The sequence below is a fragment of the Cervus elaphus genome, chromosome 9 (assembly GCF_910594005.1).
Source record: "Cervus elaphus chromosome 9, mCerEla1.1, whole genome shotgun sequence".
Lineage (NCBI taxonomy): Eukaryota > Metazoa > Chordata > Mammalia > Artiodactyla > Cervidae > Cervus > Cervus elaphus.
This window is the reverse complement of record NC_057823.1, coordinates 61,007,737-61,296,094: the sequence shown is the minus strand read 5'-3', so window position 1 is coordinate 61,296,094 and position 288,358 is coordinate 61,007,737. Positions and strand designations below refer to the sequence as shown.

Genomic DNA, 288,358 nt, shown 5'->3' with positions numbered 1-288,358 from the left:
GAGAATTTCATGGGCAGAAGAGCCTGGTAGGCTGCAGTTCATGGGGTCACAAAGAGTCAGGCATGATGGAACAACTAACACTTTCACTTTCTTTCGCTATGGGTAACGTGGATCATCTTTTCATATAATCAAATGTTATTTGAATTTCCTTTTCTGTGAATATTTCATCTATTCTTTCCCTACTTTGGTAAGGAGTGTTGTTCTTTATCATTTATCATATATATGTTAGGGAAACATATGATTGATCATATGAATTACATTTTCCCAATGTGTCATTTGTCTTTTAATTTTGTTCATAGTTTATTTTGCTGTCTAGACATTTTTAACTTTCAAATATCAAGCCACAAAGGATGATTTTTTATAGACCTTGAAACCCAGTGGAATTTGCATCTTGGGTTTCAGACGTGTTGGGGGCTGGAGACCATTTTATTTCTCCTGTTTCCCTCTATGGGAATGGGAATGTCTATCCTAAACTCATCCCTGCATTTTGGGAGCAGATCTAGTTGCATAAGACTACAGGTAGACAGAAATTTTGTCCCTGGATGGATGAAATCCAGAGTCTCAGTCATGGTTGATTTAAATAATTTAGGTCATGAGATTTAGAGCTTTTTGAGTTGACAGTATTTGGATGAGACTTGAGACATCAAGTTGATGGAACAGATTAAGACTAGAAGATGTTGGGGTGGCATAAATGTATCTTGCACATGTGATGGGCATGAATTTTGAGGACCCAGAAGGTAGATTCTGGTGGGTTGACTAGTGTCTCTCCCAGATTCATGTCCACCTGGAACCTCAGAATATGACTTTATTTGGAATAAGGGTCTTTTCAGATGTAATTAAGGTGAAGGTTGAAATGAGATCATACTGGATTAAAGTAAGCCCCAAATCCAGTGAGAGTTTCCTTAAAAGAGACAGAAAGGAGACACAGAGAAGAAAGTGATGTGAAAATGGAGGCAGAGCTTGGAGTGTTGCATCTGTACGTCATGGGACACAGAAGATTGCTGACAATCACCAGAAGCTAGGAAAGAGGCATGGAACACTGCCCTTAGACCCCTGGAGAAGTCAACCCTGCCAGCACCTTGATATTTTAGACTTCTGCCCTCTTGAACTATGAAAGAATAAAGCTATGTTACTTTAAGCCACCCAGTTTGTGGTAACTTGTTATGGCAGCCCAAGAAAATGAGCAAACTCTTATTCAGAGTATAGAGCTGAGCTTCCCTAAAGACTTAGTGGTAAAGAATCTGCCTGCCAATACAGGAGATGTGGGCTCAATCCCTGGGTTGGGAAGACCCCTTGGCAAAAGAAATGACAACCCACTCCAGTATTCCTGCCTGGGAAATCCCATGGACAGAGGAGCTTGGAGGGCTATAATCCATGGGGTGGCAAATGAGTCAGACATGACTTAGTGACTAAACAAAAACAAAGAGCTGGCAGTGTATGTAAACACTGAAGGATGGCGTTTAAAGTCAAGGTAATTTGCAGGTTCAGTCATTCAAAAAATATTTACTCCTCTTTGGTTTGAACTCCTCTTTGGTTTACCTCTTGTAAATACTGGGATAAATCGTGTGTGTGTGTGCAAGCGCGCGCACGCGTGCGTGTATGTATAACAATATATCACATCACATCTTGGGATGCCTAGGTTGAGAAGGGCAAAAAGATGAGATGAAGGGCAAAAAGATGAGATGGTGAGTCTTAGGAAATACCATAAGGAGGGCAAGCCTGAAGGAAGAGTTGGGGTGGTTGGGGACACAGGGGGAAACTGATGGAGCTTTATCACTGAGGCCAGGAGGGGAATAGTTGGTGGTGGAAACTACAGAAGGGGCCATTTGAATTGGGAAGCATTTTGGATTAGACAATTGAGGTCATAGATGACTTACAAGAATGGTAAGGGCCTTCAATGTGTTAGCTTTAACACTTTAATGTGTTAAAGTGCCATTTTTCTGAATCTCAGAACTAATATCGTCCTCACAGGTTATTGTCTTTTATTATCTGTTGATTCATTGTCCAAAACCTAAGCCAATACTGCACTGGTACAGGGGTACAGTGAGAAACAAGAGGACATGGTCTCTGTCCTCTTGGAGCTTAAATTGCATTCAAAGAAACAAATATTAACCAATAAAATTATGGAAAGTATTATTTTATTTCACCTGCAACAGTGTTATGAAGGAAAGTGTATTGGGAACATATGAAAGACTGTTCTCAGTCATGTCTTACTCTTTGCAGCCCTATGGACTGTAGCCACAAGGCTTCTCTGTCCATGGGATTTCCCAGGCAAGAACACTGGAGTGGATTACCATTTCCTTCCCCAGGGGATCTTCTCAACCCAGGGATTGAACTCGTGTCTCCTGCATTGGCAGGCAAATTCTTTACCACTGAGCCACCTAGGAAGCCTAAACAAGGCCAACCTCAGCTAATTTTCTGGGGGAACTGAATGAAGTAGCTTTGTTATGAGAGCATGTATATCTTATGCTTAAGATGTACCAGCTGATACTAAAAGAAGTCTAACATTTTTGCTTTGAAGCTGAAGAAACTTAGGCCCAGAAAAGTTTAGCGATTTGCAGTGTGTTGTTAGAAAAGCTGGGATTATAATTTATATTTCATTCCTAGTTGGTGTTCTTCTCTAGACTATACTAACTCCCATAAAACCCTCCCACACACACACACACACACATGCAAGTATGAATCTATATCTATGTCTCTATATACACATATATAATGTATAATTTATATTATTAAAAAGTGCAATTTATGAAATGTGAGCGAATTTAAATTTTGGATTGCACCCATACATGAGGAAAACATTGTATATAATCCCAGCTCTTTCTTAAAATAATTTTTATTATTTTATAGCTACACTGTGTGACATGCGAGATCTTTGTTCCCCAACCAGGGACTGAACCCATGCCCCATGCAGTGGAAGCACCGAGTCAACCGCTAGACTGCCAGGGAAGTCCCAATCCCAGCTCTTTACCTATATTGTCATAGGTCACCCAGATTCTTTCTACAAATGGATGAGTTATATATCATTAACTATGGAGTGTTGATTTCATCTGTGGCCTGGGGATTCTCAGCTCCTGAGCCTTTAGGAAATACTTCATTGATTCTGTTATGTTGTTGGGCATGTCTGTGTCACAGGCTTCCCTGCAGAGCTGGAGAGGATTTTCGTGGTGAAAATGCTTTATTTATTTGACATCCCTCACCCTTGGTAACTCTTATGACTCAATTGCCAGGATGTCAGTTACAACTCTCTGCAGGCCAGCCAGGGGCTCCTCATGCTCAGCAAAGAGGTAGCTCTCAGTAGCATTTGCAGCCTCTCCTCTGAGTTGGGGCCACTCAGGAAATCCATGTTTATGTGTACAGACAGGGCCGTCTCTTCACTATGATGCCCTCGTGGAAACTGTGTTGAAAAGGAGATTGCGAAACAGCAGGCTTAATTTTCCCAATAATGTTATCACTGATTCTTTGTTGCTAAACAAGGTTTCTGCATCAAACCAGTCAAGAAAAGGACCAACAGTAGGTCTAAAAAGCAAAGACACAACTATTCACCACCACTAGAATGTTATGCTTACTTTCAAATCTAGGAAAGAAGAAGTCATAAATACATTGTGTTCGTTGATTATTGCCTGGGGCATCTTTTGCTATAAATAATACATGCTGGACATGAAATTTTACCTATGTCATTAGGCTGACAATATTTTTCTTACTGTGGAAAGGCAGAAAGCAAATGAATTTTGGGATCAGGTGTACTGAGTATGAATTTTGGCTTTATTAACTTCTAGCCAAATCACTTGGAAAAGTTACATACTCTCTTCTGAGACTTCTTTTCTTCTTCTGTAAACTGGGAATGATGTCTGCATTGAAGGCATATTATGAAGATTAAAGAAAGTAAAGAACATAAAACACCTATCATAGTGCGTAATATTGTTGACATTCAACAAATATTAATTTGCTTAACTCTGCATTTTCCCTTAATTTTTCAAATATAGAAGATCTGGAAGAGGGTTTGGATGATTCAGATCTCTGACATAAACTACTTTGATAATTCCGAATGTTGTGGGAAAAATAGTTTGAAACATACTAAGCCAGTTGCTTTTTATTTCAAGCTACCCCTAATAGTTTCTAGAGTTTTTATAGCCCATGATTAAATAATACAAAATATGATAGGAAACTGTTGATTTGAAAAAAGGAAAAAAACTGTTGATTTCCTTATGAGAGGGAAAATATTTCCTAAATCTGGGTTTTACACGTAAAGAGCTAAGCCAGGAAAATCACTGCATAGATTTTGTCAACCATGAATTAGGATGAAGATGAGAAATAAGAGCAACTCCTGCCATACCAGGATGGGGATGGGTGATATATTAAAACCTGAGTTGGGGATGAGAAGCATATGGAAACATACCAGAAGATTTGGGGGATACCCTGAAACAGGTAGTAGATGCCAGGAAGTGGCATGGGAAGGATATAATCTTCATATTTGGCAAGATGCATGGCACTTCTATCCACATGGCAGAACAGTATAGAGAAGCAATGTCAAATGGAGATCCCTAGATGAGTGGGGTGGGTAGGGGAGGAACCCTGATCATTTCAACTTGGTGAGCGTTTCCTGGGGCCCCAGAGAGAAGTGTTACAGAGCTGAGTGCTTTGATAGACCAGAGGGACTGTGGTTGAGCAGTTTACTTGACACATCCCTCACCCCTGGTAACTCTCATGACTCAAATGCCAGGATGTCAGTTATAACTCTCTCTGCAAGCCATCCAGGGACTCCTCATGCTTAGCAAATAGGTCCTAGATGGCAGGGGTTGGGCTGAGAAGGTGCTAGATCTTATCTCATGATCAGATCTGTAGTCAATGGACATCTAATCTATGGTGGATGCCAGTGCCTTGCCCTCAAATCCAGTTTGGGGAATCATTCAGCTGAAAGCAGTGGAGGGTGCCCAGAATCTGAGTCAAAAAGATCAGTTAAGTTCTGGATTCCAGCCTCCAGTTTTGATATTCCTCACCCCCTAACCCTAAGATGCCATGCCTGCTCCCCTTCCCCGCACTGCCGATGCCTCCAAGATGCCACTGCAGGACAGAAGGCAAGTGGAGAACCCTGAGTGGGGCCAAAGAGTCCTGATATGGAAATTGAATTATATTGATACATTGTTTCAGCTTATACCTTGGTGGTAAAAAGAGAAGTTCTAAGTTCAAATTTAACTAAATTTCTGAAAATATTTTTTGGAGAGGAGGACAATTCAGAAAGAAAAGAACATTAAATTCTGTTAGAAAAATAAAGAAATATCCATTCCTGGCCATTTGATTTTTTGAGTATAATTTTTGTACCTGATCCAAACACAGGACTTCATCCCTCCTAAGCTGATCAGCAGGAAGAGGACATCCAAACCCCTCATTAGTATAGCACGTAGCGCCCTTTTTGCTTACTTGCCTGGCTCCCTACTAACATGAAGGAATCTGAGGCCAGAACTGTATGCTGTTCATTTTTAGCAGGTTGGATAGAACTTGGTACATGGCAGGTGCTCAATAAATATTTGTACAATTATTTAGTGTAACTGGTTTTATTTTAGACATGAAATGTGCTTTTTCAAAAATAACTGGTAGGAATCTTTTGCATGGCGAAACTGTACACAAAAGCATCTATAAACAAATACATTAAAATTGAACCAGAGGCCTATTAGAGAAAGGCTGGAATGAACGGAGCAAAGTGACCATCTTGGGTGAGCAGTGAAGTTTGTAGAAATCAGAGTGCTTTTAATAGAACAAGATTGCATACTGCTATGTTAAACTTAAAAAAAGCATTTAAGCTGTGTTAAGCCAGATGTCATCTTATACTAGATTCTAATATAGACCAGAATTGTAGGAAATAGCAAGTATAAAATATCTAATTATTAAAATTCAGAAGTTTTGTTTACTAAATGTAAGTGCTTTACAAAATACAGTAGGCAAACTGCTGGTGGAACAAATCTTTTTGCTTTGGGTGAAGCAATATCTGAGTGTAAGAGGTGAGCTGATTTGAAGAACAATGTAAAGTAGAGACACCACTGAGTGACTGAGCACACACACACACATGAAGTAAAGAAGAGTTCAGGTGGTATAGTTATGGCAAAAAGCACATCATTCATACTGAGATCACAGAGGTTTGGCAAACCCAACAGTAACTGTTTTTATTTAAAAACTCAGTTATTTCCCACTTGACTTATTTTGAGGTGGATTAGACAGAGGGGATGGATTGCCTGCTTTGGAATTTCCTGGTTCTCATCAGAGGGTAATTTATGTTGGAGCAAGTCAAGGGGCTAGAATCCTCATCTCTTACATGCAGAGTTTGGACTGAGTCAACAGTTTCAAGAGTGTACTTCTGAAAACTAGGGTTCTGTGCTTCCTGATTTGCCCAGGGCGGTCCCAGTTTACATCTCTTGTCACAGCACAGTTATTAATGGAGTCTCTTTTTGTGCTTTAAAGTGTCCCGGTTTGGCAAAGTATCATATGGCCCCTTTATTTGGCGTCAACTCGAAGCGCTCCAAGCTGTGGTCCAGGGCCGGGCACTAGGGAACGGAGCAGGTGCTGCGCAGGAGTCCCCGTTTCACACGGAGCAGTTGTGCTTTTATATGGTAGGTTTTTTCCTAAGATCTCATTTGGGGGAAGAAAAGAGGAGGATTACAAAGATAACAAATAAAGATGACAACCTCACAAGATGAACTTCAAGTTTTTTCTCCTCTAGCTCAGTCTGACATTCAGTATAGTCAGTCTGGGGGGCTCAGTCTGGAGATTCATAAATGAACAATAGAGCAGTGATTTACATCACTGTATGCAAAGTCTCAGGAAACAGCAAGCTAACTCTCTGCTTCACCATCAAGGAGGTGAAATGACAGAGCATTGTCGTTTGGCTTCCTACTTCTTTCGATCCTAAGTGTCATCAGTACCAACAGACTGAAGACACGTGCAGAATATCAGGGCCCTTCCTCCACAGTTAATTACTCAGATAACATGGCTTTGTGAGACTGAGATAATCTTAATCTCATGACTTCTTTGACATTTCACATTTCCTTTTTTTTTTTTTTCTTTCACATTTCCTTTTAAACATCATTATATAAAACTGTATTTCCTAGGCCACAGGGCATAAAACTGGGGTAATGATAACAACAGAGGACAGTGTGTCTCTGGCTCTGCCCCTCTGTCCTTTTGTATGGAAACATCAGTTCTCAATTTTTCTGTATTGTTTTAGGAGTCCCCAAGACTGACTCTAAATGGCCGAGTAGAGTCTGCCATTTCTCTTGCTGGGCTGATGTCTGGCTGCTGCTGAGCCTGCTGGAGGCAGTTATGTTACCAACAGGGCTGGAGTGGAAAGAACATCTGCATATCACATACTGGGTTCTCCTCACACAGAGTCACGTGCTCAAGTACAGAACTTGGGCTTCAGACTGTCTAGAACCAAATCCTAGCTTTGCTTTGGTAGTTATCCAACTTCTCAGATGTCAGCTTCCATGGGGAAAACAATGATACCTACTGGACTGGACTGTTTAAATGAGATGATCATGTAGAGTTTAGTACTTTGCCTTCATTATATGTTACTTATTTCTTTTATTACTACTGTTATTTTAATTCACTTTCTCCATCCTTCTCCAGATCACTTCTCATGAGACTTTTTAGTGTCCCATGTAAGTGTTCCAGCAGACCTGTTGTACAGTTCTTTCCCTCAAATCCTAAAGAAAACACAACTTAGGCTCAAACTGTGTGTCTGCAAAGAATGGATTAAATTCCAGTCATTTAAAAGTTGAGTTATGTATTTAAAAATGAATTTTATTTCATTCATTACATAAATTTTCTTATTATTTGTTTATATTATTATACAAAATGGTACAAACACATGATATTTAGGCAATACAAAGACACTTCCAAAAAAAAATATACCTCACCCTCTCCCTAGATCCTCAGTCTCACTGCCTTGAAGCAACTGCCTTCAGCAGTTTCTTGCATGCTCTCCCAGAAATGTTTTATGTACGTACATAATGTACATGTGTAATTGGAACAGACCTGGGTTTGTTCCATTATTTTGGTGTAATAAATATCTTAGTTGCCCAATATGAAGATCTATAGTAAATGAAATCTGTCTTGCTTAAGAGATTTGCCTTCCTTAGGGTGGTGTAAGACTCTTAGGAGCTTAAAGGGTATGGAAAGTAGGGGAGGCTGTGTCCTAATAACAGTGCAGGTGCCCGCCTTTGTGACTCCTGCTGCAACTGCTCCATGCTTCTGGCCAGCACTGGTTCTCCATATGGACTCGGAGGGGACCCTCATACCATTTCTCTGTATCGAGCCAGGCTTAGCTGCAGAGACCCTCCTGGCTTCTCTCAGGAACAGTCTTAGGGTTTATGATCCACAGACATTTAACAGTCAGTATTTCAGAAAGTTCTCTGTAAAAAAACTTCTGAACTGCCACAATACTACTTAATCTCAGATAAGCTATCTCTCACGTGAAACTTTCCTTCTCTTTAATGCAAAGCCTGAGCTCCCATCCCTTCTGGAAACACTTAGAAGGATCCCCTACATGCCTAGAAAGGGCTGGGTGTTTTTTTATCCCCTAATCCAACAACTTTCGATTTTGACTGTAAAACCAAGAGCTATTGAAAATCCTCTAGAGCAAGAATGCCCTAAAATCCTGTCTGTGACAAGAAATATGTGTTGGCAGAGCAAGGAATACAAACACAGAGACACAGTTATTTCCTTCAAGTAGTTTGCTGTCTAGCGTAGAAGAAAGACAAATGGAAGATTTCAAACAGTGGGCTAAGCATCAGTGTAAAATGTGCACAGATACAATGAAACAGTGAAGATCTCTAAATTAGATTTGCAGAACATCTTGGAAGCTTTGTGGAAGAAGTGATGATTAGGTGCAAAATTTTTAAAACATCATTTAAAAATAAGGCATTTTTGTATAGCATGAAATGTTTAGACATCAGAGTTATTAAAAATATAATATATAAACTTGAGCTGGAATTCTTGGCTTTACCATTTGTCAGTTCTATGATACCAGGCAGGTGATATACACATTAATTTAAAGTTTTGCTTCATTATCTATAAAACTGTGATGAAAATAGAACTGACCTCATTTTTTTGTGAAAATTAAATGACATAAAGTGCATACAGTTCTTTAATCTGGTTTCTGGGACATATTTGTGTGCGTGTGTGTGTGCGCAGTTGTGCGCTACCCTTTGCAACCCCCTGGACTGTAGCCTGCCAGGCTCTTCTGTCCATGGGAATTTTCCAGGCAAGAATACTGGAGTGGGTTGCCATTTCCTTCTCCAGAAGCATACTTACTATTCAATAAATATTTGTCATTTTATTGTTATTATTGTTTCACACATTAATCAGTATATGGGTCTAATCAGATTTTCTAAATATTTGGCCCTCTCTATATTTTCAGAAATATTACAGAAAGGCTTGATCCTTTTATCAGGGGTGATCTTGGGGTAGAGGTCGCAGATGCACTGGGGTATATGAGAAATCCATGAGAAGGTGCCAGAGAGGAGGCTCTGTGGGACTCTGGATGAATGCCAGTCAATCATGATTTTAATCTGGAAACCTCCCTATAATTTGGAAATGAATCTGGAAACCAAGGTGGGAAGGGGTGGGACTGCTCTGGGATTTCAGCAACCCTAAGTACTTCACATCTCTTCCCAGCTTGAGTGCATGGCAACATTAACAATGAGGCAGGCACCTACCCCACCTTCTCTGGACTATCTTCTCCATCTCCAGAAAAACACAAACAGAATGGAAGGAAGGAAAAGACACAATGTGCAAAATGTTAGGAAACACTTTCCTTTTAGAGTTCCTGGCAGCAAGCAAGTTTTTCTGTTTTGGGGTACTATTATTTGGACATTTAAAATATCATAGGATCATAGAATGAAAACTATATGGAGATCTGACAAGACCAGTTCACCTACCCATTTTATTGATGAGGAAACTGAAGCCCAGATGAGGAAATGAAAAGAATCAAAGTGGATGAGACCTGGAATCAATTATCCGAGGGGTTTCTAGAAAGAACAAAAGGCTGAGTGAGGACCAATGGGTGATGATGTCAGGAGACACAGTTTATTCAAGAAAGAAGGTTAATAACTTTCAAAGCTGCACAGAGATAAAAGAAAGACACCCTGGGAGGCTGGGCCACCACCTAATTGGAGTATCTCAAAAATTAGAGGGTGGAAGTGAAGAGAGAAGAGGAATAGTGGGTCTGATGACCTTCTAAGAACATTTTCAACCCTGAGCTTCTAACGTACCTAAAAGCAGCCAATGACAGTTAGGATTCTTTTTATTTGGTGATCCAGTAATTTACATTTCAGCAAGTTCAGTGCATTTCAGATACTTTCAGCAAATTGCAAATAAACTTACCTGTGTTTATGGCTTACTCATGTTCTAGGGGTGGAAATAGTAAAGAAAGGCATATGGAGTTCAGACACATCACCAATTATTTCCTGTATACTATTAGGAAAGTCACTGCCATAGTCTTTGTGTCCTCATCTGAAAAACAGACAGTTGTGTAAACTGAATAATATACTATATGTGAAAATGCTTTGCTAAATTGCTGAAGTGATTAACACTATTTAAAGATGGAAAAATACCAATAAAATGTAAGACCACACAAGGGAGACTTCTGTGTGCTGAAACTACTTTTAAAATATTGCTTTTCTTTCATAGTTAATTCAGGGCATAACTTTGTTGTTACTGTTCGGTTGCTAAGTCATGTCTGACTCTTTTGTGACTTCATGGACTGCAGCACGCCTGGCTTCTCTGTCCTTCTCTATCTCCCAGAGTTTGCTCAAACTCAAGTCCATCGAGTTAGTGGTGCCATCCAACCATCTCATCCTCTGTTGATGCCTTTTCCTCATGCCCTCAACCTTTCCCAGCATAAGGGTCTTTTCCATTGAGTTGGCTTTTCACATCAGATGGCCAAAGTACTGGAGCTTCAGCTTCAACAATAGTCCTCCCAATGAATAATCAGGATTTGTTTCCTTTAGGATTGACTGGTTTTATCTCCTTGCAGTCCAAGGGACTCTCAACAGTCTTCTCCAGCATCACTTTTGAAAGCATCAGTTCTTTGGTGTTCAGCCTCCTTTATGTTCCAACTCTCATATGCATACATGACTACAGGAGAATCATAGTTTTGACATAGACCTTTTGTGGCAAAGTGATGTTTCTGCTTCTTAATACACTGTCTAGGTTTGTCATGGGGCTTCCTGGGTAGCTCAGTTGGTAAAGAATCCACCTGCAATGCAGGAAACCCAGGTTTGATACCTGGGTGGAGAAGTTCACCTGTAGGAGGGCATGGCAACCCACTCCAGCATTCTTGTCATAGCTTTCCTTCCAAGAAGTAAGTATCTTTTAATTTCATGCCTGTAGTCACCATCCACAGTGATTTTGGAGCCCAAGAAAATAAAGTCTGTCACTGTTTCCACTTTTTTCCTATTTACCATGAAGTAATGGAACTGGATGCCATGATCTTAGCTTGTCGAATGTTGAATTTTAAGCCAGCTTTTTCACTCTCTTCTTTCACCCTCATCAAGAAGATCTTCAGTTCCTTTTCACTTTCTGCCACCAGACTGGTATCATCTGCATATCTGAGGTTGTTGATATTCTCCTGGCAATCTTGATTCCAGCTTGTGACTCATCCAGTCTGGAATTTCTCATGATGTATTCTGCATAGAAGTTAAATAAGCAGGGTGACAATATACAGCATTGATGTACTCCTTTCCCAATTTTGAACCAGTTCATTGTTCCATGTACAGTTCTAGCTGTTGCATCTTGACCTGCATACAGGTTTCTCAGGAGACAATCTGAGCGTCTGGTGGTCTGAGTGTCTGGGTGTCTGGTGGTCTGGTACTCCCATCTCTTTAAGAGTTTTCCATAGTTTGTTGTGATCCATACAGTCAAAGACTTTAGCATAGTCAATGAAGCAGAAGTAGATGTTTCTCTGGAATTCCCTTGCTTTCTCTATGATCCAATGAATGTTGACAGTTTTATCTCTGGTTCCTCTACCTTTTCTAAACCCAGCTTGTACATCTGGAATTTCTCAGTTCATATACTGCTGAAACCTATCTTAAAGGATTTTGAGCATTACCTTGCTGAAATGAGCAAAATTGTATGGTAGTTTGAACATTCTTTGGCATTGCCCTTCTTTGGGATTGCAGTGAAAACTGACCTTTTCCAGTCCTGTGGCCACTGCTGAGTTTTTCCAAATTTGCTGTCATATTGAGTGCAGCACTTTAACATCTTTTAGGATTTTAAATAGCTCAGCTGAAATTCCATCAGTTCCACTAGCTTTGTTCATAGTAATGCTTTCTAAGGCCCACTTGACTTCACACTCTAGGATGTCTGGCTCTAACTAAGTGACCACACCATCATGGTTATCCAGGTCATTAAAACCTTTTATTTACTGTTCTCCTGTGCATTCTTGCCACCTCTTCTTAATCTCTATTGTTTCTGTTACCACTTCTTACTGTTATGTCCTTTATTGTGCCCATCCTTGCACAAAATGTTCCTTTGATATACCCAATTTTATTGAATTGATCTCTTGTCTTTCCCATTCTATTTTTCCTCTGTTTCTTTGCATTATTCACTTAAAAAGGCTTACTTATCTCTCCTTGCTATTCTCTGGAACGCAACTCAATGCAGGGCATAGCTAGAATCTCAAATGATTCATGTCTTTTGTGTGTGCACAAATCAGAGATAATCCCCAGGTTTCCAGGTGAGAAGTTTTCTGTAACTGGGAGGGAGCTTGCAGAAAAATGCAGTATCTGAAATAGAACATTTGCTGAACTGATTTAACAGTTGATGAGAGATGACAGAAGGAAGAGTCAATGAACTTGAAGACAGAGCAATAGAAATAGTCCAATATGAAAAACAGAGAAAAAGACTAAAAATAATACCACCTTTGTGATTTTTCAGTATCACATCAAAAAGGTGAACAAATATAAAAGTGGAATCCTAGAAGGAAAGGATGAATAAATAAAACAAAATAATCTTTGAAGAAATAAATGTACAGATTCCAGAAAAACAGTAATCCCAAGTAGGATAAATATAAATAAGACATCAAAATACTGAAAAGATGAAATATGTCCGAGAAAAGTGGCACTTTCCATAAGAGAATAACAGTACAATTCATCTCTGACTTCTCACTAATAATGATGGATTTCAAAAAAGAATGAAACTACATCTGAAAGTGCTGAAAGCAAGGGTGGGAAGGTGGTTTGGGAGAAAAAGAAAATATAAACTTTTCAACTTGGAATTCTACATCACTAAAAATGTCCTTCAAAAATTAAGGTGAAATAAAGATGTTTTCAGAAAAAAGAAAACTAGAGAATTTATCACCAGCAGACCTAAACTTCAAGGAAAGCCAAAAAATGTTTTCCAGGCTGAAGGGAAATCATACTAGACTAAAACATGGTTCTTTCAGTAAAAAAAGTATTTCAGAAATGATAAAAATGCAGGTATATGTTTTTTAAAAATTATTTTCCTTCTGCCTAAAATTACATATGACTATTTAAAGTAAATATTTTAAGTTTGAATTGTGGAATGGATAACATTTATATTGTAAAATCTGTGATAACTATAGCAACCAATTTTGGAGATGAGTACTTAATTGTATATGGTCGCAAATTTCTTTGATTTAACACAAAGTATTGCAATATTACCTCTAACAAACTGAACCATTAAAAATAGATGTTGTGGGACTCCTCTGATGGTCTGGTGGTTAAGACTTCACCTTCCAATGCAAGGGGTACCAGTTCAATCCCTGATCAGGGAGCTAACATCCCACGTGCCTCAGGACCAAAAAACCAAAACAAAACAGAAGCAGTATTGTAACAAATTTAATAAAGACTTAAAAAAAAAGTCCATGTGCAAAAAACAAAATAAAACAAAGCAAAAGATATGTTGCAAGCTCCTAGAGCTATCACCTGAATAATGAAAATAAAATAATAATAATGCAAACACATATAGCTAAAAAGTCAACAGATAGAATGGAATTCTTAAAAAAAAAAAAAAATTAGCCCTAAGAAAAGCAGGAAGGGAAAAATAGAAGAATAAAAGACAAATGAAGCAAATAGAAAATAAATAGTAAAACAGTAAGCCTAATTCTCCATCAGCATGTCGGCTCCAGAGAGGCAAAGACCATGTTCATTTTTGTTCATGATTTATCTGAATGAGTAGGTGAGGGAGTGAGTGAATAACTATGTGCTCTGAACAACAACTCCTCCAGTCCTGGGGTCTCCTTGATGACTTCTTGTGATAAACAGGGCATTTGTTGATGTTCTGTTCACCAGAAAGTTTTCAACAGTTTCAGTTTGTGACTTTTTGAGTAACTCCTTGAAATGTGTGGAAAGACATGGGCTGAAACTTGAATTGTATAATCCTTTATGTTGAAATCGCACAAGTCCACTTGTCAAGAAAATCAGTCCCCTTTCTCTACATAGGATTTCTCTACATGGGAATCTGGCTGTAGAAAGGGTGTTGCCTAAGGAGGTCCACCAGGATTTGGTGGGTTACTTTTGCTTTTGATGTGAGACACATTGTTGAAAAACTAATAACAAATAATTTGATTATATGACCAATTTTGATTTGGTGGGGATTCCAGTTGTAGGCAAAAGTAGAAAGACTCCAACCAAGTTCAAGGATTTCATAGAGTGAAAATGAGAAAAAGGGATCCTTCTAAAGACTGAGATAGTCTGAATATTTCTGAATTTTTAAATTTCTGAGTTTAAATTCAATTTTTAAATTTCTGACATTTAAATATTGATACTTTGAGATTTTTTTTTTTAATACCCTAAGAGACTCTTATTTTGAGAACAACTCCTATTTGATGAGTTTCCACTGAGGATAGTTTTCCCATTAGAAGTGGTGTAGGAGTAGAATGAATGACTAATACATTTTGCAACTATTTATTGAATATTGATTGTGACCACTTAAGATTTTAATTTTTTTATCAACTGAAAAAATATGAAAAATGGGAAGACTCACTTTAATAGAAGCTAGGTATAGAGAGGAACAGATTGGAAATGGGGGGAGGGTCCTTATTCACCAGTTATTTATGTAATGTCTATTTTCTCAAAGGAATTTTGGAATTCAACAGGAGACCTGAGGTCATAAAACCTCACTTTAACTCCCACTCTGTCACCCCCCTGATGGTTCAGTGGTAAAGGTTGCCTGCTAATGCAGGACACACAGGTTCAATCCCTAGGTCAGGAAGATCCCCTGGAGAAGAAAATGGCAACTGACTCCAGTAATCTTGCTTGGGAAATCCCACGGACAGAGGAGGCTGGTGGGCTACAGTTCATGGGGTCGCTAAATGTTAGACATAACTGGCGACTAAATAACAACTGCCACTTAGCAGCACGTTACCCTAAAACAAGGCTCGTGGCTTTTCTGAGGCTGGGTTTTCTCCTCTGTAAAGTGGAAAAGTAATTTTTATAACTTAATTTTCTACAGAAAAATGACACCTTTTCTACAGACCTAAGAAGAAATGAGAAAACAGATGTGAAACAGTATAGTGCTAGATGAGTATAAGAATAATCACAACCAAGAAGAAAAATGTAAAGGAAAAAAATTACATTTAAAATTTATTTGCTCTTTTTACTTTTACGAGTTTGAGACAATACTAAATGGCTTACATGTTTCATTTTGATATCTTCCATAGTGCTTTTGTTAGTAATAGTGCCATGTTAAATAGCAAACCAGTCAGTAATACACCCAAACACATAGGGAACTAAATATTCAATAAAGGTAATATTTAAAGTCAGTAGAAAAGAAGGATTCTTCAGTGCACAGTTTGGGGAGACATAAAATTCAATTCTTGCCCATATAAATTCTATAAGCATATAAAATTTAAATTTAAAAATGAAATCATAAAAATACTAAAAGAAAATGTTGATATTTATCTTAAGCATCTTTCTTGGAGTGAGGAAATTTTTTCAAAGAAAGACAACAATAAAATGTGTGATTCATTTACTCATATAAAAACCTGCTATGCAGAAAAATAAATTGCAACACATAAGAAAGAAGAGATGCTACTTCTTTTTTCTGTTAAAGAGCTATAACAAGTTTGGAAGAAAAGCAATGAAATTGGATAAATGATATGAACAGGAAATCCACAGAAAATAAATAAAAATGAATTCTAAATGTATAAATATGTTCAACCTCATTCATTATTAAAGAAATGTAAATGGAAACAAATTGAAACACCGTTTTCCCACTCATAAGGTTGACAGATATTGAAAAGAATGGAAGTATAGCAGAGATTCATCTTCATATGCTATGTGTGTGAGTCAGCTTGGTGCAACTTCTTTGAACAACAGTTGACAAAATCTCCCAAACTTCTACTTTCCCTTCCCTTAGACAGCAAAGATATCTGTATGTGATCATTTACTATAACATTTTTTTAGTAGCAAGAAACTGAAAAAATGCCTTGATTGTTCATCAGTAGAGAATTATTAAAAATTTATGGAACATCTGTAGAGTGGAAAAGCGTGAATCCAGAGAGGAAGACTGAAGTAGAGCTTTATTATAGTTCTAAGATATATTGTTATATGATTAGAGCAAAATCCTAAACAACAGGTATGGTATTTTGCCCTTTGGATTATAAAGAAAAAAAAAAACATTTTTGCATATTTATATTAGTAGTCCCAAAGGAATTAAAAGGCAGCTGCTCAACAAATGTTCTTTAAATGGATTAATTCACTTGCTTTCATCTATGACATAATAGGCTCTGGCTACCTTTGAGGAAGCCATACTTTTCAAGGCTTAAATCTCTCAGAATTCCTCCTCATTAGTTTTTAGTGTATTCAGAAGAAACACTCATACACACACACACACACACACACACACACACACATTTGTATATGCTTTCCTTTAAATGATGAATAAGCATGAAGGAATATATCTGCTACTGAATTTCTACAAGTAACAATTAACAATCAATGGAGCTTCTAGAAATCAAGACTTTTCCAACTGCAAATGACATAAGCTAAAACTAAACTATCCTATACAAAAAGGGTATTTATAGGTCTTGCTTTATGCACAGCTGTATTGAGGGACTCAAATTATGTCATCAAAGCATGACTTTTCTCCCCTTCTTTCAGGTCTCTTTTTTTTCATGGTTTGATTTCATTCTTTCCAAATATAGCAGGTGGGCATCTTTCATCTGTGGGGTGATAGGCTGTAAACAAACTTGGGTTCACATTGTTTTTGCTCCTTGAAACTAGAAGGTGAAGTAAACTCTCGTTCTGTTCCAAAGTAGAAGATCTCGGGCATGGGCTTGGATTGATCCAGTTGAAGTTGGACAGACAGGGGTGAGGTATCTGCAGACTCTGGGCTGTTGACAAAGACTACTGTGACTAGTAGGGCCACCAGAATCACATAATTCAAATCACGTATTTTCTTACAGTGGTTCCATTCAAGGTGGACCTAGTGAGCATTTTTCAGCACTGTTGATTAGTTTACAGCCCATTCCTTATAGATATGACGTGGTAAATGCTAACTCACAATTCTTCTTTTCTTGAAGGTCAAGAATAAAAAAGCTGAAACTGATATGTGTTGAGAGATAGAAAAGAACACTATCTTTTTTTCTCTCTCTTAATAGCTTCTTCCTTATATTGGCTAAAAATAAAAACCTAGACTTTGGTCCAAATCAGGGTTTTCAACAGAGGCACATATTTGATGAGTTCATTAAGAGATGGATCATATTTGACAGACTTGCTGTTGTGCCCCCAGCACCTAGTACACAGCTTGGGATATAGCAGTGTCTCAATGAACATTTCTTGAGGCAAAGCAGGAAGGAAGGAAAGAAAAGAAAGAAGAAAGGGAAGGAGGTAGGCATGAAAGGAATTGGTCTAACAACATACAGGGTTAGATGCTTAAGGAAAAACTTTAGACTTTAATGTGAAACTTTTGGTGCTAAGATTCATGGATAGTCTTATCAAACAACAGAACTATAAAGACAAATCATTTTTAAGCAGAGATTGATAATAGTTAAGATGAGAGAAATAAAAAGTGTGCTTCATATATGTATTTTATTTAGCATTTGGATTCTCAAGAACATTCATTTCATTTTTAATGGTTATGACATTTTAGTAAACTCTCAAAAGCATGTTATTCTCATTCTTGGTTACCTACACCATCAGGAACTCTCTCCATCTGCACAATGAAAGTGAAGGCAGTGCGTCACCACTTACCTTGCCCTTGGATGAAATACCCAAGAGCTATCCTGAGAATATTTTGGGCAGAGCTTACAGTGGAAACATTTGGATAACATTAGGAGATAGCACATAATTTGAAAACTATCAAGTATGGAAATATAGACAAATTATAATAGGTGTTATGAATAATGGGAATGGAATTGGGATTGCTATGGACTGGAACTATTGGCAATGAAAATATTAATAGGACTTGGAGTAGTTGAGAAGAGTTCATAAAGAAAAATAACAATGGAGAGGCAGAGTCAAGGGTACCAGGAAAGACAGAAAGGCACAGGATGTGCTTGGGACCCAGTAAGGGAATTCCAATTGCTGAAATACAGACCATGAGAGAGGAAAGCAAAGCAGGCATGATGGGCCAGGCTCAGAACTCGCATGTTAAGGGGAGATGTTTGATAGCTAAGGAGAAGCTATTGCAAGTTCCTGAGTCTAGGATTGACATGAAGAAAGTATGTAAGGAAGATTAACTCTATGTTGGGTAGATTAAGAAGTAGAGAGACCAAAAGCAGGAAGGATTGGAAGGTATTTTAGGGCTATGACCACAAAAGAGTGGGCAGGTAGTTCTAAAAGAGATACTACCAGGATGATTTTTAAGCTTGAGATGCTGACCAAGCCCTTCAAGGGAAAAGAGAAGTCTTATGGTTCCCAGTGTTGACATGTATCTTTTAGTATAATGTTGTCTACGTGTACACTAACATAAATGTAGGAATAAATTGTTTATTTCATGGCTTGGAAACAGCAAAATGAAGTTATAAACTAAATGCACATAAAATTACAAAATAACTACAGTTTAGGTAGACAAATTTAATTAGGTGTAAAGGGAAGTTCTGTTTAACTGAAAATAATTCTCTATTTACACCTGCTCTGACTTGTCTGTACTCACTCGAGTCTCAGATCTCCCATCACAGGTTTTCTGTTGGCATTGTTGCAAAACTTTTGTTGTATGAAGTTCTGTGATGTTGTTAGACTTTCTTTGCTGTGAACATATCACTTATTTATTAAGATTTCTCTTTTTTTTTCACTAGCCATGACAACTAACTATATCAGGCTCCTCTGTCCATGGAATCCTTCAGATAAGAATACTGGAGTGGCAGCAGATGAATGGATAAGGAAGCTGTGGTACATATACACCATGGAATATTACTCAGCCATTAAAAAGAATTCATTTGAACCAGTCCTAATGAGATGGATGAAGCTGGAGCCCATTATACAGAGTGAAGTAAGCCAGAAAGATAAAGAACATTACAGCATACTAACACATATATATGGAACTTAGAAAGGTGATAACGATAACCCTATATGCAAAACAGAAAAAGAGACACAGAAATACAGAACAGACTTTTGAACTTTGTGGGAGAATGTGAGGGTGGGATATTTCAAAAGAACAGCATGTATACTATCTATGGTGAAACAGATCACCAGCCCAGGTGGGATGCATGAGACAAGTGCTCCGGCCTGGTGCACTGGGAAGACCCAGAGGAATCGGGTGGAGAGGGAGGTGGGAGGGGGGATCGGGATTGGGAATAAAGACCTGCCCTCTGTAGTTGAAATAAAAAAAAAAAAAAAGAATGTTTACTCTGCTATTGCTGAATAAAAACTTCACAAATTCAAAAAAAAAAAAAAAGAATAATGGAGTGGGTAACCATTCCCTTCTCCAGGGATCTTCCCTACCAAGGGATCGAACCCAGGTCTCCTGCCTTGCAGGCAGATTTCTTACCATCTGAGCCACCAAGGATGCATCGTATTACTTTGGGGCCAATGCCAAATTGCTTATAAACACAACAAATATAGGCATTTAAATCTCATAAGGTAGTAATACAGGAGTCCCAAGTATTAAAAGTGTTTGAATGGTTATAAAAGTCAAATGAAAATTTTTAAAATTATCATAGGATGCCAAAGAATGTGTGGATCTCTGAAACTCCACTGAGAAGTAGAAAACCTGTAGAAAGGTCTCCTGGGCCTACAGCCTCTTTCTGAGGGAGCTGCCTTTTCTAAGCTTCTGCTGCTTAAGTGACCATGTCTTGTGCCTTATCACCCATTTGCCTTTCTCCGCCCGCACCCTCTCTGGCCACTGTGGGTTGGGTCAGGAAGGGAGGGTGCACTTGAGCCAAGGATATGCAATCTACTGGCTGGTCAGTAGCCAGAAAGTTTTAGACAGCAAAAAGAGAGTTGGCTGCATTTCCTCCCTCCCACTTCTCTCCCCTAAATATGGAGAGAATTTTCAGTTGAGAACACATATAAATACAGAAAGGTGATGTCAAAACAGAACTAGAGACCTATGTTGCCCATGAGCAATGTGTAGTTATGGAGAAATGGGTATCATGAGTATTTTGAATCACTCCTCAAGTTCCAACCATCAATACATCCAGCACAAGTTAGGGTAAGCAGAAAAGAAATGTATTGCTCCAAGGTAGGAAAGGCAATCATTTCACCTGGACCAAGTTTTTCTTCTCCCAGGAGTTCTTTACTCTATGATTGCTTCATTTCCTGATACCATGTGATGGTAAGAAGAAAAGTGTATATACCTCTCCATCAAACAAGAAAAGTCTTCTTATATCTTTTTAACTCTAACCAAATCTATAGGACCATCCCTGAATAAATTAATGGGACCTAGTATTGTAATTCACGTGCCCCATCCTAAGAGTGATGAATGGTGTTGTCAGATCTTCTTAACGTACATGGACTGAAAACAGCTTGTTTTCCAGAGGAGAACTAGAAGGGTGGAGGTAAGTTTGAGAGCAACATTACTTATCCACTACACATCCTTTCTCTGAACCCAGTTTCTTTGTAAAATGGTGATAGGAATCCTGCTCTGCCCTCCACTCAAGGCAGTTGTGAAAATGAAGTGAGGCAGTGGGTGTAAACACATTTGTCAACTATAAAATACATACAACAGGAAGTAATATTTCTTCAAAGGATTTTTATCCCCCCTTGCCAATATACGCTGGATCATTGAAAAAGCAAGAGAATTCCAGAAAAACATCTATTTCTGCTTTTTTGACTATGCCAAAGCCTTTGACTATGTGGATCACAATAAACTCTGGAAAATTCTGAAAGAGATTGGAATATCAGACCATCTGACCTGTCTCTTGAGAAATCTGTATGCAGGTCAGGAAGCAACAGTTAGAACTGGACATGGAACAACAGACTGGTTCCAAATAGGAAAAGGAGTACATAAAGGCTGTATATTGTCACCCTGCTTATTTAACTTATATGCAGAGCATATCATGAGAAATACTGGGCTGGAGGAAGCACAAGCTGGAATCAAGATTGCAGGGAGAAATATCAATAATCTCAGATATGCAGATGACACCACCCTTATGGCAGAAAGTGAAGAACTAAAAAGCCTCTTGATGAAAGTGAAAGAGGAGAGTGAAAAAGTTGGCTTAAAGCTCAATATTCAGAAAACAAAGATCATGGCATCTGGTCCCATCACTTCATGGCAAATAGATGGGGAAACAGTGAAAACAGTGTCAGACTTTATTTTTTTGGGCTCCAAAATCACTGCAGATGGTGACTGCAGCCATGAAATTAAAAGATGCTTACTCCTTGGAAGGAAAGTTATGACCAACCTAGACAGCATATTAAAAAGCAGAGAGATGACTTTGCCAACAAAGGTTCATCTAGTCAAGGCTATGTTTTTTCCAGTAGTCATGTATGGATGTGAGAATTGGATTATAAAGAAAGCTGAACACCCAAGAATTGATGTTTTGAACTGTGGTGCTGGAGAAGACTCTTGAAAGTCCCTTGGACAGCAAGGAGATCCAACCAGTCCGTCCTAAAGGAGATCACTCCTGAGTGTTCATTGGAAGGACTGATGTTGATACTGAAACTCCAATACTTTGGCCACCTGGTGTGAAGAGCTAACTCATTTGAAAAGACCCTGTTGCTGGGAAAGATTGAAGGAGGAGAAGGAGATGACAGAGGATGAGATGGTTGGATGGCATCACCGACTCAATGGACATGAGTTTGGGTAAACTCTGGGAGTTAGTGATGGACAGGGAGGCCTGTCATGCTGCAGTCCGTGGGGTCACAAAGAATCAGACACGAGTGAGCGACTGAACTGAATTAACTTGTCAAGTATGCAAGAACATAATCAAGCTTCCGGGGTACTCCCCAACCTACTGACAGCAGATTCAATTTTTCTGGGACCAGTTCCTCTAGCAGAATTCCAGGGTATTCCCCTTATTTTATTTTAGGCAGCACTTGTGTGTCATAATATGCAAATATTGCTGTTTTAATGGCAGCTGCTAGAGGTTTATAGGACTTCCCTCGTGACTCAGATGGTAAAGAATCCGCCTGCAATGCGGGAGACCTGGGTTCAATCCCCTGGTCAGAACGATCCCCTGGAGGAGGGCTTGGCAACCCACTCCAGTATTCTTGCCTGGAGAATCCCCATGGACAGAAAAGCCTGGCGGGCTACAGTCCATGGGGTCACAGAGAGTTGGACATGACTGAGCGACTAAGCACAGCACAGCACAGAGTTTTATAGAGTCATTAATTTTAATAGTCTGAAGGTTTTCTCATTATCCAAAGTCTTTCACTTCACAGCTTAGAAGGTATGTACTACTTTCATTTTTACTGGAGTCTGGGCTGGCAGACAATGGTCATAGCTCCAAAGAGGAAGGGCACTCTAAGAAAGATGACAGCTTCTGCATATTAAATGCTTCCTTGATTTTGAAATGTATGTGATTCAGAGAGCCAAAGAATACTACATTCTTTGTGTGTATTCTCTGGGACAGTGCACAGTTTGATGCAAGAGTTGTTAGGGGTAGTTCGGTGTTTAGATAAGCAACCCCTCCCGAGGGATGGCCATTGGTGAGAGGGGCAACAGATTTGGAGCCAGAAAATACTCTCGTGTGGCAACAGTGAGAGCTAATCAACAGGACCTACTTGCTAGGTCTCTTTGATTTGAAAACTGAGCCCAGATATGCCTGAAAGAAGCTGTAAAATAAGGAATAGGTGGAACAATTCTAATAGGACTTTGTCTTCTAAATTGGAAAAATGTAGGTGAGCTTCTTGAATTCACGTCACTGCGTTGAATACAAATCCTGTCATCAATTCCAAGAAAATTCCATATGTACTTTTGGCTTCATTTTCTGTATAACCTGTCAACATAAGGGCTATAGAATTTGTTACTAGGTAACATGGGAGGAAGATGGCTTGGAAATTCAGCAATTACTCCACAGTCTTCAGGCCACTCTGGCACAGAGTGCCTTTGTGTGAATAACAAAATGGCGTCTGCTCCAAATGGACCAAGAACAGGAACGCTCTTTCTCCTCTGTGCTAATAAACGCAGTGCTCTCCCAAGGCCCAAGCCTGGCCCCGGCAGCCCCTTGGCCGGTGTCCTGTGAGCGGGCACAGGCTATGCACTCCCAGGGAGAACACCTGGCAAAGTGTGAATCCTAGTTTGTTAGGATTAGAGGGAGTAAGAGGGGCAAAAGTCATATTTGTTGTTTTAGTTATTAGCATTTCGGGGGTGCTTCCTTGGAGCAGAGGTTCTTAGGGAAGGATCTTGATAAAAATTAACTGAAGATGTATTCTGAAATTTAGCTGTGTAGTTCTCAACCCAAGAAATTCCTATTTAGGATGTCTGGGTTAAGGACTAGACATGAGCATCTTTTTCTTTTTTTTTAAGTTAAAAAAATTTTTTGGCTGCACTGGGTCTTCATTTCTGCCTGCAGACTTTCTCTAGTTGTACCAAGTAGGGGCTACTCTCTAGTTGCTTTGCACCGGCTTCTCAATTGTGGTGGCCACTCTTGTTGTAGAGCATGGGCCTCAGTAGTTGTGGCCTACCGGCTTAGTTGCCCCACAACATGTGGGATCTTCCCGAACCAGGGATAGAACCCATGTTCCCTGCACTGGCAGGTGGATTCTTAACCACTGGACCACCAGGGAAGCCCTAGATGTGTGCATCTTGAGAATACTTCCTGGAATATTCTTATGCTCAGTCCTGACACTATCAGTTATTTCCCTTTGGAATCACTGGAGGCTGTCTTTCTTCTTCTCATTCAGTTCAGGGGCTCCTTGATATGTGGCTAGAAATAGCCCTATGAGAAACCCCTACTCCCTGCGTATGGTTTTGCTATGAAGTCATTCCTGCCTCCTCTGAATTCCTTCAGTGCTTTGTCTTGCTCATACAACACTTATCACCATGTTCTGTGTTGGAGTTATTTACGAACATGTCTTATCTCCTAACAGACACACCTTGAAGAGGCTGAGACTCTGTGACACCCAGAGGTCACCCACTGGGGCCCTTGGGTTGCATGCCATCTATAAATATGTTTTCTTTGGCTCTTAGAGTATTTAAAACTTTTTAAATTACTTGCCAGCTTTTAAAATCAAGGAGGTTTTCCTCCAACCCCTTAATTTCCCCCTAAATATGATGACCATTGTGCCACAATTTTTCTGTTGCAATATCTGAAGTCCTGTCAACATAGTCTCCACATTCTTACATCGCTACTGTTGACTGGAGCTGAGTACGTATCCCCTTTCATATCGGAGTCACCCCCTTCAGTTCGCTACAGTCCCCACCACTCCCTGTCATCTTACACTAGACTGCTTCTTTCATTACCTTTAGCACCTGGCACCAGTTAAGTATTCAAATTTGTAACCCCATTAAAGGCTTCCCTGGTGGCTCATTGGTAAAGAGCCTACCTGTCAATGCAGGAGATTGACAGGTTCGATCCAAACCAGGTTCGATCCCTGGGTTGGGAAGATCTCCTGGTGAAGGAAATGGCAATCCATTCCAGTATTCTTGCCTGGGAAATCCCATGGACAGAAGCAGCCTGGCAGTCTACCATCCATGGGGTCTCAAAAGAGTCGGACACGACTTAGCAACTAAACAGCAACAGCAACCCCATTAAGCAATTTTGATTTCTTCACAGTATCTGACTTTTTTACGTGCTTTGTAAATATTTGTCCAAAAGCAAAATGAAAGTATAAACTGCTCCAGGGGGATGGGTGCTTAAGTGGGATTCCTTCTCTGAGCTACAGATATGAGTTCATAAGAAGAACAAAATAGTGTATTATATTAGATTTTGTATCATGGCTTTTCTAATCAAGAATTAGGAGCTGGTTCCTCATTTTCAGGAGCTTTATCTAAATCTCTCTACTTATCTGCTGCCAAGCAGCTAAGCAGTTGTCCTGAAGCTACAGGAAATTGATACTAAGCATGTTAATTTGAGTGAGCAAGTTGTTCTCACCAGGTCTCTCCCTGGATTTTTGTGTGGTAGCCTGCTATTTATCAGGGTTTTCAAAATTGGCCTCATATAACTCTCCACTGGGAATCCCTTTGGGCTGAGCAGTTCTTGCCCAGGAATATCCTTTTTTATGGCTGCCAGGATCATTATCATGGTTTTTGGGAGATATAAGTAAAATAGTGCTTTCAGCAACAGTATCAGAAGTGCAATCTCATCTCTTTAGCTCTATAATTAAAATTCCTCAATGTCCTCCCTTCCCACGTCTTATGTAGGATGTGAACAACTTGACAAAATATTAGGAGACGTGAGAATTTTACAGTTTTATTGGTCTTGTGCTCATTTTTACCTATTCTTAATGGCAAATGATACTGTTTTTCTTTGTATAATATTGATAATATTGTTAAGCTTTCCTTTAAAATATTTTTCATAAAAGTAAAGTTTGTTGAAAGAAAATAAGGAAATAATAGTTCTGATGGAATGAGGCTGTCACAGAAATGATAAGTTTGCTATGGCTTTGACACTTGTTTGGGAAAGATTAAATTTTAAGATAAAGTCTGAAGTCTTCCACAACAAGATGCTGCCCATCTCTTTGACCTCAGCTCCCACTAATTTCTTTCTCCCTTTTCTACTGTACATCCTAATGTAACAGGAACTTTTTACTGTTCCTCAAATATATTGGGAGGTTTCCCCACCTTTCGGAAATGGTTTCACGATGGCTAACGGTTGTCTCCCTGGAGAGCACAGGGTATTCGCTCTGCTAAAAGCATCCGCTGGACCCCCACTCCAGTCTCACCATCTTTTCAGCTTTTCAACCTTCATTTGCAGCTGCAGTGCAGCCCCCTCCAGAGTCCTTGCTGGACCACCCTATATAATACAGGCCTTGCTTCCTATTTTCTTCACAACATCCTACTTCTTTCCTTCCTAGTTCTTTACAAAAACTATTAAAAAAAAAAAACTTATTTCCTCTCCTGGCTATTAAAAGTCTCTCCCACTGCATTGTGAGTTCCTTGAGGACAGGGCCTTCGCATCTTATTCACTGCTGCATCCCTAACAGTCAGCAGAGTGCCAGGCAAACATAGATAGTTTCTCAGTAGATATTTGATGAATGTGCGAATGTTCTTCCCGCCCTTGTACCTTGATGAATTCCTTCTCATCATTCAAGTCCCATCTAACTCATAAACTACTCACCCGAGGGCTTCTGCACCCTTCTCTACCAAGACAGAATAGTTTCTCTCTTCTCTGGGTTCACAAAGCATCATCTCCACATGACCATTATAGTATCAAACACATTGTATTATAACTGAGTTAAAGGTCTATATACCCAAAAAGACTGTGATCTTCTTGAATACACAATACCTCTATCCTGGCCCCACCATCTAGTACACATCCTCTGTTTCTAACTGTGGTGCCACTAACACCAAGGGAAACCATCTCCTTCTAATGACTTTGTATCTAGAGCTGACAGGGGTGGGAAGTGAGGAGGGAGAACAAAGACAATGAGAAAACATTCTTGGTGTTTGTGGGATGTTCAAGCTAAGTATGCATGGCTTGTAGACATGCCCATAAAACCATCTTAATAAAAGATGCTATTTCTTTAGAGAATTGTTTTGTTTAAGGTAAATCCTCCCACTCAGAAATCTCCAACAGGATGCTTCCATCTGCAGAAAAAAAAAACAAAAATGAAACTTTACCATCTAGTGGTAGAAATCATGAACTACAGACATACATTCATCACTCTTATCCTTTCTCCCACTCAGCAGCTATTTACTGACCACTTATTATGTGCCAATAATTGGTGCAGACAAGTCTCTGTCCTTATTTAGTCGCTCATGTAGTGAACACTTTCTCTGGGTTGTGAGTCATGTTTTTTTGGAGCTTTGGTGTCAACCTGTTTAGATAAATAGACAGGGAGGCCAGATTTGTTGGTACAAAGGTCAAACACTGGCACCTCAGGGCTCACACAAGTTGATTTTTAAAAATATAAACAAGTTGGAGAGGCTTACATACACACAGAGAGAGACTGCATGTACCTCTGGCTTCTCTGGAAAACAGTGCCTTGCATTCTTGCATTTCAACAATTGGCTGGAACTGAGAAACAGCTTGTCCTTCTGGCTGGGGTGACTCCATCAGCCCCACACTGGCTCTCTTGTTCACTTACTCAGTCATGTATGATCTCTTTTTGGACATATCCAGATGCTTGGTAGATTTGTATCCTCTTTTATTCTTACAGAAGGACATCTCCAAATCTCTACAGTACTTCCAAGAAGGTCCCGCTTTCCAGCAAAGGCAATTGTAACTGAACAATTATCAAGGAGATAATACACTTCTTGATGACCCTTCGGTTAAGGACCATTTATTTTTCTAGGTTTCTGTCCTTAGAAAAAACCTCTTTGCTCAGATCCTGCCCCCAACCCCCCCACCACACTTGGTTATTTCCCTTTCCTACCTTGTTTGGTGAGGTAGAAGATTCTTATGGAGATATTGAATTTTTCTCCCACTTCTTTGTTCAACAGAGACCTCATGACATTTCCTAAGGGCCAGGGCCTCTGCTTCATGTGGGAGATGTAGCCGAGGATGCAACACATGCCTTATTGGAGTGGCTGTGTGGCCTTCATAAAAAGGTCCACGATGCCATGGGAATGTATAAAAGGAACTCTGGACCTCATATAGGGGTGGAAATGGGATTGGAGAGTGTCCCTAGAGAAAGTAACGTTGAACCTCAACCCTTAGGGTCAACAAGAATTAGACAAGGGAAAAGAAAACCTGCACAGCTGCCCAGATTCAAGAAAACTGTTGGATGGTGGAGAGAGAAATTTAGTAGTGCCTGTGAGGTCTATGGAGAAGCACAGACTTCATTCTGTGGGTGATAGGGAGCAGTAAGAACCCACAGTCAGGGGCTGTATGTAAAGTTTCACGTCTGTGCTTTCAGAAGATCCCTCCACCCAGAAATCCATTTTAAGAGATTTGGCAGAGAGCTAGGACTGCTGGCTCTCTTGGACCCCTCCTGTTCAGTTTTCTACAGAACACTTTGGTGGTGAAGGACTCAGGGGGAAGCACTTTTGGCACCCTGAAGTCACAGCACTAGTGGCTACTGTCCCATCCTGTAGCAGCTCTTGTTTTGCCTTTTAAATTATTGTTTTTCAGTCTCCACTTTCCTGGGAGTTCTCTGTTTTCTCCGTAGCTCCTTGCCACTTTCCATGTAATTCAGGCATCTTCCTGGAGCTGCTGTGGGTTTGTGGTTGCCTGGAGAACCACAGCAAAAAGGTCCTGAACTCCCCACCCACCCCAGGGAGCCCTTATATCAAAAAGTTAGCTTCAAAGCCTAGTTGGAAGTAGTCGATATGAAGCAAAAAGTCAACAAATATTTCCCTGGAGTCTTGGCATCGGAAGGTCTTTTTCTTTTTCCTTTTGCTCAATTCCCTGCCGGTTAGCAGCCTGAACTTCTGCCTACTCAGCAGATCCCCATGGCAGCTCCCAACTAGGCTGTAATAGTGCCTGTGGAGGTGGAACGTGATCCAACCCCCTACCTCATCCAGGAGCTCTTTCCTTTTCTGACAGTGGGCCGGTCTTCTTTCAAAATGAACTGGTAAAGGCGCCCAACACACCCACATTCTGCATTGAGCTGCTGTAGCTGATGGCTGTGTCATTTCAGGGAATTTATTCCACCACCTTGGGCTCAAGTTTCCTTGTCTGTAAAATGGGAATGGTAGTCCCTCTTCTGCCTACTTCATATAGTTGTTTTGAAGAGGAGAAAATGACTACAGGTCATTCAGTCACTTACAAAACATTTATTGATTACTCAGCCATGTGCCGGCTGAAGGGGGATGAAAGCTCTTGTTAAACTGCAACATGCTACACAAATACAACCTTCTCAGATGCGAGAGTTCACTACTGACTGGGTCCGATTGGGTGTGTTTGTTCTGCTCCCCTCATCTGTCTTGCTTCCAGGTAGAAGCAACCGCTAGCTACCCAAGTACAGCCCACCCATAAACACTCATGGCAAAGCTTTAGCAAGAGACAATAAACAGAAGATATCAGCTAGCAATTGAAAGATGTTTGGTGACAAAGCTGGTGTGTGTTTGGAAGCTTGATTAAGTCCTGTACCCGATGCTGTAAGAGGATGGTCAGCCATATTTTGCCTATTGCTCCAGCATTGACAAACAGGGCCCAAACAATGGACAAAGGAGTTAGTTCCTTATTCTGACAAGAATTTTCAACAGTTGGGGCCAACCAGGACAGCCCTCTCCCCACAGATCCTCAGGGCCTCCTAAAAGTCAAAGCTCGCCTTGCTACCGTCCTCTGCCCTCCCCTCCAGGTGACATCATAGAAGTCTAGAAGAGGAGGACAGAAAAGCAGGGCTCTTACAGGGTCGTCTTCATTGGGAGTGAAGTGCTCATGAGAAGGTGTATAAGGATTAGGGTCCCAGGGAGAAACAGACAGGACCTCATAGTATGACAGTCTAGGGAAGGTTTATCTATGAACAGGAACCACAAAGGCTCATGTGGTCCAGCAGGGGTGGGAGCAGCAGAGTTCTCACCACTTCTAGGCACAAAGAAATGAGGGGCAGGAACTGAAACCAGAACCCAAAAGGAGAGAAGCCTCTCCAGACCAATTAGAGATCTTTTCAATGGTTGGTTAGGATATTGATGGCCCCCAGGAGTGCTAAAGAGAAAGGCGAAAATATGAGAGCTGTTTGGAAGACCGACTTCAGGAGGTTTGCAGATGGAATGGATTGTGACGGAAGGAGGAGAGGGAGGAAAGGGAAATTTACAGGTTTCAGGTTTGGGCAACTGGATGAATGATGGTATTGTTAATTCTGATTGGGAACAGGGTGGGGGTTGGAACATGGAGGATCAATATTTTGTTTGGGACCTGTAGGTTGAGATGACTGTAGAACATCTAGATGGAGGTATCCAGTATTTAGTTGGATACGGCATCTGAGGTTCAGAAGAGACCTCAGCTAGAAATACAAAATTATACTATGTGTGAACAATTATAATTACATCTATTAGAGGCTTCTGTGCAACATGTTCATGAGAACATGAAATTTGATGCTTACTAGGTGAGGAAATCAGTTCTTGGCATTTTGAAAAGTTGTTTTTGCTACCACCCTGGAATTACGGCCACACCTGGTAAGGTAATACCATTATGCTGGCCCATGCTAATTATTATCCATAAAATGGCTGTTTTACAGTAGAAGGAATTATTCCCAGAGAAATGAAATATAGTAGTTAGAGTTATTATTCTTGCAAGAGAACAAAATCTCAGTTTAAAGCAGCTTAAATAGGCAGATTTATTGGTTCCAATCCAGGGGTGATTTTTGACTACAGGCACAGTTTGATCTCTGTTGGTAAAGAATCTGCCTGCAATGCAGGAGATCCCTGTTTGATTCTTGGGTTGGGAAGATCCACTGGAGAAGGGATAGGTTACCTTGTCCAGTATTCTTGGGCTTCCCTTGTGGCTCAGCTGGTAAAGAATTCAGCTGCAGTGTGGAAGACCTGGGTTCGATCCCTGGGTTGGGTGGATCCTCTGGAGAAGGGAAAGGCTACCCGCTCAAATATTCTGGCCTGGAGAATTCCGTGGAGTATATAGTCCATGAGGTTGCAAAGGGTCAGACATGACTGAGCAAACTTCACTTTCACTTTCACTTCACAGTTTCTTCTAGAGGCTCAGAAAATGTCACTGAGGCACAGTGTCTGTACTTTTCTATTTGTTATGCTTTTCATCATGCATTTGTTGGCTTCATTCAGACTGGCTCAAATTCATAATGGCAAGATGGCAATTGCGGCTCCAAGCCTCACAAGCTCATGCCTTTAAATCCAGTGAACATATACCAAACCTATCTCTTCCAGAAGCCCTTTTACAGGTCTCAGATCTTCTCATTGGCTCTAACCAGGTCCTGTTCTTAGCCCTGCTCTGTCACTGTGGCCAGAGGGATAGGATATGCCAATTGGATTGAGGCCTTAAGAGCTTACTTGAGAGCTGGGAGAGTGTCAGTCCCCCATAAACATTAAGATTTCATAATAGGAATGTGTCCACAAGTGAAGAACAGGGTGCCATCACCTGAGAAGAGATGCTGGAGAGGGGACAAAAAAAATAACCACAGGAAGAAGGGACTTGTTTGAGGTCACTCAAAACTTGTCAGCATTATAGCTGGGGCTCGGGTTTTCACCCTATCTTACTTTCTTCAAACACTTCTGCCTCCTGAAAACTTTGTTTCCACCAGTGTTCCTAGAGACATAGGGTGATCAGAAGCCAGGAATGGGTTAATAAGAAAAATGTGTGTGTGTGTGCTCAGTCGCTCAGTGGTGTCCAATACTTTTGCAACCCCATGGACTATAGCCTGCTAGGCTCCTCTGTCCATGGCATTTTCCAAGCAAGAATACTGGAGTGGGTTGCCATTTTCTTCTCAAGCAGATCTTTCTGACCCAGGGATCAAACCCGAGTCTCTTGCACCTCCTACATTGGCAGGCGGATTCTTTACCATTGAGCCCCCTGGGAAGCCCCAATAAGAAAAACAGTGGTACTGAAAAGCATTAGAGAAATCACAAGTCCTTCAGGATCTTCATCTGGCCCAGGGTAGCAAATCGGTCAAACTTGTCTTGAGAGTAATGAGAGGGAAGACACTGCCCCAGGTGGCAGGCAGGAAAGCAGGCTGGAGAGAAAAGCTACTGCTAACCACTGCCCCAGCCCACAACCCCTCTGCCTGGAAGAAGTCAGACCATAAGCAGCCAGGAAACTTTCAAGACCTGCAAAGAGCTGTTAAAGACCAGTTCACAGTGGTTTCTAAAACCGTCTCCAGTTCATTATTCACTGTCAAGTTATTCCACGTGACTTTGTCACTCTTTTCTCTCTGCCTTCTCCAGTCTCACAAAGTTTTGCTGGTTCTGGTTATTTTTAGCTCAGTATGGCCCTTGGGGATCATCAGATCCAACTCTCTTGTTTTGCAAAAGAGAGAAATGAGACTCAGTGTCTCTGAGTTATTAAGGTCACACACTTCCTATCAGAGTTGGTCACCCTACCGGGGTCTCCAGGCTTCCAGCCCATTGATTCTATGGGTTGCTTCCTCTTTGTGGTCTTAGCAAGGTACCCAACTGGGCTTTGCCTTATTAAAGGGCCAAATGTTGTCCCAGCACTGACAGATCCAGGTCATTTTTATCTTAGAAGTAGAGTGGGTTCCTGAAGATTTGCACATGGATTTTTGAGAACTCAGGCACAGTCCCCCTAAAAAAGGGATTTTGTTTTATAGGTTCTCAGTCTTACAAAATTGGGCTTCCCAGGTGTCACTAGTGGTAAAGAACCCACCTGCCAATGCAGGAGATGTAAGAGAGACGGTTTCAATCCCTGGGTTGGGAAGATCCCCTGGAGGAGGGCATGGCAACCCACTCCAATATTCTTGCCTGGAGAATCCATGGACAGAGGAGCCTTGTGGGCTACAGCCCATGGGATTGCAAAGAGTTGGACACAACTGAAGCAACTTAGCACGCACCAACACAGTCTCAGAAAGTCCACTGGACCTGAGATACCATAGACCAATAGTGAAAATGAGTTAATTCCTATCTCTACTCTTAATAACTGGATATTAAACGTCACTTTGGGACTTCTTTTTAGGAAGGCTTTAGGGACCTCCACAGGGTGCTGATTCTTTGCCAGTTTGTTTTCAGTTAGTCTGGGACGGACTTAATTTCTTTGTTCTTGAATGATGGCTTCCCTTCTTTTTCAGGGCTGGCCTCAAGGATTTGCAATCCATGTAGTTAGTTGCACAGGGACCTACACTCAGCAAGTCTTGTGTTTAGTTTAATGTTCTGTTGTGGCTATCTTGAAATTCTTTTGAATTTTGAATTATCTTGAAAATAATTTTATCTTTGAACTTGTGTTTTGTAGGTAAAGTCCAATGGGACAATGGAGTGAGCATGCATGTGAGCAGAGGAGACACACATGTGACATACATGTCCACTGATGATCCTTGAAGCCCAGTTTGCATATGACATTCATGATGTCCCATGAACACAGAATTCAGCTGCACCCATGATGCATGGAAGTTCAGCAAGACTCATGTGAGTACCAGGCAAGTGTGCTGTATGTACCCCTGAGAGGCCATGCCTTTGTTCAAATCAGAACTTGCTTTGAAAACAGAAGGAAGACAATGGCATTCTAAGAACCACAAGTGGTCAAGGATCCCCATTATATCCTTTCTTATTCATGTTACTTCTGTGCATTAGACAACACTTAGGCTGAAAATTAGGACATAGGAAGAAAGGATGTTTCCTTCCCATAGTTCCTTTCTTCTTAGTCCTTCCTTACTCATGGGTAAGGTGAAGATAGGCGATGTTGATAGAATATACAGGCAAAAAGAAGTGAAATAAAAGTTGAGTTAGTATTTCTGTAGCATTTCCCTTGTTCAGGTAAGAAGGGAAGAAGGTAAGAAGGTAAGAAGGTAAGGTAAGGTAAGAAGGAAGTTAAGGTAAGAAGGAAGAAGGTAAGAAGGGTATTTTGTGTGAACCACAAAAATACATGTTCAGCATGTGAATCTGGGGGGACACAATTCAGCCCATTACAAGGGCCTTTACACTATTTCTTTTTGTAATAACCTTGAGGGAGCAGTCAGCACACATATTAGCTCACTAATTGCCAAACTCTGGTAAGCTGCTAAAGACACAGGAGAAGAAGACAGGCAGATTCCTGCTCTCACGCAAATTAGGCTCCAGTGGGAGATGGACAAAAACAACTAAGCAAGTAGCACAATTGCAGATAGTGATAAGTACAAGACCATACATACAGTTCAGTGATAGAAAATAAAAGTGGGTGAGATTTTTGACAGAGTCATCAGGGAGGGCTTCTCTGAGGAGGTGACAGTTAACCAGGTTTAAACACTGAGAAGGATTCTTTAATGCAAATGAACTCAGGAGAGGAAAGAGATCAGTAGGGGAAACAGCGAGTATAAAAGTTCATAGGTGGGAAAGAGCTTAATACGTTCTAGGTACTGACAAAATGCCAGTGTGCTGGAGCATAGGGTGTATGTGGTGGTGCAGTGACACGGCAGGGGTGGGATGAGGCAGGGCTCTGTTCAGCCCCGGTTTGGGAGTGTAAGATTGATTCCAAGTGCAGCAGGAAGTCACAGCAGGGTTGCTGCCAGGACAGTGGCCTGGTCTGCGCTGCAGTGTGGAGGATGGCTTTGTGGTGGGCAGGAGTCGGAGGTAGAGAAACTGAGTCCCAGAGGTGTTCAGTGACTGCCATTCACACCACTTCTAAAAGGCGAACTGCTGTAGCTTCTGGGTCGTGGTTTACAGTCCCATAAACGTGGAGAAGGGTGCCCTCTGCTGTTCCAAGTACTCTTTAATTCTCATTTGATTTGAAGGCAGATCTTCTAGGAACTGAAGAAAGGAATGTCCCTACTGTTGATTATGAAATTCTCCAATCACATTTCCAAAATAGACATATCAACATTTTTAAGTGAAGAGAAAGAGTGGGTGGAGAAGCTACTATCCAGTAGGCTCAACCTTCTAAGTAAAGCAGGGTTGGAAGTGGAATGAGGGAGCTCTTTTATTTTTTAGGAGTAATTAATCACCTTACTGTTTGGTTTTTAATTGCACCTGCTCATTGCAAAAGAATTCAGGCAATGCACAAATGTAGAAAAGCAGAAAATTACTCCAGATCTTACCATTTAGAAGTAACAAGAATTAACATTCAGTGAACATTATTTTAGACATGTGCATGTATTCAGATACACAAGTTGGATAAAAATGTGCTCAATAAAGATCCCTCCACAGTTAAAACAGTTACTATAGCCGCTTGAAAGACACAGTCATATTTTAAAGTTACATATTTTGATTGTAGTTATATGAATATATTTATATAATTTATTTATATAACCTGTGTTATAAAACAAGTCAGCAAACATTTTTTTTTTTTTTTTTTGCTAAGGGTTACAATCTTTTGGGGGCCTCCCTCATGGGTCATTGGTAAAGAATCTGCCTGCCAGTGTAGGAGATGGGCTCAGTCTCTACTCTGGAAAAATCTCCTGGATAAAGAAATGGCAATCCACTCCAGTATTCTTGCCTGGGAAATTCCATGGACAGAGGAGCCTGGTGAGCTACGGGGTCGCAAAAGAATCAGACATGACTGGGAGGCTAATCAACAACAGCACAACGATTCTGCTCTGCCATTATAACAAGAAAGCAGTCAGACAACACTTAATGACTGAGTGTGACAGTGTTCCAATAAATCTTTACCTATTAGCAGGTGGTAGGCTGGGTTTGGCCTGAGGCTGTAGTTGGCTAAACCCCTACCGCTAGAGAAGAGAAGTAGTATGCTTACTTTTCCTTCCACCTCACTTTTCCAGATTTCACTTATAGTAATTTCACCTTGTTAAGGCTTATTTTCTTTTATGCTTCCTTCATGTCAACACAGGATTAGCTATAGCTCTGAAATTAAGTAAACTTGATGTTTATCTTAGTCCATTTGGACTGTTTGAATACTCACAGCTATTTATGTGTAACAATTCTGGAGGCTATGAAATCCAAGGTGCTGGCCTTGTTTGATGCCTAATGAGTGCCCACTTCCTACATGGCCATCTTTTCCCTATATTCACACAGTGGAAGGGGCAAAGGATCACTCTGGGGTCTCTTTTTTAAGGGCATGAATCCCATTTATGAAATCCCACCCTCATGACCTAATCTCCTCCCAAAGGCCCTGTCTTCTAAGACCATCACCTTGGGCATTCGGATTTCAACATAGGAATTTTGGGTGGATACTAGTATTAGGCTATAGCAGCATTTCACAATAGTTCTCTTTTTCATAGTTTTTTCACTCATGAGTTCTTTATTATTGTTCAACTGGGATTGCAGTTGATTATTGAACAATGTGGTGGTAAAGTGTGCTGAACCCTGTGCAGTTGAAAATCTTTGTATAACTTTTGACTCTACTTAAACTTAACTACTAATAGCCTACTGATGACCAGAAGCCTTACCAGTAACATCAGTAGTTGATTAATATATTCTTACAATAAAGCAAACTAGAGAAAAGAAAAATGCTATTAAAAAAGTCATAAGGAGAGAAAATATATTTACCATACACTATTTTTTATCAGTATTGTGTTTACCATAAGTTTACATCATCTATTTACAAGATGAATAGTCTGTCTGTCAGCACCTACATTAATATTGTCTTCTAAGATACAAAACACTGTAGATGTTATACATATTACTAACACTAAACATCAAAAATGGGAGTGAGTTTCAAGAGGCAGGGGACATATGTTTACCTATGGCTGATTCATGCTGATGTTTGGCAGTAAACAACAAAATTCTGTAAAGCAATTATTCTTTAATTAAAAAATAAATAAAATTTTAAAACAATGAAAAGATAATACAAAAAAGAAATGCATTTTTATTTACAAGTATAGCAATCCATGTATTGATAACAGAGAAGTAGCAATTTAATTGCTTTATAGTAGCCTAGCTTATACACTAATGCATAATGTTATAAAATTTTTATGGCATACAGCATTCCAGTCATATTCATAATGCAGTTTGGAAACATTGTAAACAGTTTTTGAAAAACCATTTACCTAGAATGGTAGGTTGATATGCAGTTTCTCCAGTTATGAGAGAGAGAGGGGGGCAAACTGACCAGTAATATAATTCTTTGAATGCAAAGTTATAAAATAGTGAGAAAACTTTGCCTTTGTCTCCCTGAATGTCTGATGGATTTTTTCATTTATCTTTAACATTTAATTATGTAACCAGGAAAGATGTTAATTTTGATTAGTATCAAATTTTCTTGACCTAAGGTGTTCCCTTCCTATCTGTGAATACAGTTCCTCATTTTAGGAAATTTTACGTTATATCTTTGAATTCATTTTTGTTTATCTTTATACTCTAAGGATGAAAATTGTCATGTTGGATGATTTTTTTCTCTATATCCTTTTCACCTTTTCTTTAATCACATTTTTTCAACTCTGCACTTTCTGTGATTACACCCAGCTGCCTCTCTATGACATTCTCAGTTCCACTTTTCTTTTTTGCCATTTCTAACTTATTAAATCTATAACAAAGGTGTTTCATTTCTCTGTTTTTTCTTAGCTCTATAGTCTCTTCTTCCATCTCAGTAAATTATTTTATGATTTTTCTTTGAGGTCTTATCTTACTGAATTCATAGTTTAATAAATTCTCTGTAATAAAGCCCTGAAAGGGAGTCAGCATTTCTCTTTTGGGTTTTATTTTCTTCCTGAGTGTTTTTGTTTATCTCTGGCTAGGCTGATATATTACTCATTTTCCTTGTGGTAGGCTTGTGTAATTTCTATACTAATTCCTTTCATTTTGTTCATGTTAGCAATAAGTAACTCCGCTTACAGCTTTTCTGACGCGGTGTAGACGAATTCTCCCACACACCTTTCCCACTTTACCTGGGACCAACTTGCCTACCTTCCTTCACAGGATGGTTTAAGAGCTGACTGCAGCTTATCTTTTACTTTTCAGTTAGACAATGTTATTCTGAATTCCAAGTATTTTGTTGAATAACTCTGTTTTGGGGAGATGGGTGTGGCCTCAGGAGTTGTCCTGTCACAAGTGCTACTCCTTTACTCTCTGGTTATTGCTGATTAATTAATTATTGGCCTTAAAGAAATAAACACTTCATCATAAATGCAAAGAAGTTTTTGTGATCTTGTTTTACTCTGCTATCTTTACATGGAAGTTGGTTGATGAAGCAGGAACTGAGTATAATTTTGGAAGGGTTAAATTATGACATGGAACAGACTAGATGAATTTTAAAGTCCCATTTAGTTCCCCAATCTAAGACATGACTAATAAAACAGCAGAGGTCACCCAACCATTAAAGAATTTTAATGATGAGATAGTGCAATTTTTAGACCGCTAGAGGGCAGGACTTGGCCACAATGTGAAGTAGTTTCATAGTATAGTAACTATTGTCGAAAGAATTCTACTGGGTTTCCTTTCAACTTTTGTAAAAAGTGTGAAAAGGAAAAACAGTAAGAGGCATAGAGCTAGGATTATCTGGCAGGCAGAAGCTATTCACTTGTAAGATGGAGCCCATGTTTCTTTCTCTGTGCATCTAAATCCAACCCCTGTTAGGAGCTCACTTCTGTCAGTCTCCTCAGTCTTCCATGCTTGCAAACTATTAAACCACATTCCAATTCTCAGTCAACTGCACTGTTTTCCAGCTAGTGTACAGAGGTGAAATGACTTGCCCAGAGTTACAGCCACCTAGTTTGTAAACGGTAAAGACCTGAAGTGGAGCGCCCCCACATTCCAGGCTCCTGGGTCTTCTGCAGGTGTCTCCCGCAGAGCAAACTCTTACTTCTGATACTTTGTGTTCAGGATTGCATCCTAAGAGCACCAACGCAAGTAAGAAATAAATCAAAGTCCTCCCTTCAGCCTCAGTTGTCAGCAGCTCCCTATGGCATTCTGCATTGTTACTCCTGACTGAGTCTTTTGTGGCCCAAGGATAAGCATCTGTACAACAAATGTGACAGAAACCTGCCTTTGCTGGCAGCCGTGTAATATTTGTTTCTTAGACTAGATCTTTTGCTGAAAGTACCAGTTGCCAGCATGAACTTCTAGCTTGTAGCTCACCAAATTCCTCCTTGTAAACCTTGCAATTCTTCAGCAGGAAATTTAAGGATTAGTTTTTCCTCTTGGTCTGCATACTTAGCCATGAGTCTTTAGTGAATGCATGTTAATCATATACATGTAAGACAAATGCTCACTCATGACTGTACTCAAGGAAACTCTGAACCCACTAAATCACTCAAATCCTGCCTAAGATTTCAGGTTGGGATATAAGGTCAGTCAGTTCAATCGCTCAGTCGTGTCCAACTCTTTGTCGGACAAAGATACAAGGTACTCTGGGGATAGAAGGTACTCTGTCATAACAAAAATTACAAGTATCTTCAATAAGACTATGGCCTTACAGAGAAGAGGCATTTTATTTCTTATGTAGATTTAATTTGGTCTGTCCCAGAAAATCACTCCCCAACCCCCCCTGCCCCCACCTTAGGGTGTTTGTCTGCTTAAATACTATTGTTAGGTTTTCGCAAAATAGATCTCTCCCAACAGGTAGCAGTCAGGTCTGATCGTTCCTTCAGGATAAGGTGTAAGCATGAGCTATATAGCTGGTGTGGTACAGTTCATTGTGGGTTAGTGTTCAGTACTCCCTCCCCACCCTCACCCCCCCATCTTTTAAAGCTGGAGAAACATGCAGAGCATGACACTTTATCCATTGGAATTGCTTTGTTTGGGCGCTAGCATGGCGGAAACAATATGTTTTTATTTTGATTCTTCAAGTGAAGAAATGAATAGAGCCTGGGATTAGGGGAGGGGGTGGCTCTGCTTCCTCCTTTCTCTGGGGCTGAAGGGAGTAAGTAAAAGCCTGGACTCAAGGGGCAAAAGAGAAAAATAAACAAAGCTCTCTTGGAGAAGGTGACCCAGTCCTTGAACTATAGTTCTGTGTACTAGGCAAGGAAATAAACTTCAGACCTATAGATCCTAGGAGTTGTGCTGTCTGATATCCAGTTTAAAATTTTCCTTTTCCTTGTATTATTCTCAAGATTTCAATAGTATGTTATCAGATATCAGAGCTGGCATGTGCTGGAATATAGAGAATTAGGACAGGGCTTGAACCCTCCTGGTATGGGCTATAACAAGACAGGACCAAGACAAGGACCATGTCCTTGAGGTTGTGCCCTTTAACACAGTCTTATAGTGAGAGCTTGTAAAAACCTGTGAGATGGTGACAGGTGACCAGCAGACGTGCCCAAAGTGAGAGATGGTAAATGATGATCAAGGTGGATTTGTTACAGTGTGGAAATACTCCCTGAGGATTCTCAAGAGTAACAAGGAGAAGCCTACACCCAATAAACATGGATATTTCATAAACAATAAATAAAATATAGGATAGGGCTGAGAAAAAATTAGTTGGATATTAAGCATGGGGGCGGGGCTGCCCTGAACGCTAGAAAAACTTTAGAAATTACAGGTACATATTGTTAGAGCTTTCTTATTTGAAAGTCTGCAACTTTATATGTCCTAAAATAAACTCAAATAAAAAAGGCTGGGATCACCTTTATAAAGAAGTTCAAAGAAGAAAATGTATATTATCTTAGGATCAGTCTTCGGCTGGAGAGTACCCAAAGGAAAAACAGAGTGGAGTTCATTGCTAAGTAAACATACAGTTTAGCCCTAGAGGGAAATGAAAGATGTTTACAATGCCAAGAATAAGATCATTAAAAATAGGAGCATATTTGTAGAGAATGGAGCCATGTATGTGGTGCAATGGGGAAGTTTATTTAATTACTTTATAGCTCTGAAAGGTAATGGGAAATCTTGTGTCTTAAGTAGGAGTGAATTTAGTGTTTTAGAGAAACAAGCAGTTACAAATCAATGGCATGAAATTCCAATCTCTTTAAAGATGTGGTTAGGTGTAACAATGTATCCTATGTTTAAGTAAAGTACTCTATATAAGGAAGATTGGAGAGACTGATGAATAATAAGTGATATTGGGGGACTGCCCAGGGACTTCCCTGGTGGTATAGTAGTTAAGACTTCGCTTTCCAATGCAAGATGTATGAGTTTGATCCCTGGTCAGGGAGCTACAATCCCACATGTCATAGATGACTCCTACATATAAGTTTAAAGTACCCCAAGGATCAAAATTTGGAACTATTGGCCAAAAAACCCAAAACATTAAAAAAAAAAAAAAAGAAGCAATATTGTTACAAACTCAATAAATGCTTTTAAAAAAAATGGTCCACATCAAAAAATATTTTTAAAAAAAGTGATATTGGGAATAACTGAAGAAAAAATTATCTTAGAATGATACCTTATACCATGATATACTGGAAAATTGTTTTTAAATCACCTAGAATCTATTTCTCCTTCCTATGATAATAAATCTTAACTTCGCTTGGGGGAGAAAAACCTCTTCTTGTGTGTGCAGTGTGGGTGGGACTGTAAATCAAGATTCTTTGCCCTTTTCTGGTCAAGAGGTGGCTGTCACCCAAGTAAGAATAGTCGGGTCTGTCTCAAGAAACTGTGACTGGAGCAAAGGGGGAAAATGTATTGAGTACCTACTATGTACCCGGCAGAGGTCCCTGCCCCCAGGGAGCTGACACTTTGGTGGATGAGGAAGGGGACAGAGGACTGTAAGTGCTCCTTTCTTTTGCTGTCATATTCCTTTTATGTCTGATGAGTAGTTTCTTCTGCCAAGATTCCCAGAGCTGCCTGGTTATTCTCTCTCCAAGCCAACCTCATCAGCTCTCACTTCAATTCTGTAAAATCTCCCCAATCTTTTCAACAAGTTCTCTTTTGGCTTAAATTATTCTGAGTCAATTTATTACCTGTGAGCATAAATGCAAAATAAATTTCATATGGTTTAAATAAGTGGTTTTCAAGCATAAGGTACAGAAGAATCACCTAGAGGACGGTTAAAAATACACATTCCTATGATCCTTCTAGAGAAATTTTGATTAATTAGGTTTGTCATGGATCTTAAAATAATTAAGCAAACAAAGTAAATAATCTTTTGCAGATGATCCTCAAACTGCTCTTTGAGATCCATTAGATTTAAGAGTCAATTAATGTTTTTAAACATAGGAAGACAAGCAGGAAATAAAATATTTATGAGAACCATACAGTAATGGCAACTTTCTTCCTGTTGCTTTGAAGTAATAGAGATAACTACAAGGGAAAACATACTGCTAGACTCATGGGAATAAACATTAAAATATCTGTAAATCAAAAATTAAAGTAAAGGATAAGAAGCAAAGCAGAAAATGTTTTTGTCAGATATGACAGACAGCAGTCTAAGAGCTACAATAATTTCTGATGAGCTCTCAAATTTTTAACGTTGATGTATTAAAGTTTTTTCTTTTACATGAAGGAAAGCACAAATAGTAAATAATCACAAAAGACTCTTTTAAAATAATCAAGAAAATGAAACCAAAGCAACATAATTATTATTTTACATCTGCTACATTAATGATGACAAAAAATTCAAAGAAATGCCAATAATGAACTGGCTAGGTGAGGTCGCAACTGTCATTAAACTGTCAGTTTAATTGGGGTTGAGGAAACTCTTACAAAGCTATATTCCCAGAAATGACCAAGGTGTTCTTCTCTATTTTTGAGGTCCATGAAACCTAGAACATGATCTGCTTTTAGAATTTATTGCTATAGAGAAGGGCTTTCCTTGTGGCTCAGCTGGCCAAGAATCCACCTACAATGCGGGAGACCTAAATTCAATCCCTGGGTTGGCAAGCTCTATAAAGGATCTATATAAAGGAATAAGTCCCAACTCATCCCAACTTCTGGAGTCCCTTCAGTCTTTCTAACCTAAGGCCACTTGTCCTTTAAAGACATAAGGGCCGAAGTTCCAAAACTATTCTGTGCTAGGGCTGCCAGGTTTAGCAAAACTTAGCAATAAAAATTAGAGAACATGCACTTAAATACTGTGCAGGGTATACTTATACCAAGAAATTGTTCATTGTTTATCTGAAATTCAAATTTAACTGAACACTCTGCATTTTATCTGACAGTCTTATTCTAGGCATGTATATCCCATTCTTTCTATCTTAAGAAGCTTGCTAAAGGACCCCCATTGAACAGTGCATGAAAACCTCTAGCTCCTGGCCTTTAGTGGTACCTTAGTTCCTTAGACCCACAGAACAAGGGCATGACACTTTTTAAACTTTCAAATCTGATTATTCAACCAGGTACCTTTAATTCAGAAGCTAGGGTCTCGCTCAGCAAAGTCCCTTGATTCTTGACTCTCAGGCTGGATCCTATAATCTAATATGACCCTGGGAGTAGGTGGATTCTTGACCAACCCAGAAAAAGACTCGGTCAACTTCTTCAGACTTTGGATTCCTTGTGTATAAGGGAGTGTGAATAATATGACCCCCTTCATTGAAATAAGAATATGTAATTTCATTTTTCTGTATGTATGCAGAAACTAAAGAAAACAGAGGTAAACAGAGACAAATCAAAGTGGTTACCTATAAAGATGAGACTAGGAATGGGGTAACTGGCAGCAAAGATTAGTGAGGGGATTACTTCTCAGTTATAGCTTTTTGTATCATTTTAGTTAGGAACCTTGTGAGTGAAATAAGCACTTAAGTAACCTTCCTTGCAGGGCTGTTCTGAGGATAAAATGTGGTCATGCAGGTACAGTGCAGGTACAGCACACTCTGTGAAGTGAAGTGAAAGTTGCTCAGTCGTGTCCAACTCTTTGCAACCCTGTGGACTATACAGTCCATGGAATTCTCCAGGCCAGAATACTGGAGTGGGTAGACCTTCCCTCTACAGGGGATCTTTCCAACCCAGGAATCGAACCCAGGTCTCCCGCATTGTAGGAAGATTCTTTACCAGCTGAGCCACAGTGGAACCCCAAGAATACAGGAGTGGGTAGCCTATCCCTTCTCCAGCAGATCTTTCCCACCCAGGAATTGAGCTGCCATCTTGTGCATTGCGGGCAGATTCTTTACCAACTGTGCTATCAGGGAAACCCTCCTTTATAGCAATAAATTCTAAAAGCAGATCATGGTAAAATGGTGCTAGCATTTATTTCCACTGCACTTATTTATGCTAGCATTTATTTCCTATGGGAAACCTTGTTCTTGTTCTGGTACCTGGTGGCCCATACACTAAGCAATGACAAAAATAACCATCTGTATTCTCAGGGAATTGGTCTAATATTTATTTAAACCCTGAAGTTTATGGTGACTCTTGCTTCCTGACTTCTGCGCTCTTTCCTTCCTGCCTTCCTCCACCCACATCTAGTCCAACTTGGGGCTTCATGATTTCACTCTGGCTCACTACTGCCCACCCTTTTTTCACCACTAGTTAAATGCTACCTCTTCTTGGACAGTGGGACTAGTGACTTTTTATGTCTTAGATCAGGCAACTGTAAGAACAGTAGGTATCAAGAACCATGCCAAGGAAAGAGTTGGCTCTGAGTGGATGTAGTCATGTGGGAAAGCAATGAAGTGAGGCGATTTGGGAGGCATTTGGTTATACCAGTAATTTAGAGATTCATTTGCCATTACTGGATTCCAGAAACCTTTCAGGCTGACTTCTTCCAGTTTCTGGGCGTGTCTCCTTTGGTCAGGATTTATTTGTGATGAGAGTCAGTTTCCAGGAATGAAAACAGAAGAAAGCAAGGACAATAGAAAAAGTTGTATTCCAGATTTATGAGAGGTGACTAGGGAATGAAAGAGATAAGGACGGAGCTCTTTAGAGCAGGAGTTGAAGAAAATTCCTGGTATAAGTAGCCCATTCTCAGCTTTTAGATGGGGATGTCCATCTTCACTGTGCTCTTGCCATTTGTGTAAGGGGTGACCCACATGTCTTTCTGTACCTGTAAAATGAAGACTACAGAAAGCCCTGCATATCTCTGGCGAGTCATGATACCTCAAATGAGTCTACTTCATTAACTATAAATTTCTCTTAGAAAGAGCTACTCTTAAGAGTTAAATGAAATCATGAGCCAGTGATTGGAACTCTAGATGCAGAGAGCCAGGGTCATAATCCCAGTTACACCACTTGCTCTCTGTGTGACCTTGGGGCAAGGATTTCAATCAGTTATTTATTCCAATTTCTGTATCTAAGAAATAGGGATAAAATGTATTGAGCACATACCGTTGTTGTGAGGACAAATGGGATGATCCGTGTAAAACACAGAGAACAATACTTTGGCCCGTAATAATTGTTCAGTAAGTGTTTCATGGAGTAGTTGTGGTAATGTTAGTAGTAAAACATAATGCATATGAAAACACATGCAAAGTCTGGTACATAATAAGCCTTAATTAGGTGGTATCTATTATCACTCCGGCTTCTCCTGCCTTCAGGACCTGCTCACAACTGCATCTGCCCCCAAGTCTGTTTCCAGTTCTAGCCCTTCCCTGTAACAGGAACTTCATCCCTACCAGCAGGTGTGGACTGAGAGTAGTTTGATGCTCTTTGGGAAGGGGGGTGATGTGAATGGGAACTTCTTATTTATCATGGCTCTGATTTTCAAGCTCTCAGGACTGTACTTGTGCCTGGTTTTCTGAGCTTATTACTATGTCTCTGCTGCATCCAAAAACTGGCAGTGAATTCCAGTCTGTCCAGTGACCTGATTCATCCTTTGTTTGCCTTGTTTTACCCTACTGGGGTCCTATTTCAAACCAGCTGGGACTGGGATGTTACCACTCATGTGATGCAGATAATTCTCTGGGCATGGACACTTGCTACAGAGTCCAACTCTGTATCAGCAGCCTTTGATATCTGAACCTGCTGAGACTGGGTGGAATTGTTGACAAGCCTGCTGCCCACCTCTAGGGGACCAACTTCTTACTTAGCCTAGGATGCTTCTCTTGATATCTTTGTCTTATATTTCCTGTCTTCCTGGTCCCAGTTCAACATTGTTCATGATACTTTGAATTATGAGGTTCTGTTACCCCTTGTTGAACTCCAGAAGCATATAATAATTTCAAAAATAAGTCCCTGTGTTGTAGAAAAAGAACAAATGTCCAAGATACAGACGGTCTTGGGTCAGAATTTCCTTTGAAGCTCAATAATGTAGAGGTATCTGGAGACATAGACTTAGATATTTCATTCATTTCATTTTTATTTAAAAAACATTTTTGCTGAGTATCTGCTGGCACCTAGCAGAATCTCTGGGCTTCTTTCTGTCAGGTTTATTGTTTGTTTTTTTTAAAACTTTTCTTGGGAAAAAATGCAACAAACTCAACTATCATAATGGAAAGCTTTAGGATGTGGCATTTACAAAACAGATGTTGAGAACCAGTACAAATTATATTCATGTTACTATTCTGTTATGCTTCAGCAAGAAGTGTTACTTGCTAATTTCATCTTCCAAGAGACATTTTAGAAGGTTTCATTGAATTGATCCATTAAATTAGGATCTGAACATGAAACCACTGAAAATTTTGACTTTTGAGGAATGTAACACTTAGACTACAAATTTGATTTTGTACCTTGAAATCACTCTTATCTTTAGCTTGTGCATGAGTACACTTTTGAATTGCTTAACTTTTATTGCTAGATGTAGAAAAACTAGCTATAATAAAACTGGGTTATTTGGGTCAGAGTTATTATCTCTATTTAGGTATATGTTTGAAAATTATTAGCATAAAAAGTTAAACATGCAGGTTGGGCAGTACATGAGTGATTCAGATTCATATTGCTCTTCTCTGCTCTCAGTGAACATGCAATCTGGTGAGGAGAGAAGCTAGGAATAAGACAGTTACACTAATTCATGCAATTTGCATTGCCTACTAACACAAGACACTTTTCAATAAGTAATGGAGATAGAGAAATGAACAAAATAAAGTATCTACCCTTACAAAACTTACATTCTTACTTAATAGAATCTTATTTTATTCTTACTTAAAAGAATTTTGAATTAAAGAATTCAGAGAAAGAGAATTTTTTTTCCACCTGTGAATTGGTGGTTGAGAAGAATTTTGACGTATGATGTGGAATGGTTCAAGATTTAAGAGTCTGAACAAAGGCACTGTGATATACAATATGTACACAGAAACTTATGGCTATAGTAAAAAATTTTACTGCAATAATAAGTGGAAGAATGGACATATTATATGGAACACACTTAATTTTCATTTCTATAATGCTAAATCTAATATTTTAAATAAGTCACTGAGTATACGCAACTCTTACATATAAGTTTTTAAGGATCCCAGGGATCAAAATTTGGAGATGTTGGCCAAAACATTTGATTGCATTGAGGATTTTACAGGTAGAGAAGAAAAAATAGGAAATGTTAATAGAAAGAAGGAAACTGATCGGCTGGTCTTCCGTTTGATGGGTTTAACTCACCCTGGGTTAAAATGACCTTGGGGAACATAATGGTACTGATTAAATTCCCACCCAAAACTGACATGGCCAGAATTTTTACCTAGCCATGCTCAATAGGAGTTCCACCAGTCAGGAAAAGTAACTTGTCTTTGACATGGAGCCCTCATTCTTGACTAAAGAGTAATTTCAGATAGTTGGTCAGTATAGAATTAAACGAAAGAAAGCTGAAAATTTTAAGCTCCACACTGGAACATTGTGATGAGCTGTCATTGTCTCTCTGGAAAAAATCCTGCCTCACTCTCTAATCAATTACAAGTCTTCCCAGCGGGCGATGGTCAGTCACACTGACCACTCTTAATCAGAATTTCTCATTTTTCTAGACCTGTTTACTTGGCCTATAAGAGAATTATATGTCAGGAATTATATTGTTTGAGTTACATTTTAATCTCCTCCATCATATATGAGAGGCATCCTTGTCTAATCAGCAACACATTCTTAGATCTTATTGCTGCTGCAGATGGTAATCTCATCTGCTTCACATGGCTTCTTTGGGAGAGTGGTGCCTCATTGAAAAAGAAAATTTCATTGCTTATTTTCTTAGTATAAAAGTCATACACACTTGATGTAGGAATTTTGAATATAAACATAAACAAAAGGAAAAAGCTCAAATCTTCTGTAATTCCATACATACAAAAGGAAACATATTGTAGATAACATTTGATAATTTGCTTTTGCTACAACAGTTAAAAAATCTTTCTGTATAATTAAATATCCAGGTATGAGATTCTGTTCCTTTTGTTGAAGTATAATTAATTTACACTGTTGTGTTTGTTTCAAGTGTACAAAAAAGTGATTCAGTTACCCGCACACACACACACACACACACACACACACACATTCTTTTCCAGATTTTTTTTTCATTATAGATTATTACAAGATATTGAGTATAGTTCCCTGTGCTATAAGTAGGTCCTTTTACCTACTGTTTACCTGTGTTATGTACAATAGTGTGTGTATGTTAATCCTGAACTCCTAATTTCTCTCTCATCCATTCCCCACCCCAACACTCCTCCCACCCCCACTATCCACTTTGGTAACTGTAAGTTTGTTTTCTTTCTTTTTTTAAGTCATTTTTTGTCACTCTATTTTTTTTTAATTGAAGGATAATTGCTTTACAGAATTTTGTGGTTTTTCTGTCATACATCAACAAGAATCAGCCATAGGTACACACATGTTCCCTCCCTCCCAAAACTCCCTCCCATCTCGCTCCCCGTCCCACACTTCTAAATTGTCACAGAGCCCCTGTTTGAGTTCCCTGCGTCTTACAGCAGATTCCCATTGGCTGTCTATTTTACATGTGGTAGTGTACGTTTCCCTGTTACTCTCTCAATACTTCTTACCCTCTCCCTCCTCCCCTCCCCCCATGCCCAAAGGTCTGTTCTCTATGTCTGTTTCTCCATTGCTTCCCTGAAAATAAATTCATAAGTGCCATCTTTCTAGATTCTATATATATGCATCAGTATACGATATTTATATTTGTCTTTCTGACTTACTTCACTGCCTACTTCACTCTGTATAGTAGGCACTAGGTTCATCCACCTCATTAGAACTGGCTCAAATGCTTTCCTTTTTATGGCTGAGTCGTATTCCACTGTATATATGTACCACTGCTTCTTTACCCATTCATCTGTTGATGGACATATAGGTTGCTTACATGTTCTAGCTATTGTAAATATTGCTACAGTGAACATTGGGGTACATGTGTATTTTTCAATTTTGGTTTCCTCAGGGTATATGCCTAGTAATGGGATTGCTGGGCCATATGGTGCTTTTATTCCTAGTTCCTTAAGGAATCTCCATATCATCGTCCATAGTGGCTGTATCACCAGCAATGCAAGAGAGTTCCCTTTTCTCCACACCATTTGTTTGTAGACTTTTTGATGATGGCCATCTGACTGGTATGAGGTGTAAGTTTGTTTTCTAGGTCCCTGGGTTTATTTCTGCTTTGTATATGAGTTCATTTATATCATATTTTTTTTAAGATTTCACATATAAGTGATACCGTATGATACTTGTTTTACCCTGTCTTCAGTTCAGTTCAGTTCAGTCACTCAGTCATGTCCGACTCTTTGTGACCCCATAGACTACAGCACACAAAGGCTTCCCTGTCCATCACCAACTCCCAGAGTTTACCCTCATGTCCATTGAGTCAGTGATGCCATCCAACCATCTCATCCTCTGTTGTCCCCTTCACCTCCTGCCCTCAATCTTTCCCAGCATCAGGGTCCTTTCAAATGAGTCAGCTCTTCACATCAGGTGGCCAAAGTATTGGAGTTTCAGCTTCAACATCAGTCCTTCCAGTGAACACCCAGGACTGATCTCCTTCAGGATGGACTGGTTGGATCTCCTTGCAGTTCAAGGGACTCTCAAGAGTCTTCTCCAACACCACAGTTCAAAAACATCATTTCTTCTGCACTCAGCTTCTGTCCAACTCTCACATCCATACATGACCACTGGAAAAACCATAGCCTTGACTAGACGGACCTTTGTTGGCAAGTGATGTCGCTGCTTTTTAATATGCTGTCTAGGTTGGTCATAACTTTCCTTCCAAGGAGTAAGCATCTTTTAATTTCATGGCTGCAGTCACCATCTGCAGTGATTTTGGAGCCCAGAAAAATAAAGTCAGCCACTATTGCCACTGTTTCCCCATCTATTTGCCATGAAGTGATGGGACCAGATGCCATGATCTTCGTTTTCTGAATGTTGAGCTTTAAGCCAACTTTTTCACTCTCCTCTTTCACGTTCATGAAGAGGCTCTTTAGTTCTTCTTCACTTTCTGCCATAAGCGTGGTGTCAACTGCATATCTGAGGTTATTGATATTTCTCCCAACAATCTTGATTCCAGCTTGTGCTTCTTCCAGCCCAGCATTTCTCATGATGTACTCTGCATATAAGTTAAATAAGCAGGGTGACAATATACAGCCTTGACGTTCTCACTGTTACTTCACTTAAACAGCTGTATGACTTGTTTGTGTATTTTGGAACTCAATCCCTTATCAATAGCATTGTTTGTAAATATTTTCTCCCGGTTCATAGGTTGTCTTTTTGTTTTGTTTATGGTTTCTTTTGCTATGCAAAAGCTTTTAAGCCTAATTAGGTCCCATTTCTTTATGAGATTCTTTTTAAATAACTATATAGTATTTCATTGAGTGTATATTCCCTGGTTTACTTATACATGTTGTTGTATATTTAAGTTAAATATATTAGGTTAAATGTTGTGCTGCATCAAACATTCTTATAGTTTAGTTTTATTTTTGTTAACTTTTCCGGTCAGCCATGGTTATTTTCATGAGAAGTTTTTGCATGTAGAGTTGCTTGGTCAGTCTACACATACTTTTTAAGGCTTTTGCTAGATATGGTCAAACTGCTGTCTTAGAAGGTTGTGTAATGTATATTCTGAACTGTATTGTTTGAGGATGGTTGTTTTCCTAGATCAAATGTGTTCCTTTTGAGTTAGTCTCCAAATTATGGGGTTTTCAAATTTGGAACCTGTGAATTATGTTGTAGATGATGACTGTGAGGGAAGAATAATGAATTTCCACTATGATTCCTGCTGATGTTTATTACATTTGCTAATAAAAATGAATAATTAGGTAAGAAAATTGTTTTTAGATATAGTAGTACCAAATTCAAAGTCTTTAGTACAATGGAAAGAATTGAATATAAAAGTAGGCGATATGACTTGAATTCTCACTTTGTGGTCTTAAACAAGTGCAATTGCTATAAGCTTCAGTGTTCTCATCTGTACAATGAGCCTCCAGTTGACCCCATTTATAGGTGAAATGAAGACCCCGTGGTCTCGGTGTGGTTGATTCCATTCCCACTTAGGGGGTAGATTTTGATTGATACAAGCCCAAAAGTATAGTCCTGTGTCTCTTACCTGGTAAATGGTTCAGAGATGAACAACTCAATTTATCCCAATCAGCATAGCATTTGAAATAGATTATGTTATGTTCAAAATATATCAAGCTCATCCCATCTACTAATGATCCTACCAAAAGATCTTACTCCCATCCAACTGACGATATACTTAGGCAGTGATTTTCTTTGCCCCATAAAATGTGGGTGGAACTTTCATATGCCATTTCAAAGTGGAGGTTTTGAGGGCCAGCTTGTAGTTCGGCTGTCACTCTTCCCTCTGCCACAAGAGTAATATGCCCTAGAAACTGGTTGCTCCTTCAGTCTTAGTCCCAGAACAAAGAGGACAAGGAGGGAGTCTCAGCTGTTCCACAACTGCCAATATGCAAGTTGGATGAGAAACAAACTTTTATTGCTTTGTAAAACACAAGGCCTGGTGGTTATTTGTTACCACAGCACAACTTAGCCAAGGCTGGCTCATACGTTATTTTTTTAGACCAGAAGGAGCATTTTCCAAGAGTGGGAACCTAACCTGATTTTGTCCTTTAGGAATGAACATCTGGGAGAAGAGGCTCTCTCTTTCTTCAGATGCTGTGATATGTAGTTGTGTCACCAGGAACTACTGTAGCATTTTGTTGTTATAGTAGATATCAGTCAGAGGAAAGAGCAGACAGAGAGAACACAAAGAGAACTGCAGAGAAAGGGAACCAGAACCCTAATTTTAAATTAATGCCTGAAGCTGACCTACCTTTGAACTGCTCAGTTAAATGAACCAGAAACAATGAATTTTTATAGTTTAAGATAATTTCAGTTGAATTTTTTTTTATTTGCAACCAAAAGCATAGATAGTGGCTGATTCAAATTTCTCTCATAGTATGATTCAGAAGAATACAATTTGAGAAGCTTGAAAACAGGACATTAACTTGAGACGATAATTTCTGATAAGTATATGAACTAACTGTGGTTGAGAAAGGACAAAGGTAAAACTCAGAAGATTTCCAGAAGATGAACAACTCTTGAGATTAGGGTGCAGTATAGGTTTTCCACTGTAAGAGGGTAGGCAAAAACCGAGTGGAGGATAGGATGAAGAAGAGATGGTCTGTTGTTTCACATACGCTGATTCTGTACCTTCCTGTTCTTACAGTGCTAATAGTGCTTCTCTCTGCTTTAGCTAAACTGTGTGCTCACTCAGTCCTATCTGACTCTTTGCGACTCCATGGGCTGTAACCTGCCAGGCTCCTCTGTCCAGGGAATTTTCCACATAAGGATCCTGGAGCAGGTTGCCATCTCCTCCTCCAGGGGACCTTCCTGACCCAGGGATCGAACCGATGTCTCTTGCATCTTCTGTATTGGCAGGCGGATTCTTTACCACTGTGCCACCTGGGAAGCCCCTTAGCTAACCTACAGGACTGCAAACACTGCCTGCTTAACTGGACATTCATTTCCAGCCTACCCTGTTTTGTCACAGTCCATACTTTTAGCAGAGAGCTCTCTTCCTGTATACATCACTAAACTGGTAGGGGGCTTAATTAATTAGCATTTGTAAGATGTTTCAGCTCTTTAGCGGATTATGGGTAATTAGGGAAGCAGAGCCAAGAGCTTTTATAACCTTCCTCTCTGCTGGTCTCTTTTCCTGCCTCTTCTGGAGAGAATGGCATTGATGTTGACTTAAGTAAACTTGAACTTGTTATGCTATGTCATTTCATTTTTCATTAAATAGATTCAGAAATCTCCCAGGCCCCATGTGGGAAACACTGTCCAAGGATCAGTCATTTCTCCTATAGACCAGGCAAATTCAACATTGATAAATAATGCAGGCTTAAAATCGTCATAAAGGGCAGAGTGTTTGAAAGCCACAGGCAAAACCTGCTGGATCTTGCAGTTTTCTCTTATAAGAACTCCATCCACTAGCCAGCTTGGACATCACAGTTATCCCTTGGCACTCATCTAGTAATTCCCTCCCCAGAAATGTACCATGCTCTGAAAACTAGAGAATTTTACAATGTTCTCCTTTTTAACATACTTATTAAATATTATTTTTTTGCTCTGTTTTTCTTTTTTTACCACATGGAAGATGAATCAGTTAGGAACTGTATTTGACGGCTAATAACAGAAACCTGAAATTACATGGTTTAACAAGATGGAGAGGTTTATTTTCTCTCATCCATAGGCAGTCTGGAGGCTGAATTTCTATAATTATTACAGTTCTGTGACACAATCTGTGCCCTAAGCTTCTAAAATTTTGTTCTATCATCATTAGCATGTGGCTTCCAACTTCAAGGTGCAAGGTGGCTGCTATAGCCCCAGACATCAAGTCTATATTCCAGGCAAGAAGCAGGAGGAATGAGAAAAATGCAAAACAGCCTCCTATCTAATTTAGCAGCCATCCTGAAAGCCTTATCTTATATTTGGTTACCTGGCTACTGTTTTTTTAAGGTGATGCTGGAAAAAGTAGTTTTGCATCAGTGCATGCTGATGCTCCCAATAAGATCAGGTTTCATTATTAAGGGAGAAATGACAATTGGTAATTATCAGCTTCTATCACACCACATTCCTGAAGTATGTCTTAAGTAATAATCCTTACCTCAATAATAATTACTAATGTGTGCACAGTGTGTTAGGTTGTCAAATTTAAACCCCTCAATGGTTATGACTTCTTGGGGTCCTGGGTGATTTAAAAGAACACAGAGATCGTTTTATCTGGAAGAACACAGGAAATTTTGTTTGCTACATGGTACTCAGCCATAACCTGTCTAAAAGAGAAACAGAGGGAGAAACCTTCTAAAAGATTTTAATAAGCTCAAATATTATACTGACTTCCCCAGACACCTCCCAGTAGTTTCACCTATAATTACTCTGGAGCAAAAAGGGACAGAATATGAGGTTCTAATTCTTCCTCTGCAGGAGCCCTGTTCAATCTCTTGCTCTTCTGCTTGGATTTATGTCATTTCCAATATCCAACAGTGTGTTTTCAAAGTGAGTTACTTAATGTGTTAGACATCAACTGGGATGTATCCCAGCTCAGGATGCAGGAGGTCATTGCAGAATTCTAGACTTGGGGCAACAACAAAAGATACCCATTGTGCGACTATCTGACCACTGACCATTTTCAGAACTGCTCTGCCTTACAGATAAAGACAGATGGTTGTGAAGGGGTGGGCAGTAGGGGCAGTACAGGGAAGAGACAAGTAGAAAAAGACTGGACAGTCTTCTGAGTTTGATGTTAGGAAAATACCCAGCAGGTGAGCAGGTTAGCAGGTGCTCACTCACTGTTAGTCCTGGGCCCTTTGTGGTTTTGGGACTAGCAAGTTTAAGAACTGCCACGGAGATGATCTCATGAACATAAGTTGGCATTTCATTTCATCTTGTGCTATCATCCAGAAATAATGAGAGAAACTGAGGCCAAAATGCTGAGATCGTATTCAAACCGAGGGTTAGAAAACATTTCCTCCACCACCTTTTTGGGATCATTTAGTATTTGTGTGTTAGACCTTACCCAGAAGCTATTTCTGTCAGCAAAATGCAGCTTTCTTCTGTCCCACCACCCACTTCTTGCCCTGTCCTGCCTCTGCCAGCTGTTGTTTTCAGAGAGCAGAAAGCAGAACTAATACTCCCTTTGATTCATTTCTGGTGTCTACTGACGAGGTTGTGGTTCAAGTATGTGAGGTTGTCATTTTTCCTGTGAGGTCCCTTTGTCCTTGTCTTCTGCTGGTGCTATGTTAGAGCAGCCATCAGTATGCAAAGTTCAGAAGCAGGGTCATTGTTTTGAAAGAGCATATGGAATCTGAATTTCACTTCTCCCCTGGGACATATGCTGTTAATTAAAGGCAGATTCTAAAGACTGTAGTCAGCGTATGCATTGTCACAGAGGAGAGAACTGAAAAATCGACTGAATGTATTTAAGCTTCCTGTCAATCATTCTATATTTGAGTGAAAGCAGTGAGTTATTTGTTATATATCACATTTAACAGAGGTGGTTGATATACTGCTTAAAATCCTCCAGTGCATTCCCAACTCATTGGTGAAAGCCTGAACTCTCTAGCATAGTCTTTATGACCTTTTGTGACCTGGTCTCTGGCCATCTGTCTTTTCAGTCTCATGTTTTAACCACCTTTTAATATATACTTCATTATCTAGCCACATCAAGCAGATAATAATAAAAGTTCACATTTCTAGGGCCATCATCTATGGTGAACACTTAACATATACACACATACACACCTCATTTAGCTCAAAGTAGGAATTCCTGGAAGTGGGATTGCTGAGTAAATTAAGATCTCAGAGGTATGCCCCTTAGAGATGCTTGTATACATTGTTCATTGTTGATTGATGTTCTGGTCTTTTCAAGTTCCCTGAAACCATCATGTGTCTTTCATCACAGTTTCTACCAGTGTCCTTTAATTCAGTTCCTGGCTGATGCTCCTGGGCTGCAGGACCATTCTTCCTGCTCCCCCAGATCTGCCATGAATGCAGATGCTGGCTGATCTGCATCCTCTGAGCTGCAGCCATTCCCTTGAAGCCTCCTGGGGCTGCTGTGACACTTGCATTTCAGCATGTAGATTGACACCTGTCCTTTGTTACCCTTAGGGGTGCCCAAACCTGTTACTACCCAGTCTTGGTCAGCTGTTACGGGTCAACATTGCTTGCCAGAATGTGAAATAAATGGCACAGAGGAAATTAACAGCAGAGTAAACTCTATATCTTGCTGATACCTTCTATGCAGGCTGTTCTTGAGCTCTCATTGGTGGAGGACAAAAGTGTGTGTATAGACAGCACTGTAATGATTCATTATATGTAATTTACTACAATGATTTATATCAATATGCAGTACATTTTAATAAAAATATATCACAGATGACTTTATAACAAAGCAGCATTTTCAACAGGATCTAGCTGTACATGTTTCTTCATTTAGTTCTCACAAAAACCTGTGATTTTAATAACTTAGATTAAGTACTATTATTATTAAAGATGTGGAAACTGAGGCTTAGAACAGCCTCAGTGATGTGTTTAAGGTGGCATAGAGCAGAACAAATCAGCCAATATATTGATACAAGAGGGAGTGCACTAATAGCTCTCAGGTTGCAGTCAGTCATAGATTTTGCCAGAGAAAAAAGAGAAGGCAGAGTAGATGTCATTATTATAATTTTAAGGCATTTGAATAGACTAACAATTAATTTCATACATGCGCCACAATACAGATTTGTATTTCTGTTGAAAAGTGAAGATTTACAGGAACACGAGGTCCTGCCTAGCATTGATCACTGGAGCCACGGAGGGCTGTTCTCTTTGAGTGCAGCACACCCTCCTCAGTTTCCACAGTCTGCAGTACTCCCCCTTGTCTTTCTCAGGACCCAGCTAAGTCCACTCATTCACATTATCTCTGACTCCTATGGCCATCTGAGGTTAGAACACTGACTAACACACATACCCTCTCTTTGTAGCTCCTCCAAAGCACTCTAGTTCACCCTTTCCCTCTTTTACAACTGCTCAATGTCCTATCACTTTAACTCAGCCAATACAATCAAATTCCTTTCCTGACTCTTTTATCACTCCCTCTTCCCAACGCTTTCCACCCCTACTAACAGATGCCTCTATGAGCACTGGGCAATCCTCTGTGTTTGTCCTACTGTAGTGTACTGTTGTTGTTATTGTTGTTTAGTTGCTAAGTTACATCCAACTCTTTTGCAACCCCATGGACTGTATCCTGCCACACTCCTCCTTGAGATTTCCCAGGCAAGAATACTGGAGTGGGTTGCCATTTCCTTCTCCAGGGGATCTTCCCAACCCAGGGATCAAACCTGCTTCTCCTGCATCTCCTGTGTTGGCATGGGGATTCTTTACCACTCAGCCACCAGGGGAACCTGCAGTGTACTGTAATTGTCCTTAAATGTGTTGTTCACACAGCCCACTGGCAGCTGAGAGTAACATAAAGTCTTTCCCCCTGAATCTTGAGGCACAACTTGCCCAGTAAGGATTTGAATGAGTGGATGAATGATAAGTGGATGTATGGATAAATGCATGATTTATTGACCAGACTTACTTTCTACTCTCCTTTCCAGAGTAGGGGAGGTGAATATTAAAAGCCATTGGTAGTGACCTGCCCTTGACTTTTGACCAGAGCATAGCATGTGCTTGAACTGCATGTTGGTTGGGTCAGCAATTGCTTCTAAACCAAAAATATCCAGGAGGAAAGAATATGATGCCTTTTTCTTGCCAGAGGAACTCAGAGCAGTAAATACTATTAAATCACAGATAAAGCTGTATGGTCATTTAATTTTTAAGAATTAAAAAGAACAGGTCTCTAGGATATTAGCACTGACTATAGCTGAGTGTTGAATTTAGCCTTAATTGGCAGTGAAGACAATTCTAGTTCACTTAAGAGAAACAGTTATTAAACAAGACATTATTCTAGCCAGAAAGTAAAAACAAAACAAAACAAAAAGCTTCTTTATCTGATCACATTGCTGAAATATTTTAGTTGACTCTTACTTCAACTAAGCATTCTGCGTTCTGCAAATAATGATATTGTACATACACTTTCCCAACAGCTAGATTTTTTCTTTTGTAACATTGAAAGTGAAAGTGAAGTTGCTCAGTCGTGTCCGACTCTTTGCAACCCACTGTAGCCCACCAGGCCCCTCCATCATTGCATTTGTACAATTCCCCAATCCAACATTAATTCTGAAGTCAAATGTCAACCTTATCCTGGTCCTTTCTTAAAAAAGTCATCAAAGTAATACATTCATATGGGTAAAAAATGAAGTGGAGTGGAAGGCTCGGAATAAGAAGCTGTCCCTTGTTGCTCCTCCTCAGAGTCTCTCTCTAGTAGCAATCATTTGAAACTATTTTTAGTTATCTCTTACTTTAACTAACTTAGTATTTTGAAAGGTTTGCCTTTACTGCTTTTCTTTATTTATTTTAGATATTATATACTTGACTCCTTGTTATGGAAGACGGTGACTCAACTCATATCACCCCTGCTTCTACTTTGCCTCCTCATCCTCTTAACACTGTTATTTTAAAAACAAAATCTACATCCAGTCCTTTTTACTTTTGCATGCAATAGCTCCTTAAAGTCCCCTTGTTTCTACTCTTACCTCCTTCATTCTAATCTTAAGAGCAACCAGAGAGCTCCTTCTAAAATGCAAGAAAGATCTTGTCAAGTCTCTGCTTACAACCTTGCGGTGGTTTCTCAACTTACTTGGAGAACAAAGCTCAAGTCTTTATAATACCCTTCAAAGCCCTATAGGATCTGATTCTCAATACCTTTTGATCTAGTCTCCTACTATTCTCTGCTTTGTCTCCACCTTTCCATCTGTGTTGATCTATTTGCCAAGCATCTCAGACTCTTTCTTACCTTAGAGTCTTCACAAGGGCTGTGGCATCAGAATGTAGCACTCTTCTCCTAAATATTTCTATAGCCAATGCCTTTTCAACCTGCCCCTCTCCTGACTCTTCTAGCATTTTTAGGTCCCTTCATTCTGTTAAGCCTTTCTTTCTCAATAGCACTTATTACCTTCTAACCTACTGAGTTTATTTTACTTTATGTCTCAGTTTGTTTCTATATTCCTACTCCTTGCTAGAGTGTAAGGTCTAGGACAACAAAGATCATTTTGTTTACAAGTGTATGCCATATAGCTAGACGAGTGCCTAGCACCTAGTAACTGCTCAAAGAATTGGATAAATGAATGAATCAATATTATGATTAAATGTGACACAAGGCAATGCCAGGTATAGTATCATGGGGAGCTCATCACTTTTCTTACATAACTTTCTTTTTATCCAAGAATTTATAACTACCCTTTTCTTCTCTTATCCCATATGTTACCCATTCACTCCAGTTTTCATTGAAATGTTCTATAATATCAAAGTTTCACTTTTAAGGAGACTAATTAACGTTTCTCTAATAAAGTATAATTTTGTCTTTGGTGAAAGTTTTTTTTTTTATCATGTTAAGAGAGCATTCTTATGCTATTTTAAAACCGCTTTTTAAAGATGTAATTCATGGATCATACAATTCATTCCTTTAAAGTCTACAGTTTGATGATGTTATGGAAGAATTGTGTCCCTTCAAATTTTATATTTTGAAGTCCCAACTTGCAAGACCTCACAATGTAGCCATATTTGGAGATAAAGTCTTCAAGGAGACAATTGTTTAAAATGAGGCCACTAGGGTGGGATCCTAATTCACTATGGCCGATGTCTTTATAAAAAAGAAGAGACACCAGAAGTGCAGATGCACAGAAGGATGACCATATGCGGACAAAGAAGCTAGAGGGTGGCCTTCTGCCAACTAAGGAGAGAGGTCTCAGAGAAGACCGATCCTGCCAGCACCTTGTTTGTGAACTTCTAGCCTATATACCTTTCTGTTGCTTAATTCATCCACTCTGTGATATTTTGTTATGGCAGACTTAGAAAATTGATACAGGTGTTTCTTTAGTATATTCACAAATATGTGCACCCATCACCACAGTTAATTTTAGAAGTTTCATGACTTCAAAAAGAATACCCTTTAGCTATCATCACCTTCTGCCTTCTCTGTCTGCTCTAGACTTGGGCAACCACTAATCCACTTTGTGTCTATTCCAAAATTTCATATTATAGATATTATATAATATGTGGTCTTTTGTGACTGACTTCTTTCACCCAGCATGTCTTTAAGGTTCATCCATGTTGTAACATGTAAAAGCACTTCATTTTTTTTTTTTTTTGTGGCCTAACACTATTCTTTGTATGGATATACCACTTTTTGTTTATCCATTCACCAATTGCTGGATATTTTGGTTGTTTCCAGCTTTTGGCTATTATGAATAACCCTCCTATAAACTTGTGTACAAACTTTTGTGTGGGCATTTGTTTTTATTTTCTTGGGTATATACCTAGGAACGGAATTGCAGGGTCATAAGGTACCTCTATGATGAACTGTTTCAGGATCTATCAGACTGCTTTCCAAAGTGGCTGTACTATTTTGCATTCCCACTGGCAGTATATGAGTGTTCCAATTTTGCTACATTCTCACCAACACCTGTCATTATCTGACTTTTTTATTGTAACTATTTTATTGAGGGTGAAGTAGAATCTCTTTGTGGTTTTGATTTGCCTTTCTCTGATGGCTAATGCTGTCATGTACGTTTTTATGTGCTTATTGGACATTTGTATATCTTCCTTGGAGAAATGTCTGTTCAAGTCTTTCATCTATTTTTAAATTGAGTCATTCAACTTCTTATTGAGTTGAAAGACTTCTTTACATTTTCTAGATACAAATTCCCAATCAGATATATGTTTTGCAAATGTTTTATCCCATTCTATGGATTGTCTTTTCACTTTCTTAGTAGTGTCTCTTGCAACACAAAAGCTTTTAATTTTGCAGAACTCCAGCTTGCCTATTTTTTCTTTTGTTACTTATGATTTTAGTGTTGTATTTAAGTATCCATTTCCAAATCTGAGTTCATAAAGATTTATGCCTATGTTTTTTTCTAAGAATTTTGTAGTTTAAGCTTTTAGATTTTAAGCCTTTAATCCATTTTGAGTTAATTTTTGTATGTGATGGGAGGTAGGAGTCCAATTTCATTCTTTTGCAGGTGACTATTCAGTTGTTACGATGCTACTTGTTAAAAAAAGGACTAGTCTTTTTATTTACTTTTTTTTTTTAGGACTAGTCTTTTTAAATTGAATGGTCTTGGCATCCTTACCTAAAACCAGTTGACCACAGACATATGAGTTATTTTTGGCTTTCAGTTCTTTCCATTGATCTATATGTCTATCCTTATGCTAGTACTGGACTGTCTTGATTATCACTGTTTTCTTTTAGGTTTTAAAATTGGGAAGTTTTAATCCCTCCTAGTTTGTTCTTTTTCAAGAAGGCTGTGAATATTCTGTGTCTATTACAATTCTATATGATCTTTTTTAACGAAACTTTTAATTTATTTTTGTCTGTGGTGGGTCCTCCTTTCTGGCATGCGGGCTTTCTCTAGTTGTGAGTTGGAGCTACACTCTAGTTGCAGTGCGCAGGCTTCTCACTGCAGTGCGGCTCTTGTTGCAGAGCGTGGTTTCTAGGCACACAGGCTTAAGTGGTTGTTGCGGGTGGGCTCAGTAGCTGTGGCTTGTGGTCTCTAGAGCACTGGCTCGATAGTTGTGGTCCATGGGCTTAGTTGCTCCGGGCATGTGGGATCTTCTCAGACCAGCTATTCAACGGGCGTCCCTTGCATAGCAAGGTGGATTCTTAACCACTGAGTCATGAGGAAAGCCCCCCGTATGAATTTTAGCATCAGTTTATCAATTTCTACAAAGAAGTCCAGTAGGATTCTGACAGGAATTGTGTTGCTTCTGTAGCTAAATTTGGAGAATATTGCCGGCTTGAAATATTAAGTCTTGTGATAATGAACATGGGATGTTTACCATTTATTTAGACTCTTTCATATTTCTTTCAATATTGTTTTATAGTTTTCAGAGTACAAGTTTGCATGTCTTTTGTTAAACTTATTTTTCAGTATTTTATTCATTTGATGCTATTATAATTGAATTATTTTCTTAATTTCATTTTAGATTGTTCATTGCAAATACCATTGACATTGTTCTTTTTTTTTCATTTTTTTTCCCTCTATGTTCTTTGGATTATATAATGTCTACAGATCCCTTCTGAAGGAGTCTTTGGGCCTAGAAAAGAAAACAATGATCTCAAAGGCCCTTGCTGAATCATCTAACTTCGGAGAAAAAAAAAAAACCAAACTTTAGGTCCCTCCCTGATGCTCCCGGCCGGTTGCATCTACTTGGGACTTATTACCCCCTATCCAGAAACCTTCCACCCCCTACATCTGCCTGGGACTTATCACCCCCTGCCCAAAACCTCCCACTCCCTGTTCAACTACAAATGCCATCTCAACTAAAGAATACCCAAAACATCCCGCCTGACTAACGTTTCCCTTGTCGCTTCCACAAACCTCCCTTCAAATATGAAGTCTCCCTGATCCCTCCTGCACTCAGCCTGGTCGTTAGGCCAACTGTCACCCCTCCTTGCCTGAATAAAGGTAACCTACTTCTGTTGAGGTCGTCTCTCCTTTTCTGCCTTGGCCCGAACTATACCTTACACCTTCAGGTATGCTAATTCTTTATTTTGCAGTTCATATCTGCTGTTGAACATCTCTAGTGAAATTTTCATTTCCACTATTATACTTTCAATTCTAGAATGTCCATTTAATTACTTTTAAAAATAATGTCTTTCTCCTTACTAATATTCTCTATTTAATGCAACATTGTCATCATATTTTACCTCTTTAATCATGGTTTTCTTTAGTTCTTTGAACATACTTTTGATGGCTACTTTGAATGCTGTGTCTATTAAATCTGACACTTGATTATCTCACAGGCAATTTATTCTGTCTGCTTTTTTCCTCAGTGTATGTGTTGTATTTCTCTGTTTCTTTGGACATCTTTGCAGTTTTGTTGGAAACCAAATATTGTAGGTAATATTGTAGCCACTCAGCACTGCCTTCTCCCGTTTCTTTTCACGGCTGCTTGCTTATTGACTGGCTTGATTATTTGGTGAATTCTATTTCCCTTATGCACAGTGTTAAGCCTCTGATTATGCTTCTTGGGGGCTGAAGCCGTGTATATGTCTGCTGTCATCTTGGGCTGATAGAGATTTTGGCAGGGCTTTCTTTGACTATCGTTTTCTCTGTCCACAACCGTTAAACTCCATTAACTACAGATTGATCACTCTGTGGTTTAAAAAATGCCCTGGGATATAAATTGCTCTACAGATGAAACCATCCAAATTGTCTGTTTTGAAGAAATAATTTGTTCTGTCTCTACGTGTCTCCGGCTGTGCCTTTCCCTGGTTCTCTCGGACAACTAGCTGGTTTACAGTTCAGGCTATAAATCGAATGAATCTCCAATCTCTTCCCAATTGCCTTTAACTACAGTCTCACTGTTCTTGAGAACATCCTTAGGCTTGAACTTCTCTACATTGTATTCCAAGTGAAGTCAGTTCTTTTGGAAAAAGATTAGGATCTATCTACATTGTGGCCTGCTTCTTTCCTCAAGCAAAATATCTGAGGTGGTTCTGGACCGAAGGGTGGGGATAATGAACCTTTCCTCCCTGAGTGTTACCACCACTTTAGGAGCTGAGCTCCTGGTGGAGGTGGGAGCAGCAGAAAGGCAATGCCAAAGACTGCTCAAACTACTGTACAATTGCACTCATCTCACATGCTAGTAAAGTATTGCTCAAAATTGTCCAAGCCAGGCTTCAACAGTAGGTGAACTGTGAACTTCCAGATATTCAAGCTGGTTTTAGAAAAGGCAGAGGAACCAGAGATCAAATTGCCAACATCCGATGGAGCATCGAAAAAGCAAGAGAGTTCCAGAAAAATATCTACTTCTGTTTTATTGACTATGCCAAAGCCTTTCACTGTGTGGACCACAGCAAACTCTGGAAAATTCTTCAAGAGATGGGAATACCAGACCACCTGACCTGCCTCTTGAGAAAGCAATATGCAGGTCAGGAAGCAATAGTTAGAACTGGACATGGAACAACAGACGGGTTTCAAATAGGAAAAGGAGTACATCAAGGCTGTATATTATCACCCTGCTTATTTAACTTATATGCAGAGTACATCATGAGAAACACTGGGCTGGAGGAAGCAGAAGCTGGAATCAAGATTGCAGGGAGAAATATCAATAACCTCAGATATGCAGCTGACACCACCCTTATGGCAGAAAACGAAGAAGAACTGAAGAGCCTCTTGATGAACATGAAAGAGGAGAGTGAAAAAGTTGGCTTAAAGCTCAACATTCAGAAAACGAAGATCATGGTATCTGGTCCCATCACTTCATGGCAAATAGATGGGGAAACAATGGAAACAGTGAGAGACTTTATTTTTGGGGGCTCCAAAATCACTGCAGATGTTGATTGCAGCCATGAAATTAAAAGACCCTTGCTCGTTGGGAGGAAAGTTATGACCAAACTAGACAGCATATTAAAAAGCAGAGACATTACTTTGCCAACAAAGGTCCATCTAGTCAAGGCTATGGTTTTTCCAGTGGTCAGGTGTGGATGTGAGCGTTGGGCTATAAAGAAAGCTGAGTGCCCAAGAATTGATGCTTTTGAACTGTGATATTGGAGAAGACTCTTGAGAGTCCTTTGGACAGCAAGAAGATCCAACCAGTCCATCCTAAAGGAGATCACTCCTCAGTGTTCACTGGAAGGACTGATGTTGAAGCTGAAACTCCAATACTTTGGGCAGTTGATGTGAAGAACTGACTCATCTAAAAAGACCCTGATGCTGGGAAAGATTGAAGATAGGAGAAGAAGGGGACGACAGAGGACGAGATGGTTGGATGGCATCACCTACTCAATGGACATGTGTTTGAGCAAGCTCCAGGAGTTGGTGATGGACAGGGAGGCCTGGTGTGCTGCAGTCCTTGGGGTTGCAAAGAGTTGGACATGACTGAGCAACTGAACTGAACTGACTGACTTTGTGGCCCGCTTTTTTCCTCAAGCCAAATATCTGAGGTGGTTCTGGACCTGAGGATGGGGATAATGAACCTTTTTTCCCGGAGTGATACCACCACTTTTTAGCTGAGCTCCTGGTGGAGATAGGGGCAGTAGCCCTGGTCTTCTCAGCCTGCCTCTCCTGCATGGACCTACCCCCTTAGGGCAAGGACTGTTGGGGCTCCACTATTCTCAGAGGCAGCATACCCAACATAAAGGCTTCATACCACCAATGGAGGACGAGTGGAAGAAGAAAACCCCCACCTCTCAGTGACATTTGCCTGGAACTTAGCCTTACCAACAGGTAGCTACAGGCAGAATGAAAAGTGCCAACATTCTGCTCCTCTTGGGAAGATAGCCCTTTGACTGGGAGCCAAGGGAAAGGGAGCCCTGTTTTTCTGTCTGTGCCAGTCTGGAGCAGAGTTTCCATCTCATGGTTACAGAGGGAGAAGAGAGTATGTCTCAGTTGAAATGCCAGACTTGCTATTATTATCAAACTTTAATAGATTTTCAGTAAATTTCATTTGCTGTGTTTCCTTGGGACCATTTCCAGAGACTTTAAATTGTTGTTTTTGTTTTTATATAATCTTCACCAGTTTCATTGGAGAGCAAGTCTATGGAGTTTGTCATGTTGTCATGCTGCCCTTTACTATTTTTAAACCATCCAAAAATCAGGAGTGGGTCTAAGGTTCTGTCAAATGTATTGTTGGACCTATCAATGTGATTTTTTGTGAAGAAGCTTTTGAAATGAAAATAGTAATTAGGATATATTTCTTTTTTGTTTTTTCTTCTGGTATACATGTATTCTTCTGGCATCTTCTAGAATGTCATAATTTATTGCTTTATTCAATTTGCTTTTTTATTGAACAGTTTGCATCTATAAGGGGAAATCTCACCATTGGTAGGTGTGTATGTGTGTACTCTAATCACAATTAGGAATAAAAATGATTTTTTCTTTTATAGTAGTATGCTGTTATTTTCTTCTTGGGGAATGAAATTGGTAGGTTGCTATTTGCTATTTGAAAGTTTAGAGAAGTTTTGATCTGAACAAGCTTATCCAGTTATGTGTGTGTGATGTGTGAACAATTTTTGAACATATTTAGTTACTAGATACTAAAATTTCCTCTTCCTTATTGTGACTATTCTGATATTTTACATTTTTAGGAATGAAAACATGGGAAAGTATTAATAGTATATAGGCCTTGCAGATCTGAATTTGAATTCCAGCTGCATGTCCTATTAGTTGGGTGATCTTAGATACATAGCTTCATCTCTCAAAGCTTCAGTTCTTGTCCTTAAAAGGAGGACAAATATTTATCTCTTGGGGTTATCACAGTGACAAAAAGAAGGAATGCACATAAAACATTCAGTGCTATGATTGGGTGCTTGCTTACTGATCAGTATTCAGTAAGTGATAATTCCCTTGCTTTTGAGAAAATAATTCATTTCACATAGAATTTAAAATAATTAGCATTTAACTGTGCAAAATGCTTGCTGATAATTTTTTTTCCTATTATCCTAGATGCTCTATTTCCTTTCTCATTTCTAATTTTATTAGTTTTCAAATTAGATTTGCTGTTTGTTGGCCATTTGTTAGTGTTTTCCAACAAGTTGGCTTTGGCTATATCAATCACTTCTTTACATTTTAGTTACTATTAAACTAATTTATTTTTCATTTTATCACATTTATGACTTCCTATCCTCTCTTTTTCACTCTTTTCCTCATTTTATATAATAGGTGAGAAGTTAGCTGATTTTCCTTTATTTTTTAAAGAATTAAGACAAGCTATGAACTCTCTCTACATATTGTTTTGATCACTTCCCATAGATTTTGATTCATAATTATTATTCTCTTTATATTCTGCTGCTGGATTCTGAGGACGTGATTAGAACGAGACATTCAAGGATGGACTAGAAGTAGGGCCTAGTTAAAGAGCTGAAAGGCCTTAGCCAATTATCTAGATTGGGAATATTGTTGGGGGGCAGAATATCTGGGGCTTAGTAATAAAATCATTCAATACCAGCTGAATGCCAATTATGTGCTGAACACTTCTCCTCATAACAGTTTTGCATATGTAACTCCTTAATTATCACAAGTGTTGTGACACTTATTTCATGTCTTTTCTGCAATTGAAGATACTGAAGTAGCCAAATGACTTGCCCAAGAGCACAGAGCAAGTATAATTCATTCATCAAGAATCCTGGTTAGACATTCTCTGCACTGCTATGTCCTGTCACTCCATTATAAATCTCTCACAGGTTTATTCTTAAGCCAAGTCTTATTCTCCACACTGTCAATAGTGAGCATTTTTATCTTTTAATTTACTTTGTGGTGACAGAAATGGGTTGTGTTTACTTTGCAGTGTTACTTGAGTTACCCTAAGAGAAGACAAGGGTGTCAATGGGGAGAGTTTTCAAGTATAGGAGAAAGCTTACATGTGGAAGAGCTCACTGATCTATTTCACAAGACCCCGTAAGACCAAGCTAAGTAGAATAAGGTGTAAAACACTAATTGCACTATAGCTCCAGTTAATTAAATAACTACTATGTGCCAAGCATTGTGCTATAAGAATATTTCATGCATTATTTTAATTAGTCCTTATCACAATCCAAAGAGGTAGGTGTTATTACTACTATTCCTTATTTATAGATTTATAGATTCTTCCTTATTATAGATTCCTTATTTATAGATTGGGATATTACCACTCCAAAGTATTAAGAAATTCATCCCAAGTTGCAGAACCAGGAAGTGACACAACTGGCAATAAAAGTCAGGTTATCTGACTCCAAAATCTTAAACCTTATCTTTTTTTGCTTAATTGTCTCTCCTGGAAGCTATAAGAAGGCAGAATAGTAATCGTTATAAAGGAAAATATTAAGAATGTGCTACTTCAGGGGGTGATGGAGCTTTCATTTCTGGAAAGATCCAAACAGAGGCTTGTGATCCTCTGTCCACAAAAATAAGAGGGAACCTGTGACCTACAGGCCACAATGGTACTGACCGTGAAAAATACTCTACAATTATTGTAAGAAACAGGATAGTATGTGGTAGAAAAATCAGACTGTCTTGTGAGGTAGTGAGACTCCTGCCAGTGAGTCAGGTGGGGTAAATGCAAGAGCTTAGAAATAGAATCTAAGTTCGGATGGATAATTTAATTCAACAGCCTTTTAATTTTTTCTGATGAATTTTTAAGGACTTTTTACAATCTAATATCTTAACCACTAATTCTGATTTTGCCAGAAAGAGAAGTTATAACAGCAGTTTTCAGGTTTTTGAGTATGTGGCTTACATTCAAACACTAGAAATTTAGAGCTCCCCTCAGGGGATCAGGAGATTCAAAAGAGGGCTAAACAAGTCAACGGTACTTGCAATGTAAATACTAACCCCATATACCAGTGCCTCAGAGAGTCTGTAGAAGCATCCTGGTTTGTGCTGTGTAACTTTATCACCCATCACCATTAGGGAGCTCCTAGGGGACAGCCTTTTGTTGCTCTCTCCTGCTCCTCCTATATACACAGCCCTGTGCCAGCAAACATGCATCCTTTCTTAGATGCCAGCTGTATACCAAACTGTATCAATTATTCAAAACAAATTCTACCAACTCTACACTATTTCAATAAACTATTCAACTCATTGTTATACCCGACAAACAGCCATAACAGTGTGAACCAACAGGTAAAGCAAAATTAAGTTTACACATTGAGTAACTAGGAGCACACCTGTGATGAAACCATAGAACAATTGCTATATGATGAGCATGATAGAAACGGTTGTTTTTTGATCACTAGTGTGGTGTGGGGCACAAACTGGTGGCTGAATTAAGCCTTTTACCATTACTGCCCATGATTTAGGTGTCACCAGTAAATCACGAACATATCCTAATTCAAAGGGAAGATCTGTCCCTTATTTTATTGTGGGCTGGAATAACCTCTATCTGAAGTCTTCAGAAGACAAGGCAAAATCTGGCTGTGACTCAGTGGACACTGTTGCCCAAGGCAAACAAACTCCATGAACCCCTAAAGCCTCATCCTCTTCCGTCGACTTATTGATGTGCAATCTAGGCAATTCACTAAACTTTATGAGCCATGATTCCTTTATCCATAAAATGGTGATACTGGTAATGTTTTCTCTGTAAGATTGTACTGTGGAGGCAAAATGAAGTAAAAATCATTAAAGATCTTTATAAACTGTAAAGTGCCATGAAGGAAAAAGAGTAATTATTATTTTTAAAGTGATGTTCTAACAGAGCCTGGACTGTAGCCGAAAGCAGGCTGACTCAGAAGCAGGTTTGTAGGGGAGCTGGAAGGCTGCTGGGGCATTGCTAAGGAAACCAGCAGAGAAATGTACGTCACTGAGCCCCATCCTTATCTGCCCACTGCACAGTATCTACCAAGAGCACAAACAGTGCAAGGGACTGGTCATGGATAATTTGGGGAAAAAACACACATCAGATTCCATTTAAGGAAGGAGAGAAAGTGGGAGCAGGCTCCAAAGAAGGAAACTATTTCTTTTGGTTACAGAGGAAAGCGCTTCCTGAACATTTCTAATCGACATGTATAATGCCATCTGGAAGGCAGAGGGAGAAAGCTGGCTCTTAGGTTTCCTTTCAGAAGGGGAAGCCTTTGTCCCTGGCATCATTAGGATATTTGTAAGTAGATGAAGTTTAGTAGCATAAGCCCTGGGAGTCCCTGGGCTCAGCTGATGGGTTCCATTGTCAGCTTCTTTGTTGAGTACAACAAGTTGTGTAAAATTGAGTCTTGTGACCCTGGGAATGAAAACTGTGAAAAGTTCTCAATGTGTCCCTTTGAATCTCTGCAACATCTCTCATATGATCCCCTTCTTTGCCATGAATACTTCTGCCACATTCATAATTTCCATGATGGATTCTTTTCCTCGCTCACTTTATACCTGAAAAGAAGATACCTAATAAATATTCCAAATTCAGCTTTCCTTAATGGAGCTCAATATTGGCCATTCTCACCCTTAAGAGTGTTTCTCCCCAGCATTAAAATTTCAGCCACTACTGAACCACTTAAGGAACAAAAGGTTATTTTGATCCTTGTCACTCTTACCTAGTATAATGTAAAAAAATCCTACTGATTGTATCTTCCTGGGACTTTCCAAGTTCAGACCTTCAGTATGTCTTGCCTGGACCTTGGATTTGGGTCTCACCTCTAGTTTTCAGTCACTTTAATACCTCTTCCTGAAAAGGCTAAATCTACCTTTCCAAAAGGTAGACCAATGTGTGCTTTTTCCTTACTTAAAAGTATTTGATGACTCCCTGTTACAGAAGTGCACACTCTTTTCTATGGCATTTGAATGAGTTCCTTTTAGGGGCAATACTGGGAACTATATGACCAAACAAATAACTGTAGTATCAAGTGGGGCTTAATGCAGTGTGGTCTTGAGCTAAGCTCTTGGTATGATCAAGATTCTTCTACAGACAAGAAATTGTTGTAGGGAATAGAGAGAAGCACGGATATGTAATCCAAATTGTTTTTAAAATTGTGCTTTCTGAAAATTCCATTGGTCATTAGCAGCTGTGTAGGTCCCTGAATCACTTTTGGCCTGGATAACTAGGACTAACAGAGATGTGATAAATGAGGGAGGTGTTAAATAAACAGACTAGAAAGTCTTTTCCATTACAGATTTGTAGGCATGAAAACTGAACTTGGGATCATCATTATTGAGAGTAAGTGAGTGGGGTTTATTGAAGAAAGCCACTTATAGCTTGTTTTTAACACTGGATCACACTCAAAATTTATTTGTATATTGTTTAGTTGCCTGTATATTCTTATTTTAATCACTGTTTCTGATTTATGGCTTAAAAAGATTTAGAAAACAAAATATCTATTCCTCTTAGAAACTTTTTTGGTGAGGCCCCTTTTCTAACCACTCTTCCATTTAGGGACTGACCTGGAAATTACATTGTATGGCCTTCTGGGTGATGGACAGTTCAGATAGACACATGGAGAGAAGAAACTGGAACTACAATAACTGCTCTTGGTTAAGCATAATTAAAAGCAGACAATACATACTCACATATGCTTAAAATATTCAAATGGATTACACATGGAGTGATGAACAGTGGTTACTTCTGCAACTGGGTGGTTCATTTTTACTTTGTATTTTACACCTTATAGGATTTGCTTAACCATGAAAAATAATTACACATGTTTATATTATTACAGATATGCAGATGACACCACTCTTATGGCAGAAAAGGAAGAAGAACTAAAGAGTCTCTTGATGAAAGTGAAAGAGGAGAGTGAAAAAGTTGGCTTAAAACTCAACATTCAGAAAACAAAGATCATGGCATCTGGTCCCTTCACTTCATGGCAAATAGATGGGGAAACAATGGAAACAGTGACAGCCTGCTTTTTTAGGCTCCCAAATCACTGGAGATGGTGACTGCAGCCATGAAATTAAAAGACGCTTGCTCTTTTGAAGAAAAGTTATGAGCAACCTAGACAGCTTGTTAAGAAGCAGAGACATTACTTTGCCAATAAAGGTTTGTCTAGTCAAAGCTATGGTTTTTCCAGTAGTCATGTACGGATGTGAGACTTGGACTATAAAGAAAGCTGAGTGCCCAAGAATTGATGCTTTTGAACTGTGGTGTTGGAGAAGACTCTTGAGAGTCCCTTGGACTGCAAGGAGATCCAACCAGTCCATCCTAAAAGAGGTCAGTCCTGAGTATTCATTGGAAGGACTGATGCTGAAGCTGAAACTCCAATATTTTAGGCAGCTGCTGCAAAGAACTGACTCATCTAAAAAGACCCTGATGCTGGGAAAGATTGAAGGTAGGAAAAGCGAATGACAGAGGATGAGATGGTTGTATGGCATCACTGACTCAATGGGCATCAGTTCAATTCAGTTCAGTCACTCAGTCATGTCTGACTCTTTGCGACCCCATGAACCACAGCACGTCAGGCCTCCCTGTCCATCACCAACTCCCGGAGTCCACCCAAACCCATGTCCATTGAGTCAGTGATGCCATCCAACCATCTCATCCTCTGTCATCCCCTTCTCCTCCTGCCCTCAATCTTTGCCAGCATCAGGGTCTTTTCAAATGAGTAAGCTCTTCACATCAAGTGGCCAAGTATTGGAGTTTCAGCTTCAGCATCAGTCCTTCCAATGAATACTCAGGACTGCCCTCTTTTAGGATGGACTGGTTGGATCTCCTTGCAGTCCAAGGGACTCTCAAGAGTCTTCTCCAACACCACAGTTCAAAAGCATCAATTCTTGGGCACTCAGCTTTCTTTACAGTCCAAATCTCACATCCATACATGACCAACGGAAAAACCATAGCCTTGACTAGATGGACCTTTGTTGGCAAAGTAATGTCTCTGCTTTTTAATATGTGTCTAGGTTGGTCATAACTTTCCTTCCAAGGAGCAAGCGTCTTTTAATTTCATGGCTGCAATCACCATCTACAGTGATTTTGGAGCCCAGAAAAATTAAGTCAGCCATTGTTTCCACTGTTTCCCCATCTATTTGCCATGAAGTGATGGGACCAGATGCCATGATCTTCGTTTTCTGAATGTTGAGCTTTAAGCCAACTTTTTCACTCTCCTCTTTCATGTTCATCAAGAGGCTCTTTAGTTCTTTACTTTCTGCCATAAGGGTGGTGTCATTTGCATATATGAGGTTATTGATATTTCTCTTGGCAGTCTTGATTCCAGCTTGTGATTCCTCCAGCCCAGCATTTCTCATGATGTACTATGCATATAAGTTAAATACGAAGGGTGATAATATACAGCCTTAATGTACTCCTTTCCCTATTTGGAACCAGTCTGTTGTTCCATGTCCAGTTCTAACTGTTGCTTCCTCACCTGCATATTGGTTTCTCAAGAGGCAGGTCAGGTGGTCTGGTATTCCCATCTCTTGAAGAATTTCCCACAGTCAAAGGCTTTGGCATAGTCAATAAAGCAGAAATAGATGTTTTTCTGGAACTCTCTTGCTTTTTCGATGATCCATCAGATGTTGGCAATTTGATCTCTGGTTCCTCTGCCTTTTCTAAAACCAGCTTGAACATCTGGAAGTTCATGGTTCACATATTACTGAGGCCTGGCTTGGAGAATTTTAAGCATTACTTTGCTAGCGTGTGAGATGAGTGCAATTGCGTGGTAGTTTGAGCATTCTTTGGCATTGCCTTTCTTTGGGATTGGAATGAAAATTTACCTTTTCCAGTCCTGTGGCCACTGCTGAGTTTTCCAGATTTGCTGGCATATTGAGTGCAGCACTTTCACAGTGTCATCTTTCAGGATTTGAAATAACTCAACTGGAATTCCATCACCTCCACTAGCTTTGTTCGTAGTGATGCTTCCTAAGGCCTACTTGACTTCACATTCCAGGATGTCTGGCTCTAGGTGAGTGATCCCACCATCGTGATTATCTGTGTCATGAAGATCTTTTTGTACAGTTCTTCTGTACAATTCAATGGACATGAGTTTGGGTAAACTCCAGTAGTTGGTGATGGGCAGGGAGGCCTGGTGTGCTGCAGTCCATAGGGTCGCAAAGAGTCAGACACAACTGAGCGACTGAAGTGAACTAACTGATCTTATTATTATGAAAAGGATACAAAATATATTGTAAATTGAAAAATGTAAGTATAAATGTTGTATATTAAATAATTCCATTCTTGTGAACAAATATATATATATATATACACACATATATATGCATATATTTTCCAGAGTCTTTATTTATATGTGTATTAGTACTTAATCTTGTATGTATGTATGTGTACATACATACATATATTTGAATCAAATGAAATCTGGCTCTGAGTCCCCATTTTGTCAGGAGGACAAGATATTCAGTCCTCATGATATTCAGGGTGTTTTGCCCTCTTCTTAGAGTCACATATAAATTACCTGGTGCCACTCTCTTATTTTGGCCACTGATACCTATTTTGTCCACGTTTGCATGGGTCTTTGATTGGGCAATAAGTTGTTTTACATGCCAAGCTTGGAGGAAAATCTTTACTGAGACTAGATTTTCTCTCTGAGAAATCCCTCTGAGGTCCTGGTCTCTCCTTGAGAGTGGCCCTGGAAATTGTAGCCTAAGTTCCTATTGCTTTTGGAATGCAAAGATCTGTGTCCTCTTGCCTGTCTTAAGGATTGTCCTATCTCTAGTACTCCCAATTTTAGCACAAATCACTCCATAAGTTCAAGGTCCAGAAGCAGGTTTCATTTGTAGGCATCTTTTTTTGGCTCTAAGTCAAAGAGACACAAAAGGCTTGGAATTCTTGGAATACTTCTTAGAGTTCTATGTGTGTACTTGTATGTAAGGATTTGTGCATATACATTTGTCTGCACATGTATGGGCTTCCCTGGTGGCTTAGTGGTCAAGAATCTGCCTGCCAGTACCGGATATGTGGGTTCAATCCCTGGGTCAGGAAGATCCCCTGGGGAAGGAAATGGCAACTCACTCCAATATTCTTGCCTGGGAAACCCAATGCACAGAGGGGCCTGGTGAGCTACAGTCCATGGGGTTGCAAAAGAGCTGAACATGACTGAGCAACTAAACAAGAAGAACAACATGCATTTACACCGATGCATATGTATGTGGGGGGTTGGTCAAAATAGAGTGAGAGTGAAACACAATTTACTATTTTAATAAATCACTTTGCCACACTCACTTTATAGATAAGGAAACAGATTCTGAGAGATGAAGCAACTCATACAGGTTTAAGCACTAATAAGTGGCGTGATAATTTTAAATCCTGATCTCTCTAGCTCCAAAGCTCACTCTAATTTCCTCAGACTTAACCATAATCACATTTTTACAGCACACACAAAGACTGAAATTTCAGGCAGACTTTCCCAGATTTTTCAGCTTTTTAGCTATTTGAAAACTTGTGTGGAAAATGCCAAATTGCTTGTTTTTTTTTTTTCCTTCCTTTTCGGACTTTATCAGAAGGGTAGATATTCTGATAGAGAAACAATTTAAGACCTAGGAAGACAGTAATTTAAAACCATGAGGTGATAGGATTGGAGGAGACTTTAGGGGTCATCTAGGTTGTGGTTTTGACTTTTTTGTCTTCTAATAAGCTCTGTGCTAGGTTATTAACAACAGAAACCCACTCTGGTTTTAAACAATGGAAACCCACTTTGCCTAGTATATGCCAATGAGGAATTTATTGAGAGGATCTGGGGTAAGTCACAGATTCCAAGGGAAGTTGACATACCAGACCTTAGAAAGAGCAGGTCTGGACCTCCAAGGCGCAAAGCTCTGAAGCCGTCTTTTCAGTCTTCTCTTGGAGATTAATATGTTCCACTTTTTTGTGCTTTTCTTGAATTCCATGTGTTAAACTTACTTTCCCAGAGAATCTGACCACCCTGATAAGGGCATGGAACCACCCCTAAGTCTGTAGAGGTTAGGGGCCCTTGACTGACACCCCATGAGACCATGCAAAGTGGGATTGGGGATGCTTATCTTTGGCCCAAGTTGCCACCCCCCCTGCCCCCAGCAAAACTGGGCAGAACAGAAATCACAATCTAGACTTTCCGACTTGAACCCTGGGCAGCCCCTGCTTTTGATACTATGATTATTATGCATTCCATCCTAAGCACATTCAAATTAGAAGCTACATTACATAATTTACTAGGGGTGTTTTTAGGTGCTAAGCACTTTTTCAAGGATTTTAAAAAACAACCATATCCAAACACTCAAGAAGAAAAATTGAAAACATTGTGGGAAGTGATTATCATTCATCAACTGAGATCAGACATCCTGCAAAACTGTGTTGTGTGTGGTTGACCTGTTGCCTGATTAGCACTGGATGAAGCCTGGAAACCTTTATCTGTCAGTTCTCAAACTTGGCTTCATGTCAGAATCCACTGTGGGTTTCCGTAAGTCCTGGCTTTGGAGCTATTTGACCTGGGTTGGATCCCAGCATTGTGACTACCCAGCTGTTTAACCACATGAAGGTTGCTTAAGCTCTCCAAGCCTCAGTTTCCTCATCTTAAAATTCTGACAACTTTACTTTCAAATCAAGGTTGTTGGAGAATTCAACAAAATCCTTTATGGATTATATTTATCATCATGGCCTGGCATAAATGCCCAAAAATGTTAGCAGTACAGTTCACTAGATTCTTCTTCCTTTAGTGTGGCTTTTTAGGCTTTGCAAAACCTTTTCATACATACCCACCTCATCAATCTTCAGCAACTCAATAAGATCTCTCACAAAAGCTGGAATCCCATAAGACTGCAAAAGAGGTTTTTTCCTGAAAGTAGAATTTCAGAGGTAAATTGGAATTGATCTGCTTTTAGAAATGAAAAGTGTTTGATCCAGACGGTTCACTATTATATTTAAATCAAACAGTGCTTGAAAAAGCAGTAGAAAATCCTATCAAAAGCAGAGTAAGATTCTCTTCCCTTTGAGGGTTATGACTCCTTTCTGGCGGGAAAACAGCAATCAGCCAGGGAGCCACTATGTACTTGCTCCTCTTTGTGAATGAAGAGCGGCTGCAAAGCCAGGAGCCAGAGCAGAGAGATGGCTAGTTCCTTTCTCCTTCCTTCCTGTTAGCTAGAAGCCTCCTCCTTGTAGTATCAGGGCAAGAAGATGGACAGGCAGGTGGTAGGCAGAAAGGCTGTGGCTGGCATAAGATACCCACAGAGCAGCAGGCCCCTGCTGGCACTTGGGGACACCTGAGAGCTGACGTCAAACTTCCTGCAGTCCTAGGAAGGGTCTGATTCTAAGAAAACAGACTGTGATGAGTAAGAAAGCAGTGTTCTGATCAAATATGCCTGCAGATTAAATAGTGAATCGTGCCAAGATTTGTGAGAAAGGTGACAGTTTATGAGCAGGTGTTTGTTTCACCCAAGTTGTTTTGTGGAGAGGTGAAACTAGATTTGCCTATAATATTCACGTCTTTTCTAATCTTCAGTAGCTACTAACAGTGTTTTTGCTTAACAGTTTTCTTCCTCCCTTCAAGGACCCATACTTCTGAAGAGAAGAAAGATAAAATTTCAAATTCTGTTAAAATATATATTTTTTTCAAATGCTCTCTTAGGTTATACTATGGGTTTTTACATTCTGATAAAGAAGTAAACTTGTGAGTTGCAGTCATCGGAACAGAATTAATAGGAGCAGCCTTACTTAAGCCCTGGCTAGAGTTGTTTGTTGTCCAGTGTAGTTAGGTTAAACACCCACAGGGAAATATTACCAGTAGATAATTCTACAAACTGAAAAAGCAAGGGAATTAACAAAAATTACTTTTAAGAAACTTAGACTTTAAGTTTTTAGTATCTTGTTCTGATTATCTCTTGCCATGTAACATAATTCCTCCCTTTTGCAAGCTAGTGGCACAAAATAACACCAATTTATTGTTTCTGATTTGGGGAGTCAAGAAGTCAAGGGAAACTTGCCTCTGCTTCACAGTGTTTAGGACTTGAGCTGGAAACACCGAAGGGCCTGTAGTGACACACCAGGTGAGGGCTGGAATCATCTCAAGGCTTAGTCACTGATATATCTAGAGACAAATGTTAGCTGTCCACTGGGGCCTCAGAGGGGGCTGTTGGCAGGAACATCTCTTGTGGTCTTTGCATGTGGTCTTCCTGCTTCCTCATAGCAATGTCAGAGGACCAGGTGGAAGCTGCAACCGTTTTTATGACCTACCTAGGAATTCATGTAAGGTCACTTATCGTCACAGTCTCACCAAGATTCAAGGGGAGGAAAGATAGACCCCATCTCTCTCTGGAAGGGTATCTACTTCACACTGAAGATGAGTAAGTGGAGTGGGATATTTGCTGTGACTATTTCTGGAAAGTATAATAAGTCATACATTTCAATACCATCAATCAATTCCAGAGCTTAAAACCCTTCCATGATTTCTGACGACACATATGATGAAGTTCAATATCCTAAGAAAACCCCACAAAATCTGACTCCAGCCTCTCTCTGACCTCATTTCCTATACTCTCTACTTTGCTCTTTGAGCTCCTGCTACACCAGCCTCCTTGCTGTTCTTCACTATATAAGCTCTTTCTTACTTGAGAACCAACAAGCATGCTGTTCCCTCTTCTTGGTACACTCTTCCCCTCTTTATAATGTTCCTTCCCAAGGAAGGGACAAAAGCAGGATTATTTTCTCTTTTGAACTTCTTGGCCCTGTTTATGCAAATTCTCTGATTCACATGGCACCAAACATATATGCTTTTTTTTTGCTTACATCCTCTACCTGACCCTAACACAGGGGTGAGGAGAATGTTAGCACTCCAAAAAAAAATGCAACCTTCTTTATCCTCTTCCTGTGTCTGAGCAGAAGGATGAAAGAAGTGAGGATTCAAAGCCCTGGCAGCCTTGGTGTCACCAGATGCTGGCTGTCTGCTTCTGACATGGGTGATGACAAGTCCCACAGGGACTTTTTCTTTTTCCAGATATGGCACTGCTAATGGAACTCACGTGCCCCCACCCCTGCAAGTAACTGCCTCATCCTAGCAGGGGCAAAGTGGCTTATGATATAGGAGTGAAGCCTTCAACTGAGGCCTCAGTTATCTCTTAGGGACACCTGGGGCCAGAGAACAGGCAAGTCACTTTTCACACGGTGAAGGTACTTTTCTTGGAACCAATATAATCCCACTGCTCTAAACATTTAAATCCTTCCCTCAAGCAGCAACTTCAATACTGGCAATTTTATCTTCTAAAAAGAAACACTTTCTTATAATCCACAAAAAAAAAAGTTATGGCAAACTTTTTCTGTCAAGGGCCAGATAGCAAATATTTTAAGCTTTGCAGGCCATATAGTCTCTGTCACAGCTACTCAGTTCTGCTGTTGTAGCATGAAAGGAGTCAGAGACAGTGTGTAAAAGAAGGGGTGTGGCCATGTTGCAATGAGAGTTTATTTCTGGAACAGAAATTTACATTTCATATAATTTTCATATGTCATGAACTATTCTTCTTTTGATTTTTTTCTATCACTTAAAAAAGAAAAACCAATCTTATCTCATGAGCTGTGAAAAAAAACAGGGAGTAGTGCCATATTTGGCTCACTGGTCCTAGCAATTTAACTCATTACACTGTAATACTCAGTTCTCTCCAACTTAAATTTAAATTATGAAGTCAAATGGTTTGCCAGGAACGACCTGGCTTGATGGTAATGTCTTCTCAGAATTTATACCATGGTGTCATTCTTCTCTACTTTGTTAGCTATTACACATTCTTTCAATTTCAATTTGGTAGTTTTGCTTTTTTCAAGGGACCTCCATACTGCTTTCCATAACCTCTGTACCAGTTTGCATTTCCACCAACAGTGCAGAAGGTTTCCCTCTTCTCTATACACTTGTCAACACTTGTTATCTCTTGTACTTTCGGTAATAGCCATTCTGACAGGTGTAAGGTGGTAATCTCATTGAGTTTTGATTTGCATTTCCCTGGGGATTAGTGGTTTGACACCTTTTCAAATACCTATTAGCCATGTGTTTGTCTTCTTTGGAGAAATGTCTATTCAGGTCCTTGGTCCATTTTTAAATCATGTTATTGCCTTATCTTCTATCAAATTGCTTGAGTTCTTTACATATTTTTAATATTTATCCCCTATGAGATATACAGCCTATATGATACATGGCAAATATTTTCTCCTACTGTATAGGTTGCCTTTTTATTTTTGTTAATGGTTTCCTTTGCTGTGCTGAAGGTTCTAAGTTTGATGTATACCCCCTTGTATATTTTTGCTTTTGTTTGTGCTTTTGGTGTCAAATTCAAAAATTATCTCCAAGATTATGTCAAGTTGCTTACTACCTATGTTTTCTTCTAGGAGTCTTATGGTTGCACGTGTTACATTTTGGCTGATTTTGTGTATGGTGTAAGATGTTTCATTCTTTTGCATGTGGTTGTTTTTTAGCCTTGGAAAAGAAGGAAACCCTGTCATTTGCAACAACATGGGTGGATCTGGAGGATGTTATGCTAACTGAAATAAGTCAGAGAAAGACAAATACTGTATAATCTCTCTTACATGTAGTATCTAAAATAATCAAATTCAAAGAAGCAAAGAGTAGAATGGTGAGTTCCAAGGGAAGGGAAAAATGGGGAGGTGATGGCCAGAGGATACAAAGTTGCAGTTATGCAAGATATGTTCTAGAGATCCAGTTTTCAGTATGGTGCCTGTAGCTAGCATTACTGTTTTGTATAAATCTGTAAGAGGGTAGATATTTATGTTCAATGTTCTTACTACAAACACACACACACACACACACACACACACAAATACAAAGAACAGGGGGAAACCAAGGGATTATGGATATGTCTGTGATTGTGGTGGTGATGGTTTCTAGTGAGTTTTATAAACTCACGAAGCTGTTTATACTAAATATATAAAGCTTTTTAACATGTCAATCATACCTTAATCAGTTCAGTCATTCAGTCGTGTCCGACTCTTTGCGACCCCATGACTGTAGCACGCCAGGCCTCCCTGTCCATCACCAACTCCTGGAGTTCACCCAAACCCATGTCCATTGAGTCGGTGATGCCATCCAACCATCTCATCCTCTGCCGTCCCCTTCTCCCGCCTTCAATATTTCCCAGCATCAGGGTCTTTTCAAATGAGTCAGCTCTTCGCATCAGGTGGCCAAAGTATTGGAGTTTCAGCTTCAACATCAGTCCTTCCAATGAACACTCAGGACTGATCTCCTTTAGGATGGACTGGTTGGATCTCCTTGCAGTCCAAGGGACTCTCAAGAGTCTTCTCCAACACCACAGTTCAAAAGCATCAATTCTTCGGTGCTCAGCTTTCTTTATAATCCAACTCTCACATCCATTCATGACTACTGGAAAAACCATAGCCTTGACTAGATGGACCTTTGTTGACAACACCACAGTTCAAAAGCATCAATTCTTTGGTGCTCAGCTTTCTTTATAGTCCAACTCTCACATCCATACATGACCACTGAAAAAACCATAGCCTTGACTAGATGGAACTTTGTGGACAAAGTTTTCAATACGCTGTCAAGGCTGGTCATAACTTTCCTTCCAAGGAGCAAGCGTCTTTTAATTTCATGGCTGCAATCACCATCTGCAGTGATTTTGGAGCCCAGAAAAATAAAGTCAGCCACTGTTTCCACTGTTTCTCCATCTATTTGCCATGAAGTGATGGGACCAGATGCCATGATCTTTGTTTTCTGAATGTTGAGCTTTAAGCCAACTTTTTCACTCTCCTCTTTCACTTTCATCAAGAGGCTCTTTAGTTCTTCTTCACTTTCTGCCATAAGGGTGCATATCTGAGGTTATTGATATTTCTCCCTGCAATCTTGATTCCAGCTTGTGCTTCCTCCAGCCCAGCATTTCTCATGATGTACTCTGCATATAAGTTAAATAAGCAGAGTGACAGTATACAGCCTTGATGTACTCCTTTTCCTAATTGGAACCAGTCTGTTGTTCCATGTCCAGTTCTAACTGTTGCTTCCTGACCTGCATACAGATTTCTCAAGAGGCAGGTCAGGTGGTCTGGTATTCCCATGTCTTTCAGAATTTTCCAGAGTTTATTGTGATCCACACAGTCAAAGGCTTTGGCATAGTCAATAAAGCAGAAATAGATGTTTTTTCTGGTACTCTCTTGCTTTTTCAATGATCCTGTGGATGTTGGCAATTTGATCTCTGGTTCCTCTGCCTTTTCTAAAACCAGCTTGAACATCTGGAAGTTCATGAAGTGGTTAAAAAATGCAATGTGAATTTCAGTTCTTAGAAAAGTCTTTCAAGAATCATAATTGAAATCCAATTATGTTTTCTCATAGGTTCTTATACTTTTGGGCACCTATAATTTGCATTTATGTCTTTATTTGTGAGAGCAGGTGATTGCACTTGATCTCCTACAAAACTGTAAAGCATCAGAGGAGAAACCATACTCATCCTTTTCACCACCCACTGTATCCTAAGCTCTGGCAAAGTGCTTGAAACATAGCAGGGACCTCATAAATGTTTGATGAATGAATGAAATATAGTTTCCTTTTGTCTGTTTCTGTTCCTGCTTTGAAGTGAAGCAGGTCCCCTAAAAATGGCACTTGAAAAGTCAGATCAACTGTGGAGGCAATAGGAGAATGTCTTGCTTGGGTCTTAAAGTGAAAGCAGTTAGAACTGAACTCAGAACTCAAACATAAAGAGGAGTTTGAGTTGCAACAGACCATCACTTCCCACATTCTGAAAACTTGACCTCTGTTAATCAGGTCATTGTTGCTCCTAGTTCCCTCTGTTTCATACTACTTACTGAAATTGTAATTATACATTTATTTGTGTGATCATCTTATTACTGTCTTCCCTCCATGACTGGAGGGACTATGTACATTTTGTCTAAAAAGTGTTAAAATAGGAAGACTTTTAAGACAAGCATGGAACTTGGAAATTGCATTGGATCAGATAAATGAGCTGGAAAATGAGCTCATTAGGTACTTTTATTTGGAACACAGTTTTTGGTCAACTTTATTTTTCAGCTTTTAATTTTGTCTACTTCTTACATTGTCAGGTTAATATAACTCTGTCTGATGCTCTGATGGGTTTTAGAGTATGTTTAACATATTGTTTTAAGGTAATAGCAGAGAAAGGCTGAGAACTTATTCATTCATTCAATGAATATTGAGAAATGCAAGATTACAAAAACATGTTCCTTGACTTAAGGAAGTGCAACATGAAATACGCATACCACTTCCCTTCCCCATTCCTATCCCATCCTTGGCTTGTTCTTGATTCTATAAATTGGCATTTGGCTCAGTTCAAATCTGGATTCATCCCTGACCAACAAGAAAGTTTGCTCTGGTTTCTGGCTGTCTCTCTGCTCCCAAGACATTAGCATGAGTGAGGGGACACTGTCAGTGTCTTGGATCCTCCACAGCCAGAGGGTCCCCTTTCTTTGTCCCTATGTGGAATGAGACCCTAACAATGAAATTTGGCCCCAACTCTGTGAGGAATCTCCTGCCAGTGAAGGAAGGAAGTCTGAAGGGTATTGCATGGCAATTTGAAAACTTTGGTTTCATCCTTGTTTCCCCCACAACTCACGACATAACCCTAGGCAAATCACTCTTCTCCCTCTGGACTTCAATTTCCTGTAAGAACAAGAAAATGAAAAATTAGACAAATGACCTCTAAGATGTTATTCAGGTCTCACATTCTCACTTTATACTTATCATTGTATTCCTGTAGTTGAGAGACCACAACCAAGTCTGAGATTCATGCTTCTTAGTTTACTAACCATCTTGTTTTGTTCAACTTAATTTTTCAGGGTTTATAGAAAGCAAAATCAAGTTCAACTACTTTATCAGGTTTCTGGCTGAAAGCAGATGAAGATTAACAGGCTTTATCGTATAAAGTTGCAATTGAAATTTTGCAGGAAGGAGAAAGCTTCACTTTGATCTTGAGAATCCTTTTGGGCAATTTTTCTTTGGATGAGCCCCAATCTGATAGCAGGCAGAGGGAGAGGGTTTTTATAGTTCAGAACCCTTAACATTTATTGAGCATTTGTTAGATGCCAGGTACAGTCCTAATTGCTTTGTGTGTATTACCCCTATTTGGGTTTCCCAGGTGGCACTAGCGGTAAAGAACCCGTTGGCCAGTGCAGGAGACATAAGAGACACAGATTCAATCACTGGATAGGGAAGATTCCCTGGAGGAGGGCATGGCAACCCACTCCAATATTCTTGCCTAGAGAATCCCATGGACAGGGAGGTTGGCAGGCCACAGTCCATACATAGGGTCACAAAGAGTTAGACATGACTGAAGCAACTTAGCACACATGCATGGACACCCCTATTTAATCCTCTCTGCAACAGTATGTCATTCAAACAGAAAATTTGAAGAGTTCTCTTCTAACAGTACAGCAAGGAGCAGGATGCCTAGCATCATGATGAAAGTGTTAAGGGAGCAATTAAGAATGCATTTTTATGAATTCATGGCTCTGCTGTGAATTGCCAGTGTTTACTCACTAAAGGCTTTCTAGCAGTCTTCTTGGTCCAAAACCACTAGTTATCTCCTGTCACTGTAGCTTAAATCCCATGTTTAATTGTAAAAGATAATAAAAAGGAATGAGGTGAGTCTACTGAAGAGAAAAAGCCTCAACAAGTAGGTGGATGGGGAATGTATGTTTGTTCTAGATTTATTAGCCCAGAGGATATTTCGTGTAGTTATAAGTGGAAGAGTAGTTTGGAAGAGTGAATCAAGGAGAATTAGTAGAAGGATTTCTTATATGATAAAGTCATTGTGTTTGTTTGTAGGGGTCTCAGAAACCAGATTATAAGTGGTTGAAAGTGACAGAAATAGGAAGTGCTAGTAGGCACCCAGGAAAAGAATTAGGATATAGAGCTTGTTCTGGAAAAAAAAGAGGAGGTTGCTTCAGGATAAGGAAGGCCCAACGATGTGTGTAGAAAGGGAGCAAGAGGTGGAGGGAAGGAGGGAGAAGAGATAGAGGGCAAGAGATGGAGAACTCAACTCTCTTGTTAGCTGTTCTATTAAAGTTTCTAAGTTTCTTCAAAATTAGTATTTCCCACTTTCTGGAAGAAAGTGAGTTCAAACCCATTTTATTCTAAACACTAACTTTATCATAGGATAAAATGGTGTTGAATTTGTTTTCATTCTATCATAAAATAAAAACAATCCTCGCCCTAGTTTTTCCCATCTTGCTAAAAAGCATAACCCAATTGTTTATATCCAAAACCTGGGAGTCATTCTTGATTCCTTCCCTGACCTCCTACATTTATAAAGCAAAATTTATTGAGTCCCTATCATGTAGCAGACTTTGTTCCACATTATGGATATCTCATGGATGTTTCTCCCATTCTAGTGCAAGGAGTTTGACAATGAGCAATATAAAAAACAAAATAAGACAACATATTAGAAGGTGGCAAGTGCCAAGAAGAACATTAAGACAGAAGGGTTGTAAGGACTGCCAGTGTAGAGACATACAATCTCAAAGAACATGGTCAGTGAGGGATTTGATGAGATTCATTTGTGCAAAGGTGGAAAGATTTGAGGGAGTGAACCATGAGAGGAAAATGGTGACATCCTGGAGAAAATTGTTTCAAGCAGAAGGAACAGAAGAACTGATAACATGGCTTTGATGTTCAAGAAACGGCAAGGAGGTGAGTGTGGTTGGAATGGAGCAAATGAGTGGGACATGAGAGCAGAGAGGTGAGGGGTGGGACAGACCCTGCAGGACCCTCGCCCTATACTCTGAGTCATAAGAAGAGCTGTCAAAGGATTTTGAATAGAGGAATGACACAAGAAGTCCTTTCAAAATATTCCCCACACACATTCACATCTTCCTGTCTCTCCTGCCACTATCTTGTCTAAACCACCATCTCTTGTTGAAATTCTTGGAAATCTCATGCCTGGCTTTCACATTTTGTTATTCATCTTGTCAAAACTGTCCTCTATGCAGCAACCACATGATCTTTGAAATACATTCTGGATTATAACACACTCCTGCTAATAACACTTCAGTGACTGAATTCCTCTCCACCACACTAGTCAATTTCCTTCTTTCGTACTCTGCTAAGGGACCCATGAAACTTCTTTCCATTCCTCAACCCTGTGACTCTGCCTGTAGCTCTTTGCACCTGCCTGGAACAGTCCTCTCCCAGCTCTCATAGGAGCTTCCCTGGTGGCTCAGTGGTAAAGAATCTGCCTGCTAGTGCAGGAGATGCAAGTTCAATCCCTGGGTGGGGAGGATCCCTGGAGAAGGAAATGGCAAGCCACTCCAGTATTCTTGCCGGGGAAATTCAATGGACAGAGGAGCCTGGCAGGCTACAGTCTATGGGGTCACAAAGAGTCGAACATAACATAACTCAGTGAGTAAACAACAACAGCAGCTCTTCATAGACCAGACCCTTCTCATCTTAGACGCCTCTTCCTGAGAGAGGCCCATCCCCACTCTCCCCCTATCAGTTTCTATTAAAGCACCTTGTAGTTTCTGTACCTCCCCTGTGCAGTTGGTAAGAATGTGTTTTGTTTGCTTGCTTTTTAAGTTATCTATTTCTTCTCTTGACTGTGAACTTGTTGAAGGAAGAATTTCTCTTGGTCAGGATTCTGTCCCCAGAGCTGACCATGGTGTCTGGAACATTATTATTAGCACTTGTTTTAAAAATGACTGAATGAATAAACAAAAAGAAGAGAGATGGGCATCAATACAGACCGTGCAGGGACCTGTTTATATACATATGTATGTATTTTCTGTTATAGTTACCATGGGCTGCTATAGCAGAATATCATAGGCTAGGAGGCTTAAATAACAGACTTTGCTTTCTCACAGTTCTGGAGGCTGGGAAGTCCAAGATCAAGGTCCCTGGAGGCTGGGAAGTCTAAGATCAAGGTCCAGTTCTGGTGTTTGACAGGAGTCCTCTTCCTAATTGACAGACTGCTATCAACTCATTCATCCTCATATGGCCGAGAGAAGAATCTTTTATCTTTTATCTTCTATCTGTTCTAAGAAGGACACAAATCCCTTTCAGGGTGGCTCCATCCTCATGGCCTAATTATCCTCAGAGGTCCTACTGTCATATTGGGAGTTAGGATTTCAACAAATGAATTTTGGGGGTGGGGGGTGCATAAATATGTGGCCCATAGCACCATGCAATGAATTGTATAATTAGGATAAAAGAAGAAAGCTCTGTAAGTAACAGAAAGTCATCATTTTATGAGCTGTCTTAAACATTCTCCTAAAGGGAAGAAAGAGCAGCAAGTATAATGTGAATACTTAAAGAAGTGATATTCTTTTACTTTGTAAAATGATATTTTTAGTGTGTTCATTTCTAATTGTTGCTGTGTTTATTTTGATTGCCATGGAAACATAAAGAGGTACTTTCCTTATTTTCCACACCCCTTTGGGCTTCAGTAAGGACCATAAGGGATTCTTCAAGAGCTGCTTCAAAATTCATTGTTCAACAGGTGGTTGAGGACAACAAGTATTTGCTGGGACTTGCTCAGTGCCAGATGCTGTGCCTGGCGTTGTGGAGAAGGAGGTGAATGAGCTATCTCACTCTGCTTACCAGAGAGATCTGGGGTACATTGTACATCTCAATACAGTGTAATAAGTGATGTGATAATCTTTGCACACGGTGCTGTGTGTTAAAAAGAGACGTCAAGAGAGCTTCTAAAGAGACAATGCTTAAATTGTTTGAATATTGTCCTGGAGTCACCCCAAAAAAATGGAGAGGAGAGAAGAGTGGGAGGAAACCTGTCATCATTTATCAGTTATTTTCCCATTTCAATGTAAAAGCATTAAGAAGAGTTGAAACACATAAGGAAAAATAATGAAAGGAATCAGACCTCCCAAAAGTAAAAAATATATTCTGCCCATTGATTATGTCCTCTGCAAAGGATGGACATGAGTGTAGGCAAAGAAAACTGTGAACAGTATAAGAAAAGGAAATAACTAACCTTTTGTCATTTTAGGTTTTTCCCAGATCAAAAAGCCACTTTTGGGATATCTTCAATAATCTCATTTAAGAGATTACTTTAGAGTGCATGTAGGGTTGGGAGGGGTGTATCCATCTGAAAGGGGTAAACCTGCCCAGGTGACTCCTGGGCTCTCTGCAGCCAATGGGAAAAGTGATAGTGCCACAGGTTAGAGGGTGGGATGGAGTGGGGTGGTGCCCTGGTTGGTCTAGGACTGGACTAGTGTTTTATCAAAACATACCCAGTTGTCTACAATCGTTTAAAAACAAATTTGTAAATTTGTCTCAGTAACTGAAGCAGAAACATAAACCCTAGGGACTTTCAAATTCCCCCATTTCCTGCTTTCTCCCAGCCACTTGTCAAACTGCAGATTCTCCTTTCCAGTTTCCCTGCCCTCTCTCCCCCCAGATCCTCACGTTCTTCCTGTTATCCTCACCGCACACCATTTTCTTTTGATCCTAGATCCTATAATCCCAAGAATGATAGGGAGGATTCTCTTCCCAGGCAGAGAAGAACCTTCAAAAGATAATTATTGTCATTTTGTCAAATGCTCATTAATTGAATCTGCAGAACTCAATCCTGCTACAGACATAGAATCCTAAGATGTGATAAGCAGAAGGAAATGGGAGATCTTCTAGCTATTAAAATATGAACATATGGCCTCACGTATCAGACAGTTCCCGGCCCTGAGAAACTATTCTGGCTTCCCCTCTACGTACCTCAGAAGGGGAAGCCAGAATAGTTTCTCAGGGCCAGGAGCTATCTGAGACGTGAGGCCATATGTTCATATTTTAATAACTAAACTCCCTTGAATGAGGCTCAGAACTTAATTTCCTTCTATTGAATTCCCATCCCCAGAAGATTCGCTTGTGTTCCAGTAGGTTCATAATGTTACCTTAAAGATTCTCCTCATGAAGCTAGAATACATTTTTTCCCTTCTATTTTTATGTTTGAATTTGGTTATAATGTTTTTAAAAAGTGCCCTCCTTGTTGGCATTTTTATTGATTCTTTCCCCTCAACCACCCAAAATAATTAAATGCATAACATGGAGCAAAATGGATAGAATGATCCAAATGCTTATTCTTGGTTATGATCTGCCAAATTAAAACCTTGCAAAGAGGGAGTTTAGAACAAAGTGTAATAACAAGATGCCTGGCTCTGAGCCTAGGGATTTGGATACCTTGTGGAAGTCTTACAACATCCCTGTGAATGACAGGCTACCATGTTTTCATTTTAGTAAGCCAAGGTTTAGATTACGTTCCAGGTCAGATGGTAGAGCCAGACTCCAAGCCTAGGTATGGTAGAATCAGCATCTGGTAACTTAATCTGTCCATTTTACTCGTCAGAAGACAAAATAAATTTATTCAAAAGGTGTGATCATTTTACATTCCACAATCCAGTTGTCATAGATGGATGCCATGAGAATAAGCAGTTTCCACTGTGTGTAGAGCCCTGAGAAGGGTTTAATTTCAGAGGACTCTTTTGCATGGGCTGTGAGAAGGCTACTTAGACAGCCCCTTTAGGGCAGACCAACCAAAGTATCACTGGTGACAGTTTTGATATCTTATCAATTCCTGACCTGAAATTCTGTCTGCTTGTTCCACCCTGGGCTTCCAGTTGTGTGTCTCCTAGAAATCTTTTTGGATTCCTGGGTCAACAGCAAAGTCAGTGTTTCCTGAGTAGATCGTGTGGCCCCACTGGTCATATATGCACATGCACACGTGCGTGTGCAGACACACACACACACACACATCATGATTGTCTCTTTTGCTTCACAATTCATTGTTAGTGTTTTCTGGTTCAGATACTAACATAAAACTATCTTTACATTCCTTTGATGATTGCTACAATTCCGCTTGTCTATTAACTTTTTTTTTGTTTTTTTGTCTATTAACTCTTAATTTTTATTAAAAATAAATAGGACACAGTCACTGTTAAGTAACTGAGCTTTGATCAGGAATGCAAGCATAATGTAATTTCTCTTGATCTCTCAGCAACCCATGGAGAAGTCCAAATAGTGGTAGCAGCCATTATTCAAGGTAATGTATTTTCCTGTAGCTTTTTATGGACGTAACTAATAATGCCTTAACCTAATGGATGACCCCTAGGAAGGATTTCAAGCTTGGTGGTGATCCTCCATATTTATGACATTAACAGTGTGAATAACTTCTTCACTTCCATTTCTAGCCTAATTTCTCATCCAAGGTCCCAGTGCTTAATCTTCAAGTAACTTGGAGGCATTGCTTTCCACATGTCCTTCAGGCAAAGCAAATTGAATAAGTTTAAAACTGAACTCATTGTTATTCTTGAACTGTGCTGTTCAACATGCAAAGTGTGGCTATTGGGCACATGAAATGCAACTCATCTGAATTGAAGTGTGCTGTAAGTGTCATTGGGCTTTCCTGGTGGTGCTAGTGGTTAAGAGCTTGCCTGCCAATGTAGGAGACTTAAGAGATGCAGGTTTGATCCCTGGGTGGACAAGATCCCCTGGAGGAGGGCATGGCAACCCACTCCAGTATTCATGCCAGGAGAATCCCATGGGCTGAGGAACCTGATGGTACAGTCGTTAGGGTCGCAAAGAGTCAGACACAACTGAAGTGACTTAGCATGCATGCATACTAAGTGTCATCATGTTATCTATCAACCAACAACACAGAACATCTACATCTCAGCTACTATAGGTATTTTTGTAGCTGACCTTCACTTACTTGAGTCACTGAATTAAGGGAAGCTCTCCATTTCCTCTGTAAAACTTCCTAATGCCCACATTGTTGTTGTTTACTTGCTAAGTTGTGTCCGACTCTTGCGACCCTGTGGACTGTAGTCCCACCAGGCTCCTCTGTCCATGAGATTTTCCAGGCAAGAATACTGGAGTGATTACCATTTCTTTCTCCAGGGGATCTTCCCAACCCAGGGATCGAACCCACATCTCTTGCATTGGCAGGTGGATTCTTTACCACTCAGCTCTAGGTGTCATCCACACTCAACTTCAAATACTGAGTACAACAAAAAGAATGCAAAATATCTCATTAATAGGTTTTATATTGATTACAGGCTGAAATGATCTTACATATATATGTAATTAAATAAAACATATTTAAAATTACTTTTGCCTGTTTCTTCTTAAAATATGGCTATTAGAAAATTGGAAATTATGTAGCTTATGTATTTCTATTGGACAGCAATATGCTAAAATATCAAAACTGGGAGTGACTGTCTAATCTTATCCCTCACTTTATGATTGAAGAGTGATAACAATAACTCATTATTGAGTAAGTTTTGCATGCTTGATAAGAAATTAATACCTTAGCACTTACACATATTATCTCATTTAATCTTTACTGTAGCACCAAGAGATAGGTACCATAGTTGCAGTCATTTTACAGATGAAATGCATGGAGGGGAAGTAGCTTGTTCAGTGTTACAAAGTTTGCAACTTGGATGCTCTCTGTGTAGCTTCAGTTCCTATGAATGATGGAATATAAGTACTTTTCAAGACATAGATGCCATGGGTATACTTCTGTGGTTCTCTCCCGCTGAATCCACCTTTCTCTGGTAGCCACAGTATCATGGAATAACTTATCAACTAACTTTACCTCCAATTCTGATCTCATTTTCTCTTTGTAAAATACATATACCCAATTTAAGGAAAAAGTCATTCTCTTGTAATAGGGATCTCTACAATTATTGCTAAATTGACTTTATTAACTACCAAAGGAAGGTGACAAAATGTTAAGCTCTGTGATGGAAAGTGAGTTTCCATTCTGCCTAAACCATCTTACCTGTCACGGCAATATACACCCATGTGTCCTGGAACACACAGGCACACTCATACACATATTCACACATGTTGGAAATCACTCTTTCCAGATATCGTAGACATTTTACAGTGCAGCTGTATCTTAGACTTGGTCTCCAAAGTTGGTTGAAACGTGAAAATAATATATATGAGCAAAAATTGCAGGGTCAATAGAATCCTTGTAAGGGACAACACTGGAAAGCAACCTTCTATCTCAGAATAAACCCAACTCAACTGATTTCTTCTCCAGCTGAAAATCGATTGTAGCTCCTTTAGTTGAGTATCAGATGACTGGTTGTTTGTATTTAGGGGATATGTTATATGAAAAATGTATCACTTTAGACAGTAAAATCACACTTAGCATAATGAGATGTTCATTTCAACAAATGTGCAGGAAAACTGAGATCAAATGAGGGAAATGAAATTCATTTCTCTCATCTCATGTTAAGTCTAAGACACACAGTTCTTGAAGGAAATGGAGGGCAGAATTGCCTTAATGTATTTAAATTGTTTTTCTCTATTTTTGACAAACATACAAAATTGAATTTGTGCAAGTTAAATGAATATGCATATTACCTCCCAGGCCTCTGGTAAATAATATTGGCTTCTAATGAGTCCATGATGCATAAAAGTCCTCAAGGAGGGGAATTCTGTGAGAGCAGGGGGTCAAGAATTTGTCTTTAGTGGGCTTGAAGAATTCGTGAGCTCATTCACTATTTTTACAAGATGATTGAGTGTCCTCTGTTTGCCTGATGCTGTATCAGGTCCTAGAGAGCCAGTGGTGAAATAAGAGACCATCTTTGTTCTTAGCCACTCAGAAATTTTAAAAGATTTGCTCTTTAAAAAAAAAGAAAAAAAAAAAAAAACAAACCCAGAAGCATTCTGGGTTTTGTTCCCAAGGAGTCAGATGAATTGTTCACATTTTATTCATTGTCATTATTATCATTAGTATTAGAAAAAGGAGGAGGCAGAAGCTAGAAGGAAAAGGAATATTGGAAAAAGGTCCTGGCACCTGAGAGGTCTTATTGCAGAAGGCTGTGGGGTAAAAGTGGGAAAACATTTGTGCTTAGGAGAAGGCATGACACAAACCTTGTGAGAACTTGAGTAGAAAACAGTTAGAGAACATATTTTGCTCTTCAAAATCGAAGTATAGCTGCTTTACAATGTTTTGTTAGTTTCTGATGCATAGCAAAGTGATTCAGCCATATATATATTATATTCTCTTTTAGATCATTTCCCTGTATAGGTTATAACAAAATATTGAGTATAGTTCCCTGTGCTATATAGTAGGTCCTAGTTCATTATCTATTTTACATATTGTAGTGTGTTTATGTTAATCCCAAACTCTTATTTTATCCTTCTTATCCTTCCTCCCTCTTTCGGTAACCATAAGTTTGTTTTCTGTATCTGAGTATATTTCTGTTTTGTATATAAGTTCATTTGCATTAATTTCTCTAGATTCCACATATAAATAATATCATATGATGTTTGTCTTTCTCTGTCTGGCTAACTTAGTGTGATAATTTCTAACTGCATCCATGTTGCTGCCAATGGCATTATTTCATTCTTTTTGATGGTTGAGTAATATTCCATAGTATATATGTACCATATCTTCTTTATCCCTTCCTCTGTCAATGGACATTTAGGTTGCTTCCATGTCTTGGCTACTTTAAATAGTGCTGCTATGAACACTGGGATGCATGTATCCTTTTGGACCATGTTTTTTTCTGGATATATTCCCAGGAGTGGGATTGCATTTCACATGGTAGTTTATTTTTGGTTTTTAAAAGAGCTATCATACTGTTCTCCATAGTGGCTGCACCAGTTTAAATTCCTACCAACAGTGTAGGAGGATTCCTTTTTCTTCACACCCTTTCAAGCATTTATTATTTGTAGACTTTTTAATGATGACCATTCTGACTGGTGTGAAGTGATACATCATTATAGTTTTGATTTCCAGTTCTCTAATAATTAGTAATGTTGAGCATCTCTTCATGTGCCTTTTGGCCATCTGTATGCCTTATTTGGGGAAATTTCTATTTAGGTTTTCTGTCCATTTTTTGATTTTTTTTTTAATATTGAGCTGTATGAGCTGTTTGTATATCTTGGAGATTAATCCCTTGTCGGTAGCATCATTTGCAAATATTTTCTCCCATTATATAGGTTGTCTTTTCATTTTGTTTATGCTTTCCTTTGCTGTGCAAAAGCTTTTGAGTTTAGTTAGGTCCCATTTGTTTATTTTTGCTTTAAACTATACATGACAAGTGCAGACAAGAGGATTAATGTTAATGAACTGGTGTCAATCTTATATTGGACTCATGCCCTTCTGGTAATTTTACTGTGTAATTTACCAAAAGTTTAAAAACATTAATCTTACCTAATTATCTAATTTTTTAGCCTATAAAATGAAGCTAGAGAAGGCCTTCAAATTAAATATTTACCTTTAAAAATACTTTATTTTCCTCTTAAGATTATGATGATTTTGTTTTATATTTAAAAGTCAATTGGCTAATTCATTTCAAAAGCTCCTCTTTGACTCCGTGTTCTTAATCTGGAGTTTATTGTACTTACTGGTGCCAACATGAGAAAATATCTTTATCAACTTTGTACCTTCTTTCATTTTCTCTCCTCAGGGTGCTTTATGACCCAGGCTGCCTTCTGGATCAGAAAGATACTAGAAGCCGTAAAACACACAAAGCCAGGCTTTGTTATCACCTGTGTGTGCAGAAGGACACTGGCCCTAAGCATGCGCCACTTCATGCCCTTGTCACGTGCTCCTCTGTCTTCCTGACTCCACTTTCCCGGGTCCATTCCTGGCCAGAAGATGGGGGAAGCCACTTTCATCAGATCTAGATTTTTAGTCCTGTATCACAGTCATTTCTACAAGTAGGATGCTATTAAATGTGCTGTTAGGCATTCCACTTTTTTCTTTCCATACTATTTTGTGAATATTTTTACATATAATTTAATAGTCTATGAGACCTGTTTGAGTATATTTATGTGTGTGTATACACATGAATACAATGCTTTCTAGTGATTTATTCCATAATTTAAAATTTCCCTTAGATGGAGAATTATCCTGGGTTCTATATAACATTAATCTTCATAAGTGGTAACCCTAGAGCTCCCTTAAATCATGTATTTTAGTGTTTACTTCTTACTCTGTGGTCTTTCCATGACTTGTTATATTGCCTTCCTTTTTTTATTTTTCATGTCCAACTTTCAAAAATCAAATAATGTAGTGCTTATAGGAAAAGTGATAGTCATCTGTCTACTTTTTCAACTATCTGAGAATCAGTGGTCTCCAGAGAAGGGAATTTTTTGTTTGAGTTCAACTATTAGGACTGTTCAGTTTTTCAAATTATAGAAACACCAGCTATATTGGTTAGGAATAGGTTTACTGAATATAGTGGAAAATACAAATTAATAGAAACTTTAACACTTTATCATTTATTTTCTTGGGTAAAAGGAAGCCTGAAGATACACAATCAGTCTTTGCTATGTAAGCTCTACATTCATCAGGGACTTGGGCTCTGTTATTTTCCCACTTCCTCATGCCTTCCATTTTCAAGGTTTCAAAATGCTTGCTGCTGAAGCTCCTCCATCCACATGACAGGAAGGAGGGAGGAGCAAAAGAAACACAGCGTGCTCTAGCTGCAGTAAGAACCCTGAGGGAGTCTTCCTGGAAGTTCCATGCAGCACATCTGTTTAAATTTCACTGGCCAGAGCTCAGCTAAGTGCTGGGGGTTGAGAATATTTATATGGGATCAGTGCCCCACTGAATAAAATTGGAATTTTATTACCCATAGAAGTAGATGAAGAATACTGTGTAGGCAATCAGGAAATATATTGCTTTACATAACTAAGTCAGTCGAAGTTTATCTATGGCCCCATGTACAGTTTGATCCCACTGATGATGGCATCATTTGGACTTTTGCTCATTTCTCTGGCTTATCCTCCTCATGCATTATTTTTACCCCCAGACTGGCTCTGCCTAGAATGATAGAGATGGCTGGAGCATTTCATGATTTTGTATTCTATACTTCACTGTAAGAGAAGGGCACTTTTTTATTTCTTCATTTGTGGTTGTTTATTGACCTCCCAGTATCATAGTCTCAATTCCTTCTGTGGTCACCTCTACAACTTTAAATAACACAATTAAACCTTCATTTCTCATTCCATTAATCACAGGGATTCTCTTGATTCCCAAACTGTATGATAAGGACATTTGCCACACTTTCATTCATTTACCACACCTTCTCACTTTTACTTCTCAAACTTTGTCAGTTGTACTGTTATTCATACAAAGTTGAAGTTGAGAAATACACAACCTGACCGTCTTAGTTAAGTGTTCTTAACTGTCTCCAGGCTGAAAATAACACTTAAATCATTATAATATTATTTTGTCCGTGAACATCCAAATGGTATGCTTACATTATGCTTCTTTCCAGGTAGTCAAAGAAGCAAGTCTGTGCCACTCAAATTAAAATTACTCCTTTTGTTTTTGTTGTTGTTTTGTTTTGCCATACCACAAGGCACACGGAATCTTAGTTCCCTGATCAGGGATCAAATTCTGAGAAGTGGAAGTGCAGAGTCTTAACCACTGACTGCCAGGGAAGTCCAAAAATCCTTCTGTTTTTAAACACCACCAAACACTGTTACCATTTCTGTAAGTTTTCTAAGATCTTGTTTAAACCGATTCACCTTTTTTTTTTAATGTTTTTCCATAGGGAGAGCTCTTCCATGGTCATCTAGGCCAAATTAGACCAAGTATTCCCAAGACCAACAGCCTGGATATCTTATATTTGAGAGATATAACTGAAGCTCTGAAAAGAATTCTGGGCTCGAGTTTGGCACCTGTTAGCATACAGATGATAATTAAAAAGCAAGCACAGTGGATGGAATAGTATAGGGGTGTACAGAGAGTGAAAGAAGAGTAAAAGTTTTGACATTTAAGTGTTAGTCAGAGAAGGTGCTGGAAAAAGAGACTGAGCTTTTCAAACTTCAACATAAGAAAATCAGTGAGCTGGGGAAGTAGCAGAGGTGATGTTGAACCTTGCATCTGGAACAGGAGTTCTTGTTTCAGCATTCCTGGCAGATGGCATCCAGCCTGTGCTTTGGTACCTACAGTGCTAGATGGCTCCAAATGTTGAGACAGTCTTAACATCAAGCTGAATTGTTTCTCCATAATATCCTGGCCCTTGTTTTGCTTTCTCATGCATCAAAACTTCAGCCTGATTTTATTGTTTCTCTCTGAATAATAGCTCTTGGAATAGTATGAGATGGTTTAATTGTTGTTGTTGTTCAGTTGCTAAGTCATGTCCAACTCCTTGTGACCCCATGGACTACAGCACACCAGGCTTCCCTGTCCGTCACTATCTCCTGGAATTTGCTCAAACCCATGTCCATTGAGTTGGTGATGCCATCCAGCCATCTCATCCTCTGATGCCTTGTTCTCCTTCTGCCCTCAATCTTTCCTAGCATCAGGGTCTTTTCTAATGAGTCAGCTCTTCACATCTGGTGGTCAAAGCTTCAGCTTCAGCTTCAGTCCTTCCAATGAATATTGAGGGTTGATTTCCTTTAGGATTGACTGGTTTGATCTCCTTGCTGACCAAGGGGCTCTCAAGAGTCCTCTAGCACCACAATTCAAAAGCATCAATTGTTCGGCTCTCAGCCTTCATTATGGTCCAATTCTCAAATCCATACATGATTACTGGAAAAACCATAGTTTTGACTATATGGACCTTTGTTGACAAAGTGATGTCTCTGCTTTTAAATACACTGTCTAGTTTTGTCATTGCTTTTATCCAAAGAAGCAAGTGTCCTTTAATTTGGAGATGCAGTTTTGATCCCTGGGTTGGGAAGATCCCTTGGAGAATAAAATGGCAACCCAGTCTGATTCTTGCCCAGAATATTCCACGGACAGAGGAGGTTGGTGGATTATAATCCATGGTGTCACAAAGAGTCACACATGACAAACACATACTTTGGGCTTCCTGGTAGCTCAGATAGTAAAGACTTCCCCTACAATATGGAAGACCCATGTTTAATCCTTGAGTCAGGAAGATCCTCTGAAGAAGGGAATGGCAACCCACTCCAGTATTCTTGTCTGGACTATTCCATGGACAGAGGAGCCTTGATGGCTATAGTCCATGGGGTCACAAAGAGTGACACACGACTGAAGTGACTAACACATATTTTGGGCTTCCCTGGTGGCTCAGATGGTAAAGAATCTGCCTACAAGGCTGGAGACCTGGGTTTGATCCCTGAGTTGGGAAGATCCCCTGGAAAAGGGAATGGCAACTCACTCCAGTATTCTCTCCTAGAGAATTCCAAGAACAGAGGAATCTGGAGGGCTAAGTCCATGGGGTCATAGAGAGTTGGACACGACTGAGCGACTAACACACATTGACATAGATAAATGCCCAATACATATAATACATCAACCATTAGCATTGTTTATATATTGTTGTTATTATTGTTATGATTTTTATTTCACAGTTGATTTGGAAAAGTCTTTAAATTCAGACAGCCTGAATTCTAACCTTGACTCTGACACTTTCCAGCCATGTCATGTCATCTTAATACCAAGTTCCTTAAACTTTCATAGTGATTGACTAGTAAATAGTAGGCACTTAATAAGTATTTGTGATGTAATAATAAAATGATAGCAATAATAAATACAATGAGTTCTATTTACCACCTATGCTTACCTTATTAACATTTACAATGTGTTGAAATTATCTCTGATTGGCTCTGGATGCTTTGAAAAGAGGGATCCATCCTCTTATCTTATTTGCCATATTCTCATGGTTGAGCATAGGGTCTACCACATAGAAAACTAGTAAATCATTTGCGAAGCAGATATTTGGGACAGCTAGCCAACCTCCTAGCTACCCAGGTAGCCCTTCTTTAAACATAAAATGATAGTTGAAATCCTTCACTAACCATCCTATTATGTGCTGTGCTGTGCTTAGTAGCTCAGTCATGTCCAACTCTTTGCTATTCCATGGACTGTAGCCCACCAGGCTCCTCTGTCCATGGGAATTCTCTAGGCAAGAATACTGGAGTGGGTTGCTATGCCCTCCTCCAGGGGATCTTCCCAACCCAAGCGATGAGGGAAACCCAGGTTTCCCGCATTGCAGGTGAATTCTTTACCATCTGAGCCACCAGCAAAGCCTAACCATCTTATTGTAAGTGCCACCTTATTATCTATGGGAGACCCCAAAATGATTCCACACATGTACCTAGAATCCAGCGATCTCATCCATACTCACCTTGTCCCTCTTTGCTCTGACCACTTCTATTGCCTTCAATGCTTCTTGGTGACAGGCCCCTGCTGCCTCTACCTTTCCTGGGACTGCCAGCGTCTGTGCCAAGGGGTCTGGTTCTGAATGATCTGCCTCTTCAGGTCCAAGGACAGGCTTCCTCCCTGGGTCTGAGCTCTGCTTCACTAGTTGAATCCTAAACACAGAGTCTTGACTTGTGCCCAGCCTCTCTGAAATCCTTCCTGAAGGCTCCCATTGGTTTCTGCTTCTAATCCCTTCTTGCTACAACTCAAACCAGTCCAAGGAATCTCGTGGGGTGAGAGGCCACTCCATATCCTCCATTTTTCTCTTCTTTTCACTGTAGCTTCTGCCCTCATTAGAGCTCCATCTTCTAGCTACAGGGGAAAAGTTTCCAAATTCATGAATGGGACATATTGATATAAGGCAGGGAAGGATGCGCAGTGTGGAGGGGGAGGAGACTTGTTCACATTAGCCAAAGCTAGTTAAAAATATCCCGCTAAATAAAATATTTAAAATTTATCCTTGTCCATATTAAAATTTAGTTTTTCCATATCCTGAATGTGGTTACAGAACTCTATAAATTTGTTAAAATTCACAGAACTATACACCAAAAAAAAAAAACAGTAAATTTTTACTACTTAGAAATTTTAAAATGAGTTGTACAATTTCAGTTGCACCAGAGTTTTACCTGGCAGATCACACTCATGATGTTTTTCTTGTGACTTGGCTGTTCTTGGAAAATTTTATTTTCCAGTTTTCCTTCCCAAAGACTAAATATTCATTTATTTGATTTTTATCAATAATAAAACATGGATTAGTTAATGGCCATAAATAGATTACACCCAACAATATCAGAATGACTAGAGGACAAAGAACAGCAAAGCACAAAAAAGGGCCAGGAGCCTTTTATCTGGACATGATAACTCTGCTTGGCTGCTTTTATTTGCCTCTGTTCTCTGCTAATTCAGGCACCCAACATTTCAGCATTCAAAGCAGGTTCATAACAGACTTTGACACGTAACAAGTTACTAAGAACAGCCTGCCTTTGAATTTTTGTGGTCTCATACTCTCTTACTTAATATTGTTAATCCCTTTTGGAATAGACTGACTTCTGGACAGCTCTTCCTAGTTAGAGGCAACCTGAAGCTTCTCACTTCCTTCTTTGGATCCTCATCCACTTTCAGTTGCAGGCATAATGTCAGAGCATCTAAACCACCTGTTCCATTTAACAGCCCCTCCCGCACATGAGTCTCTGTCTCCCAAAGCCACATCCTCTCACAGAAGTGAATGATCATCCTTTCATCCACAGAGTTATGGGTTCTTTTGGTCTCGTTGGTTCTTGGGCAACTTTGACTCACTGGAAAGCACAGTCTCAAATTCTAGTGTCCCGTTCATATTTCGGGAGTGGATACCAAGGAGTATTCACTCTAACCCAGGCTCTTCCTGAAGTTCAGAGTCTCTTACCTCTAGTAGCTTATGTTTTATTGGAGAGGCAGAGAGTAAGCAAGTAAAAAAAAAAAAAAAATGCCAGTGAATTAGTTACAGAGTGAGATGAGGACTATAGGTGACTTAAACAGAGTGCCAGAATAGAAAATAATGGAATGGGGGATAGCCGGTCAAGGGGAAGCCTATCTCTAAAAGGCTGAACCAGAGGAGAAGCATTTCAGGTTTATTAAACAGTCAATACAAAGGTCCCCAGGCCAGAGAGCCATGCATGACTAGACACAATAGCCCAGGATGGCTAGAATACAGTGGGAGAGCAGAGCATGTGAGCTGGGCTAGAAGTGGAAGCAAGCTCAAGACAAAACCTCCCTGGAGGCTGAGTTGAGGAGCCTGAGCAACAACCCTGCTCAACAGATCTGCTTTGGGTTAGGGGATGTTGGAGATAATCATACACTCCAGGGTGTGTAGCAAAGTAAGAATAAATATAACCCTCTGTTGGGAGATTTGATTCTTACCAACAACAAGTTGCAAATGTTTATGCACTTTCAACTTGATTTAGAGAAGATTTTGTTAGAAGTTGTTTCTTGACATAGGATGATGCCACAGTGTCTTGTTCTAGGGTCTTATTTATTCTGTGGTGTTTATTAAAATGAAGGCAACCATCCTGGCTTCATTACAGGAAAGGTATTCACAGTTTGGTTTCCATTCTTTTGCAGCTGCATTAAAACTCTTTGTTCAACTGTTTAAATTTTTAGAAGCTCTTAAGTGGATGGAAGGTATGCAGACTTCGAGTTTGTGAGTTCAAGAGAAGCACTGATTTATTTCAGTAATTTGGATTTGGAATTTGATTTCTATCTTCTTTGCTCCTTTCTCTTTGTTCTCTGCCTACTTTCTTTCTCCCTCTCTTTCCCTCCCTCCTTGTCTCTCTCTCTCTGTCTCTCTCTCTCTCTCACACACACACACATACCCCTCCACCTTGCAGCTAAGGAACCCAGAGCCAAATAAACTTAAAACAAGCTTTGAACCTTTGAAGATAACCCTCATGCTGTGTTGCTGAGAAGATGCTTCAGTCCGTGGTAGGCTGCTATGGGGTAAATACATAAGAGGACTTTTGTACCAGCCAAGCAAAGTGTGGACAACTAGAAGAAGAAAATAGTATTTTTTTTTTCAGACTAGAAGAAATTAGCAATAGAAAATCTTAACATTTTCAAGTTTATAAGTGAAATAATAAATCAAAGCTTTCTTAAATCTCCCCTGAGTGGTATTTCTGTATCAGAGGTTTCTAGCAGGGAAAGTGAGTCTAGAAGGATGCCTGGCACATCTCAGGGGCCTGGAGTGGTCATTTACTATGGTGGGGCTGTCAACTTCCATTCTGCCTTCCTAACAACACCCCAAAATTACTGGAGATATGAAATTTCCCCTCCTGTTTGTAGTCTTTGTGGAGGGACTGGATCTTTCCTTCCTCACTCTCTGATTCAGGACAGGGGAAGGAGCAGACGCAAAGATAACTTGTGCCTGTGTGGTGTGTTTACCAGTAACTTTGGACTTGGTTGAGTGAGTCAAGGATGGAGAACTGGTAGAGGCCATTCACCACTTCATGACGGATGGCACACGGTCCCGATGGAGTTCTTCTGTGAACCAGGGGCTTAACTTTCTTCTTTTTCGGTTCTCTGGAGCTCTCCTGGTACCTGCTCCTCTAAGCCTGGCTTCCAAAATCTCAGCAATTCTGCATCCCTAAATAACATTCCAATAATTTCCCTTTTGCTTAACTTTTCTACAGTCCTTTTCTGTTGCTTGCTGTCAAAGACGTTAAGTTAATTGAGACGGTACGATAAATGTTCCTAGGGTGAATGAATTAATGGAATGAGTTATATTTCAAGCCTTTGTGATTTTCCCCTGCTTTTGTCATAGTCAGAGAATTTGAATCTCATCTGTAGATGAGTTTTCTTGGAATTTGGAAAAATATTGAAGTTTTATGCAATTTTTCTTTTGGAGGCAAAACTATTTTAAAATAATAATTAAACCTAAGTTTTAAATATAAGCTTATTATATGGTGGCTAGAAAATAAAAATAAACATAGAAAAGAATATAAAAATATTCATAGACATCTTTCTATATAATAAATATCAGTTGACAAAATCATGTTTGATAATTGAATGATATCTCATGGCAGAGATAATTTATTTAGATAACCCCCCATCACACTTTGGGGACTTCCTCATGACTCAGATGATAAAGAATCTGCCTGCAATGCAAGAGACCAGGGATTGATCCGTGGGTTGGGAAGATCCCCTGAAGAAGGGAATGGCCACCCACTCCAGTATTATTATCTAGAAAATCCCATGGACAGAGGAGCCAGGAGGGCTATAGTCCATAGGGTAGCAAAGAGTAGGACCCTACTGGGCGATAACACATTACTACAGCACCATTACATTTGGCCTATTTCTTAATCTTATAAAAGATCCCACACTGAACATGCTCTTAGGTAAACCTTTGTGTACATAGGTTTATTATCCTTATGATACCTTTTTAGTAGTAGAATTGTTGGAGTAAAGAGCCTGCATGATTATAATAACTTTACTTATAATAGTAGCACCTTTTAAATAAAGCTGATAAAAAGGAACTTTTATGGTGGGAGGCTTCTTTAGAAAAAGCAAAACAAAAACAAAAACATAAAGAAAAGGAAAGAAAAGTCTATGTTTTAAGCTATGCATCAAAGCAGTGCCATTTAAAATCATAGCGCATTAACTGAGGTACTTCAATTGACCAGCCCAACTAAATAGAGACAAATGTGCAAGAAAAAATTATTAATAGTCCCATCTGTTCAACACAACCAGACATTGCACTTGCTCTCTTCATCTATTCATTCAAGAAATAGTCACTGAATCCCTACTGTGTCCCCCATGGATCTAGGGGCTGGGACACAGAAAGGGAGATGTGTCCACCTTGGAGTCACTCACCATGCAGTGGCCAAAGCATGGATCTATGGGCTAAGACACAGAAAGGGAGGTAAGACGTGGTGTCCACCTTGGAGGCACTCATCATCCAGTGGCCAAAGAGACCTGTAAATAACTCACTGTAACACAGTGTGGTGGTAACTGCTGCAGCAGAGAGAGGAAAACAGCCTTGTGGGAAGAGAGAACCTGGAGCAGTTTCAACCTGTGCATGTAAACTCCATTCTTCTCTCTTGTTCCCTTCTCTTCCCTTAGAAAGCACCAATTGAAATGGAATATACCTTGAAAAATCAGAGTTCTGGAGAATCAGAGAAGGGAGAGAAAGCTCCATGGAATCCATGAGCACTGAAGAAGGTAGGTCAGGCAGCATCTGGAGGAGGGCACTCTGGAGACAACACTGTGAGCACTGGTACAGACATGGAAAGAAAAGCAAATGTTCAGGGGACAGATTGCTTGAAACACAAGGTTTGGGTATGAAACAAAAGGTTTGGATATGCCAAGATGACTGAAAAGAGGTGCTGTCTTGGATTGCTGTTAATAAGAAGACAAGGCATTTGTGTGTTTCTCCATAACTAAAAAGGGCTTCCTTGGTGGCTCAGACAGTAAAGAATCTGCCTGCAATGCAGGAGACCCAGGTTCCATCCCTGGGTCAAGAAGATCTCCTGGAGAAGGGAATGGCAACCCACTCTCGTATTCTTGCTTGGAGAATTCCATGGACAGAGCAGCCTGGCGGGCTACAATCCATGGGTTTGCAAAGAGTCAGATATGACTGAGTGACTAACACACACACCATAGCTAAAAAAAGAAGTGTTGTATTAGTTACCTATTCCTGCTGTATTGTTACCTATACCAAAAAATTACTTGGCGGCTTAAAACAACCCAAATTTATTATCATACAACTCTCTAGAGCAGAAATCTGACATGAGTGTTATTACACTAAAATCAATGTGTCTTCAAAGCTGACTTCCTTTTTGGAGACTCTCAGGGAGAATCTGTCTCCTTGCCCCATGTCTCAGCTTCTGCATTCCTTGCCATGGGACCCCTTCTTCTTCCTTCAAGGCTAGCAACAGCTGGTCAAGTCCTTCTCACACTGCATCACTCTTGACCTCCTCTCCTGCCTCTCACTTCTACTTTCATGGACCCTTCTAAAGGCCCACCTTTGCAACCAGGACAATTTCTCATCTCAAGATCCTTAACTTACACTTGATTTGGTCCAATAGGAAGAGGAGGAAAGAATAGTTGCCTGTGGCAGAGTAAGGAGAGACTCCCTAGGAAATGGGAAGAGATTAACTAGAAACTGGGGAGAAGGGGAGGGAGGTAGAGTTGTCAGAGATGAATCAGGCTTTGCACTCCCATGAGTGTGAGGATCATGGTGTCATTCATCAGGAATATTTGGTTTAGGGAAGTGACACAGTGATAAATTTAAGTTTGGATCTTTAGAGAAATAACTGACAACTTTTCCACTTTCAAATTTTGAATGGGGGATATATGATCAATAAATATTCAAGACATACAAGCCAGGGAGAGAAATCATGGGTGGGAACGACTGAGAGTGAGACCTGTTGAGATAGACACAGGGCACAAAGAAGGTAGAGAAGAGACACCTAGGTGGGGGAGAGACTGAGATGGGAAGAGAGAGATTCAAGTGAGAGAAAGTGTACAAGTAAGATGGGGAAGGAATACCATTAAGACGGGCCAGGTTGGCAAAAGGAGGAAGTAAGAGGCAGGAGTATCAACAGAGAGAATCTTAGAAAGGGACCAGCTCAAAGGTTTCTGGCATGAATTTGTTGGTCAATTTAAATTTCCCGTTCACTTGGGTTGTGCTCACAATTGTAAGTTAATAATTTTTCAGATTGTCTGGAAAGATTTATTTGCTTTTGGAGGTTAATTACTATCACAGCTCCTCTGTTTTGTTAAGCTTCCCCGAAGACTCTGTGGTCCAGGAAGTGGGGGTGGGGTGGGGTGAATTATCTTCCCAACAGGCCCTTTGCCACTTCCCTCCCTCGACCCTCCCCCGCTCCCACCCCACTCCCACTCCCCCCAACCTGTCTCACTAAAGGAAGACTTTCCTCTTCCCTTCCCTACATGACTTATTCTTGAAATGGTTTGTCTCTGGTATTGGAGGCCTTGGAAAGACGAGTTGAGGAAAAATGTTTCTCATTCTGTCACGATTCCTCACAGGTGTTACACACAGGCAGGAGCTCTGGTAAGTCTCAACACAGCTGGGAGTCTACGGTCCCCATTTTACTCACGGGAGCCCAGGAGCTAGTCTTTTGTCTAACCCCTCGCTCAAGGTCACAAACTGATAAAGCCAGAATAGGCTTCCTCCAGATTATGGAAGCAAAACGAGTGTTGGCAGGATCACTTGGGAAGACTAGTCAGTTGAAATACTGACCGGAAAACTTGGACGCCTTATATCTAAGGGACTACGGATCTCACGCTGAACCCTGCTCACAAGCTAACCATGCCCTGGCGGAGTCAGAGGCTGAGAAGGAAGTAGACTGTAGATTTCCCCTGGCACGGACACCGCAGGCGCCTACCCTTTTCACGTTTATTATCTTTCGCTAGAGGAGTGGGTACTCAGAGAGGTTAATCAACTTGCCCAAGGTCACCCAGGAGCCAGCAGTGAGCCCAGGACTACCTTCCTCGGTTGGGCAGCGGTCTCCAGGCGAGGCGCCCGCTGGCCCGTCCTCGAGGAGTGAGGTCCCTCTGGCCCCCGCCGCGCCCACTCCCGTGCGCACCCGGCCGCGCCCCCGCCATCCCTGGCCTCCGGAGGGGGCGGTCGCGGGGAGGATGCGGGCTGGGGGCCGCTGAGCCCGCGGAGCCACCGTCGGTCAGCCGAGAGGGGGACGATGCTCGGCGCGCTCAGGTGAGCCGGGGCTGGGGGCTCTCCGCCGCAGCCCCAGGCGGGCCCGCGCCTCTTGCTCGCCGGCCTCCCAGCGCGGGGGCTGGAGCCCGCACCCGAGGGGGCGGCGGGGAGGGCGCAGGCAGCGGCTGGGAGCGCGGCGGCGGCGGCGGCAGAAGCTCGGCTCCGCGGCGAGGGGTGGCCGTTCCCGTCCGCCGGGGCGCCTCGCTCCCTAGCCTCAGCCGAGGGTAGGTGCGGCCAGGGCGCCAGGGTCACAACCCCGCGAGCCCAAGCGTGCGCGGAGACGTGGCGGCGCGGCGGGGACGGGCTGGGGGCTCTGGATTCCTGGGACCCGGCTTTAGCTCAGGGATGGGCTGCGTGGCGACTCAGACTGTAGGTGGGCTGGCTGGTTGTGTAGTACACGCCTTCAGCATGGGACCACTAGGGTTGGGGCTCATGCCCTGCACTTGGGTACGTAAGTACTTGTGAAACTGCTTCTGTGTTTGCTGACTCTGTGAGGTAGTATAACGTGTGCGTGTGTGTGTGTATGTATGTGTGTGTGAGAGAGAGAGAGACATAGGCTGTGCGTCCATAACCGTGTGTGTGTGTGACAGGGTACATGTGTGGACAGTATGGATGATCCTGGATGTATAACGGAGAGAGTGGACTCTGGCTAACTCTCTCTGTGCATAACAAGATACGCATATCCAGCGTGTATAACTGGCTGTGTGGCTGTGTGTGTGAGTGACCGTGAGTGTGTGGGCACGCGGTACTGCATGAAGTATTGGTGGTGGCTGCCAGGGCTAGCTTCCTGCAGTTGTCTCTCACAGAATCCCAACCCCAGTTTAAGATGCCTTTCAGTTCAGCTTGCTCCCCAGTGTCTGGCGCTGTGCTGTTAGTCCCCTTTGGAAGAAGTGGCTGTTGATACAGGGAAGTGGTGGCTGGCAGAGGTGGAGAAGTCGTGGCATGAACTCATGTTCCTAGAGTTCAACGTTGAGAAAACATTGGCTTGGCTTCCTATTGATTCGTTAAAATGGATAAAAAATGTTTAAGATACAGGTTCAGCATGACCCAAACAGTGGCTTTTGATGGAAAGACCCTTAGGCTAGTTTGCTCTTCTTGTCTTAATATTACTGCGATGGAGTCCATGGGTCAGAAAGCTGTGGGTGACCCTGAGGGTGATGGATGATGTTTGCCTAGGCCTCTGTGTGGAACCCCGGCCTCACTGATGAGGGAGGAGAGGTTGCTATGTGCCACTGGTGAGCCCAGGTGATGAAGGGAAAGGACACTGATGATGGACGCAGTGCCCTAGAAACAAGGAGTAAGTCAGGACATGGGGTGAGACTCGTGGAGTTCTGAGGAGCAGCTCTCTCCAGTAAGAAATGATGAGTGTGGAAAAAAATTAGTAAAAAGTATTTGCATCATTCTCACGTCATTTTTCTGTCTTATGTATATTTTTTCCATACCACCCTTACCCTGAACTCACTCCTGTGTCTGTATCATTTTCCACCTTGGAAATGTCTTCATTATAATTATTATTGTACAGCTGAGTGGGCCATCACTTAAACTCCAGGAGAGCTGTAGCACATTAGACAAGCGGGGGCATCAGGGAGTGTTCGGTTCAGCCCAGTTCAGCCCAGTTCAGCCCAGTTCAGTTGCTGAGGCCCAGAGGACAGTGATGCTCTTGGTTCCTCTCAGTTATCTGGATTTTGCTCCTGATGCTGCTCCTTCTAGGCGCCACGATGGCCTTGCAACCACCAAATTGAATACGCCTTCTTCCATTTGAGTTCTTCCAAATCTCCCTGACACTGTTCATCCCCTCATCTCTTTCTTTAGCTTCACAGACTGAAGAACAGCACCCGAAACACAGTGTAAGCAACCTGCTACCCAGACCTCTTCCTGACTTTCCTGTCTTTTATTGAACCATCACCATCCTCCAAGTCACTGTGGCTGGAACCGAAGTCACTTCTTTATTTCTCCTCTTCATCAGTAGCAGCCATTGCTTAATTAATAAGCAGGTCTTATTCATTTTTCCTCAATACCTATTGAAGCTATTTTTTTGTTTTGTTTTGTTTTTTAATCTCACTGCCAGCACCTAATCAGGTGAAACCCATATTCAGGGATTTCCAGAGATAGAGACCGATACTGTAATCATTGAAAAAACGCAAAATAAATGCATGTAGAGGAGTCCCTTGATATTATCAGTGACTAATAAATAAATTCTTTGGAAGAATCTGGACCTTCTGATGATTATAGTATTATGTGATCAGATCAAATCTCTTGGTTTTTTTAAAATCTCACTTTCTTTATCTATGAAATGGTAGATTTCAAGTAGAATTTATTTGTTAAATCATATCTAAGGTTTTCCCCAGCTAATCATATCTAAGGTTTTCCCCAGCTAATCATATCTAAGGTTTTCCCCAGCTCTAAAATTCTCTGCTTATCATTGATGTTCTTTGTTTTTGTGAGAAACTTTTAATGCTTTATGGTTACCTTCCAGTATCCAACCATCATTTTTTTTTTTTAATAGAATTCAGCTTATCTTCAGGGAAAGGAACTAGGCAAAGAGAAAAGGGTGGAAATGCACTGTTGCCTTTGTTTTGTGGTTCAGAGTCCACAGCACACATCAAGTCTCAGAGTTGAAAAGGTCTTCTAGGTAACTATTCCTGCCTCCCATCAAGTGTCAGAATCTTCCATACTATTGCCCATTTGAAAATTTTTAAAAAGTGCCAAGTCTTACTAAGATGACATCAAACAACATTGTAATTCAGGGTTTCTCAAACCTCTTGTACTGTTAATGTTCTGGGTTAGATAATTTTTGTCGTGTGGGACTAGCTTGTCCATAGTAGGATATTTAGCAATATCTCTGCTATTATTAGATTCCAGTAGCAACTCCCTGTTGTGACAACCAAAAACATCTACAGATATTACTAGTACCTCCTTTGGGGACAAAGTCCCCCCTCCAACACCCACTGAGAACGATTGTTGTAATTCAAACACAAGTCTTGGGACCTTGAACAGAAAGACCTTACAACAAAGTATGTTAATAGACAGAGGAATGCTGTGTTGTTAGCTGCTTTCCTACCCGCTTCCAACTTAGCCACCATCACACGTTTACCTTTATGCCTCCTGGTTTCTCACTGCCTTGTTGCTATGTCTGGAAATGCTCAAGATGCTGCTAAAGGCTGAGAAACGTTTTAGAGACAACATAGTAATAATCCTAATAGCTCACATTAATCCAGCCCTTATTATGTGCCAGACACAGCTCTAAATGCTTTACATGGATAATCTCATTTAATCTGCATTAAGAATCCTTTAAAAGAGATACTTTATTTCCTCCATCTTAGAGATGCTGCTGCTAAGTCACTTTAGTCGTGTCTGACTCTCTGCGACCCCATAGACGGGTAACTCAAATTTAGAGAGATGGAATAGCATCCCCAAGTTCTCTCAGCTGTAAAGCAGTGAACCTGGGGTTGGGCTGTTTGCTCCAGAGTCTTTCTTCTAAACCTCCATATTAAACTGCCTTCTGAGAATGAGATCTTGATGTCACAGGGTAGAAAGGATCTTAAACATGGGGTAGTTCAATTGTAGAATCAACTGATTCTAGGTAAGTTAGAGACTGTGAGGTAGATATTTGTGTTCAGCTGATGTATTGTGACTTCTTCCCTGTTTTGTCTTCTGTCTCTGTAATTGAGGTTATTTAGAAATAGCTCTAAGGCATATGCAGAGTGAGAGAGGTGGTGGCGGCCTTGGTTAAATTAGGGGAGAAGGGCTCAGAGAAAAGGAAGAATGGCAGGAGGAAGCAAACAATGACGAAACATTTTTCCCATTAAGTCCTTACTATTATCTAAACTTTAAGTATCTATGTTATCACCCAAATAAAGTCACCATACTTTTATCAGTTCCCTCCTTCTGTATTCTTCTTGGCCTGCCCTTTCATTCGTCCATTCTGCTTGCTGTTTTTATACTATGGGGCATTAGAAAGTGGTATACATTTGGACAGATGGAAATATAAATGTGACATAAATAGCTACTAAACAGGCTTATCAATAGGGCTAACCTTAAATACAGTCAGAGTAAGAAGGACTACTTTACCAATTACCAATTACTTTACTTTACCAATTGAAGATCCAAGGCAAGTCCTATATCAGTACACAGATTGCTGGTCCCTGCTCTGAGAGTTTCTGATTCAGTGTTTCTGGGCTAGGGTCTGAGGATGTGCATTTCTTACAGGTTCCCAGAAGATGCTGATGCTGCTAGTCCAAGGACCACAATTTGGGAATAACATACTTAAGACCTAATAACCAAATAAAGCTCACGACCCACCTACCTGAGACTTTTTAAACAAAAAGTTATCTTATTTTTAAGACAACTAAATATTTGGATTTATGAGAATCAACACAGCAAGATTAAAAGAACAATAGTTGCTAGGGACTAATTGACATCTCTCACTTAGCCTTTCATTTTGAATTTCAGAAAAACCTTTTGTTTTTTTTCAGCTATGGTATTTCTGGGTTAATATTTCTGATCTTAGATCTTTTCTTGTTCCCTCCTTCCACCTATTGCTCAATTTGGGTGACAGAAATCTTCATTATTCACAGGATAATCCAAATAAAAAGTACTTTAAAATCTTATCTATTGCCAGATAAATTCTGACCAGTCCTTCTGAGATTAAGAAAGATGTTACCTCTGCATCCAGCTTTTGTTTCCTGTTGCTTTATACTTCTTTTCCCTTTTAAATCAGTACCAGCCCACTGAAGAAACCCAACAGAAATTCAAGTCAAAACAGTAATAGGTAACTGATTAATTTGTTTTAAATTTCAGAAAACTTTCTTTAAAATCAAATTTCAAACTCAGTCAACCTCTTCCTTCTTCTTGACTGCAAGCATGTGTTTCTTTTTGCAGGACCACACATCCTCCACCTAAACAAGGTGTCTCCAAATACTTAGAAAGATTCAGTGATTCTGAAGCTCAGATGCAATTTAAATAATGTTTATTGAATATTTACTCTGTGCTGTGGAGTTGTTACACCTATTATTTTTTATTTTTCCATCAGTCACAGAGAGATGAGGTTTGTTTGTGCAGAGACGAGGAAAACAAAGCCTGGAAATTTAAACTCTCGTAATATTAGAAAGCTAATTGTCTTAGTAAATATATATAATTTTCTCGTATATAATAAAGGCCACATTAGTTTGCTTAAACAAAAAGTGAAATTTATTGGAAGGATAATGAGGCTTCTTGTAGATCAAGGCACTAGACCCCGGGAAAGATGGGAACAAGGTCACCTCCAGAGAACTCAGTTCCAGGCGTTCACAATCTTTTCCCCATTCTTCTTCAGTTAATGTGACATATTCCCGCGATTGTGTCTCTTGGTTCAAATTCTCAAGAGAAAGGATCTGATGGCCCAAGGTTATAGCAGAAAAGTGGTTGCCAGGGCTCACTCTTGTACTATGGTAGGTATTCCTAGTAAAAGTGATCCAGAAGATGCTTGAGTGAATATCTCCTGTTGTCACATAATTAGTTGGCAGAGACTGGATTTGAGCTCTGGTCTGACTCTAAATCCGATGCATTTCTCCTACCAAAGGGATAGTTGAGAGAGAAGCACGTTAATTTGGCATGTAGTAATGGCCACTTGCCTTTATTTTCAAGGTTCGCCCATGTTAGACCTTCCCTGTGTAGGGTCTTACAGCTTTCATTTGTGCATGCCTCCTGGGCTTCCCTGGGTGGCTCAGATGGTAAAGAATCTGCCTGCAATGCAGGAGACCTGGGTTCGATCCCTAGGTTGGGAAGATCTCCTGGAGAAGGGAATGACTACCCACTCTAGTATTCTTGCAAAATTCCATGGACAGAGGAGTCTGACGGGCTACAGTCCATGGACTCACTAAGAGTTGGACATGAGTGAGCAACTTACGCTTTCCCTCTGTCTCTACCCTGGTTTCTGATACTTCTGTGACTGCATCCTGGCTCCTCTCTATCCATCCGATTTCTGTACCATGTGGCCTGCTTTCTTATCCTGCTGAGGCATGTCGTGTCTCTGGCTCACCTAGAACAGCTCTAGCTCACAGATTGTACAAGCTGAAGGAATCTATCGTCTTGTCCCATCTTCTACCTGTATAGCAAATCATTTCTAAAGTATGCCAGGCACTTACCACGAGCATTGCTGAGAGCTCTATATCTCATTCAACTCTTCTAACAACCCTTTTGGGGGGTTTAGGTTTATTTCCCAATATTTTATTGTAAAAAAATATTTAAGAGAAAAGTTGAAAGACTTGTATAGTGAATACAAAATACTTACCAAGTAGGTTCTGTAATAATATTTTACTAACTCCTTTTTAAAAACTATCATATTTCTATCTTCACTCCTCTATCCATTCAGCAATTAATTTTTTTTTGATAATTTCAAAGTAAGCTGTTGTTTCTAATTCTCATTTTTATCACGGGGAAACTGAGACCAAGACAGGTGACAGGCCTTACCCGAGGTCATTCATGAGGAGGCAGTCGATTATCACTGGAGCTCTGACTCCCCCAAGCCATTTTCTTAACCACCAAGCAGTATTGTTTCTCCTGGAAGGGCAGAAAGAAAGACTCACTCAAGGTTGCTTAGTGTCAGGGCAATGACTAGCACCAGGTCATCTGATTCTCAAGCTCCCAAAATTTCCATTGCATTGAACCATGATAAACAGTCTACTTTCCACATAGAAGCAGGGTTTCTTCTGCTCCACAAATATCTGCAGATCTGGTGCTTTATAACCTACAAAATCTCTGGAAAAATCTGATTTTTGACACAGGTGATTTTTGCAGAACTAATACACTTTTTCTTCCTTCTCAACATTTTAAAATAATTTGTGGAAACAACAGGCTGGGAAATTATCATTTTAGATAACTTGTTACAGTGTTCAGAGGACTTTCACATATGTTATCTTATTTGAACTTCATGAGTAATAGCAGACCTACAAGACAGGTGGGCTGGATATCTAAACTACCTTGAACAGCTGGAGACCTGGGGATTATGGAAGCAAAATGAGGAACTTAGTGTCACATACTGCTATGAGCAAAGTTGGACTTTGTTTTAAAAAAAGTTTTCTCTTCAAGTGTCAGTAGACTTTCTTGTAGGTTTTAATGAGCTACACAAATAATTAATTAATAAAACTGAGCTGCAAAAGTTGAGGCGGGGAACTATTGAGGTCTAGATCATTCATGGGATAACTTAATGGTTGAAAGGTCTGGGCTATGGTGTGGCCTTGGATAATATCTTCTTTCTATTCCTCAGTTTTCTCATCTGTGAAATAGGATAATTGTAGTAGCATCCTTTGTAGCATAATGTGAAGATGAAATGAGGTAATGCATGTGAAGAATTTGGTCCTTAGTATGTGTTAAAAAGTATCAGTTATAGAAACATTATTCTTCTCCTGCTTCTTACCCTAGAAGTCTTATCTGTGTTAAGTGGGCCCCCTTAAAATCTACAGTTTAATTTTACATTTTCCAAGAGGTTTGTTTGCAAACTACTGGTAGAAAACTGTGGGCAGCAGCCTTTTGGGAGGTAACATCTTATCAGTCCAGTAAAGATGCAGATTCTGCTCAAGAATTTACATCTAAGCTCTAAATAGCACATGTCCTCTGAGATTGCACTGGTGTGCTTAATTGTATATGCTAATCAGCACATGATATCTGGAGTAGAGAGTTCTGTATATACTGTTCTCTACTCCAAGAGGTTTAGAAGAATTAGAAAAGAGTGGGGACAGAAGAGATAAACATGCTGGCAGAGATCTTTCTTTCGGTATGAGTGTAGCAAATACTGTAATCTTGGTTTCTCAGCTGATGAGGTATTTAAACAGATATAGGAAAACAATGAAAGAGGATTTCAGAAGAGTGTGCTCACCTGGTGGATTGCAATCCAACCTTGATGTGTTTTCCAAACTGCTCTCCATGAATCATCTGCACCAGAATCACTGAGACATTTGTTAAAATGCAGATTCCTGGACCTACTGATTCAGAAATGCTTTGAATGAGGCACCCAAACCTTCAGTTTTGCAAGTGATTTTAAGTAATCTACTGTTTGAGAACCACTACTGTCAGCAACATAATACTGCAAGATCTAAAACACTAATTTGGAAGCTTAATTTTGATGGAATGCAAATTTTAGCTTGACCTGCTCCCAATTCTAGGCCTCTGAAATCAATGGTGACAAAACCCTTTGGGCATTTCCAGGCTCAGGTTTCAGGGGTCTATTTTATAGAGAAGAGGAATAATTTCTGTAACCATATCCCAAAGTAGGGAAGATCAGCCCCCAGATGCTTAGCTGCCTTTGTGGAGAAGCAGAGTATGAAGCATTCAGACTCCAATGACTGAGGAACTGCCAAACTGGAGACCAGCCTTGCTACAGTAGCTGGCTAACATTATATTGTGAAATCTCTGGGCACCTGCTTTTTAAGTATTCATTTTTACTTATTTTTTGCAGTAACTTTGTTATATCGGTATTACCCTTGCCCCTATTATACAGATGAAGTCACTGAAGCTAAAGAAAGTAAGCAATTTGTCAAAGGTGTAGTGGTAATTGATGCCTTGAGTCAGGGGCTTGCAAACTATGTGACTGGCTGCCTGTTTTTGACTGGCCTACAAGTTCAGAATGTTTTTTTACATTTTGTGATTGTTGAAAAAAACCTAAAGAAGAATAATTTTGTGACACATGAAAATTGTTAAAGATTCAAATTCAGTGTCCATAAATAAGTTTTATTGGAAAGCAGTTATGCTCATTTATTTATGTATTGTCTGTGGCAGTTTTTACACTGTAGCACCAGAGTTGAGTAGTTGTGATGATGACCTTATGCTTGAAGAAGCCTAAAATCTTTGCTAAATGGCCCTTTACAGAAAACAAAACAAGCAAACAAACAAACAAAAAGCTGCCAATTTCTTCTTTGAACTGCAATGCTAGAATTTCCCAAACTTCAGTTACTTGGGAGTAACTACTGTTGTGATTACTGCCACCTTCTCTTGCAAGCATTTAGAACATTATATGCATAGCATTTTCCTTTAGATCAATTAGTTTTCCTTAGATAAATTTATTTTACAGAGAAAGAAAAGTATAAGTGCAAACCAGTATGAGTTGAAAGAAATAGAAGGTAACTGTAAAAAAGACACAAAAAAACACACAAAGCAACATATTAGATTTCAGTTAAATAGTTGGAGCAGATAACTATCAACTCTTCCTCCCATTTTCCTACAGATCCTCTCAACATTTCTGTGTATACCATCCTGACTTACAATGGTGAACCAGCATAATATTTGGAGGGCTGCCCTGGGTCTGCTGAAATCAACCTTTTTTACAAGCACAATGACTGACGGTGGTTAGGAATCCATGTTCCCCTGTGGATGGCTCTTAAGCAATACCTAATGGCTGTGGGAGTATCAGTATCCCAGTTCCCTCCCCACTTGTTCAGGATAGTTTTGAGGCATATGTTTTATACTGTTTCCCAGAACTTCCCAGTGGGATTAAGCTTCAGTAGCTTAATAAGCTGCCTTTCATCCTCTCTCCTATATCATTACTTCCCTGCCAGTGTACCTGCAACTGTCAGATCAACTATGTGCATCTCTTTAACCCTCACTTCAAGATCTGCTTCTTAGGAGGAAGCCAAAAGACAGCAGTGCTTCTAACAAAAGACTGTGAGACGCTGACCTGTTTTTTTTTTTTTAATTATAAAAGAGAGATTACCAAATATGAAGGACTTGACGATAAGCTATCTATGAATCCTTTTCTTCAATGTAAATAACAGTAAATAAAATAGAAAACCAAAAAAAATCACATTTTTTACCACATGATCCAATGGTACTTCTGTCCACCTATTGCCTAATATCATGTGCTTTTTCCAGGAGGTATGAGAACCATACTTGCAAAATCTATGTTCTACCTTAAGGAGTCATCTAAGAACAGTAGAATCAGCAATATCTGGGAACTTGTTAGAAATGCAGTTTGTTCACTCTAAACCTACCGAATCAGAAACTTGAGGCTTGTGCTCAGTCATTGTGTTTTAACAAGCCTTCAGGTGATTCCTGTGCATGCTTAAACATGAGAACCACCACTGTACAGTAAACAGTCTCTTATTTAGTTCTGCTTTCATTGCATTCCTGGATTTCATCAGAATTCAGAATCATCCAAGACTTGCTCTTCCCCTCAAACGTGACTGACAGATGGTTTTCTGGCTTCTGTTGAGCCTCCCACTGAGATGGACCTTGTTGCTTGCCAAAGCATACAGGTCAATAATTGGACAGCTCTGTGTTAAATGACCCACCTCACAGTGTGGCTCAAACTTCTCTTGAGACTCCCACTGATTCCCCTTTGGCAACTCAAAGACAAGTCTAATTCCTTCTCTAATTATCAAGTGGAAGTTTCACATCATGTCATGCCATTCATTCAAGAAATACTGATCATGCACTTGTAGATCATCCTTGTAGAACCTGTGACTGTGCTGGGAGTGGGACAGTAATCAAGTGATCAGAAAAGTAAATATGTAAATAAATGACCCTTGAATCTTTTTCTTTATGAAATACCCAGATCCACATTTACTGGGATCGGGTTTCTTGTAATGTCACTGTCTTCTTCATGTTCTTTTGTGGTGGTAGAGAATATGTGCCTTATAAAAAATATGATTTCTTGAAATGCTTTAGATATACTTCATTCAGTTTTACATGAAATGGACATTCATGTTCCTCCTTTACATTTCCTGTAATTCATTTTTTCCCCCCAAAGATAGAATGAGTATGCCTCTTAAATAGTCTTTCATTGGTTAAGGGCTATTTTCAGTATTAGTTTTTTAATTAAAAGACTAAAGTTTCCAGCTGAGAAATGTTTACTTACCTAGGAAGAATATTTTTTTAGTTATTTTGAAAAAAAATTAAAAGCCATTTTTCATGCTAATTGTATATATCAGCATAGTAGTCCCTTAAGTGTAACTGAATTGGCATCTGTGTGGATTTTCAGCTATGGAAATGAGACAGCTTTTTATTTAGACCGAATCTTTCTAGATGACTTAGCACAAATAGCATTTTGACATCCAGTCCTAGAAAGAAACACTTGCAATGAAGGTTCAACTCCTAGAATACAGATATTTTTTTCATGGTTTATGCACATTTGTACTTGTGAACTACCATCACTTAGATGTCTCAATCAGTTCAGTCATTCAGTCGTGTCCGACTCTTTGTGACCCCATGGACTGCAGCATACCAGGCTTCCCTGTCCATCACTAACTCCTTGGAGCCTACTCAAACTCATGTCCATTGTGTCAGTGATGCCATCCAACTATCTCATCCTCTGCCATCCCCTTCTCCTCCTGCCTTCAATCTTTCCCAGCATCAGGGTCTCTTCCAGTGAGTCAGTTCTTCACATCAGGTGGCCAAAGTATTGGCGTTTCAGCTTCAGCATCAGTCCTTCCAATGAATATTCAAGACTGATTTCCTTTAGGATGGACTGGTTGGATCTCCTTGCTGTCCAAGGGACTCTCAAGAGTCTTCTCCAACACCACAGTTCAAAAGCATCAATTCTTGGGCTCTCAGCTTTCTCTATAGTCCAACTCTCACATCCATACATGACTACTGGGAAAACCATAGCTTTGACAAGACAGACCTTTGTTGGTAAAGTAACATCCCTGCTTTTTAATATGCTGTCTAGGTTAGTCATAGCTTTTCTTCCAAGGGGAAAGCATCTAGATAAACAAATAATGTGAATTTTTACTAATTTATAGTGAAATTCTTTTAGAGAGTATGATCAGCTGATTGAAGTAAATTTCTGAGCCAGCATCCTATTGATTCCAAACATTTTCCAGAAAACAAAGTCTTAGTAAGTAGCCAAGGAGAAGACTTTTTTTCTTCCATTTACTGAGAATTTATACAATTTCAGTCTTTCAGATTATCCCTGAGTCTCTTTCACAGTGAAGGTAACTAGGAAATCATGATCACCATGGGATGCAGAAGACTCTGGGGAAAATGCTTGTGTGTTTGATCCTGGTGAGATTGACTGTTTTGGTACATGTGGCTGGTATTGGGTTAGGGTAATGAGGTAATGAGGCTAACAATAAGCATTTGACAGCCAACTCTTAGCAAATATCTGGCTTTAGTTAATAATACATTTCTGTGCTCTTCTTTTAGTCCTACCTGTTCAGAAATGACTGGGATAATGCTCAGGAGATGGAATCTGTTTGAGACAGTATAGGTGAATTGAGCATGCATTTGTTTTAATTGGAAAATTATTAAAACACTTGATCTCTTGCTGGGGTTTTGAGCAGAACTAACATAGAGTATCACAGTGCTACAGTTTTAGCACTGGAAGAAACCTTACCAGTCACCAGTCACCAGAATTATATCCTTCATTTAGATATCCTTAATTACCCATATGCTGCCTAAATACCTCCAATGGCAAGCAACTCACCTTTTCAAAATTTCCTTTAACTTCTAAGAAGTTTTAATTACTTGAAGTTTCTTCCTTTGCTCAGCCTGTCTAGTACTGTCTGGCCCAGTTGATTCTACTGTTGGGAAAATTGAGACCCAGACTGATGAACAAACTTGCTTAGGAATAGGAGCAGTGAGTTAGTAGTGGGTCAGGCTGAGTGATTCCTGGTCTAGTGTTCTTTCCAGCGTGCCAAGCTCCCCCTCTCAATTTGGCAACTAAGATAAATAATGTTTTACTTATTCCTGACACTTGTCCAAAACAAAGGTATTGGAATATGCCCTTTGATGTAGAAATTTAACCCATGGAAGCATACTCTATAAAGAAATGTGGTCAGTCCTCGAACAGTTATGCATGAATATACGCTCATGCAGCCAAAACCAAAGAAAAAAACCAAAGTGCAACAAAGCAAGCTGAGTTATGACATTGCTCCAAGTTGGCAGATGCTGGCACTGCACCAGCCTACATCGATATTTCACTCCAGTAGGTGAGGACTATTTACAGGCGGGCCCTGTGCTCACACTCCTCATAATAGAGATGCAAGTACACGCCTTGTGTTAACCATTAACAACTGTTCCACAGAAGTCTTTCAGAGAATTCTCAGTAAAAGGACACAGGTAAAGATGAGATGTGCTTACCTTCAGGGTTCACCCTTTAGTTATTCACAATTTGTAAGTCAGAAAACTAAGGCTTGGAATCAGCACTTGGTGGCACGAAGAATATCACCTCTTTCTTCTCCTTCTCCTCCCCTTTTAAGGAAAGATAAGTCTCAATGTATACAGCAAAGAAAAGAAGCTTCAAGGAATCTGATGAAGTTGCATGGTTCTGTATCTTTACTTTTATGGCAAAGTGTTTTGAATGATTAGTGGCTTGAGCTTTTCCTACTGCTGAGATAATACTGAGACCTTCATTTATACCTCAAATGCTAGAAAGGTTTATTTGACTCCCTCTTTCTCTTGTTCCCCAGGACTTGCTCTGCTTTTCTTCCCCTGGTTATGACAATCTAAGACTGTTTCTCCGAAGGAGATGAGGATACAGTATGACTGTCATTAAAACACACACATACACATGCATGTGTGCCACAGACATACACGGTCTAATTGAATTTGAATTAGAAATAAGATAAATAAATAAATTAGAAATTTTAGAAGTGACATAGCTTATATCTGAGCATGGGAGATACTCAGTTGACTGTGCTTTTAATTAACTAGGTAGTGTTTTGTTAAGGTGTCAGAAACATAAGTATGTAAAATAAAAGCATGGTTCCTTACACACACCTGTCACTCTGAGTATTCTTCCCAGCAGCTGGTGTCCCTATAATCAGCTCTGATTAGATATTCCTGGTAAGCATGACAAAAAATAGTGGACTGTAATCAATGAATCAATTTAGGATAGGTACTGATCACCATTTTCTCTTTTGTTATTCTTCCTTTATCTCTAACAAAATGCATGTTCTCACTGGTTTGTTAAATGGCAGTCATTTAAAATTTGCTCACTGAGTTTCCATGAGCAAAATATAATAATGTACATTGCTATGTATATACAGTTTTTCTCATGTTGTAACATTTTTCAAATGCAGTTTCAGTGACTCAAGCTAGCTTTTAACTGTTTTTTTTTTTAGTTCCAGCTTTTCTTCCCTCTAATCTATATACAAATATAATATTGATTTTCCTGTATATCTCTAAGAATTTTTTTTGTTTCAAATAACGCTTGGAACCCAACTCAAATTGGCTTAAACGTGAAAAAAGAGAATTTATTGGCTCAGTATAATTGGGAAGTTCAAGAATAAAACTGTCATAAGACACTGCTAGACCTTAAGTCTCAAATTATTTCATCAGGATATGGCAATCTCTGTGTTACAACTCTGCTTTCCATTGGTATTAACTTCATTCTCAGACAAAATTTCCCCCATAGTGGCATGGTTGGCCACCATCAGCTTTAAATTTAAAGTTTAGCAACACCAGGAGAAAGACAGACTCTTTCTAGCAAATATCTCAGGGCTGGCTTTACAGTCTAGCCAGTGAATTAATGAATCCCTGGGGCCAGAGAATGAACTGTTCTGATTGGCCAGTCCTGGTCAGGTGCTCATCAGTGGGCTTGAGGCAGGGGAGGGGTTCCCAAAAGGAAAATCAAGGCATTATTCTCAGAGAAAGAGGAAATAAATGGTTAGCAGAAAATTAAAGCAACATGTTCCCTTTCATGAGGAGTTTCCCTTTTTAACAGTGGGGGCAACAGTGATAGGATGAAAAGAACTATGCAAGATAAAGCTTGAGTTTCAGAATTCCCAGCCCTGAATGCAATTCCTAGTTTGGTTAAGTACTAGCTATGTGACTTTGGCAAGTCAGTTAACCTCTTTGATTCTTAGTCTCTCCATCTAACAATAAATTCTCAGAGGTTGGAGGAGAAGGAAAAGGACAGCATTTGGCACTTGTTAATACTAATGAGTAAATAAATAAGAGGAACTGATTTTTTATATTTTTAAAAATTATATTTATTCTGGAGTGGTTCATATTCTACCTCCCAGAGGGAAAGTCACAAGCTCTCAAACCTCACTTTCTTCATTTGCAAAACAAAGTAACTACTTAGTTGACTCAAGATATATCTATGAAGGGGATACAGTATGTTAGGCATTTTTATAGGCACTGATGTTATAATAGTGATCAAGATATAACTATGCCCTCTTGAAACTTACATTCTAGTAAGGGAGATAGATCACTAATAAAGAAGCAAAGGAGTATATATAATGTATGTACTAAGAAGAAAAAAAAGAGTGGATTACAGAAATGTTCAGAAAATGAGGTCTGAAATTTTACTTAAGTCATCAGGAAAGTGGCATTTGGGCTGTGTCCCTAGGGAACTAACAGAGTGGTCTACATAGTAGCTTTCCAGGGAGAGGAAACAAGTGAAAAGGCCCTGAGGTGAGAGCCTGCATTGATGGTCAATGAGAAAAGCAAAAGCAGTGAGTACAAAGGCAGTGAGTGGATGGGGCACTGGAGAGGAGCTGGGCTCAGACTGTGATAAGCTGGTTGTTCAGTCACTCAGTCATCTCCAACTCTGTGACTCCATAGACTGCAGCACACTAGGCTTTCCCTGTCCTTCACCATCTCCCGGAGCATGCTCAAACTCATGTCCATTGAGTCAGTGTTGCCGTCCAACCATCTCATCCTTTGTTGTCCCCTTCTCCTTCTGCCTTCAATCTTTCTTAGCATCAGGGTCTTTGCTAATGAGTCAGCTCTTCACATCAGTTCACCAAAGTATTGGAGCTTCAGCTTCAGCGTCAGTCCTTCCAATGAATATTCAGGACTGATTTCCTTTAGGAATGGCTGGTTTGATCTCCTTGCAGTCTAAGTGATTCTCAAGAGTCTTCTCCAACACCACAGTTCAAAAGCATCAATTCTTTGGTGTTCAGCCTTCTTTATGGTCCAACTCTCACATCCATATATGACTACTGGAAAAGTCATACCTTTGACTATACAGACTTTGTTGGCAAAGTAATGTCTCTACTTTTTAATATGCTGTCTAGGTTGGTCATAGCTCTTCTTCCAAGGAGCAAGCGTCTTTTAATTTCATGGCTGCAGTCACCATCTGCAGTGATTTGGGAGCCCTCCAAAATAAAATCTCTCACTGTTTCCATTGTTTCCCCATCTATTTGCCATGAAGTGATGGGATCGGATGCCATGATCTTAGTTTTTTGAATGTTGAGTTTTAAGCCAACTTTTCACTCTCCTCTTTCACCTTCATCATGAGGCTCTTTAGTTCCTCTTTACTTTCTGCCATAAGGATGGTATCATCTCCATATCTGAGGTTGTGGATATTTCTCCCAGCAGTCTTGATTCCAGCTTGTGCTTCATCCAACCCAGCATTTTGCATGATGTACTCTGCATATAAGTTAAATAAGCAGGGTGACAATATACAGCCTTGATGTATTCCTTTCCCAATTTGGAGCCAGTCTGTTGTTACATGTCTGGTTCTAACTGTTGCTTCTTGACCAGCATACAGATTTTACAGGAGGCAGGTAAGGTATTCCCATCTCTAAGAATTTTCCACTGTTTGTTGTGATCCATATAGTCAAAGGCTTTAGCATAGTCAATGAAGCAGAAGTAGCTGTTTTTCTGGAATTCTCTTGCTTTTTCTATGATCTGACACACGTTGGCAATTTGATCTCTGGTTCCTCTGCCTTTTCTAAATCCAGTTTGAATGTCTGGAAGTTCTCGGTTCACATACTGTTGAAGCCTGGGCTTGGAGAATTTTGAGCATTACTTTGATAGCATATGAAATGAGTGCAATTGTGCAGTAGTTTGAACATTCTTTGGCATTGCTCTTCTTTGGGATTGGAATGAAAAGTGATCTTTTCCAGTCTTGCAACCAATGCTGAGTTTTCCAAATTTGCTGGCCTACTGAGTGCAGCACTTTCATAGCATCATCTTTTAGGATTTGAAATAGCTCAGCTGGAATTCCATCACCTCCACTAGCTTTGTTTGTAATGATGCTTCCTAAGGCCCACGTGACTTCACACTCCTAGATGTCTGGCTCTAGGTGAGTGACCGATCACACCATCATGTTTATCTGGGTCATTAAGATCTTTTTTGTGTAGTTCTTCTGTGTATTCTTGCCACCTTTTCTTAATATCTTTTGCTTCTATTAGGTCCATACCATTTCTGTCCTTTATTGTGCCCATCTTTGCATGAAACGTTCCCTTGATATCTCTAACTTTCTTGAAGTGATCTCTAGTCTTTCCATTCTATTGTTTTCCTCTATTTCTTTGCATTGTTCACTTAGGAAGGTTTTCTTATCTTTCCTTGCTATTCTTTGAAACTCTGCATTCAGATGGGTATAACAATCCTTTTCCCCTTTGCCCTTTACTTCTCTTCTTTTTTAAAATTTTTAGAAATTTATTCATTTTTTAATTGAAGGATAGTTGTTTTACAGAATTTTGTTGTTTTCTGTCTTTTTTCAGCTATTTGTAAGGCCTCCTCAGACAGCCATTTTACCTTTTGCATTTCTTTTTCTTGGAGATAGTTTTGATCACTGCCTCCTGTCCAAGGTTATGAGCCTCCATCCATAGTTCTTCAGGCACTCTGTCTATCATATCTAGTCCCTTGAATCTGTCACTTCCAATGTATAATAGTAAGGGATTTGATTTAGATCTTACCTTAATGGCCTCACGGTTTTCCCTACTTTATTCAATTTAAGTCTGAATTTTGCAATACAGAGTTCATGATCTGAGCCACAGTCAGCTCCTAGTCTTGTTTTTCCTGACTGTATAGTGCTTCTCCATCTTCAACTGCAAAAAATATAATCAATCTGATTTCGGTATTGACCACCTCGTGATGTCCATGTATAGGGGTCGTCTCTTGTGTTGTTGGATGAGGGTGTTTTCTATGACCAGTGCGTTCTCTTGGCAAAACTCTGTTAGCCTTTGCGCTGCTTCATTTTTATTTCAGGGTCAAACTTACTCTGGTTATCTCTTGACTTCCTACTTTTGCATTCCAGTCCCCTATGATAAAAAAGACATCTTTTTTTTGCTGTTAGTTCTAGAAGGTCTTGTAGGTCTTCATAGAACCATTCAACTTCAGTTTCTTCAGCATTAGTGGTTTAGGACATAGACTTGGACTACTGTGATATTGAATAGTTTGCCTTGGAAATGGACAGAGATCATTCTGTCGCTTTTGAGATTGGACCCAAGTATTGCATTTCTTGTACTCTTTTGCTGACTATGAGAGCTTCTCCATTTCTTCTAAGGGATTCTTTCCCACAGTAGTATAAATAATGGTCATCTGAATTAAATTTGCCCATTCCAGTCCATTTTAGTTCACAGATACCTAAAATGTCAATGTTCATTCTTACCATTTCCTGTTTGACCACTTCCAATTTACCTTGTTTTATGGAGCTAACATTTCAGGTTCCTATGCAGTATTGTTCTTTACAGCATCAGGCTTCACTTTCACCACCAGACACATCCACCACTGGGAGCTGTTTCCGCTTTGGCTCAGCCTCTTCATTCCTTCTGGAGCTATTTCTCTGTTGTTCTCCAGTAGCTTATTATGCACCTACCGACCTGGGGAGTTCATCTTTCAGTGTCATATCCTTTTGCCTTTTCATAATGTTCACGGGGTTCTCAAGGCAAGAATGCTGCAGTGGTTTGCCATTCCCTTTTCCAGTGGGCCATGTTTTGTCAGAACTCTCCACCATAACCTGTCCATCTTGGGTGACCCTATCTGACATGGTTCATAGTTTATTGAGTTAGACAAAGTTGTGACCCATGTAATGAGTTTGAATTTTACCTATTAAGCAAAATCCAAACTGATAAGGGGTTTAAACTTTATTCTAAGTGTGGCAGTAAGCCACTAGTATTTTATATAGGCAAGAAATGATCTGACTTCCATTTCAAAAATGCTACTGTGGGGAGAAGAGATGATTGTGGAGCCAGCAGGAGACCAGTTACAAAAGTTAGGAGAGTGGTTAGGACACCAGGTGGGAAAGGAGATGGTGGCTTGGATCAGGTGCGGTTTTGAAGGTAATGAAAGAAAAATTCAGATTGAGGAATCATTTTCAAAGTAGAGGAGGGCGTTTCCTAATAGTTTGGTTATAGGGTGTGGAAAAAAAAGTGTTACTGGATAAATGGTGGAGTTATTTACTGTGATGGAGGATGCTAGGGGAGGAGCATCTCGTTGTGCTGGAGGGGAAATGAGTTTAGTTTGAAATTCTTTTTAATCATCCAAGTTGAGATGTCAGGCAGGTGATACGAGTCTGGGAAGGGCCTGGGATGAAGCTATAACTTTGAGATTCTTTAGCAAATAGACTGTATTTTAAGACATAGGGATGAATGGTAATCTGTTATTTTTTGCTCTTCAAAAACATCAGTTATTTATATGATCTGCATTAGGACTAACTACTATAAATAGGTTACTGTATTGCTATGATTAAAATAGTATGAGTATTTTCAGTTTTTTAAGCTCTTTTTGAAGTGGGTGGCTTATCCATGGTGGCTCAGACGGTAAAAGCGTCTGCCTGCAATGTGGGAGACCTGGGTTCAATCCCTGAGTCGGGAAGATCCCCTGGAGAAAGAAATGGAAACCCACTCCAGTATTGTTGCCTGGAGAATCCCATGGACGGAGGAGCCTGATGGGTTACAGTCCATGGGGTCGCAAAGAGTCAGACATGACTGAGCGACTTCACTTTCTTTCTTTGAAGTGGGTAATCATATCCCTTTGGCAATCTAGTAAACTCTTGATCATTGTCTGCCTAGAAAAAAATAGATGTGCACACATATCATTTCACTTCAGGAATGATTCTAGATAGACTTGTACAAAGGGTGGAATCCCACTACTTCAGTGCTTAGGGCTTTGTACTTATGTATTTCAAATAAAAGATTATTCCAGATTCAGAATGTAAAAGAGATAGAGGTAGACAGAGGTGTTTTGCTTGAGGTCAGAGTAGGGAATTGAGCCCTGTAGGCTCAGCCTTCCTCACACCTGTCATAGATGCACAAATGCACATGGGTGCCCATGTTAATCTTACAGGTTTTAAAGAATAAAAACACACAGAAAAAAACACACAGAAATCTATGTCCTTTCCAGCTCTGGTGGCCTGTCATTTTTTTCCTGGCTGCCGACATATGTGTTTGGTTCATGCTGACCAAGGAATCCCAGGACTCAGGCTGACTTTCATGGTTGTGTTATGTACATAAACATATTTACAGTTTCTTCCCTGTAAAATTTTACTAGAAAGCCAGCAGATGGAATTATAGAATATCAGAGCTAGAAGTAAACCCAGAGATCATCTCTTCCCATCCCTTCTGTTTATTGAGAAGTATTGAATAGATGATGTAGTTAGAAGAAAAAGTGTCTTGCTTAGGGTAACTTCAAAAGAAACAGACTGACCTCTGCCCCTGTGTTCTCTGATTCATCATGGTTTGGAATAAATGTGGTGAGAAATACAGGAATTTTTCTGCGAACCGAAACTACACAGCCAGGTCAGAGGACTGACTTGGTGGAGATCAGTGAGTGTCTGTCCATTAAAGAGTGTAAGGTCTTCTAAAGGTCTGTGCTAGAGGAACTATCAGTAGTTTGAAAGTTGACCTCCTTTTCGATTGTGAGTCCTTAGCCTGGGCTTCATGGAAAGGCCTCAAGGAATTGTGGGCTCCCCAGAAAAGGTGTATGTGTATGCATGCACACCTATTTTTTTTTTTTTCCTAGGAAGAGGGTTCTCAAGAGTTTACTATTACAGAGTCTCAAAGAGATATGATTATCCACCCTCAAAAAGGGTTTTTTAAATAGCAACCTGAAAAATTCTCGTAGGAAACAAGATAGCTGATCATCTTAGACAGTGTTCTAAGTTTTCACCAGCTGGTGTCCTAATGTAGATCATATAAATAAGTATGTTTATGGGAAGAGCAAAAAATAATAAATAAATAAGTTAAACATGGAGTAAAAAGAAATGCCTTTATGTTCTAATCTCTAGGAGATTAATCAAATGCAAAGAAACTCATCTGTGTGTTTCTTTGATGCAGCACTCATCTATGCCATATCTCAGTATGCCAATAACTTTTTACTGTAATATTGTTTATTACTTTTCCAATCCTGTACAAAAGTCTTAATTATTAAGAAGCAATGATTATTTGGCATTTTTTCCCCTAATAGACTTTTATTTTTCTACATTGCCTTCTTGTCTAACCCCCTTTTTGTTATTTCCCTGTTATAGTACCCAGTGGGCGCTGATATCCAACTCACCCATGCCTATTTCCTGTAATGGACGAACTTGATGCTAATGTGAGGTATGTTGCATTTTTATATATGTTGTGCTATAAATTGTGGTTATTTGAACTCTAAGACTTCTGAAAAATCTGTTTGGGTAGAGTTACAAAGTTAATAAATGTATATTTTCTTCAACATTTCATATATCAATATAATCATGAGTGTGGTACTGTTTATTAATTTTTTTATTTCATTTACACTTAAATGTTAAGTATAATATAGCTGTAAATGATTCCAGATGCCTATGCTAAAAGTTAGTGTTACAGGAGATGCTGTTGCATGAAAATATTCATCTCTGTAACAGGAAGGAAGAAAATGCATTTAAATGGGGGTAAAAATAGCTTAAGAATATTTATGTGTGTATCTAAACTTTAGATAGATACTTCAATAGCTTTTTGTGACAAGTGCTAGTTTGCTGGTTCTTTTATCAACCAGGTCATTTTATTGTATGGCATAATGGTTGCATGGTATAGTTACAATAAAGCTAAATTATTTTTGTTTTCCTATAATTTCCTGCAACTCTTAGAGATCAAATAATAGGATGACTCCTAGGGAAGTTGTTTTCTTAAAGGCTTGCTGCATTTTATTCGGTACAACCAAATAATGTGAAAAAATGTATTCAATAAGATTTAAATATTATGAATTGGTGTTTGAGGCTGAAGATATCATTGATATCAAAAGCTGGAAGACATCCTCAAAAAATACACTCTTGATACAAGCACAGGAGCAGTTTTTCTTTCATTTGAGATCTGTAGGGAAGCACATTTCAGTTATAGATCAGGAGCACTGTGCCTCTGTGTTTGATGTAGGAGATCCCTGTGACAAAATGAAGCTGTCAAACATCTTGACAGAAACTCTAGTGTAATGTGACTGGAGTTGCAAAGATGTACTATCGCCCTAACCCAGGGGATACTTAAGGGTCGAATATGTCTCATGAATAATCCCTGACACCTGGTGGGTACTTAATAGGAGTTATTGATCAGCCAGTCATTGTGCTACATATATTTCAAATGGGGTGACATTCTAGTGCACTTAGGTATGCACAGAGACTCTATATTCAGCAATAAAGCATTTTTCTCTCCCAATGGAAACATCATGGGTTTTGTTATTTACCTAAAATACTGACTTGATGCAGAGCCTTAGAACTTTAACACAGATTTTTAGGCTAGTGCCACATGTTTAATTTTCCTCTATAAGTTTGGGACATTATTTGAACAGAGAAAGCATAATGGAATCTAAAGAGTTTCCATTTTACTTTTATTAATTAAAAGGCTGAAGTGAGCAATGTCAATGGTGATAAGTTTATCAAATTGTTTTAAGTTTCAGACACTGTATTAAAGTGGATCAGTTGGTTAAAATGTATTTCTTTTTGGATAATTCAGATAGCATGATCCCTGACATTTCTAGATTTTCAACATTTATTTATAGTGGCCTTGAATTCTAATAGCAGAATACAATTCAATTAAATTAACATTAGCCTTTCTCTTGGGTGCTGTAGAACTGTAATGCAGGATACAAGATGGTATCAGTCCTCAGAATCTTGTCTCTGGACCATCCTCTCTGTCTGATTTCTAAACTGATCCCATCAATATATACTCACCCTCACCCAATCCCTCTCCATACCCACAGTATTAGTAATATGCAAATACAACAGACTTTCCACACATTTCCTTCCCAGCCCACACTCTTGGTGTCCATGAAAGGATATTTATTTACCAAATTTTGATATATGGGTCACTAGTAATGCATGATGATTTTAGGTGGCACATGAACATCTGTTTTATTTTAAAGTAAGTATTTTAAGGTAATCTTATGGTGGCAAGTAATGGTGGCTCAGACAGTAAAGAATCTGCCATCCTTGAATCAGGAGGATCCCCTGGAGAAGAGAATGGCTACTCATTCCCGTATTCTTGCCTGGGAAATTCTATGGACAGAGGAGCCTGGCGGGCTACAGTCCATGGGGTCACAAAGAGTCTGACATGACTGAGAGACTAACATTTAAACTTAATACTATTTTGCCACTGATAGTAGTGAAATAGAATTTTCTTCTAAAATACATTTACTTAAAATTTAAAAGTAAGTTTTACTTGAAGGAAGGTTTTATACAACTGTGTTAATTATATTTATCATATTGTAGTTAAACTTATCCTGTAATTGGGGGTTGGCATCTTTTAATTGCCTTCATTCTTGTTGAGAGTAAATCCTAAGAACTTTCATGGCAAAGATAAGTATTTTTTTTTCTATTTCTTTAATTTTGTATCTATATGAGATGGTGAAAGTGAAAGTCACCAAGTTGTGTCCAGCTCTTTATGACCCCATGGACTGTACAGTCCATGAAATTCTCTAGGCCAGAATACTGGAGTGGGTAGCTGTTCCCTTCTCCAGGGGATCTTCCCAACCCAGGGATTGAACTCAGGTCTCCCACATGGCAGGTGGATTCTTAACCATCTGAGCCACAGGGAAGCCCATATGCATTGGTGGATGTTCACTAAACTTATTGTGGTATTCATTTCATGGTATATATAAGTCAGCTCATTATGCTGTATCCCTTAAACTTATACAGTGCTATAAGTCAATTATATCTCAATAAAGCTGGAAAACAATATTATGTACTTTTAAACTATTCATTAATAAATAAATGTGAAAAAATCCACACAGGTACTATGAAGATGACTAGGGTCCAAAAGCCCATATTCTAGGTATAACTAGATAGAATAAATTTTGTCATTTGAAGAGTAGAGACCAGAAATTCTTTCTTTGGTAAGGAAATGTCTTCATTTGGTAAAGTGTCCATATAGAGTGAAAGCCAAAGGGCCTGGGTTCCTGGTACAGGAGAGGAATTTTTTAAGTTACTCAAGACAGGAAAATGAGTGGTCAGAGGAGGAAGATGTAGGAAAAAAGTAAATTCCAAGAAGGAGAGTCTGGATTCTGCTTAGCAGAAGGTGAAGTATCTAGTTGTGTGGTGGCTGTAAAATGTTGAGAGGAGTTAGGTTGCATATTTTTTTTTGTTTGTTTAAAATGCATGATGTATGTGCTGACCTCTCCCAGCACTGAGTTCTAGAGCAGAATTTTCTAGCTTGGCTAGGAAATCAGTGTTGAATATTTACTATGTATGAGGTCATCATAAGCTATAAAATTAACATGTATTATCTCGTTTAATTTTTAAAACAATCATCCATTTTACAGTGTGTGGTAACTAAGGTACAAAGGGGTTAAGCAACCTGCTCAAGGTCATAAAATCACATTGCCTCCTACTATACTACAGATATTCTATATGAGTGTGTGTGTGTAAGTTGGTGAGATGGCTGACATTCCTGTCTTGGTAAATGTAGTTTGGAAGAGAGAATGAATGTGTGAGAATGGACACCCCAAAAATCACAGGATGGGAGAAGAATATAAATGGGGAAATTTCAGAAATCTGGGAGAAAGATTACTATGGGATATAGAATTGAGAGACTCCATCCAGTTTTTCCCAGATATCAAGGAACAGAGAGGTCCTAGGATGACACTTAAGGCTGAATAAAAATGTCTAGCATTTAAGTATTTTGTCAGGCCATACTGAACACCTGACTTTTGGTTTGTTTGGTTTCACTTAATTGAGTTTCTTATTTCATCTTGATCCTTGCTATTGTATATCTACTGTTATTGACTGTAAGCATCAGAAACTAATTTGCTAATATATTCAAAGGTAATTTTGGGGAAGCTATAATGTATAGGTTCAAAGAGTTAAGGTGAAAATTCTGGGGGTCTAAGCTTGCAAATAAAAAAGAACTTTGAGAATTCTAGTAGAGCTAAAAAGTGGAACAATGGCCAGCCATGGGAAGAAGTGATCAGTACATTTCTGCATCATGGATGATGTCCAACTATTTGCTCTATCAGTATATGCTGTTCAAGAATCAGAATCAGACGTCTGATTGACCAGGCTAAGTCATGTGACAGTTTGTTGTCCAGCATTCATAATGGGAGGTGGGTATCACTCAGGAAGATGGTATGCAATGGAGGAAAGTTAAATCCTCTGAAGAAATTTGTACTTTTTAGGAAGGGGGAATTGAGGCTTGGTAGCCAAAATATGTTAATGTCAAACTCCATTTGTTTTGTTGCAGTTGGATTTATCTATGTTATTTACAAGTAAGTTCCTCCATGGGTAAATAAAAATATGTAAGGTTCCTTCATTAGTTTAATATAATTAGTTAAGCACCTAAGTAATGTGCCAGGAAGAGTTAACATAAGTGCCTATTCTTAAAGATCTCAAGCTAGAAGACTGTTACACAAATAGAACTTAGTAAAATGACAAGAGAACCTGAATAGTGAGCTATATACAATGAGCTGTATTCTCTGTGAATTAACTGTAAGGTACAAGCTGGAATCAAGATAGATAGGAGAAAACATCAACAACCTCAGATATGCGGATGATACCACTCTAATGGCAGAAAGCAAAGAGGAGCTAAAGAGCCTGTTGATGAGGGTGAAGGAGAAGAGTGAAAGAGCCAGTTTAAGACTAAAGATTAAAAAAATTAAGATCATGGCATCCTCCCCCATTACTGCATGGCAAATAGAAGGGAAAAAGTTGGAGGTAGTGACAGATTTTCTCTTCTTGGACTCCAAAATCACTGCTGATAGTGACTGCAGCCATGAAGTCAGAAGACAATTGCTTCTTGGCAGGAAAGCGATGGCAAACCTAGACAGTGTACTGAAAAGCAGAGACATTACTTTGCCGACAAAGGTCTGTATAGTCAAGGTTATGGTCTTCCCGGTGGTCATGTACAGTTCTGAGAGCTGGACCATAAAGAAGACAGACACCCTAAGAATTGATGCCTTCAAACTGTGGTGCTGGAGAATGCTCCTGAAAGCCCTTGGACAGCAAGGAGATAGTCAATATTAGAGGAGACCAGCTCTGAATATTGACTGGAAGGACTGAAGCTGAAGCTCCAGTATTCTGGTCATCTGATGCGAACAGATGACTCATTGGAAAAGTCCCTGATGCTGGGAAAGATTGAGGGCAGAAGGAGAAGAGGGCATCAGAGGATGATATGGCTGGACAGCATCACCGATGCAATGAACATGAACTTGGGTAAACTCTGGGAGATATTGAGAGACAGGGAGGCCTGGCATGCTGCTGTTCATGGGGTTACCAAGTCGGACACAACTGGATGACTGAACAACAACAAAAATAAAAAAAAAAAGAAGAAGAAAGAAATGCTAGGTCTGGATTTTAGAAATAGGAGAAGCATTACAAGCATTTTTCCCTTAAGAGCTTTCATTGCACAGAGCAGTTGATGTACGATGGATTGACTCAGGATGAAAAGCCAGCGATGAATCAGGCCCTGCTTGGAGGGGCAAGCACCTGATGAGTCCTAACCTTTGAGAAATATGTCTCACAAACCTTGCAGCCATCTCTTTCCAGACAATCTGACACACATCTGATGTCAGTTTTTGGTCTCTTTGCTTCTTGCTGGGGCTCTGTAAGACAACAGCATTCTTTTTGTAGGGTTGAAGAAAGGAAAATGGAAACAGTGGCTTTGGTGACTTTGTAGCAGATTTTCCTTGAGGATATCACTGGCCTGAGTTTGGGCGGTGAGCCTGGCAGTTCCTAACCCCTGTGCTCACCCCCAAGCTGCTGTGGCTGCTTAATGTGGCTCTGAAATAGTTACTGCCTGACTTCAGACATAACTCATGCTTTTTTCCCCCCAAGTTGTGTAGCCCTTTATTAGCAACTAAAATAGAGGGTATCTGTTGTACAAAATGGACAGTAATTGACTATAACTGGAGATTTTTATATTCTAAAGGCTGGAACCTTTTTAACCTATGCTTTTTATTTTAACTACTAGATTCTTCCCACTGACATGCGTCTTTCCTCAGCTCATGTGTGAGTCCTAAAGGTGACCCAGGTCTGCATCCTTTTCTTCCTGCTGTTTATTGCTCATGAACAGTTTCTGCTTTCCAAGAATTTTTTTTTTCTAACAGTTTCCAATTTAAAAAAGTATAGGGTTCAGGCAGCAGTTAAGTAAGAGCAGAAAAGTTCAAATATTCACAAATTTGCTCTTTGAAGATTTCTCAAGATAAAGAGCTCAGACATTGAAGGGAGAGAAAATTTATTTTTAAATCTTGATTCTTTTTATTTTATTTTTCAGTTTTTTTATCTCTTTATTTTTGTATTTTTTTGTGATGGTTTTTATTTTTTACTCTATTGGTTCCTCTCTTAATTGTATTATCTAACACAATCATCTATTTCGTTACTTATTCCTTAATTTGAATGATAATGAAAGTTTTCAATATTTGGTTCTTCCTCTTTTCCCTCTGCCCTTCAAAATTATCTAATTTTAATTGAATATATTATTAATTGAATATATTATTTTCCTCAGTGTTTACCTTTAATATCCTTAAATATACACTTTCATCTCTATGACTTGATTTATTGATTTTAAATACTCTTTTCTGAGCACAAAATATAGATTGATTGGAAAGTAGCATATTCATATATGTGGTTCCATTCCACCTTCTGTCCAACTTCCTCTCTTGGCTTCTGTCTAATCATTTTAATTCTGTATTGTTGAGGTTTATCATGTACAGATTGTTCTACAACTGTAATTTGTCTTTGACAAAGTCCTGTAGTTCAGATTACTTAAAGCTCACCTTGAATCATTTTCCTATTATTTTCCCTTCTAATATATTATTTACCCAAGGATATTTTTTTAATTTTATTTATTTTTAATTGGAGGATAATCGCTTTACAGTGTTGTGTTGGCATACATCACCATGAATCAGCCATAGGTATACATATGTCCCTTCCATCTTGAACCTCTCTCCTACCTCCCACCGCATTCACACCTCTAGGTTGCCGCAGAGCACCAGATTTGAGCTGTCTGCGTCATGCAGTAAATTTCCACTGGCTATCTAATTTTACATATGGTAATGTATACGGTTCAATGCTACTTTCTCAGTTTGTCCCACTCTCTTCTTCTCCCGCCCCCCTTGGGTATCCACAAGTCTGTTCTCCACCAGCTGCGGCTTCCTCCTAGCCCTGACTCGTCTCCCTGCTCCAGTACACTTCCCTGGTGCACTGCCCCTCTTCAGTAAGAGCACCTTGGTTTAAGACTCTGTTTCTCCGCTAAAGAATAACTGTTATGCTTTCTCATTAATGTTTCTCATTAGCAACCAAACAGCATCATATAGGAATGATGAATCATGTAAATGGTAGCATTTCCCTCCTTTTGCTATGGTTTCTAGCAGTCAGAACTGCATTTATAACTACCATTAACAAGTATAGAAGATCTCTAGGCACTTATTGTGGCTCTAGCATGCCTTTATTTTATTTTTCCAACTCTTTTTGCCACATCATCTTGTTTCTTTTGATTTTTTTAAACTACATCTTATATTGTTTATTTTTGTAAACCACTTTATGAAATGAAGGAAAGAAGGAAGAGAGGGAAAAAAAACCCAAGAAGCATTTTTTCCCCAAGGAAGAATCTTTCTTCTTTCTTTGGTAGGGCTTGCCATGTGACAGGGAGCCACTTAGCATCACTGAACAGAAGATCAAAATGGCAAGCTTTTATATAGAGCCCACATAAATCTGAATAAATACCAAAAGCTGAATACTTTAAAATATAAAATATGTACACAATGTAAATGCAGTCACCTGTTGTTACACATGTCACAACCAACATTAATTAAAAACCACGATATGATAAGTATTTGGCTTCAAGTTACAGTTGATCCTTGAACAACATGGATTTGAGCTGCTTGAATCCACTGATATACAGATTTTTTTCAATAGTAAATACTACATTATTGCATGGTTCAAGGTTGGTTGAATCCATGGATGTGTAACTGTTGGTACGGAGGGCCAACTACAAGTTATACATAGATTTTCAACTGCTCAGAGAGTGAGTACCCCTTACCCCCGAGTTATTCAAAGGTTAACTCTAATTCCCCAATTGCCTTAATTCTGTCATGGCATTAAGTTGCAGTTCACTACTTCAAATCAGTAAATAAAATTCATTGGAAATCAGCGTGACTACAGAAATTAATTGAAATGAGAGAAAAAAATAACAATTTTACAAATTAGAGAGTGTTGTATAACATAGGGAAGTTCAAGCTGGTGATCTGTGATGACCTAGAGGGGTGGGATGAGGAATAGGGTGGGAGGGAGGGGATATATGTATACTTACAGCTGATTCACATTGTTGTATGGCAGAAACCAATACAACACTGTAAAGTAATTATCCTCCAAAAAAAATAAATTTTAGAAGATAAATAAAAATAAATTTTTCAGTTAAAAAAATAAGGGGAAAAAAAATAAGGGAGTTGATTTCTGGTTTGATTATTAGTACTGGTGACAGTACTTATGTGTATGTGTTTAGTCACTAAGTCGTGTCTGACTCTGCAACCCATGGATGATAGCCTGCCGAATTTCTCTGTCCTTGGAATTTCCCAGGCAAGAATACTGGAATGGGTTGCCATTTTCTTCTCCAGGTGACAATACTTAGATTTCACTAAAGACTCAGGATGAAGTTAGAATTTTTAATGCTAAATATCCTAAAGCCTTGAAATAACTCCTAGAGTTTAAAATCAAGGTGTACAAGTTGTCATCCCTGAAGACTTATCAATAGGTAATTGATTTGGAAGCAGAGTTAATTCATGTTTGTAACCTGGCAATTGCAACTGTGAGCATGTGCAACTTTAAGTCAGTGAAATGTTTTGCAGGAAATCTCTCTTCAGGCTTTGAAATTATGACAAGCGTTAGCATATAAGGAGAAAGTGAGTGGGTACCATTTAAAAGGGGTTATTTTTATGTTGCTTTAGAAATGTAAATGAGAATCATACTCAACATTATTACTTGACTGATACAATGGTGATTATTCAGTCAGTTTTCTGATTAGATCAGAAGCCTACAAACTGGAACCTACCTTGTTCCTCATGGGGTCACAGGGGACCTTAAAGGGGAGGATGACATTTATGGTCCTAAAACAGTAGACTCTTGCAATGTGTGAAATTCGCTGGTTGTGACTTGAAGCTAGCAATCCTCTACATGATGTCACTCCATGCAGCTTCCAAAGTACATATACCACAATGATGTCAACTGGAACCATCACAGGAAGCTGAAAGAGTGGGGTTTTTGGGAAATAAAACGACATGGGTTCAAGTCTTGGCTTTCTTACTTACTAGCTATATGACTTTGAACTAGTTATTTCATTCTCAGATCCTTTAATTTTGGCATCTTGAAAATGGGGTTTTGGTAAGGATTATAAATAATGTAGGTAATACTCTTAACATAGTATCTCACACATACGTGCATCAAACAAATGGTGAATGTTGTCTTTAGTGATCACAATAATCATGAGCTATAGGCTTTTATTAGCCCCGAGGACTGCTGATTAACTGTGATATAAGTTTCTTGATTGCTTAAATTTGGTATCCATTTAATTGGCTGATCTTATTAATCACTTGTTCAATTTTTTGACTGTCTGTCCTTGATTGTGCCCATTCTCTGCTGAGAAAACTGAGGCTCTTCCAAAGGTGACAGAAAACCTTCAGTGTTGGGTCTCACAAGTGGCATAATTGGGATACTCTTCTCTACCCTATTCAGCACTGTTTTCTCTTTACTCTGCGTCTTCCATGAACATGGATCCATTCCTGTTTGGGAATTGGAGGATCTAGGATTCAATCCTATGTCTTGTTGACTCTTAGTCTTGTGCTCTGTTCAATAAAGCATCTCTCCATTATATGCAATGCATCTCTTAACTGATGATTTTTTGTTTAGAGGAAAGCACCTCTGACTTTTTTCTTTCTGTTTGTATGTGTATCAGTATCCTGTTGGGAAAATAGAGACTGTTTAATAAATTTCAAACAAAGGTAGCTTTAATGCAGGGCGTTGGTCACAAAGCTCCCTGAAAGGACAGGAAGAAGGGGGTGTTAACCAGAGGTCATGAAGCTTCAGGGAACTGGCGCGAGCCCTGCTCTCATCCCGTTTGTTGCTTACGGAGGCATTTGCTACTGCTCTCACTGCTGATGGCACTTCCAGATACTCGAGAGAAATGGTTCTTTTTTCCTCTCAAAGTCCAGTTTCCCATTCTTGACCTCTTATTTAGAGAACATAACCAGAGCTAGCTAGTAAGGAGGTAAGGAAAGTGGAGTTTTTAGATTTCTTCGCTCTCTGATTGGGAGCCACATTTCTATATGAGGTGAAGCCAGTGTTTTCACTGGGGTTTGCTTGATGTCAGAGTCTAAGTTTCACAGTTTGCTTATGCTGAGATTTCTGTGTTGTAGAGTATCTGTTCTGTTCATTTTAAGACTTGGGTTCCCAAACTGAAGGCCTGGCACGAACATTTGTTTGGCCTGTTTCAGTTTTTAAAAAATTGACTTAAGTGCCTGTGGGGAACCTGGGCACTCCGCAGTTTACCAGAGTAACAATGAATTGTATTATCTGCAAACAGCCATTATGTTACCCCCTCCCTAGCCATAGCATTCAGTTGGTCAGGGAGTTCAGTCTGCCTACCACACCCTCAAAGGCTTTTTATTTTATTAATTAAATTTTGAAAATGGGGTAAGAACCATTTTCAATTTTATAGATCATATTATGACATCTAGTACCTGCTATTTTGCTCCCTGAACTTTGCTTTATTATCAGTTAGCAAATAGGGTTGTATTGAATTAAAGAACTTTTTCAATTAAGGAATTGAAACAGGTTTCTAACTAAATATCTGTTAAGTGATTACCATTTTATCAGTCAGGTAATGATGTGCAGGCAATGTTCTTATTTGCATTTCTAAAGAACTGTAAGAATAATCTTTCCTTTCCCCCATTCTCCTCTGCCCACTCACTTGCTCCTGAACTTATAATGGCTTTATTAATTTCAGTGCTTGAAAAAAGTATTATACAAAGTACTCATCCTTGAATGTTCAGTACTATCGTGTATTTTGCTTAACAGATATAGATGCATATTTATTGTAAGATCTCACTGTCTACAGTGTAACTGGCTTTTTTAGCCTCACCATATCTCAAATATCACCCTTGTTCATTATGTATAATTATTGCAATCCAAACCCTCAAAGTTGAGTTCTAGAAAAAGTGTATGTGTAGATAATATAGCACTCCTTTGTTGGTGGTGGTCAGTCTCTAAGTTGTGTCCAACTCTTTGCAACCCCATGAACTGCAGCACACCAGGCTTCTCTTTCCGTCACTATATACCTGAGTTTGTTCAAACTTATGTCCATTGAGTCAGTGATGCCATCCAACCATCTCATCTTCTGTTGTCCCCTTCTCTTCTTGCCTTCAATCTTTCCCAGTATAGGTGTCTTTTCAGTGAGTTGACTCTTCGCATCAGGTGGCTAAAATATTGTAGCTTCAGCTTCAGCATCAGTCTTTCCAATAAATTCGGTTCAGTTCTGTTGCTCAGTCATGTCCGACTCTTTGTGACCCCATGAACCACAGCACACCAGGCCTACCTGTCCATCACTAACTCCCAGAGTTTACCCAAACTTATGTCCATTGAGTCAGTGATGCCATCCAACCATCTCATCCTCTGTCGTCCCCTTCTCCTCCTGCCCTCAATCTTTCCCAGCATCAGGGTGTTTTCAAATGAGTCAGCTTTTTGCATCAGGTGCCCAGAGTATTGGAGTTTCAGCTTCAACATCAGTCCTTCCAATGAACACCTAAGACTGATCTCTTTTAGGATGGACTGGTTGGATCTCCTTTCAGTCCAAGGGACTCTCAAGAATCTTCTCCAACACCACAGTTCAAAAACAGCAATTCTTCTGTGCTCAGCTTTCTTTATAGTCCAGCTCTCACATCCATACATGACTACTGGAAAAAACCATGGCCTTGACTAGACAGACCTTTGTTGACAAAGTAATGTCTCTGCTTTTTAATATGCTATCTAGGTTGGTCATAACTTTCCTTCCAAGGAGTAAGCGTCTTTTAATTTCATGACTGCAATAACCATCTGCAGTGATTTTGGAACCAAAAAAATTAAGTCATCCACTGTTTCCCCATCTATTTGCCATGAAGTGATGGGACTGGATGCCATAATCTTAGTTTTTTGAATGCTGAGTTTTAAGCCAGCTTTTTCACTCTTCTTTCACCTTCATCAAGAGGCTCTTTATTTCCTCTTTACTCTCTGCCAGTAAAGTGGTATCATCTGCATATCTGAGGTTGTTACTTCTCCCAGCAATCTTGATTCCAGCTTGTGCTTCATCCAGCCCAGCATTTCTCATGATGTACTCTGCATATAAGTTAAATAAGCAGGGTGACAATATACAGCCTTGATGTACTCCTTTTCCTGTTTGGTACCAGTCTATTGTTCCATGTCCAGTTCTAACTGTTGCTTCTTGTCATGCATACAGGTTTCTCAGGAGGCAGGTAAGGTGGTCTGGTATTCCTATCTCTTTAAGAATATGCTACAGTTTGTTGTGATCCATACAGTCAAAGGCTTTAGCATAGTCAATGAAGCAGATGTAGATATTTTTTTGGAATTCCCTTGCTTTTTCTATGATCTAGCAAATGTTGGCAATTTGATTTCTGGTTTCTCTGCCTTTTATAAATCCAGCTTGAACATCTGGAATTTCTTGGTTCACCCACTGCTGAAGCCTAGCTTAAAGAATTTTAAGCATAGTCTTGCTGGAGTGTGAAGTGAGTGCAATTATACACTAAATTGAACATTCTTTGACTTTGCCTTTTTTGGGGATTGAATGAAAACTGATCTTTTCCAGTCCTGTGGCCACTGTTGAGTTTCCCAAATTTGTTGACAAAATGAGTGCAGTGCTTAACAGCATCATCTTTTAAGATTTGAAATAGCCCAGCTGGAATTCCATTACCTTCACTAGCTTTGTTAGTAGTGATGCTTCCTAAGACCCACTTGACTTTATGCTCCAGAATGTCTGGCTCTAGATGAGTGACCACATCATCATGGTTAACTGGGTCATTAAGAGCTTTCTTGTATACAGTTCTTCTCTGTATTCTTGCCACCTTTTCTTGATCTCTTCTGCTTCTGTTAGGTCCTTGCTGTTTTTGTCCTTTATTGTGCCTATCTTTGTATGAAATGTTCCCTTGGTATCTCCAGTTTTTTAAAAGAGATATTTAGTCTTTACCATTCTGTTGCCATGAATCTGATTCCCTGTCCAGGAACCAATAGAACTACTAAGTTGCTTTTTAAATATGAAAAAAAAAAAACAACTACTTCTCAGCATTTGAAAAATATTTGTAATAGTAAATGAATAAAACTAGATATGGAAGGTCCAGAAATGGGATCAGTGTGCACAGAAGAGGGAAAAGTCATGTCAGGTATTGTGGGAGGATGACTGAGTGCAGGCTGAATTATGGTGGATGACAGGAGCTAGGGGCTCAGGGACTCCAGAGACTTGTCCAGAGAACAGTGGATGAGGACCAGAACTAAGATTGAGGGAACAGGGATAGAGGAAGAAGACACAGAAGTTAAGAAGTGGAATTTCTGGTAGAAAATTGAATGAACAAGAAGAGGAAGACATTTTGAAGGTGACATGAAGGAGTAGGGTGTATGGAGAAATCGAGTATAGTTTGGAGCTGGTAGAGATGAAGAAACTGTGAGACATTCTTGTGATAAACAACAAATAGAAAGTTGGCTAAATTAGTGTGGAGCTCAGAGGGGAAATGTTTGTGGAAAGATTCTGATCCCATATGATGCATGATGGATTGAATGGAATAGATGTTGACCCTCAAAGCTTTAATGATCTTCTAGACATGGGAAAAATGAATGTAGCTCTTTAGAAAGACTGCCTATATATGAAACAACTTCTTTCTTGAGGCTTTAGGAATTGTTTCATACTCTAACTTACAAGTGATAAAGAAGTTTTGCACAATTAGTATGTGTGTAAAAGTTACAACTACGACCCTGTTGAATTTCTAAACTCAGAAAGCCTATGGTAACAAGCTACCTGCTGTACATCTGGAAGTACTAAGTTATTTCATTTGTACTTTCATTTCTAGTCACTGTGATTGTGAGTATTGAGTCAAATATTTTTCATGGTTAATAAATTAATGACTCATGAGGGTTATGATGTAAGAAATGCACAAGTATTTGGAAAATAAACAGTGTGTTGATTTAATGTGAGTTTTATACAGGCTATTATAATTAAGGATTTCAACCAATGTAGTACTTTAGTAGAAGATAGGATAAAATTCCCTCCTTAAAAGGGATTTTTTTGGTGGCTTGTTGTGGAATTGAACTGAACTTTGTCATTGTATCACTGATAGAAGTTTTTGAAAATAAGTTGAGTTGCCCCCAAAGAATCCCGAGAATCAGGAAAATTTGGCAGGTTTCTGTTTTTAACTACAAACTTGTTATTTTCTGTGATTGTGTTGTTGACAGCTATCCAGTTTGACACTCCTAATTGATGGGAAGAAGTACCAGCCAACTAGTCTAGCTTGTTGAAAGATTTTATAGGCATCCCAGAACAGTTCTCTGGGCAATCAGCCTGAGGTCAGGGTTGTGACTTTTTACACTAGCAAAAGAGGAATTGGCTGTGGGCAAAGATCAACTTTGGAATCTGGGAAGCACATTTGTGGGAAGAAGGGCAGAAGAGAAAAAGATTCAGTCCACTTCAGAGAAGAATTTTGCTTCAAAGAACCTTATTTAAATTGTTTGCAGGAACATTGATGCTGCTAATTAAAATTAGGGAAGTTGAAAGGTATTTAAAGTATCTCATCTAGTCAAAAAACCCTAAGCAGTTAGTCATATTTTTAAAAATTTGTAATTCATATTTGATTAATTGTGACATGCTTCTGTCCAATTATGCTGAACTGATGAGGTTTAACTCTGTGGGGGAAGAAAAAAAAAACAACTAGTAACCTTTTTACACCAGCTTAATTTTAACACTACTTCATTTAGAATTATGTAACCTTGACTCTGCAACCCTCTTCTTCCCATCCTGTCATTTCTGTCATTAGACCTCACCGTTTATTTCTAAACTGATTGGTGTCGTCACCAAACATTTTTCTTGATTGTGGCTGTCTTATCTCCAGTTCATTTAACAGTCCCAGACCGGCCATCTTCTATAGCTTAAGTCTGATCATGCCTATCCCCTGTATTTTGTAAACTTCCTATTCACACTTCAAATTGAAACTCATCTTCTACAGACCTACAAGCCTTCCCGCCCTGCCCTCTATGCTCCCAGAGCTCTGTATATGGATTGCTGTTATCAGTTGTTTTTAATTGTCAGAGTTGATTGTAGTTATTTGTTTAATAGGTCTGCCTCCTTTGCTTGATTTCATGTTATTGTTGTTCTTTAGTTGCTAAGTTGTGTCTGACTCTTTTCCACCCCATGAACTGTAGCCTGCCAGGCTCCTCTGTCCTTGAGATTTCCCCAGGCAAGAATATGGGATGGGTTGCTATTTCCTTCACCAGGGGATTTTCCTGACCCAGGGCTCCAACCTGTGTCTCCTGCATTGGCAGGTGAATTCTTTACCACTGAACCACCTGCGAAGCCTGGATTTCATATGGTCAGTGTTTAGTACACTGTCTAGCATTTTATAGTGTTGGAGGTAAAAATTTAGCTGACATTGAGAAAGTCTTTATGTTTCACCTTACAACTCTTTAGGCAAGATCTCATCATCACTGAAGGCCTATATTAGACAGGTTTGCACCCAGTAGATATTAACAATCTCTACCCTCTACCTCCTACCCCCCAAACCCTGAATTTCACTTGCAGTTATGGATTCTGAAGCTATGAGATTTAGAGAGGAGATAGGAGGATGGAAAGAATACCAGTTCTTATTTGAAGTTGGAAAGACCTCTCTGGTGAGGCTCTTTACAGATTTCATGGCATGGGACCTCTAGTGACAGGGCTCATGGTCCCTTTTCCTGGGATGGACTCTTCTGCAGTGTTGCCATCACCACCACCATTCCTGCTGTGTCTCACTAACAGATATCAAACACTCAGTACTGTAGGTATGGGGCTTCCCTGGTGGCTCAGTAGTAAAGAATCCACCTGCCAATGCAGGAGACATGGGTTCAACCCCTGGTCTAAGAAGATCCCACATGCTGAGGAGGAACCTAGCCCGGGCACCACAACTATTGAGCCTGTGCTCTGGTGCCCGGGAGCCTCGACCATTGAAGCCTGTATGCCCTAGAGTCCAAGTACCACAGCGAGAAAAGCCACTACAACTAGAGAGTAGTTCCCATTCACCACAACCAGAGAAAAGTCCACGCAGCAGTGAAGACCCAAAGCACAGCCGAAAATAAATTGATTAAATAAATAAAATTTAAAAAGATATTGTAGGTGCTATGCTAAATCCCTTATAAGTTCTTTTTCATTCATTCCATATAATAGTTCTGTGAAGGGGGTGCACTTATCATCTGCATTTTATAGATGGTCACATTGAAGCATATTAAGCCAGTATTATTAAGTCAAGTCCTAAGACCACCATTTCTCATTTACTTCTACAACTTGTACTACTACTTCAACTATTACTAGTAATTCTGTTATTTCTACTGTTTGTTCTACCACAGCTTTGCGTTCCTAATACTTTCTTTGTCCTGAGTACTGTGCTAAGTGCTTTGTGGACAGTGCCTTGTGTCCCTGGGGAACAGTACAGATGGGCGGCTCTGAGAAAGGCTGTGTCATCCCAGGGAGAGGACGCTGTGTGCTCTGTGACCAGAGGAAGTTAGGTCCTTTTCAGCAGGCATTCTGTTTCTCTATGACTGCCTCATTCTCTAGAATTCTTCCTCACCTCTAGTAAGAAGTTTGTTAGATGCATTACTTCTGTTTTTCTTTTTTCCATACTCAGAGGAGACTGAGCTACTGAGGACCTGGAGTGTTAGCATAATTATGGTCCTTCAGGGACCTTAAGAGAGTTGAAGTTTCTCCCATATATCAGAATTCCCACTGTGGTGTCCTGGAAAGTAGACACCTGCTTCTGCTTGAAAATTCTAATCCTCTTTTTAAGTATATCCAGGTAATTGGCTAAATTAGACTTAATCGATTATCAGTTCAGTCCAGATTGTTTTGTATTTCAGTGAAGAAAGGTAACCATGGTGAGATTGTGTCAAATTATACGATATTTTGATAGTCAAGTCTGGCAAGAGGTTTCATTTTATAGACTGTTAAGTGTGTGGCCTCTGCCCCTTTACTGTCTGTCTCATTTTCTGTGCCGTAGTTCAACATCCTACTTCTTTGTTTGCTCAGTTGCTGTCTCCCTCTCTTCCCACAGAGCAAACATTGTCTGCATCTGCCTCATGGGGCCAAGTTCGCTGGACCGGATGGCTTTCCTTAAGACAAAGTCAGGCAGCCAGCTGAAAGCCACTGGGGAGCCAGGAGCCCTTTTTCCCTCAGTCCCTGGATTCCCCAGCAGATGACTCTAGTTTAAGAATAACTGACACCTTTTCTCCTCTCTCACCTTGCCCTGTCCCTGCTGTGTCTTCCATATTGTGTTACTGGCATGCCATCTTGCATCCCTCTGGCCCTGTCTCCTCCAGTTTTGTTTTTCTCTTGCCTTTCTACTCTGACCAGGACTTCCACTCTCCTTCACAACCCATCACTTTCTACATCTTCTTTTCTCAATGTTTTTATCTCCCCTAACCCCTCACTTAGGTCATTGGCAAACATTTCCTTTTTGTTTTACAAATGAATTTTCAGGAATACTTACATACATATTTGTAAATTGACAAGTATTCACCAACTATCCACAATATGTGTGGCTATTTGTAGTTGAAAAGCAACATGAGATAGTAATTCTGGCTAATGATAAGACCTCATATTTATAGTTTATTTACATGGTATTTCAGAGTTTACTTTGTGGTTTCACATCCATTATTATCTAATTCTCACAGCATCCAGCAAAATAGGGCAGCTATTATTAACCTAACTTACAGATAAAAAGAAATAAACATTTGAGAGGTTATGAAAGATATTTTTAGTGCTTAAAGTCATACCACTGGTATATAACAGAACCAAGATTAGAACTCAGATGTTTTTGCTCTCAGTCCCACATTATTTTTAAACTATACATTGGCCAGTAAGTGCACACAAGAGTATCTTAAGTATATCAGCATGATAACAGTGATGTTATAATATATAACTAGAGGCATGACGTAAAACCTAGGTATTTGTCCTAGGCTGGGACATGTGGAAAGGTTAACTGAAGTTTGGTGAGAAATAGCTGATACCTAATGACAAAGTATACATCAGGATACATTTGTTTATGGAGAAACATAACAGGTGCATGATGGAAAGGTCAGTCCATAAAATGATGTTTTAACAAGCAACTGGCATTAGGCAAATCCAACAAATGGTAATATTCATATCCAGCAGTGGGGAATCTGGAAATCAACCATTTAAAGTCATATAGATAGATCATTGTCCTTAGGGAGGTTTCACAAGATGTACTAGGGACTGGTGGGAAGACTGGTGAGAGAGACCTGTGATGATGAAGTGACTGAGTTTTGGGGGAGGTTATTGCAAGAGGCTGTCAGAAACATAGGGGTGCATTTAGATACCAGGCAAAGCTGGAATGTAAATTGGCAGCTGGGTCTCAGTCTCTATACTGAAGCCAAGAGCCCAGAGCTGGGATATAATCCAAATGAACAGTAAGGATGACTTGATGTCAAGCACTGTAGGTAACTCAGCATGAAATATTGAAGTGACCTTTGAATTCTCTTGGTTATAAATGAACCAGATCTCCATGGCAGGTTCTAATAAAGATAGTGTACCCTCCGGATGATTTATTGGAAAGGATAAAATAAAAAGGAAATTCAGGATGAGCTTACATTAACAGGAGAGACTTAATGAGAAGCTGCTTTTGAAATACAGGAAAAATATAGATTATCCATGTAGCGGCTAAATATTTGAAGAGTGCTGTTAGAATTCTTGCAGTTTCAGGCCAATGCAAAGTTACTTCAGCAGCAATGAGAATTCATTAACTCACCAAGCTGAGAAGTTCAGGAGTGCAACTTGCTGGACAGGGCCTTAAACAAGATCCTTAGAATTGGTCTCTCTGCTCTACCATCCTGCGAAAGCAGGGCCCTTTCAATCTAGCACTGCCTTGACGTTTAGGCTTACATCCTACTAGCTTCTGATATGGATGAAACAAAGGTCTTCCTTCCTAACAGAATCCCACAGTTAAGTCCCTTGGACCAGTTTGCATCCATGTACTGTTGTGTTGTTTTAGTCACTAAATTGTGTCCAACTCTTTTGTGACCTCATGGACTGTAGCCCGCCAGGCCCCCCTGTCATGGAATTTTCCAGGCAAGAATACTGGAGTGGGTTGCCATTTCCTTCTCCAGGGGATCTTCCCAACCCAGGGACTGACCTTGAGTCTCCTGCTTTGGCAGGCGGATTCTTTACCACTGAGTTACCAGGGAGAAGCCCTTCCATCCATGTTGCCATCTCTTAACCACTGTGGCTTGTACTGTATTTCTATTGAATTTCTAGGGGAACTAAATATGGCAGTTGGCTAGTCCTAGATTCTGGTCTGTCCCTGGAAATGAGAGTGGGGAGAACAGGCTCAGTCCTGCCCAAAGCACATGGACCAGAGTAGGAGCAAGATGCTTCCTCCAAGGAAAAGGAAATTCTGTTACCAAATGAAGAGGAGATGAGTGCTGGACCACTTAAAAGTGCAGATGTTCAATATATGGGCCCAAATCCTTACTTAGAGGAGACTAAGCTCAATAGTCAGAGTTCTTCGAGGTTCCTTTGTGAAAGAAATCCTTTAGTGTATCATTATGCAAATTTTTGTATAATTGTATCATTATTATGTTAAGTTACTGTGTCACCATGGTGGACCAAACAGAATTTAGACCAAGAGTTTGATGCAGTTGGCAGGTACTGATAGATGGATGTGCCAGGTGATAGGGTCCAGTAAAACTGAGAAGGCTGTAAGAATTAGGTGGCTCTTAGGATTCACAAAGAGCAAAAGTCCAGAGAAGACAACTAAGAGAGTAGGATCCAACTGTGCTGGTTGGTAAATCACACTAGAGAGGTTTTCATTACAAGACAGAAGCTTGGTTTTCACACTCAGTTATGTATGAGCAGTCCTGGAACTCCGGATAATAGGTAGAAGATTTATGCTAGAATTGCCTCCTCAGTGAACTAGTTGTTTATTAGGAAATGGAAAACGCAAAGTTCAAACATTCTTTTGAATTTTAAAGAATCTCTTCTTATCAACAAGCACTAATGACTCTCCTCCATTCAAACAAAAGATTTCCATCAACAGTAGAAATGTGAATGTAACTAGTGATTCTGCTAATATTCCTTCCCTATTTATGGATATTATTCTGACACATATAAGTATGGTTGTGTACGTATATGGTAAGTGGGTGTACACTTGAGGAGGTGGTGGTGACTGTTTTCTAAGTATATATTCCTGAGTGGATGTGAGTTGTTGTGTGGATACAGCAACTGTCTAATCTCAATGTGGTTTTCTTTTACTTAGACTGAAATTAGGCTCTGCTTGAGATAGGAAAGACAGTGAGGGCTAAGTTTGTCTTCTCCAATATAATATCACAGAAACCTGTAGAGAGTGGAAAGAACTTTACACAACAGCTCTATCCAGTTGAAATTATAACGAGGACCACAAATACCTGCTACATAAGTGGTTTAAAATTTTCTAGGCTTCCCTTGAGGCTCAGACAGTAAAGAATCTGCCTGCAATGCAGGAGACCTGGGTTCCATCCCTGGGTCAGGAAGGTCCCCTGGAGATGTGAAGGGCTACCCACTGCAGTATTCTTGCCTGGAGAATTCCATGGATTGAAGAGCCTGGCAGGCTACAGTCCATGGGGTTGCAAAGAGTCAGACATGACTGAGTGACTAACACACAGCAAATGTATTAAAATAAGTAAAATGAGACAAATTAATTTTAATAATTTATTTTAACTCAGTATGTCCAAAACATTGTATCTGCATGTAATCAATATAAAAATTATTGAGATCATTTACATTTTGTTTTAATACTTAGTCTTCAAATTGTGATGTGTATTTTTCACTTATGGCACATCTGAATTTAGACCAGCCACATTTCAAATGTTAAATCGCTATGTGTGGCTAATGGCTACCATAATGGACAGTGCAGCCCTAGAACTCATATTCCAAGGTCAACAAATTACTCAAAAGAGCCACCACTCTCCATTCTTACCCCCACCCCTCACCCTAACTGCAGATGCTACAGACCAGTTTATTGCTCTGTGTTCCTGTGTTCTGGTCCTGTGACCTTACCATCCTTCTTAGAAGTTTTTAAGGCAGACACTACCAAATGACCAGTTACTGGGCAAGTGATTTGAAACCATTTTGCCAATGCACAGTGTTCAGCCTCTGATTTCTTCTCTGTATTCTTCTCACTGGGTTCTGCTACAGGTATCCTGTCCTTGCTTGACCTTTTCCTGAGTAAACATCTAAATCTTCCCCTCTGTTTTCCCCCAATATACACACAAGCTTAGATTCCCACACTCTGTCTATTGCCTGTTCTTATACCTGACTATTTATAATGGATATTTCTACCATGAAATATCTCAGAGCTTAAAAGGTTTTTTTAAATCCTTTTTAATAATATCAACTGCCTCATTCTTGAATAAACAAGCTACTTTTTCCATGCTCCTTCTTCAGACCTGATATGTTTCATGTTTTTCTGTTTTGTGTGTGTGTGTGTGTGACTCTGTCAAGTTACAGCTCGTTTCCTGCTTCAGCCTTTTTTTGATCTTCCTCCTACAGCTTCCACGATCTTGGCTGGGCCAGGCAAACTACACAAAGTAGTGCAGAGACTCCTTACTTTGCAGACTTGCAGCTGTATTTCTAATCTTGCTTTGCGTCCATGGCCAGGCTGTGTGGGCTCCTGCTGGCTTCATTAGTGCTTTTCTTGGGCTTCACTGCAGATCCCTATTGATAGCCCCACAGTGTCTCTACATAAAATTTTGGTCTGAGGCAAGAAGCCTAACAAAAACAATTTTGTTTTGAATTGAGGTCAGTGCCTCAGGTTTCCATTCCATTATTAACTTAAATGAATGCCTGGTTTTCAAAAAGAATTTACTTTTCTTGGTCAGGAGAGACATTTTTTTCCAACTTAGTAAAGTATCTTTATTTTCTTTGAACTGGCAGTGTTTGTAAGTGCATTTGTTTTACAGACATCATTTATTGTAGTTTGTTAGGACTTAACGAGCTACAATAATTACGATAACTACAATATTATTTAAATCCCAGTATTTGACAGATCAGGACAATGAAACCCAGTGAAAGACCCCAACATCTTTGTTATAGGCAAAGTTGGGTTGAGTTTTCAGGTTTACTGACTCCAAAGTCAGAACTCTTTATCCCTATATTCTTTTTTCTTTTCCTTCTTTCCTTCCTTCCTTTCAGTTTTTACTAGGAAAGCTGGATCAACAGCATTAATGTATAACCTTCATAAGGTATATTCTAGATGTATTATGCTAAGTTGCTTCACTGGTGTCTGACTCTGCGACTCTATCATAAACTGTAGCCCACCAGGTTCCTCTGTCCATAGGAACACGCAAGAATACTGTTCCTCCATGCAAAAATACTGTTGTGGGTTGCCATGCCTTCCCCAGGGGATCTTCCAGACCCAAGTTGGCCCACGTCTCTTACTTCTCCTGCATTGTCAGGTGGGTTCTTTACCACTAGTGCCTCCAACAAATATGAAAGCAGCTGGAATGATTAGTATGTGTTATAATCTTCAGTGTATTCCTGTGGTTGCCAAAGCTTAGATGACAGTGACAGTTGATTTGTATTAAATTGACTGTAGCCCTTAGCCTTGAACTTTCAGTGTTCACATTTATTTCTTGAATGAGGATTTTAATGGTTAACCGGATTTATGGTTGATCTGAAGGAGCAGTGATAAGTTGTGCAACCTGGCTGGAGGCTGCACCTGCCAAGGTCCCCAGGAAAGAGAATCTGAATGAGGTAAAGTTGTGCAGGGTTAAAATAACAGGGGGTAGTGGAGTACCCTGGAGCTCACACAACAGGAAGCTGTTACCACCCGTATGTTTGAGGAGCAAAGAAAGAGAGTTGTTAACAGAACCCAAAGAGGACCTGCAGCGGGTTGTAGAAGTTCATCCAAGAGGAGCCGTGATCTTTAGTATGGGGGTACAGCTGCTGCCAACTGGAGACTAGCAAGGAGGGAGTTGGAGATATTCTCTGACCTCACTCCCCTTTTGACTAAACCCAACCAGAAGCCAGAGGAAAGGGAGCTGATTGATACGGTCCCTACACAGAGCCCAGGTGGAGAAAGGTGGCGAGTGGATCTGAAGGAGCAAGTGGGGCACAGAGGATAATGGCAGTGAACAGCTGTTGTTCCTCAATGCCCAGTATCTATGCCCACTTTCCCTGGTAATGGCACCCTGGTTTTGCTTCGACCCTTCCTTGACTCTTGCGCTTTGTGGTTATTGGATGTGGTAGACTTTGTCCCCAGGCTCCAGGATGGGCATTTCCTCTAGGCCTGGCCCTCATTAGAGCACCTGGCCTCTGGCCACAGTGTTTGATTCAGGCAGGTACAATCAGAGTAACTTCTAGGACTAAATCAGAGGAATGCTCTTTCCCTTGGAATTCCTGAGAATGTAGAAGCCTAGAGATGTCGACTAGCCATCTGGTCACTATTAAGGGGAAGCCTTCCCAAGAATTAAACCTTTACAAAAGAAGGAATTGCCAGGAGATAGAGGGAGTGAGGCCTTGTCCATTGATTTTATTTGAGTTCATGGATCTCACTATGCATTCAGCTAGCCCCTGCTAGTGAAACTTTCGACTGTATAGCTATACATTTACTTTTGCTTCAGCCGCTTTGAGTTGGGGTTTCTGACATTTAGGACCAAAGTGAAGCGAAAAAGTTGGTCAGTCGTGTCTGACTCTTTGCAACTCCATGGACTAAGTCAATGGAATTCTCCAGGCCAGAATACCAAAGAGAGTCCTAAATAATTCATAATTGTAAGAAATAAGGTAAGAGACTTGTACTGGCTAATACTAGTAAAGATGGAAAGGAAGTAATGATGTGAGACTGGGGAATTAACAAAGCTAGCGGTGGTTGTGTTCAGGAGATAAACAAAACAATGTAATGAGATTAGTAAAAATATCTGCAACTGGTCATTTATGCTGTTAATTATCCCAAGTTCTATGGAAATGGTTAAATTATTATGGCATAGTATGTGCTATATACTGTGCTTAGTTCCTCAGTTGCGTCCAACTCTGAGACCTCATGGACTGTAGCCCACCAGGCCCCTCTGTCCCTAGGGATTCTCCAGACAAGAATACTGGAGTGGGTTTCCATGCCCTCCTCCAGGGGATCTTCCCAACCCAGGGATCAAACCCAGGTCTTGTGCATTGCAGGTGAATTCTTTACCATCTGAGCTACTGGGGAAGCCCAAGAATACTGGAGTGGGTAGCCTATCCCTTCTCTAGTGGATCTTCCTGACCAAGGAGTCAAACCAGAGTCTCCTGCATTGCAGGCAGCTTCTTTACCAGCTGAGTTACCAGGGAAGCCCAACACGGTATAGAAGCCATTAAATACTATGTTGGCTCTTGTTGATTTTATGACTTCATTGTATACAGGTGATGCAATTATGTAAGGAAAAATTCTGTGTGTACATGCACAGAAAGTAATCTAGATTGATATGCTTTGAGATATTTATGTTGTTTGTCTCTCATGAATGGGATAATGGATGTTGATATTCATTTATGTATCTCTATTTTTCTGCTTTTTGTTAATGATTATGCACTGCTTTATAATAAGAATAAAATAAACCAGACTTAATTATTGTCAACAATGTTCTATTTTTCACCACAACTGAATGGGTAAATGCTGATCATAGGGGATGGAAGTTGCTTGTAAGGAGATAGAAAATGATAGAAAACATCCTTGTAATTAATCAGTTAGGTGAGATGAACTGGTGTGGATGGGGAGGAAACAAATACGGATCAGGTTGAAGGCTGTTGGAATAGCCAGAGTTATGGGGAATGCATACTTAAACTTGGCAAATAGAAACAGAGATCATTTTTACCTACTTTCTCCATTTGAGCTGATAATCATTATAGCATACTGTGCCAACCTTCCACTGAAGACAGTTTTCAACACATCTTGGAAAAATAAACCACCAGAAAGGTTTAAAATAAGTGTGCCTTCTCCATTCTCAGGAAAATCCAGGAGCATGTATGTCAAAAAGTAATAACCCTTGCAGTTATCCAGACAGTTCACTCATAGGCTCCTTCTATTTCTCCTTTGTGCAGATGCTCAGAATCCATTCATTGAGCTCATACATGGCCCTTGTTGCCTAGCAACATGAGTGGAATTGCTATGTTTGCTTCTTAATCACTACAAAGTCTTGTCCTTTATTTTATATCAAAAAATAGAAAGAGGAAAGGGAAAGAAAGACTATGGAAAACAAAATGAAAAAGAAAATGCCCAAACTGTATCACTCAACTGCAAATTAAATCATATGCTCTGAGTAGATTTAGGCAGGGGAACATTTTACAAAAATATTTTTTGTTTCACCTGAGGGATTGATTGACAAATGAAAGTCCTGAGTCACATTTTACCTGAGCAGCTGGAAAGAAAAGCAGTCATAGAACTCATTTCTTCAGGAATATCCATCTGCAAGGTCATGAGGGCTGCGAGAAAACCCCATTGATTCTTTTTCTTGGATAGTTGTGACGAACGATGTTTTCTTTTTTTTTTTTGGAAGGATAACATCATATTAGCATTGTTCTGAAACCTTTCTAGTGTTTTTTCATAACCTTTCTGGAACTTACAAAATTTATATCAATTGGAATTTTTAGGTTCTACAACTTTTAGGATAGTGAATTCCATTATTTATTTTCCTTGAAGTTGAATTTCACTCAAGGGTTTTTAAGGTCAGTGCCTAAGTTGTATTTTCATAGTAAAAAAAAAAAAATCATCCTTAAAAATTCCTTAAGCTATAAAAGTTAAAGTACAGTATACAAAAGTAGAGATCAAATGCCCTCTTTCAGTAAACCTACATCACCATTTTTCTTCCCTTGAGAACAATATGAAGCAATTGTCTTATATTTTGGGAAAGCATGTTCTTAGAAACTCAAAACTGTGTATTTTTGATTTTCTGATTCTGTGTATTTCTGATTGTAATCAGAATTACAACCAGAGTGGCAAGGTTTGTACCCAGTGCGGAACAGTGGGAGTCAAGTTGATTGAATGAACAGCTGATTACCTGGCTCCCTTCTCACGCTTGTTTGGGGGCAGTGGTCATTCAGTGGAGCAGTGAGCAGAATGCCTGCAGAATTCAATTGGCCCCTCCCTTTCTCTCAGGGTTAGTTAAATGAGTGCACAGTGCAACTTCATTATGAGTAGTATGTTTTATTTTTATGTCTAATCGTTTACCAATTTTCAGGCAACAGGGGGATCCCTACTTCTATTATCCAAGAAATCAGTGAAGAAGTAATTATTTACTCTTAATCCCTGTTGCCAGCACAAAGTCAATGTACTGCAGACTTGAAAGGGATCCTGAGTGATGTGAACCAGTCCCCTACCTGACATAAGAATCTCTTTTGTATTTAAACCTTTAATAAAATATATCATCTTGATTAGCCACCTAGGAGTTGATAGCTGAAGATCAGGCAGGCTCAAAAACTAATTAAATATTAAGTCCTACTGCTTCTGTCTCTTAGAACATTATCGACTCTCTTCTGGCTTACTGCAAAAGCCTCTTCGTTGGTCACACAGAGGACTGATGGAAATGTTTTCCTCTCATCTCCCTTCATTCCATTCTGTCACTGCATCTGGAGTGACATTTCTAAACCATGAATCTTGTTATACTGCTTCCTTACTTAAAAACCTTTATCAATTTTCTGTGGTTCTCAGATTAGATCGAAATTTCTTACCATGGCTTTTAAGGATTTCTGCAATTTGGCCCCTGGTCTGTCTCTCTTGCATCATACCACTCTCCCCTTTACTGATTGCATTCAGTCCTTGTGAAGTACTTCTGTTTTTCCATATCTTGCATTCTCTTTCTATTGAGAGCATTCTTCTCCATTTCTTTACCTGATTAAATTATATCACATCCTCCAGGTCTCAGCTTACATGTTGATTTTACCAGAAAGCTTTTGTGGACCACCCAAGCCTGGGTGGTTAGATAACCTTCCAAGGTGTCCCCCTAATACTTCATTATAATACTTATGATTTTATATGATAATTGCCTGTTTGTTTTCTCTGCAGGGTCTTAAGATCTATGAAGGCAGAAGCTGTTTTGTTTTAGCCAAATCCTTAGCGCAGTGTATGCCCAATAAATACTAGTTGAGTAAGTGCAAAGGTAAACCAGGTCTACTCGTTGGGTTCCAAAATAGCCATAGTTGCTTCTTGATAAGATAGCTCTTCATCCAGACAAGACTATATAGACTGTATTTTTGGGTGGAGTTCAGATCTTGGAGTGTGATCCAGACTACCTAAGTTTCTAGTTGTAGTTAGTACAGAGTAAGTATATAGGCTTCTCGACCATTCATAATCTTAGCTGTCACCCTCCAGTGTTCTGATGAATCCAGTGATCAGGGACTTGGCAGTGTAAAACTTAGCCAAGTTAACTTTGAAAATCTAAAGAAATAAGTTTATTTTTTTTTCACTTCTACATTAGCTCACCTATTGAGTAAGGTGGAGTTTAAACCATAGAACTTAATTAAGTTTTATGTTCTAAGTATTCAAACACAGTAAGAAGAAAAATAGAGAATCTTCTCTTAGTAGCTCCTACATATGTATCCTTATTCTTATGAATGGACCAACTTAGATCATATGCACAATGATGAACCATTGAATCAAAATTGTACTTTTAATTTTTTCTTTCATCATCATTTTCCTTCATCATTTTCATTTCATCACTGTTGCCAGAGAAATGTGGTTCTCTGACTGACTGGGCCTGAGTTACATGCTTTATCTCTGAAGGCAAGTGGTGCCCCTCCCTCCTCCAAGCCACTTGGACTGAATGGGGGAGTGGAGAAATTTGTCAAAACAATTTAAGGCCCTGTTAGGAGAAAAATGGTGAAAGGATACTGGAGAGAAGGGTATAAAAATAACAAAGACACATCGAAAATTACTAATTTTATTTCCTTCAACTATTAATATCTTCAATAAATTACAGCCCTTGTACAACATTCATTATCACTTCCGACGGTGGAGAATTGGACAGGCTAGGTCAGTGTTGAAACTGTCTCAGGTTGTCTGGTCCAGTCTGTGCCCCATTGCATTTTTTGTTTATGTGGTGTTCTGAGAAAACAGAAAAGAAGTAAATATCATATGCCTCGGTACTGTGTTAAAAACACAGGTATTTTATTTCAGTTTATAAATGAGGAATTGAATGCCTGAGAGATGAATCAACTTCTCTGAAGAGGAAGGAACAGAATTAGACACTAGTCCAGATCAAGCTGATTTCAAAGTTAGTGCTTTGCCCCAGAATACCTTTTTATTTCTCCCATGGTGAATAAGGCTTAACTGAGATAGGACTGGCTTTATTCTTCAGAAATGGTTTACGGGAACCCTGCTCAAATGAGAGGGGCATAGAAACATTGCCAGGTAGGCTTTATAGCTAGAGTATCCACATCCTTCAACTAAAAGTTGCATACTTCCAACATGCTATTATTTTTTATATGAGGCTAATCCATGGAGGTGACAACTGAGTTATATACCCCTCTTACGTATATATTGGAGAAGGAAATGGCAGCCCACTCCAGTATTCTTGCCTGGAGAATTCCATGGACAGAGGAGCCTGACAGGCTACAGTTCATAGGGTCACAAAGAGTGGGACATGACTAAAGTGACTTAGCATAGCACAGCATATATATATATATATATATTTAAAGATAGGTTCCCGCCACTAAATATTATATACAGACTTAATCTATAGCATCACATACACAAATTATAATAAAATTTATAACACTTCAAAAGCTGGTTTTTAAACATCGTTATGTACAGGCTTGAGAATGTATGTTACCCTCCTTCATAGTGGTAGCTATGGAGTATGAGGATCAGGAACTGTCAGATACTTGTTTTCTTTATCTAGGAAAATCTAGCTTGCAGTAGCAGAGAAGGACTCAAACATTTGGAGAAAAACAGAGACCCCAAGAGAACACACAGGAACATGTCCTGGCCATGTTAGATCCATTGGGTCCAGTTGGTCATAATATCTTACTTTGCTTAGTGGTTTACAGTTTGCAAAATGCTTTCCTTCCTCATCTCATTTAATGAACTATGTAGCCAGCCGTCTTCTCCATCTTCCTACCCAGCTGGCCTGGGGAAGTGGTAGAAGAAAGTGTTACTCTTGGAACAGCTGTGCCTGTGAGTTTACTGTTTTTACAACAGTTACAGCTATATGAGGGATGAAGTATTCTGTATTTGTAACCTTCTATATTATGTAAGTGGCGTTATTATCTTGTTAAGATGTCAGTTTTGATAAAGGTGTTTCTGGAATCTTTTCAAATGAAAATTGGATTATAAAGTCAAAGGAAGAAATCAGGAGGACTAGGAAATGACTTGCATAAGAGAAAACAGATTGAGGAAGAGCCTGATGAGAAAAGCAAATGTGGCTAATTACTTTTAAGTAAATTTTTTATTGAATTATAAAATGTACCTAGAAATGTGCCGAGATAAGGGTACACCTTGATAAATCTTCTCAAATGAAAAGGCTTATGTAACCTAAACTCAGATCAAGAAATGTGTTTCCTACACCAGAACACCCAGTTACTATCCCTCCCCATCAAAGGTATCCATTTTCCCACCATATGACATTTTAAATTAGTTTTGAATTTCATATAAATGGAATTGTAGGTTCTGTATTTACTCATTTTATCTTTGAGATATCTTTATAATGTTTATTCCTTTTGCTGCTTGTAGAAGTTGTTAGTCCATTCTCAAGGCTGTTAAGTATTCTGTTGTGTTGAGTATACCACAATTCATTTATTCACTTTACTGTTGACTCTTTGTTTACAATTTTAGGCTATCATGTTTAATGCTCTACAGACTTTTTATTTGAGTGGATATGCATACCTGTTTGTACTGTGCATGAATTAGCAGTGAGATTGCTTGGGCCATAGATATGAATGTTTTTAGCCTTAGAAGAAACTATCAGTTTCCTATAAAAGTATATGAGAGTTCTAATTGCTTCATATCCTTGCCAATGGTGGTATTTTTAATGAAACTTTTGTTCAAGTCTGTTGCCCATTTTACTGTTGAATTGACTGCCTTTTCCTTGTTGATTGTTAAAGACTCTTTCTACAATTCTGGATTAAACTTTTTTTTCTCTTGATATATGTATTATAAATATCTTCTGCCATTCTCTAAAAGGTGACTTTTGATGAACAGAAGTTCTTAAAAATGCAATCCAGCTTATCAATAGCATTTTTTATGGTTAGTACTTTTTAAAATCTTTGGTTACTTGAAGGTGAGGAAGATATACTCTGAAGATACTTTTTAGAAATTTGTTACCTTATTATTCATATTCAGTTTATAATCCATGTGGGACTGATTTTTCATATGGTATATGGCAAAAGTTAAAATGAATTTTTTTCAATATATATATTTAGTTGACCCAGCACTATTCATTAAAAAAGTCATTTTCACCCATTGTACTCTGTATTCTAAGTCAGTGATGGGAGTCCGCTTCAGGATTCCATTGTGTTCTTTTGTTAGTCTTTATTGGTCTATTCTTATGCCAACACCACAGTCTTAATTACTGTAATTCAAGATATTTAATGTATGATTGTGCATCTGTTAATAGCATCATTTGAAATTTCTTATGCTAATTATTTTGTTGCTCATGTATAGAAATAAAATTTGCTTTTAAATTGACCTCGTATCTAGCAAATTTGTTAAATTCTTTGATCAATATGTTTCATATTATTTTGGATTTTCTATATATATAGAACCAGATTTCTTTGCAAACAATGACAGTTTTGCTTTTTTCATTCCTATCTTTGTATTTTATTTTCTTGCCTTATTATACTGGCTAGGACCTCCACCACACTGTTGAATAGACATGGTGAAAGTGAACATCTTTGCCTTTTTGATCTTACAGAAAAGGTAAGGTGAGGTCACTCAATCATGTCCAACTCTTTGTGACCCCATAGACTATAGCCTACCAGGCTCCTCCATCCATGGGATTTTCCAGGCAAGAGTACTGGAGTGGGTTGCCATTTCCTTCTCCAGGGGATCTTCCCGACCTAGGGATTGAACCTGGGTCTCCTGCATTGCAGGCAGACATTTTACTGTCTGAGCTACTAGTGAAGTCCAGGGTTTCATCTTACAGAAAAGATTTCACTATCTTCCTATTAAATATGATATTTGTTTTACAGTATCATTATAGGATATTCTTTGAGATTAAGAAAATTTTCCTCTATCCCTAGTTTGCTAGTTGAGGTTAAAAGACTGCCTAAGGTTACATGGGCTTCTCAAGTAACGCTAGGGGTAAAGAACCCACCTGCATAAGAGATGTGGGTTCGATCCCTGAGTCAGGAAGATCCCCTGGATGAGGAAACGGCAACACACTCCAGCATTCTTGTCTGAAGAATCTCATGGACAGAGGAACCTGGTGGGCTAAGTCCATGGGGTCGCAGAGCTGGACACGACTGAGCGACTGGCACACACACACAGTATGTGTCTCTGATGTGTTCCATATTTTATTTCTAACACTAATAACTGGTGCCTTATCTCTCTCTTTAAAATTTTTTTAATAATGTCTGTTGTCTGTCTTGGATCAATTTTATTAGTCTTTTCAAAGAAGGAAGTTTGGATTTGTTAATTTTCTGCATTGTTTGTTTTAATTTAACTAATTTCTGCTTTAGCTTTTTCTATTTTCTTCATTCTGCTTTTTTTGGGGATTCTACTTTCTTTAGGATTCTACTTTCTTTACATTGTTTTTGTTTCTCTAACTTCTTAGGTGAACATTTAAATTACTTAAGTTTTTATTTTTTATTATGTTCTGAATAAATGCTTTTTTCAACATGTGCATTTAAGGTTATAACTTTACCTCTAAGTACCTCTTTATTTATGTCTCACAAATATTAATATGTCACATTTTAATTTTTATTTAGCTCAAAATACTTTCAATTCCCATTCTGATTCCTTCTGTGGCCCATGGTTTATTTAAAGACATACTACTTGATTTCCAAATATTTTAAAAAATCTTCTAATTGTTTTGCTACTGATTTCTAGTTTAATTCCACTGTGGTCAGTGGGTTACTCTGAATGTTTTAAGTTTTCAAAAAATTTCTTGAGATATGCTTCTGATCAGCATATGGTCAGTCTGATAAATTTCCATGTGTACTTGGAAAAAAAAATTCTGTCATTGTTGGATACAGTGTTGTATGTGTCAATTAGGCCACATTTGTTAATCTAGATTCTCTGTCTGTATTGATTTTTTTTAAATCTGTTTTTTTGCTACCAGTTCATGAGAAGAGGTCATTAATGTCTCCTACTCTGATTGTGGATATATCTATTTTGCCTTTTAATTTTGTCTCTTTTTTCTTTACTGTATATGTTTTGAAGATATGATATTAAATACATAAAAATATGGAATAAATATATCTTCTTGATGAATTGGCAGTTTTACAATTTTGAAATATTTCTTTTTACCTCTGAAATACTTTTAGCCTTAAGTTTATCTGTTCTGATGTTACAATAACTCTGCCAGTTTTCTTTTAGGTAATGTCATGTATATATGTGCATATGGTATGTATTAATGTAAATACAATTTGACCCTAGAACAATGTGGAGGTTAGGAATGCTGACCCACCCTGCAATTGAAATCCGTGTATAATTTATAGTTGGCCCTTGGTATACGTGGTTTGTCTGCATCTCCCATTCCACATCTGTGGATTGAGCCAACTATGGATCGTATAGTATTTACTATTGAAAGAAATTAACATATAAGTGGAAACACACAGTTCTTGCTCTGTTATTCAAGGGTCAACTTATTTGTATTTATATTTATGTTTATATTTTACTTGTGTTCTTAAACTATATTATAAGCAGCCTGTATTTTTAGTCATCTATCCTTTCCTTTTTATTGGTGTATTTAAACTATTTATTTTCCAATATACTTGAAAGATATATTAACTATTTATTATATTATAATTATAATATAATTAATTTTATAACTTGTCTATCATATTAGCTATTATATAAACTTTTATTATATTATTATATTAACTAGTATATTAACTTTTATTTTCTAGTTGTTCTATTTTATTATTTTCTTTGCTTGCCTGCCTTATTTTGGACTAACATTTTATTTTTAATTATTGTGTTATCTTCTTTATTAGCTTGTTAGATGTACATCCTTTTAGTCATTACCCTAGGGATTAAAATATGCATTAATGTGTTATTAGAATTTAATAACACATTCCTAAATTTGTAAGTTATAAATTTGTACTTTTACCACTTCTCAGACAACCCTAAATTCTTAAATATTTTCCCATATATTTATTCCTTGTTTATGTTTTGAATATTGGCTACATAAACATCACGTTATGTATTGCTTGTATAGTAAAAAGTAATTTAGATTTACGCGTGTATTTAGCCTTCCCATTTTTCCTTATTCTTATCCATATTCCCTTGTTTTTCTCTGTGGTCATTTTCCTTCATAAGGAGAACTCTCTTTAAGATTGCCTTTAGTGAAGGACTAATGTTGACTAATTCTCTTAATTTTACTTGCATGAAAGTGCTTTTATTTTTCTTTCACTTTTTAAGAAAGTTTTCACTGAATACAATGACACTTGTTTTCTTTCAGCACTGCAAAAATATTTTATTGTCTTTTGGTTTGTATACTTACTGTTGAGAAGTTTGGTATAAATCTTGTTGCTAGTATTTCTTGAATCTGGAGTTTGATGTAGTTGAGTAGTTTTTAAAATGTCTTCAAATAATGCCTTTACCTCTTCATTCTCTTCACTTTTTCCTCAAATATTGATTGCATTTATATTAGACCTTTTCAAAGTATCCTATTTCCATGTTATTTTTTTATTCAGTATTTTTAAATTCTCTTTAAAATTTATTTAGTTTAATTGTAAGATAATTATACAATATTGTGAAGATTTTTACCATACATCACTGTGAATCAGTCATAGGTGTACATGTGTCCCCTTCCTCTTGAATCCCCTTCCCACCTCCCTCCTCACCCCGTCCTTCCAGTTTGTCGCAGAGCACCAGCTTTGGGTACCTGCAAGATTCAGTCAGCATTTTTCTATTTACCTATCATCCTGATTTTTAATGTTCTCTTCATTCATATAAAATCTTCTATTAAACTCTTCTAGTGTTAGTCATTCAGTCGTGTCTGACTTTGTGACTGCATGGACTATAGCCCACCAGGCTCCTTGTCTATGGAATCCTCCAGGCAAAAATACTGGAGTGGGTAGCCATTCCCTTCTCCACGGAATCTTCCTGACCCAGGGATCAAACCTGGGTCTCCCATAGTCAGATTCTTTACTGACTGAGCCACCAGGGAAGTCCCCAACCCATCTCTTACAGTCTTAATTTCAATAATTGAATTTTAATGATCTAGAATTTCCATTTCAATTAAAAAAAATAAAGTTTTTTACTATGAAATTCTGTCCATCTTGTCATCTGTTTTCTTGGATGTATTTTATTCTTTTAGAGTCTTCATCTTTTTTAAAGTTCAAGGAAGGTCTGGATCACCCACCAGTAATTCTACCAGTGATTCATTCTACGATTCAACATGAATTTTGTTACCACAAGGAAAGCTAATAGGCAGGCAGGCCCAAGGACATTAGCCATACTGCTGAATAGTAGGTTTATTTTAAGTAGAAGGAGATTTGGTTAGAAACTATTAAACAAAAGTTTATTTAGTACGTGCCATGTGCCACATCACTTTTTTAAAATGCTAAGTTACATGACTTGATGATCTCATTGACCACTAACCTTCACTAATTTCACTTACTCCGATCTCAACTCCAGCCTTCTGAGCATGACCTTCATATTCCAATTCTTCATTCCCCTTCCCTTCCACCCCAATCTATTTTTCTCTCATTTCCTCATTCCTTCTGACTGTTATATTCCACCTACATTTTTCCTAGTCCTACTGTTTACTCTTAATCTCATAATCTCACTAGAGTTCACTGGATTCAAGCTTGACAGATGCTTAAGTAGTCTCAAATAAACCTTTCTCTGCTTCCAATAACATTTAGTCAAGAGCTTTGAATGCCTGGATAAGAACTGAACTTTGAATGGTGCACAGTGAGACCCAATCTAGGGTTGACATAAGGGAATGACTGAATTGAAGCTTTTTGTTTCAGGATGTTGAGTTAGGATTATTTGTTAATGAGTTAGAGGTAATTGTTCCATTTCAATAGATAGCATATTAAAAAGCAGAGACATTATTTTGCCAACAAAGGTCCGTCTAGTCAAGGATATGGTTTTTCCAGTGGTCATGTATGGATGTGAGAGTTGGACTGTGAAGAAAGCTGAGTGCTGAAGAATCGATGCTTTTGAACTGTGGTGTTGGAGAAGACTCTTGAGAGTCCCTTGGACTGCAAGGAGATTCAACCAGTTCATCCTAAAGGAGATCAGTCCTGGGTGTTCATTGGAAGGACTGATGCTGAAGCTGAAGCTCCAATACTTTGGCCACCTCATGTGAAGAGTTGACTCATTGGAAAAGACCCTGATGCTGGGAGGGATTGGGGGCAGGAGGAGAAGGGGATGGCAGAGGATGAGATGGCTGGATGGCATCACTGACTCGATGGACATGAGTTGGGGTAAACTCCGGGAGTTGGTGATGGACAGGGAGGCCTGGTATGCTCTGATTCATGGGATCGCAAAGAGTCGGACACGACTGAGTGACTGAACTGAACTGAACTGAATGGTAAAAAAAGAGTTTCCTGGGATACCTTCAGAGACTACTAATAGGCCATTATCACCATGCCCTAAAGCTTTTACAAGCACATTGTCACACATGTGGTGCTTATCACTTAAAAGGGATGTCAAATAACTACAATCCATACATTTTGGGTTGTAAGACAGTGCATTAGTATTTGCTTAATTACCGTGTCCTTATTTGCTGCTTGAGGTTGTCATAGAAGCAGAAATGCCATATACTGTGTCTGATTGCCAGCCACACACATTGATCGGAAGTCTGTGGGCTGCAGATTGGTGTCTGAAGCAACTGATCTTTTGCGCTATATTTTTAACTAACTTGGAAAGATAAAAGCATAACGTTGCAATGATTATTAGTCATAGCAATAAATAAGTGTGTCACTACTCTAACTCATGCAGCCCACAGTTTATGGATTTCATCCCTGTAAATCATTGGTATAATTTTTAGAATTTATAATATTTAAATTGGAAAGAGCTTTTAAATAAAATTTTTTTTGAGAATGCTAGAGGATGGAGTAAGTAAAGTCCAAAGAAAATTTAGAAATTATCTCTCGTATTTGGCATAAATGAATAGGAAAGGATTAAGTGGAGTATTTCCTGCTGTATCAGTGAACAGGGGTGTCACATTCACCAGCAACTGTAGCCACCATGGATGGTGAGCTGGTGAGCACTGAAGGAACTCAGGAAGGAAAGAATACCTGTTATCTAGCAGCATCAGACTGCAGCCACTCCCTATGGTGAGCCCTGAGGAAACTCAGGACGTGAAAACAGGATACTGGCCCCAGATAGCTAAGGTGCATATCAGAGGAATGATGTCAGTGAGCCAAGGCTCCTGTATCTTCCCATACATAAAAAATTGCTAAATTCCTTAGCTTGGGATATTTGACTTTGTTTATTAACAATAATCTTTTGATATTCAGACTACCTGCCTTGTGTTGCAAAACTTCATAACCTGGCTCCTCCCCTCACTTCCTCAGAGCAGTTCTCTCAGGATTACTTGAGATGCTGTCTCCCAGGCTTGAAGTCCTAAAGATCTCCACCAAATAAAACATAGCTCTCAACTTTTAGGTTGTGAATATTTTTTAAGATCACAGGACAAATGAATTATTTACTACATTTGGAATCAATTTTCATTGCTTTAAGCAAGGTGATTTTATAGGTCAGTGTGTCAGTCTCAGCAGGTTAGTAATATAATGGTGTCAGTATAAATTAAAGCAGCCATAAAATTAAAAGATGCTTGCTCCTTGTAAGAAAAGCTATGACAAACCTGGGCAGCATATTATCATTCCAATTTTAGTATATGTGCTGCCAAAGTGAGCACTGGGCAGCATATTAAAAAGCAGAGACATCACTTTGCTGACAAAGGTCAATATAGTCAAAGTTATGGTTTTTCCGGTAGTCATGTATGAATGTGAGATTTGGAGCATAAGAAAGCTGAGCACTAAAGAATCGAGAGTTTTGAAGTGTGGTGCTGGAGAAGACTCTTGAGAGTCCCTTGGACAGCAAAGAGACCAAACAGTCAATCCTAAAGGAAATCAACCCTGAATATTAATTGGAAGGACTGATGTTGAAGCTGAAGGTCCAATATTTTGACCACCTGATGCGATGAGCCAACTCAGATAAAGCCCTGATGCTGGGAAAGACTTAGGGCAGAAGGAGAAGGGGGCAACAAAGGATGAGATGGTTGGATGGAATCATTGACTCAATGGACATGAGTTTGAGCAAACTTGAGATTCAGTGAAGGACAAGGAAGCCTGGCATGCTACAGTCCATGGGGTCACAAAGAGTCAGACATGACTTAGTTATTAAACAATAACAACATAAATTAAAGCAACAGAAATATATTAAAATTTCTCCTGCTACAAATGTTTTGCAAGTGAAAGAGGAGAGTGAAAAATCTGGTTTAAAACTCAACATTCATGGGGAGGGAAGTGGGAGGTATGTTCAAGTGGGAGGGGACATGAGTAAACCTATGACTGATTCATGTTGATGTTTGGTAGAAACCAACACAATACTGTAAAACAGTTATCCTTCAATTAAAAATAAAAAAAACCTCAGCATCAAAAAACTAAGATCATGACATCTGGTCCCATTTCTTCATGGCAAATGGATGGGGGGAAAGTGGAAACAATGACAGATTTTGTCATCTTGGGCTCCAAAATTACTGCAGATGCTGACAGCAGCCTTGAAACTAAAAGGCACTTGCTCCTTGGAAGAAAAGCTATAACAAACCTAGACAGCATATTTTTAAAAAGCAGAGACATCATTTTGCTGACAAAGATCTCAAAACTATGGTTCTTCCAGTAGTCATGTATGGATATGCGAGTTGGAGCATAAAGAAGGCTGAGCACTGAAGAACTGATGCTTTTGAATTACGGTGCTGGAGAAGACTCTTGAGAATCTCTTGGATAGCAAGGAGATCAAACCAGTCAATCCTAAAGGAAATCAACCCTGACTCTTCATTGGAAAGACTGATGCTGAAACTGAAGCTCCAGTACTTTCGCCACCTGATGCAAAGAGCTGACATATTGGAAAAGACTCTGCTGCTGGGAAAAATTGAGGGCAGGAGGAGAAGGGGGTGACAGAGGATGAGATGGCTAAATGTCATCAGCAACTCAATGGGCATGAGTAAACTCTGGGAGATGGTGAAGGACCTGGTGTCCTGCAGTTCATGGGGTCACCGAGTTGGACACGACTTGGCAACTAAACAATAACAACACATGTTATATCACTATATTGTAAGATCTTTAAACAGCTCTCCTGTGTTTGGGGCGTTTTTGTTCTTTGTGAGTAGAGTATGTCCTGTGTTCTGGATGCTGTTAGTCAAATCCACTTCAGTGAAGTATTTGGAAGAGAAGAATATGAGGGTGCAGATGCTATGGGAAGTCCATTTTCTGGCTTTGGGAGGCAATGGAGGATCTGGCTTTGGCAGGAGGTCAGTACAGGTGGTATTGGCTCTAATGCCTACCCAGCACCAGAATGTGAACTGTGGCTTCTGTGCCCAGAGGTGGTAGCAATGTTTAAATTTTCCCTGAAGTAGTCTCATAATGTTGTTTGTGCCTTTTCTGGTCAACTGGACTGCAACCCTAGCTCTTTTATCTTCCTAGAGATTCTGAAACTTCCTAATGTCTTTTAATAAATGTCTTCTCTGTCTAAATTAGCTGAAGAGTATTTTGCTGTTTGCAACTATAAATGCTAGCTAATAACCCTTGTATGATACTATTTGGCTAAAAGAAATTATGTTTGCATAGAAAAAAAAAGTCTCAGTGATTATTTCTGCCAGGTGGAATTTCTGCAGATCTCAATCTTTTATGTATTTGCTTGTCTTCAGTTTTGAAATTTTCTACAATGAGTAGAAATTATTTCTTATGTCAAAGCTTCTGGATAGTAAATACATGGGGAAATATGTTACTTTATAGCATTAATCCGTTTATGGAAGATGAGAAATGAGAAATTCTATTGATTTTCTGAGATTAGGTTGATATTGTTTTTTAAAAAATAGGAGTCATAGCCATAGCAGTTCGTGAAGATTCAGGGGATGGAGTTCATTGCCAGTATTATCTTTGACTAATTGTGTGACCTTGAGTACATCATCGTCTTTTTGGCTTTATGTTCTTTCATTTGCACAGTGACTGAGTTGGGGTAGATGAATGATTTTTAAATTTGGCTCTGTATAGCCTCTGTGTTTCTGGCAAAGGATAAAAGGATTACATGTGCCAAGGGCTACAGTGCCCTATACTTTAAATTAAACAAGAAAAGATTGACATGCATTTGTCTTGTATGTTGAATTTCAAAGTTTTTCTTTTTTTTTAAGTTTCCTGACTTGTAACAGATTTGAGAAACTATGGACCTAAATTATCTCTAAGGTCACTTTTTGTCCTTATAGTCAATGATTTCATTACTTTTCCCACTGAATTACCTTTATTATAATACTAGGTAGCTTTATACACACACACACACACATATAACACTAAAGTACAGAATGCTGAAAGAACCTCTCATTTTTACTCTGATAGTTTCTAATCATATCTAAGAAGCTAGTTCCCTTTTAAGAGCTCACTTGCCTTAAGAAAAGCATTTATCTGTTTCAGTTCAGTTCAGTTCAGTCACTCAGTCATGTCCGACTCTTTGCGACCCCATGAATCGCAGCATGCCAGGCCTCCCTGTCCATCACCAACTCCCGGAGTCTACCCAAACCCATGTCCATTGAGTCGGTGATGCCATCCAGCCATCTCATTCTCTGTCGTCCCCTTCTCCTCCTGCCCCCAAATCCTTCCCAGCATTAGAGTCTTTATCTGTTTATGAAGAATCTATCATTATGTTTGCCATTGACAGTATATTTATAGGACATAAAATACATTATTATTATTATATATTATGCTATGACTGGAATATGAACAAATGTACGTAATTCCACTAGAATTACGTAAAAAGTAGACTATTGTTGCTGACTACAACAATTTAATGTCTTTTCACTATTAAGCATAATGAAAAATAACAGTCTCATTGTCAGGAAAGATATGACAATAATTCATACTGAGAAGCTTGCACCTGGACTTTATGGATCAGTTCATTGATTTTTTTTTAGTATATTCAAAATACTATATTCTGGGGAACTGAAGTAGATTAAAAATTTAGGATGGTTGAGGCATTGGTCATTTGGAGGCATTGAGAGGAAATTGGTAAGAGATGAAAGCTTAAAAGAGAGCTCAGATTATCTGTGGCCTTGAATTTCATCTTAGATTTTGGGTGTTAGCTTGGAGGCAATAGAGGGACTGTAAAGGTTTTTAAACAGAAAAGTGATGTAATTAGATTTGAGTTTTAGAAAGATCGGTCTGGCTGCAGTACAGATAATAAGTTAGAAGAAGTCAAGTCTTGTGGCAGAGAGAATAACTAGAAGTTATAACCAGTCAATCTTAAAGGAAATCAACCCTGAATACTCTTTGGAAGGACTGATGCTGAAGCTGAAGCTCCAATATTTTGGCCTCCTGATGCGAACAATTGACTCATTGGAAAGGACCCTGATGCTGGGAAAGATTGAAGGCAGAAGGAAAAGAGGACAACAGAAGATGAGATTGTTGGATGGCATCATCAATTCTGTGGACGTGAACTTAGGTAAACTCTGGGAGATGATGAGGAACAGGGAAGCCTAGTGTACTGCAGTCCATGGTGTAGCAGAGTCAGACACGATTTGCCAACTGAACAACAACAGTATTTCAGATATGAGATTTAAAAACTAAAGTAGTTGCATTAGAGGTGGAGGAAAGTAAATGCATTCCAGAAAAAAAAAATGGTAAGAGAAGCTGTAGGACTCACATATTCCTGATGAGGGAGTAAAGAAATAAGAGGCATATTAAGAAGGATGTGTTACTTTCTTAGTTTAATGGAATCAAATCAGAAGGAAGAGTAATTTTGGAGCAAATGATGAAAAGTCATATTTTGTAAGGTAGATGTGAGGTTTGAATTTCTGCTACTTTACTAGTCCAGTAACTGGCAAGCCAAGAAAATATAAAATTGGACCTGGAAGGTCTCCTACCTGAAGAAAATTCAGATATCTTCTGAGAGACACATGCTGAACCTAGGTTGTCTAAAATTCTCACAAAGTCCCACCAAAGATGAACTTAGTCCCAAACTTCAAAGTATATGAGGGAAAAGATTGCTTTCAGTGAGTCATGCTATGCTATGCATGCATGCTAAGTCACTTCAGTTGTATCTGACTCTGCGACCCCACGGACAGCAGCCCACCTGGCTCCTCTTTCCATGGGATTCTCCAGGCAAGAATACTGGAGTGGGTTGCTGTTTCCTTCTCCAACGCATGCATGCATGCTAAGTCGCTTCAGTCGTGTCCGACTCTGTGCGACCCCATGGACAGCAGCCCACCAGGCTTCTCTGTCCATGGGATTCTCCAGGTAAGAATACTGGTTTGCCAGTCAACAGACCCCCAAATCAATAGGATTTTAACTTAGAGAACTTGAGATAATAGGCCAATGTAATAGAAGCTACAAAAAATTGCTTACAATGCATAAAACTATAAAAGAAGGAATCAAAACCATAAGACAGTCATGAGAGGTAATATTCCAAGAAATTATGACTGAAAATTTTCCAGAATTGATGGACATCAGTATTAATGTATAGGAATCATAATGCATCCTAATCAGACTAAATGAAGAGTAAGTGCATTTGTAATCACATTTTAGTGAACTTGTGCAACATTAAAGATGTATAGAAGACTTAATAAAAGTTATCAGAGGGAAGAATAAGTTTAAGTGCAGAGCAGCAGCAAACTTTCAGCAACAATAAGGGCAGGAAGACAAAGGACTATTACCTTCAAAGAGCTGAGGGGAAATAATTTAGGCATCTGTATCCAATCAAAAATCTTTTGATTTTAATTTTGGAAAAAAAAAGACATTTCAGGCAAGACTAAGAGCAATTATATTTCAGTTCAGTTCAGTTCAGTTGCTCAGTCGTGTCCGACTCTGCAACCCTATGAACCACAGCACACCAGGCCTCCCTGTCCATCACCAACTCCCGGAGTCCACCCAAACCCATGTCCATCGAGTCGATGATGCCACCCAACCATCTCATCCTCTGTCATCCCCTCTCCTCCTGCCCTCAATCTTTCCCAGCATCAGGGTCTTTTCCAATGCGTCAGCTCTTTGTATCAGGTGGCCAAAGTATTGGAGCATCAGCTTCAACATCAGTCCTTCCAATGAACACCCAGGACTGATCTCCTTTAGAATGGACTGGTTGGATCTCCTTGCAGTCCAAGGGACTCTCAAGAGTCTTTTCCAACACCACAGTTCAAAAGCATCAATTCTTCGGCGCTCAGCTTTCTTTATAGTCCAACTCTCACATCCATACCTGACCACTGGAAAAACCATAGCCTTGACTAGATGGAACTTTGTGGACAAAGTTTTCAATATGCTGTCAAGGTTGGTCATAACTTTCCTTCCAAGGAGAAAGCGTCTTTTAATTTCATGGCTGCAATCACCATCTGCAGTGATTTTGGAGCCCAGAAAAATAAAGTCAGCCACTGTTTCCACTGTTTCCCCATCTATTTGCCATGAAGTGATGGGACCAGATGCCATGATCTTCGTTTTCTGCATGTTGAGCTTTAAGCCAACTTTTTCACTCTCCTCTTTCACTTTCATCAAGAGGCTCTTTAGTTCTTCTTCACTTTCTGCCATAAGGGTGGTGTCATCTGCATATCTGAGATTATTGATATTTCTGCTGGTAATCTTGATTCCAGCTTGTGCTTCCTCCAGCCCAGCATTTCTCGTGATGTACTCTGCATATAAGTTAAATAAGCAGGGTGACAATATATTCTTCGATGTACTCGTTGTCAGTCCTTTACTTAAGTATTAAGGGTGGAATTTAGGAAGAAGGAAACTGAGCCAGAAAGTAGAAATACAATGAAAAAAGCAATATCAAGCAAAGAATTTGATGAACATATGGATAATACTAAGCAAGTATCTGTTATGCTGTTGTATGAAAATAAAATAATAATAGTAACGATTTGATGAAATAAGAACAAGGTGGAGCTAAGGATATTTCAAAGACCTAGGATGATATTGGGATAGGAAGAAACATCTTTAATGAGACATAAAAATCACAACCTAATAATAAAAGATTGCTATGTTTGATTACATTAAAATTAAAGCTTCTAAATGGCAAATATACTAAAACACAATTAAAAAAAAACAAGCCAAACTATATTTATATAATTTATATTTATATTTGTAAGCCATATAACCAACAAAGAATTAGTGCACAGAATATACAGTCCCTACAAAGAGAAAAAAAACAAACAACCAGAAAATGAGAAATAGGGAATTTTTTTGAAAAAGCAAACTGAATGACCAATAAATAAATGAAAGTCTACATGATCTCACAAGGAAATACTTACTACCACACACGAGATACCATCTGATACCTATCATATTGGTTAAAAATAAAAAATCAATAAGGCAAAGCTACCAAGTGTTGACACATAATGTAGAGAAACAGGAGCTCTTATTAATGGGATAATTAGAAAATATAATTATTTTAAAGAGCCATTTGGCAAAATTTTCATCTATGTATTTGGCAAAATTTTAATGTAACTATTTTGAAGAGCATTAGAATTAAAGAACCCACACCCAGTAACTTAGCAATCTACCTTCTAGGTTTTCTCATTAGAGAAACTGAACTTGTGCCCAGGAATGTTTATAGCAGTTTGCTTATGATAACAAGACAGTGGAAACAAATTCTCTGCCCCTCACAGGAGAATGGAAACTTAAGCTATACTTGGTTTTCCCTATCGTCAAAGCCCAGTGCTATCCTAAAGTTTAACCTGTAGTCAGCTGTGATAGGGCTTCCCTGATAGCTCAGTTGGCAAAGAATCCAAAACAGGTAGCAGGAGACCCTTCCATGCGCGGCTTTGATGTCTGCTGAGAGGTGTTGAGTCTGATTTACTGACTCTCACTTCTTGGTAGGACTTTTCCTGGAACCCAGGTGGGAGGATTGGCAAGAAAAGAGGAGAGCCCTCTACTCAGGATTGTCTTGTTTCCTCGGAGGTTTGGTTAAAGGAACATCATTCTCTCCCACAGTTTGGATCCCCGCATACCCGGCTTGGAAAGAGTAAACAGTAATTAGTTATATAAAGTGACAGAAAAGATACAGATACAAATTAGTGAAGGAGGATGAAAGCACAAATGTATCATTAGGTGGGAGGAGCAATCATCCTACCTTTCAGAGTGTGGTTGGGAAGAAAAGCCTGTAAAAGGCGGGCTCAGCCCAGACAGAATCTTGATGATGTTCTGAAAACCCACGCCCCCATCTCCTAGCTTCCTCTCACCCCCAGGGCCTCAAAGTACCCCTACCCTGTACCAGACCAGTTTGGTGTGATATAAGCAAGTTTGAGTTCCCATCCTAGATCTGCCAGTACCTTGCTCTGTGATTTAAGCATGTCATCTGCCCTTTTGGGCTTCCCTTGTAGCTCAGTCGATAGAGTCTGCCTGCAGTGCAGGAGACCTGGGTTCGATCCCTGGGTTGGGAAGATCCCCTGGAAAAGGGAATGGCAACCCACTCCAGTGTCCTTGCCTGGAAAATCTCATGGACAAAGGAGCCTGGTAGGCTGCAGTCCATGGGGTCGCAAAGCGTCGGGCACAACTGAGCGACTAACACTTAACTCTGCCTTCCTAAGCTTCACACTCCCCATTGTCAAATGAAGAAGTGAAATCAGACCACTTCTACATTTTTTTCTACCTCTGATATTTTATGCAACAGTAAATATCTTTATTTCTCTCCATGCCACAAAATTAGCCCTGAATCCTTTACTCTTGGTCACGTTTTATCTACTGCTAGGAGCTAGGGAAATTACATTTTGGCCCTAATACCAAGATGTGGTCAGGAACCAGGGAGGTAATATAAATTTCTGAAGCAGGCAGGTGTGACATAGTAGGGGGCAGTGTGGGTGTTGGGGAACTGGAGAGTGTCTGCTTACCGAAAGGCATTCACGTGCAAATGTTTCATAAACACTGTGCTGAACAAACAGTTTTCTGGGGCTGGGTTTGGGCCAAGAGCCACTAGTGTGCAGCCTCTGATTAAAAGAAAAGGAAACTCTGTGATGGAATTTTGGGCATCGATCACAGGAGGTTTAAGAGGACCAGGGGCAGCAGGGAGTGAAGAGATGAGAGATGTAAGGGCATATTATAGTCAGTCATCTTTTGCTATCTCATCCAGCATTTGTCTAACTCTTTAGGCAGGTAGCCTGTGATAGATTTCACCCCCAACCTCATCCTCTATTACACATTAGTTGAATTTAGTCAGTTGAATGTTTTTTGTTTTTTTTGTTTTTTATATTGGGGTATAGCTGCTTTACACTGCTGTGTCAGTTTTTGCAGTATAGCAAAGTGAATCAGCTATATGTATACATAGATCCCCCTTTGGATTTCCTTCTCATTTAAGTCACCACAGAGCACTGAGTAGGGTTCCCTGTGCTATGCAGTATACACAGTAGTGTATAAATTCAATCTCAATCTCTCAATTAATTCCACCCCCTTCCCCCTTGGTATCCATATGTTTGTTCTCTACATTGTATCTTTATTTCTACTTTACAAACAAGGTCATTTATACCATTTTTCTAGATTCTAAATATATGTATTAATGTACAATATTTGTTTTTCTCTTTCTGACTTATTTCACTCTGTATGTCAGTCTCTAGGTTCCTCCATGTCTCTGCAAATGACACAATTACATTCCTTTTTATGACTCAGTGATATTCTATTGTATACATGTACCACATCTTCTTTATCTATACCTCTGTTGTTGGACATTTAGATTCTGTGTCTTGGCTAATGTTAATAGTGTTGCAATGAGTATTAGGATGCATGTATCTTTTTGAATTATGGTTTTCTCTGAGAATATGTCCAATAGTGGGAATGCTGGGTCATATGGTAGTTGCTTTTTAAATTTTTTAAAGAACTTCCATACTGTTCTCCTTAGTTGCTCTATCAATTTACATTTCCAGCAGTGTAAGAGGGTTCCCTTTTGTCCACACCCTTTCTAGCATTTATTGTTTGTAGATTTTTCAATGATGGCCATTTTGACTGGTGTGAGGTGATACCTTATTATAGTTTTGGTTTGCATTTCTCTAATAATCAGTGAGTCAGTTGGATCTTGAGGCAAGTCCTGGGCTTCACTTCCTTCCTGTTCCACATGAAAGGCTGGAGTAACTTTGTTCCAAGATCTCTTCTGCATCTTATATTCTACAAGGCTAAATATGAAATCTAAAGCGTCTCTGAGTACCATGCTTTGCTGACCTGATTTATGTCGATTATGGAGTGACAGTTGAAAGAATGAAGGGCGTTAGTTTAATAGGCACAAAATGTTTTATATGCTTTTATAAGATGTGAGAGAGCTTTTGAATACTACTTGTCTCTACTGAAAGTTGAGTGAGAGGGGATGAAAAGCTTAAAAATAAATAACAGGTAAAATTAGACAAAGGAAGTTGTATAACCAAGAAACAAAGATCAAATGAAAATGCCAAGAGGACTGGATTTTGCACTTTGCAATGCAAATTTCACCATCAAGTTGATATTAAGAGACTGCAAACTTCTTGGTTCTGGTGTGGTCAGTTCTAGGACTAGAGTTTCAATAGTAACTCTAGGGTATTAAAGAACCAGCCAAAAAAAATGACCAAGCATCTTCCCAGAGAACAGCTGCTCCATAGAAATGCCTTACAAAGTGCTCACCATCTCCAGGGTCTTTTCCTGGCTTGTGTGAGGAGTAGGTGTTTGGTAGATGCTCCTCTAGGCTTTTAAGGTTCTCCCTCTAATATAAGGGGTTTCCCTGGTGGCTGAGACAGTAAAGCATCTGCCTGCAATGCAGAAGACCCAGGTTTAATCCCTGGGTCAGGAAGATCCCTTGGAGATGGAAATGGCAACCCACTCCAGTACTCTTGTCTGGAGAATCCCATGGACAGAGGAGCCTGGTAGGCTATACACTCCACGGGGTCGCAAAGAGTTGGACATGACTGAGCTACTTCATTTCACTTTCTAATATAAGAGTTATGATGGTGGTGGTGGTAACTAATATAAATTTATGAGCATTAATAGTATATGCCAGAGGCTGTGATAACCACTTTATAAATATTATCTCTAAGCCTCAATTTATTCATCTTTAAAATGTAGGTGTATTAGTCTCTGCCTCATTCTTTTGTAGAATGAGTAATTATTAGGGACCTAATCAGCAGCAGCCATCCAAGGAACTTCTATACTAGGTTCATTTCAAACATCTGCTCAGAAGATAAAATAATGAAAACAGAGAAACTAATCCTGAGCATATTCAGTACCTGGAAGCATTTGTCATTGTTTCTTTGTATCCAACTGATATTTTTCTGTGTAGTGAGCACCATTGTCCCTATTGTATGCCTGAAGCTTATGGGGCCAAAGTGGCTTTCCATGGGTGTCAGAACTTGTAGATGCCCCCCAAGATTTCCTGCTCCCTGGAGTGCTCGTTCCTTCTTCTGTACTCAATGGAACACTAATCTAGGTACTGCAGTGAAGGCATTTTGCAGATGAAATTAAGGCCCCAGGTCGGCTGACCTTAAAATAGGGAGATCATCCAGGTAGGCCTGAGCCAATCACATGAGCCCTTTAAATCTAGGTCTGGAAGTAAAAGTCGAGGAAGTTGGAGAGGGAGTTGATGTGGCGGAAAATGCCTCCTGGCTTTGAAGATGAAGGAGGAGGCCCCATGGCATGGGACGTGGGCAGTCCCCAGGAACTGCGTGTGACCCCAGCTGACAGCAGCACAGAATGGGGGCTTCAGTCCTTCAGCAGCAAGGATTTGAGTTCTGCCGACAAACGTGGGAGCTCGGAAGAGGACCCTGAGCTCCCCACGAGACCCTGATCTGCCTACGTCTTGACTTCAGCCTGTGAGATACTGAGAAGACAATTCCGTCATACTGTGCTCAGACTTTTGACCTACAAAACTAAAGATTGAGTGTTGTTTAAGGCTGTTAAATGTGAGGTAATTTGTTATGTAGCTATAGAAAACTGAGGTGCTTACCCTGAGAAACCTGACTAGCCAATGATAGAGCAAGAATTTGAATTCAGGCCTGGCTGACTCTAAAGCTTTTGTTCTAGATCTCTGTTATATTGGGAAATGATGCAAATTCCAACTTTTATATTATATTTTAAATTGTTAGTGCAAGTTTAAACAAGTATTAATAAATGATGTGGTTGATTTGGAGTAAACACTCTGAACTATGAGGACAATAGATTGCCTGAAAGTTAACATATTCTATAAGTAACTCAACCTAAAATATTATTAAAATGAATGTGAGAGAGGAAAGTTGGCCATGACACCAGTCTTAATTTAAAAAAAAAAAAAAACAGAATGGTGACATATAAATACTTAAGTGTATTTCTCTAGTTGCCAAATTAACTTGGCAGTATCTGACAGCTATGAGCAAGCTGAAGAAATTCTTCTGTAAGAAAAGAATGGCTGGAATTTGGACAAATAGAACTTGGTGTGCAGAAACCCAGAGACTGAACATTGCCACGGGTTCTGTGGTATTTTGAAGGGTAACTGATTTCCAAACTCTAGCACAAGTAGAAGAGGTAGACAAAGGAACATCACAGTTGTCCTATGGAGTGGCCATGAACTGGGCTTAGTATAAGGATGTTGTCGTGAGAACCCTTCCCCATAAGGTGTAAGAGACAGTAACTGTAAATAATAATAGTAGTGTTTATCAAGGGCTCCCTATGTGCCAGACATTTCTCTAAATGCTTTTAATGAATTTCCTCATCCAATCCTTAAGCAATCCTGAGCAGTTAGTACTTGTGATTATCTCTGTTTTAAAGATGAGAAGCCTAAAATGGGTAACTTGAATAACTTACCCTAGGTAAATATTAAGCATCAACTGGAACTCAGGCATGTCTCCAAAGTCTATTTTCTTAGTTGCTGGATCCTTCTCCCTGGAAAAACTGTTGAAGTTCTAGGAAAATGTATTTTTGTTAATGAGGAAAGTGTACTTATGTGATTAAGAGATAATGTTAATTAAAAGTATATGTTACATTATCACATAAAAAGGAAAGACACTTGCTCAAACAATGCTATATATGTTGAGTAGAAAAGAACTAATAATTAGTAACAGTATATATCTTTGGAGTGTGCCCAGAATGGACATTGGATAATAGTCAAAATGAGGTTTAAGGTTATTTAAAATGTTTGATTTTTTTTCCTTGGTATTTACAATTTATTATGATATAGGTCAAACAAACAAAGTGGCACATAGTATAATAGAACAAATTCCCATATACCATCTTCCAGTTTAGGAAATAAGGCATGACAAATATGGGAGTCCCTCATGTTTGCATCTCTTTACTTCCCCCAGCAGAGGCAGTTGTACCTGAGAATTTGGAGTCTGTTGTTCTCTTGTATTTCCTTATACTTTTTAGTATATAAAGCATGTATTTAAAAAATTATTAATAGGTTAATGAAGTAGGCATGTTTCATGTTTTTAACTTTATGTAATAATATAGTATATGTATTATTTTACAACTTAGTTTTTTAAACTCAGCATCATATGTGCAAAATGTATTGATATTGATATGTTTATCTAGTTTAATTTTTTTCACTCCTGTGTAGTCAGCTATAATTTGTTTTTTTGGTTCTGTTGATAAACATTTAGATAATTTCTAGTGTTTTGCAGTTACAGAAAATTATATTATCATGTCACTGGGTAAATGTGTACATTTCTGTAGGTTCTATGCCTAAGAGTGGTTTGTGGGGTAAATACATCTTGACTTTATTAGGCAGTGCCCATATCCTCTCCAATGAGACTGTACTTGTACCAGCAGCTCATAAGAAACTCCATTGTTTCAGATCTCTGTCAACACTTGGCCACGACACATATTAATTATTACAAATCCAACTTTGTTTAATAAAAAATGTACATGTCTTCTTTAGTACTTACATGTACCCATGTACTTACAAAGAAAGAGAAGTGGGAGGATAGAGAGAGACAGAGAGATAGAGGCAGAGAGAGAGAGAGAAAGAGAAGAAGGAAATCAGGCAAGAGGCACAGGAAAGGAATCCCATTGCTGAACCACAGTGCAGCTTTGGTGTTTGAATAAGGCAAAACTGGAGCCCCAAGCAGGCTGAGGTGAGCTTGAGATCTCTAGGTAACCGACCAGGGCTGCTTACCTCTCCATTTATTAAAGGCTGTATTTTGTGAAGTGTCAGTTGCTCAGTTGTATCTGACTCCTTGCAACCCCATGGACTGTAGCCTGCCAGATTCACCTGTCCATGGAGTTCTCCAGGCAAGAATACTGGAGTGGGTTGCCATTCCCTTCTTCAGAGGATCTTCCTGACCCAGGGATTGAACCCAGGTCTCTTGCATGGCAGGCAGATTCTTTACCATCTGAGCCACCAGGGAAGCCCATACTAGCCTCAGAATTGGAGGAGCCTGTAGTGGCTTCAAGTTGGTGAGAAGAGACAGGTAGAAGCAGGTAGACAGAGAGGAGATGCACTCAGAAGCTCTTCTCTTGACTGGACCATCAGTCAGCCAGCCCTTTTATCTGCAGATGATGTGGCTCATTTTCAGGGTGCTTGGTGGTTAACTCTCATGTGGACAGAGTCATTAGTTATCCTGTAATGCTGGCTTCCTCTTGGGATACAATAATCAGCTTCACTATGAGGACATTTTAACAGCATAAACCAGAGAAAATTACTTTATGTCACTTGGCGATTTATAAAAAGTAAAATGAATTCCATGGTGGGTGGAAATTTGATTTAATGTAGAATGTCAGAGATAAATAATTTCCCTGAGAAAATAAGAAGGTACCTTATAGTATAGGACTCGTGGTGCCTCAAACCCAATCTTCCATCACTGACTCTGGCAATGGGGAGGTGTTAGTGGGGTGATGAGATGGTTCTTTTTCCCTTATGTCAACATGTCAACTTTGACACATTAGGAAGTCTGTTTTTGGCACACACTCATTCAGAGGCTTTTTTGTGCACTACACACACACCCCTAGAGAGAGGGAGAGACTTAGATAATAGAGAAGGAATGAAGTTCATCTTTTTGAACCCGAGTTTCCTTATCAGAAATGTCAGTTATAATAACAATCCTAACCTCTCTGAAACATGTGCACTAAACAGGAATATCCAGGGAAGTTTTGCTAACTGAAGGCTGAATTCAGATGCTAACTTTAAAAACCTTTTGTGTGTGTGTGTGACAGCCTTTAATGCAGTTTCTCACATATTTTATCCGTCACTACTTAGTCTGACTGACTGCTAATGGGCTTGGGTGAACAGCCGATTGTTTCCTCACCTAATCACTTGCTGTCCTATCTGTAGCTGAATAGGGAGGCTGCTAGTAAGGTTCTGGTTTTTATAAAGAAATTTGGTAGCACTACAACTCTTGCCATAGGGGTTTCTTCCAGCGGAAGTCTTTTGCCTTGTTTTTGTTTGATTTTTCTGATCGTCATCTCTCCCCAAGGAGAGAGGTAATATGATTGATTCTCTTGCGAAGAAGAGAAGCAATGACGCAACAGTGGTGGTCAGCCCACATTTTCATCTGTTTCGACTGAGTAAAATTCACACCAGTGCTTGGCCGTTTAGTGGTTTGAGAACTAGATCTGGCTGCCTTTAGTACAGGGTTCCACAATGCCCAATTTGTTTCATTTTATTGTGGTAAAGGACTCATGTATAAACGTATAATCATGGGCTTCCTTATTGTTCCTCTAATCTGTTATAATAGACGGGGCTTTCCTGGTGGCTCAGCGGTAAAGAATCTGCCTGCAATGCAGGAGACGCAGGAGAGGTGTCTCCGTCTGGAAGATCCCCTAGAGGAGGGCATGACACTCCAGTGTTCTTGCCTGGAGAATCCCGTGGACATAGGAGCCTGGCGGGCTACAGTCCACAGGGTTGCAAAGCGTCAGACACAACTGAGCAACTGAGCACACGCGCACTCAGCCTGTTAGGTGGTGGGTAGGCGTTGTGGTGTTACTGACTTACAGTTCTCCGAGCTTTTCTGGCACCCTGTGGTGTTGGGTAGCTCACTACATCGAGAAGTTTTGCCGTGATTAGGGCAGGACTGAAAGTATCAGACTTAAACACCAGAATGTCTTAACTGGACCCATGGGGCACACCCCTGCTCACCGTGCTGCTTGTGGTGCTCATCATGCTGCTCACTGTTCTCTCCTGGTCACACTGTAGGTTTGAATATCATACCCCCTCATGGATGTGTGGGGACATGTGTCTAGTTCTGGCCAGCTGTTGAGTGGAAGTGACATGAACCACCTCCAAGCAAGAGCATTTCTTTACCAGTTTGTGATACACACAGGCACCCACCCACTGCTTGAGTTCTCTTTTCCTCTAGCATGGCAGCTAGCAGCATTTTAGATGGTGCCTACTCTATCAGTCTGGGTCCCTGAGTGAAGTGATGAGCAGAGCCTCCCTGACCAACCACCATGAACATGTACATTGAGTGAAAAATAACCCTTTGTTATTTTATTATTAATTTTTTTGGTCATGCTATGCAGCATGCCGGATCTTAGTTTCCTGACCAGGAATTGAACCCATACCCCCTGCATTGAAAATTTGGAGTCTTAACCATTGGACCTCTAGGGAATTCCCTAAACCTTTGTTCTTTGAAACTACTGATGAATGGGAGTTGCTTGTTACCAGAAAGAATCTAGCCTATTCAGACTGACACAATGATGACTGAGGGCCCTTTCTCAGTAACCTTCCCAATATAGCATTTCAGCTATACAAGTGGATTAAGCTTGTAATATGAGGAAAAAAGTATTTGACATTTTCTCTTTGGTTGAGTTGAATTCTACCTGTCAGTATTTTCCCTCACTGGATCCCATCACACTTTTCAGAGCTACTTGACAGTGTTTCAGAGACTGGAGTTTGCCATCCCAGCACCTCTGAGCCTTTTGGCCTTTAGGCTGAAATCCCCATTTCCTCAGCTGCTCTATTTGTGATGCAAGGAATAATTCAAAGGGCTTTTTAAAACTCTGGTTAACTTTGTCTAGATATGTTTTACATCCCTGGATAATCATTATCCAAGACAATTCTTGGGATAGCCTTAGACTTCTGGCATCTTTATCATTCCTGTATTTAAGATCCCATAACCTATCTGTGGTATCTGATGTTCTAAGGTAATAAGAGTGAGGACTAGTGAAAAAGTGTTAGGATCAATGGATTGACTATCCTAGGAGAGTCCAAGAGTTTTTAGAATTATACTGCTGGAGGAATGGGTTCTTAAGATAGGAAATAATGGTTGTAGAGTGAAATATTTGAAATTGAGTAGTTGGGAGTTACAGCTATTGGTAATAAATTTAAGGTTTGAACATTGGAGTAACTGAGGAAGTATAGAACACAGCTTACTGTAGGAGAGCAGGTTCAGAAACTGGTATTAATAGTTCTCAAAGGAGTTTCAAGGAAGTTAGAACATTTATAAGATGTAGCATTTATATTCATCTGTATTCCAGATTATGTATCTTAACTTTTAGATTATCTTCATAAATTATACCACTGATTATTGAATTTTCTCTAACATGTTGGAACATTTATCCTAGTACATCATAGTTTCTGGAATTAGGGAGATCTAGGTTCAAACCTTGAATTTACTGTTTACTGGTTGTATGACTTTGGGCACGTCAGTTTGAATCTTCGAGAATCAGTTTCTTCATCTGAAAATTGGATAGATTTGGAACAGCCATCTTGTCGTGACAAAGGAATGAGTTGATGCCTTCTGCTGGCATGTGGTGGCACTAAGGTAATGATAACAACTAATATTCTTTATCCCATTATTATTAAAGTAGAGAGGCCAAAGAGGCCTGAGGTGCTGGAAAATTGCCACAGTCAACCCCAAGGGAATATCCTAATTATATTACATTACATTATGTTACATTACATATTGCAACCTAGCATTTGTTTCAAGCTAACCAAAAAATTAATTTTTCCAGCTCAGCAGTTTCTAGGACAGAGAAGCATTTCTTCCCCATAAATTACTGAGAATGAATAACACACACACCAGAATGCCACAAACTTGATTTGTCAAATTAGATATTCATAAGATAATGAAATACAGCTTTTTACAGAAGATGTGTGTTACAGCTGTTAAAAATCCTTCAGGGTTGTGAATGAGAGAAACTTAAAGCTAGAGTAAATCTTTCTGATTTTCTTGATAGATAAGTAGTATGCTGCCTCTGCCCCTGCTCTTTTATTTCCAACCTTTGACATTCACTGATCTTCTTTAATTGCTTTTTTCCAGGACTGATAAATCAGGAAAACTTCAGTGCTTTCATTTTAGACAAGACACCTGAAGTTCAGGAGAAGAAAAACCAGGCTCTTAAAAGTCATTACACTTTGCTAGACTAGTGATTCTTGACCATAATCAGATCAGCCACTACCCTACCCTATTTTAAACAAATATTTTGTAATAACCCTTGACTATACAGAAATGAAATCTGAGGATAATATAACCTATCTATTCATAGTTAAATTATGCACATACTTCCTTAACTATAATACAGAAAAGCAATAAAGCAAAAGTTATTTATAATAAAATAATATATGTTTCATTATATAAATGCTCAGATTTGTCTACAGTATGAAACATAATAAAGCAGTCAGATACGTGTCCTGCACGTTAAATCACTGTGAATGCACCCTACAAATGACAGTCAGCACAGGTGTGTTGGATTGTCAACTCTAGTACCACAGGTGGGATCACTGTTGGTGACATTTAGAGAATCCCTGTTCTGAACAAAATGAAAGCATAATTTCCCCTTCGTTTAGTGTATATAAATTACCATGCAAAAAATTATTAGTGTTTATATGTAAAGGGGGTTTAGTTCTAAGTTGAGGAATTATAAACAAATTTTTACTTACACAGATGCGTGATAGGACATTCTAATCATGAAGAATGTGGGATGTGATCTTTTTAATGAGAGATTGTCCCTCATATTATAATGTCACCTGTCTTCTCCCTAAATGCCTATGTGTGTGTGTGCTAAGTCTCTTCAGTCCTGTCTGACACTTTGCAACCCTACAGACTGTAGCCTGCCAGGTTCCTCTGTCCATTCTTGTCCAGGCAAGAATACTGGAGTGGGCCATGCCCTCCTTCAGGGGATCTTCTTGACCCAGGGATTGAACCTACATCTCTTGTGTTTCCTGCCTTGCAGGCAGTTTCTTTACAGCTGAGCCACTGGGGAAGGCTTAAATGCCTATAGTGTTCCCCAGTCATAACCACAAACCTAGGCCCCCCCAAGGATCTTAAAGTGCTTTTGGGGGTATTAACACTTCTACTGAGAACCATGTTCTAGATATGTTTACTGGAGTACCTGTAAGTTTTAAAAATTACTAAGGCCAAAGGCCTTCCAAAATAACCCTACAATTGTACCTTTATACTCTACATTCCAGAGATGTCAAAATGTAAACCTAATCCTGTTACCCATTTTTTTTTTTTTTTTGCTTGTGCTGGATCTTCATTGCTGCACAAGGGTTTTCTGTAGTTGTGGTGAGCAGTGACTACTCTTTGTTGTGATACATTGGGGTGGCTTCTCTTGTTATGGAGCACAGGCTCTAGGCACGCGAGCTTCAGTAGTTGCAACACACAGACTCAATATTTGTAGCACATGGGCTTTAGCTGCTCCAAGGTGTGTGGAATCTTCCCAGACCAGGGATTGAACCCATGTTCCTTGCATTGGCAGAAGGATTCCCACCCACTGTACCACCAAGAAGTCCTGATCATGCCATCCTTTATGCCAACTTTCTTTAGACAGTTGGTGACTCCACTGAACTCATAATGAAGACTTAAATACTTAGCCCAGTCTGTGGTCCCCTTCTGATCTGACCCTTGTTGACCCCAACTGCTGGTGGCTCCCCTGGATCCCAGCACTCCAGTTAAGGTGGTCTTCTTTCACCTGCTAGAATACATCATATTGCTTTCACTGCTACACTTCCAACCTTGTGCTGTGCTGAGTCGCTCAGTCGTGTCCTACTCTTTGCGACCCCATGTAGCCTGCCAGGCTCATCTGTCCATGGGGATTCTCCAGGCAAGAATACTGGAGTAGGCTACCATGCCCTGCTTCAGGGAATCTTCCCAACCCAGGGATCAAACCCAGGTCTCCTGCATTGCAGGTGGATTCTTTATCAACTGAGCCACCAGGGAAGCCCCCCTAACATTTCCTACCTGTTTAAGTTAACTCCTGTTCCCCCTTTATTTATTTATTTATTTTTTTTAGTTTTCTGAATGTTGAGTTTTTTTTTTTTTTTCCCAGTGGGTTTTGTCATACCCTATATGCAAAACAGAAAAAGAGACACAGAAATACAGAACAGACTTTTGAACTTTGTGGGAGAATGTGAGGGTGGGATATTTCAAAAGAACAGCATGTATACTATCTATGGTGAAACAGATCACCAGCCCAGGTGGGATGCATGAGACAAGTGCTCCGGCCTGTTCCCCCTTTAAATTGCAGCTCAATGACCACACCTTCAGGGAAGTGTTTGCTGATCTGGCAACAAAGTTAGCACCACTACATACATCTCTTCTCATAGCCTCCACTTTTATAGCAGCTGCAATTTGATGTATACACATAGTTGGATTCATGTCTGTCTGCTCTGATAGCCTCTGAGCTTTCCGAGGGAGGGAATCATGCCTGCTCTCTCTTCTCAGTGACTGAAATAGCAAAGCCCCTCACATATTCTGTTGAATGCATACACAAATAACTGAGTAGACAAAGGGATGGCTGGGTTAACAAATGAGCAAACATATGCCTATAGCTTAGCTAACATTCCTGGGCCAAGTCTAGTTGAGTCAGTGAATTTGTTTGTTTTCTAATCACAGCAGAGCTCACACCCAACTGCTTAGAGAAATTAATGCTGTCATGTATGACTTATTTGGCAAGAACAATATGTTAACCTTCTAGTGTGAAGTAAGAAATGTTGTGGTTGAGAAGTACAAGATGAGATTCACAGCAGAGGGGGTAGTACTTCCTTATTCTTCAGTTGAGCAAGTAATACATAAATCTATTCTTGTCATTTCAAATTCCAATAATATCCCAAAGGAAAAAGTCTCCCATTATCTTCTAGTCCTCCACCCAAAACATTTATGATTGACAATTGGTTGTACATTCAAATGACCATAACCTCTGAATTTAATTGTATATATGTATTTATATGCTTACATAGCTCTCCTTCTCTCCCTGTTTTTATTTTTTTCCTCCCTGTTTTTACTTTCATTCAAATATAATTTTATTTGGAAATAAAATATGTAAAGTCTTTGTGAAAAAGATAGCATGTTTGATTTGTAAGTAGATTATTAAAGTACCTGAAAGCAGTAGTTTGGTCAAAATAAATAACTACATGTTATTTGTTACAGATTGAATTTTGTCTCCTCCCATTCATATGTTGAAGCCCTGATCCCCCCAGTGTGGTGGTATTTGGTGATGACACCCTTTGGGAAATAATGATAATTAGATTTAGAAGAGTCCCTCATGGTGGGGTTGATGATGTGAATGTGAAGTCCCTCAGTCATGTCCGATCTTTTGCGACCCCATGGACTGTAACCCATCAGGCTCCTCCGTCCATGGGATTCTCCAGGCAAGAATACTGGAGTCAGTTGCCATTTCCTTCTCCAGGGGAACTTCCTGACCCAGCGATCAAACTCCGGTCTCCTGCGTGGCAGGCAGACACTTTAACCTCTGCGCCACTAGGGAAGCCCTGCTGGGCTTGGGTTAGTGCCCTTTTAAGAAGAGAAACCAGATATCTTGCTCTCTCTTCACTGTGTAAAGACACACAGAGAAGGCAGCCTTTTGCAAGTTTAGAAGAGAGTTTTCACCAGAAACTGATCTGCTGGTTTCTGCATCTTGGACTTCTCAGCCTCCAGAACTATGATAGAATAAATTTTTGTTGTTTAATCCACTCAGCCTGTGGTATTTTGTTATGGAAGCCTGAGTGAACTAAGGCTTTATGGTAGCAAGTGGTGTAACCATGAATCCAAGATAATCTTATAGCATCGTTTATTCCTTACCTTAAACAAATATTTGTTGAGTACCCACTATGCGCCAGGAAAACAAAGGCTCTGCTTTCATGATGTTTACAGTCTTCTGAAGGGTGGGGGTGGGGTGGGAGATACAGTCAGTAGTATTACACAACCAAGCAAAGAAACAGGCAATATGTTAGATAAATGTCATGAAGGAAAATAAAGTATTGGAAGGAATTTTACAAAATTCAAGTATAAGAAATGCCTCATTTCTTGTAATCTCTAAATTGGTTAACTTTTTAATGAAGCCCTCTAGTGGGTTTCAGGGAGAAATGGAATCTCAGACATTTGGTGGACTTCTTCCACTTGATGGGACAAGCTTGGCCTTTTACTTTCTAGTCCACTCTGATTACCACACCAGGCTAGTTGTCCACTTTTACCTGGTCCCTGGAAGAAAGGTGGTTTTGCTGCTTCCATATCAAGTTGACATTGATTACAGCCATTGGTCTCCATGGATGCTGAGATGGAGTATGGTGTTCCTTCTAGCTCTTCTTGGAAGAGCTACAAATACCTGCTTTCTCCTTGTTATGGCTCTTCAAACCTTCCTTCCTCCGTAGTTGGCTACTTCTGCCTTTAGGTCAGGTGGCTATGCTCTCATACTAGAAACTGCTGCCTTCAACTCTGCCACTTAAAAAACCCATAACCAACGTTGCTAATAATTCAAAACACAAATTTTAGTTTTCTTCTTGGGACAGAGGAGAAAGATAACTACTCATTTCTTCTAGTCTTTTTTGTGGTATTAAGAAAAAGGTCACAAATCAATCTCTCAATGTTATTTTTCTGGACCTTTATGTAAAGATACATTTTTATTTAAAAAATGTACTTGCTTTTAGCACTGAATAATATTAATGAAAACTTTCCCCTGTTGTTAAATATTATTTTCAATCCTGGATTTTAATGGCTTTGTAAATATTAAATAAATATGAAATTGTTGATGTAACTGATGCTCAAATTTAGATTTAGGTTGTCTCCAATTTTCCTAATTATAAGCAATATGGTTATGACTCATACATAAATCTTTAATTGCAGTTCTAATATGTTTTTAAGGTTAAATTCTTAGAAGTGGAGTAATTGGAGCATGAATGTCTTTAAGATTCTTTTTACATTTGTCATAGTATAATCTGGACATGCATTTATGAATTGTAATACAGTGCAGTTCTTAGGTTGACAAGTGGGAAATCCCAGCAGTCGTTTTTAAATGATCTGACCTTATAAGCTCTAGAATGTCTAGTAGTATCCAGGTGGAGAGGCTAACTGTGACCTGTCTATCCTTGGTTGATGCCACAGTTACTCTCTACCTGGCTTCCTTTATCCCCATCACTGCCCAGCCTGCTCTTTTGGGTTGTGTTCATGGAGGTGTGAATGAGTGTGCTTGTGTGATGGTGAACTTGAACGCAGAGCCTTTCTCTTCAAAGTCCTCATGCTTATCAAGATGTTAGATATCCCCCACTTATTTTATGCTTATGGTAGCTCTGTATGCATCCAAATTCTTACTCCTTACATTTGTATGTCTTTGTTCTTTAGTCACTAAGTCATATCCAACTCTTTGGCAACTCCATGGAATATAACCCACCTGGCTCCTCTGTCCATGGGATTCTCTAGGCAAGAATACTGGAGTGGGTTTCCATTTCCTTCTCCAGGGGATCTTTCTGACCCAGGGATTAAACCTATGTCTCCTACATTGGCAGGCAGATTCTCTACTGCTGAGCAACCAAGGAAACTTCCAAACTCTATCTCCACGTCTGTGAACTTTCAGCATATTTTTTTTCCTTCTCTGTTCAATCACATTTGCTTTTCTACTAGCTCTGTCTGGAAGAACTCCAGTGCATTCTTACTATATCTCATCTCTGGACTCTATTTTTACTTGTTATTTCAACAGCCTCCAGCCAAATTACAACATGCTGTCATAGTGATCAGTCATCGACCAGACTTTCTTGCAGTCCTATGAGCTTGAGGACCAGGAAAAATGTAAATGCCATTTGTGCATTTTCAAAATGAACAGAAAAGAAGAATACTAATAGCTAACATGTATTGGGCATGTAGTATATGCCAGGCAATATCTCAAGTGTTTTACATGTATTTTCTTATTTACTGCTTACAATAGCTTCAGGGCATAGGAAATGACTAGAAAATATATTTAGAAGTGTTGTTCTAGGAAATAGGTTTGGAAGTATTGTTAGCCTTCAGAGCAAATTGTGGGAAAGGCTTCTATTATTCACTGGAGAAACTAGCAAACTATTTGGTAATCTGTAATGTTAGCAATTGCATGTTGTAATTCAAAGAGATGATTGATGACCCTAATACTCCTGACTCAGGGAGTGGTTTAGATGTAGGATTAAATAGACCTGTTAAGTTTAAGAAAAAAAAAAAAACTTCTTTCAGATGAAAGAAGAAATTGCTTAGCATTACTCTACTGCAGAAGTAGCCAAACAATGGCCAATGGACCAAATTCAGCCAATTGTCAGTTTTGTAAATAAAAGTTCATTGAAACGCAGGCACACTCAACTGCTTATGTATTTTCTATAACTGCTTTCCACTATAAAGGCAGGGTTGAGTAATTATAGCAGCAACAGTATGGCTGCTGGAGTTTAAATTTATGGTGATTGCTGGAGTTTAAATTTCTTTCAAGTAACGGCTAACATACATATCTTTTTAACTTGTTTGGTAAATATTTGTTGTGCTAGGCAATATGGATACCAAAATGAGTAAGATAATATGGTTGTGGTGACATATATTTAAATGAATAATTAAAATATAGTGTGATAAAAGCCATGATGAAGTGCTATAAAGCATGTAGAAAGAAGAAGTTCTTGGAGTCAGGGGTGGGATGACTTCCCAGAGAATACGTTTAATTGAGTATCAATGGACATAAAAGAGCCTGCCAGGTAAAGGAGGGGAAAGAGAGGTGGGGCTTAAGAAGTGTGTCCCAGCTCCCTTTGTGGGCATTTGAGTACTTTCCTCTGGTAGAGTTATGGAGCAGTGTCAGAAATAATCCTGCAATGCAGGAGACACAGGCGACATGGGTTTGATCCCTGGGATGGGAAGATCCTCTGGAGCAGGTAATGGCAACCTACTCCAGTATTCTTGCCAGGAAAATCCCATGGACAGAAGAACCTGGCAGGCTATAAGTTCATAGGGTTTCAAAGAGTTAGACATGACTGAGCAACTGAGCATGCATGCACTCATGTCAGAAATAAAGCTGGAGAACTAAGTAGGGACTGGGTTAAATGAGGTCAAATTTGATATTTTACCAAAATTACAATGAGACTACGGGCTAATTCCTTTTTGAAAAATATAGAAAAAAACATTTTGACTTCAGTGCTGACAATCGGAGGGAAGAGAAAGAGTCAAGGCAGAGATGACCAATGAAAGGTGACTCCATTCATTCATTTATTCCACAAATACTTTTCTAGTATTTGTATGTGCAAGGCACTGTTTTAGGTACTAGAAATACATCAACATCTATAGACATAGCAGAGTAAGTTCCTGCTTTCAATGAGATTTCAATCAAGCCATTCTAGTGTGTGGGAGGGCATACTAGGTAACAGCTGTGAAAATCAAAACTACAAGACAGGAATAGAGTGAGAGGTCCTGTTTTCAATATGGAAGTCAGGAAAACCCTCTCTTTAGGAATGAATCTGAGCATGGACCTGAATGAAGTGATCCCTTGGGATAAAGAGATCCAGACGGAGGCAGCATCAAATGAGAGACCCTAAAAGGGGAGCCTATTTGGCTCCTTTAGGGAATGATGAGGAAGCCTTCATGGCAGGAGCAGCCTGGGAAAAGGAGAGAGTGGCAAGAGCTGAGATCATAGAAGCAGCCAAGATCCAACCTTATAGAGCTATTTGGGCAAAGGTAAAGGCTCTGGGTATTATTGAGTGTGATGACAAGGCATCTCAAGGGTAGTGAGTAGGACAGTGGTATGTTCCACCCTAAACATATTGCAAAGCTTGATCTGTCTACTGCTTGAAGAGAAGGTTATATACAGAAGATGGTGGAAGCAGGAACGCAGTTGGGAGCCTTTGCCATCACCCAGGTAAGGCATGATGTAGTTTAAATTAGGGTGGCAGAAGAGCTGGAAAAGAGCCAGAATCAGAAAACATTTTTAAATTAGAGCTAACAGGGTTTGTTGACATATGTGAGGTCTGAGAGAGAAACTTGTTAGGAATTACTCCAAGGTTTGGCCTGAGCAACAATATACTTGCTGCTAGTTGAGACAAGAAGCAGGTTTGAGGTGAGGGAAATCAAGAGTTCAGTTTTGAACATGTCTAATTGACTGGCAGCTGAGGACAGAGCAGACAGTACTGCTTGTAGTAGTCTAGGCAAATGAAGATGACAGAAAGCTTCCGTTAGAGCAGGGGTCCCAACCTCAGGGACCTAAAGCATAATGATCTGAGGTGAAGCTGATGATAGAAATAAAGTGCACAACTAATGTAATGTGCTGGAGTCATCCCGAAACCATCCACCTCCACCATCCGGTCCATGGGAAAATTGTCTTCCATGAAACTGGGCCCTGGTGCAAAATAGGTGGAGCTTAAAGTACTGACAGTGGACTGGAGAGAAGTGAAGAGACTTAGCAGATACTCAACGGACCACCCTGGTGGTCCAGTGGTTAAGACTCCACATCCGCACTGCAGAGGGAATGGGTTCAGTCCTTTTTTGGGGCACCTAGAATCTCACATGCCACAGAGCCAAAAGAAAAAAAAGGGGAGATACTCAAAGTAGATAACAACTTAGGTAAAGGAGAAGAAATGGGGAAAGATGCCTAGCTTCTGGCTTGGTCAACTGGAATGATATTGTTTCTCACTTAGTGAGAAAATCGAGAGGAATGAATCACCCCCAATTAAATAGAAAGTCTTCGTGTCTCTCCCATGTTCTTCTTTAGACCTAACATATCTCTGGTTCCAAAAAAGTGGGGTCATCAAACTTGTTTCATAAAGGGTCAAAACATAGTTTCACCTTTTGTAGGCCATACTGTTGCTGCTGTAATTACTCAACCCTGCCTTTATAGTGGAAAGCAGTCATAGAAAATACATAAGCAGTTGAATGTGCCTGTGTTTCAATGAACTTTTATTTACAAAAACTGACAGTGGGCTGAATTTGGTCCATTGGCCATTGTTTGGCTACTTCTGCAGTAGAGTAATGCTAAGCAATTTCTTCTTTCATCAGAACTTAAGATTTTTATATTGTCAGAAACAGAGGTGAGACAGGAAATCATAATACTTACTATACAAGCAGAACCACGGCAAAATGTGCAGAGCTGGATTCATTAGCAGTGGGGCCCAGTGACAGAGCAATGGGGAGCAAGACGTTATCAGAGGAGGGGAAATTCCGCTTTTCCTTGAGGCCTTATCTTTCTGGTAAATGATTGACCATGGTAGAGAGATTCCATGTGGTCCATATTTTTCCCGGGGATGGATTCTCATAACAATAAGAATAATTTCAAGGAAGTAAATGATCAGCTAAATACTGAAAACATGCCATGTGTTTTACTCCAAAGGAAGGCCTTTCTGTACCTGATGAATATTTCTATACCCTGAGCAAATGTGGGCAAAGAGATGTTTGTAAAACAAACCAGAGAAGAAATAACATATGGGAAAGAAAAAAAAAAAGATCTATCTCTGGAACTGTTTGCTGAGTTCCAGTTTTGGAAGAATAGGTTTTCTTAAAGTGAGACTCACCTCTAAGGTATAACTTACTGGCAACTGTCATCTAGCATTTTATTTCCTGGAAGAATGGAAGCCCTGGTAGTTAACACACTGTGCAGCAGTGAGAATCTTGTCACATCAGTTCTGGCTTGGCTTTACATCCAGACATGGCCTTGGAGCACCGTGTCTTTGATCCTGATATCTTTTGTATTCCTTGCAGCTTTGAACTCTATTATACGCCATACAGACAGATCCTCTTTGGGCTTTGAAGTTTTTCTCATTCTCAATGTGTGTGATCTTTGAGGCTCTGGAAAAGTCTATTTAGAGCTTGCCATAAGAATTTTCCTCCACGTGTTGGCATTTGAAAGATACCTAGCCTGCTTCCCTTATGTACTAACCCCCACCCTCACCCTCCCACCTTCCTCTATAAGGTCTTCAAAAACAATCAAAAGTAGTGCTTTTAGAATTGCATAGAAAATCCATTAAGCATAATTTCCATCTGTGTGAATTTTTTCCCTGGCATTTTCTATAGCCAGCATATTTTTAAAAGGCATATTAAGCTGTCATCATCAACATGTTTGATTCTAGGTTTCTAGATACACAGTAAAACTTTAGCTTGTCTTTTTTGTCTTAAAAGGAAATTTATTCAATTTCAAATGAGCACATTTAACATTTAGTGGGTAAAGCACTGATCTTGGAATCAGAATGTGTAGGTTTATAATCCCAGGTCTATTACTTGATCTTAAGTAGGATCTTAAGTCTCCTTACCATGCTGAGCACCAGTCTGTTCTGAAAAGAGGGCATCATGCTATAGATTACATAGTTATTGTGAAGATTAAATGAGCCAATGTTAAAACTGTCCTTAGTGTGTTGCTTGCTATGTAATAGGAGTTTAATCAATGTCACAGTCTCCGCACTTCCAAGCAGGAAGTTCTAAACCTAGGAACAAAGAAAGTAATTTGCAGTGGAGATGTGAGGGTTAGGGCATCTTTCACGATGCTCTTGGTCAGCTGGTCCTCAAAATGTGGTCCCCAGACCAGCCATAGCAGCATCACCTAGAAACTTGTTAGAAATGCATTTTTGGGGCCTCATTCCAGATGTACTTGAAACTCTGTTGGCGAATCCAGCCATGTGTTTGAACCAAGATTTCTTGGTAATTTTGATGCTCTCTTGTGATCCTGGAGCACCAGGATGCTCTGATGCTCTTATTATGAAAATATTTCATATGTTTTTTTTAAAGGATTTTTAAGAATAAAATCATACTGTTAAAAAAAAAAAGTTAGCTGGACCACCTGAAAAGTTACTATTAAAAACCCAAAGTAACATAAACCAAAAAATAAGAAATTTTTCTTCCCCAGAAAAGATTCTACCTGATTTGAAAATATAGTATTCTGGGTAGGTGTATACCTAGAATATGGAAAGAAAGATCACATGGATGAGAACGGAGGCTGTTTCTTCAGCACTTGCTGTAACAAGGAAGTCAGCCATCGTCACTTGCATTTAGCAAAGACTCAAAGTCAGGATGGGGAGTAGAAAAGCTTGTCATGAAACAGAACTTTAGCTGTGCTCTGATCAGAGATTGTTGACCTAGAAAAGCAGGAAGTGCATAAGAAGTGGGGCATCTAATGTAATTGCTTTGAGGAGTGTATTTGGCTTTCTGTGGTAAGTCTTGAGTTGGAAGCAGTTAGGGTGGGTGGTTTTGGTCAGTGTTTCCCCTAACAGCAGGAGGGGGAAAATATGGAAGCTAGCAGTCACTGAACAAGTCCTAACCTTTCTGGACTGGTACCACAGAGACTGCCAGAGTTTTATTGCTATATAGGGTCTGGCTATTGTTTGTATGTCAATTTCCCAAGAAATCTAGAAAGAAATGGCATATATTTAAAGGAATGCCGACAAAGGTCAGTTTGGTCCAAGTTATGATTTTTTAGTAGCTGTGTATAGATGTGAGAGTTGGACCATAAAGAAGGCTGAGTGCCAAAGAATTGATGCTTTTGAACTGTGGTGCTGAAGAAGACTCTTGAGAGTTCCTTAGACTGCAAGGAGACCAAACCAATCAATTCTAAAGGAAATCAACCCTGAATATTCATTGGAAGGACTGATGCTGAAGCTGAAGCTCCAATACTTTGGCCACCTGATGCGAAGAGCTGGCTGATTAGAAAAGCCCCCGATGCTGGAAATGATTGAGGGCAGGAGGAGAACAGGGTGACAGAGGATGAGATGGTGGATGGCATCACCTACTCAATGGGCATGAGTTTGAGCAAACTCCAGGAGGTAGTGAAGGACAGGGAAGCCTGACATGCTGCAGTTGATGGAGTCACAGTCGGACATGACTTAGCGACTGAATGACAACAAAGGAAAGACAAAGTAGTTTTACAACTTGGAGCAACGTGCCCACGGAAGATAGGACCATAAGTTTCCACTTTCTCACAGAGACTGGGAGATGGGGGCTTTCTTTTCCTTGATTGCATTTCAAAGGGCTACCACATCCTTGCAGAAGACATCCTTGCTTGAAGCAAGAGGCTTTTAAAAAGACTTACATCCCAAAGGGCAGAGAAAGAATTTACAAGTTTTCTGAAGTAAAATGCTGTAAGAAAAGGGAGGCCATAGTCTGGAATAAGAAGTCTATCTGAAGTTTAGTCAAACTGAGTGAAAAAGTTAAGGCCTTCTTGTTCAACATCCAGTCTTTTATTACTATAGGAAATGCCATGGACCTTACACTTAAGGTTAATAAAATTCACACTGGGAAGAAACCATCCAGTTTTAGTCAGGCTCTCCCATTTAATTCAGAGTGCTTTTGTATTCTTTGTGCTGACTGTTGATTGGTAAGAAAATGAACACTGTTTTCTCTAATTTACTTGCAATTATTTGACAAAGGACTTCGCAGTGGTGGGCAGGTTGGGTAAAGAAAGCTATTGGTTAGGCAGTATTTTGAACTGTTTGGAATGCTTAATGGATGTGGTGCATGTATTTTCAAGAAGAGTGTTTTTTGTGTGGTTGGCATGCACAGCAGTGGCAGAGGAGAAGGAGAGACTTTCTGCAGAGATCATTGGTCCAGTGATGAAGCTCTGTGGTCAAACATGATTTTATTGCAAAGTGCAATACATAAAAAGAAAAAGAACTACTGTTATTACCCTGTCTCCTTGTTTCCCTTCCTTCCCAGAAGGAGCCCTGCGGTGATTCCCAGGGAACTGTCAAGAAACACCTTTTTTTCCCTCATTTGATATTTTCTTTGCACTTGACTTTTATAGCAACACACTCACCTGGTGTTCCCCAGTGATGTCCTCTCTGCTTTCTTTCTCAGTTTCCTCTGCTGGTTCTTCCTTCTCTATTGCATATCTCAGTATCAGATTTCATCAAGACTCTGGCCCTCTTTTTGAATGATTTCATCCTTCTTCAAGGCTCTAAATTGCATAGAAATGCTGGAAATCCCAAGTGTGTTTCTCAGACCCAGTCATCCTTTCTGAGCTCCAATTGCCTGCTTGACATCTCCACCTGAATGTTTTATGCATATCTCACACTTAATGTGTTTCCCATCTCATTTAATGGTACCATCATTTACTCAGAGAAGCAAATCAGAATTATGACGTTCATTTCTGTTTCTTTCTGTCCATTCATTGTATATATTGTTCTTACCTATACCTCTATTTCTCAAATATACCTTCATTCCACCCACATCTCCATCTCCAGGGCCACCACCCTACTCCAAGCCATTGTCTTCCCTTACCTGGACCCTGGCAAGGTCCAGGGTTTACTTACTTTCTCTCACATTTAGATTCCCAATGTCATTTTTCTCCTTAAATCACTTTACTGTATTCTCATTTATTGGCTAATAAAGCATGAGCTTCTTACCAGCCCATCCAAAACCCTCTGGATCTGACTCCTAACTGCTTTTTGAAGTTCATCTTGGATTTTTTTATTCCTTGTTCATTCCTCTCTGATAGTGAACACAAAAAACATCTTTCCTGTCTCAAGGCCTTTGTACTTGTTCTTCTCCTGGTTCCCCTAACCCTAACTCTTGGATCCTTTGTGTGTATCAGAACAACTAAATCCAGTGTTCCCTGATTGCTTAAATGTTCCCTCTAATCTAGTTGTTCTCTGTCACCATCATGCCAATGCCCTTGAGAGTCTTACAGCCCCACGTGTGATTCATGAACTAGTGGCAGGAGTATCGCTGATACTCTTCACAAGCCTGTATGTGGGCTTGTGAGGAATGCAGAACCCCAGACCCCGTGTTAGGCCAAAACAATCAGAATCTGCATTCTAACAGTATTCCCAAAAGATACATGTGAGCACTAAGGTTTAACAGTGTAACTTTGAAACACTGATCACAAACTGTATTTCTTTGTTAGTTGTGTACTTTCATCAGTGGTGAACTCCATGAAGGTGGGGACGTTGTCCACCTTCTTTACTGTTGAATCCTAGTGCTTGGCATAGATTTTGGCATATGGTTGGCAATGATGCTGAAGCTGAAGCTCCAATACTTTGGCCACCTGATGTGAAGAACTGACTCACTGGAAGAGACCCTGATGCTGGGAAAGATTGAAGGCAGGAGGAGAAGGGGACGACAGAGGATGAGATGGCTGGATGGCATCACTGACTCGATGGACATGAGTTTGAGTAAACTCCGGGAGTTGGTGATGACAGGGAGGCCTGGGGTGCTGTGATTCATGGGGTCGCAAAGAGTCGGACATGACTGAGCGACTGAACTGAACTGAACTGGCAATAAATACATATCTGATAAATGAGAGATTTACTCTGACTTCCTCAATTGATCCAGAATGAAATAGGCTCAGAAAATTTTGATACATAGCTATTTTAACAAAACAAGTGGGAGTGCAGCTGTGGGGGGAAGAGAGATGTCCATGTATGCCCTTGAGACCCATTATTTTGGATGATATAACAGAGCATAACCTAAAACTTCCTTTGCTATTGTCCCTATATGGGCTTCTGGTATTAATACCAGTGATTACTTGTTTATATTACATTTTGTCATTTACAATCCATTTTCATGTATAAACCTATGTTAAAATTTACCCAGAATTATTGTCATAGATATTCATTTGTTAAGAACAGAGAAAATGGTAAACAGAGCCAGCAAATTTGTGGAATTTCCTTAATGGGTCAAGAGATCACTGGAAAAGCAAAAGAAGAGAGGGAGAGAAAGTAAAATTTCTCATAAGAATAACTGTCAAAGAACCGATTTAATGGAGTGGCCAGCCCTTTGGCCAGATGAGAGTTGCTTGGTGGTGGTTGACAGTAATCTTGAAGGGTGTCAGAGGCAATCCAAGGACCTACCATGAAGTTAGTAGACATAGTTCCTAACTTATTTTAATTATCTTGACTGGACTTAAGTTTAGTTCAAAGGACAAATCTGCCTAATTAAAAATTCTGTGGTTACATTTTGCTCTTCACTTGCAAAGTTTCACTGTATTTAGCTCCTAATTGGCATGCCATGAATGAACCATAACACTGAACTTGGGGATCTCTGACCCTGACATTCCCACTTAATTTGAAATATACATTCTCTGGAGCCAAAGGTGTTCACTTCAGATTCTGAATCTGTTCCTTTCTTCTGCAAGAGGAAGGCAATTCAGGGGAGATGGTTCTTATGGTGAGGGTGTGGTTGATGGACAATCTGTGTTCTGAGGATATGTTCAAATACTGTCCATAGACAAGAGAGGGACCTAAAATCAGTCAGTCCTACCTGCCTCAAGTACAAGAAACCATACAGCATCCTGATATAGGGTCATCCATGTATTCACTAGGAGCAAAGCTAGTGGAGGTGATGGAATTCCAGTTGAGCTTTTTCAAATCCTAAAAGATGATGCTGTGAAAGTGCTGCACTCAATATGCCAGCAAATTTGGAAAACACAGCAGTGGCCACAGGACTGGAAAAGGTCAGTTTTCATTCCAATCCCAAAGAAAGGCAATGCCAAAGAATGCTCAAACTACCACGCAATTGCACTCATCTCACACTCGGATAAAGTAATGCTCAAAATTCTCCAAGCGAGGCTTCAACAGTATGTGAACCATGAATTTCCAGATGTTCAAGCTGGATTTAGAAAAGGTAGAAGAACCAAATATCAAATTGCCAACATCTATTGGCTCATTGGAAAAGCAAGAGAGTTCCAGAAAAACATCTTCTACCGCTTTATCGACTATGCCAAAGTCTTTGACTGTGTGGATCACAACAAACTGTGGGAAATTCTGAAAGAGATGGGAATATCAGACCACCTGACCTACCTCTTGAGAAATCTGTATACAGGTCAGGAAGCAACAGTTAGATCTGGACATGGAGCAACAGACTGGTTCCAAATAGGGAAAAGAGTACGTCAAGGCTGTATATTGTCACCTGCTTATTTAACTTATCTGCAGAGTGCATCATGAGAAACGCTGGGCTGGGTGACGCAGAAGCTGGAATCAAGGTTGCCGGGAGAAATATCAATAACCTCAGATATGCAGATGACACCACCCTTATGGCAGAAAGTGAAGAAGAACTGAAGAGCCTCACTTTCACTTTGATGAAAGTGAAAGAGGAGAGTGAAAAAATTGGCTTAAAGCTCAACATTCAGGAAACTAAGATCATGGCATCTGGTCCCATGACTTCATGGCAAATAGAAGGGAAAACAATGGAAACAGTGAGAGACTTTATTTTTTTGGGCTCCAGAATCACTGCAGATGGTGACTGCAGCCATGAAATTGAAAGACACTTGCTCCTTGGAAGAAAAGTTATGACCAACCTAGACAGCATATTAAAAAGCAGAGACATTACTTTGCCAACAAAAGGTCCATCTAGTCAAAGCTATGATTTTTCCAGTAGTCATGTCTGGATGTGAGAGTTGGACTATAGAGAAAGCGAGAGCCCAAGAATTGATGCTTTTGAACCGTGATGTTGGAGAAGACTCTTGAGAGTCCCTTAAACAGCAAGGAGACCCAACCAGTCCATCCTAAAGGAAATCAGTCCTGAATATTCATTGGAAGGACTGATGCTGAAGCTGAATCTCCAATACTTTGGCCACCTAATGTGAACTGATGTCATTTGAAAAGACCCTGATGCTGGGAAAGATTGAAGGCGGGAGGAGAAGGGGACGACAGAGGATGACATGGCTGGATGGCATCACAGACTCAGTGCACATGAGTTTGAGTAAACTCCAGGAGTTGGTGATGGACAGGGAGTCCTGGCGTGCTGCAGTCCATGGGGTTGTAAAAAGTCAGACATGACTGAACAACTGAACTGAACTGATGTATTCTTCTTTTCTATTGTGATAAAATGTACATGACATAAAACTTACCATTAATATATACAGTAACCATTTTACATGTACAATTGAGTGACAAGATGATCACTCACAGTGGTGTGCAGCCATTACCATTATCCATTTCCAGAATTTTTTCATCACCCCAAGTAGAGATTCTATACTCATTAAATAAATCCCCATTCCCGTCTCCTCTAGCTATCTCAGCCCCTGGTAAACACTATTCTACTTTGTTTTTCTAAGAATTTGCCTGTTCTAGGCTCTTGGTATACATGGAATTATACAATGTTTGTCTTTTTGTGTCTGGTTTATTTCACGGAGCATAATGTTTTCAGGGTTTATCCATATTGTAGCATGGATGAGAACTTAATATCTTTTTATGACTGAACAGAAATTCCGTAGTCTGTTTATACTGCATTCTTTTTATCCTTTCACCTGTTGATGGACTCTTGAGTTGTTTCTCCCTTTTGGCTATTGTGAATAATGCTGTTATGAACAATGGAGTGCATATCTCTATTCATGTCCATGCTTTTGATTCTTCAGAGTGTATACCTAGGACTGATACTGCTGAATCAGATAGTCTTTCTGTATTTAGCATTTTGAGAAAGCACTAAACTATTTTCCATAGCAGTTGCACCATTTTACGCTTCTGTCAGAAAGGCACTGAATTTCCAGTTTATTCTCTTTCTCACCAACACTTGTTATTTTTCAGTTTTTAATAACTATAGTTTATAATAACTATCCTAATAGGTGTGAAGTCATATCTAACTGACACCTAGATATTCTTAAACACTTCCTGAGCCAGGGCACTCAAAATGACACTGGGAAGCTACTGTGGATCATCCTTAGTTATTAGAAAGTTATTATCCACTACTAAATCTTCCCTCCCTTTAGCAGTGATTCTTAACTTTGGTTGCACATCAGAACCACTTAGGAGCTTTTAAAAATTCTGATATTCAGGCTGCAACCCAGACTAACTAAATCAGAGTCTTTGAGAGTCGGGTTCTAACATCAGCATTTTCTAAGGCTCTTCAGGTGATTTCCATGTGCAGCCAGTGCTGAGAGCCACTGTTTAGAGACTGCTCACTGGTCCCACATAGTCACATAACCTGTAGGCCATAAACTCTGACAACCTATTGCTGAGCTTCACTGACGACCCCCATTTAACAGCCAGGCTTTCAGCCCCCACTTGCTGTTCATATTACTAGCTAAATGTATCTGTATTCTTGCTTATCTATTTATTGCTCTCTGTTTTGCTTATTTCTGCTGTTCTAAGGCTACAACAATGCCTAATGCAGGGCAGGTGCTTAGAAAGTATTGTTGAATGAATTAATGCGTAAATCTACTCTTATTTCAAAGGACAGTCCTCAGAGAGTTAACAATAGCTTTTGTGTCTCATCCTTGTGTCTTCTCTTGTCTAGGTAAAACCTTTTCTATACCTGCAACCTGTCCAAAGACATTGAAGAATAAACCTCACCATTATGAATTCACTATCTTTCTCTCAGCAAGTAATTATGCACTTCCTATATACTTCATCTACCTTTACACTGCACATACCATAGGTTAGACACTGTGCCAGGTACTAGGAGTTGTGGTGAAAAAGATAACCAAAAGTCAGTCTGTGGAGGTAGGGCACAGACAATAATAACAGAAGTTATTATTTTGGATAACAATAAAGGTTATAAAGAAAATGAAAAATGTTTGAATGTGGCACATTAAATGGTAGTGAACTTTAATCTGAGACCTGAATATTGAGAAGAAGCATTCCAGGAAGAAGGTACAAGTTTAGAGACCTAGAGAGGGGAACAAGTTTCACAGGGATTCTGAGTCAAAGCCTCCAAGAAGGACAAGGCAAAAAGCATTGTTACCTCCTTTATTAGACACTTTGCCTTGATTAACATGGCCTAAATCGAAATAGTTTGGGGTGGGCTAAACAGCCTACTGAAGTCTTTCCTCATTGAGTTAAATCTCACCTGTCTATGATTTTTACCAGCAATAGCTGGAGTTTAGGTGCAGAAGGGTGATTTAGATGGACATAACCTAAAATTTCCTTTCATCTGAATCCAGCCATAAGGACTTCAGTGAAGCAACAAAGCTACTTGTGAGCTGAGTGGAAATTTCTGATTCCTTATTCCAGTTGTCATCTTGTCTTCTATGCCAGGCTTAACAAAAGAGGTTTCAGTCAAAGCCAGAGCCCAGATTTGGAGGGCTGGTGCCATTTCAAACTAGCAGGTATCTTGGTTTTCAATCAAAAGAGCTCAGTGAAGATAGATCTTTCTTGTTGTTTGGACCTGAGTGCCCAGTTCAGTTCAGTTCCTCAGTCATGTCTGACTCTTTGCAACCCCATGGACTGCAGCACGCCAGGCCTCCCTGTCCACCATCAACTCCTGGAGTTTACTCAAACTCATGTGCGCTGAGTCTGTGATGCCATCCAACCATCTCATCCTCTGTCGTCCCCTTCTCCTCCTGCCTTCAATCTTTCCCAGCATCAGGGTCTTTTCAAATGACATCAGTTCACATCAGGTGGCCAAAGTATTGGAGATTCAGCTTCAGCATCAGTCCTTCCAATGAATATTCAGGACTGATTTCCTTTAGGATGGACTGGTTGGATCTCCTTGCTGTTTAAGGGACTCTCAAGAGTCTTCTCCAACATCACGGTTCAAAAGCATCAATTCTTGGGCTCTCAGCTTTCTCTATAGTCCAACTCTCACATCCAGACATGACTACTGGAAAAATCATAGCTTTGACTAGATGGACCTTTTGTTGGCAAAGTAATGTCTCTGCTTTTCAATATGCTGTCTAGGTTGGTCATAACTTTTCTTCCAAGGAGCAAGCGTCTTTCAATTTCATGGCTGCAGTCACCATCTGCAGTGATTCTGGAGCCCAAAAAAATAAAGTCTCTCACTGTTTCCATTGTTTTCCCTTCTATTTGCCATGAAGTCATGGGACCAGATGCCATGATCTTAGTTTCCTGAATGTTGAGCTTTAAGCCAATTTTTTCACTCTCCTCTTTCACTTTCATCAAAGTGAAAGTGAGGCTCTTTAGTTCTTCTTCACTTTCTGCCATAAGGGTGGTGTCATCTGCATATCTGAGGTTATTGATATTTCTCCCGGCAACCTTGATTCCAGCTTCTGCGTCACCCAGCCCAGCGTTTCTCATGATGCACTCTGCAGATAAGTTAAATAAGCAGGTGACAATATACAGCCTTGACGTACTCTTTTCCCTATTTGGAACCAGTCTGTTGCTCCATGTCCAGATCTAACTGTTGCTTCCTGACCTGTATACAGATTTCTCAAGAGGTAGGTCAGGTGGTCTGATATTCCCATCTCTTTCAGAATTTCCCACAGTTTGTTGTGATCCACACAGTCAAAGACTTTGGCATAGTCGATAAAGCGGTAGAAGATGTTTTTCTGGAACTCTCTTGCTTTTCCAATGAGCCAATAGATGTTGGCAATTTGATATTTGGTTCTTCTACCTTTTCTAAATCCAGCTTGAACATCTGGAAATTCATGGTTCACATACTGTTGAAGCCTCGCTTGGAGAATTTTGAGCATTACTTTATCCGAGTGTGAGATGAGTGCAATTGCGTGGTAGTTTGAGCATTCTTTGGCATTGCCTTTCTTTGGGATTGGAATGAAAACTGACCTTTTCCAGTCCTGTGGCCACTGCTGTGTTTCCAAACTTGCTGGCATATTGAGTGAGGCACTTTCACAGCATCATCTTTTAGGATTTGAAAAAGCTCAACTGGAATTCCATCACCTCCACTAGCTTTGTTCCTAGTGATGTTTCCTAAGGCCCACTTGACTTTGCATTCTAGGATGTCTGGCTGTAGGTGAGTGATCACACCATCGTGGTTATCTGGGTCATGAAGGTCGTTTTTGCATAGTTCTTCTGTGTATTCTTGCCACCTCCTCTTAATATCTTCTGCTTCTCTTAGGTTTCTACCATTTCTGTCCTTTATTGTGTCCACTTTTGCATGAAAAGTTTCCTTGGTGTCTCTAATTTTCTTGAAGAGACCTCTAATCTTTCCCATTCTATTGTTTTTCTCTAATTCTTTGCATTGGTCGCTTTCTTATCTCTCTTTGCTGTTCTTTGGAACTCTGCGTTCAAATGGGTGTATCTTTCCTTTTCTTGTTTGTTTTTCGCTTCTTTTTTTCATAGCTATTTGTAAGGCCTCCCCAGACAACCATTCTGCTTTTTTGTATTTCTTTTTCTTGGGGATGGTCTTGATCACTACCTCCTGTGCAGTGTCATGAACCTCCATCCATAGTTTTTCAGACACTCTATCAGATCTAATCCCTTGAATCTATTTTTCACTTCCACTATGTAGTCATAAGGGATTTGATTTAGGTCATACCTGAATGGTCTAGTGATTTTTCCTACCTTCTTCAATTTAAGTCTAAATTTGGCAATAAGGAGTTCAGGATCTGAGCCACAGTCAGCTCCGAGTCTTGTTTTTGCTGACTATAGAGCTTCTCCATCTTTGGCTGCAAAGAATATAATGAATCTGATTTCGATATTGACGATCTGGTGATGTCCATGTATAGAGTCTTCTCTTGTGTTGCTGGAAGAGGGTGTTTGCTATGACCAGTGCAGTCTCTTGGCAAAACTCTGTTAGCCTTTGCCCTGCTTCATTCTGTACTCCAAGGCCAAATTTGCCTGTTATTCCAGGTATTTCTTGACTTTGTACTTTTGCATTCCAGTCCCCTATAATGAAAAGGACATCTTTTTTGGGAGTTAGTTCTAGAAGGTCTTGTAGGTCTTCATAGAACCATTCAACTTCAGCTTCTTCAGCATTACTGGTCAGGTCATAGACTTGTATTACTCTGATATTGAATTGTTTGCCTTGTAAATGAACAGAGATCATTCTGTCGTTTTTGGGATTGTATCCAAGTACTGTTTTTGGACTCTTTTTGTTGACTATGAGGGTTACTCCATTTCTTCTAAAGGATTCTTGCCCACAGTAGTAGATATAATGGTCATCTGAATTAAATTCACCCATTCTAGTACATTTTAGTTCACTGATTCCAAAAATGTCGATGTTCACTCTTGCCTGAGTACCCGGTGGTGGCCTAAAGAGCAAGCAGCTTCTCCCAGTCTAGATGCTAACACACTCTGGCAACCTAGTTCCTCTCACTGGGTCTTAGTTTCTTCATATTGAAATGTGTGTTTGGGTCTAAAAGTTTTAAGATCCTTTGAAACTTCATTTAAAAGAACATTTTAAAAAACACATTAAAAAACAAATATTTTCCTGCAGCTTCTGAATAATCTGCATTTTTTGTGCTTTTATTGACAGGGGACACTCACTTCCAAGTTAGCAAGACAAAATTGAGTTGACATTAGGAGGGCAGGGTTTATAGAAACAAATTGGTTGCTGAAACTCACAAGCACACAAATTTGAGCTGTTGTATTGGGCACCAAAAGAAATGTAGTTCAAGGCAGTGAAAGGAATCCCTGAGTTTATTGATGGATTCTGTATTTCCAGTGGGTTTCACATAATCCAAGAACAGTTTGTCCAAGTCAGCCATTTAGGAACAAACAACTTTCAAACCGTGACCTAGTCCTTGGACAGCCCACTTGCACACAGCAGCTTCTGTGTGGACTGGGATGAGATACTGAACACAGATGGCCTTTGTGTTCACACAGATACTGGTTCAAGCTACCTTCATTTGCTCATTTCATGCCGTTTTCCTTCATTCTCTAAATATGAATGATGTGTTGAAATTGAATTTGTCAATGGAGAAAACAGGCAATGTCCCTGCCTCATGGAGCTTACAACCTAGCTGTGTTGCTGTGCCAAACAAGAATCAACCAAATAAGCTTTCTGAGCACAAGCTAAGCTCAGTGCTCTGAAGGAAAGCCTCAAGTTCTCTGATAGAGAATCACTGTGCAATCTCAGGGTAGTTAATCTACCTCTCTGAGCCTCCTCCTTCTCATTATGTAGGAGTTAACCACAATAACATGTAAAGTGACAAGTGCAAACATTGGCATATATTAGGTGTACAAGACATGTGTGTTTGCAGCTTCAACAGTGAAGTTACCTTTCTGAAAATGAATGAAGGAAAAAACTAATTTTCTTTCTTGTGTCTCAAGAGTTTTCTTCAGTTCTTCGTGTTTGTGTGTCTTCCAGTTCCAAGGAGGGTTTCGGGTCAGTGGAGAAGGTCGTGCTGCTCACGTTTCTCTCGGCAGTTATCCTGATGGCTATCTTGGGGAACCTGCTGGTGATGGTGGCCGTGTGCAGGGACAGACAGCTCAGGTGAGTCATGTGAGGCAACCTCATGAGAAAACCTGGGTGGATTTCGGGGCTTTCCCTGGAGAACTGGAGTCTGAATTTATAATTTCCGCTAGAATTTATAGCTATGAAGGGAAAAAGTTACATGGCAATGATGTTTGAAAAATGATGCAGGGGAAAAAAAATCACATGTAATCTCATAGTTCTAACATAACAAGTATAAACATGTAAGTGCATTTCCATCCTGACTTTTTTCCTATGTTGTTTTTTCTATAATAGTTGTGATCACTATATATATAATGGCTGAGAGCATATCTAACCTCCTCACTTTATTAACTGATTCAAAGAAAGGATAGCTGGATGTGTGCTTAGTCGTTCAGCCATGTCCAACTCTTTGCGACCTCATGGACTATATAACCCACCAGGCGCCTCTGTCCATGGGATTCTCCAGCCTAGAATACTGGAGTGGGTTGCCATTCCCTTCTCCAAGGGCTCTTCCTTATCAGCGATTGAACCTGGGTCTCCTGCATTGCAGGCAGATTCTTTACCATCTAAGCCACCAGGGAAGCCCCCAAAGGATAGCTGAGTAGTAGCTGATCTAGGATTTAAACCTCGGTCTTCTGCTCTTTCCACTTCATCCTTGGCTGCAATTAGAATCACCTAAAGACCCTTTTAAAATTACTAATGTATTGCAGGAGTGTGTCTCATGTGATATCTGGAGTACACTTATATTGGAAAATTATTTGTTGTGTATCTGAGGTTCACATTTAATTGAGTGCCGTATATTTTATTTGGCGAGCTTGGGTTCATCACACAGAATTCCTGAACTAATAGATCCAGGGCAAGACCTGGGCATTGATATTTAGACACATTTACTAGGTGATTCTATTGTGCAGTCTAGATTAAGATCCACCAGGCCACAAAAGGGGATGAAAGGTTCAGTTCTGTCCCATCTGCTGCTATCTTCCTCTTAAAGCAAGACATGCTGTAATCAAGAAAGCATAAAAACAAAATTCTAACCACTGTGACAAATGTGAGGCACATGGTAGTCAGTCTAAAAGTGGAAAATGGTGGAATTTGACACTGTTTGTGAGGGGGGGGACACCTTGGGAGGGTTTCCTGGGAATGACTAATCCGAGGCCCAATGAGTTGGTAGGATATAGCTAGGCCAACAGTAGGGAGAGAGAACACCCCATAAAGACCCTCGGGAGGGTCTCTGTGCATGGGGGGCTCAAGTCAGGCCAGTGTAGTCAAAGATGAGGGCAACAGACGATGTATGGTGCCAGGGGTCTGGAGAAATCCAAAGTGACTGGACTGCACACAAGACAGAAGGGGAAACTGAATCCCACAGAGTATGTTGCACATCTGACTTTTCTCTCCTTTTCTTTCCTCCCTTCTTCCCTTATTTCTTTGCTTCCCTTTCCCTCTCTTTTCTCCCCTGCTCCTTTCCCCCTAACCTCTTTCCTCCATCCTTCCCACTGCCTCCTCCCTTACACTTTTTCACCCACAGGAAAATAAAAACCAATTATTTCATTGTGTCTCTCGCCTTTGCGGATCTGCTGGTGTCAGTGCTCGTGATGCCCTTCGGTGCCATTGAGCTGGTTCAAGACATCTGGATTTACGGGGAGATGTTCTGCCTTGTCCGGACATCTCTGGATGTCCTGCTCACAACAGCATCGATTTTTCACCTGTGCTGCATTTCTCTGGATAGGTAAGGCCAGCGCCATGTACGAAGTGTACCTCCATGCTGGAGACAGCAGCCTGATGCCCACTGGGCTGTGTCTTTTTTCTTCTCTGATTCATAAGAGGAAATGAATCTCAGAGAGGTAAATCTGGCTGTTCACTTATTTATTCACTCTCTGGCTTTTGTATAGCACTCTCTCTTAGCCAGGCATTCTCTAAGGCACTGCAGATGCAGAGATGAGTAAGGCCTAGAAGCTGCCTGCAAGGAGCTTACAGTCTAAATAGTGACAGGTACTAGCAACCATGCTTCCCATAGGTAAGCCTGAAATTGTATGCTGATGGCACAAAGAAAATTCTGAGGATGCTGAGAAGCAAGAATTAATCTATCTGCCCAGTAGGCAGCAGGGTAGTTCAGAGTGATAGTGTTCTGTTTGAACACGACCTTCTGATAATGCACCTGTATCATCATTTTATGTGCATATTTAGATTTGTGCCTGTGGCTGGGGAGGCTCTTTTCCAAAAAATCAAAGGTGATTATAAAATCCCTAATAATTGTTGGCTTTTTGGACCCAAGTTAGAATTTCATTCCTCTTGCATAGCTGGGTTCTTTTTTTTTCACATTTGACTTCAGGAGGCCTAATGATTTCCGTCTTTGCCTCATTTGTCAGAGGCACATGTTTATCAGTTGTATCAGCACTTTTCATTTTCCAGTTCATGCTTATTTATTTTCAATAATAAAGGGAGAATACAATTTAAAAGTCAGATGATTAACCGAACATACACTGCCATCACTGTAGTCATATCTTAGGGGTAGATCCCAAAAGAAACTGTGGTGTGAAAGTCTTGTGTTATCAGAATTGCCAGGGACAATCCCTTACTGTCTCTTGATTAGTCCAGAAGACCCAACTTTCCCCCTAATCTTGGGATAGGTCACTAGAATAGGTTCCTTAATAGAGGAATAGGAAGAATAGTTGACTTAAAATTAGAGGTTGTGGTTTATCTAAAATATGTACCTTTATACACTAAAATCAGAGTTTGTCCAAATAATTACTCATACTGGAAAAGATCCTTAGGGACTCAAATCAGTTAATTCATCTCCTATTTTATGGGACACATGCTTATGGATTAGAATGGCAGGCATAATGGCCTGCTCTGTTTAAAATGTGCATGTTCTCTGTTTCTTGCTCTGCCAAGAATATATAGATGAATGTGTTTAATTTAAATGCAGTGTATAATGAGATTCCATTCCACAACTAGAGATAATAACATTGGTAAAACAGAGCTGTTGGTTGGCAGCCAGAACCAGAGTGTCACAGTTTGAAATTTGTGTTTATTAGCTTATTTACAACAATCTGACTTCAGTGCTTGAAAGGCTTTATAAGACAGTCAGTATATACTGTAAAAAAGAAAGAAAGAAAGAGAGAAAATCCACAATAGGAAAAATAAACTGTGAGGAAGTTGAGAATATATGGACATCTTGCAGGGTAGCCCACATGAGACTGTTGCCAACGTAAGTGGTGAGACTGAAAATATTACAGTATTTTGGAGAAGGCAAAGTTGAGGAGATCAGGGCAACTGGAGGTAACCTTGACGTTTGGCCAAAAGCCTGAGTGGGTGGGCAGTGAAGGATGGGAGAAAGTGTAGAATCATCTTGCTGATGTGGACAGTTGTTCTGGGAGGCCTGGAGAGGAAAACTGAAGGTTTGCTAGGAAGGTTTGGCTTCAGAGTTCTAGGGTAAGTATCATGCCCTTTTGAAACCATGAAATTTTTCCTAAGTAGACCTCAGTTGTCATGAAGCAGTATGGGCTGGTAATTAAGAACCATCTGCTTTAGAACCAAGGAAATCCAGGTTCACATCCCAGCTCAGTCAATTTTTAGCTCTGAGAATGGCGATAAGTTACTAAGTCTTTCCAAATCTCAGTTTTCTCATCTCTAAAAATGGGAGCAGTAGCACCTATTCTATAGGATGGCAGTTAGGATTAATTAGATGATCCATTTAAAGCATAGCATTGACCCAGCTTGGCACAGCCCTCAGTGTTAGTGGATGCTAATTTCAGTTTCTGTCCATACAACCCATGGTCTTTCTTACCAAACGTGGACCTCCTTCTCAGTGAGTAGCTTTTCCAGCAGCTGCACACCTAGAAACCAGGTAGTTACTCTTAATGCGGTCTTTCCTTATCCACTGCATTTAAATAATGACAAGTCCTATTGACTTTCCTTCTGGCACAGATCTGAGTCTATTTCTTCCCATCTCTGTCATTCTAGTCCAGACTATTATTGTCTGTTGGATATCACTGCAACAACCTCCTAATTATTTCCCCCACATATATTTTATCCCCTCTAATCCCCTCAGTGTTGACAAAATCTCTTCTAATACTGAAGCTGTTACTCTGTTGTTCTTTTGCTTAAAACCCTTCAATGGCTATTCATTGCACCAGCAATAAGACCAAACTCCTTGGCCTGTAGAGTTTTGCATCATCTATTTCCTATCTATACGTCCAGCCCCACTTTATGCTCTTGGTGCCCTTCACCAGCCTCACTCTTGACCTTCTTTCTTTCTTTCCAGTGCTCTGTACTCAGCCACCTCAGGGCCTTGGCTCATCCCTCTGCGTGCAAAGCTCCTTTGCTTCCTCCTCGCTTGCATGTGTTTCACATTTTAGCTCAATCCTCTCTTTCTTGCAGAAGTCCTCTCTGAGCTGGTCCGATCTGGTCTTCTCCTTTAAAAACTTAATGCAATTGTGATTAAAACCACAATTGATTTTTCTTTCATTTTTTTTTCTTAAATGTCTCTATCTCCCCCAATGGGAAAAAAGTGCAAGAGCATGAGTAAGGACAAAGCTCTTGCCCTCACAGAACTTACCTTTTATTTGGGAGATTGTCAGTTAACCAGTAATTACATAAATACTGATTTAGGAATTTTATAAACACCATTGAACAAAAGGAATGTTCGGCACATTTCTCTTTTTGAACAGTGCTGCCAATAATTCCGTTTCTTTCTCTGAGAGTGGACATCAGAAACTCCAATACCATAAGTTTTTTTTTTCATTCCACAAATATTTTTTTTTCTCTTTCACTTTTTTCTTTTTTTCATTTATTTTTATTAGTTGAAGGCTAATTACAATATTGTAGTGGTTTTTGTCATATATTGACATGAATCAGCCACGGATTTACATGTGTTCCCCATCCCAATCCCCCCTCCCACCTCCCTCCCCATCCCATCCCTCTGGGTCTTCCCAGTGCACCAGCCCTGAGCACTTGTCTCATGCATCCAACCTGGGCTGGTGATCTGTTTTACCCTTGATAATATACTTGTTTCAATGCTATTCTCTCAGAACATCCCACTGTTGCCTTCTCCCACAGAGTCTCAAAGTCTGTTCTGTACATCTGTGTCTCTTTTTCTGTTTTGCATATAGGGTTATTGTTACCATCTTTTTAAATTCCACATATATGCATTAGTATACTGTATGGTCTTTATCTTTCTGGCTTACTTCACTCTGTATAATGGGCTCCAGTTTCATCCATCTCATTAGAACTGCTTCAAATGAGTTCTTTTTAATGGCTGAGTAATATTCCATTGTGTATATGTACCACAGCTTCCTTATCCATTCATCTGCTGATGGGCGTCTAGGATGCTTCCATGTCCTGGCTATTATAAATAGTGCTGCGATGAACATTGGGGTGCATGTGTCTCTTTCAGATCTAGTTTCCTCGGTGTGTATGCCCAGGAGTGGGATTGCTGGGTCATATGGCAGTTCTATTTCCAGTTTTTTAAGAAATCTCCACACTGTTCTCCATAGTGGCTGTACTGGTTTGCATTCCCACCAACAGTGTAAGAGGGTTCCCTTTTCTCCACACCCTCTCCAGCATTTATTGTTTGTAGACTTTTGGATAGCAGCCATCCTGACTGGCGTGTAATGATACCTCATTGTGGTTTTGATTTGCATTTCTCTGATAATGAGTGATGTTAAAAATGTGAAATGCTTCACGAATTTGCGTGTCATGCTTGCACAGGGGCCATGCTAATCTTCTCTGTATCTGTCCAATTTTAGTATATGTGCTGCCGAAGCGAGCACCCATAAGTTATTAATAAATGAAGTCAAATGATTTTGTTTTCTTCTGAGAGTCTTGGAAACTTGCCATTTATCTCCCATCATTTTCTGTCCCAAGAGTGACATTCTCATTGAGCTGGAAGGTTCATTCTAGATGTTACAGGACAGTTTAGTCTGAAAGAGTGTGATCTTATTTATATCTAGCTTCTATTTTGCTGTGTTCCTCCCAGCATTACAACTGGGCTGGGCCGGGCTGGACTGAAGTACAGAATGAATATCTCAGAGAAGTGTGATGATACTGTTTGCCAAGTAGCACCTAGCAGGATGTCTTTTCCTCTGTAAAGCTGCTCTGAGTCTTTGGGGGTGACTGATGTAGGCAGTGCCTCTCGAGCAAGAATGCTCATCTTGATTTCTAATTCCACCCAGATGGTAGACCTCTGTATCAAAGCAAAATGCAAGACTCCATTAATATATTATTAAATGCCTGTGCATGGCTGAGTTGCTCTGCTGTGCACTTGAAACTATCACAGCATTGTTAATTGACTATACTCCAATATAAAATAAAAAGTTAAAATTATACATATATATATAATGCATTTCTCTAGCTATCTTTCTCTATCCACTGTGCTTCCTAGTGCTTTGAGGACTGAGACCTGTTAATGAAAGTTTATTGACTCATTAGAAATAATTTCCAAAATATGACTAAAATACATGCATCAGATAATATGGGTCAGGGGAGGTCAAAAACAGCATTAAAACTTTACATATAATTGATTGTTTGAAATCTAAGGTTTACTATGAAAATTAAAACCAACCAAGTATTTGTAATAAAGTACTAATTTTTAAAGTGAAATATAATGCAGCCAATGAAACCATGAGAAAAAGTTATGTGTGATATCCTAGAAAGATATCACTGGTATATTATGTGGGGGGTGGAGAAGCAAGTTTCAGACTTGAATGTTTAGAGTAATTTCACTTTTGGAAAGTAAATATGTAGATGTTTGTCTCTGTATGTATGTGAGTTAGTGTGTATGAGAGAATATGAATGAATGAATGAATGTAGGAATGTAGGAATGAAATTGTACCAAACTGTTAAAATCGTTATCTGGGGGCAGTAGAGAGTAGTGTTGGCTAGGCTGGATGGTCATTTGGATCTTGGTCATTTTTACTAATTTCTGAAATATGCACTCAGTTTTCTCTTTACTGGAAGTTAACACTTCTTGACTGTAAGTCTGTCCACAATGGGATATAAGCTGGACATGGTCCTGGGATAGCACATTCCTCAAATCTCTGAGAACATTCTGACTTAGGTATGCGAAGTTCCCTCTGAGGTCAGAACAAGGTGGGGAGCATGGACATCTTTCTGACCAATGAGTTTTCTCTGCTTTCTCACAAAATGCCCTAAAATCTCCCCCAGGGGAGCCCTCACCATCTCCTATTAGCAGATTCTTCCTCACAATGACCCTCACCTTCGTCTTCATTCATCCAACCCCAGTTCATGACCTTGTGTTTGATTTATTTCACCAAGGTCCTTTCTAATCATTACAGTTTTAAAATATCATAACAATAATATCTGAGCATTGTAAAAAAAGTCATTATTTCACAAGTAAAACATAAAAATGTCCCCATTTATTTCTCTCCACCTCCACAACTATATACCCTAGAGTTAACAACTGTAAATAATAGTCCCCTCTAAATGCCAGTCATTTCATGTGCAATAAGCAGACTTGTTATGTGAATATATTTTTAGTTTACTCAATGGTTTTATGTTTTAAATAAGACCTTGAAGAGGGCTTTCTCTTTATATATCCTAATGAATTGCCTGAGTGTAGTGTTTTTACCAACCTGCTTCTCAGGTGATATTTTAGTAAGGTCTTTTTCATCATCGTGTGACAGAAAATAAACTGATTGATTTGTAGCTGAAAAGTCAGGCTTCAGACATGGCTCTGCAGGGTTTGACCAATATCATCTAGTCTAGTTCTTTCCCCGTGTCTCTGTCTCCCTCTCCTCTTTGTCTCCTTCTTTCCTTCTCTTTCTCTCGGTCCTTCTCTCTGTGTCTCTATTTCTCTATGCCTGTCCCTATGTTGTTTACTTGTTGGATTCATTTTTAGGCTGGGTTGAAAAATAGCTGTAGGCAACATGAGTCTTAAAGCATCCTTACCTCATGAATCCAAAGAAGATAAACCTAAATGCTATTTCTCATTGAAGACCATTGACTGTGCCTGGGTCAGACACTCTCCTCTTGGCTAATCATCTTGGTGTGGGGCTGACACATGTGATTGCTGGGCAGAGATGAGGCCCTGTGACTGCCACCTTTACCAGAAGCAGCTGTCTCAGGAAAAATGGCATTTCATTTCCCCATGGAAAGAGGGATGTTGGGCGACATGAATAGCAGCTATCAACATCTCTTAAGCTGACCTGAAGACTTACAGGTATCTTTATGGAGTCTCTACAACATGACAGAGGTGTGTCATCCCCAAGTCTTCTTTACACTAAGCCATATATTGCTAGGTCCTCCCACTGGCTTCACATAGCATACTTCTTGACTTTTTGCCGCTGATGCTCTTTCTCTGATCATGCTGTATATTGCCCTGTATTTGGCTCAAATGTAGTTCCCTTTCACTTCATTGAGGATACCATTACCTGTAGCACTGCATCATCTTCTCTTTGATGTGTCCATCTGAATTGCCATCCTTCCTCTTGGCAGCCCAGGAATTTGATGTGTTTTATCTGCAAAACTCCTCCAGCAGATACTCAGTCACACATTTTCTTTTAAAACTGTTTTGCTTCTAAAACCTACAATTCTGAGTCAAAGATTGTATATTTCATCCTGTGCTGGAGATAAATGTGCTGGCATTTCTTAATGATCTCCCTGGAGCATAGCTCAATTTTGCAGTGTATAAATGAAAAGTGTCTGTCACCCTGAGCTTGTGTCACACAATTACATTTGTTTTCCCAACAGGATTGAAATGTATTTCTGCAAGGAGTGGGGATTACAAGTTTCCCCTTCTCACATACTCTTTGAAGTTCATGTTTTTATATAATAGTAATATTTGTTGAATTGAAGCTCATGCTAGAGGATATGAAATCTTACTTTTATATTCATTTTATCAGCTATTTATTGAGTGCTTACTAATTGCTCTGAGTAGAGCACTGGAAGTACAATGGTGAACAATCAGAATAGCTCTGAATCACAGAGATTTTAATCTAGTGAGAAATATAGATAGTAGGTAGATAATTATAGTAAAATTTGTGGTTATTGAAATAGAATAAGGGGAAGTCAGAGGGGTTGTTGGAGCACGTGACTTCCTATGCAGGAAAAGCTCTCAGAAGAAGTGATGGTGAAGCTGGGGTCTGTAGGTGATGTAGGTGCCAGTAGGTGAAGAGGGAGAAGGTGGGGTATGGGGAGCAGCAGTTCTAGGAAACAGCATGTGCAAAGCCCCAGAGGTTTTTTGGTGACAGATTATTAAATATAGACTAAATTCTTAGCTTGTATTTCAGTCCTTTTCCTCAGAATTATCCTCAGTCTGTGTATTCCTGTCTCTGTTCCCACCCATGAGTGGTATGTTATCATTTCCCAAGTGTGGTGTGATTCCTCATAATTCCATGTTGCACCTGTGTCTTGAATTCCTCTTCATTTCCAGGTGAATATGCAGCCTTCTTCAGTACTAACCTTTTCCACTAACTGGCTGAGCTTCATTCCCAAAGAAGATTTGTTACTTCTTTCTCTGAGCTCCCATAGAATGTTAAATATTAACACAGCAGTTGCCGCTTTTTAAATAATTGGTTTATTTACCTGTCTCTCACCAGCTCCTTAAGAGGCAGTCTTTATCTCGTCTGTTTCTGTGTTCTTACGGATCAGTAGTAGCTGCTCCAGGCCTGTTTAGCTGAGCACAGAATGCTCTGAAATGTGACTTGTGGTTTGATATGACTTTAGTGTTAGTTTTTCTACCCTTTAAGAAATCTTGATATATACATGTATCAGAATGAGACCTGGGATCCTAAGTTTCCTGGATTCAAACCCAGCTTGACTAATTATCAATTATATGGTCTTAATAAGTTACTTAAATTCTCAGGTTTTTATCTTCTCATCAGCAAAATTGTATTAATAATATTAATGAGTGAGTGAGTGAAAGTTGCTCAGTCATGTCCAACTCTTTGCAACCCCATGGACTATGCAGTCCACGGAATTGTCCAGGCCAGAATACTGGAGTGGGTAGCCTTTCCCTTCTCCAGGGGATCTTCCCAACCCAGGGATCAAACCCAGGTCTCCTGCATTGCAGATGGATTCTTTACCAGCTAAGCCACAAGGGAAGTCCAATAATATTAATAGTATATTCCATTTTGTTGTTGTTGTTGTTGTTCAGTTTCTAAGTTGTGTCCGACTCTTTCCCATCCCATGGACTGCCGCATGCCAGGATCCTGTCTCCCGGAGTTTGCTCAGATTCATGTCCATTGAATAAGGGTCCTTGAATACAGGAGTGAGTTGCCATTTCCTCCTCCAGGGGATCTCCCCGACCCAGGGATCAAACCCACATCTTCTGTGTCTCCTGCATTGGCAGGTGGATTCTTTACCACTGAGCCAGTTGAGAAGTCCCATATTCCGTTTGGAGTTTCTGAAGATTAAATTACTGAGTATATGCAAAAAAAAGGTATGCTGGTGTGTGACAACTAGTAAGTGTTCAGTAGATGTTAGCCACAATTATTATTCCATTATTGCTTCCCTTTCCCAATGCGAATTCCTGGTGGCTATTGTGAGTGCCCTCCGTGACGCTGATAGTCATCTTTTTCTTCCTGGTGCATAGCTGAGTGTCCTTCAAGGTTAGACCCTCAGCCTTCCAGCCCTCGATATCTTCTTTCTCTTTTTTGGAAGGATCACCCATACCCTGTGGCTTTATCTGCACTTCTGCCTTCATCTCTCCTGCTGTAAACTTGTCCTATGTCCCATGTCCCATGCCTCTGGTCTCTGTAGAACATGTAGCTGCCTGTTCAACATCTTGCCTTAAGCATCTTTCTGTCTTCTTAAACCCAAAGTGGAAATTTCCATCATAAACATTATCCTCTCCACTTTGTACATCAAAGATGCATTTATTAGTTAACTTTTCATCATTTAAAGGTAATTCTTTGAGGGCATCTTTTACTTATCTACCATGACCATCCAAATGCTGGGTCTTAGTTATATTTTCATAAATAGTTGTTCAAATCTATCTTCCCTGTCTTAAACTTTTTTCATCTTGTTTCTGGGTTATTGCAGTAGCTTCTTAGTTATTATTTATGTGTATTATCTTATCTGTCAGTTTCACCTTTAAATATGTCTTTTTTCTTGTGTCCTCAGCTCAGAAAGCTTATAGGGCATTACATACAGTCCTTCCTATTTCTAGATGAAGTTACTTGTGTCAAGCCTTGCCCTTTTGTTACCATTACTAGGGTATGAACTCTGGCAAATGTGGGATTCAGTCCCAGTTCTACCATATCTGGCTGTGTGATGTTCGGCAAGTATATTAAATTCTCTGGGCCTTAGTTTCCTTATATTGAAAGTGTGGACTTTGAATGCTGCCTTGCAGAGTTGTGTAGGAATTAGAAATAATGTAGAATACTTCTGACACAAAGTGTGTCCTAAAAAAATAGCTGGTATGTATAGTAGGAATGGGCTTCCTTGGTGGTTTAGTGGTAAGGAGTCCACCTGCCAGTGCAGGAGATGCAGGTTTGACCTCTGGGTAACAAAGACCCCCTGGAGAAAGAAATGGCAACCCACTCCAGTATTCTTGCCTGGGAAATTCCATAGAGGAGTCTGGGGGACTGCAGTCCATGGGGTTGTAAAAGAGTCAGAGACAACTTGGCAACTAAACAACAGCAACATGGTTTGAATAGCACTAATTGTAGCAGAGAAATAAGTGGCAGTTGTAATACAGCTAGAGAAATGCTGTGTCACACATATATACAAGGTACTGTAAAGCAGCAAGGCGGAGGGGTTTCCCTGGTGGTCCAGTGGTTAGGACTCAGCACTTTCACTGCTGGGACATGGGTCTGATCCCTGGTCAGGGAGCTAAGATGCTATAAGTCATGTGCTGCAGCTGCTGTTCAGTTGCTCAGTCACGTCCAGCTCCTTGCGACCCCATAGACTGTAGCCTGGGCCTCCCTGGCGGCTCAGACGGTAAAGACTTCGCCTGCAATGCGGGAGACCTGAGTTCGACTCCTGAGTCAGGAAGATCCCCTGGAGGTGGGCATGGCAACCCCCTCCAGTTTTCTGGCCTGGAGAATCCTCATGGACAGAGGAGTCTGGCAGGCTACAGTCCAAAGGGTTGCAAAGAGTCAGACCCTACTGAGTGACTAAGCACAAGACCGTAGCCCTCCAGGCTCCTCCGTCCATGGGATTTCCCAGGCAGGAATACTGGAATGGGTTGCCATGTCCTTCTCCAGTGGCTCTTCATGACCCAGGGATTGAACCCACATCTCCTGTGTCTATTGCACTGAGGCAGATTCTTTACCACTGAGCAACCGGGGAAGCCCACAAGTCGTGTGGCATGCCCCGCTCCCCTCCCCCAAAATGCAGAGATGAAGAACCAATCCACGTCTCTGACAGGAGAGAGTCTCCCCTGAGCTTTTTGGGGCCAGAAGAACTTTCCAGGGAATGTGACCCTTGGGCTTAGTCTGGAAGGGTCAGTGGGATAATCATCCACTGTCTGCTGACAGATTGATCAATTCATATATATCAAAATATACCTTGGAAACCTTTCTGTGTGTTCAGTAAACCCTGCTAAGATTTTTGCAGGTTATATTTTTAGTGGATTATCCTTTTTCCTTTAGTCAGTATTAACTCAGGAGACACCTTCCTAGACAGCTGATATTCCCCTTCTTGCAAATTTTCTTATCATGAGTGTACAGAAGAATATTTAACCAAGAAGAACATAGTAAACATTAAATCTGCACATTGCATGTGGGATTGTGTGCAAAGACTCGATCTGATGCCCTCTGCATCTCTGACAGGAAGCAGTCGTTCCCTGTCCTTCCACCCCTATAGTTTTTCCTTACTGGAACCCACAGTTTTATCTCTGCTCTTGGCTGCATTCTCAGCCCCTTCCTGTGCCTGGCTCCTGGTGAATATCCCTGTGAGGTCTTCCCCACTGATCCTCCAGGTGACTGGCAGCTTGCCGAGCCTCTTGGGATGCCAAGAAAAAGGCCTTTAGTTTCTTCTTGAGCTACTGGTGCTTTTCTCTGTTCTCCACCTCCTCAGAATAGAACTGGAGGAACTAAAATACAACAAAATCAAGAGCAGAAAGATCAGTTTCTTTCTCTAAAATTCTGCCACAAAAATATGGATCACCTCCTGGAAGGAGAATTACTGCCCAGCTGGTAAACCCCACAGTGACCCGTGACTGTATGCTACCTGTTTACCTCTGTGGTTGTGTGTAACATCTACCCCAAAACTTAGTGCCTTAAACAACCATGCATTATTATTAGATATCACAGTTCTGTTCATCGGGAACTTCGGCTTGGCTGAAGTCACTTGATGGCTTTTAATTGGAGACTGAACTGGCCTGGAGGGTCTAAGGTCATGAGTTATATACCTGGCATCTTGGTGGGGTCATCTGGAAGGCGAGGCTCAGCCAGGCTCTTCTCTCTGTCCATGTGATCCCTATTCATGATCTCATGTTGATGCATGCTGGATGTTTTACATGACAGCTCCTGACTCCAAGAAACCAAGAGTCTTATTAAAAATTGGACCTGAAACTGTCATACAACACTTCCAATGTACTCTGTTGGTGAAACCAGTCACAGGGCAGCCCTGTGGGAAGGATGCAGATGCCCTGTCCCTGGATGGGAGATGTGGCCATCTTTAATTCATTACAGTTACAACCTATTATAAAAACTCAGGTGTAAGTCAATACCCTGTTTACACATAAGAAAACAGAGACACAAAGATGTGTAGTGTCCAAAGATTTGTCCAAAGTCAAAAGGAACATGCATGAAATATTTGGGACTAGAACTTACTGATTTTCTTGCTAAAGGCAAAATGCACTTGTAAATCCTAGGTTTGCTGGTTCAGCGAAGATCTTTAACACTTCTAAATTTTAAAAATGATTGTGCTTTATTGATTAGGAATTGTGAAAATATTGGTGGTGAAAGGTTTCTGTTTTCTCATTCCATTCCAAAATCCAGGTCTTATCAGCCACCTGATACTTCATCTCTTCTGTCCCGTGATTGACATTTTTTTTCTTTAGCTTATCTTAATTGGAGATTTGATTTCTGTGGATCATCCAAGATGTGATCTTCAGCCATGCCAGGTAGAAAAGCTGGGCTTGGATTAAGTCTATGAGAGGATGCTACATCTAATCAACCTCGCTGCTTGTAGCCAGTATGGTCTCATTGTTTCCATTCACCTTGAGGGATCAACTTATTTGCCTTTTGTTTCTTCGAATCAATGACCAGGAAAGAGGTTGAACTCAGTGGCTTCTATTTTATTTGTTAAATGATTTAGAGTCCCAGTTCCAAAATGTATTTAAATTTGTTTATAATAATATTTATTATATATATACACACACACACACACACACACACACACACACATATACATATATACGTATAAGATCAGGGCTTCCCAGGTGGCACCAGTGGTAAAGAACCTGCCTGCCAATTAAGGAGATGTAAAAGATACAGGTTCGATCCCTGGGTTGGGAAGATCTCCTGGAGGAGGGCATGGCAACCCACTCCAGTACCCTTGCCCAGAGAATCCCCATGAACAGAGGAGCCTGGTGGGCTGTAGTCCATGCAGTCACACAGAGTTTGACACAACTGAAGTGACTTAGAACACACGCACGCATACCTGTAAGGTCAGAGGGGCTGGGAGTAAAAATAGTAACTACTCTTTCTTAAGCTTTGTGTCAGAAACTTTCTAAGTTTTAAACATATTGTTCATCAATTCTCACAGCCAGTCAATGAGCTGGGCATAACAATCCCAGATGAGGAAACTGAGTCTTGGAAAGGTTAAGTAACTGATTCTAAGACCACAGAGTTGGTGGTAGCCACATGCAAAAACATAAGATGACTGCTAAAATCTCCTCTGATTCCGAAAGTCTAGGGCTCCAAGTTGTTCTCTTTGCTCCTTCTGCCTTCACTGTGGTTGGAAGGGCAGTAAGTGAGGAGGAAGAATTTTCCTTAATTGCAAGAGGAGTGGGAAAGATTAGCATGGAACTTAAAAATACATGACTGCCTTCTAAAAGTTGTCAAAGTAAATTCTGTCCCCAGAGACATTTAAAAGCAATTTGATCACACAGTTACACATGGCTATAGTTGGGGAAACTAGTGATTGGTCTACCAAAGGGGATTCTAATGGAGTTTTGTGAGCAATGCTTGGAAATGTTTTGCATAATATATTACTTTGTAAATATCCTTGCTACATTTTAGTTAATCCTGGCCATCTGGAACCTCATTTGTCATTTAAACATTTACTTAACCACTTTGTAAAAGTTTTCTAGTTAAAAAAAAAAAGGGTGTGAATTGTCCAGTGGAAGTCTAGAGAACAGACCTAGATTAATCCAGTGGATTAACCTAGTCCTCAGATGAGACAGAATTGCTTTTTCTGATGAACACTATCCAGCTAGCCTGTGAACCAACCACTCTTTTTCTTGAATTTGTTGTAATTCAGTTCCTTTGGTAGAGCAGTGTTGATTGTGATGGACATTTCCCAGTTCAAAAAAACTCTCGGTGACTCTTCCTAGCATAGCATTCAAAAACCTCTAAGACAATTGTCTCAAAGTGTGGTCACCGGATGACCATCAACAGATCATTTGGGAACATATCAGAAATGCAAATTCTTAGGCCCCATTCAAGATATACCTGTACCTGTGTTTCAACAAGCTCTCCAGGTGATTCTAAAGCACATCATCACTGGAGAACTATTGCACTGAGATCTGCCCCTCAGTCAGCTTTTTTAGGCTTACTTCCTTCTACTTCCATATAAACACTCTCCCTTCCAGCTAATTGTACTCTGTTGTATTTATGTGTGTATGTGGATACGTGGATGTATATTTATAGATGGATGTGTATATGTATAAAATTTCTGCCCCAGGTCTTTGTCCATGCTCTTTATAATACCTGGATCGTGTTTTCTCCTCCACTCTCCTTGTGCTATGTTGTGCTAAGTCACTTCAGTCGTGTCCAGCTCTTTGCAGCCCTGTGTACTGTAGCCTCCCAGGCTCCTCTGTCCATGAGATTCTCCAGGCAAGAATACTGGAGTGGGTTTCCATGCCCTCCTCCAGGGAATCTTCCTAACCCAGGGATCGAACCCGTGGCTCCTGCACTGCAGGTAGAATCTTTACTACTGAGCCACTGGGAAAGCCCAAAATCCAACTTAAAAGACACTTATTGGAGACAGCCTTTCCTCATCCCTCTGATAGACACAGCTTTTCACATTCTCAAAACCTGGTCCCACATTTTAGTGTAATTTATTTTAATTGGTAGTGATCCAGGGTTTACTATTTATTCAGCCCTTTTGTGAGTATAACTCTATATATAGCATTGTACTAGGCATTGAGGATACAATTGAGAACAGGCAAACATCTCTGAAACGTATAAATCAGTTCGGGGTAGACTTTCTCACAGCCTGTCCTAGATCATAGCTCTGAGAAGGTGCAGGTCTCTTATACTGTGCTGCTGGGTGTCCTGTAGGTTGTGTTAAGTTATGGTGGGTAGAGCGGAAGGTAATATTCTAGGCTTCTCTGATCTGTATAGAATACACCAGAGAATTATGCTGTCCTTATAGCTACCATTCTTAACAGGGAATGGCACACTAACACATACAGAGGACAGAGTCCCTGCCGTTGGTGAAAATCACCTCCTCTAGACCAGAGTTTTTCAACTGCAGCACCACTGTCATTGGAGATCAGGTGACTTTGTTGTAGCAGGCCGTCTTGTGCATTGTAAGACATTTGGCAGCATTTCTGACCTCTGCTCCCTGAATGTCAATAGCATCACCCTTTCCAATCATGACCACAAAATATGTCTCCATACATTGCAAAATATACTTTGGTGTGAAAAATCAATCTGGGTTGCATGCAACTGGGAATATTTTTACCTGCAGAAAATAAAACTCAAGAGAAATGTGAAAGCTCTCCTTAGATATCTAGGACCACTGTGCAGAAGGAGAATTAGAGATAGAAATTTAAATTCGAGACAGAGGGTAAAACTGGAAGTTACAGAAAATCAGTTTTGAAGGAGACCTTTTTAACTTCGGGATAGTCTTAAGTTTAGAGTGTACTGTTGTAGGACTTGGTGAATTCCCAGTCCTTTGTGCTTTCATGCAGGCTTGGATATGCTTCATTTTAGAAGAGATGTGGGGACTTGGGGATTTTGAGGATCCTTCAAGTTTTGAGATTCAACATTTTTTATGTTTTGATTGTTTTTTAAAATGGCTTGTAAAGAATTAGAATAATCCCTTGGGGGTTTCAGGGGAGTGACAGAGTGAAGTGACAGTAATGAGGTCAACGTCCTGGCCCTTGTGCCAGGCTGCCTGGGCCGGATCCCAGCTTGGTTCTTACCACCAGCGAGACCTTGGACAAGTCTTGACACTTCTGTCTTTCCTCATATGTGAAATGGGTGCATTTATAGTTCCTTTCTCAAAAGTAGTTGTGAGGAGGACCAAATGAGATTACAAGTAGGAAATTTCCTTGGTAAGGAAATGAAGAGTAGATCTTATTATTAACTCAGCATGCTTTTCATAAACTCCAAATAACTTGCAAATTTAACTAGCTATTTCTGTCAATGTTGCACATGTGTTTGGGGGGCAGTTCATTATAGGAAAAATATGTTTGTTATTAACACTGGTAATATAATCCAAAAGTAAGTATTAAAAGCAACCATGATAGGTAAAAATCAAGTTTTTTTATATCTATCTGGTCCTTGATCTACAAACAAAGCTAGAATGTTAAAGAAGCTCCCTTTATTAGTCAGTTCATAGTGGAACTCAATTTTTATTCATCATTTTCTTCAGTGATATTGATTTTCACATACTTAATTTACATCCTTCAAGAGGATGTTTATTTTTCTGGATCCTTTGCTAGAAAGCAAAGATTGGAGAGATATGAGGAAAGAAATTAGAAGGATATGAGGTGGCTTATTTATGACAGCTGTCTCAAGGGCCCCAAGGCCTTGGTGAGAATCTTGGGCCCACAAAGTCAAGTGAGAGCTTTAATTTGAGCTCCAAATAAAAACCTTATAGTTTTTAGTCTTAAAGTCTCTATTCTATGTCACTTAAAAATCATATTATTTTTATTGTAGGACATGACACCAGATTGAAAGTGTAGAGGAGAATATTTAAGTAAAACACATACTTAGACAAAGTTTAGTATTTTTCTTAGTCATCCTTACCTGTAATTCACAATTTCAGTCTAGTTTGGAGAAGGCAATGGCACCCCACTCCAGTACTCTTGCCTGGAAAATCACATGGACGGAGGAGCCTGGTAGGCTGCAGTCCATGGGGTTGCTAAGAGTTGGACACTACTGAGCGACTTCACTTTCACTTTTCAATTTCATGCAACCCACTCCAGTGTTCTTGCCTGGAGAATCCCAGGAATGGGGGAGCCTGGTGTGCTGCCGTTTATGGGGCTGCACAAAGTCGGACATGACTGAAGCAACTTAGCAGCAGCAGTAGCAGCAATATAGTTCAGAGAAAACAAAATTCTTTTTCCCCCTTTACTTATTGTTATTTTTTATAGTAGGAAATAAAGGATTTTTCCTAGGCTTGCTCCACCACCTAACATCAGTTTGTGTGTGTGTGTTAGCCTGACTCTTTGTGACCCTTTGGACTGTACCCCACCAGACTCCTCTGACCATGGGATTCTCTAGCAAGAATACTGGAGTGGGTAGCCATTCCCTTCTCCAGGGGATCTTCCCAACCCAAGGATTGAACCTCGGTCTCCTACATTGCAGGCAGATTCTTTACCATCTGAGCCCCAGGGAAGCCCCCACCTCACATCATGCAAGAGTAACTTTCTACAGCTGTCTGTGCATGAAACCATCACTATGTCCTACCTTATTCCTCTGGGAAATGAACTTTCCAAGCAACTTTATTCCAGTCCCTCATTGTTCAGAGCACAGACTGTGTATGTAAATGTGTAAGCGATAGGTAGGATGTGTACTGCATCCACAGGATGCCTCTTAAAGTTGAATTTCAAAAAAGAACCTGTCCCCATTATTTCTGTAACAGCAGCTCCAAGTAGCCAAGGGCAACACAAGTTAAGTGGCTCAGTGGTCAAGAATCCACCTGTCAATGCAGGAGATGCAGGTCCGATCCCTGGGCTGGGAAGATTCCCATGGAGAAGGAAATGGCAACCTACTCCAATATTCTTGCCTGGAAAATCTCATGGACAGAGGATCCTAGCAGGCCACAGTCCATGAAGTCACAAAAGAGTCAGATACGACTTAGTGACTAAACAACAACAATGCAAATTAATGCATTGAATGTTTGGACAACAGAATTTGGGGAGCTCTTATTGTCCACATGATATTCATTATGCTATGAAATCAGACAATCACCTTGGCCAAACTAGGCTTAGAAAAGAAAGTGAAAGTGAAAGTCACTCAGTTGTGTCTGACTCTGCGACCCCATGGACTGTATAGTCCATGGAATTCTCCAGGCCAGAATGTAGTGGGTAGCCTGTCCCTTCTCCAGGGGATCTTCCCAACCCAGGGATCGAATCCAGGTCTTCCGCATCGTGGGCGGATTCTTTAACAGCTGAGCCACAAGGAAAGCTCAAGAATGCTGGAGTGGGTAGCCTTTCCCTTCTCCAGAGGATCTTCCCAACCCAGGAATCGAACCGGGGTCTCCTGCGTTGCAGGTGGATTCTTTACCAATGAGTATAACCTTGTGGTCATAGTCCGTTTCTGTAAATTCTGTTGTCTTCCCAACATAATCCTCTAAACATACATATCTACTTATGGAAATCAGAAGAATCTTCATCTTGCCTCTTCAAACATACCTTTTGTCCTATAAAATATTTGATTTGGTTTTGCCTTTTTGAATTTTTGCATCTACATGACAATGGAGATTCAACCAAATTCCTGAAGTCTCCTGTCTTTCTTTACCCAGTATCTTGGTACCTGTTCCAAACCGCAAAAATCATAAGTTATTCAGCAAAGATAGGGAAGCACCTTTTTTCAGTTATTTTTTGATTGCCTTCTTTGGGTTGGTGGATGAAGAGATGCTATAATTTGAGCTTTGACCTGGAGGTGTAGTGAATAAAAATGAAAGCATTCTTACTTAGAACAAAGTTTCTATGAAGGACATATCTGGCATTCATTACCATTTTCACAGAGGCAAGGTACTTTGGTTACAAGTAGCAGAAACTTCTTTTAGCCAACTTTATTAGGTTTTGCTAGAGCTGTCATAATAAAGTACCACAAACTGAGTGGCTTGGAACAACAGGATATTTATTATCTCAGCTTTAGAGACTAGACATCTGAAATCAAGGTGTTAGCAGGTCCCTGCTCCCTCTGAACCTGTAGGGAAAAGATTCTTCCTTGCCTCTTCCTAGCTTGAAGTGTTTTGCTGGCACTCTTTGGTATTTTTTTGGCTTGCTGAAGCGTCATTTCCATCCTCTGTCTTCACATTGCCGTTTTGTCTGAGTGTGTCTGTCTTGTCTAACTTCCCATTTTTATAAGGATTTCAGTCATGTTGGATTAAGGCCCATACTAATCACCTCATTTTCATTTTATTACTTCTCTAAAGAACCTGCTTGCAAGTAAGTCCATATTCCAAGGCACTGAAGGTTTGGATTTCAGCATATCTTTTGGGAGAGGGAAACGCATTTCAACCCATAACATCGACTGAAAAAAGGGAATTTAGTGGAAAGATATGAGGTGGCTTGTTTAATTGAAGGAAGAACTAAAGAACTGAGAACCTAAAGGGGCAAGAGCATGACTGCCCAAATATCTAAGGAGCAGGAGCTGCTCTCAGTCCTGCTAAGAGCAGGAGGCAGCTGTGGGAATAGAGGGACCTTTGCTGACTTTCCCATCTTCTCATCACTCTGCATGACATTCAGCGTTCCAGGAAAATGTCTGATTAGGTCACTCCCTGGCTAGAAAAGTCAGAGTCACATCATTTATTTTCCCAACTATACAACAGCAAGTGAAAAGAGAATTCCCAAAGGACTTGGGATGCCATTACCAAGAAAGAAGAGGGAAGATGGTAAATGTACAAAACCAATATATAATCTAGCTAATCTAGGCCCTCTAGTAGGAAGTGAGGAAGGGAGCAAATTTTGAAAAAAAAAAAATTATATTTTCATATACTCCAAATTCATCAACTTTTTTGTAAGTAAACCTCTGATGATTATTAATACAGCCATTCAGAAAAATTTGCCTTTCTTATGTAAGTCAAGAGTGTGAAGAGAATTCCACTTAATCATGATTCTTTCCATTACTGAGTTAGCCTTATTTAGATTTGGCTATCATGTCAGTTTTATAGATAAAGAAATGAGTTCCGGAGTAATCCCCTCTCTCATTCTTTGGTTTGTTGTTCTTTGCACCCTGGTCCAGACCAGGACACTCTCTTGCTGGGCACAGAGAGTTCCCTGACGCACTGTGGTCGCCTACTCTTTGATGCCTTGGAGGGAAGGGTATAATTCTCCTCTCCCATATCCTATGGCACTCTCTTCTCATGCTCCAACACTGGGCTCTCCTTCTCATTTCACCCCCTCTCCCAATTCATTCTGCCACCAGCTTGTCAAAGAATATAGCCTTTGTTCTATTAGTTAGACTTTGAATTAAGAAAAGAAGGGAAGAGGTGGTAAAAATTAACAAACTGAATTGCATAAAATGAAGGGTATAAGGGGGTGGCTTATCATTAAATGGTGTAAAATCTTAAAGAATAGATTTAGCCTCCAGGCTGTCGTTTTGCTTTTTTTTCTTTGACTTTTCCAAAGACAAATGGCTGATAGGCTTACCATGATATTTTACTTGTTGTCAGATTCAGTGAACTGTCTGGGGATGGAAGTAATGGTCTCCAAGATTGGAACAACATACAAGGAACAATCTAGGAATTAGAGGCCAGATCATTGAGTGGGGCAAGTTGTACCTCTCTCTGGAGATAAGAAGAAAGCTAGTACCATAGGCAGGACTTCCTTGGTGGCTCAGATGGTAAAGCATCTGTCTACAATGCGGGAGACCCGGGTTCGATCCCTGAGTCGGGAAGATCCCCTGGAGAAGGAAATGGCAGCCCACTCCAGTACTATTGCCTGGAAAATCCCAAGGACGGAGGAGCCTGGTAGGCTACAGCCTGTGGGGTCGCAATTAGTCAGACAGGACTGAGTGACTCCACTTTCACTTTCAGTAATATAGGCAGAATCTGAGCTCTGCAAACCATGAGCAGAGAGTCCACTGAAGGAGATCAGACCCTGATAAATGGGAATGAGATGGTCTCTACCAGTAGGTAGGAAATGATGGAGCAGGAAATATTTGAAGCTTTACTTTCTTGGTATCAGAGAGAAATGCTTCAGTCCAGAGATAATACATGTTGATTTTATTCATGACTCAGGCCAAAATAGTCATTTGGCCCCACTCAACCACAAGGAGGCCAGGAACTGGACATATGTAGCAAACAGCAGTGATGATTTCCACTTGTCAGAATGCAAACTGCAGGTTCCTCCCCCTCAGGCTCTATTTCAGGAGATCTTTGAAATCTGCATTTTAAGTAGATCTCCTCAGGTGAGTCTGATATAGAGAGGAAGGGCAGAATCCCTGGACCAAAATTTAAAGAATACTGACTTAGAGCATCAACTCAGTGTAGGTAGGTATCAAGAGGATGGGGCAAGTTTGAGATACTGTTCTTAGAGTTCAGATGTAGGGTCAACTCTGGGTTACCTCACATTGTTGTCAAAAGGACTGCATATATCTGGACACAGACGCCCAGAGAGCTGGGCAGTAGCCTTTAAAATTCCTAGGCATGAGGGTAGTGTTAGGTCTGTGCCTGAGACAGAGCAGACTCTCCAGTATATGTTGAGTTTCTCAGGTATCGGGAGGGGAAGAGGGATATGGGACCAATGTCTGGTAATGGTTCTCATATGTGTGATCTAAAGTTTATATTTATAGTAGCAGAAACTCACTGGACAATACAATATTTTATTGTACAATTGCTTTTTATTTTCTCTGTTGTTCTCCCACTTCTCTCTCCCTTCCTCTACTACTCACTCATCCAATTTCCCCTTCTCGTTCTTTTTTCCTCCTTCCTTATTTTTATTCTCTACTTCCCCCTCTAATTTTCCCCTTTCCCACTATTCCCTCTTCTTATTTCCCTTCTCCTCTGAACTCTCTCATGAATTATGCCTCCTCCTTCTCCCTCTCATCTATCCTTTCCCTTGGCACCCACCCCCTCTATTCTCTCTCCAGGTATTATGCCATCTGCTGCCAGCCTTTGGTCTATAGGAACAAGATGACCCCTCTGCGCATCGCATTAATGCTGGGAGGCTGCTGGGTCATCCCCATGTTTATCTCTTTTCTCCCTATAATGCAAGGCTGGAATAACATTGGAATAATTGATTTGGTGAGTACTCATGCAGACCCTATGGGTTTGCTGTCTGACTAACTTTGTTTGCTTGGGATTCTAAATAAACAAACAATGTCAGGTTAGGTGGGTATCCTAAGAAAGATCCTGACAGAATAACAATAATAACAACAACAACAACAACAAAAAGCAGGCTAACATTTTTGAAAGTTTACTGTATGCCAGAAAGTAGTACACTAAATACATGTAATCCTGACAGCAGCATCCCTTTGGGAAAATTACAATAATTTCCCCCCATTTCACAACTGAGAAAACTCAGGTTCAAAAATGGTGAAGTAATGTGCCTGTGAATTCACAGCTAGTGAATAGCGGAACAGGTATTCAAAGCTTAGCAGACAAACTCCAGAGCCTGAGTATCCCAAGACACCTTCATCTCATTTCATGCTGAGACCCTTTGAGGCTTATGGTGACCCACGGAAAACCTGTCATGGGGGTGGAGGTTTCCAGAGAATGATGGGCCAGGAGTCCAGAACTGGACCCTGAGCCCAGCTCTGTCACTGAGCCACTTCCTGAAGGGCTGTGATGAGAAGATCCTTGGGTCCTCATTGGGAACAGTGTCTTTGAGCAGTGCAGGAAAACACAGGTTGCAGGCATCTGTCAACTCCTGTCTAGATGCTCTTGAAGAGTTTCCAACTCTGACATACTTTGTTTTCAATATCAAACTTGCATTGAAGATTGAAAGCTATGGTTTGGATCCATTAGCAGATATATGTATATACTTTTTTCCCTAAGGAAGTTGTCAGGCAGTTACTTTAAGATGGATCCCAGGACTCTGACCAGGGAATGGGGAGGAGAGATTGAGAGTGAGCTCTGACCCAAGAGGACCAGTCAGAATAGGAACTGCCTATTCCTCTCTCCATCCCATTCCTAGCCCCTAATCTTGCCTTATTCTTTGTCCAGGAAAGGATATCCAAGCCAAGACTGGGCCAGGATTTGCATGTGGTATGTCAGAACAAGAGTTCCTTGGGCTTCTGAAAGAAATGCTGGGGACAGAGGAGTGGAGAAATGAAAGGGGATCCGTACAAGGGAGACTGTATGGATATTTTTTTAAATCCTATCCCTTTTCTTTCAGGCTTTCAGTTTTATCACTCTTGGGGGAAGTGAAATTCAAATTTCTAATAATGAGTGGGTAAATATAATAATGGCCAGCAAATGTCGAACACTTACTGTGTGCTGAGCCCTGTGTTAATTTAATCATTGTCTCACTCAGGACTCACAACAGTGCTGTGAAGTAATCCTGTTATCATTCTCAGGAAACTGAGGGTCAACGAGGTTAAGTCATTGGTAGGGAGTGCTGGTGACTAGAGCTAAGCCCAAGCTTACTGGACCCAAGAGTCTATGTCCTTATGTTTGTGCTAAACTTAATCCCTAATGGAGAAGACCTTTGGAAGTATAAGCTTCTGTGCATCAAAATTTGTAACAAGGACTCAGCACTCTTACCTTCTGACGTAGAACTTCCAAGAGAAATAACCTAGTGAACTGTGTTCTTTTGTGACAGTGAGATAGAAGCATCCCCTGTTTAATTCATGTAACTGGGGAATGGGGCATCTGCTTACTATTAACATGCTTAGTGTTTGCTCCATGATATTGTAGTTGCATTTCATATCTTTCACTCATTTGCACATTGAATTGGCCTAGATAGAAACTAGCGTAACCCAGGTGTTCTCTATACATGTGTAGCTGATCCTTGTTATTCATGGTAATAAAGTTGCTGCAAATACTGAATTAGCAAATCATGAATCTTTGTTCCTAGGTGAAATATAGGATTAAGTTCCTGTGACTTGAGGCAAGTAATACTGAGATAAAAAGAGATTTTATTATAATAATAATGTCAATTCAATAAGAAGGTATACTATAACCTTACAATATACTATAAGACAAGATACTAAATGTGTACACAGTGAATGAAATAGCATATTGTTTATAATACATATTTTTGTTCATATCTGTATTCACGTGTGTGTTCACACTGGATGCAGGCTGACCTCAGGAGGGGAAGTGTCATTGGGTTACACAGCTCTCTTCAACCAAGATCTATTCCTAGAGAAGACTGATAACCAAGAGCCATCAGCATGCAGAGTTTATAAGTGGAAGAAAAGTCTTTCAGTTCCTAAGATGAATCTAGTATATCACAGTATTCAAGGCGAGTGAGGTTTATACCAGTAATACAACACTATATGCCACTGTATGAATTAAAGAAAGAAGGGAAAACCCACATGATCATCTTATTACTATCAAAAATGCATTGACAAGTTTCAACATACAATCATAATTTAAAAATTTTTCATCAAAGTAAGAATAGAAGGAAGCTTTCTCAAATAGAGGGCATTGACAAAAAACTGACAGCAAATATCATACTTAATAGTAAAATATTGAAATCTCCCCTCCTAAAACTGGGACTGGAACAATGGTGTCCACTGTTACCATTTTTATTCAGTATTGTACTAGAGATCTTACTAAGTTCAACATGCAAAGAAAAATGGTATTAAGACTAGAAAGAAAGAAATGAAGTTGTCATTATTTGCAGATCACATGATTATTCATGGAAAACATTCAGAAGAATCTAAAGATGAAATATTAGTTACTAATTTAACAAAATTGTTGAATACATAACCAATATACAAAAATTTTTCAGAGTTCTGCATATTAGCAGCAGACAGTTTGGAATATGAATTTAGCATAGTACTATTTGCATTAGAATAAAAGTGCAAATATTTATGTTAAATCTGGCAAAAGATATTTATATAAAAATATAAAATATTACTGAAATAAATTCTGAAAGACTTACATAAAGAGAAAGAATTATCATGCTTGTGAATTGGAAATCTTAGCATTGAAAAAATGTCATTTTTCCTCAGTTATGCTATTCTAGTTCCTATCAAAATTCTAGAAGTTTTTTATGGAAATTCTGAGAGATAAGAAGACCCAAAGCAGCCAAAAGCATATTCCTTTTCTACTGTCATGGTTTTATATGCTGTAGGCTTATTAGAAGAAAAACAAAAGTTTTTCTGATAAACCTTTTTCATTTTCTTTCCCCTCACCCTTTTCTTTTATCAATCCCTCCCTTTCCTTCTCTATTCCTTTCCTCTTTCTTTCGACCTTCCAAATCCTCCTTTTCTCTTCTTTTTCATCCTTTGTATTTTCTTACAATTTTTCTCATTCCTCTCCTGCTTCTTCCTATTCACTTTTTTCTTCCTTTCCCCCCACTTTTTTCTTCCTTTCCCCCCCACTTTCTCACTTCCTCTTTCCCTCTAACTCTCAGATAGAAAAAAGGAAGTTCAATCAGAACTCTAACTCTACGTACTGTATCTTCATGGTCAACAAGCCCTATGCCATCACATGCTCCGTGGTAGCCTTCTACATCCCATTTCTCCTCATGGTGCTGGCCTATTATCGCATCTATGTCACAGCTAAGGAGCATGCTCACCAGATCCAGATGCTACAACGGGCAGGAGCCCCTACAGAGGGCAGGCTCCAACCAACAGACCAGCATAGCACTCATCGCATGAGGACAGAGACCAAAGCAGCCAAGACTCTGTGCATCATCATGGGCTGCTTCTGCCTTTGCTGGGCTCCATTCTTTGTCACCAATATTGTGGATCCATTTGTAGACTATACTGTTCCCGGGCAGGTGTGGACCGCTTTCCTCTGGCTTGGCTACATCAATTCTGGGTTGAACCCCTTTCTCTACGCCTTCTTGAATAAGTCTTTTAGACGTGCCTTCCTCATCATCCTCTGCTGTGATGATGAACGCTACCGAAGACCTTCCATTCTGGGCCAGACTGTCCCCTGTTCAACCACAACCATTAATGGATCCACACATGTGCTAAGGTGAGTGCTCTGGGGCTTCTTAGATTTTGATCACTTGCATGACTCAGAAGAGGTAACTTTTGAGTTTTCTGTTTCCAGATGGATTATTCTTAAAAATTTGTATAGTATTTTCAAATATTAAAATAAACTTCTCCCATCTGTTAATGGAATAGAGTAGTGGATAAGCGCTTAGGCACTGGGGGACAATGGCCTGTATTCAAATCCAGCCTCCAGAGTTCTTTGACTTCAGCCCAGTCATTCAACCATTCTGAACCTTTAATTTCATTTAAAAAATGAAAATCATAATCACAATTTCTACATCACAGTGCTTTTTTGAGAATCATATTAGCTACTATGTATAAAGCATATGGTACAGAATCTGACACCTAGTAAGAATATAGTATATATTATCTACTCCTATTTACAGGTACTATTTTAGGGTAGTAATTAAAGCCATAATAAAATAGTCTTTATTTTGATCCACAGTGCCACTACTAATCATTTGCATGATCTTGATTTTTACTTTTTTCAACTGTAAAAATTGGTAATAATCATAACACCATCATATAGGACTTTTATGACAATTAGGGGTAATCATATAGGGCCTGACACATAGAAAGTGCTCATAATACTATTAATAATATTGTAAATATTAGTAGGAGTAGAACTAATAGCACATAACCTGATACCATAAGATGGCTATAAAATAACATGATAAGCTAAAATTAAACAAAGTGATAAATGTGCAATAGTAATGCCATGTGATAAATGATATAATGGAAGTATGGACAATGTAGACTGGGAATACGAGTAGGAAAGAAGCTGATTTGGTTAAGGGAATGAGGGAAAACTTCACAAAACAACATTTTATAAGAATTCAGCCTTGGAGGAGATGTCAAAGAAGGCATTCCAGATAGAATGAGCAGCATGAGGAAGGCACTGGAATATGAAAGAGTGTGGAAAGGTCAGGTGATTTACCCAAGGTCTCATAGGTTGATGTAGGTAGGAGAAAATTTGGAGTTGATTTTCAGTGACTAGGCATGATGCCTCTTTCCCAACTCTGATAATTTTCTTGCTACCCTGGCTTACAGTTGTTCTTAGCTGTGAAACTGTGAAAGCCATGTATGATAAGTACATTTATCCTTTAGCAAAGATGAATCATTAACAACATTTTTTTCCTTTGTCCTGAGATGCACAGGAATTTCCACACAGCAGCTCCTTCTCTGAGAAAAGCATTTAATTTTTCTGATGATGACAGTATTTAGCTGTTTTGGCAGCTGAAAACTGGGGACTTTTCATTTGCATGTGTAAGAAAAGAAGAAAACATAGGAGATTCTATGAAATATCAATACTTTGCTTCAGAGATTTCTCAGAAACATAAATTCAATTTTCTGTTACCGGTGTGAACAGACTTGCAGTTAAATCCTAGTATGATGTTGAGATTCCAGCTGGTAGAAAGGCCTCAAAGGATACTCCTATAGGCTGGCATTCTTATTTATAAATAATTATTGTGCCTTCATGAGTGTCGCAGAAAGGATCTTACAGTAAAGTGAAGTTTGTGTATTAGAACTTCTGTGTGGGTGCCAGAGAGCTTTTAGTGATTTAAGCTCAGTTGCCTACTACTTAGAGAGTCTGTTCTAGCAGTGCCTTTACTAAGACAGTTGTTTAGAACTGGTGCCTTTTCCCCACACTAATAGTCATAGAGTTTAGGGTTTCTAGGGAAGCCCAGGAAACCTATTTTACTAATACTATATTATTTTATCCCTCCTGCTTTTGGAGATCTGCAGCATGATTGTTAAGCAGAGAGAGCAGTTTAGAGATGGCTTATGTATATATTCTTCACACTTTGTTCTTTACATTTATTTCTTCCTGAGGCCATGAAAAGTACAGGAAATTGGTATCAGGTATTTCACTGTGGAGGTGAAGAATCTTGTAAGAGTGGAGGTAGCCTATACAGAGAAGAGAAAACTATTTGACTCCACAAGAGTGTAAGCCTTGCAAGGACAGGAATCCTGCCTGTTTTATTTCCTGCGACGTAACAAATGCACAATATGCTGCTTGATGGATAATTTAACAAATCATAAAATTAATTCTCCAGATTGGCTATTTTAACTCAATCTAAGAAAAATGTGTGTTTTTCCTAAAAATCCCACAAGTAGGACATAAACAAATACAGATGAATGAATGAAATATAAAACCTGTAGCAATGAAAAGTAAAGTCAGCTTTTATTCTACTAACCCAGCCCCTAGACAACAATTACCACTAGTCTATAATCTTTTCAGTGCATTTACAAACATTCAGAAAAACATACAGATTCACAGATTTTTTCTCCCTTCATTTTACATAAATGGAGCCATTCTGTGTGTACTTTTCTGGACCTTGCTTTTTATTCTTTAACAATGCGTTTTAGAGATCATCCCACTCAGACATATAGATCTAACTCATTATTTTTAACTGTTACATAATCTTCTGTACTAAAAATACATATTACATTTTATTTAGTTATTTCCCATTAATGGATATGTAGGTGTCTCCAATCTTTTGCTATTACTAACTGTACTATTTTTAATGTCCTGAAACACATTTCTTTGTGCATGTGCCAGTATTCCTTTCAGATAACTGCTGAAAGTGAAATTGCACTATTGACAATTATGTGCATTTAAGAATGTTATGCTTACCATAAAACTGACCTCCCAGAGCACCACTGGAGAAGGCAATGGCAACCCACTCCAGTATTCTTGCCTAGAGAATCCCTTGGACAGAGGAGCCTGGTGGGCTGCTGTCCATGGGGTCGCACAGAGTCGGACACGACTGAGGCGACTCGGCACAGCAGAGCACCATAGTACCTTGCATTTTCATCAGCAGGCTGTGAGAGTATCTGCTATTCTTTCCCCTCACTGGATATTATGCATCTTTTATTAATATACTACTTTGAAATATGCTCTTTCATTTTATTTGCATTTCCCAGATGATTTGATAGATTGGCCCTTTTTAAAATTAGTTATTGACTGCACCTTCCTATATTTGGTACTTTGTCTGAAAACTATGTTTTATTTTTCTGATTAATTTCTGGATGTTCTTTATTATATTCCAAATATTAATCCTTTGTTAGATAAGTTGCAGAAACATGCTCCCATCTTCTGCTTGATTTTGAACTTTGGTTAGCTTTTTTCTTACAGAAGTTTCAAATTTTGAAAAAACTCTTCTTATTTGACCTCTTGCAGCTGACTCAGCTTTTTTCTTGAAAAATTTCCTAAATTAATTTTCTTAAACACCATATTTGTCTGGGTTTCCTCTTAACTCAATATCAGTACCTTCTGAGAATCCTTAACAGTTCTTCCTTTTCTATCTGGCCTCTAAATGTTGGAGTTCTTCAGCACTTGGTTCCTAATACTCTCCTCAAACTACATTCTCACTTTATGTGATTTAAGCATCCATAGCTTTAAATGCAATCATCATGCTGTCAGCCCTCTCTTTAATTTATATCTCCAGGTCATAGCTGCCCTTTGAACTCCAGACCACAAGATCCAATTTGCTTCCTTGACAACCCCATTTATATGTTTCTTTGGAATATCAAATTTCATGCATCCAAAATAGAATTCTTCTATTTCTCACACCCCAGCCACAAATTTCCTGAGTCTTCCCTGTCTCCATAAGTAGAGCTATCATCTACCATATTAATAAATGGCCCTGAGGGAGAGCTAACATGTTAGAAGGCAGACTTAAAGGTTTTAGAAAGGAAAACCAATCAGCCAATGTTGGAAATATGGAGTTAAATCTAAATAAATGCAAATTTTAACCATACAAGCAAAATATAAATCACAGAAACGTAGGATGATGCCTGAACAAATTTATAGCTGTGTATGTCAAATTTGGAACTGTGTGTCAATTTCCTCTTCCAAGGCATCTATTGACAAAGTATGGGGCAGCCCACCAGAGACCTCCTTCCATATCACTAATAATAATGATTATGATCATGATGCCTAACATAATTCCAGAAAAGTGTGCCAGTTACTGTATTTAAGAACTTTGAAATCATTGTTGCATTTAATTTTCACAACACCCAAAGAATTTGGTGTTATAATTATTGTCATTTTAACGATGAGTAAACCAAGGTTTAGAGAGGGTAAGTAACTGGCCCAAATTCATACCAGTAATAGTAAATGATGAAGCTGGAAGCTGGAATCCAGATCCTAGTTTTCCTGACTCCAGAGTTCAGTCTTGTCCAGCCCACTTAGAGTCGGGAATAGGGTTACCACTTCTCATGTTCATCCTGACTCTTTGGATAAATTAGGTGAGATATTTATTAGTCTGTCAAGTCTGCCATCATGCTCATATTTCTCTATCTTGTCTGCAAACTGTGAAGATTAGTAACTTGTTCAAATCCAGGCATTTTCTCCATCTCTTTTCTAAAAAGGAACTAAGGTTAGGTCAGATAAGTCTATTCTTTGTAATCTCATTGACTTCTTGCCTGGGCACACATTGACTATTCAAAGAAATAATCAACTTAATAGAAACTCATCTCAGGATAGATACTAACCTCGTCTATAGAAAACACCCTTTTTGTGTTTTTTCAATTGGATCCTTTGTTCTTCTCTGCTTCCTCTGAATAGCAGTGACCTGTTTACAGTACTCTTTCTCGCATTTGTACTGCTTGAGATTATAGAGTTCCTTATTTAACCCCTATAAGGCCAATTATTCCTCGAGGGTAGAAACCGTGGCTTTCTTTTCTCTGTATGCCATTTAGCCCCTCACACAGTGTCTACAAAATAGTATATAACCAAATGATCAGTACATTTTTGCTGATGAAGTATCTTCGTGATTATCTTCAGATTTATGAAAGATTCACATGCTCAAAACTGAAAGTTACTTTTTTTTTTTTAATCTTCCCTACGTCTCTTATTGTAGAGGACTTAGTCTACAATCCAAGACTCACACTGAGGAGAGCCAGTTAATGGCAGCACTCTGAGACTCTGACCTTTTTTCCTCTTAAAATCTTTTTGAAAAAATGGAATTTTACTTTTCCAAGTTGAATTAAAAACAAGCCAATCTGACCTCGGTGGTTTAGAACAGTAGATTTCCCATACTTGGTCCTATCTTCACAGCCCTTTGACTTACATGACATTTTATTATTAAACAAACAGTTGGGTAGCCAGTGAAATAATACATTTTTGCAAGACATTTTTAGAGGACTTTGGTCACTCAGCTTGTACTGACTAATGTGCCCATGCTAGCAGAATAGTCTGCAGTTGTGTTTGGTTGTTTTGTGTTGGATAATTGTCTTCTTTGGGAATATCCAGCCCACAATCAAAATAGAAGTGAGGATACCATTTGGTTAACTGATGAAATAGTTTGTCCAGATATGTAGGTTACATAGTCTTTAAAAAAATGGTTTCCAAACATGAATTATATCATATGAATGTTTCTTGGGGCAGTTTTAATTTGTATGCACACATATATAAGAAAGAGGCATAATGCTAGTAACATGTGAGCAATGGATTCTAACAGGTTCATCCTGTGTATAAATTGATTGTTAGTGAATTTGGAGCTCGCTTCTCTCTCCTTATCACATCTTTAACCCAATTCTATAGCTAGGTTTTCCCCATCTGCCAATATCTCTCTTAGTCTTATAGAAGTCACTTTTGCCACTCTAGAAAACTCACATCAAATATAATGACAGAGAAAGGAAGAAATAACCTAATGAGAAAACATTGGCTGCTTTCCTACTCAAGTCAGGAAGAAAACAAGGATGCCTTTTCATCTCTGCTGGTCAACATTGTGTATACAAAATTCAAATGACAAAAGGAAGAAACATGATAATTTTATCTGATATTAACCAGTAAAATATGGGAGAATATTCCTTTGGAAGCTTGCTTCAGCTCAGTCATTCTTTAAGTCAAGTGATGCTCCACACTTGGGAGGCATAGTGTGGACCCGCAGACTGTGACCATGCATAGTCACATGGGGGACAGATGATAGGAATAAGCCATGTTGATTTGATTTGGGGTTATATAGGGATTTGATTCTGGAGTTCTTTGTGCATTGGATAAATGCCAAGGATTTTGCCAGTTTTGTTCACTGTGTCCTCTGAGCCTCGTAAAGTGCCTGGAACATCGTGTGATTTGACAGGGGAATGGAGGAGTGCTTCTGTTTCTTCTCCCTTGGTCTAGCTTCTCTTCTATTTATGTTGATTAGTTCAGATGATCCCTGGCAGAGTAGGGACTTGGGGTGCTAACAGTAACTTCAGAGCAAAGATCATTCTCTACCTGAAATCCACTGAGAATTCCAGTTTGGGCTTCTTGGGTAAATAAATCCTTTCTTGCCTAACTCACTGTGAAAATCAAACAAGATAATGTATGTGAAATTGCTTTGCTAACTGCAAAGCTCTGTCCTCATGGGGGAGATAATTATAAGAGCAGACTATTTATAAGTTAGGGAACACAAGCAGAATTTGCATGGAACGTTTAGCTTCGGGGGTGGGTTTCTCTGCTCATGCTGGGTTTCAGTATCTTCCCTGACATTCTGCAAGATTAGATCTTGCTCGACTTAAGTCACTCACCTAATTCCTAAGAAGGCTGAACATTCGTGCAGCACTTCCCAAAGAACTTCTTACCTATCTGACTTGGCTATCATCTGTTCTCCACCCTCAATCTCTTTGATGAAGTCTTTCCGTTGACCTGGAGGTCTCTAGACCTGCCCTGTCTAGTAGCCACATCCCGAGAGCTCAGTGGTTACATACAGCAAGGTTAGGTAGTGCGAACGAAGACTATTTCATTTATCGTGAAAAGTTCCAATGGACAAAACTGCTCCAAAGCAATTTGATCCTTCTCTCTGGAAGGAAGCAATATATATTTTTCCTCATACTATTAACTCTTATTATCCACTAGAGCTTAATAATAAATAAAATGATTCTAATGGATGGACTGTATAATCTTTGACATTTCCATGACAAGATTAGTATATTCAGATTTATATGTAGCATCAATAAAGAGAAATGTGAAAATAGGAAAAAGTGAAAGTAAGAAAGAGAATGAGTTTCCCCCAAATAACAGTAGGAGAAAAAAGTTTTTCAGGTTCATTATTGCCTCCTGTTATCGGAATTTTTAATTATATTCATGTTTCGTTTACTTCTTTATTATCTGCACCCAGACTGTCAGTCCCTGAGGGTGGATAATGTCCATTTTATTCCCAAAAGTTACTGCAGGGTATAGCTCATTGTTCAGTTAATACATTTGTCTAATGAATAGATGGATGCCCTTATCAGACCCTGCCTAGACCCTATCATTTACCAGGACTGTGTACTCAAATAAATTTTCACCACAAAAAGAAATTTTTTTGTTAACTCTTAACTGGAATAGTTGCTTTTGTCACAGTGAAGCCACTTACCAACCTTTAGTTTCATCCCATCAGAATTCTGTATTTAAATAAAGGTTTTCATTTAGTAGATTGGAAGATTACCCACAGATGAGGAAATAATTTAGGTTTAATTTACTTTAGATCCCTAGAGGTTTCTGCTAATGTTGGAAAGCTGTTTGGCATTTAAAAGCCTTTTTTTTTTTTTTTTTGGCCTTTACCTTGAACTTTGGAGGCTACAATTGGATTCAACATTTACCTCATTGTTTTGAGCCAATGCAGACTTACTCTGGGTAAGTCAAAGATGGATGAAAGGGGCTTCGCTGATAGCTCAGACAGTAAAGGATGGATGAGAATGACCTCGCCTTCTCTTCCTCAGTCACCTCCAGAGCTGGCTACATAATTTGTAGCCCCAGTGAAAATTGAAAATGTGGGGCTTCTGGCTCAAAGGGCAGGAACAAATTTCTGTTAAAAGTATTAAAATGTAAAGCCATTTTATTTCCTCCTCAGTCTTTCTCTTAATTTGTCATATGTATTTTATTTGCTACTTACCTGTTCTCTAGTAGAAAAAAAAATGCATTTTTAAATTATTAGCAGAAAATTTACCATCTATCTTTATGTTGTGCAATGGCAGTGTTAAATGCAAAAATAAGAGCACTTAACTTGTATGTGGAATAACCAAAATTACACAGATTGTATTTTGAAATTCAGACATGCTTATGTATTTTATTTTTACCAGACAGTGCATAAAACTAATGCACCTATTTTTATTTTACTTCTTGTTGCATACACATTCTACTAACATTCTCCCCGCAGCTTACTGAGGAGTAAAGAAGGACTGCAGAGAAAAGAACCTTGACTTGCTCTATCATATCCTTTCTTTCTATGTCAGTACTTTAAACATAAATGCTTAGCTAATACAGGAGAGCAACACTGTGAAAAAGACATGGTAGGGTTCCTTGATGGTTTCTTTTTCTTAGACAATCTCTGCCTTCTTTCTGCATCTGGCAAGTTCTGTTTCAGATGGAAAACATGTACTCTCAGGGCCACCAGTCATTCGCTGGTGTTGGTAGATATGTTGATAGGAAACATGGGTGCAGAATTGTAGCGGACCCATGTTCTGTGGAAATTCAGCGAGACTCAGCAAACACAAGGTAAGCATGTTAGAGAAGCTGATGACAGAAAGACAATGGAAAATACTTCATTTAAGTTATGTGTTCACATTGTGCTTGCTTTGAGTATGAGTAAAGTCCATATGTTGGGTGGGTCTACCAGAATTCTGTGCTCATGGGGCATCGCTAATGCGATAGGCAGCAAGGAACTACGGTGTGCCTGCCCATTGCACATGGGCACGTCTCTGCTCACGTGCATGCCTCACTGTCTCAGGGTTCACAGTTTCAAAGATAAAGTTACTGCGGATTCCGAGATGAGGACAAGCAGCAAGCTCTGAGTTCCTGTGTGATGACTATGATCGCACAGTCATGAAGCTGGCCCTGTCCTCAGTTTTGTCCCATCCCTACCTGAGGCAGCTCTCACAAAACATGGTTCTTGTTGACATCACACTAGAACATAGTGAGAATAACATCACAAGAGCTCCACTTGCCTCATCAAATACTCAGGGTTAGAAAAGTTAGTGCTGTTTGCAGAGCGTACCTGCAAAAGTTTGGTAATCAAGTGACTTAAGCTGCCCTCCAGGATGCCCACTTCTGGGCCAAAGTGCTGAGACCTAAACATTTTCCCTTCCACTGAGACATATTGTCAAGGAAAAGTTCCAGTCTCTGACTCCGAGGAAGCTGACCTTTGGTTTGTAACCAAACAGTCATTCGACCCAATGTAGCATAATGGCTGTAGGGGCTGGAGTCTGTCACACCTGGCTGTCAGTCCTGTTTCAGATCTGCCATTTACCATCTACATAATCTTTAGCAATGTGGCCAAACATCTTTAGGCTTCTATTTTCTCCCCTGTAAAACAGGGATAATATTAGAACCCATCTCATAGGACTTTTGTTAAGATTAAATATGATAACGTATGTGCAGAGCTGAGCCCAGCTCCTGATACATAGGAAAGTGCTTCATGAATGGAAGCTGCCATCACTATTGTTATTATAATTGTAGATATAACATTGCTCATGTCTTGGTTAAAACAAACAACTTATCCGGTTATTTTCTCAGCTTCCTGATAAGCGTTTCTTGATGAACGAGTCAATAGAAATCTCTATGTTATAAACACTGCTTAAACAAGGAGCTTCCTCTGTTAGGAGAAAAGCCAGAAATGAATGAAATGAAATTAATCACACTGTTTGTAAATAATTGTTTAAACAACATGAGACAAGACTTGTTTCCTGAGTACATCATGCCCTGTGCTGAACAGTTGGGGCTGTTATTTTGAATATGACTTCTGGCTTTTAAATTACCTGTAGGCATTTCTTTGATCCAGTGCAAAACGTGCTAGCTTGTTGAACAAATTGGTTACACACTATGTGTATTTGTTTTCCCCCTTTTGCTCTGCAAGTGCTCTTGTTTCTAGGGTATTAGGGTCCGATGTACCAGGCCTCTGAGATTGGTGCCCCACTGTGCATGTCACCCTGCGGGGCAAACCACAAACCACACCCAACTCCAGAGGTGCTCAAGGTGGTTTATTGGAGGCAAGAACAGAGGCAGTGCGATGCAAGTCTCTGACCCTTGACCCTGGCTGCACACTGGAGTCACTGGGAGCTCCTGGCTTCCACATGTAGAGATTCTATTTTGATTGGTCTGGTTAGGGACGGGAAATGCATGTGTTTTAGGAGCTCTAATGTATACAGCAGGATTGAGAACCATTAGTATACTGGAACGAGCGAAGCCTGTCTTCTAATTTCTTACTGATTGCTATCATTTCTCTCTGCACCAGTAAAATGAGAAAGTAGAAGTAGGTAATGCTTCAAGTTTAGGTCTAGCTCCATGTCTTAAGGGGCTTCCCTGGTGGCCCAGACGGTAAAGAATGTGCCCACAATGCAGGAGACCCAGGTTTGATCCCTGGGTCAGGAAGATGCCCTGGAGAATGGAAAGGCTTACTCACCCCAATATTCTTTCCCGGAGAATTCCATGTACAGAGGCTACAGTCCATGGGGTTGCAAAGAGTCAGGCACGACTGAGCAACTAACACCATGTCTTAAACTACTGAGATAGTTTGGATTTAAACTGGCAATTCTCAATTAGGGGCAGTTTTGCTTGAAGGAAATGGCAACCCACTCTAGTACTCTTGCCTGGAAAATCCCATGGATGGAGGAGCCTGGTGGGCTACAGCCCATGGGGTCACAAAGAGTCGGACACGACAGAGCAACTTCACTTCAGTTCACTTTGTTTGCCAGGGGACATTTAGCAATGTCTGAAGGCATTTTTGGTTTTCACAACTGGTGGGTGTTCCCTGGCAGTCCAGTGGTTAAGACTCTGTGCTTCCACTGCACGGGGCACGGGTTCTATCTCTGGTCGGGAAGTTCCACATGCTACGTGGTACAACCAAAAAAAGAAAAAAAAAAAAAACTAGTGGATGCTACTGGCAGCCAGTAGATAGAGGCAAGAGATGCTACTAAACATCCAAGAATGCATGGGACATCCCACTCCTCCCAAGAATTGTCTGGTCCCAAATTTCAAAATAAATCTGAGGTTGAGAAACCCTGATTTAAACTAATCCTCTGGGCTTTGCAACAAAGAATCTCCTTACCTCTGCCAGGGGATAGCAGGAGCCAGGAGCTGTGTGTGCTGTTATCTGCCTACTACAGTGCAGCCCCTGCATCATTTGACTCTTCTTAATCCGCATCCACTCCCAAGACAGGACCAAAGAGTGGAAACCCCTGTAAAAGGCAGGTGTTTGTGAGAGGAAGGGCTCTGAATGTCCGTGGTTAGAGTGCCGGCAGTAAGCTTGCAGATAAGCCCTTTCTATGAGGCAGGCTCTACAAGCTTGTTCCCTTACAGCGTGTACTTGGCAGAGACACAGCCCTCCCGATTTAGTCGGAGCAGCTGTTCAGGAAGGAATCGCTTCCAAAGCACACTGAGAGACCCACTAGAAAACCACACCACCGTGCAAACGTGCGCTTAGTCCTCTCTGGTGACACGCGGCCCTGGTCCATGGCAGTGGGAAAGCTTCATCTTATTCTGGGTATCCACAAACAAAAGTGTCTCCAGGAGAAGATAAACATCATGATTTTTTTTTTTTTTTGCAATATTCATGCCATGTGAAGAACAATGTAAGGAATGGGGGATGATGAGCTTAGGGCTCAAAGATGATTCAGGTCCTAAGTGTTGTTTTTAACATATCTGAGGGCTTTTTTGGGAAGAGGGGACCAATTTGTTTTGCAGTATCCCAAGGGAAAGAGGTGGGCTTCCCTGGTAGTTCAGTGATGAAGAATCCATCTCCCGATGCAGGAGATATGGGTTCAGTCCCTGGGTTGGGAAGATCCACTGGAGAAGGAAATGGCAACCCACTCCAGTATTCTTGATTGGGAAATCCCATGGACAGAGGAGCCTGGTAGGCTACAGTCCATGGGATCATAAAGAGTCGGACACAACTTGGCAACTAAACAACAACAGCAAAGAAAAGAGGTAGTTATAAAGGTTTGAACTTTTAAAGATACATATTTCAACACAAAATGGAACGGATCTGCTTACTAAGATGTTCCTAATAAAGTAGAAGGATAAAATTGGATGATCACCAGTCACTGGAAGCATTGATTGATCATTAGCTTGGCCAAGGAAGGGGTGGGAGGTCAAAGGAGATGTTCTCAGACCCTTCATTTATGATTGTGTGAGTTACAGATCCACTAAATCCTCCCACAGTGCAGTTAAACACAAGAGAGAGCAAACCTACTTCAGCCAGCATAGTGTCTTCTTTGGTTGAAGCTGGAGACCTTCTGCAAAGGTTACTTGTGGGAAGAGATATGCCAGAGTGATGCTGTCAGTTCTCTTTTCTTTTATGATTCTTCTGGCTGATAAGAAATTTAGATGCATCTGAGGAAGGAATCCGGGCTTCCCTGGTGGCTCAGTGGTAAAGAATCTGTCTACAATGGAGGAGATGCAGGTTCAGTCCCTGGGTTGGGAAGATTCCCTGGAGAAGGGCACGGCAACCCACTCCAGTATTCTTGCCTGGAGAATTCCGTGGACGGAGGAGCCTGGCAGGGAGTAGGAGTCCATAGGGTCGCACACAGTCAGACACAACTGAAGCAATTGAGCATGCATGCGTGCAAGGAAGGAATCCATTCCCAGCCTCTGTAGGTGCTCAGTGGTAAGCAACTGATTTTATGCCTGAGATTCTGTCTGACAATCAAGATAAATTTCTATTGTTTCAGGCTTTGATATGAAAGAAATTGCTGATAAAGATTTTTAAGGAGAAGGATTGAGATTCAAGAAACATCCCCTCATCCTGGTTTTCATGTTCTTCTTTTTTTACATGTGGACAGTTAAGACTGTTAGGACTTCACTGGTCTGAAAGTAATAAAGCAGGATCCCAATCCAGAGGAAATCAGAACACTGGTGAAGCAATTTAGTATTATGGCTAAAAGAATAGGACTTGGCATTTGATGAGCCTCAGTCTGAATTCAGGTCCTGCCACTTTGAAGCTGCGTGATCCTGGACAAGTTCCTTGACCTGTTGGTGCCCCTGTTTCTTTCTATGCAAAAGTGAGTGAGTGAAAAAAGGGAGTGAAGATGATTCTTGCCTCATAGCATTGTTATGAGGCTGATGTAAGATATTATACAGATGGAGCCTGGAATTAGTAAGTTATTGATGAATTGTGTTCTCATAATCATCATCTTAGTAGGTGAAAAAAGCAGGAACTCTAAGTTAGGAAGACAAGGCTCCTATTTCTGAAACACTGGTTCGTTGTCAGAACTGGGTCTGAGGGGAAATGGTTTGGGGTCAAAATTACCTTAATATCCTTTTCATAAGGTATAGGATAGTTCCTGAACAAGAAATTCAGAAGGAGAAGAAAATTACTTCAACTGCAAGGAAAGGGGAACTGTGGGGAAGGGAGTGAGGCTGAAAGTTCTAGCTTCTGTCCTCCAAGAAGTGCTGTGAAATTACCCCTAACCCTTAGGTGAAGAAACCTGGTGGACGGCTTCTGGTTATGTAAACAGACATCTGAGTGTGCTCCAGGTTATTTTCAACCAAAGAGCCAAGAACCTGCTTTCCACAAGATGATTTCCAAATTATTTTCCCATCCTCATTTTTTACAAGATTCTTCGAAACATTTCACAGTTAGAATTATTCTTGGAGAGGTTTTTATTCTCTAAGAAATGGGTGAATCTGTATTTTGATAAACCTAACAAACAAACATATTTGGTGCCTACTCATGTTCCTTTTATTCTTCTTAGACTTTTATTTCCTTTGCTGGCTGTTATAATGGAATTTTTCTTCTATTTGTGAATTGGCATTGCCTGCTTTGAATTTCTGACTATGGGGGAAGGTGTGTGTGTGTGTGTGTGTGTATGGTTGTCCTGTATACCACCTAGTTGCCTATGAATACTTTGGTTCCTGGTCCAGACATCACCATGTTTATTATCATTATCTTAGCATCAGCCATTTACTGAGTGCTGGTTTTATGTGCCAGGGATTAAGCTAAATGCATTACATATGTCATCTCATGGAATTCTTAATATAACCCATGGAGCAGGTATTATTATCCCCATTTTACTGATGGGAAAATTGAGACTCTGAGAGGTTAAATTACTTGGCTACTATCCTATAGCTGGCAAGTGGTGGGCCAGGATTCTAACAAATATTCATCTGATTTCAGACCATTGCTGTTAACTACTAAGCTATGCTCCTTGCTAGTTAATTGAAAACTCTTGAAATAATGCAGAACATTTGGTTCTTAGACATGGGCTGGGCTTCAGAAGCAATCTGGTCAAATATCCCAACCAGTGCAGTGATCTCTTCTATAACTTATCTGGTAGGTAGTTGTCTGTCTCTCCTCCCAGTGAGGGGTAACTTACTATTACCCAAGGCAAGACATTGGCAGGGTTGCAAATTATAAATTTTTTGCCTCTGGTTTTCTTTTGGGACTATGTGTATAATATCACCATAGAGAGAGAAGCTATTTCACATGTATCATTTAAGAGGATGTTAAGGCCATTCAGGCATGTGGGATTTTAAACCGTAAATGCCAACTGGATTGAGCTGTAATAGAATAACCTTGAGCAATGTAGTGTGATTTGCAGTAGGCAAATAGTGAAGGGCATGTAAAGTCCTTCTTGCCTGACCCAATCTGGTTTTCTAACTCATTTCCCCCAACTCTCCCCTGACCTAACTTCCTATGCAATAAGCATGCAAGATTGATCAGTTTTCTTTAGGTAAACAGTGAATTCTCCAGCCTGTGAATTACTTCTGCTGCCCTAAATGCTCTTTCTCAATTTCTTGCCTGGCACAAGCCTACTCATTCCTTGAGGCATAGTTCCAACATGAGTTCTAAACTTTCCTGATCCCTACTCCCCCAATCTTTGAGGTAATCACTTCCTCCTCTGGGCCCTCACACTAACTGCTTCTCTTTTTCTTGGAGACTCAGCTTATCCTGTAGGATCTTAAATACTTTTATGTATTTAAAACACTCTCTGCTCACCTGGGCAGCTTCTAGAAAGCAGGACATTTTCTACCTGCAGTGTCTAAGAGTCAAGAATACTTACTGAGTGAAGGTGCACATTTAGCAGTGCGGCTGTTGAATTTGCCTGGTTCAGATTGTGGCTCCACCTCTCCCTAGCCGTTTGACTTGGGCAAGTTGCTAGGCCTCATTCTGCTCAACTAGATACTGTAAAAAAAAAAACTCTGTGATAGGATTGTTGTGAAAATTACATGAGATAATCCGTGATTAGCCTAGCACAATCACTGACACATAATAAATATTCACTTAATACTGGCTGATTTTATCGTGGATCCATACCTTTAAGACATTTTTCTCCTGCAGATTTTTAGGTGCTTTCATATCAAAATAGTTTAGCAGAAGAAGCAGGCAGACAGTCTGATTCCCCAAAGATTAAAAGTTCTAGTCTTTTATTTGTCCTTCAAGAACTATGGCAGGCAATGGAAAAAAGTCTCACAAGCAACTTGGTTTGTCTTTAATTATATGTGCATGTGCATAAACAGAGGTGCATTGGGATTAGAATAAGCCATATGTACTGATTTGATCTTGCACTTTGGCATGTTGAAACATGGACATGTCTGACACTGGTGATGGAATTAAAGAACCCCTTAGAATATGTTTTGTCCAAGCTACAAAGTTAGGCATTCCAAACTGCAAATTCAGCTAACTGGGGTCCTTTCTGCAAGCAGCACAAAATAATAAAAAGAGTGCTGGCCTAAGATACCAGAGTTTCCACCCCGAGGATGCATTGCTTTATGTCCTTGTCAAGACACTACTCTCTGCAATTAGGTTTTCACATCTGTCTGACAGGGTTTTTTTTTGGTCATTTGCCTGCTATTTTCACAATTTTTACCCATATCAGCATTCTGCCCATGCTATTTGCTATCTATCTTTAAATACATTTTTTGAAATTTGAATAGATCTATTTGTAAAGGAAACTCTCAGTTCCGTTCAGTCGCTCAGACATGTCCAACTCTTTGCAACCCCATGAACCACAGCATACCAGGCCTCCCTGTCCATCACCAACTCCTGGAGTTTACTCAAATTCATGTCCATTGAGTCGGTGATGCCATCCAACCATCTCATCCTCTGTCGTTCCCTTCTCCTGCCCTCAATCTTTCCCAGCATCAGGGTCTTTTCAAATGAGTCAGCTCTTTGCATCAGGTGGCCAAAGTATTGCAGTTTCAGCTTCAACATCAGTCCTTCCAATGAATACCAAGGACTGATCTTCTTTAGGATGGACTGATCTCCTTTAGGATGGACTGGTTGGATCTCCTTGCAGTCCAAGGGACTCTCAAGAGTCTTCTCCAACACCACAGTTCAAAAGCATCAATTCTTCTGTGCTCAGCTTTCTTTATAGTCCAACTCACATCCATACATGACTACTGGAAAAACCATAGCCTTGACTAGATGGACTTTTGTGGACAAAGTAATGTTTCTGCTTTTTAATATGCTATCTAGGTTGGTCATAACTTTCCTTCCAAGGAGTAAGCATCTTTTAATTTCATTGCTGCAGTCACCATCTGCAGTGATTTTGGAGCCCAAAAATATAAAGTCTGTCACTGTTTCCCTATCTATTTCCCATGAAGTGATGGGACGAGATGCCACGATCTTCATTTTCTGAATGTTGAGCTTTTAGCCAACTTTTTCACTCTCCTCTTTCACTTTCATCAAGAGGCTCTTTAGTTCTTCTTCATTTTCTGCCATAAGGGTGGTGTCATCTACATATCTGAGGTTATTGATATTTCTCCCAGCAATCTTGATTCCAGCTTGTGCTTCTTCCAGACCAGTGTTTCTCATGATATACTCTGCATATAAGTTAAATAAGCAGGGTGACAATATACAGCCTTGATGTACTCCTTTTCCTATTTGGAACCAGTCTGTTGTTCCATGTCCAGTTCTAACTGTTGCTTCTCAAGAGGCAGGTCAGGTGGTCTGGTATTCCCATCTCTTTCAGAATTTTACAGTTTATTGTGATCCACACAGTCAAAGGCTTTGGCATAGTCAATAAAGCAGAAATAGATGTTTTTCTGGAACTCTCTTGCTTTTTCGATGATCCAGCGGATGTTGGCAATTTGATCTCTGGAAATTGGAAACTTTATCATGCCCTTAAATGCAAAATCACATACAGAAGATGATTTAAAAAACAAATACAATGAAAACAAATTATTGTTATTTGCATAAATTTTTATTAATATTAAAATTTAATAATATTTCTTGCCAAAAACTCTGAGCAAAGGCCTACTCTCCATTTTATTAGGTACTAGAGACTTGTTAAAGCCTGAGTGGAGCCAAACTGAGTATTTCTCTTTAAAATAAGCAGAATGAATGAATGAAGTATTGAATCTCCTTACTGCAATTCAGGCTGTTTAATGCGATGCCTCTTTTTTTGGCATATCATCTGTGGCAAGCACTGCATATTTGGGAAATACTGGATCTTCCAGCGTCAAAATTCTGTTCTGGTTGATAGTGTTCTAAAGACAAATGAAGAAATTGGCCTAGACTGTCACCTTCTGGGCCATTAAACTTACTAATAACTCAATACAAGTTTATATGCTCACTGTTTATAAACAGTTCTATTAGTTTTTATCAGTTAGTTGTATCCAGTCATTCTTTTTTTTTCATCACATAAAAAACACCTTAAAAATATTGCTTTGTGCAACTCGTTTTTTGTGCATTTACATTTTTTGCTATCTCATTTTTATGATTCATCACCAAATTTTTCCTCATTTTATCATCAATGTCATAAAAGCCAAGAAATACCACTTGTCCACTCAGCTAAAACGAACTGTTTGCATGCAATTCAATGTTTTCTTTTTGGTCCCTTGTGAAGAATCACTGAATGCCTCAAACTCTAGTTCTTCGTATTCACATGTCCTTTCTCTTCCCTTTGTTTCTGTTGCTAAACTCTGCTTCAGGTGTGAGTAAAATAACTGGACATTCACCTCCTCGGGGAATCTTACACTTCCATGTGCCCAAGAATAATATGAAAGCACCTTTTAAAAAATGCAGGTTTCTGCTCTCCCCTCCTCACCTCTGCCCTCTCCCCACTCCCTACTCCCACGCTGTCGTTAGAGGTCTGGTGTGTGGGTCCTAAGAATCTGGATTTGTTATGGGTATTCAAGATAACTCTGATGCACACAGTCTCTGGACAGTTTTGTGAAAGATGACTTAGTGATCTCTTCTCCTCTTTTCCTCTTTTTCTTTCTCTTCCTCCTTCTCCCTCTTCTTCTGGAACAATTGTAATTTTAACTCTGTCTCATCAACCATTCATATTAAACTTCATCACAAAGCTCTTCCCACCATACAATGATTTCCATGTTTCCCAGTGGACAGAATTCCTGATTTGGGAGGCAGGCCACCTGATTTATAGCACTAGATCCACTATTACCTATCAGTTAATCCATGCCCCTACATTGTACCTACCTGCCTTCCTTACAGAGTTACGTTGAAGGTTATTTGTGGAATGATATAGTGATATAAGAATGTTTCATGAATTGTAGAGGATTTTACTAAAACTATTAAAACAAGAAATTGCATTTTAAAAACTCATCTGTTAAAATATCAGAGATTCTTTTTTAATGGTGTTTTGCATCAGGGGTTTTGAGTGGCTCTGCCAATGTTTCTGATCAAGCATATGTTTGAGGAAAGACAGTTGTGATCTCGCTGCATTTTAAGTTGCGGCATCTTGGCCCCTCCCTGTCCTATCTTAGCCAGATATATTTAACAGCTTTGCACTGTGACTTCACAGATTCAGAAATTGAAGTATTTCAGATTCTTTAATACAGATCCCAAAATTATCTTTCTGTGTTTCCAGAGAAACCTCCTCCCTCCACACAGAATATAAAGTATCAGATACTAACAATAGAATATTAAAAGCCAAATTCAAATACCCACAGCTTTGGAGAACAGTCCCACACACAGCTGGTGCCCAGTCAGAAGGTCTGCATCTGTCACCCACCATCTCTGCTACTCATAGAACCAGAATGTCAAAGATTATCTTCCTGGTTTAACACATGAGAAAAATGAGGCACAGGAAAGGGACTCAGTCATCAGAGGCGTGCCATGACTGAAGGCTAAAAAGATGTCAGAATCTAGCTTCCTGTCTCCTGGTTTACTGTTTGCATTGCTTAGTTAATAGGGTGGCCTTGCAGTTGAAAGTGAAAGGTACTCACTGACTGTTAAAGTCATGTTTCCATTGTATGAGGCTTCCCAGTGGCTCAGTGGTGAAGAATTCACCTGCCAATGCAGGAGATGCAGGAGATGTGGGTTCAGTCCCTGGATTGGGAAGATCTCCTGGAGTAGGAAGTGACAACCCACCTCAATATTCTTGCTTGGAAGATTCCATGGACAGATGTGGGAACAATATCTCTTGGGGGACAGCATACTGCACCATGATTCTGTATCTTGAATGAAGACCTGAAAAGGAGAAGACTTTAAACCTTTAATTGTTACACTACAGTAGTGTAAACTGAGGCTGACACAGGCCAACCAGGACACAAGATCACCCCCTCATTATTCTCAGGTCTCCTTTTTTGCTGAGAGGGAGTGGATTGTGAGTTCTCCATGGAGTTAGGAGGCTGGGATATTTTCCTTTCTTCTCTCTTTGACAAGAGCTATATTGATATTATCTGAATAAAAAGAGTGGTACCAAGCATCCAATAGCAATTCTGCAGAAGTCTCAATCATTAATTGACTATCTGGAAGGATTATATGAGAGAACCAGTGTAACCTGATGGAGATACTTCTCAAAGAACCTCCTCCCAAGCTCCACAACTGCTCTGGAGCCTTCCACACACCCAGCTCAGTGGTTCCGTTTATCCCAGGTCTTCCTGCTCTGTCTTCCATCCCCTCTGCTCATTCTTTGTGATGTTTACTCACTTAACCCCTTCCTTTACTCTCTGCTATCCTGACTTCACAGTTTCTTTTTCCTTTTCCACCTAGTCTCCCTGGTTCTGCATCACAGAAAATGTGTGCACCTCTTGGCAAAGATGCTCCTTTAGTGGGCAAGAGGAAAGAGTTCCGTATTAGTGTCCCAGTCACACTGTGTTTCAGTAAAAGAAGAAGACACATCATACTGTAGGCTTCCCATAGGAGGAGTAGATGTAATGTACACCCATGTGCATATTCCCTTTACCCTAGAGTCCCTCATAATGGGACATGGAAATGCTGGAGACACAGAACCTGAACCCTGAACTTAGCAGTAATGGTTCTTAAGATGATGAGTGACAGTGTATCAGGACAATTCAGGGTCCAGATTTTAGAATCAAAACTGACCAGAATTTTTAAGTTCTGATTTACTTATTAACTGAATAAATTTGGGCAAATTATTTAACTCTGAAACTCAGTTTCCTTGTCTGTTAAATGGGTTTAAACTATACTAATTAATGCGTATAACACACTTAGCCCAGGCCCTGGCACACAGATGCTACCCTAATGAGTGATTGTTTTTATTGTTGCTAATAATAATAAAAAGTATGATACAAAAGGAATTTGGCCAGTGAGAAATGAGAAGCCCTTCCTTCTCTCCCCTCCTTCCTTTCTCCCCTTCCTCTTTCCTTCTCTCCTTTTCTTTCTTCCTTTCTCTTCAGTGAGTCTTTCTTTTAATAGATATGGTCAGTGAATAAAACAGAGGAAAATACAAGGGGTATGTAAAGACATGAGGTTGCATTTTGAATTTTTCTAGGGAGCTCATGCTTGAAAATGGCATGTGAAAAATCTGAACGAAGGAAAATATAACTAAGGATGAATCAATAGCTATGTTCAGAGCAAGTAGAAAACCCAAAAATAGTTAGCTCTCATTATTTAGGGAAGAAATCTTACATATTCTGCTTCAGTAAGAATAGTCTTCCAACTGGAAAGAAGAGAACATCACAGGGAGAAAGTTGCTGCCTGAGATTTATGGAAAGCTTTTAACTGTCTCTGAGCCAAGATGTATTATTAATATTTCTCAGGGGATTAAAGGAACTGATTGAAGAGACCTCTGACTGGTGCTCTTTTGTGGATTCAGGGTTTGATAGCAGCCTGGAGATCAGTAAATATTGCCCTAGTTCTTAAAGAAAGAATAAAGTAGACTCCAGAAACTGTAGCCTCACAACTTGAAATAGACCTTACCAAAAATTGAAAACAGTCATTACACAAATGGTATGTATGCAAGAGTCAGTGTTGTCTCATTAAAAAATAATTCATGTCAACTCATTTCATTATCTATCAGGACAGACTTACTGCTTGACAGAGACATTTCAGCAAGGCACCATTCTCAGGCACACTGATGATTACCCATTTGCTGGGAGGCTAGTCTGTGTTGGGGTACCACAGGGTTCTGGTTTATCCCTGTGTGAGCAATAGTTTTTTTTTTCTCTTGACTGAAAATTAAATATCTAAAAGGCAAATGATACTAAACTGAAAGATCTAGGTAGCAATAGTTATCTGATCTTCTTTTTTTTTTTTCATGTTTTTAGAAATTAATTTATTTATTATAATCAGAGGCTAATTACTTTACAATATTGTGGTGGGTTTTGCCATACATTGACATGAATCAGCTACGGGTGTACATGTGTCCCCCTATCCTGAATATCTGATCTTCTTATGTGCTTGTAGAAGCCTTAAAGTCTCACTTGAGTCAGTGCTAAATAATCCTATCTTGAATGTTGAAATTGTTATGATTTAGAATGATCTCAATTGACTAAAATGATACCAAATCAATAAAATGAAATTAAACTGAGACAAATGTAATATCCTATATTTTGGCAAAATAAGTGAAGGAGTAAATAAACAAATATACATATAAATAAAAATTGCACCAGTGTAGTAAAGAACCACAGGAATTGACAGCTGTTTGTATCAAAAAAGATAAAACCTGGCAATTAACTAAACATGTAGCCAATAGAATATTATCATTGTCAGAAATGAACTTAATCACATCCATAGAAGTAAACTAAATTGATGAAAAGTTTGTGACATAAATCAGATTCACTATGTAGATTTGGGCTCTTTCCTGGTTCTGTATTCCAAGAGAGATAATTTTAATAAGGATTGTGTTTAGAGGACAGTGACTATTATGGGCAATCATCTGGAAACCATAATATATAATGAACTATTAAAGAAAATGGAAATGTGTAGCCTGGAGAAGAGAAAACTTGGGGGATATAATTAGCAGAGAGAAGAATTTTGAGTGGGCCTGGAGGGCATAGTAGTTCCACTAGGTAGAAGCTGTAGGAAGGCTCATTTTGGCAGAACATGAATAAGCTATTTCCAATAACTAAAGTTGCTCAAAAATAATGTGGCCTGGTGGGTCAGGGGAGATTCCTAAGCAGGGGCTAAACAACCACCCGTCTGCATGGCACAAGGGGCTTTCCTGCAGTGGGTGGGTTCTTGCCCCAGACTATCTGTCCATTCCAACTCTGAGGTTCTGTGATCTTCTCCCCTCTCTAGGGATGCAGTGGAATGTGGTGGCCAATGGGAGAGTCAGTCCCACCCCCCAGCAAGTTCTCCTTTGGTGGCTGCACAGCCCAGTGACACTTAGGCCCCTGGGGCAGTGACCCTGAAGACAGCCATCCCTCCGGGAGAGGGCCAGGTCCTAAGCTGCTGCTTGTGCATGACTGCACCCGGTGTCCTCTTCACCCAGCATTCCATCTGTTGGTGCAGGTGCCCTGTGCCCATCGAGCTTTTCCTCCAGGATTCCAGCAGGTGGCAGGGGACCGGGTGGCCCCCTAGTTCACTGGAAGGTTCTTCTCCAGAGATCCCCCTGGAAGGGATCGTTTTGTTTCCTAGCTTTCCCTCTTTCCGGCCTCATAGTCACCCTTGCCTCATAGTCTCTGTTGTCCCCAGTATATACCCTTACTATGCCTGGTTTGTCTTGCTCATGTTCCAAACATGATCACTCACTGTGTCCTATCTCAATCATAGACGTTTCCAAATATTCCTTCTTTGCTGTGCCTGCTCACATGCACTGCCAAAACACATCCTCCCTGCGCCTGCCTTGGTCAGAGTTCTGTTCCAAAAGCACACATCTCTTGCTTGTTCGTGTCTGTCACAGCCATGTTCAGACTTCTCACTGGCTCATCTCTGTCCTGCTCTATGCCAGACACTAATACACTTTCCACCAGAGTCTGGGTCCAACTGTGCGTCTTCCCGTGTCCGTCACAGACTTCTACTTGCTCTTTCTTATGTCCGTGTCAGTCCTTCTCTTCAGGACATGCTCCAATTATTCACCATGGAAGAAACAGGGCAACAGTCTTTCAGAGGAAAACCATTTCTGCAGCAACCTCGGAGGGAAGCAGAAGATAGACGGCTCCCCATCAGTCCCATGGCCTCAAGCCCTCCTGCTCTGAGATGCTCACTTTCCTAGAACAAACCATTTCCTCGAGAGCCTTGGGCAGGACCAGCGGCATCATAGTGTTTGTTGAAAGATTTTGGAATCTTTCTCGTGAGCTTGTGGCAAAGTCCATGGTACCAATTTATAACCCTTAATCTGGCCTTGCTGCTTCCAAAGGAGAGAACTGTTGGAGGCTCATGCTACCAAGACTTGTCACTCACTGCAGTTTCCCCAGGTGGAGGAGCAGGACCAAGCAGTGCTCAGGGTGGAAAAACGGCACTTCACTTGAAGCCAGAGGACCTAGATTCCAGCCCTGGCTCCACTTCTAACATGATGTGAGATCGCGACCCATGCCCTTCCTTCCCTGTACCTTACTTTCTTCATCTATCAACTGAAGTTTGGACCAGGGGATCTCTAAGATTCCTTTCTGTTTCTATGACAACAGGATGCTGCTATAGCTATCAGCTACCTCGAAAAGGTGTGACCTGCCTGCCTTTTGACTTGGTTTCAAAGGAACTAGCCACCTCATCTGGGCCTTCTAGACCTTTGACCTTGCCAGCTTTGCCCTTTAGATAAACCTGGATGTTTTTCATTCAAAACTGAGTTCACAGCTCTTGCCACCTGTCCCAGAGTGAAGGTCCCAGGGAGGTAAACACCGCCACATCCTAGAACCCTGTGAGGTGTCCACTTTGGTCTTGGCTGTGGTTTGATAGCATCTCAGGACTTCATCATACTGTCCTTGTTCCTTCTGTTTAAGAAGTCAGGTATCATTTCCACTGATGTTTACTTTATTTCTGGAATTGCACCAGCCTGGAAGAGACTTTGGAATGAGAAAGAAAAGATTGCCGTCAAACAATCCAAATGCAAAAAAAAAAAAAAAAAAAAAAAAATTCTGAGTCCTGCAAAGGCTTACAATTTTTTTTTGTGGAGAAAATCACTTGTTAGGGAACAGGAAAAGACTCTAATGAGAAATGTGACTTAGAACTGCCAAATGCTGTTAAGGAAGTTGTGCCATGCTGAAATGCTCCTGGTGTGGCCTGGGGTTGTCACTGATCAGTGGGAGCAGATTCATCTGGGGACCTAGTCTCATCATATATGAAGAAAGTTTATCTAAGTCCTGTCTTGTACATTGACTTTGGATGGACCAACTGCCTGTGCTTTTTCAAGTCACTGTCCCTCTGCCGTTAACAAGATTGGAGCTTAGGAGGCAGCCACCTTTAGGAGGATGATCCTCCTCTAATACAAAGGAGAGATCAGCAAGGTTTTGAACCGCAAGGCCCTGAACCTGGCAGTGAAACTCACACTCTATCTGTTGGGCTGCTGCCCACACTGTCCACAACTTGCATGAACGTGCAGTAAGGATGAGGAAGAAGAGAAGCTGCACGGGCCCTGAATCAATTGCTGTGACTTACTGTGTGACCGTGAACTAGTAACTGTACCTCTCTGGCCTCAGAAACAATCTCTCCTGCCTCCTTCATGAAGCTGTTGTGGAGATAAATTAGATAATTTTTGTGAAGATGTTCTGTAAATCATAAAATGCCATTTTGTTTACTATCACTTTGAATTACTTTGAGTGCTTCTGGGTAGTCAAAGGCTAAGAATTTCTTCACCAAGAGGTGGACCAGTTTAGAGAGTGAGCTTTCTATACTGAAAAACAATACCAAGGGATCATCTTTTTGGGGATCCAATCTCCCAAATTTAGTCTTCTGCATTTGATTATTCTAGGCTACCCAAAACACACCAACACTGCAAATTTGTGCATCACAAACACTCTCATTTGAAAGGATTTTGTTCTCAAAGTAAAGAGGTAGGTGGAGAGAGATGAGGACTACAGTCTAAATTTTGTGATAATGAGCCTAATTTTTCATGTACCTTCAGAGTCACATGGAATAAATTCATATACCTTTTTGCCATGAAAACATTTATGTAGACAAAGATTTGGGTCATCGAAATTGTCCCCACCCTGTTAATTCTCTCTCTCTCTCTCTCTCTCTATATATATATATATATATATGAAAAGAACCCTCCAACATGAATTAAATCATGAATGATAAGCTGATAATGTTATATAAAGAGTCTACTGAGATACTGAAGCAAATAATTTTGAGATTTTTTAAAATCTGATAGTCTATGTAAATTATTGTTAATTATCACTTAGTGTTATCTAGATAGTACCTTCATTTTGTTTACATTTTTAATAAAGCAGAGTTACAAGTGGGGCCACTCATGCATTATCCAGCAAACTAAGTCCCCTTGTGTAATCAACATATAAAGTACATGTGTGTCCATTATACAGAACATGGGATTTAAATATATATCTTCAAAGACTTGCAAGTTTTAATGATGGTTATATTTTTGTTTTATGAAATTGTTACTTACACATATGATTTATTTGAAGCTAAAGCTTTGAAGTACTAGGACCTCTGATTCTAATTTTTTCCTATACCCTTGGCTTTATGATGCAATTCACTTTTTGATGCAGTTCCCAAGAATATGTTCTAGGAAAAACAGGAGCCTTGTTTTTTTAATTGATAAATTCTATTTATTGATAAACATTAATAAAATACATATGTTTATATTTGTGCATTCTTTACATGTTATAGAATTGCATATGGAGGGAAATCTAATGTCTTAAAACTATTAGGAGAATTTTGAGTATACAATAAAATGCCAAAGTCAATCCCATGCCTCAGTTCTCTGCAACTTCTCTGTTATCTCATAGCCCAACTCACCCCTCAGAAGCTTTGGATGTTTGACCCTGGAGAATTTTCTGTCTCAAGCGTCAGGCTCTCTTCAAGGTAAAGACAGAAGCCCAGGACTCCTAGATAATGTGATATTGCCTGTCTGCCTGTCACCTTTGTCAGCCTCAAGTACTAAGACATATCTCTCTTACATGGGTCATCCCACGAAGGGCATGGGGAAGGCTTCAGCCCAGCCACTCTCAGCATACCCAGCCACTCCTATGGCATACGCCATAGGAGCCATTCAAGTCAGTGTGGCGGTTATAGTGTATATTCACCGGTCTTGAATTGAGGTTGTTAATCATGTGCCTCCTCTTTCTGTGTCATGAACAACTCAGGATTCTGGAGTTCCTGGAATTTGAGGCCCAGAATATAAGTCAGTGAAATTCAGGTCCTAACTGTTCTGAGAATGGGGTGATAGAAAGACCCCCATCAGCAGTCAGGGGCAGTGTACTCACCCAAGTTCTTCTGTTTAATCCTTGGGGCCACCATCATCTCACATATGAAATGCAGAGGGTGGGCAAGAATTAGGTTTTCAAATAAAAGCTCTTTCTTCATACACAAGATTTACCTGGAACTCCATTGCAATAGCTTGAAGTAGGATGGAGAACAGGTGTAGGATGGAGAACAGGTATATCTGGGTTTCCTCATCTCTACTCATTACGATCCATTGCTGGAAGGAGATTTCTTGACATCTAAAAACCTTAAGCAGCTGGATAAGGCACTCTCCACTGAAAGTCTGTGATGGTGCTTGGCTTTTCCTTCCTTCTTTATTTTTCTAAAACATTTGTAAGATTCCTGTGAGCCATTTTTCCTGATGACTTTCCTCAGAATCACACTTGTCAGACTTTATTTTTTGGGGCTCCAAAATCACTGCAGATGGTGATTGCAGCCATGAAATTAAAAGATGCTTACTCCTTGGAAGGAAAGTTATGACCAACCTAGATAGCATATTAAAAAGCAGAGACATTACTTTGCCAACAAAGGTCTGTCTAGTCAAGGCTATGGTTTTTCTAGTGGTCATGTGTGGATGTGAGAGATGGACTGTGAAGAAAGCTGAGCACTGAAAAATTGATGCTTTTGAACTTTGTTGTTGAAGAAGACTCTTGAGAGTCCCTTGGACTGCAAGGAGATCCAACCAGTCCATCCTAAAGGAGATCAGTCCTGGGTGTTCATTGGAAGGACTGATGCTGAAGCTGAAACTCCAATACTTTGGCCACCTCATGCGAAGAGTTGACTCATTGGAAAAGACCCTGATGCTGGGAGGGATTGGGGGCAGGAGGAGAAGGGGACGACAGAGGATGAGATGGCTGGATGGCATCACTGACTCGATGGACATGAGTTTGAGTAAACTCCAGGAGTTGGTGATGGACAGGGAGGCCTGGCATGCTGCGATTCATGGGGTCTCAAAGAGTCGGACATGACTGAGCAACTGAACTGAACTGAACTTATTTGCAGAACCTCTTCCTCCATGAAGAAAAGGCCTCATCTCCTGAAACATCCATCAAGAATGGCCACCTGAGCCTTCACCTCCTGTGAAGCATCTGCTGTGTCAAGGCAGAGAACTATCATATCAGTAAGTTACTATGGGCCAGGCTTTATGGGAAGTATTTTAACTGAAACTCTACAAGGTAGGTATCATTTTTCCATCACATGGAAGTTAGCCTGGAATTTCCCCAAGAACAAAGAGATTATTTAGAGCCAGAAATGGGGAAATGGAACCCAGACCCTGCCAAGTGTAGCCTTTCTCCCCAGTGTCACTAGCTGAGGGGACTCAACCCACCTGATACCTGTTCTCTTTAGCAACAAGAACCATCCTTAACACAGATAATTCTCTTCTTGTCTTTTTCCTTTTGCCTCCCTTATTTCTCCATGAAGTGTTGCTTACATTTATAGCGATTCTTCATTTATTTCACGTATGTTAATTCCAGTGAAAGTGAAAATGTTAGTCACTTAGTCGTGTCTGACTCTTTGTAACCACATGGACTGTATAGTCTGCCAGGCTCCTCTAGCCATGGGATTCTCCAGGCAAGAGTCTCTTCTCTAGTGAATCTTCCTGACCCAGGGATTGAACCTGGGTTTCTGGAATTGCAGGAAGATTCTTTACCATCTGAGCCACCAGGGAAGCCATGCTAATCCCAAATAGCACATAACTGGAAGTTAAAAAGTCAATTATTATCTAGCCAGAAAGTGATTTCCTATAAAACTATTCATTTCATCAGAAATAAAAGGAAATTGAATCTGGTTATGTAATCAGTAGATTTTTCTCATGCATTTTTTAAATCTTCATCCTACTTACATCATCCTTCTACAACTGATGCTATCACCTTCAGACTGGGGAGTTAGGCTATAAACACAACTTCGAGCATGCCGTTTCTCAGATCAAAACCTCCAAAGGACTCCTCCAATGAAGTGTCCACAGAGTTCTCTAGGCCAAAATACTGGAGTGGGTAGCCTTTCCCTTCTTCAGGGGATCTTCCTGACCCAGGGCTCAAACCCAGGTCTCCCGCATTGCAGGCGGATTCTTTACCAGCTGAGCCACAAGGGAAGACTAAAGGACTCCTCATTGTTAACCAGATCTGGGCTGCCCATAGTTTTCTAAGTCTATCAGAGTTTTGCCTCCAGTTATTTCTCTTTATACATAGTTATATCCCTACAAAGCGAGCCGTCTGCTCTGTGTTCCCCTTACATGCTCTTCACATTTTCATCCTCAGTTTATTGATTCTTCTATTCTTTCCCTTGGGCATGCATCTCTTAGCATCTCTTATATGGTCTATCTCAAATACCACCTTCTACTTGAAGTCTCTTCCAGCCTCCAAGACAGTGTGAGGTTTTTTCATCTATTTAAGCCCCTGAAGCACTTTATTTGTGCTCTTATAACTTTTTTCTGTGCTTCTCAGTGTGGTTTGTATTGTTCGTTGCTCACCTGTGTCCTACTCGTTCTGAACCCATGGACAGGAGCCCGCCAGGCTCCTCTGTCCATGGGTTTTCCCAGGCAAGAATACTGGAGTGGGTTGCCCTTTCCTTCTCCAGGGGATCTTCCAAACCCAGGGATCAAACCTGGGTCTCCTGCATTGCAGGCAGACCCTTTGCCATCTGAGCCACCAGGGAAGCCCTCATGGTTCATTAATGATTCCTATTCTGAGCTTCCCTTCCAGAGTCCAGATTTTGAGCTCCTTGAGGACAAGAGCCAATTCTTATCAATCATCATTTTTTTCACCTTTTTCTTGTGCCCAACACAGGTTTTTATGCACTGAAGCTTTTCAATAAATTCATTGAATTTACTTATTTGGAAGAACTTGCTTTTGTTTATAGCATCTGCACTGCACATCCTGCTTAGCTCTTTCAACTCGCAAATCAATTCTCCATCCACTGCAGTAGCTGCAGCTTTCTGATAAGAAGAAAATTTTCCTGTGACCATTTTGAATAAAATCAAGATTTTATCATATTTCTTGAAAGTAGCAAAAGACTAGAGTTTTAAAATACCATTATTTCCATGATTTATGGCAAGCTTTCCCCCCCCTTTTTTGGTTCATGTCTGCCTGTTGAAAAAGAACTTAAGCTTAAAGTTTTGTGTTTATAGAACATGGTGGTGAATCAGACTGAATTGTGAGTTACTTGACATTGTATAATCCTAGAGAGCACTGGCTACCATTTCACCTGTAATGGCATTTATTGACACAGCACAGAGAATGGAGTGAATGTTGGATGGTCCAGGCCAAGGATGTGGGAGTTGCCCAGGCTAGGATATGATACAGCATGCTCAAGAGATGTCAGGAAATGTGTCCTTTTCTCCCAGCATCCTAACTTACTGTATGACTCTCCACATGTCCCTGCCTCTATCTGCCTTCAGTTTTGTATATATAAATTGAGAAGCATTTTGTGGTTAAGAGCTTGGGCTTTGTCATTAGATAGACATGGGTTTAGATTCAGGCTTTTCCAGTTACTGACTGTGCATCACTTTGAGAAAGTTCGTGACTCTCTGGCATCTGTTTCTTCTTAGCGGAGGGATAACGATAGCCCATCCTGTAGAGTGTTGTTGTGAGGTTCAGTGGGTTAAAGCTCATAAACAGTGGAGCATAGTCCCTGGCATATACACTCACTGAAGTGTACCTGTTACTATTAGTACTCTGATTCCATGACATTTGAAATTCTGAAGCCGCGTGTAGAGACATATGGAAAGGAAGTTGAGAAACCAGGGGTGGGGAAGTGGTGAAAGTGGCAAGTTTATTTCTATGTCAGGTGTCTAATCCAGAAAAGGGCAGACTGTGAACACTATTCAGGAGAAGCTGGAGATGATAAGATATTTGGTTACAGAGTCAGAGAAGATTTGTATCATGTGCGTAGGCAGGAAACAGAGTTTAGTTGATTCAGTGTCTTATTATGGAAAGCCTAAAATGTCTCTTCATTTTCTCCAGTTCATGAGTTTCCTAAGCAGTAGCTGCACTTTACCTTTTAAGATGGTAAAGGGACACAACTTTATTGAGTACCTAAGATATGTCAATACTATTTTGAGGCTTTACATGTAATATAGCATTTAATTCTCAAAAACAGTATTGACTATATTGAATCCTTCCCAAGTTGCCAGCTGAGTTGCCTTGGATGAGTTAATTAACTTCTCTGAGTCTCAGTTTCTTCATGAGTGAAATAGAGGTGTTGCTACCTGACTTATGAGGTTATATTATTTAAATTAAATTTTATATATGATAGCAATTACAATACTACCAGGCAGATAATTGGTATTTTATTATTATTTTCATTGTCATTTTATATAATAATCCATTTTATGGATAACTGAAATGAGGCTGAGGGTGACTGAGTTTCTGAACCTAGGTTATACAAGTAATAATGAGCAAAGCCAGGATACGAGCATAGAGTTGTCTATCCTAAGAGTTCAGAGTTCATACTCTGTTTTTCTGCCTGTGTAGAAACAATGTCATCAAACTTTAAAGAGATCCTCCTTCCAAAATTAGAAGGTGTTTTATAATATGTCTGGGTATCTTGGTAGCCTGGATGGATAGTCTTTTAAATTGGTCTAGAGCCTTTGATAAAAGGTCAGACATTATCTTTATTTTTAAAATACTTGGTTGAGATCACATAATTCAATTTCAATTGAGTCTTTCTCAGTATTGAATGTCATTGAAGGGTTATATTATTTCATTCCAGCCTTGGTCCCCTGAATTAGCATGGTAATCATTAGAATATAGTCTTCTTGTCAGCAGGGTCCAAATGGGGGCCCATATGCCATTGCTTGATGATGAAATTCTTGGTCAGAACACAGAGCCCCCCCCACACCCCATATTCATTCTCTGAAGCCTTATAGCAATCTCTCTTTATCATCCTCAGGAACTTGCCATGGAGGAGACTGTGAGTCATCCATTACTAAGGCTTTGTGAAAGGGAAATCAAGCCAGGGATTCATAATTTCAAGTGAAAAGCCCCTGGATGACTGAGCCAAGGCACCATTTCTAGTGAACCTTTCGTACCAGCTGGCCAGAGAGTGGGCAGTTGGTCAAGGGGATGTGAGTCAATGGAAGGAACCAGCAAAGAGTGGTTTTATCAGGGTTACCCTTATTACTGCATCTCCTCATCTCAATGCAAAGCCTTCCGGAAACATTGAGTTATAAAAGTAAAATGCCAAAGTCATTCCAGAATTCTGTCTCATCTAATAGAAGCCCTCTCAGTAGCAGTCTCTGTTTATTTTCTAATTTCCTGGCATTTATTTTCTATTTAAACCTTCCTTTGTAACTGATGGTTTCATTTGTGATAGCCTATGTGAAAAAAAAAAAATCATGAATTCTGATCCCACTGTGAGTCACCAGCTGGGTGACTTCTGGCAAGCCACTTCCCTTCTGGGTCCCAAATTTCTCATGAGACAAATTCCATAGCCCACCTCACAGATACCGAACTTTATTTATTCACTTGACAAAGGTTTTTGTGCTGTTAGAGGAGAGAGAAACAAATCAATTTTTTTTTTTTTTTTTTTGCACAGGCCTTCAATTGCTATAATATTTGTAGTCAGGGAAAGACACAGTTACAAAAACTAGAAAACCAGGCAAAAAGTGATGTTTGGTGAGGTTAATTAAGACACAATATTCTTTCTAAAATATATAGGAATGGACAACAAATGCAGAGTAATATTATTATTAGCAATCCAGTACTAAATGCTAGCTAAGTGCTAGTAATGGGGGGAGAAAAGATCTCTGGGCTTGTTATGACACCCTCTGTGGCCCTGATCTCAAGGGCAAAGGTAAAAATGGAAGAGGCCCTGTTGCTGCATTTTGTAGCTGTTTTTACCCTCCTGGTTTCTCTGAGTGTTGGTCACTCACCCAGCATGGATGGTTGGTTAATCTTCTGGATGGATTCCAGACCCAGACACCTGTGCTAGTGGGGAACTGGGGAGCTGCTATAGGATCCTAAGTGGGTATCTTGAGAGTATAACAAAGCATCATACTGTCAGGGACATCTGGAAAACCTAGCACTGATCACTATGCACTGGCAGGTTTTATCTTTCCCTTTTCCTCATCAGGTGGAAACTACAATGCATCAATTTTATTGTAGTCCTAACAGTTAGGGTATAATAAAACTCTTTTGAGAGTCTGATATAATCTATAGCCTTTCCCTTAGAAATCTGGAAAGAATTTTGAATACATTTCCAAGAAGTTCACTTATTCCCTGAAGTAAAAACCCAAGGTTAAAATGAAAATCTCCACTTTGTTATAAGACTGTATTGGTGGATACAGCAGTATTAACTTGATGAAGTCACAGACTCATCCTTATTGTCCTGTTTCTGGCTAGTGATGTATGTATCTCAAAGTCGTAAGCAGAGTCTCCAAGTGCCATTATTGTCAACAGAACAATTCATTGTGAAGATCATATTTCTTTACATAATATCTTTCCCCCAAATAGCTCTATGGAAATGATCTCATAAATTGGTATAGATTCCCTATGAGCTAAACCAAAGAATATGTCATTGCCTTCATTTACAGACTCAAACACAAGGTCTAGAGAATTTGAGCAAATGGTTGAGATCTTGGTTAATTGCTGAATCTAATCAGAAATCTTTCACTCAATAGAGATTTATGGCATGCCTACTGTGTGTTAGGCACTGTACACAGCATTGGGTCTGCTAAACCTCAGACTGTTATCTTGTCCCAAAGACAAGATATAGGAAATTTGTTCAAATAGGGAAAAGCCTGTTCTCTTTGGAAATTGACTGGGATGACTATATTGTCCCTAGCTCAGCAAAAATATCTTACATTTTAAGAGCATATGTGAAAGCAATAGAGTGTGGGTTAACACACTTTATGAAAGCCAATAAAACTGAATTAGAATCCTGATTTCAATGACTTAAGTACTTGAGTATTTTGAGCATTAGTCTCCTTATCTGTAAAGTTGAAGTTATCTCTAGAGCAAAGGTCATCAAACTATGGTGGGCCACATCCAGCCATTGGCCTATTTCTGTGTAACCCTTGAGATAAGATTGATTTTACATTTGTAAAGGGGTATGAAAACTCAACAATAACAAGAACTAAACAGACTTCCCTCTCAGAAAAAAACAAAAGAGAAGAATATGCAACAGAAATGGCATGTGGTCCCCAAACCTAAAATTCTTACATCAAGCCTTTTATAGAAAAAGTTTGCCAACTCCTGTTGAATCAGAATGCCTGTGTTTGGATCCTTGTGGCCTCTTTCCACCAGCTTAATCTTGAGCAGATTACCCAACTGATGTGTCCAGTTTTTCTCATATGTGTCAGTTTGTTGTTGTTCACTCAGTCATGTCCAACTCTTTGCGACCCCGTGGACTGAAGCATGCCAGGCTTCCCTGTCCTTCACCATCTCCCAGAGCTTGCTCAAACTCATGTCCATCGAGTCGGTGTTGCCATCCAACCATCTCATCCTCTGTCAAACCCTTCTCCTCCCGCCTTCAGTCTTTACCACTAGCACCACATGGGAAGCCCCACAAAATGAGATAATCACATATAACATTACCACCTAGAGATACATCACATTGTTCAGTCACTCAGTTGTGTCCGACTCTTTGCAGCCCATGGACTGCAGCATGCCAGGCCTCCCTGTCCATCACCAACTCCTGGAGTTTACTCAAACTCATGTCCATTGAGTTGGTGATGCCATCCAACCATCTCATCCTCTGTCATCCCCTTCTCCTCCTGACTTCAATCTTTCCCAGCTTCAGGGTCTTTTCTAATGAGTTGGCTCTTTGCATCAGGTGGCCAAAGTACTGGGGTTTCAGCTTCAGCATTAGGCTTTCCAATGAATATTCAGGATTGATTTCCTTTAGGATTGACTGGTTTGATCTCCTTGTAGTCCAAGAAACTCTCAAGAGTCTTCTCCAACACCACAGTTCAAAAGCAACAATTCTTTGGCACTCAGCCTTCTTTATGGTCCAACTCACACATTCATACATGACTACTGGAAAAACCATAACTTTGACTATAGAGATAATAATAAGTACCTATTTCACATGATGTAACATGTATAAAATGCTGACACTGGAGGCCAGTATATGGTAAACAATTAAGAAATGCTAGCTATTATTATTAATATCATTATTACCACCATCATCAATTTTTCCAAAGATTTTTGTAGGGATTAAATGAGATGGTGTCTATTAAATACTCACTAGGGTGCCCTTTCATGATAGGCTCTCAGTAGATGTCAGCTAACTTTGTTATTATCATGATCATCAGCAGCAGCATTATTGTTTTCAAAACTCTTTCACATACAACATCTCATTAAAATCTCCCAACAGCCCAGTGGTTGGTGCTGTGATCTCCCTCTAATAAATGAGAAACGAAAGCACAAAGATATGAAAGGAGAGACACTGAGCCAGAAAGAGGCAGAATATGGAATAGCGTTAGATTTTGTGTTCTGGACCAGTGCATCCTCTTTCCTCACCATGTTGCCTCTCCATCAAAACATCTGAGGATCTGTTGTTTGTTAGTTTTCTCCAAATGATATACTTTGAGTCTTGGGAGCCTGACAAGGCAGGCAAACATGACTGTGTTCTTCCCTGGCAGGGCTCAGCAGACAGGAAGCTGGGATAATTGGATTCCAGCCATTTGATCTTAGGGCTGCATTTGTAACCAGCCAACTGCTGATGACCAAACCTAATGGAAAAAGCCCTGACCAAACAAACACAACCCCCCTGCAGGACCTCATTGTTAATGCTACAGAGAGTGAAATTCATCAACAGCAGCCAGATCCTATCTAATAGTTCCTATCCAGGGCAGAGGTGGCTTCAGAATGTGCCAGAACTTAGCCTCCCACTAGGGACAAGCAGAGGTCCCTAGCATAGGGAAGAGTGAGGTAAGGAGCCAAGACATTTTTGACAGCAGGGCTGATGTAGTCAGATCAGAACTGTATTTTATTTGGCTTTGGCCAAACTTGATTTGAGCAAAGTGTGCCCTCAGAGTGATGTTACAGCAAGTTGTTAAGATCGTTAGTGGTGCAGCCTCAGAGTGAGTTAATGACTGTAAAAATAGGTGATATTTCAAAGTTAGCTCATGGAAGGAGTCCCAGTCATTTCCAATCAGCTTTAGCTTAGAACAACTTCAGGTCAGATGTTTTTAAGGCAGTAGATTAAAAAAACACGCTGTTGTTGGGCAGTATGTTAAGTTGTGTTTCCTGATATTGTTACTGCAAAAATAATGAAAATTACCCTTAAGAAGCTTCATCGTTGTCCCTGATGTATAGGGCAGAATTTATGAAAGTACACTTTGTAGCTAAGGATTTGCCATGCTAGGGGAAGCTGTCTTTGGTTATGGCATTAAGCTTTGCTTAAAAACAACTTTGAGACTTGGTCCTCAACTGTTGTCCCAAAGACATAGAGCCCTCAGTCTGAGGAAGAGGATAATATGACCTCCTTTCCCAGGGAGGATACTGCTGTGGGTCCCTACCTTGGGTCAGATACAGGCTTATCCTCTGAGCTTATGGCAAATGATTTTAAGGTATTAACTCAGTATTTGTGGATAAGACCCTGTCTAGTAGCAAAGAATTCCTCCAAGCGTAACAGAGATTATCAGGAAAGCCAAGGTTCTTAGTCACAGCAGGTGGCAGGAGCTATCCGGGTGTTAGAAGTACTCCCGGCCATTATCTCGGATGCCAGCTCTCTGTCTGACCTCTTCCCTCTTTCTGCCACCAAGCATTGTCTTTTTGGCTTTGAGTTTATCTAACACCTGCTGTCAGGCAGTTGGCTAACCACCAACCAATCCCCAGCCTGTCACAGCTGCATCCAAACAGTAGCCAAAGCAGCCGTCACAGTGCTGTTTCCTGGGTCTGTGACCTGCCCCAGCTCTGTCCCAAGCTGCCAGGCCAAGACTCTGCCTGGACCAAATATGTTTGAATTTAAGAAAGGTAAGGCTGATCAGTTAGCATGGTCTTCTACATGTCTTGTCTGGGCAAGGGAAGGAACGTGTGATTTTTTTTCTGCTCATACTTTCACAATACCAACCTCTTAGGTTCGTGGTGGGTAAAAAATAAAATGATGTATGTCAAAGGCTTTATAAGATCATGGTCTACAGTACAAATGTAAGGGAAAATCTCTGTATATAAAAATGTAGATTCAGCTGGGCGAGGTCTTACATTAATACTCCAGCCAGTAAAAATTCAAACAGCCAGAGGTCACAGGAAAACTATTCAGCAAGGCTGACATGGACAAGGGACAGGGAATAAGGTCTTTAAGACATTTTATAAAATTTATGAAAATATAAATTCTTATTTTATACTAATATTTTAAATTTCATCTTAACATTTCTGCAATGTGTAATTTTAATCTCATCCCCCATGTTTAAGTGTAATGCAGAGCAAAAAAAGTGTTTGTAAGATTATATCTTCTTCTGAGATTTTTATAAGGAAAGTTTTTTTCCCCTAGAATTGCTACTATTTCAGACATGTCTATAACTTACCTATACATTGCACTCCCAAAATTTGCTCATTAAACTCGTTAAGGGTTATATCCAAGAAAAACAATATTGTTACTCACATTTAAAAGGATGTAAGAGTAATTACAGTAATTAAAAGCAGTAAGGGTAATACAAGAGTAATTAAATTTTTAATTAAGTAATTATTAAGGTCTAACATATATTTGTAGTATTAGTTATTTATAGTAGTTTGTATTATCCTATGTATAATCTCAGCCCCACACAAATACTGGCATCTATTGAACTGTGGAAGCTCAGAGCCATGGAGTTTCTCAGCTCCTCTTGCACTCGGAAACACCCTGGCTCCTACTGTTAGGAGCCATACCATATATGAGTTATTGAAATTGAAACTTTTCATAGAATAGACATTGTACTTGTTACGGTAACCCTTAGGAGAGCCTTGATTGTGAAGGATATTAAAAGCATGTCATCAGGCTAATGAAGGGCTAGAGAGAACCAGTTGAAGGAAGAAAAACATGTGTGTCCATGTTACTGTGAAATCATGTAGTTAATGTTTGACTAGCACAATACTGGAGAAGGCAATGGCACCCCATCCAGTACTCTTGCCTGGGAAATCCCATGGACGGAGGAGCCTGGTGGGCTGCAGTCCATGGGGTCGCGAAGAATCGGACATGACTGAGCGACTTCACTTTCACTTTTCACTTTCATGCATTGGAGAAGGAAATGGCAACCCACTCCAGTATTCTTGCCTGGAGAATCCCAGGGATGGTGGAGCCTTGTGGGCTGCTGTCTCTGGGGTCGCCCAGAGTCAGACATGACTGAAGCGACTTAGCAGCAGCAGCTCAATACTGGCTAATAGTTCATGAGCACCATGCCAGGCGCGATGAGCAATATGATCATGTCTCACCATAGCTAGCTGAGGGAAATACTGTTTTTATCTCTATGGCAGATGAGGAAACTGTGGTATAGGGATGTCTGAGGTTGTGAGGCTTCTAAGTAATGAAGTTGTGATTAGAATTCTGAATATTTGACTCTCAACCACCATTGTTTGGCTAATGGTCAGTAAAGTAAAAACTACTAGATGAATAAGTCATAGTTCCTTCCCACAAGAGTAATTTATCTGGAAATACGCTATCTAAGTGTATGTACAGTTGTATTTAACAAGACACAGTAAAGGCTATCACAAAGGCAGTTTATATTGTCAAGTAAATTATAGAGGCAGAAAGGGCTATGTTTGATTAAAAGAGGGAAAGGGAATATCATGTTGAGATGGCCAGAGATGGCTGAAAGGAGGAAGTGGTCTACCCAACTACATTCTCAAAGATTCCTCATCATGGACATACCATAGGGAGTTAGCTAAAGAAGAGGGAAGAAGGGCAAAGAGGGTATGGTCTGTGCTTTTTTATCCTTATGATGAATTATTCCCTGATAGCTCAGTTGGTAAAGAATCTGCCTGCAATGCAGGAGACCCTGGTGCGATTCCTGGGTTGGGAAGATCCACTGGAGAAGGGTTAGGCTACCCACTCCAATATTCTTGGGCTCCCCTTGTCGCTCAGCTGGTAAAGAATTTGCCTGCAATATGGGAGACCTGGGTTTGATCCCTGGGTTGGGACGATCCCCTGGAGAAAGAAAAAGAAATTGTTTTAATCAGCTTGCCCTTAACAATTCTGACTCCAGGTTCCTGGCTTTCTACCTGGCTTCTTGCCTCATGAAAAAGTGAAATTTGATGTCTTGTTGAGGGAAAAAGTGGGCAGAGCTAGGAGAGCCTTTTAGAACCTGGTGTCTTGAAGGTATGAAGAAGTATTTGGATGGGGTTTCCTAATGCGGAGATTGGGGTATCTCTGGGAAATATAAGAAAGCCATGCGTGGCTTTTCTTTCTTGGAATGGGACCCAGAGCTCAAGATGAGCTTCATTCCTTGCCTGATCCAGAATCTACTGGGGGCTAGTTAGATGGGGATGGGGATGGAGATGGGGAATAGGTTGCTCTAGCTTTTAGAAGGGAGGCTCTGTGATCAAGATGCTCACTTTAAATGTGTGTGGTTCTGTCAGAAGGCCTTGAGGTCAGATCATGGTTTTCCCTCTTTTTTTTTTCCCCACAAAACCATTTTAACTTTACTCAACATTATGTAACAATCAACACGACTTCCAGTGTTTTCTCAGTCTTCTCTTGGTTAAGTCTTTCTCCTTGAACTGTTTTCAAAGGTCATAGATCTGAACCCCCCCATCCCTCTTACTAACCAGATTATTTTGGTCACATTCAAGCCTGCTTCCAAGCCTCAGGTTCCACATTAGGAAATGAGAGTTAATAGTGTCTACTTCACAAGGCTGGCTTGAATATTATGTGCAACATTATATACGGGGATGTTGTATTGTGTATATTACATGGGATGATTCATGTATGGAATACAAGACAAGGCCTAGTTAGTGATGACGAAGAGGAAGGGGAAGGAAAAAGGGTGGCTTTCTGTACATAGCTTGGCCATAATACCATAAAAGATAATTTAGAATACTTGGCTTTGGTTCTGCCTCAGATGCTAACTACCCGGTGCCCTTGGACAGGTAACTTTCCCTCTCGGTGCCTGTTTTCTGACTTGGTTAATTAAGATAGCAACCTACAGTATAAACCTCCCAAGCATTTCTGTGACTCAAATGAGATTCTAGCTATAAAAGTGCTTTTCAGAGGTACTGCGTGGTATAACCGTGTTGTGCAATAATTATGCTCCCTTCCTTACCCTCCCCTAAAGGCACTTTGATTCTAGCAGAATGTTCAGCTGGGCTAAGATCACCTGTACACTAACCTCTGCATTTTTTGTTTTTTGTTTTTTCCCCCAACTTCTGTGGCTGTTTTCTGTTTCAACTAAAAGTGGCTGCTCCTCTGTCTCCAGTTTTTTCCTGCTCTTCTGCAATAGACCGGTTCCTGTATAGCTCTGAACATACTCTGTAAGTCTGTCACTGTCTGTGTTGTGAGTATACCTGCATCTGTCCGTTCACTTCTTCTCACAAAAGGTCCTTGGTTTCTCTTATTCTTCTGCCCTCACTGGGCCATGTTGAGTCCAGTGGACACATCACGTATCATGGAAACGTCACAGTTGTTGGCTGAAGCCTGTGCAGAGGTCCTTCTGGACCTTGATTGCTGTTGACCTGAAGGTCAAAGATTCACATGGTTTGAGAGCTTTATTTTCTATTACTTAATTTTAAATATTGTTTTGGGCTTCTTCCCTGTTCTGGGCGCATGATCTTCTCAAGCCCTCTAGGAGATGAGCACTTGATCGAGCTGAATTCCACCAGTGTTAACCGTGGTCCTCGGAGGCTTTTTCCAGGCCCCAGTTCATCCTGTGTCTCCTTGGCTGTAAGTGGTGAACCCCATCTTTCTCAAACAAATGATTGTGACTAAATTTTTTTTCTTTCAGTTTTTAAAAAGTCATTTTGTTTTGAAACACTTTTGTATCTGTAGAAGAATAATAGAGGGACGTCCCTGGTGGTCCAGTGGTTAAGAAACTGCGTTGCAATGCAGTAGTGTGCATGCGTTCATACTCAGTCATGTCCGACTCTGTGCAACCCCATGAACTATAGCCTGCCAGGCTCCTCTGTCCATGGGATTTTCCAGGCAGGAATACTGAAGTGTAGGAGATGCAGGTTTGATCCCTGGTCACAGAACTGAGGTGCCACATGCTGCAGAGCAACTAAGGTCATGCACCACATCTAGAGAGTCTGTGTGCCACTATGAAAGATCCTGCATGACACAACCAAGATGCTGCGTGGCACAACTAAGACCCAATGCAGTCACATAAATAAGTTACTTAAAACGAATAGTACAGTGATAGTACATAGTATGCATATATACCTTGCACGCAGCTTCCCCTCATGCTAACAGTTTAAATAACCATGGGACATTCATCAAAAGCTAGAAAATTAGCATTTATCCAATACTATTAAGTGAAACACAGACTTTATTTGGATTCCCCTAGTATCAAATCAGATTTTGAGTAACTTTGTTCGAAGTCATTATTTTGAATTTCCATTATTAAGTTATTTTACACTACAGTAATGGCTTTGAGGGATGTTTGAAATATTTTCTTCCGCCCTGTGTGGTCCCAGTTGGTTCTGCTGTGTTGATTTTTGTAGACATTCTTATGTTTCTGTTCTCTCTGCACATGTCACCTCTCCTTGTTTCCTGTAATCAGTTTATCTACAGTAGCATCACATATTTCCCTTCTCATCCTAGTTTCCAGTCTTTGCTCTGCTGTGTGTAGAAGGATGGGGCTTTCTAGAGTTGTAGGCAAACTAAGTTTACATATTCTCTGAGTGAAAAATGAGGAAGACTAGGAAAGTCCACACCTTTGGGACAACTGCTCTGATTACTGAGACCTTTGAAAAGAACAAACAAACCAAAGGTGTAGGTTTCTGGATAATTAGGGTCACTGGATACTGACCTTTGGATAAATGAAGTGTTGCTAGTAAAAGATTCACAGGAACACATACATACAGATGTCCCCCTGGTGGTTCATTTTCTCTTGATGCCTTAGGTTTTCCTGAATTAATGGCTAGCAGCGAAAAGTCCTGTCTCCACATGTACTGTTGTTTTCTTTTCCCTCCATCCCCATTCTTTCTTTGACTCCTTGAGACCTTCTGTATTAGCCTGCTCAGTCTTCCATAACAAAATATCATAGACCAGGTAACTTAAACACCAGACATTTATTTCTCACAATTTTGGAAGCTGAGGAGTCCAAGATTCAGGTGGAAGCAAATTTGGTTCCCAGTGAGAATCCTCTTCCTACCTTACAGATAGATATCTTGTCACTGTCCTCACATGGCAGAGAGAGAGAGAGTGTGGAGGTGGGGGGATGGAGAGAGAGGAGTCAGTTCTTTCTTCCTCTTCTTATAAGCGTGCTAATCCCATCATGGATGCCCTACCCTCATGACCTCTTCTAAACCTAATTACCTCCCAAAGGTTCCACCTCCAAATACCATCATATTTGGGTTTAGACCTTTAACATATGAATTTTTGAAAAAATAAAAACATTTGGTTTATAATACATTTCCATCCTGTACCAGCTGAGAGATATTCCTTTTTTAATCTTCAGACTCCTAGCTTCTTTGCCAGGGGGTGTCCATGGAAGTGACCGAACCCATGATGTGAGTTTTGTGTTTCTCAGTATCCTCCTCATGGAAGGATTGAATGACACAATGCCCACGATCCCTGTATTCCATGTCTACAATGACTTCCCACATTCTATCACATCCAAATCCTACACGCCCTTTAAGATCCATTCGATGCCATCTCCTTCCAGAGCCTTCTACACCACCCAGGAGCATTTATAATCTGTAGGAACACAAATTATCTGCTAATGTGAGGTGTCTGATTGTACATATGTCTGGCCTCCTGACATGGAATACCCACAGCCAGAAATACTCTCAGCCTGGTTTTTTCCCCAAAGAGGAATGTGTGGAGGGGATTACATCTCCCCACCCCATCCTCTGGAAGATATGGCATAGCACAGGAAAGAATAGAAAGTACTGTCATACAGCAGAGATAACCTGAGTGGTGAACACACAGGGCTGCTGTGAAGATCAGTGGGAGAATAGTTGCCAACATACTTTGTAATCAGTATAAATTCCAGGCAATGTGGGGAGGGTTGTCTCATTCTGTAATCCAGTCAGTAAACATTTCTATATATTCTATGATATTCTGCACTATATATTGTGAGCTATGTAGCAAGTATTAAAAAGAATAAGGCTGCGAAGTACTAATAACAGAAAGGGCTTGGGATTCTACCATGCCTGGGTTTGAATCCTGGCTTTGCTAGAAGGCAATGGCAACCCACTTCAGTACTGTTGCCTGGAAAAAAAGGACAGAGGAGCCTTGTAGGCTACAGTCCATGGGGTCATGAAGAGTCGGACACGACTGAGCGACTTCACTTCACTTTTGCCATTGCTAGTTGAGTAACCTCTGGCAAATCTTAACCTCTCTGAGCTTCAGTGTTCTCATCTGTGAAATGGAAATATATAAAATAACAGTGCTAACATCATAGACTCATTGTTAGTATTAAATGCAATAACATTTTAAAGTACGCAGTGCAGGGTCTGGTACAGAGGGCTGAAAGATTGATTCTTCTTTTAATAAGATGCCGGCTCTGCCTTCCAGGAGTGTCAGGAGGCCAGACATATGTCCAATCAGACACCTCACATTAGCAGATAATTTGTGTTCCTACAGATAATAAATGCTCATGGGTGGTGTAGAAGGATTCTGGAAGTAGGTGGCATTGAATGGATCTTAAAGAGTGGGTAGAATTTGGATGTGGTAGAATGTGTAAGTCATTGTAGACATGAAATACAGGGATTGTGGGCATTGTGTCATTCAGAATACTTTGGCCTGTGAGTGCTAGAATTCCTAACTAAAATTAACTTTAAAAATAAGATTATTTATCCATTTACATGATAAAAAGCTTGGTTTGGTAGAGTTTGGTAGTTTTAGGATTGGTTATTTCAGTGATTCAACAGCACTGTGAAGGACCCAGATGCTTTTCCTCTGCTCTTTTCAGCCTGTTAGCTTTCATTCTAAATGATACTCTTGTGATCACAAACTAGCTGCAATAGTTCCAAACATTGCATCTTCCTCACATAATCATAACCAAGTGCTAGAAGATAAGGTAGACTCTTATTGTACTTGTCTTTTATTCAGGAGGAAAACATTTTCCATCCCCCTAGCAGACCTTCAAGTATTGTTAATCAGAAGATCACAGGCCAAGCCCTTAGCTGTAATGCACCTGGTATTTTTGCCTATACTAGGAGACAGATTCTGTTAGAAAGAAAAAAGAATGTGTGAGCCTTTGCTTTAAATAACTCACAATGTTTACTATAGACTGTAAACCCATTTGTCCTTCCTGGAGAAAAACACAGGGAGATTTATTGAAAAGATACAGAGATGTTTCATGGATCCCCAGAATAGCAAACTCACTGGCCTTCCTGGTGACAAATGAGGAACATGGGTACTTTTAGGGATTAAGTTCCTCTTTCCATCTCTCTGAGACCATAATCTATTTCTGTTTTTTTCACTGCATATCAGCTTTATTCTTTTCTCTTTCTAGATCACCTTTCTTTGCTTCTATGAACACATGAGTCAAACCTGGCTCCCCTAGGCAGCCCTTCCCATTCTCAGCTCAAACACTAAGACCTTGATAATATCTCCATGTTCCCCAGTCACATATTTCCTGGAGATAGAAGCAGAGTTAACTTTGGATTCTGCCATGACCTGGAGGTGGACTTCCCTATAGCTCAGATGGTAAATAATCTGCCTGCAATGCAGGAGACCCAGGTTCGATCCCTGGGTCAGGATCGTCCCCTGAAAAGGAAATGGCAATTCAATCCAGTATTCTTGCCTGGAGAATCCCATGGACAGTGGAGCTTGAGCTACAGTCCGTGGGGTCATGACTAAGTGACTAACGCATGACCAGGAGGTAGAGCCTCCTGACTAACACATGGCCAGGAGGTTAGAGCCTCCTGCAGGGGTGGGGACTAATCTAAGGGGGTCCTTAGATTAGGAAAGAAATGGCTGGAGACCACAGCCATACCTCCAGCCACAGCTGTGTGCTGTGGTTAAGAAGCATGTGTAAGAAATTGTGAGCCTGTGATAGTGTGGGGTGGGGAGACCAAGAGAGGAACACAGTTAAAGGAAACATTTCCTGTTTTGGAGTAGTTATAAATTCCTGTGTAAAAACAAACAGCTGAATTATAGGTGTGGATTTTAATCCCAGCTCCACCAACAATCAAAGAGAGGACCTAAGGTCAGGGTCCCTTAGCAAGAATATCTGTTTTCTAATGACAGAAATAAGCGAGTGCAGAGGGGAACAACCAGGGAGCCAGGGGAGAATAGGAACCCTGGTCTATGAGGAATCCTGAAGGAGTTGGAGGTGTTTCTCCTGGAGAAGGAAAATCACAGGTGATTGAGAGCTCCATCATTAATGACATTGGCATCCCATTAGGTTTGCAGGCTAAATTCAGACCGGACACCCTTCTCAATCGGTGGGACCAGTGAGGGTGTCCTGCTCACCATTCTCTACAAGGTCCTTCTCTCTCCTCCCACTTACTGCTCCTACTTGTTCTTATGACCTGTCTTGTCTCTTCCTGAGGAACGAGCCTCCACACTGGTCTCAGTGTCCCCATTGTCCCTGTTATTTCCCACAGTGCAGCCTGTATTCATTTCATTCTCCTTTACCTCAAGATTCAGCCCAACTTCCTTACCCTCAGTCATGGAGCCTCAGCTTCCTCTAAGCCTCATCTCCCAGGAACCTCATCCCTACCATGTAGGATGCTTTTAGAACAATCACCATTCCACAAACTAAGGATGCCACTCTAAGTTCTTCCCTCCTCCGCACTTCACCCAGCCCATGCCAGACCTTGAAAGCCCTCATCGTCCCCACGTCCAGGGCACTACCAGGTCCTGGGAGCCCTGCCTTCAAGGTGGAACCTGAATCTGACTACTTCCCAACACCTTCACTGCTACCATCCCAAATCTCCGAGTCACTGATATCTCATCCAACCATCTCATCCTCTGTTGTCCCCTTCTCCTCCTGCCTTTAGTCTTTCCCCACATCAGCGTATTTTCAAATGAGTCAGTTCTTCCCATCAGGTAGCCAAAGTACTGGAGTTTCAGCTTCAGCATCAGTCCTTCCAATGAATATTCAGGACTGATTTCCTTTAGGATTGACTGGTTGCATCTCCTTTCAGTCCAAGGGACTCTCAAAAGTCTTCTCCAACACAACAGTACAAAAGCATCAAATCTTTATAGGCACTTAGTTTTCTTTATAGTCCAGCTCTCACATCCATACATGACTACTAGAAAAAACCATAGCTTTGACTAGACAGACCTTTGTTGGCAAAGTAATGTCTCTGCTTTTTAATATGCTGTCTAGGTTGGTCATAACTTTTCTTCCAAGGAGCAAGCGTCTTTTAATTTCATGGCAGTGATTTTGGAGTCCCCCAAAATAAAGTCTCTCACTGTTTCCACTATTTCCCCATCTATTTGCCATGAAGTGATGGGACCAGATGTCTGACATCTCTAGACACCTTAAAAATCACCTGTGATATATTTTGTATAATTGACTCACTTTACTGCACACCTGAAACTAACACATTTTAAATTAAATATACCACAATAAAAATTAGGAAATAGAATAAAAATAAAGAGTGCCAGTCCACACTGCCTACTCCCCCAACATAAGCATAACAACAGTGTTAAAGTCAGCATGTTGTTTTTGTGCTCAGTGGCTCAGTCGTGTCAGACTCTGTGGCCCCATGGGCTGTAACATGCCAGGCGCCTCTGTCCATGGAATTTTCCGGGCAAAAAAAAAACTGGAGTGAGTTGCCATTTTCTACTCCAGGGGATCTTCCTGACCCTGGGATAAAACCAATGTCTCCTGCATTGGCAGCTGGATTCTTTACCACCTGGGAAGCCCCTAAAATCAGCATGTGCATGTGTGCAAAGTTGCTTCACTATATACCATCTTAAAGAAAAAAAAAAAGAAAGAAAGAAAGAAAATCACCTGTGACAGGCAAAATAGTGTCCGAAGAGGTTTGCATCCTATTCCTCAAAACCGATGAATCTATTACCTTAGATGGCTAAGGGACTTTGTAGATGTGATTACGGTATTGTAGTGAGATGGGGAGGAGATTTCCCTGGATTATCTGGATGGGCCCACTGTAATCACAAACATCCTTATAAGGAGACAGGAGGATCAGGGTCAGAGGAAGAGATGTGATGGTGGAAGCAGAGGTCAGAGCAATGAGGCCACAAAGCAAGGAATGAGGGCAGCCTCTAGATGCTGGAAAAGATGAGGAATGGCGTTCTCTCCTGGGATCTCCAGAAAGAGTGCAGCTCCACCCAGAACCTTGACTTTAGCCCACTGACACCCATTTTGAACTTCTGACCTCCAGAACTGGAAGATAATAAATTTGCATTCTCTTGAGCTAGTAAGTTTGTAGTAATTTATTATAGAAGCAATGGGAAGCTAACTCCTGATTTGCCTCTGGCCCCCACTGCAACCCCACCTCTGCCCACTCTACACATCACAGCTAGAATGGTCTTCCAAATCATTAAGTCCTCATGAGCCCACTCTCGTTCCCTTGGCCAGCTTCGCGCTGCTCTGAGGATGAGCAAAACGGCCTTTAGCAAGGGGAGCCTTTGGGCCTTCACCCTCCTCCTGGAATGCTGCGCGCCCTGTTCCGCTGTCACACCTGCCCTCAGGATGGTGGTCCTCTATTCTTGCTGGCCCTTAGCCAGCATCTTCCCCGTCTTTACCTGTTTAACCCTTACCCATCTTTCAGCTCTCATCTCCCTCACTTCCTCAGTCATGCTACCCTGACACACTAACCTTGGCCACATCCCCTGTGACATGTTCTCACAGCACCGCCAAGAACCTCTCATCCCTAACGCTTCTCAGGCTGGCTATTTTCCATCTCACTGTGGGTCTCCCACACGGCCCTGTGAGCTCCTCGTGGACAGGGACTATAGATTTTCCTCACTGCCCTGTTACCTTCAGGGCATGACACAGTGGTAAGCACTCATAATACGTTTTTAAATAAATAAGTGGCCGAATGAATAAATGCCTAAGAATTTGAAAATTTCATTTTCCTCTGAACATCAAAAAGCACCCAATATGAGATCTTTGTTTCCAGGTGATGGTGCTCCGGCTTCCATGAAACTTTGCTTTAGGGTTGAATCTCTTTAAACTCATGCACCTTGCATTTTAATTAAATCATCTTCTTGCAAGTGCCCCCATGTGAACACTGCCATGAGGGGGAGGGCCGCATGTGTAATAAAGTCTAATCATTTCCTTATAATACTAGGTTGGGCAGGCAAAGGGGGCTATTATCATGTGACTAATTACTGCATCCAGGCTGCTCTAAGTGTGATGCTAATTGCTCAGTGAATGAATTGTAGACTCAGGTAATTACCAAACCTAATGTGGCTTCAGTCATGTTTGAGTAAATTAATGCAGAGAGGGAAAGCAATCCAGCTTGAAGGGAGCTGCTTCCTGCCTTCCTGTTGCTTAGGAGACAGCAGTTGGGTTTTTTTCATCTGGACTCAGAGCTGTCCAGGTACACTCACACATCTGGGGTCTGCTTTCCACAGCTCAGCTCCAAGATTGCAGCTCTTTCATCAAACAGATCTTATACCAAACCAACCTGGAGACTTTTGTCACTCAGGACAACCTCTCTCTGGGGCTGTTTCTTTATCTGTAAATCCATCTTCAAGGTTTCCTTCAGCAGCCCTATGATCAATGACTAAGTGAACAAATATTTGATTAAAGAATGGATTTCTGCAAATCAGCCATCAAGTACTGGGTTCAGGTCTTACTTCTATCATCAAATAGCAAGTTTTCATAAACACTTATGGAGTGCTTACTAGCTGACTGGCACTGTTCTAGTAAGCATTTTATGTGTGTTATTTCACTGAATGCCCACAGTGACTCAGAACATTTTGAGTAAATCACAGTGCTAGAGGTAGGATTAAACTTAGGCATTCTGACTCAAAAGCCTGTATTCTTAACTACCTCATACATAACTACTTCTATGACCTTGGGAGTGTCACATATTTTGCACCTTGGTTTCCTTACCAGTGAAGATTTCTGCACCCACTACATGTCCAGCCTTTTGTGAAGGTCTTTATAGATGTTGATTTTATCACAACAAAGCTGTGAGGTAGGTAGAACTAAGCTACTTGATCAGGTAACACATCTAGTAAATGGTAGAGTCAGGATCTGAATGCTGTTTTGCAGTATCATGCGCTTTCATGCACCCTTGTTGGAGAAATGCTGCCCAAAGTCAGTCACTGTCACCACATCAGGCGGACCTGAACTCACAAGGCAGTATGAGTCCATAAGATAGCTTACCATATCATTCCAAATCTGCTCAGGTTACTTATTTACTGTCAAAGTGAAAATACCAAATTAAATATAGGTCTCATGAGATTTGGAGAAACCTCTGCAAGTCAGACAACCACGTAAGACACACCGCCCTCTGCTAGAGTCCTATCGAGGAAATCTCAGACTGGCCTCTCCTTTCTGGGTGTATCACCCACGATGGTGACAGGACCATCCCAATGTAACAGGAAACATGCCCATGTGTAATGGGAGCTTCTGTCTTTCCACTGAACTCTGGAGCCTCCACTTGTTATTCCTAAACAACTCACTCATTAGCACACGAGAAACAGATACTCAGGAGAGACATGTTAAAGGCTGCTGTGGAGGTGTGCCTGATTCCATGGCAGCATATCTTTGTATATAAATATGAAAAGATGCCTCAAACAGGACACCCTCTTCATGTGGACTTGATTGATTGCCAGTGAGCATGGCTTATTGGCCATGAAAAGGGCAAAGGTTTGGGAATGTGTTTTGAGGTTAAGAGTGTGGGTGTCATAGACACTGTGGCCTTAAATAAATTGCTTGACTTCTCTGAGTCTTAGTTTTCTCATCTGTAAAATAGGTCCTAGTATAGTTGCTACTTGGGTTCCAAAGCCACTGTGGATGATGACTGCAACCACAAAATTAAGAAACTCTTGCTCCTTGGAAGGAAAGCTATGACAAACCTAGACAGTGTTTTACAAAGCAGAGACATCACTTTGCCAGCAAAGGTCTGAATAGTCAAAGCTATGATGTTTCTAGTTGTCATGTATGCGTGTGAGAGTTAGATGATAAAGAAGGCTGAGCACCAAAGAACTGATGCTTTCAAACTGCAGTGCTGGAGAAGATTCTTGAGGGTCCCTTGGATAGCAAGGAGATCAAACTAGTCAGTCCTAAAGGAAATCAACCCTGAATATTTATTGGAAGGACTGATGCTGAAGCTCCAATACTTTGGCCACCTGATGTAAAGAGTCAACGCATTGAAAAAGACCCTGATGCTGGGAAAGATTGAAGGCAGTTGGAGAAGGGGATGACAAAGGATGAGATGGTTAGATAGCATCACCGACTCAATGGATGTGAATTTGAGCAAACAGGTGGGCCTCTGACTGTGGTCCTGGTCAGGCTCTGCCGCTCACTTACCACAATGCTCATTACTCACTTGGATGCACCAAGTTTCACTTTTTTCTCCATATAATGTTGGTTTTATTGCCTACCTTACCTGGCCTGAAAAGCTACTTTTGAAGTCATGGGTGGGAAAATCAATTAGTGCTGCTTTGGTGCCCATGCTTGCCAAATGAGAGCTTGTGTTCTGATAAGGGAGAAAGAACAAGATCTGGGAGCCTTCAATATCTTGAATTCTTTTAAGTTTTGCCTGTAAAGGAAATAAAGCAGGAAAATATTTTTAAGCCTAGAATTATATATGCTGTCATTATTATATACTCACATCTAAATGAGATATTGAGGGAAAGAAGTAAATAGAATAATTTTAGCTTCAATATTTTGAGATTCTGTTTTGTGTCAGACTCTCTGCTCCTGTTTTTCATACATAATATAATTTGGTCCATACACCAGTACTGTGAGGTATCTCTGTCACTCTGTCACACTGGAGGAAAATGAGGCATCGTGACATTGAATAACTTGCTAAATATCACAAAGCTGGTAAGTGGTAGAGCCTGGTTTGGGGAAAAGGTCTGCTGACTCAAGTCATAGTTTTTTATCACTGTGCTGCACAACACAGCCTCTAGTTGGTGAGATAAGGTCAGGGAAACCCCACCACACATGACAGAGTCTGAGAACAGTTTTAAAGGCTAGATCTTCTGCTAGGATTAAGTATAACAGCAAACTACTCCTTCACTCAGATTATTGCTGTAACCTCCTGAATCCCCGTGCTCATGTCAACTCCATTCCATCTACTCTCCATAGAGCAACCAGACAGAGCCAGCTAAGAAGTCATTCAGATTATGTCAGGGCACTGCTCAAACCTCTCACATGTAGTGAAAGTCAAAGCCTTACAGGAATCTGCAAGCCGTGGCCCCTCCACCTCCACACTCTGGCCCCAGCTACCTCACTGACCTCAACTTTCAACTCCTTCCACTCTTCCCCTCACTCTTTCTGCCTTGGCACCCAGGATCCTTGCTTTTCTTCAGACCTTCCAGACAGAATCTAACCTCAGGACCTTTGCACCTGCTGTTCTACCTGGAATGTTCTTCTCCCTGATATGCACCTGTCTCCATTCTTTATTATATTTCATAGGATCTAGTCAGAAGACAGAAACCACACCAGCTATTTAAGCAATATTTTAATATTTTAATATATGGAGGTAGTAACTGTAAGAAGCAACCACTCCCTCTAGGGCTGAGAGAACAAAAGGAGTAACCAAAAAAAAAAAAAAAACCCTAGAAATTTAGAGAGATCCCACAGAGCAGAAACTTGGACCTTTGAGGAAAAAGAGGCACTACCTCCGAGGGGCTGTTATGAAGCTGGTTATGTAAGAGTGGGAAAAACTGTAAAAAAGACTTTCTGCTGCTACAGCAAGGCAGCGCTGCTGCTGAGGAAGCATGGGTGGGGTGATGCTCATAAGCTGAGTAGGTAGGAAGCTCGCAGGAGGAGCAAGGCTCTTCTCTTCCATCCAGGCTTCCAGTCATCTGCTGGAGAAGTCTGAGAGAAGCCAGCTCACAAGCCAGAATTTGCTTTGCAGAACCACAAAGCCAAGCTTAGAAGAGTGGTATTGAGGCTGAGAGATTATGACTCTATAGCTGGAACACTGACCACCCTAAAGCCTTTACTCACATATCTCACTGGGACTGTCCTGGCCACCCTCATGAAGACTGTGTGATCCAACCCTTTCTATAACTCTTTCCACCTCATTTTTCTCCTCAGCACTCACCTAGCAGGTACTTGTGGTTCTTCAGGTCATGGCTCTGCTGCTCACCTCTCCGTTAGCACCATCTGCAGTGACACTTCTGTCACTGAGCAGACTCATGCCCTTCGTCTTGTGTTCCTCAGCTAACACCTGCTTCTGTCTAGCTAGGAGGATATTTTATTCTGGATCAGGGCACCATGGACATTTTGGGCCAGTTATTTCTTTGTTGTCGGAGTCTGCGCCATGTACTAAACAATATTTAGCAGCGTTCTTGATCTCTACCCACTAGATACTATTAGCATCACCCCTGCCATGACAAGCAAAAGTGCCTCCAAATTGTTTCTGTTGAGACTCACTGTTCTAAATTTATAGCTGGTCCATGGCTTGTGTGTGAACCAGTTAAACACATGGGTGTTGGCATCAAATAGACCAGGTTTGATAGGCTGTATCTTCACATATTACCTGTACTCCTTTGAGCAAGTCACTGAGGCTACGTGTAATTTGGCTTAAATGAAAAATAGACATAATCTTATTTCATGGGGTTGTTGTGCAGATTATATAGAGTGGAGAGAGTTTAGTATAGTACCTGGTATATACCAATCAGTCAACACAAGTCAACAATAAATTAATATAATTCAAAGGAAAGCATCAGTATAATTCTTGAGAAACCACCATCAAGTTGGTTGTCAACACATGATGCCGAGTAACTAGTGTGTGTTTATTTTACTGAATGGACTTGACATTGGCCATGAGAATGAGAGGTAATAGCCCTTCTAAACTGTAGAAATGTCAAAAGAATCACTGCCAGATGCTGTAAACCGGATTACTGGTGACAAGACCCACTTGCGATTAAGACTGATTTAAATGCAATTAACATATTGAGTGCAAGTGTGTGATACTGCAGAAAAATAATAAACGCTAGTCAAATGGTAAAGTTCACTCTGATGCTGTTGGATCCATCTAATTGAGTTACTGTCCCAAATGTCACCAGAAGAAATCCAACTAACAAATACAGCTACATTGTCTTTCAGGCTCTGAGTGGTTTATGAGTCTGTTCAGAATCTGGGTATTGCTGAACCCAGAACCATCTCTGCTAAGATATTTATAATAGACACTGCCTGAAGTGGTACGTAGGGTCCATTTTGATGAGTAACACAAGAACTCCAGGTTTTGTCGCAGGGAAATAAATCTGAGTACCAATGCCAGTTCTACCCCTCACTCTATATAACCCTGGGCCTGTCCTTTCCTCCGGGACTTCAGTTAAAAGGAGCAGTTCAGATGCTGTTCTTTGGGCTTCCCTCTTGATGAAGTGCCAGCCCCACCTCGCCAAGCTCTCAGAAGCGGGCGGGGAAAGGACATCAAGAGTCATGGGCGTGCTCTCTTTGGTGTCCTTGAAGAATGCCTATCAGACTGTCAAGCTTTCTTTCCTTCCTCCTTAGGTACACGGTTCTGCACAGTGGACACCAGGAACTCGAGAAACTGCCCATACACAATGACCCAGAATCCCTGGAATCATGCTTCTGATTGAGGACATGGCTCACAACTGAGCCATTCATTCCCATTCATGTCTGCATGAACAGGACACCCTGCCATCTCTCCTGACCCTCATCACCACCTGAGAGGCATGGGCCGTGGGGCCAAGGGCCCAGGGAAGGCACGTGGATGACAGGGTTGGATGGAACCCAAGGGCAGAGCGTGGAGTACCTCAGAGCTGAGAAGAGGCTTCAGGTGCCATCAGATGCAGGCTCCCAGCCCACACAGAAGCGGCGTCCTCCATTGCGTCCTGGAGGCTGGTCAGTCTCTGCTTGTATACCTCCAGGGACAGGAGCTTACTCCCTCCTAACACAGCTCCTTCTATTGTGGAGAAGATTTAGTTATAAGGAAGCTCTTTCCTTTGTTGGGACACAGATTTGTCTCTGCTTTAGTTTGCATCTAGGACCAAGCAATTGGCCCCCTTCTTTCACTGAGAGCTCTCAAATATTGGAAGACCATGATCTGCCACCTACCCATCTTTTAAAGTCTTCTCTCTGAACTCAACGACTCCAATTTCCTCTCCATTCTGGCCATCTTCTGGATGTGCATTGGTGGGTGAATTAATCAAGGCTCTCACAAAGAGATTAGGTTGATGTCAGTGCCAAGATATCTGTCCAGAAGCACTGAATTTTCTCAAGTGAAGCATCAGTGCTTTTTGGTTCATAGACTTGAACATTTTTCTTTTCTTGGGGATAGACTTTGGAAACTCTGCTTAGGTTTTGGTTTGGATCCATTATCAAAAGGCCTCTTTATAGCTGGTCTGATGTGTGTATGTATGTGTGTGTGTGTTTAAAGATATTTTCTCATTGGCAGACTTGCTCTGAGGTCATTCAAAATAAATCTTGATTCACTCCCCTTCCATGACAGTGGGAAAAGGACTTACCCCTTTACCAAGAATGTTGACTGAGAATTGTCCTACACTTCAGATTTTGGGAGGGATACTCAGTTGCTCATATAAGCCCCTTTTAGAGGCTTACTTTCTTGGGAAACTTCATTGGCCTCCTTCCCATGAATTTCCTGGGCTACCATTTTTCTACATCTTTTTAGGTATCTCATTTCTTCCAAGCTCCTAAGGAGATGCTTCCCTGATGTCAAAGCCAACACCAAATGACTTTATGTTGGGGTGAATTATCCCCTCAGCTGGAGACTCTATGGTTATTCAGTTGCCTCTCTTTTGGTTGCTGATAAAAACCCTACTGAGAGTGTTCACTGCTGGTCGTTATGGGGAAGCCTAGGGAAGGGGCATCGTGGTGGGTAGTCGGGAGTGTATAGAACGTGAACTACAAGATAAAGAAGTGCCAGAAGTTTCTAACCTCACCAGTTCTCCTTGCCCTTTTACTTGGTCTGTTGTCCCCACTTTCCTTCCTAAGTGATCCCAGAAGCCACAGTTGCCTCCTTATCAGCCATTTCATCCACGAGGGAAGGACCTGTCAGTCCCCAGATTGTGGGAGGATGGTCAGACTCAACATAAGACCTGGGTGAACTACACCCTGATTTTAGCACCCAAAGCCCCACATTCTAGGAAACCTTTTAATCTCACATAAACTAGGCTGAATGGTCACCCCGTTGATGGGGACCTCCCTGTGCTGAGGGTTAATATGCCTCCTCAGAATTGCATTTCCTTTATTTTCACTTTTTCATGGAAAAGGCAGAGATAAGTGAATTTGGGAGTCCAGACTTTTCTGCATGCTATCTAAATGTGGTCTTTGTTCTCAAAGGATAAAGGACTTCTTAGGGAAAGACTAAGGAATCCTTGCTTTGAGGCAGCTGGTACACTTTAATGTCTCCCAAAGTAAATAATTGCTACTATATAATACATATGTAATACATGCATATACAAATACAGTAGGATTTCTTCCCTATGAAATGTTTCTTTTCCCAGGAATGTAGAAAGCATATTTGCTTATGCAAAATATTATTTCTCTGTGGTAGCCTCCCATATTAAGTGGCAACTTGAACTCATCAGGGATCCAAAGATTACAACATGGATGGGAAAATGAGACTTGACCGTGTCACAGGTCCGTATCTTCTGGACTCTCTGGATATGCTTGTGTGGGCCAGCCCATGAGTGGTGTCTGTAGAGGTCACAGGCACCCTGGGTCAGGGAAGGAACAGCAATTGCAGGAACAGGAGCCCTTGCCGTTGTCAGGAAGATGGTCCCTTCTGTAGAGAGAGTCTCACAAGCATCTTTTGCCATCTCTTTGGAGGAGGGCTGGGAGGACGTGGGTGATGCGCCAGATGCTCACATTGGAGCCTCACACAACAGAAGCAGAGTTGCTCTATCTGGACAGCTGCTGGCGTGGCATTACTTAAATCTCTGGCTTCTGGGAATCTAGGTAATACGGCATGTGTGTGGAAGAGTCAGAAGGAGAAGAACTGGAGCTTTTCAAGGAAGAGGTACTTTGCTGTCTTCTCTGAGGTCATCCTTTTCCAGAAAGCTTGCAACATCATGAAGGGATGCTCCTGGGGGGGCACACGACCCCAGCCACATCTGCTAGATTAGCCTTGACAGCCAGGCTGCCCCATGCCTGGGATAAAGAAGGTTCACCTGTGCTGCTCTGCACCTTGACTCTCCAGCCCACAGGGCTGTCCAGGGAGAAGCCCTGACACTCCCCATCCAGCTCATGATCAGCAGCTAGGAAGCAAAAATGATAAAAAGCCAACTTCAGTTAACACTCAAGTATGTGTCTGCAAAAAAATCCTTTCTGAGACTTCACCTTTCACCTCACCATTTCCTCTTCATGCTGCTAACTTGCTCTGTGCTGTAGCAAATTGCTGTCTAGCTGGGGCTTGGGGGGTGGGCATGGGGGTGGATGAGGGAGGGAAAGGGGGTGGTCTGCTGGCGAGTGGCTATAACTAAATTCTTTCGCTATTGTCTTCAAGAAACAAAATAATGTCTTCTTGGTGCCTTGCTGTCTATCCGTTTTTCTCTTTGGTGTTCTATCTCTCTTTGGTGAGAGATCAATATTGCTTTTCTCTTTTTCTGTATGACTCTGGTTTACTCTGGTTACTGTAAGAGCTAGTCTAGAGCAGGGGTTGGGGGGTGGGGGGGAAAGACTTATGCACTTACCTCTTCTAGCCATAACGTGCAATCTCTTCTCCATCCAATCTAGAAAACTGAGACCAAATATTTGATTTGAATGTGAACAAATCAGGGATGGATTTGAAGGCTCGAGTTTGAGACACCGTGTCACTTTGGGCCTTCCTTAACCAGCGCTTGCCTCACTTATCTCATTTACAAAATGGAGACAATCTCTGAGCTGGTAGGATTGTTAAGTGTTCTAACATGTCACCCAAGGATTTTTACCAAACATGTGTCCTGCCTGTACTGTTATTTATTTAATATTTTTATTTAAGTCAATTCAAGTTTTTACTCACATAGATTTATTTTAGAAAGAAACATTCTATCAGTACCCCCAAATAGAAAATCAGTATTGCCATAAATAGAAAGCAGCCACAGAGAGAAATAAATGAAAACAAAACATGGTTATTAAGTTTTAATAGAGCCTGCTCTCTGCTTTCCAGTTTGAAAGAGAAACAGTGAGTATCAGAGAGTTGTTAGGGCACCCACCTCCCATGAGGTATCTTTAAGCTAAGAAGAGTTGAAACGGGACTTACCTGAGAAGAACTTCCAAACTTTGAGTTAATGTGGTTTCATGACAAGCTGCATTCCTACATTTTGGCAACATAGAAGGGAAGTAAAATTGCTTATATTTTAACTACTGTTATCTTATGTTCAGATTAGGTTTCTCCTTTCCATTTCTTTTTCAGCTCACCCCAGAACATGTCTTAGGTAATAATAAAATGATAATAATAATAATAATGTATCAATAATAAGAGGAGGAGCATCTAATGAGCTCCTTTCTGCTAGGCACTGTGGTAAGTGCTTTACATGGATCATCTATAACCCTCATAAAATCCTTACAAGATAAGTACCAGATTTTGCCCTTTTGCCCTGCTCTCCAGATGAGCACA

General features: G+C 40.0%; 1 protein-coding gene and 1 non-coding gene across 13 annotated transcripts; one reads left to right on the top strand and one right to left on the bottom strand.

Moving 5' to 3' along the window:
- Positions 1 to 102,812: 102,812 nt before the first annotated feature.
- On the top strand, positions 102,813 to 286,562 carry HTR4 (5-hydroxytryptamine receptor 4). 12 transcript variants are annotated; one of them, XM_043913213.1, is made up of 9 exons: positions 104,953 to 105,411; positions 126,527 to 126,599; positions 157,506 to 157,575; positions 203,963 to 204,088; positions 205,575 to 205,775; positions 227,179 to 227,332; positions 228,254 to 228,295; positions 230,616 to 231,184; positions 284,290 to 286,561. In XM_043913213.1, exons 3-9 carry the CDS (start codon positions 157,532 to 157,534, stop codon positions 284,372 to 284,374), a joined length of 1,221 nt encoding a protein of 406 aa, XP_043769148.1. In that variant the 5' UTR covers positions 104,953 to 105,411; positions 126,527 to 126,599; positions 157,506 to 157,531; the 3' UTR covers positions 284,375 to 286,561. The 12 variants fall into 12 exon arrangements, with proteins under 12 accessions (XP_043769150.1, XP_043769148.1, XP_043769155.1 ...); XM_043913220.1 differs by lacking the exon at positions 284,290 to 286,561 and adding an exon at positions 257,165 to 257,228; XM_043913212.1 differs by lacking the exon at positions 284,290 to 286,561 and adding an exon at positions 253,560 to 257,116.
- On the bottom strand, positions 209,714 to 209,820 carry LOC122701096. Its single transcript, XR_006342945.1, has one exon. It is a non-coding gene; the product is annotated as a U6 spliceosomal RNA (small nuclear RNA).
- Positions 286,563 to 288,358: the final 1,796 nt, after the last annotated feature.

Coding starts and splice junctions, on each gene's coding strand:
- HTR4 (XM_043913212.1), top strand. CDS start 157,532: ATGGTGAAAGTGAACATCTTTGCCTTTTTGATCTTACAGAAAAG. Junction 227,333..228,253: donor ACATTGGAATAATTGATTTG/GTGAGTACTCAT, acceptor TTCTTTGTCCAG/GAAAGGATATCCAAGCCAAG. Junction 228,296..230,615: donor TGGGCCAGGATTTGCATGTG/GTATGTCAGAAC, acceptor TCTAACTCTCAG/ATAGAAAAAAGGAAGTTCAA.